The following is a 242,311-nucleotide window of genomic DNA, read 5'->3' as shown; positions in this document are numbered from 1 at the left end:
CTCCCCAATAACATCCGGAACACAGTCCTCAATCCTGGAGGACAAGGTTTTGGCCAGCAACTTGGCATCCACATTCAGCAGGGAGATCGGCCTGTAGGACCCAGACAGCTCCGGGTTCTTGTCCCACTTAAGAATCAGCGACATCATTGCCTGTGACATAATCGGGGGCAGCACCCCTCTTTCCCTTGCCTCATTGAACATCCTCAGCAACACTGGCCCCAGTATCCCCGAGAACTTTTTATAGAACTCCACTGGGTACCCGTCCGGACCCGGGGCCTTACCCGCATTCAAGCACTCCACTATCTCTTCCAACCCAATTGGGGCCCCCAGCCATTCTACCCGCTCTCCGTCCACCGTTGGGAAATTCAGCCCTCCAAGAAGCGCCTCATCCTCTCAGGCCCCATAGGGGGTTCCAACCTGTACAGCCTGCTGTAAAAATCTCTAAACGCCTTATTCACCCCTACCGAATCACCAACCAAGTTCCCCTCACCGTCCTTTACTTTCCCATCTCCCTAGCTGCCTCCCTCTTCCTAAGCTGCTGTGCAAGCATTCTGCTGGCCTTCTCCCCATTTTCATAAATCGCCCCCCTCGCCTTTCTCAGCTGCTCCACTGCCCTCCCTGTGGTGAGCAAGCTGAACTGCGCCTGCAGCCTCCACCATTCCCTCAGGAGCCCTGCCTCTGGGGTCTCTGCATACCTCCGATCGATCTGTAATATCTCTTTTACCAGTCTGTCCGTCTCTGCCCTGTCAACCTTTTCCCTACGAGCCCGGATCGAGATCAACTCCCCCTTACCACCGCCTTCAGTGCTTCCCAAACCACTACAGCCTAAGTTTCCCCTGTGTCATTGACCTGCAGGTAGTTCTGAATGCATTTCCTCAGCCACTTGCACACCCCTTCATCCGCCAAAAGTCCCACATCTAACCTCCAGTGCGGGCGCTGATTACAGTCTTTACTAACCTGCAGGTCAACCCAGTGCAGTGCATGCTCTGAGATTGTGATCGCCGAATACCCCGTGTCCACTACCTCAGCCTGCTCAGAATAAAGAAATCAATCTGGGGGTACACTTTATGCAGGTGTGAGTAGAATGAAACCTCCTTCGCCCTCGGCTGCCCAAATCTCCATGGACCCACCCCCCCATCAACTCCATGAACCCTCTTAGTTCCTTTGCCATTGCTGGCACCCTGCCCGTTTTCGAGCTTGACCGGTCGAAGGCCGGTCCGTAACTGTATTGAAGTCACCTCCCATGACCAACCTGTGCGAGTCCAGGTCCGGTAATTGCCCAAATGAATTTGACCCCTCATCTTCCCCCTGCTTCCTTACTAACAAGACCTCACATTTGTTCTCATCTCCACTAACCCAGTACTACTTTAACATGATCATAAAGCACACTCTGTATGATTTGCAGCTATCTGGTGTGTGTACCAGATAGTTTGCCTCCCTCAATTTGCTTTCAATGAGATACAGCCCACTGAATCTAGCTTTCAGGGGTTACCCGACACAGGTAATAACACAAGCACTCTCTCTCCTCTTGTAATACTATGGGTCTGGGCCTTGTCCTCAGCCCTTGTTTTCATTTCCTGCTGGGCTGTCTTTAAATGTTTTCCAGCCACCTCACAGGCCCCATTCAGTCGTTCCCTGAAATTTGAGAGGTAGTCTAAAAAGCTAGTCTCTTACTTTATATTTAGCAACTGTTCACAAATTAATTTTAATGGTCCTCTGACCTCACGTCCATTGATCAATTCAAAAGGACTACATTTGGTAGATTCATTTGGTGCATCCCTAATCACAATCAATAGAATCCCTCTGTCCCAAACACGAGGGTAGTCTTCAATATAAGCACTCATTATGGTTTTCAAAGCTTGGCGCAACTTCTCTAATGCACCCTTGGAGTGTGGATGATGGGTTGATGATTTTTACTGTTTGATTTTCGGGCTATTCATGATCTCTTTGAATAGTCCCGACATAAAATTTGATCCTTGGTCTGCCATATATAGTAAAGAATTTTGTTAACTCCTCTATTACTCTCCAAGCAGTAATGGTTTTTCAGGGTATGGGTTCAAGAAATCAGGTGGATATATCCATGATAGTTAACAAATATTGATTCCCACTTCTTGTTCTCAGCAATGACCCTACGCAGTCAATTAGGACCCTGGTAAAAGGTTTTTCCAACGCTGGGATAGGGATCAAAGGTGCTGGCTTGGTTAAGGCTTGAAGTTTCCCTATTACCTCTCAGAGGTGACAGGTTCGACATAAGGTGTGTCATCCTTGTGTCGTCCAGGCCAATAAAACTGTCTTTGGATTTTCTTTATTCCGAGGTGCTCCCCTAATGGAATCTCATGAGCTATCCGCAGAATCTCTTTCCTATACTCGGAAGGTAATTCAATCAGGTGCACTTCTGCCCATTGGTCCTCTGCATTAACATGGCGTGGTCACCACTTACTCATGAATATGTTCTCCTGTACATCATAACACTCGAGAATGCATTGGGCTTCCAATGCTGAATAGGCTGCTGAATAGAGTTATTTTAATTCTGAGTCACTCTGCTACAATTCAATCAACTTCTTTGAATTGAACAAATCAGTCCCGTTCTCTGTCTGTCCCATTCTCATTTAGCTTGCTAAAGATGGTATCAGATAACCTGATCTCACTGGCCTCACAATTCCTCCGTCTTGTGTCTTAGCTTATGAGCCTGTGATCACGTCACCACACAATCTGGAAATACCTCGGAATGGTCAGTTTGTAATTTCTCTATCAGCTGTTTGACTACAGTAAGAATCACAACCATCTGGGTTCCTGCTATATCATTCTCTAGAATGAATTGCATGCCTTCAATGGGCAAGGATTTTACCATGCCTATCGTTCCTTCCCCGTAAGCTTATTTTTACTAAAGGAATTTATTTTGTTTCACCGTGAATGCTGATGACCAGAATCTTTTCCATCGATATCCATTCCGGACAATAAAAATCTTTATCCCACAACATTAGGGATTGACTGGCGCCAAACACATCCACCACCTGTACAAGTTGTGCACATATTTCCATCCCCACTTTGTGCCCTTTCTCTTGGTGTACCAATGCTTCTCTTATTCTGTGGTATCTAAGTTCATATTTCCTAGTTTAAGATTGATAACCCCAACGCATCGACCGTTTAATCACCAGCATTGTGATTTTGTGTGGTCCTGTTTATTACGGTGAAAACAGTTCACCCTTTTAATAGAACATAAAAATACATAGAACCCCTACAGTGCTGAGGGAGGCCATTCAGCCCACCGAGTCTTCACCGGCCCTTAGAAAGAACACCCTTCTTAAGCCCACCCGATCCCCAACAAATCTTTTGGACACTTAAGGAGCAATTTAGCATGACCAATATATCACACTGCTCTATGTGGTGATCCACTGTAATAGGAGATGTATGGTAGGACCTGCACTACAGGTTCGCCGGTAGCTCCTGCCGGCTGGCTCCACCCACGGAGAACTGTATAAATATGCATGACCTCCAGTGCCCTGCCATTGCGCCAGCTGCAGCAGGCCACGCATCTGACTGTAATAAAGCCACAGTTGTACCCAACATTAGTCTTTGTGCAATTGATCGTGCATCAATTTATTACAGTCAGATTTTCCACAGAATGGATATCAGAATTAAGCCCGATTACCGGCAGCTGGATCCGCACTCGCCCGACGTCAGAAAAGACTTTACTCACAGGCTAGCATGCTTTGAGGCCTACATCAAGGCTGCGGACCCCGAGCCAACGGAGGCTCAGAAGATAAACGACCTGTACTCCAGACTGAGCTCCAGCGTGTTCCGTTGATCCAAGACACCACAAATTACACAAAAGCAATGGAACTCCTTAAGGAATACTACGTGCAGAAGGCGAACATGCTCTTCACCAGGCATGTACTCGCCACCCGCTCGCAACTACCTGGTGAGTCCATCGATGACTTCTGGTGGGCCCTGGTTCCACTCAACCAAGACTGTGACTGTCAGGCCGTTACGGCCGCCGAACACGCAAATCTCCTCATGCGCGATGCCTTTGTGACGGGGATTGCGTCGGACCGCATCCGAGAACGATTACTGGAAGGGGCCACGCTCGAACTGGCGGAGACGAAAACCTTGGCACTCTCCATGACGGTTGCATCCCGTAACATACAATCGTAACCCTCCCGCCATGCTGCCCACCCTTCTACTCCTTCCTACCCCTCCTGGACCCCGCCGCCGACCTCCTCAGCCGGGGCCCTGCCTTCCCAATACGCCTGCGCCGCACACCGATCCGCGCATCCCGGGGGTGCCCGCTGCTACTCCTGCGGTCAGCAGAAGCACCCCCACCAACACTGCCCGGCCCGCACTGCAGTTTATAAAGCCTGCAGTAAAAAGGACCACTTTGCGGCGGTGTGCCAGGCCCGTGCAGTCGCTGCGATTGTGCCTGCTATTGCCACCTCCCCCACACCAAACGCACAATGGGAGCAGCCATCCTCTCCTCCCGGGTCCATGCGTGACCAATGGGCGCCGCCATCTTGTCCCCCTTCGGCCACTTGCGCCCCATGGGCGCCGCCATCTTGGCTATCCGCAGCTCGCTTCAATGATGCTGGACCAATCTCGCCCGCACAACCTGGCAACCGTGTCGACGACGGTTAAAATCAACGGCCACGCCACCTCGTGCCTGCTGGACTCCGGGAGCAGCGAAGGTTTTGTTCACCTAGATATGGTAATGCGCTCCCTCGCGGTCCACCCTGCCAATCAAAGGATCTCCCTAGTCTCCGGATCCCACTCTGTCCCAATCCGAGGCTTTTGTACAGTCACCCTCACGGTTCAGGGCATAGAATTTAGTAACTTATGCCTCTATGTCCTTCCTAATCTCTGCGCTGGACTCCTGTTGGGCCTGGACTTCCAGTGCAACCTCCAGAGCCTCACCCTCAGATTCGGCGGGCCCTTACCCCTCCCTTACCATTTGCGGCCTCGCGACCCTCAAGGTCGATCCCCCCTCCCTTTTTGCCAATCTAACTGCGGATTGCAAGCCCGTTGCCACTAGGAGCAGACGGTACAGCACCCAGGACAAGACCTTCATCAGGTCCGAAGTCCAGCGGCTGCTTAACGAGGGTATTATCGAGGCCAGCAACAGCCCCTGGAGAGCCCAAGTGCTAGTGGTTAAAACTAGAAGAAACACAGGATGGTCGTGGACTACAGCCAGACCATCAATCGGTACATGCAGCTCAACGCGTACCCCCTCCCACACATATCTGATATGGTCAATCAGATTGCGCAGTACTGGGTCTTCTCAACAATTGACCTGAAATCTGCCTACCACCAGCTCCCCATCCGGAAGTCGGACCGGCCATACACTGCCTTCGAGGCGGACGGTCGCCTCTACCACTTCCTTAGGGTCCCTTTCGGTGTCACAAATGGGGTCTCGGTCTTCCAAAGAGAGATGGACCGAATGGTCGACCAGTACGGTTTGCGGGCCACCTTTCCGTACTTAGATAATGTCACCATCTGCGGCCATGACCAGCAAGACCACGATGCCAACCTCAATAAAATCCTCCGCATTGCCACTCTTCTCAACCTGACCTACAACAAAGAGAAGTGTGTGTTCAGCACGACCCGGTTAGCCATTCCCGGCTATATAGTCCAAAACGGACTTCTCGGGCCCGACCCCGACCGCATGCGCCCCTCATGGAACTTCCCTTCCCCCACTGCCCCACGGCCCTCAAACGCTGCCTGGGGTCCTTTTCCTACTACGCTCAGTGGGTCCCAAACTATGCGGTCAAGGCCCGCCCACTCATTCAGTCCATCCAATTCCCCCTTGCGGCTGAGGCACAACATGTTTTCGCCCGCATCAGAGCAGACATCGCCAAGGCCGGGATGCGCGCAGTGGATGACTCACTGCCTTTCCAAGTAGAAAGCGACGCTTCAGACGTCGCCCTTGCCTCCACTTTAAACCAGGCAGGCAGACCCGTGGCATTCTTTTCCCGCACCCTTCATGCCTCTGAAAATCAACACTCATCCATCGAAAAGGAGGCCCAAGCTTTTGTTCAAGCTGTGCGGCATTGGAGGCATTACCTGGCCGGTAAGAGATTCACTCTCCTTACGGACCAATGGTCAGTAGCCTGCATGTTCAATAACACACAGCGGGGCAAGATCAAAAATGATAAAATCTTGGGTGGAGATCGAGCTCTCCACCTACAATTACGAGATCTTGTATCGCCCCGGTAAACTCAACGAGCCCCCAGATGTCCTCTCCCGAGGGACATGTGCCAGTGCACAACTGGACCAACTCCGGGCCCTACACGACAGCCTTTGTCACCCGGGGGTCACTCGATTGTACCATCTGGTCAAAGCTCGCAATCTGCCCTACTCCGTCGAGGAAGTAAGGACAGTCACCAGGGACTGCCAGGTCTGTATCGTTGGTGCCTATGTGCACCACGACAGTTGGCTGTTCACCCTCCCCCTCCATAATGCCCTGCAGCCGCTCCAAGACATCCTTGACCCTTGCACCAGAGAGGCAACATACCATCCTGGAGTCGCGATTGTGTCCTCAGAACAGCCTGTCTATTCCCCTTATGATTGAGTCCCCTATCACTATAGCCCTGCCATTCTTCTTCCGCCCAGCTGTGCAGCAGAGCCAGCCATGGTGCCATGAACCTGGCTGCTGCTGCCTTCCCTGGTGAGCCATCTCCCTCAACAGTATCCAAAGCGGTCTCTCTGTTTTGCAGGAAGATGACCACAGAGGACACCTGCACTGCCTTCCTACTCTTGCTCTGTCTTTTGGACACCCATTTTCTATCTCCCTCAGTACCTTTCACCTGCGGTGTGACCAACTCGCTAAACATGCTATCCACGACGTCCTCAGCATCGCGGACGCTCCAAAGTGATTCCATCCGCAGCTCCAGAGCCATCAAGCGGGCTAACAGGAGCTGCAACTGGACACACTTCTTGCACGTGAAGGAGCCAGGGACAGTGGACGAGTCCCTGAGCTTCCACATCACACACAAGGAACATGACATGGGTCTGAGATCTCCTGCCATGTCTTAAACCTTCGGTTAACTTCAAAAACTACAATTTCTCCCCCAAAAAACAAACAAAGAAAAAATAAATAAATATACCAATGAAAAGAAAAAGAAAACAGAAAAACTACTTACCAGTCACTTACCAGGGATAAAAAGCACCTCCTCCCCACCCAGCTTTGACTTCTCATCTAGATTCAAATTCCCAAACTCACTCTTTGCTGTCTCCCTCTGGCTGTGTCTTCTCTGGCTCACTGGGATAACTCACTGGGAGTGAGTTTACAAGTTGCTCTTTTTTAATTGGCCTGAGTTGACTCCCCTCCCCCACCTGCTTTTAGATCAAGGTAGATTTAAAGTGACTGATACTTAACTGCCAAACAGTTATGTGAGTGGGTGGGGCAGCCCTTGTTAACCTACACTGCACAATTCTAGATTAATTTAAATTAATTTAAACTCCTAAAATTTCAAAGGAGCTGACTTACTGATTTGATTTGATTCAATTCCCACCAAGATTCAAATTCCCAAACTCACTCTTTGCTGTCTCACTCTGGCTGTGTCTTCTCTGGCTCACTGGGAGAACTTACTGGGAATTAAGCCTTTTAAGGTCCCAGATTTGAGCCCCCAATTTTCTGTTACGAACCACACCAATGGTATCTGTGAGAGTGTCCCAGCGTGGAACACTGGTTCGTGGGGTTGTCTAGTTTTGTTTTTGTAAAGGTGCGTGGAGTCACATGAAACCCCAGTAAGAATAACCAGCCTAGTCATCGTGTAACAATTATCAAAGACTATTTCTTAAATTAAAGAGAAGGCAACTACACATGAACAAGACTACAATACTCTTCGACAATTAAGTATCTAAATTACTAAACACACAGTCGTGGGGCTTGACCCTTCCAAACCAAAAGTTGGGGCAGCACGGTAGCATTGTGGATAGCACAATTGCTTCACAGCTCCAGGGTCCCAGGTTCGATTCCGGCTTGGGTCACTGTCTGTGCGGAGTCTGCACATCCTCCCCGTGTGTGCGTGGGTTTCCTCCGGGTGCTCCGGTTTCCTCCCACAGTCCAAAGATGTGCGGGTTAGGTGGATTGGTCATGATAGATTGCCCTTAGTGTCCAAAATTGCCCTTAGTGTTGGGTGGGGTTACTGGGTTATGGGGATAGGGTGGAGATGCTGAACTTGGGTAGGGTGCTCTTTCCAAGAGCCGGTGCAGACTCGATGGGCCGAATGGCCTTCTTCTGCACTGTAAATTCTATGATAATCTATGAAACCTGTTATACTATTCTTGGGCGGAGAAGGAGCGGGGAGACGGAGGTTTTATGGGTAAGAATGGAGGCAAGCTCTTATAAGGCGTCGGGGTTGCAGTGTTGGCAACGGCGCCACTACTGTTGGCCTCAGGGAAGTACTCGGGGAATCCGGTGGTGGTGGCCATCCTTAAAATATGGAGGCAATTTCGGTAGCACTTCAGATTGGGGGCAGAGTCGAAGTTGATGCTGATCTGAGGGAACTATGGGTTTGAGCCAGGGAGGATGGATGCGAGGCTTCAGGGATGGGTGAAGCGAGGGGTGATGGAAATGAAGGACTTATTTTTGGACGGGGGTTTTGGGAGTTTAGAGGAGTTGGGGGAGAAGTTTGGGGTCCCGCAAGGGGAGGTTTTAGAGACATGCAGTTGCGGGATTTTGTAAAACAGGTTTTCTCGATGTTTCCAGTGGCACCGCCCTCCTTATTGGGTGTCTTGGTGATGAGGGAGGAATCATCTCGCCGATTTATGGGAGGGTTTTGGAGGAAGACAAGGCATCTGTGGAGGGGGTGAAGGTCAAGTGGGAGGAGGAGCTGGGGATGGGGCCAGAGGAGGGGTTGAGGTATGAGGTGCTGCAGAGAGTGAATGCCTCAACCTCGTGAATGAGGCTGAGGTTGATACAGCTAAAGGTAGTACACCGAGCGCACCTGACGAAGTAGAGGATGAGCCAGTTGTTTGAGGGGGTGGAGGATATTTGCGAGCGGTGTGGGAGGGACCCAACCAATCACGTTCACATGTTCTGGTCCTGCCCGAAATTGGAGAAGTTTTGTGGGTCGTTCTTCAGCACCATGTGATCTTGCACGTATTTACAGGAGGGCTTTTTTTGGAACAGCTTGTGATGGAGCCCACGAGGGGACAGGCCATTCTGGACTTGGTGTTATGTAATGAGCCAGACTTGATTAAAGATCTTAAAGTAAGGGAACACTTTGGAGGCAGTGATCATAATATGGTAGAATTCAATCTCCAATTTGAAAGAAAGAAGGTAGAATCAGATGTAAAGGTGTTACAGTTAAATAAAGGTAACTACAGGGGCATGAGGGAGGAACTGACGAAAATCGACTGGGAGCAGAGCCTAGTGGGAAAGACAGTAGAACAGCAATGGCAGGAGTTTCTGGGAGTAATTGAGGACACAGTACAGAGGTTCATCCCAAAGAAAAGAAAGGTTATCAGAGGGGGGATTAGGCAGCCACGGCTGACAAAGGAAGTTAGGGAATACATCAAAGCAAAAGAGAAAGCCTATAATTTGGCAAAGAGTAGTGGGAAGTCAGAAGATTGGGAAGGCTACAAAAACAAACAGAGGATAACAAAGAGAGAAATAAGGTAAGAGAGGATCAATTATGAAGGTAGGCTAGCCAGTAACATTAGGAACGATAGTAAAAGTTTCTTTAAATACATTAAAAACAAACGGGAGGCAAAAGTAGACATTGGGCCGCTCCAAAATGACGCTGGTAATCTAGTGATGGGAGACAAGGAAATAGCTGAGGAACTAAATAAGTACTTTGCGTCAGTCTTCACAGTGAAAGACATGAGTAATATCCCAACAATTCAGGAGAGTCAGGGGGCAGAGTTGAATATGGTAGCCATCACAAAGGAGAAAGTGCTAGAGAAACTAAGAGGTCTAAAAATTGATAAATCTCCGGGCCCAGATGGGCTACATCCTAGAGTCCTAAAGGAGATAGCTGAAGAAATAGTGGAGGCGTTAGTTATGATCTTTCAAAAGTCACTGGAGTCAGGGAAAGTCCCAGAGGATTGGAAAATCGCTGTTGTAACCCCCCTGTTCAAGAAGGGAACAAGGAAAAAGATGGAAAATTATAGGCCAATTAGCCTAACCTCGGTTGTTGGCAAGGTTCTAGAATCCATTGTTAAGGATGAGATTTCTAAATTCTTGGAAGTGCAGGGTCGGATTCGGACAAGTCAGCACGGATTTAGTAAGGGGAGGTCATGCCTGACAAACCTGTTAGAGTTCTTTGAAGAGATAACAAATAGGTTAGACCAAGGAGAGCCAATGGATGTTATCTATCTTGACTTCCAAAAGGCCTTTGATAAGGTGCCTCGTGGGAGACTGCTGAGTAAAATAAGGGCCCATGGTATTCGAGGCAAGGAACTAACATGGACTGACGATTGGCTGTCAGGCAGAAGGCAGAGAGTTGGGATAAAAGGTTCTTTTTCGGAATGGCAACCGGTGACGAGTGGTGTCCCGCAGGGTTCAGTGTTGGAGCCACAGCTGTTCTCTTTATATATTAACGATCTAGATGACGGGACTGGGGGCATTCTGGCTAAGTTTGCCGATGATACAAAGATAGGTGGAGGGGCAGGTAGTATGGAGGAGGTGGGGAGGCTGCAGAAAGATTTAGACAGTTTAGGAGAGTGGTCCAAGAAATGGCTGATGAAATTCAACATGGGCAAGTGCGAGGTCTTGCACTTTGGAAAAAAGAATAGAGGCATGGACTATTTTCTAAACGGTGACAAAATTCATAATGCTGAAGTGCAAAGGGATTTGGGAGTCCTAGTCCAGGATTCTGTAACGGTAAACTTGCAGGCTGAGTCCGTAATTAAGAAAGCAAATGCAATGTTGTCATTTATCTCAAGAGGCTTGGAATATAAAAGCAGGGATGTACTTCTGAAGCTTTATAAAGCATTAGTTAGGCCCCATTTAGAATACTGTGAGCAATTTTGGGCCCCACACCTCAGGAAGGACATACTGGCACTGGAGCGGGTCCAGCGGAGATTCACTCGGATGATGCCAGGAATGGTAGGCCTAACATACGATGAACGTCTGAGGATCCTGGGATTATATTCATTGGAGTTTAGGAGGTTGAGGGGAGATCTAATAGAAACTTACAAGATAATGAATGGCTTAGATAGGGTGGATGTAGGGAAGTTGTTTCCATTAACAGGGGAGACTAGGACCCAGGGGCACAGCCTTAGAATAAAAGGGAGTCACTTTAGAACAGAGATGAGGAGAAATTTCTTCAGCCAGAGAGTGGTGGGTCTGTGGAATTCATTGCCACAGAGGGCGGTGGAGGCTGGGACGTTGAGTGTCTTTAAGACAGAAGTTGATAAATTCTTGATTTCTCGAGGAATTAAGGGCTATGGAGAGCAGGTAAATGGAGTTGAAATCAGCCATGATTGAATGGTGGAGTGGACTCGATGGGCCGAATGGCCTTACTTCCGCTCCTATGTCTTATGGTCTTACGGTCTTATGGACTTCGAGCCCAGACCGCTGGGCCATATTTGTGGTGTCAGACTTGCGGGGGTTGCAGATAGGAGTGGGAGCAGATGTTTTAGCCATCGCCATCGTTGTTCGCACAAAGGTGGGTTCTGTGCCTCAGAGTGGCTGGGGGATTTAATAGAGTTATTGTACTTAGAAATGGTGAAATTTGCTTTAAGGGGGAGTCGAGTGAGGGGTTCCAGAAGAGATGGGGTATGTTTATATTACATTTCAAGGAGCTGGTTACCGTCAACTGCTGGGGGGAGGAGTGGATGGGTTTGGGGTTTTGTGTTGGTTTTATTTTGTAATGTTGTGTTTTGCAAATGTTAAAATCTGAATAAAAATATTTTTTTTAAATATAAAAAAATGAATCACTAAACACAGTTTATGTTGGATGTACCCCTTGTTCCAAAATATATCGAAGATCCTTGAACTCCTTAAGACAGCCCCTTTCCCCAGGCGGCAAGGTGGTGCAGTGGTTAGCACTGTTGCCTCACGGCACTGAGGACCTGGGTTCGATCCCGACCCCGGGTAACTGTCTGTGTGGAGTTTGCACATTCTTCTCGTGTCTGCGTAGGTCTCACCCCCACTACCTAAAGATGTGCAGGGTAGATGGATTGGCTATGCTAAATTGCCCTTTAATTGGAAAATAAAGACATTCCCTTTCCCTAAACAACATCCAAATTAAATAAATCTGGAAGTCTATATGTGGGCTGCACGGTGGCACAATAGTTAGCACTACTGCATCATAGTGCCAGGGACCCCTTCTCCCAGTGTCTGCGTGGGTTTGCTCCGGTTTCCTCCCACAGTCCAAATATGTGCAGGTTAGGTATATTGACCGTGCGAAAAAAATTGCCCCTTAGTCAGCTGGGATGAGCAGGCTAGGTGGGGTTACGGGGATTGAGCGGTGAAGTGGAGTGGGCCTTGATAGGTAGGATGCTCTTTCAGGGGGTAAGTGCAGACTCAAGGGTCTCCTTCTGCACTGTAGGAATTTTATGGTTCTAAATCCAGTTTACAGTTACCATACAATACAGGGGTAATCTTAAAGTCTGGGAAACGTCTGTCCCTGGTCCAGCAAAGATATTTAAACTGTGCTTACGAAGGTTTCTGCATGGTCTGGGCTCTAAGTCTTAGATTCTAAACTGGCCTCTCAGGCCGTTAGATCTAAACTCGATTCTCAGGTTTAGATGTAAACTGGCCTCTCAGCTTCTGAGGGTGCAAGTAATTATACATTCTATGTATTTGTCTGTCTGCCTCTCTCAATTTCCTTGACTTTAGAAATTAGCATGTGTATACCTTCAATGATCTTTCAGTCATCTAGGTAAGTTGTTTCTACTAACAGGGAGATTTACACCTCATACTGTCTAGCTGCCCGCCAATCCCGTTACTGGGAAATGTGCATTTCATCCTGCCTTTGGAATGCTGGTTGCTGCTGTCGCTAGGCAGATTAATATCTGTTGCTGGGCAGATCGCATCCTTTCATGCCTTGTTAAATTTGTTTTACTGCTGTTACTAGGCAGATCCAATACACAAATCAAGGCTTCCCCGGAAAGTGAAGCAGAAAAAGGGTGCATATGTGTTACGATCGCAAACCAGATCCACAAATATATGTTACGATCCAATTATGGGCCAGTGATGCGACCATCAATTTACTTGAGACAAGAGTAGAAATAAACTGTGGCTTTAATCAACTGCCTGCGACTGATCTAACACTGAGAACCGCCTACAGGTCGACTGCTCTTTATACCTCCCTTCAAGGGGAGAAGTGGGCGGAGCCCATACAGGCCCCAACATGTTCCCTTATGGATAATGCCATACAATGGCCATAGGTGGAGCCCATAGCACAGATACAAATACAAGGGCAACAGCATGGCACAGATACAAATACAAGGGCAACAGCATGGCACAGATACAATGGTGGATTATTGATATAATATTCACCACATTCACCTCCTGTTAAAAAAATGAAGTCCGGTGGGGGTGGTGTGTTCATAAGTTCAGCCGGTCCAGCGCACGGATTGTGTGCTGTGATCGCCGAAGCTCTGGCGTTGTTGCTGACCCGGGTGTCAAACTCGTCCTTGCTGGCATCGGTAGTGAGGGCGCCGGTGCGGGTACAGACATGGACTCCAGGAGCATCTCTTCTGGAGCTTCATTCCTGTGGATCGGTGAAGGGGGGATGGCGGGCCGGAGAGAGCGCGGGAGCCATATAGGGGCGGGGGCGCTAGTCATGGTAGGTTGGGTGGGGTAGGGTGGAGTGGCGACGGCGGTGGTGGAACCGGCGGGCGCCAGGTCCCGGAGGGAGACCGTATCCTGTTGGCCATCGGGGTGTTCGATATATGCATACTGGGGGTTGGAGTGTAGGAGCTGGACCCTCTCTACCAGAGGGTCGGACTTATGGCTCCTGATGTGTTTTCTGAGCAGGACGGGCCCCGGTGTCTTCAGCCAGGACGGAAGCGAGGCCCCTGAGATGGATCTCCTGGGGAAAACAAATAGGCGGTCATGAGAGGTCTCGTTTGTGGCCGTGCAAAGTAAGGACCTAATAGAGTGGAGCGCATCGGGGAGGACCTCCTGCCAGTGGGAAACTGGGAGATTCCTGGACCGCAGGGTCAGTAGGATGGTCTTCCAGACCGTCGCGTTCTCCCTCTCCACCTGCCCGTTTCCCCTGGGGTTATAACTGGTAGTCCTGCTCGAGGCGATGCCCTTACTGAGCAGGTACTGATGCAGTTCGTCACTCATGAACGACGAGCCCAGGTCACTGTGGACATAATTGGGGAAACCAAACAAGGTGATGACACTATGTAGGGCTTTAATGACTGTGGACGTGGTCATGTCGGGGCAAGGGATTGCAAAGGGGAAGCGGGAGAACTCATCAATAATGTTGAGGAAATATGTATTGCTGTTATTGGAGGGGAGGGGCCCATTGAAATCGATACTGAGGCGCTCAAAGGGCCGGGAAGCCTTCACCAGGTGGGCCTTAGCTGGTCGATAGAAGTGCGGTTTATAGCAAATGGAGGAGGATTTCAAAAGATGGGACATGTTACCGCTCTCGCTGGCGGGTAGAGTGCAGTCGGTCAAAATGGTGGTCCTTCCGAGGTTTCTGTTTGTGTTTCAGTGCCTTCCCATCGTGATCACTAAGGCCTTTTTTAAGAGAGTAGGCAGGAGTATTATGGGGTTTGTGTGGGCAAATAAGACCCCGAGAGTAAGGAGAGGGTTCCTGGAACGCAGTAGGGACCGAGGAGGGTTGGCGCTGCTAAACCTGGGAAGCTACTACTGGGCAGCAAATGTGGCGATGAGCCGCAAGTGGGTTATGGAGGGAGAGGGGGCAGCATGGAAGAGGATGGAGATGGCGTCCTGTAAAGGAACGAGCCTAGGGGCATTGGTGACGGCACCGCTGCCGCTCTCGCCGACAAAGTATACCACGAGCCCGGTGGTGGCGGCAACACTAAGGATCTGGGGCCAGTGGAGACGGCACCGGGGTGCAATGGGAGCATCGATGTGGTCCCCGATCAGGGGCAACCACCAGTTGTTAACCCTGGGAAATGCCTTTAGATATATGCAGGTGAGGGCTTTTGTGAGGCGACAGGTGAGGGAATTCCCGTTGCTCCCGGCACAAGACGTTCAAGATAGGGTGATCTCGGGTGTATGGGTCGGGGAGGGCAAGGTGTCGGAAATACACCAGGAGTTGAAAGAAGAGGGGGAAGCGCTGGTAGAAGAGTTGAAGGGTAAATGGGAGGAGGAGCTGGGGGAGGAGATCAAGGAAGTTCTGTGGGCTGATGCCCTAGGTAGGGTTAATTCCTCCTCCTCGTGTGCCAGGCTCAGCCTGATACAATTTAAGGTGGTCCACAGAGCGCACTTGACGGGGGCGAGGTTGAGTAGGTTCTTTGGGGTAGAGGACAGATGTGGAAGGTGCTCAGGGAGCCCGGCAAACCATGCCCATATGTTTTGGTCATGCCCGGCACTGGAGGTGTTCTGTAGAGGAGTGGCGGGAGCAATATCTCAGGTGGTGAAAGTCCGGGTCAAGCCAAGCTGGGGGCTAGCAATATTTGGAATAGCGGACGAACCGGGAGTGCAGGAGGCGAAAGAGGCCGGCATTCTGGCCTTTGCGTCCCTCGTAGCCCGGCAAAGGATCTTGCTAATGTGGAAGGAGGCGAAGCCCCCCCAGACTGGAGGCCTGGATAAATGATATGGCTGGGTTCATAAAGTTGGAGAGGATTAAGTTCGCCTTGAGAGGGTCTGCGCAGGGGTTCGACAGGCAACCGTTCCTAGACTATCTCGCGGAGCGTTAGAGGAAGGTCGGTCAGCAGCAGCAGCAACCTTGGAGGGGAGGGGGGGGTGGAGGGGACATCCTGGGGGGGGGGGGGGGGGGGGGGAAGAGTGGGGGGACTGCCTGGGAGGGTGGATGAGCAAGAGATAACATGAAGGGTTGGGGAAACTGGCACGTACGGGTGAGGGCCAGTGTACAAAGCTGTGTAAATATATCATTTTGCCATGTATTTATCTTGCTCTGCGCAATTTCTTGGTTTTTTTTGTTACGGGAGGGGGGGCGGGGGTTATTGTTTGTAAGGGAGAAAATTTGTGTTAAAAAACTTTAATAAATATATATTTTTTTAAAAAAGAAGTGCGGTTTGCACAGATCTGGCAGTCCCTGGTCATAGCTCTGACCTCCTCGGTGGGGTAGGGCAGGTTGCGGGCCTTGATGTAGTGGATAAGCCGGGTGACCCCCGGGTGGCAGAGGTCACTGTGGATAGCCCATAGTCGGTCATCTTGTGCGCTGGCGCATGTGCCGCGGGACAAGGCATCTGGGGGCTCGTTGAGATTCCAGGACGAAAAACTATATCGTAATTATAGGTGGAGAGTTCGGTCCTCCACCTCAAGATCTTATCGTTCTCGATTTTGCCCCGCTGCGTATTATCGAACATGAAGGCTACCGATCGTTGGTCAGTGACGAGGGTAAACCTCCTACCAGCGAGGTAGTGCCTCCAGTGCCCTACGGCTTCCACGATGGCTTGGGCCTCCTTTTCGACTGAGGAGTGCCGATTTTTGGAGGTGGTGAGGGTGCGCGAAAAAAACTCTTACCGGTCTGCCTGCTTGATTGAGGGTAGTGGCGAGAGCGACCTCTGATGCATCGCTCTCCACCTGGAAGGGGATGTACTCATCCACCATGCGCATCGAGGCTTTGGCGATGTCCGCCTTGATGCAGCTGAAGGCCTGGCGGGCCTCAGTTGCCAGTGGGAAGATGGTGGTCTTGATTAGTGGGCGGGCTTTGTCCGCAGAGTTGGGGACCCACTGGGCATAATATGAAAAGAACCTGAGGCACCTCTTTAGGGCCTTGGGGCAGTGGGGGACGGGGAGTTGCAGGAGGGGGCACATACGGTCAGGGTCGGGTCCTAGAACCCCGTTTTCCACGACGTAGCCGAGGATGGCTAGTCTGGTTGTGCGGAAAATGCAATTCTCCTTGTTGTACGTGAGGTTAAGGGTTTGGGGGGTTCGGAGAAATCTGTGGAGGTTGGCATCGTGGTCCTGCTGATCATGGCCGCAGATGGTGACATTGTCCACGTACGGAAATGTGGCCAGCAGCCCGTACCGGTCCACCATTCAGTCCATTGTTCTTTGGAACACCGAGACCCCGTTCGTGACGCCAAAGGGGACCCGGAGGAAGTGGAAAAGGCGGCCGTCTGCCTCAAAAGCCGTGTAGTGGCGGTCTTCCGGGCGGATTGGGAGCTGGTGGTATGCAGACTTCAGATCCACCGTGGAGAACATCCGGTAGTGTGCGATCTGGTTAACCATGTCTGCAATCCGGGGAAGGGGGTACGCATCGAGCTGCGTGTACTGGTTTATAGTTTGGCTGGAATCTACAACCATCCGGTTCTTTTCCCCGGTCTTGACGACCACCACCTGAGCTCTCCAGGGGCTATTGCTGGCCTCGACGACTCCCTCCCGCAAGAGTCGCTAGACCTTGGACCTGTAAAAGTCGTGTCATGTATGCTATACCGCCTGCTTATGGTGGCGACTGGTTTGCAGTCGGCGGTGAGGTTTGCGAAGAGTGGGGGAGGGTCGACCTTTAGGGTCGTGAGGCTACATATGGTGAGTGGGGTAGGGGCCCCCCAAATTTCAGGGTTCGGCTCCTGAGGTTGCATTGGAAATCTAATCCCAATAGGAGAGGAGCGCAGAGGTCTGGGAGCACATATAATTTAAAATTGGCGTACTCGGCGCCCTGTATTGCTAAGGTTGTGGTAGTGCACCCTCGGATTTGCACCGAGTGCGACCCAGAGGCGAGGGAAATGGTTTGGTGCACCGGGAAAATTGGGACCAAGCAGCGCCTTACCATGTCCGGGTGAATGAAGCTCTCTGTGCTCCCGGAGTTGAAGAGGCAAGGCGTTTCGTGCCCGTTTACCCGGACGGTCATCATGGAACTCCGGAGGTGTTTGGGTCGCGACTGGTCCAGGCTGACCGCGCGGAGTTGCGGGTAGCCAGCGTGGTCGGGGTTGCTGGGGCGGTTCCACGATGGCTGCCCTTGTTGATCGCACGTGTTGAGCGGCGTAGCAGATGGCGGCCCCGGTTGGTCGAGCGTGTCGGGCAGTGAGGAAGGTGGCGTCCAAGATGGCGGCCCCCATGGATCGCACATGGCCGGCCGCGTGGGGGAGGATGGCCAAGATGGCGGCCCCGTGAGTCGCACGTGCTGTGTGGGCTGGAAGATGGCTGCCCCCACGGATAGCACGAGGCTGATGACTCGCCTCCAGGGGGCGGAGTGGGCAGACACGCTGCCACACTGCGAGGTCTGCGGGCCTGTGAGTCTGAGGATCGGGCCTGTGACTTTTAGAGTTCTTGGACCTGGCCAGGCAAACTTTGGCGAAATATCCTTTTCTCCCGCAGCTACTGCAGTTCGCGTTACGGGCTGGGCAGTGCTGCCGGGGGTGTTGGGACTGGCCGCAGAAATCGCAGGGCAGCCCCCCGTGGTGGGCGGCCGGCCGCGTGGCACAGGCCTGGGGTAGTCTTTGGTCGGGGGTCCACGAGGGGGTCGCGTGGTCAGCCGGGAACGCATTAAGGCTCTGGAACGCTACTTCCTGAGAGGTGGCTAATTTTACCGTCTGATCCAGGTCCATGGCCCCTTTTTCGAGTAGGCGCTGTCTCACGTAGTTGGACCAGACTCCCACCACGGAGATCTCTCGGACGGCGCGTTCCATATGTTGAGTGGCCATAATGGCCTGGTAGTTGCAGCTGCGTGCCTGTGGATCGAGTTCCAGTCGGTCAGGTTTGAGGGCCGATTCCATAGTTGCGTTGTAGTTGATTAAATTGATGCGACCATCAATTCACTCGAGACAAGAGTAGAAATAAACTGTGGCTTTAATCAACTAGAACAGTGCCTGCCTGCGACTGATCTAACACTGAGAACCGCCCACAGGTCGACTGCTCTTTATATCTCCCTTCAAGGGGAGGAGCCATGGGCGGAGCCCATACAGGCCCCAACATGTTCCCTGATGGATAATGCCATACAATGGCCCATAGGTGGAGTCCACAAGGGCAACAGCATAGCACAGATACAAATACAAGGGCAACAGCATGGCACAGATACAATGGTGGATTATTGATATAATACATTCACCACAGCTAGTAACATCTTGCTTAAAGTAAATGAAATGTTAAATCCCAGTAACTTATTAAGAGAGAAAAGTCACAAGATTTTAGGGTTTAAAACAAAATAAATTTTACAGTGTACAAGTCAACAGAGCAAATTGCAAATACTATCAATCTTATACTCTTATAGTAAGCTATCTAGTAATAGAAAAACAGATAGTAAGGGTGTCTAGAAATATTTAAATAGAAAAAGTGTAACTAAAGCTGGTATTGGCCAGAGAGCGAGTCTGGGAATTGATAATGGAAAACAAGGAAATGGTGGCAGCTTTGAACGGGCATTTTGTGTGCCTTCACTAAGTTGGCTTAAAAACCTGCCCGGCATAAAAATCAGGGGGGAAGAACATCTCCGCTTAATCAATTTGCCCTGCAGCCACTTAAGGGCTGTTGAACCGTTAACTGGTTTGGGGTAGGCGGACCACCTCTTTCAGGGAGGAATTCTTGCTTCAGAGCTGCTGGCCAATCAAATGGTCGCTCGCTCTGTTGTTCTAGCAGCACACCAGGAGTGATGGTCTAAGGAGCCATGTAACAATGGAGCCAGACTGAAAGATAGAGTCTGAGGTCTCACTGGGGCTAGGCTAGTTAGCTCTGCCGAAGAGTGTAGGGGAACTGAGATAGTCAGGGTGGGATGAAAATGGAAACCATGGGGGAATAATTATCTTGGATGGGATCTCCAATGGGTACACAGAATCTGTAAAGGAGGCACCCCTCTCACCTTGCCCACCATCTGGCAGGCTGGACTTTTGGTGCCAGCTTCTCCTGGCACAGAGTTTTTTTATTTTTAAAAAATATATATTTTATTTAAGTTTTCAAACACAATTTTTTCCCTTACAAATCAAAGAAATAAAAATACAAGTAACATGATAACTGCAATATAACATTGTGTAACTAACATGGTAAACTAACCAAATAACACAAAGTAATACTCCCCCCCGCCCCCTCTAAAAACCCAAACAATTTACCCCCCTTCCTCCCCCTGGGTTGCTGCTGCTGGTCATCTATCTTCCCTCTAACGTTCCGCTAGGTAGTCGAGGAACGGTTGCCACCGCCTGGTGAACCCTGGAGCCGATCCTCTCAGCGCAAACTTCATCTGCTCCAGTTTTATGAACCCCGCCATATTGTTTATCCAGGCCTCCGGTCCGGGGGGTTTCGCTTCCTACGCCGGCTACTAGGGGCGCAAAGGCCACGACATCGGCCTCTTTCGCCTCCTGCACTCCCGGCTCATCTGCAACTCCAAATAAAGCTAACCCCCAGCCTGGCTTGACCCGGACCTTCACCACCTTCGAGATCACTCCCGTCACTCCCCTCCAATACCCCTCCAGTGCCGGACACAACCAAAATATATGTGTGTGGTTCGCCGGGCTTCCCCCGCACTTGTCCTCAACTCCGAAGAACCTGCTCAACCTTGCTCCCGTTATGTGTGCTCTATGCAGCACCTTAAATTGGATCAGGCTAAGCCTGGCACACGAGGAAGAGGAATTTACCCTGCTTAGGGCATCAGCCCACAAACCCTCCTCAATCTCCTCCCCGAGCTCTTCTTCCCATTTTCCCTTCAGTTCGCCCACCAACTCCTCCCCCTCTTCTCTCATCTCCCGGTATATCTCTGACACTTTGCCCTCCCCGACCCACACCCCCGAAAGCACCCTGTCCTGGATCCCTTGTGTTGGGAGCAGCAGAAATTCCCTCACCAGTTGTTTCGTGAAAGCTCTCACCTGCATATATCTAAAGAAATTTCCCCGGGGCAGCTTATACTTTTCCTCAAGCGCTCCCAAGCTCGCAAACGTCCCGTCTATAAATAAATCTCCCACTCTCCTGATTCCTACCCGGTACCACACCGAGGCTCCCAGCACACCTCTCTATCGCCTCCATTGCCCCCAGATACTTAATGTTGCCGCCACCACTGGGTTTGTGGTAAATTTATTTGGTGAGAGCGGTAGTGGCGCCGTCACCAGCGCTTTTAAACTCGTCCCTTTACAGGACTTCATCTCCAATCTTTTCCACGCCGCTCCCTCTCCCTCTATCATCCATTTACGAATCATCGCCACATTGGCAGCCCAGTAGTAGTCGCCCAAATTCGGCAACGCCAGTCCCCCTCTGTCTCTACTACGTTGTAGGAACCCCCTCCTTACCCTCGGGACCTTCCCTACCCACACGAAGCTCGTGATGCTCCTATCTATATTTTTAAAAAAGGCCTTAGTGATCAGTATAGGGAGACATTGGAACACAAATAGGAACCTCGGGAGGACCATCATCTTAATTGCCTGCACTCTGCCCGCCAGTGACAGCGGCTGCATGTCCCACCTTTTGAAATCCTCTTCCATTTGTTCCACCAGTCGTGTCAGATTAAGTCTGTGTAAGGTTCCCCAGCTCCTGGCTATCTGAATCCCCAGGTATCGGAAGTTTCTTTCCACTCTCCTTAGCGGTAGGCCATCTATCCCTCTACTCTGGTCCCCAGGGTGTATCACAAAAAGCTCACTCTTTCCCATGTTAAGCCTATATCCCGAGAAATCTCCAAACTCCCTCAATATCTGCATGACCTCTGTCATCCCCCCCACTGGGTCCGTCACATACAGCAGTAGGTCATCCGCGTAGAGTGACACTCGGTGTTCCTCTCCCCCTCTAATCACCCCTCTCCATTTTCTGGAGTCTCTCAGCGCTATGGCCAGTAGTTCAATTGCCAACGCGAACAGTAATGGGGACAACGGGCATCCCCGTCTTGTTCCCCTGTATAGTCGAAAATACTCCGACCTTTGCCGACCTGTGACCACACTTGCCGTTCGGGCCCCACAGAGGAGTTTAACCCAGCTGACAAACCCGTCCCCGAACCCAAACCTCCTCAGCACCTCCCATAGATACTCCCACTCCACCCTATCAAATACCTTCTCTGCATCCATTGCCGCCACTATCTCTGCCTCCCCCTCTACTGGGGGCATCATTATCACCCCTAATAGCCGTCGCACGTTGACATTTAGTTGTCTCCCCTATACGAACCCTGTCTGGTCTTTGTGCACCACCCCCGGGTCACAATCCTCTATCCTCGTTGCCAGCACCTTTGCTAGCAACTTGGCGTCCACATTTAGCAGTGAGATAGGCCTATAGGACCCGCACTGCAGCGGATCTTTATCCCGCTTCAAGATTAGCGATATCGTCGCCTCCGACATTGTCGGGGGTAGGGTTCCCCCTTCTCTGGCCTTGTTAAAGATCCTTACCAGCAGCGGGGCCAACAAGGCCACATATTTTCTATAAAATTCCATCGGGAACCCATCTGGTCCCGGGGCCTTCCCTGCCTGCATGTTCCCCAGCCCCTTGGTAACCTCGTCCACCCCAATCGGCGCCCCCAGGCCTTCCACCTCCTGCTCCTCCACCCTCGGGAACCTTGATTGGTCCAAAAACTGCCGCATCTCCTCTTTTCCCTCCGGGGGTTGGGACCTATAGAGTCTCTCGTAAAAGGTCTTGAACACCTCATTTATCTTCCCTGCTCTCCGCACCGTTGCTCCCTTTTCATCCCTAATTCCCCCTATCTCCCTCGCCGCTGTCCTCTTTCGCAGCTGATGGGCCAACAGGCGACTCGCCTTTTCCCCATATTCATATCTCATCCCCTGTGCCTTCCTCCACTGTGCCTCCGCCCTCCTTGTGGTCAACAGGTCGAACTCCGTCTGGAGTCGTCGCCTCTCCCTGTATAGTCCTTCCTCCGGGGCCTCCGCGTATTCTTTATCTACCCTCAAAATCTCCCCCAGTAGTCTTTCCCTTTCCTTGGCTTCTATTTTCCCCTTGTGGGCCCTGATGGAGATCAGCTCTCCTCTGACCACCGCCTTTAGTGCTTCCCATACTACTCCCACTCGGACCTCCCCGTCGTCATTGGCCTCCAGGTATCTTTCGATACATCCCCGCACCCTTCCGCAGACTCCCTCATCCGCCAGTAATCGCACATCCAGTCGCCAGAGTGAACGCTGCTCCCTCTCCTCTCCTAGTCCCAGGTCCACCCAGTGTGGGGCATGATCTGAAACAGCTATGGCTGAGTACTCAGTTCCTTCCACCCTCGAGATCAGTGACCTTCCCAAAACAAAGAAATCTATCCGGGAATACACCTTGTGAACATGTGAGAAGAAGGAGAACTCTTTGGCCTTCGGCCTAACAAATCGCCACGGATCCACTCCCCCCATTTGGTCCATAAACCCCCTAAGCACCTTGGCCGCTGCCGGCCTTCTTCCGGACCTAGATCTAGATCTATCTAACCCTGGGTCCAACACGGTGTTGAAGTCCCCCCCCATTATCAGGTTTCCTACCTCCAGGTCCGGGATACGTCCCAGCATCCACTTCATAAATCCTGCATCATCCCAATTCGGGGCATATACGTTAACCAACACGACCTCCATTCCCTCCAGTCTGACACTCACCATCACATATCCGCCTCCGCTGTCTGCTACAATGTTCCTAGCTTCGAATGACACCCGTTTCCCCACCAGTATAGCCACCCCTCTGTTCTTTGCATCCAGCCCTGATTGGAACACCTGTCCCACCCATCCTTTCCTTAACCTAACTTGGTCCGCCACCTTCAGGTGCGTCTCCTGAAGCATAGCCACGTCTGCCCTCAGTCCTTTCAAGTGCGCGAACACTCGGGCCCTTTTAATCGGCCCATTTAGGCCTCTCACGTTCCACGTGATCAGCCGAACTGGAGGGCTGCCTGCCCCCCTCCCCTGTCGACTAGCCATCACCCTCTCTAGGCCAGTCCCCCGTCCCGATTCCGCACACCCACCCGTTCCCCAGGCGGCGCATTCCCGCCCCGACCACCCTTTCTTTTACCAGTTCCTCTTTGATTTCTGCAGCAGCAACCCAGTTATCCTCCCCCCCCCACCCCCCGCTAGATCCCCATCTAGCATGATTGCTCCCCCCCATATTGCTTCCAAAAGTCAGCTGACTTCAACTGACCCCGGCTTCTCCCGCTCTCTCCTTGACCCCCCCGTGTGGGGAACTGCCATCTACCTTGCGCCTATCTTCCCGCCATCATCTTTCTGGCGCGGGAACAAGAACAGTAAGCTGCGCGTTCTCTATAGTTGTCCCGCCCCTTGTGGCGCAGCTCCCTCTGCCGCCCCACTCCCATTCCCCATCCCCCGCCTATGTCTCTTCTTCCCCCCCACCGGCGCCCACATTTCTTAGTGTCCTCCCCATCCCAATTTACATCTCTATATACATCGGCATTGTCATTTCCCCTCTAACATCAGTCCCTCAGTTCTGATCCAGTTTCTCGTTTTTAATGAAGGTCCATGCTTCTTCCGCCGTTTCGAAGTAGTGATGCCTCTCCTGGTGCGTGACCCACAGTCGCGCTGGCTGCAGCATCCCGAACTTCACCTTCTTCTTGTGTAGCACCTCCTTGGCTCGATTAAAACTCACCCTCCTTCTCGCCACCTCCGCACTCCAATCCTGGTACACCCGTACCACCGCATTCTCCCATCTACTACTTCGTACCTTTTTGGCCAATCTCAGAACCACCTCTCTATCATTGAAGCGATGAAATTGCACGATCGTCGCCCTAGGTGGTTCTCCCGCCTTTGGTCTCCTCGCAGGGACCCGATGAGCCCCTTCCACTTCCAAGGGGCCCGAGGGGGCCTCAGCTCCCATTAGCGAGCGTAGCATCGTGCTCACGTAAGCCCCACCGTCCGCTCCTTCCACTCCCTCGGGGAGACCCAGGATCCAGAGGTTCTTTCTCCGTGATCTGTTTTCTAGGGCTTCAATCCTTTCAATGCACTTTTTGTGGAGCGCCTCGTGCGTCTGCGTTTTGACCGCCAGGCCCAGGATCTCGTCTTCGTTGTCCGTCACCTTCTGCTCCACCACGCGGAGCTCCATCTCCTGGGTCTTTTGTGCCTCCTTAAGCCCCTCAATTGCCTGTAGCATCGGGGCCAGCACCTCCTTCTTAAGCAGCTCCACACACCATCTCAAAAATTTGTCTTGTTCCGGCCCCCATGTCGCCTGGGCTCTCTCCGCCGCCATCTTGCTCCTTTGTTCTTCTGCCATTGTCCTCGAGGATTCTTCGCGATCTGGCCGCTGCCGCCGATATTTTTCTTTTTCGTTGGGGGGGGGGGGGGGGGGGGGGGTGGACGGGACTCCCTGTTGTCTCACTCTACACCGGGTTTCGTCCCGAAAAAATTCCCCATTGGGGCTCTTAAAAAAGCCCGAAGGTCCGTTCGAGCTGGAGCCGCCGAAACGTGCGGCTTAGCTGGTCATCGCCGCAACCGGAAGTCTCTGGCACAGAAATTTTATTAGCCACTTAAGGATCAATTGGCAATGGGTGAGAGGACTGGCCAATGCCTCCTTCACTGCTGATATAAAACCACAGCATAAGTGGGCAGGTGATATGCCCACAACCCAAGTTACCTTGTCTCATTCACACTTAACTGTCTTAGTGGGAATACACAGGATGTCCCAGTTCAGCCAGGATGAACCAATGAAAATCCATTGCCATTCTGGACAACCTTGTTTGACTAGCCATCAGCTCATCATAGGTGACTCAATTGTCTGGCAATGGAAGGCTAGGTGCGTATGAATGGCACAGCTCTGTTCTTTTGTATAAACAGAAATGGGCAATCAGCCCAGATAACAATAAGGAGCAGATCAGCCCAAATAACGAGAGCGAGCGTGAGAGAATGCTGTTTTGACTAGGTACAGAGAGAAGGCTGTCGAAACCAAGCAGTGAAGCCATGAAAGTTGCCTCTGAGGCAGGCTTTGGAAAAGGATTCTGAACCAATGTCGTTAACAGATGAAAAATTGCTTTGTAAATGCAAATATTTACCTTTGTTTGTCTGTGATAGTGGAACAAGGGCTGCATGTTAATGTAGTGTTGTGTAATGGGAACTAGTGTGCTAAGGTTAAGAAACTGCATACAACCCATTAGTGTTAGAGCTGAAGTAAAAGTTTAAATATTGTTTTCTTTAGTTGTAGTAAAATTTGTTTATAAAATAACCAAGCAAGGCAGCACGGTGGCATAGTGATTAGCACTGCTGGCTAAGGCACTGAGGACCTGGGTTCGATCCCGGTCCTGGGTCACTGTCCATGTGGAGTTTGCACATTCTCCCCAAAGATTAGGTGCAGGTTAGGTGGATTAGCCATGCTGATTTGCCTCTTAATTGGAAAAAAATAACTGGGTATTCTAAATATATTTTTTAAATGTATAAAATAACCAAGCCCTATTCCTTATGTCATCAGTCCTGGAACAAATCAAACTTTCTGCACACACACTGTCTTTACGTTCGATAATCCCAAGCCAAGCAAGGAATTATACATAAGAATCCCGGTCATGAGCCCCCAATTTGTTACAATGCCAGGTCAGCCCTCAACAATGGCTAAGACACTGAACCAGACACGTAACATTTTTTAAGTTTTAATGTGGTGCGGAAAGATCGATTTGTTACATCTTTTCCTTCAGTCTGTTTAACCCCTAAATTGCCTGTTACATCTTAGATCCCATTTCTGGATGCAAGTTCCGAATATGACATTTCCCATTCGACTTCAATTTGTGCCTCTAGAACTAGTACCATCAATATTTCAAGGCACAGCTTTTCTTTTCTACATGATCTAAACCTGTCATAATCTTGTACATCTCTATCAAATGTCCCCTCAACCTCTTTTGTTCCAAGGAGAGCAACCCCAGATACTCCAGCTTTTGTAGCTAAATGCCTGATCTCTGGATCCATTCTGGTAAATCTTCTCTGCACTCTTTCAAGGAATAATATTTCTCAAGTGTGGCAATCGTATCAGGATGCAACACTCTTAAATGTGGTCAAATGCTGTAGAAACTCCTATTTGTCCAAATGTCTTATCCTTTATAACACCTTCTTCCTCTTGGTGCCAGTGTTTGATCATTCCCTGAAATTTGTTACGATCTCAGTGGAGCCAGTCACTTTTTAAATAAAAGAGGAAATCCAAAATCCTATTATCATTTACTGAGAAGTTACCAGATTACTAGATTTAAAGATGAAAATTTACTAGGCAAGAGTCAAACAAAGCAAACACTGAATAATATCTCAAATAACTATACTCTAAACCCCAGAATCAAAGTAAGTTGAACATGAATCAAAAGGCACCTTGAAGTTGAAACAATAAATTACAACAATGACAGATCTTACTAATTGGTTAAGTGTGCATATGAGCAACTTCAGTCACGAAGTCCTTCAAAACACTTGGCTTCCTCACAACTTCTCTCCTTCCAGGAGTTAGTCAGATTCCCTAGTCTACACCGCCGCACAACCAATCTGAGCTCCACAGGCAAGGTCTTTAGCAAAAATGGCACAGTTTACTTCTGCAGAACATCCTCAACATGGTCTGGGTTACATAGATCCACCAATGTTGTCTTCAAATTACAACAACAGCGGCAGCAACTGTTACCTTTGTCTTTCTCAGCTTTTGGATAAAGTCGGTTTTCTTCTGCCTGCCTTGACACTGCCCCAGTGGAATTGTTATCTGCTAATGAGATGGTTAGCTCTGCATCCTTTTGTATGTTCAAAAAGTTTCAGTCGCCACAAAAATTTGGTTTCCAATTGCAGTTTCAATTTTCAATTTCCTTAGAAATTGGAATGATCAGTTTTTGTTCTTAGTTTCTCGTTAGTTTCCCTTTTCAGTTGGGTCCATCTCGAAAGCTTTGACCCACAATTTCCATCAAACATCACCCCTGTCCCGCACACTCCCCCTGAGAAAAAGAAAGCTTTACCATAGTAAAGGTTTCTTTACAACAGTTTTGATTATCTTAAACATTTTAACAAATAGTTCATTACATACTATACAGGTAACCTTTTCCATATTTCACAATTACACATGTATTGACAAAATTATAAGGGCTTAGCCAAAGCAAAGCAAAGAAACGTAACAATTCGGATCAGCATGCATCAAACATCACAGAATTATCATAACTCAGAGCCTGCCTTCTCTCTAATACCCCTTCTTTAAACTCTGGTCAGAGCATCAACAATTACATTCTTTTTCCCTCTAACTAGCTCAATTTTTAGGTTGAAGGGCTGCAATATCAAACTGCAACGATTATTCGGACAGAACTTTTCCAAACACACCAATGTATTATGGTCGGTGTAAATTAATGTCTTTCAATGATGTGAAACATATATTTGAAATTGCTGAATAACCAAAACCAAGAATTAATGTTTCCATCTTGAGAAATAGCTGATGGGATTCTATGTCAATATCATCCTCATGGGGCATCACGGTGGCGCAGTGGTAGCACTGCAGTCTCACGGCGCCGAGGTCCCAGGTTCGATCCTGGGTCTGGGTCACTGTCCGTGTGGAGTTTGCACATTCTCCCCGTGTTTGCGTGGGTTTCAGCCCCACAACCCAAAGATGTGCAGGGTAGGTGGATTGAACACGCTAAATTGCCCCTTAATTGGAAAAAGAGGAATTGGGTATTCTAAATTTAAAAAAAAAATCATCCTCATGTAGCAACACCGCTTCTATGTCTACATTACTAGCATCAATAGCTATTTTGAATTGTTTACTGAAATCTGGAGCAGCCAGAACAGATTCACAGCCTTTAACCTCATAAAGAGAGATCGACAAGACTCTGTGCAGTTAAATTTTGCAATTATTTTTCAACAAGTTCATTAATGGAGAGAATACGGGGCTGAAATTTGGAACAAATTTCCTTTGTCCCTAAAACAAAATGGGAAAGGCTCTCATTGCTTGAACTTTAGCTTCTCTGGACAACGCTCTACCTTGTTCTATGACATATCCCAAATAGGTAACTCTGACCTTGGTAAACTTATTTTTCGTCAAATTTATCAAATCAGCTTTTTGTAACCTATGAAATAGTGCAGTTACGTGTTCCACATGTTCTTCCCAAGGGTTACTATAGATCAATAGATCATCAGTACACACAACACAGCCATGTAACCAGGCAACTACTTGCTTGTTAGTCTTTGAAAGGTGGCTGATGCATTCTTCATTTCAAATGGCATAATACGACAAAGGTACAGGCCATTTGGATTTACCAAAGAAGAGATTTCTTTGACTTGATCTGTGACCAGAATTTGCCAGTCACGTTATAGCAAATCGATCTTGCTGACAGACATTCAATCAGAACGGGAAATGGTTATGGGGATAATGTAGGAAAGTGGAATTGAGGATCATCATCGATCAGTTCTGATCTCATTGAATGGCATAGCAGACTCAAGAATCAGGCTTTGTTCCATTAACTCTCCTGTAATCAATGCAGAATCTTTGTGATCCATCAGGTTTTGGTACAACTGGAGAACTGCAGCTAGCTTTACTTGGTTCAATGATACAATTGTCCGGCATTAATTTATTTTCCTTCCTGACTTGAGCCAACTTTCCAGGATTGAGTTGGCAAGGGCTTTATTTGACAGGTGTAGCATTTCTCACATTATTATGCGTAGCAAATAAAAGTTCATCCTTGTCTACCTATACATATGGACTAATTTGTTAAGCAGCTAGGTTACATCACCCTGAAACTTCTTTGGAAGATGGTGAAATATTCTATCTGATGTTTTTTTTTTTTGTTTAAACACATTCATATTGGTTTATTTTATTACTGAGGGTTCAACAACTTTCCACCTGACTCATCATTTGAACCTTCATTCACTATTTGCCTTCTTTGCAAGTAATACACTCACTGGTTGACTAACCTTCCTAATACCATTTCAGCATATTATGACTTGCCTACTATGCCTCTTTTTCTCTGTGTGGTAGTCACATACTTTTCTTATTGTGGTGCTTGTATGTCACTGTTTGTGCCCAAAACTTTATTTTCATTTTTGTTTTCCTTTTACACAAATCTCTCCTCATTTTTTCTCGTTTGTGTATCTCCAATGCCTCCATGACAACCTTAAATCGCAAATTGTTCGGTGAATGAGTTAAAAATAATTCTCCACAAATTTGAGAAAAAAATCCCACAACCTCCCACAGTATTTTGCCAAAAACCAGATACAATAAATACTGATACAATATGTGCAAATCCCTGTCCGATATTTCTATTTTTTCTTAAAAGATGCCTGGATCTTCCTTGGATAGTTAGATATGGAACAAGAACTGCAATGCATTTACACAATTACCACACTGACTGTTCCCCAATTACGGAGCTCAATCAAATGGTTGACTCAGTCACATAAAGGTACTGTTTATTAAAACCAAGATTGGAACTCTTCCCACATCTAATTGTTAAACAAGCTTCAGCGGGTAAGCTCAACGTAAGTGATGTCAATGGACAAAGCTAATATCTATGATTCTAATTTAATTACTGTTTTTCAGTCCCTTTCTTTTTAGCCTCTGGATCCTCGCAGGACTTTGCTGGTGATGTACCGAGGCTTCACAGTCAGTTGCCCACAAATGCAAAAGGCACGTGACTGATGGTTTGTTTGCCAGGCCAGCTATTGTGTGAACTTTTCCAGCAATTATGTCAGTCAGAATGAGCAGGAGCTCAGGTTTGCAAGTCTAACTGGTGCAGGATACCAGTGATTACACATACATGGCAATTCAGACAATCCTCAGATCAACCAAGAATTTTCATTAATGACTAAGGCTTCCACTGCATCAATGCCCAACTGGTGTACAATCACAAAAAAAAACCTGCGCAGGTGTGCACAAGATTCTTGAGAAATTGCCATGCTTTTGGCCTGTGGCAACTCAAGCTCCCTGACATCTTTGACCTGCAAACAGACCTAAGAACTGGTTGCTAGGAGACCAGGAATATACATGCAATGAAATCCAACAGTATAATGAATGCCATATGATCCCACAAGCAATCTGCATACTAAAGATGGCTTTAGATGTTTAGACATATTTGGAGCAAAGGGCTCAGAACGCTTGTGGTTTGTTCTGTACAGCACAATATTGCACAGGAGGAACAGAGCTCTGATTCCCTTCAGTCAGTTCTGAGGAGGTAGTAGGTGTGGTGTACAATATACTATCAACTGTTAATATTGCTGCCCAGGATGCCCTTATGAATGGTGTAATCTTAAGTGAAGGGGTAACCAAGAAGGTAGATGAGGGCAGTGCGGTCAACATTGTCTACACGCACTTTAGCAAGGCCTTTGACAAGGTACCTCATGGTACGTTGTTGCAAAAGGTTAAATCTCACGGAATCCAGGGCGAGGTAGCCAATTGGATGGATGCAAAATTGACTTAGCGACCAACGACAAAGGGTGGTTGTGGAGTGTTGTTTTGCAAACTGGAGGCCTGTGACCAGCGGTGTGTCTCAGGGATCGGTGCTGGGTTATTTGTGATATATATAAATATTTTGGATGAGAATGTAGGAGGCATGGTTAGTAAGTTTACAGATTACATCAAGATTGGTGGCATAGTGATAGAGAAGGTTATATAAGATTGCAACAGGATCTTGAATAATTGGGCCAGTGGGCCGATGAATGGAGGATGGAGTTTAATTTGGATAAATGTGAGGTGATGCATTTTGGTAGATCAAATCAGGGCAGGACGTATTCAGTTAATGGTAGGGAGTTGGGGAGAGTTACAGAACAAAGAGATCTAGGAATTAGGTTCATAGCTCCTTGAAGGTGGAGTCGCAGGTGGACAGGGTGGTGAGGAAGGCATTCAGCATGGTAGGTTTTATTGGTCAGAATATTGAATATTGAATAGGAGTTGGGACTGACATGATATCCATATTAACATATCATGGTGCAATCACACACACACTGATGGACAGGTCGACGGACCAATCAACACACACGCAACATCACAGCCAATCACCAGTGAGAGCACACGCACTATATAACAGGGAACACCACAGTTCCCGCTCATTCCATCAGGAGATAGCTCAGAGCACAGAGCTCACAGCGTGCCACTCAGACATACACCATGTGCTGAGTGCCTCTCTAGGGCTGGGTCCACAGGTTAACTGGTGAAGTACGAACCACAGCCAGAAGTTAACAGTTATTATACAGAATAATAAAACAGAGTTGTACCATCTACAACCGTGTTGGTTCGTTTGTATATCGGAACACCCAACACGACAGGGACGTCTTGTCGAAGTTGTACAGGACATTGGTAAGACCAAGCATGGAATACTGTGTTCAGTTCTGGTCACCCGATTATAAGAAGGATATTGTTAAACTCGAAAGTGTGCAGAAGAGACTTACGAGGATGTTACCAGGACTCGATGGTCTGAGTTACAAGGAGAGGCTGGGACTTTTTTCCATGGAGCGTATGAGGCTTAGGGGTGATCTTATAGAGGTCTATAAAATAATGAAGAGCATTGATAAGGAAGATAGTCAACATCTTTTCCCAAAGGTAGAGGAGTCTAAAACCAGAGGGCATAGGTTTAAGGCGAGAGGAGAAAGATACAAAAGAGACCAGAGGGGAAATTTCTTCATACAGAGGGCGGTAAACATCTGGAACGGGCTGCCAGAGGCAGTGGTAGAGGCGGGTACAATTTTGTCCTTTAAAAAGCAGTTAGACAGTTACATGGGCAGGGTTGGTATAGAAGGATATGGGCCAAATGCAGGCAAGGAGGACTAGCTTAGTGATAGAAACTGGGCGGCATGGACCAGCTGGGCCAATGGGCCTGTTTCCATACTGTAAACATTAATGAACCAATGAACAATGTCATGAGCCCATGCAACAACCACTCTTCTTGCCCCGCCCGCATCACCAAAGTCATCCACATAGATGTTTTGCGAATAACCACCCAACCTTCGTACATTCTATTATTGGTCCTTCACAATACATGTCATCAAGTTCACTGTTCATCATCAAGTAAGTCAGAGGCAATTTACCACTCTGCAAGCAGGATTAAGCAAAATGGGAAAGTGGTGTCAAAGAATTATATTTATGCGTATTAACTATACAACAGAAATTTAACGTATTTCCTTATTATAGGCCCATGTGCATGTCTTCATTCAAATTACAAAGATTTTTCTTTTCATTCCAATATGGCTTCAGTTGAGACAGAGATAGGCTACTTATTCCATTCTGACTTTTGGAGTCAGTCAGTGTCCTGCTAAAGACTGTTTCACTTGCCTCTATGCAGGTTGGGTACTTACTTGGAGCAATGGGTAAGAAGTGAAAACTGACTGGAGATTCTGCTTTCGTATTTCGTTTCACCACTGTCTTGTGGTTCAGCCACATTCCATTGCTCCCAGTTTGCTGGTGCACTGGTGCAGACCACTGTGGTACTAAGGCCAAGGTGTCTGCGATCCTATTTTAAGTGACAGACATGCTGTTATTCAGACTTTGCGTGGATGTGGTCAAGGCATGCATGAATCCATTTGATTGCAACGTTTAATGTTCCATGAAAATGGGCACTCTATCCAGGCAAAAACATATCAGTGACCCATGACATCGACCCACTCGCATTTTCTTTCTGCAAACATGGTTAGTGTGCTTTAAAGCCCTGTCAGTGCATTATATATTCTCTGTTGTTGCTGAAGATTCCCCTTTTCATCCATGATCCCGGGTACAGCGTCCAGCTGAGCTGAGCTTAGAAAGAGCAGTGCCCATTGATTCGGTCTCTGCCACCACCTCTGTTTGTGCTCAATTGTAAAGTGTGAGTCACCATGTGAAAACCCAATTACCTGTCTAACTGATCCCATTAAAGTGAAACATCCGAGCCGGTGCACAAGTCCTGTGACAGTAGACTCAAGAGGTATCAGCTCCTCTGAAGAATTGCCGTCTGCAACCTCAAACAATTTTGTATGTTAAGCCATGGGAATGGTAAGAATGTTGCAACTTATTTTTACAAACATGATCATATTTCACTCTGTTGAAATCAAATGAATATGACGGAGCAGTGTGTGACATGTAGATTGTTAATATTTAATTCATTTACCAGGCTCCAATACCAAGTTAATATCAGGATATGTTTCCACAAAATTCCAATCAATTCAGCGACATTAATGAGCTGTTGTATCTATTCAAATATCTGGTTATCAATTTGACACACAATACCATATATTTTATTTTTTGGCACGAAGAACAAAGTTTCAAATTATGCAGGTGTAAACTTCTGGCAAATTTCTCGTAGACACTTGTCTGGATATTGTGTTACAATCCCAGAAGGGACCAAAAAAAACAAGATATGAATTTCCCAGTGACCAACTCAAAAGGATCACACAAGATTTCATATTAAGATTTTTATTGTGACAAATAGTAAAACCAACATAGACTGAACTTTACTTAGTACGCAACTAATACACTAAACTACAGAAAAAGTATTGCCTATTAACTTCTTGATGTTAACTGAAATCCCAACATCATCATTATACTTTCTACTTTACATGCCCTCATAATTGTGCCTACGAATTTATGAAAAGGTTGGACACTACTTTTGAAAAGCAGAATGGAAAATGGACAGCTTACCTTGACACAGATGGAGTCTGGGAGTCTTGTCTGCAAATATACAAAAGACTGCCCAAAGTTGGAAGTTGCCTGCTTGTATAGTCAGGACATTAAAATGGAAATGATTTTTTGGAGGGATTTTTGGCTGAGGTAAAAGGGGGATATTATATTACATTTGTAAACAACAGCAATAGCATGATTATTACAAACAAATCAGCAAATTGAATTTATGAAAAAAGTTATAAATTGTGAACAGTAATTAATTACACATTCCTAAGCTCTTACACGCCAAAAGTAACCCAAAATTGAAATATCTGCACTCTTCACACCTAGATTAAGATTCAACCAACAAAACATGTTCATTGTGGCTACAAGAGCAGGGCAGAGGCTTGGAATACTGCGGCAAGTAACTTACCTCCCCAGTCCCCAAAGCCTGTCCACCATCTACAAGCCACAAATTAGGAGTGTGATGGACTACACTCTACTTGCCTAGATGATTGGTTTCCCTTCTACAAACATTCAAAGCAGTGTCCCCCATCCATAAGATGCACTTCAGGAACTCTCCAAGGCTCCTTAGGCAGTACCTTCCAAACCCATGACCGCTACAAACTAGAAGGACAAAGTCAGCAGACACATGGAAACGCCACCACCTGGAAGTTCCTCTCCATGTCAGTCCGCATCCTGACGTGGAAATATATCACCGTTCCTTCACTGTCATAGGGTCAAAATCCTGGAAATCGCTCCCTAACAGCACTGTGGGTGTACCTACACCCCATGGACTGTAGCAGGGCAAGAAGGACACTCACCACGATCTTCTCAAGAGCAATTAGGGATGGGCAATAAATGCTGACGGAGCAGCAGCACCCAGGTCCCATAAACGAACAAAGAAATTTTAATGACAGTCCTAGGTGGCAACTGTACTTCTTTCAACATATTTTAAATAATAAATGTGCTTATTGGGGAGGGTTGTGGGAAGACAATATAAACACTGTCTTATGAATAATATTGCAAAGGCTGAATAAAATAACCAATTATTTTTTTCCCCCTCCATGCTTCTGATTTTCTCCAGATGTGAACACAGAGCCATCTGCTGGTACACTTCAAATTTGAAATTGTGCACAGTTGAATGTCAAGTTACAAGATTGCTTCTTGGAAACCTTTCATCATTGCTAAATGAAGAACAAAAATCATTTTCTTAATGGATTTACTGAATGCATAATATCCATTTGAAGTCCCTTTGATTCCTCAATGTCATTCATCCTGGAGGAAGGTGAGAAATAACTAGAAAATTCAGCTGAAAAAAATATATGCACTCTACTCTGAAAGCAAATTGTTCCCACCCTGGAACACGCAAATTGCTTCCCCCCTTATCCCCAAGAGAAAATTGCTTGGACTTAACAGTGGAGTATTTTATGCCCGTTACAAGTCAGTCAACATTAGTACACTAATGCTCACAGTCATCAAATTGACTGTGTGTAAACTTCCATGTAACAAAATGGAGTAATAAAAGTTAGAGTAGAAATGTAGTCCTGTTCTGATGGGCAATTGTTCTGGTAAGAAACAAATGATCAACAGAATGCATCACCAGCTGTAACTTCATGGCTCAGCATATTCTTCACTCTACTATTACCATCACACCAGGGTGCAACCATGGTTTCATGAGTAGTGTAGGGGTGCATGCCAGGGGCGAGTGGTAACAGGTATTCCTAAAAATTAGGTTTCAACCTAGTGAAGCTACAGTGCAGGTCCACTTGCATGCCAAACAGCAACAGCAGCATTGAATCGACACAGCAAAGCAATTTCACAACCAATGGCCAAAGCACTGCAGAACTGCAACATCCAGCCATGAAGGATGATGGACAGTTAAACAACTAACCAGGAGAGGAGGCTAAAACATTTGCAACAATCTTTTCAGCCAGAAGTGGATTATCCGAGACTTCCGGGTGCGGCGATGACCAGCTGAGTCGCACGTTTCGGCAGCTCCAGGTGGAACGGACTTTTGGGCTCTTAATAAGAGCCCCAACAGCAATTTTAACGGCTAAAAGTACTGTGCGGTAAACCAGAAGGGAATCCCCCCTGGATACGGATGGAAAAAGGTGAGGAAAGTGGCCGGATTGCGGTGGATCCTTTAGAGCAGCGGCAAGGAAGGCAAGCAAAAACCAAGATGGCGTTGAAGGTGGCAGTTTAATATGGGGCCCTGAACAACACGAGTTTTTGAAACGCTGCGTGAAAGAGCTTAAAAAGGTGATGAAGAAGGTGCTGTTGGCCCCGATATTACAGGCGATTGAAGGGCTAAAAGATGAGCAAAAGACCCAGGAGCGGGAGCTTCGGGTCGTGAAGGCAAAGGCTGCCGAGAACGAGGACGATATACAGGGCCTGGTGGTGAAGACAGAGATGCACGAGGCACACCATAAACGATGTGTGGAAAGGCTGGAGGTGCTGGAGAATAATGCGAGGAGGAAGAATTTAAGGATTCTTGGTCTTCCTGAAGGTGCAGAAGGGGCGGACGTCGGGGCATATGTGAGCACGATGCTGCACTCGTTAATGGGAGCAGAGGCCCCGACGGGTCCGTTGGAGGTGGAGGGAGCATACCGAGTGTTGGCGCGAGGACCGAGAGCAGGAGAAATTCCAGAGCCATAGTGGTGAGATTCCTCCGTTTTAAGGGCAGAGAGATGGTCCTCAGATGGGCAAAGAAAACTCGGAGCAGTAGGTGGGAGAACGCGGTGATCCGCATATATCAAGACTGGAGTGCGGAGGTGGCGAGAAGGAGGGCGAGCTTTAATCGGGCCAAGGCGGTGCTTCATAAAAAGATCAAATTTGGAATGCTGCAGCCGGCAAGACTGTGGGTCACATATCAAGGGAAGCACCACTACTTTGAAACATTTATTGTTGAAGAGAAATTGGAATAAGCGGGTTATTAAAAAAGAACGTTTGAGACAAAGTGGTGGGGCGAATATAGGGGGCGAAGAGGGGGGAAAAAGGGGGGGAGAGATGATTTTTATGTTGTTAATCCTGCGACCCGGTAACTTTTCTCTCTTCCACAGGTTGTGGGGGAGGGAGGAAGGGAGGTGGAGGAGCTGGGGGCGTTGGCCATTGGGGGCAGGGCCAAAAGGGAAGCGCGGGCTTTGTTCCCGCGCTATGATAATTATGGCGGGAATAGGGAAGCAGGAAGGAGGGGGCGTCGCACGGTGCGAGCCGAGGTCACGGTGGGAAGCCGAGGTCGGCCAGAGTTTGCTGACTTCTGGGAGCAACATGGGGGGTGTAACTACGCTAGTGGGGGATCTAGCGGGGGGGGGGGGGGGGGGGGGGGGGATTTACTGGGTTGCTGCTGCTGGGGAGAAGGTGAAGCTGGTATGGGGTGGGGTGGGCGGGGCGGGAGGGCACCGCCTGGGGGGGACACAGCTGCGTGGGAACCGGGTGAGGAGCTGGATAAAAGGGGATGGCTAATCGACAAGGGGGGGGGGGGTAAAGAGCCCCCCAACCCGGCTGATCACGTGGAATGTGAGAGGGCTGAACGGGCCGATAAAGAGGGCACGGGTACTCGCACACCTTAAGAAACTTAAGGCAGATGTGGTTATGTTACAGGAGACGCATTTGAAACTGATAGACCAGGTTAGACTACGCAAAGGATGGGTGAGGCAGGTGTTTCATTCGGGGCTAGATGCGAAGAACAGGGGGGTGGCTATACTAGTGGGGAAGCGGATAATGTTTGAGGCAAAGACCATAGTGGCGGATAGTGGGGGCAGATACGTGATGGTGAGTGGCAAATTACAGGGGGAGGCGGTGGTCTTAGTGAACGTATATGCCCCGAACTGGGATGATGCCAACTTTATGAGGCGCATGTTAGGACGTATCCCGGACCTAGAGGTGGGGAAGTTGGTAATGGGTGGAGATTTTAACACGGTGCTGGAACCAGGGCTGGACAGATCGAGGTCCAGGACTGGAAGGAGGCCGGCAGCAGCCAAGGTGCTTAAAGACTTTATGGAGCAGATGGGAGGAGTAGACCCATGGAGATTTAGCAGACCTAGGAGTAAGGAGTTTTCGTTTTTCTCCTATGTCCACAAAGTTTATTCGCGAATAGACTTTTTTGTTTTGGGAAGGGCGTCGATCCCGAAGGTGAGGGGGATGGAGTATACGGCTATAGCTATTTCGGATCACGCTCCACACTGGGTGGACTTGGAGATAGGGGAGGAAAAAGAACGGCGTCCACCCTGGAGAATGGACATGGGACTAATGGCGGATGAGGGGGTGTGTCTAAGGGTGAGGGGGTGTATTGAAAAGTACTTGGAACTCAATGATAATGGGGAGGTCCAGGTGGGAGTGGTCTGGGAGGTGCTGAAGGCAGTGGTTAGAGGGGAGCTGATATCAATCAGGGCACATAAAGGAAAGCAGGAGAGAAGGGAACGGGAGCGGTTGATGCAAGAACTTCGGAGGGTGGACAGGCAATATGCGGAGGCACCGGAGGAGGGACTGTACAGGGAAAGGCAAAGGCTACACGTAGAATTTGATTTGCTGACAACGGGTACTGCAGAGGCACAGTGGAGGAAGGCACAGGGTGTACAGTACGAATATGGGGAGAAGGCGAGCAGGTTGCTGGCCCACCAATTGAGGAAAAGGGGAGCAGCGAGGGAAATAGGGGGAGTGAGGGATGAGGAGGGAGAGATGGAGCGGGGAGCGGAGAGAGTGAAGGGAGTGTTCAAGGCATTCTATGAAAGATTATACGAAGCTCAGCCCCCGGATGGGAAGGAATGATGTGCTTCCTGGACCGGCTGGAATTTCCTAGGGTGGAGGAGCAGGAGAGGGTGGGACTGGGAGCACAGATCGAGATAGAGGAAGTAGTGAAAGGAATTAGGAGTATGCAGGCGGGGAAGGCTCCGGGACCGGATGGATTTCCAGTCGAATTTTATAGGAAATATGTGGACTTGCTTGCCCCAATACTGATGAGAACCTTTAATGAGGCGAGGGAAAGGGGACAGCTGCCCCCGACTATGTCAGAGGCAACGATATCGCTTCTCCTAAAGAAGGAAAAAGACCCGCTGCAATGCGGGTCCTATAGGCCTATTTCCCTCCTGAACGTAGACGCTAAGATTCTGGCCAAGGTAATGGCAATGAGGATAGAGGATTGTGTCCCGGGGGTGGTCCATGAGGACCAAACTGGGTTTGTGAAGGGGAGACAGCTGAATACGAATATACGGAGGCTGCTAGGGGTAATGATGATGCCCCCACCAGAGGGGGATGCGGAGATAGTGGTGTCGATGGATGCCGAGAAAGCATTTGATAGAGTGGAGTGGGATTATTTGTGGGAGGTGTTGAGGAGATTTGGCTTTGGAGATGAGTATATTAGATGGGTACAGCTGCTGTATAGGGCCCCGATGGCGAGCGTGGTCACGAATGGACGGGGGTCTGCGTATTTTCGGCTCCATAGAGGGACGAGGCAGGGATGTCCTCTGTCCCCATTATTGTTTGCACTGGCGATTGAGCCCCTGGCAATAGCATTGAGGGGTTCCAGGAAGTGGAGGGGAGTACTCAGGGGAGGAGAAGAACACCGGGTATCTCTGTATGCAGACGATTTGTTGTTGTATGTGGCGGACCCGGCGGAGGGGATGCCAGAGATAATGCGGATACTTGGGGAGTTTGGAGAATTTTCAGGATATAAACTGAACATGGGGAAAAGTGAGTTGTTTGTGGTGCATCCAGGGGAGCAGAGCAGAGAAATAGAGGACTTACCGCTGAGGAAGGTAACAAGGGACTTTCGCTACTTGGGGATCCAGATAGCCAAGAATTGGGGTACATTGCATAGGTTAAATTTAACACGGTTGGTGGAACAGATGGAGGAGGACTTCAAGAGATGGGACATGGTATCCCTGTCACTGGCAGAGAGGGTGCAGGCGGTTAAAATGGTGGTCCTCCCGAGATTCCTCTTTGTGTTTCAGTGCCTCCCGGTGGTGATCACGAAGGCTTTTTTCAAAAGGATTGAGAAGAGTATCATGAGTTTTGTGTGGGCCAGGAAGACCCCGAGAGTGAGGAAGGGATTTTTGCAGCGTAGTCGGGATAGGGGGGGGGGGGGGGGGGGGCTGGCACTACCGAGCCTAAGTGAGTACTACTGGGCCGCCAATATCTCAATGGTATGTAAATGGATTGGAGAAGAGGAGGGAGCGGCGTGGAGGAGATTGGAGAGGGCGTCCAGCAGGGGGACTAGCCTACAAGCTATGGTGACGGCGCCGTTGCCGTTCTCACCGAAGAAATACACCACAAGCCCGGTGGTGGTGGCTACTCTGAAAATTTGGGGGCAGTGGAGACGGCATTGGGGAAAGACGGGAGCCTCGGTGTGGTCCCCGATAAGAAATAACCATAGGTTTGCTCCGGGGAGAATGGATGGGGGATTTGGAACATGGCAAAGAGCAGGAGTAACACAATTGAGAGATCTGTTTGTAGATGGGACGTTTGCAAGTCTGGGAGCGCTGACCGAAAAATATGGGTTGCCCCAAGGGAATGCATTCCGGTATATGCAACTGATGGCTTTTGCGAGGCAACAGGTGAGGGAATTCCCACAGCTCCCGACGCAGGAGGTGCAGGACAGAGTGATCTCAAAGACATGGGTGGGGGACGGTAAGGTATCAGACATATGTAGGGAAATGAGGGACGAGGGGGAGATTATGGTAGATGAGCTGAAAGGAAAATGGGAAGAAGAGCTGGGGGAGGAGATTGAGGAGGGGCTGTGGGCTGATGCCCTAAGTAGGGTAAACTCATCGTCCTCGTGTGCCAGGCTAAGCCTGATACAATTTAAGGTGTTACACAGGGCGCATATGACTGGAGCACGGCTCAGTAAATTTTTTGGAGTAGAGGATAGGTGTGCGAGATGCTCGAGAAGCCCAGCGAATCACACCCACATGTTCTGGTCATGTCCGGCACTACAGGGGTTTTGGGTGGGGGTGACAAAGGTGCTGGGGGTCCAGGTCGAACCAAGCTGGGGGTTGGCTATATTCGGGGTTGCAGAAGAGCCGGGAGTGCAGGAGGCGAAAGAGGCTGATGTTTTGGCCTTTGCGTCCCTAGTAGCCCGGCGCAGGATACTGTTGATGTGGAAGGAAGCCAAGTCCCCGGGTGTGGAGACCTGGATAAATGACATGGCAGGGTTTATAAAGCTGGAACGGATTAAGTTCGTCCTAAGGGGATCGGCTCAAGGGTTCACCAGGCGGTGGCAACCGTTCGTCGAATACCTCACCGAAAGATAGAGGGAATGGAAAAGAAGAAGACAGCAGCAGCAACCCGGGGGGGGGGGGGGGGGGGGGGGAGGAACCAGAAGGACTCTCAGGGATGTTAGTGTATAAGTATAATATGTATAGGTTGTTGTTATAGGTAATTGTATACTGGACTGCTGAATTGTATTTTTGGAGAGTATTTATTTGGGACAAGGCAGTTGCCATTTAGTTTTGTTTTTTAATTTTTATGTTGTTTATATATTATTTATTTCTTGTTTAAAAAACTGGCCATTGTTATTTATATTGTTATATTACTGTGTAAAAGATACACAATGTACTGTTATGGTTGGCCAAAAATTTTGAATAAAATATATATTTTTTATTTATATTTATATTTAAAAAGTGGATTATCCATCATGGTCTCCACCAGATATCCCCAGCATCATAGGTGCCAGTCTTCAGCTCATTTAATTTACTGCACGATATCAATAAGTGACAAATGTCTTGCTCAAACTTTATTTTATTATTCATTTACGGGATGTGGCCGTCGCTGGCTCGGCCTGCTTTATTGCCCATCCTTTGTTGCCCTTCAGAAGGTGCTGGCGAGTTGCATTCTTGAGCCACTGTAGTCCTTGAGGTGTAGGTATACCCACTGTGCTGTTAGGGTGGAAGTTCCAGGATGTTGTCCCAGCAACAGTGAAGGAATGGCGATATATTTTCAAGTCAAGGTGGTGAGTGACTTGGAGGGGAACCTCCAGGTGATGGGGTTCCCAAGTATCTGACGCTCGTGTCCTTCTAGATGGTAGTGGCCGTGGGTTTGGAAGGTACTGTCTAAGAAACATTAAGAAAAATGCAGTGCACCTCGTAGATGGTACACACGGCTGCCACTGCTCATTGGTGGTGAAGGGTTGGAATATTTGTGGAAGGGGGAGCAATCAAGCAAACTGCTTTGTCCTGGATGGTGTCAAGTTTGAGTGTTGTTGCAGCTACACTCATCCAGGCAAGTGGAGTGTATTCTATGACATATCTGTGCCTTGTAGATGGTGGATTTGGTTTTGGAGAGGGGGGTCCAGGAGGAGAGTTACTCGCTGTGGGATTCCTAGCCTTTGACCTGCCTTGGTAACAAAAGTATTCCTAGCTTTTGACTTGCCCCAGTAGCCACAGTATTAATATGGCTAGTCCAGTTCAGTTTCTGATCAATGGTAACCCCTAGGATGTTGATTCTGGGGGATTCCATGATGGTAATGCTATTGAATGTCAAGGGGTGGTGGTCAGATCATCTCTTATAGGAGATGGTCATTGCCTGGCACTTGTTTGGCATGCATACAACTTGCCAATTGTCAGCCCAAACCTGGATATTATCCAGGTCTTTCTGCATTTGGACATGGATTGCTTCATTATCTGAGGAGTGGCGAATGGTGCTGAACATGTTTGCAGATCACCACTTCTGACCTTAGTTTGGAAGGGAGGTCATTGATGAAGCAGCTGAAGATGGTTGGGCCTAGGACACTACCCTGAGGAACTCCTGCAGTGATGTCCTGGAGCGGAGATGTTGCACCTCCAACCACAACAGCCATAATCCTTCGTACCAGGTATGACTCCAACCAGCGGAGAGTTTACTCCTTCATTCCCATTGACTCCAGTTTAGCCAGGGCTCCTTGATGCCATACTTAGTCAAATACTGTCTTGATGTCAAGAGCAGTCACTCTCACCTCAACTCTGGCATTCAGCTCTTTTGTCCATGTTTGAAACAAGGCTGTAATGAGGTCAGGAGCTGAGTGACAGTGGCGGAACTCAAACTGAGCATTCGTGACCAGGTTATTGTTGAGCAAGTGCCACTTGAGAGCACTGCTGATGATTCCTTCCATCACTTTGCTGATGATGGAGAACAGACTAATAGGGTGGTAATTGGCTGGTTTGGATTTGTCCTGTTTCTTGTGTACAGGACACACCTGCACAATTTTCCACACTGCCGGGTGGAAGCCAGTGTTGTAGCTGTACTGAACAGCTTGTCTAGGGGTGTGGCAAGTTCTGGAGCACAAGTCTTCAGTACTACCTCTGGGATATTGTCAGGGCCTATAGCCTTTGCAGTATCCAGTGCCTTCAGCCGTTTCTTGATACCATGTGGAGCGAATTGTCTTGGCTGAAGACTGACATCTGTAATGCTCGGGACCTCCAGGGGAGACCGAGATGAATCATCCACTCGGCACTTCTGGCTGTCGATTGTTGCGAATGTCTCAGCCTGGTCTTTTGCACATATGGCTGGGCTCCTTCATCATAGAGGTTAGGGATATTTGTGAAGCCTCCTCCTCCAGTGAGTTAATTGTCCACCACAATTCATGGCTGGATGTGGCAGGACTACAGAGCTTAGATCTGTTGCATCCGTTGTGGAATCGCTTAGTTCTATTACTTGCTGTTTATGTTGTTTGCCACACAAGTAGTCCTGCGTTGTAGCTTCACCTCATTTTTCGGTATGCCCGATGTTGCTCCTGGCAAGCTGTCCTGCACTTTTCATTGAACCAGGGTTGATGCCCTGGCTTGGTGGTAATGGCAGAGTGGAGGATATGCCGGGCCATGAAGTTGCAGATTGTGGTTGCATACAATTCTGCTGCTGCTGATGGCCCTTAGCGTCTCATGGATGCCCAGTCTGGAGTTGCTAGATCTGTTCGAAATCTATCCCATTTAGCACGGTGGTAGTGCCGCACAACACAATGGAGGATATCCTCAATGTGAAGGTCTGTGCAGTGGTCACTTCTACCGATACTGTCATGGACAGATGCATCTGTAATAGGCACATTGGTGAGGATGAGGTCAAGTATGTTTTTCCTTCTTTTTGGTTCCCTCACCACTTGCTGCAGTCCCAGTCGAGAAGCTATGTCCTTTAGGACCCGACCAGCTCGGTCTCTGGTGGTACTACGGAGCCACTCTTGGTGATGGACGTTGAAGTCCCCACCCAGAGCATATTCTGCACCCTTGCCACACTCTCCTCCAACATGTTCAACATGAAGGAGTACTGATTCTTGGCCGGTGTGTGGTAATCAGCAGGAGGTTTATAATTTAAACCAAGATTAGCAAATGGAAGCAATTTTTGCTACATGCTGTGGAGCAGTTGTAATTGTTTCATTAAGAGAGAACTTGGAATTATAAAGCACCATTTACAATCTCAAGTAAGGTCTTGTGGTGCAGTGGGTAGCACCCTACTGAGTCAGAAGCTTTACGTTCGAGTAACACTCCAGGATTTGATAGCCAAGGAAGATGCATTCACAATGCAGCTAGCAGGTTGAGTATCAGCCTGCAAAATCTTTCCAACACATGCCAATGGCAGGCGATGATTGGGAGAAATTCCTGGTTAAGCATGCTTGATGCAGAGTGGCAGCCATCAAGCTACAAGCCCCTGACGACAGACGAGCAACCTGCTCCAGGAAAAAACAGCGATGGAAACTCTACCTTGTGCACCACTAGTTGTGGAAAGAGAAACAACCACCACCTCAGGACATTGCATGAAACTCAATTAAGAACACAGTAAAAGTCACGTGAATATCAACAATATTGAATTAAAGCAATTACAACCACTTATCAGCATATAACAGAAATCATTGTAATAGACATAGTTTCTCCACATAATGAAGTGTTGCCGCATAATGAAATACATGTGAAGTAGATGTATCCAATCTATGGTCCTGGAGCCATATGGAGAGAGAGGCGGGAGTTCAGTAAGAAGCGGAGAGAGACTTCCGGTTGCGGCTATGCGGAGCTAAGCCGCACGATTCGGCAGTCCCCGCTACCACGGACTTTCGGGCTCGCTAGAGGAGCCCCAACGGAACCTTTTTTTGACGCAACCCGTGGGGAGAGGAAGGGAAGAGCGAGGTCCCCCTCCAACTTCTATGAAACGGACCAGAAGTGCAACAGCCAAAGGAGCGGCACTGGAGCAACAGGAGAAGCGAGGGAAAGAAAACAAAATGGCTGCGGCCAGGGACAAAGGGGAGCTGCAGGAGTTCATCAAGCGCTGCTTCGAGGAGCAGCGCGAGGAGATGCGCAAGGAGATGTTGGCACCTATGCTTTCGGCAATTGAAAGACTCGGGATCACCCAGAAGGCCCACAAAGTTAAGATCCAGGAGGTACAGAAAAGAGTCAGTCAGAACGAGGACGAGCTCGTGGGCCTGGCGGTGAGAGTAGAGCAGAACGAGGCGCTACACAAGAGGTGGGCGGGAAGACTCGAAGACCTGGAGAACAGGTCGAGGAGAAAGAATCTGCGGATCCTGGGTCTCCCTGAGGGAGTGGAGGGGGCCGATGCCGGGGCATACGTGAGCACGATGCTCGAGGCGATGATGAGCACGAAGGCCCCTTCGAGGCCGCTCGAGTTGGACGGGGCACATCGGGTGCTGGCGAGGAAGCCCCAGGCAAATGAGCCGCCAAGGGCGATGGTGGTGAGGTTTCACCGGTTCACGGACAGAGGGTGGGTCCTGAGATGGGCCAAGAAGGAGCGGAGCAGTAAGTGGGACAATGCAGAGATTCGAATATACCCGGACTGGAGCATGGAGGTTGCAAAGCGGAGAGCGGGTTTCAACCGGGCCAAAGCGGCGTTGTACCGGAAAGAAGTGAAATTCGGAATGCTGCAGCCAGCGCGACTGTGGGTCACATACAAGGGCCAACACTAGGGAGATAGAAAATGGGTGACCAAAAGACAGAGCAAGAGTAGGAAGGCAGTGCAGGTGTCCCCAATGGTCATCTCCCTGCAAAACAGATATACCGTTTTAGATATAGTTGAGGGAGATGGCCCACCAGGGGAAGGCAGCAGCAACCAGGTTCATGGCACTGTGGCTGGCTCTGCTGCGCAGGAGGGCAGTAACAAGAATGGCAGAGCTATACTGATAGGGGACTCAGTCGTAAGAGGAATAGACAGGCGGTTCTGTGGACGCAATCGAGACTCCAAGGTGGTATGCTGCCTTCCTGGTGCAAGGGTGAAGGATGTCTCGGAGGGCTGCAGGACATTCTCGGGGAGGGGTTTGAGGGTGAACAGCCAGCTGTCGTAATGCATATGGGCACCAACGATATAGGTAAAAAAACAGGAGGACATCCTACAAGCTGAATTCAAAGAGTTAGAAGTTAAACTAAAAAATAAGATCTCAAAAGGTAGTAATCTCAGGATTGCTACCAGTGCCTTGAGCTAGTCAGAATAGGAATGTCAGGATAGATAGGATAAATGCGTGGCTCGAGAGATGGTGCAAGAGGGGGGGGATTCAAATTCTTGGGGCATTGGAACCGGTTCGGGGGGTGGGGACCAGTACAAACCGGATGGTCTGCACCTGGGCAGGACTGGAACCAATGTCCTAGGGGGCGGGGGGTTGCTAGTGCTGTTAGGGAGGGTTTAAACTAATGTGGCAAGGGGATGGGAACCGATGCAGGAAGTCGGAGGGAAGTAAAATGGGGCCAGAAACAGAAAGCAGTAAGGGGGAAAGTGTACAGTAAGAAGTTTTACAACTCCAGGTTAAAGTCCAACAGGTTTGTTTCGATGTCACTAGCTTTCGGAGCGCTGCTCCTTCCTCAGGTGAATGAAGAGGTATGTTCACTGAAACGACTACACGATGACATCAATAAGTTCCATCCAACCATCAGACTCCTCTCCAAAATCAGTTGCATTCTTGGACACACTCGTCTCCATCAAGGACGGTCACCTCAGCACTTTGCTTTACCGCATACCCACGGATAACCTCACGATGCTCCACTTCTCCAGCTTCCACCCTAAACACATTAAAGAAGCCATCCCCTATGGACAAGCTCTCCGTATACACAGGATCTGCTCAGACGAGGAGGAGCGTTACAGACATCTACAGACGTTGAAAGATGCCCTCGTACGAACGGGACGACAGTTCCAACGCGTCACGGCAAACAACCGCAACGACCTCCTCAGAAGACAAACATGGGACACAACCGACAGAATACACTTCGTCGTCCAGTACTTTTCCAGAGCGGAGAAACTACGACATCTTCTTCACAGCCTTCAACACGTCATTGATGAAGATGAACATCTTGCCAAGGTCATCCCCACACCCCCATTACTTGAATTCAAACAACCGCGCAACCTCAAACCATTGTTTGCAGCAAACTACTCAGCCTTCAGAAGTGACCACGACACCACACAATCCTGCCATGGCAATCTCTGCAAGACGTGCCAGATCATCGACATGGATACCACCATTACACGTGAGACCACCACCCACCAGGTACGCTGTACATACTCGTGCGACTCGGCCAACGTTGTCTACCTCATACGCTGCAGGAAAGGATGTCCCGAAGCGTGGTACATTGGCGAGACCATGCAGACGCTGCGACAATGAATGAACGGACATCGTGTGACAATCACCAGGCAGGAATGTTCCCTTCCAGTCGGGGAACACTTCAGCAGTCAAGGGCATTCAGCCTCTGATCTCCGGGTAAGCATTCTCCAAGGCGGCCTTCAGGACGCGCGACAACGCAGAATCGCCGAGCAGAAGCTTATAGCCAAGTTCCACACACATGAGTGCGGCCTCAACCGGGACCTGGGATTCATGTCGCATTACATTCATCCTCCACCATCTGGCCTGCAAAATCCAACCAACTGTCCTGGCTTGACACAATTCGCACCTCTTTAACTTGGGGTTACCCCATCTCTGGATCTGTAAAGATTTAATCACCTGCTAATGCTCGCATTCCAAGCATTGTCTGGCATCTTTGAATCTGTCTATATATATGTTTCTGGAACATACCTCTTCATTCACCTGAGGAAGGAGCAGTGCTCCGAAAGCTAGTGACATCGAAACAAACCTGTTGGACTTTAACCTGGTGTTGGAAAACTTCTTACTGTGCTCACCCCAGTCCAACGCCAGCATCTCCACATCGGGGAAAGTGTAAGCAGAGAAGCCATAGTCAAAAATCAAAAAGGGTCACAGTACAGGGCACAGTGACTGAGGAGAGCTCAGTGAATAGGCCCAGTAATACTAAAAGGAATAAAATGGGAAGTAAAAACATAAATGGAAAGCGAAGTAGCAGGTTATTACATGAAGATATGGGTTCAACGATAAGGAAAATTTGGAGAAACGTTCAAAGGAAAGATAACTTCAGAGAGGTTACCGCTAGAGGTTTTCAGATTAAAAACGGAGGTATAAAAGCCAACGTAAGAGTATTTTACCTGAATGCTCGTAGTATTTGGAATAAGGTAAATGAGTTGATGGTGCAAATCATCGTGATTGACTATGATTTAGTGGCCATCACTGAAACATGGTTAAAGGATGGTCACAACTGGGACTTAAATATCCAAGGGTTAGAAAACTATTCGGAAGGACAGAGTGGTGTAGCTCTGTTGTTTAAGGATGACACCCTGGCAGTAGTGAGGGATGACATCAGTGCTATGGAGGATAAGGTTGAATTCATTTGGGTGGAAATAGGAATAGTAAGGCGAAAAAGTAATTGATAGTAGTATCTCGGCCACCAAAGAGTAACATTACGGTGGGGCGGGCAATAAACAAAGAAATAACTGATGCATGTAGAAATGGTCCAGCAGTTATCATGGGGGATTTTATTTATTTATTTTTTTTAAAAAGTATTTTTATTAAGGTTTTGCAGAATTTTTCAGAATAAAACAGTAGTAACAATAATAACAAAACAAATTAGAGTGAACATTAACAGAGTGCAAAAAGAGAATATACAATAACAATTAAATAGACATTACCCCACGCAACTCAATCTTCCCACACCATCCCAATGAAGCACCCCCCCCCCCCCCGCCCCCCCCACGGATTGCTGCTGCTGACATTTTAATTTTCCCCAAGAAAGTTGACGAACGGCTGCCACCTCCAAGAGAACCCTAGTGTAGACCCTCTTAAGGCAAACTTTATTTTCTCGAGGCTGAGAAACCCAGCCATGTTGTTAACCCAAGTCTCTACACCCAAGGGGCTTCGAGACCCTCCACATCAATAAAATACGTCTCCGGGCTACTAGGGAGGCAAAGGCCAAGACGTCGGCCTCTTACGCCCCCTGAACTCCCGGGTCTTCTGACACTCCAAAGATCGCTATCTCTGGACTCGGCACCACCCGTGTGTTAAACACCTTGGACATTGCCCTCGCAAACCCTTGCCAGAACTCTCTAAGCTCCGGGCATACCCAAAACATGTGGACATGGTTTGCAGAGCTGCCCTTGCACCTCATACAACTGTCTTCTACACCAAAAAACTTGATCATTCTCGCTGCCATCATGTGTGCCCGGTGGACCACCTTAAATTGAATTAGACTGAGCCTGGCACATGATGAGGAGGAATTAACCCTGCCCAGGACCTCTGCCCAGACCCACTTCCAACTCCTCGCCTAGCTCCTCCTCCCACTTGCCCTTGAGCTCCTCCACCGGGGTTTCCTCCGCCTCCTGTAGTTCCTGCTAGATATCCAACACCTTCCCCTCCCCCACCCAGGTGCCAGAGATCACCCTGTCCTGTATCCTCAGTGGCAGCAGCGTCGGAAAGGCCACGACTTGTTTTTTCAGGAAGGCTCGTACTTGCAGATATTTAAAGGCGTTTCCTGGCGGCAGATTAAATTTGTCCTCTAGCGCCTTCAAACTGGGAAAGCTTCCGTCTATGAACAGATCTCCCATCCTTCTGATGCCTGCCCTCTGCCAGCTCTGGAACCCATCATCCATCCTACCCGGGACAAACCGGTTGTGGTTGTTACATATCGGGGTCCAGACCGACACTCCCTCCACCTTCTTGTACCACCTCCACTGTCCCCAGATCCGCAGTGTCGCCACCACCACCTGACTTGTGGAGCAACGGGCTGGCGAGAACGGCAAAGTAGCTGTTATCAAAGCTCCCAGACTAGTACCTTTACATGACGCCGCCTCCAGCTGCTCCCACGCCGCCACCACAACCCGCCTCCCCCCCCCCCCCCCCCCCCCCCCCCAATCGCCCACTTCCTAATCATAGCTATATTGGCCGCCCAGTAGTAGTTGCAAAAGTTCAGCACACCAACACTCCCCGCCCCTGACTGCACTCCAACAGCGATCTCCTTACTCGCGGGGTCTTATTCGCCCACACAAAGCCCGAAATGATCCTACTCACCCGCTTAAAAAAGGCCGTAGTGATGATGATGCGGAGGCACTGAAAGACAAACAAAAATCTGGGGAGGACAGTCCTTTTCACGGTCTGCACCCTCCCTACCAGTGACAGCGGGAGCATGTCCCACCTTTTAAAGTCCCCTTCCATTTGCTCCACCAACCGGGTCAGGTTGAGCCTGTGCAGGCATCCCATTTCCTGGCCACCTGTGTACCCAGGTAACGAAAACTTCTCTACCATCCTGAGCGGCAGCTCTTTCAGTCTCTCCTCCTTCCCCTTGGCCCGGATCACAAACAACTCGTTCTTTCCCATGTTCAGTTTGTACCCTGAAAAGCTACCAAAATCCCTCGGGATCCGCAGAACCTCCCCCATCCCCTCCACAGGGTCCAAAATGTACAGGAGAAAATCATCTGTGTATAGCGAGACCCGATGTTCCACCACCACCACCCCCCCGAACCAGTCCCTGCTAGTTCCTCGAGGCTCTCAGCGCCATAGGTAGCGGTTCTATAGCTAGGGCAAATAGTAACGGGGAGAGGGGACACCCCTGTCTCGTTCCCCGGTGAAGCTCGAAATAACCCGACCTCAGCCGGTTTGTACATATATTTGCTACAGGCGCCTGGTACAGCAATTTCACCCAGCCAATAAAGCCCTCACCAAACCCGAACCCCCCCCAGCGTTTCCCACAGGTACTCCCACTCCACCCGGTCAAAGGCTTTCTCTGCGTCCATCGCTGCTACCACCTCCGCCTCCCTTCCCTCTGAGGGCATCATAATAATATTCAAAAGTCTCCGGACATTGGTATTGGGTTGTCTGCCTTTGACAAACCCAGTCTGGTCTTCCTCTATCACCCCTGGGACGCAATCCTCAATTCTTGTGGCCAAAATCTTAGCTAGCAATTTGGCAACCACGTTTAAAAGCGAAATCGGCCTGTATGACCCGCAATGTTCCGGGTCCTTCCCTCGTTTAAGAATGAGTGAGATCCAGCCTGTGACATTGTTGGGGGGGGGGGGGGGGGGGGGGGGGGGGGGAGGGTTCTTTTCTCTCTAGCCTCATTGAAGGTCCTCATCAGGAGTGGGCTCAATATTTCCGAACATTTCTTATAGAATTCTACCTGGTAACCGTCCAGCCCCAGGGCTTTACCCGATTGCATGCCCTCTATACCCTTGACAATCTCCTCCAATTCAATCGGGGCCCCCAGGTCCTCTTCCACCTTTGTAAACCTCAACTGGTCCAAAACTTGCCTCATCCGTTCCGCTCCCATCGGGGGCTCCGACTCATATAGTTTACTATAGAACTCCTTAAAGACTCCGTTCACCCCCCCTGGATCCAAGACCATGTTACCCTCCTTATTCTTTACTCACCCGATTTCCCTGGCCGCCTCCCTCTTTCGCAGTTGGTGTGCCAGCATTCTACTCGTTTTCTCCCTGTAACCATAGACTGCCCCCTTGCCTTCCTCAGCTGTGCTACCGCTTTCCCTGTGGTCAGCAGTTCAAACTCCACCTGCAGACTCCACCGCTCCCTCAGTAGACCCGACTCGGGGGCCTCCGCGTATCTCCTGTCCACTCGGAGTATCTCCTCCACCAGTCTCTCCCTCTCCGCTCTTTCTCTCTTTTCCCTATAGGATCGAATTGAGATGAGCTCCCCTCTGACAACTGCCTTCAGGGCCTCCCAGACCGTTGCGGCTGCTACCTCACCCATATCGGTTGTTTCCAGGTAATCCTGGATGTTCCTGCTAATCCGTCCGCAAACCTCTTCGTCCGCCAGCAGCCCCACATCCAGTCTCCAGAGTGGGCGCCGCCCTCTCTCCTCACTAAGCCGCAGGTCCACCCAGTGCGGGGCATGGATGAGGGATTTTAATCCACATGTCGATTGGTTTAACCAGGTCGGTCAAGGCAGCCTTGAGGAGGTGTTTATAGAATGTATCCGCGATAGTTTCCTAGAACAGTATGTAATGGAACCTACAAGAGAACAAGCGATCCGAGATCTGGTCCTGTGTAATGAGACAGGATTGATTAATGATCTCATAGTTAGGGAACCTCTCAGAAGAAGGGATCACAATATGGTGGAATTTAAAATACAGATGGAGGGCGAGAAGGTAAAATCAAACACTAGTGTTTTGTGCTTAAACAAAGGAGATTACAATGGGATGAGAGAAGAGTTGGCTAAGGTAGACTGGGAGCAAGACTTCATGGTGAAACAGTTGAGGAACAGTGGCGAACATTCCAAGCGATTCTTTGCAGTGCTCAGCAAAAGTTTATACCAACAAAAAGGAAGGACGGTAGAAAGAGGGAAAATCGACCGTGGATATGTAAGGAAATAAGGGAGAGTATTAAATTGAAGGATAAAGCATACAATGTGGCAAAGATTAGTGGGAGATTAGAGGATTGAGAAATCTTTAGGGGGCAACAGAAAGCTACTAAAAAAGCTATAAAGAAGAATAAGTTGGATTATGAGAGTAAACTTGCTCAGAATATAAAAACAGACAGTAAAAGTTTCTACAAATATATAAAAAAAGAGTGGCTAAGGCAAATATTGGTCCTTTAGAGGATCAGAAGGGAGATTTAATAACGGGAGATGAGGAAATGGCGGAGGGAATTCCGGTTGCGGCGATGCGGAGCTAAGCCGCACGTTTCGGCAGCTCCAACGACAACGGACTTTCGGGCGCTCTTGAGGAGCCCCAACGAAACTTTTTTCGATTCAATCCCGTGTGGGAAGGTGCAGTGAGGTCCCCCCTCACAATATATGGCAGAGATCAGCGGTGGAACGACGAGGAAAGAGGCCCTGGAGCAGAGACCAAAACAAGGGGAAAAAGGCAAGATGGCGGAGAGCGAGCAGCGTGGGGGCCAGACCAGCAGGAGTTCCTCAAGCGATGTGTGGAGGAGCTGGAAAAGGAGGTGCTGGCGCCAATGCTGTTGCCGATCGAGGGGCTGAAGGAGACCCAGAAGACCCAGGCGGTGAAGCTTCGTGAGGTGAATGATAAAGTGAATACTAACGAGGACGAGATCCTGGGCCTGGCGGCAAAAATGGAGGCGCACGAGGCAGTGCACAGGAGGTGGGCCGAGAGAATTGAGGTCCTGGAGAACAGGTCGAGGAGGATGAACCTCCGGATTCTGGGTCTTCACGAAGGAGTGGAGGGAGCTGATGCCGGGGCATACGTGAGTACGATGCTCCATTCGCTGATGGGTGCGGAGGCCTCGCCGACCCCCCTGGAGCTGGAAGGGGCTCACTGGGTCCTGGCGAGGAGACCCAAGGCTGATGAGCCGCCAAGAGCGATAGTGGCAAGGTTCCATCGCTTTGTGGACAAAGAAAGTGTGCTGAGATGGGCCAAGAAGGTGCGGAGCAGTAGATGGGAGAACGTGGTGATCCGAGTATACCAGGATTGTTGCGCAGAGGTAGCAAAGAAGAGAGCTGGCTTCAACCGGGCCAAGGCGGTGCTGCATAAAAAAAAGTCAGGTTCGGCATGCTGCAGCCTGCGTGACTGTGGTCCACTTATCAGGACTGACACCATTATTTTGAAACGCCAGAAGAGGCTTGGACCTGTATTCAGATGGAAAAACTGGACTCGAACTGAGGGGATGTGGTTGTATATGGGGTTGTAAATATGGGTAAAGAATATTTCATGGGTGGGATGATGGATGGGGATGTGGGTAGAGTTTTGGTTAAAATTCCTAAAATTTCCTTTTTTCTTTTCTGTAGACAAGATGATGATGGGGAATGTGGGCGTCGGTGCTGGAGGGAGGTGAGACTCGGGGATGAGGGAACTGGGATAATGGAGTTGCGCCATAGTGGGCGGGGCTGGTTCAGGACAGCGCGGGCTTTTTCCCGCGCCAAAAGGGGGGGGGATGGAGGAAGGTAAGGAGGAGAGACTCCCACACGGGGAGATCAACGGGAAGGCGGAGGAAGCCGGGGTCAGCAGAAGTCAGCTGACTCACAGAAGTAATATGGGGGGAGTAAAAGAGCTAGATGTGGATCTAGCGGGGAGGGAGGGGGGATCCTAGGGTTGCTGCTGCACTGTCCGAGGGGGAACTGAAAATGGAAGAGGTGGTCGGGGCGGGGGTTCCCCGCCTGGGGGACTGGAGGATGCGGGAGGCGCGAGCAAGGGGCTGGCCTAAGATAGGAGATGGCTAGTCGGTGGTGGTGGTGGGGGGGGGGCTGTAGGTAACCCCCCCCAATCCGGCTGATCATGTGGAATGTGAGAGGCCTAAATGGGCCGGTTAAGAGGGCCCGAGTGTTCGCGCACCTAAAGGGACTGAAGGCAGACGTGGTCATGCTTCAGGAGACACATTTGAAGGTGGCAGATCAGGTCAGGTTAAGGAAGGGATGAGTGGGACAGGTGTTCCATTCGGGACTGGATGCGAAGAATAGAGAGGTGGCAATACTGGTGGGAAAGGGGATGTCGTTTGAGGCCAAGAACATAGTAGCGGACAAGGGAGGCCGATACGTGATGGTGAGTGGTAGGTTATACTGGAGGTGGTACTGGTGAATGTATATGCCCCAAACTGGGACGATGCTGGATTCATGAAACGGATGTTGGGGCGTATTCCGGACCTGGAGGTAGGGAGTTTGATAATGGGTGGGGATTTTAACATGGTGCTGGACCCAGCATTAGATCGTTCCAGATCTAGGATGGGGAAGAGGCCGGCTGCGGCCAAGGTGCTTAGGGGTTTTATGGATCAGATGGGGGGAGTAGATCCGTGGAGATTTGCCAGACCTTTGACCAGAGAATTTTCTTCTTTCTCCCACGTGCATAAGGCCTACTCCCGGATAGATTTTTTTGTTCTGGGCAGGGCATTGATCCCGAAAGTGGAGGGAACGGAGTATTCGGCCATTGCCATTTCAGACCATGCCACGCACTGGGTGGAGCTGGAGCTGGGGGAGGAGAGGGACCAACGCCCGTTGTGGAGGTTGGATGTGGGACTGCTGGCAGACAAGCAAGTGTGCGGGAGTGTATTGAAAGGTATCTGAAGGCTAACGACAACGGGGGGGTGCAGGTGGGAGTAGTATGGGAGGCGCTGAAGGCGGTGGTCAGGGGAGAGTTCATCTCCATCAGGGCTCACAAGGTGAAGAGAGAGGGCAGGGAAAGGGAGAGGTTAGTGGAGGAGATTTTAAGGGTGGACAGGAGCTATGCAGAGGCTCCTGATGAGGGACTACTCAGGGAGAGACGAAGTCTCCAAACGGAGTTCGACCTGTTGACCACAGGGAAGGCAGAGGCACAGTGGAGGAAGGCACAGGGGGTGATATATGAATATGGGGAGAAGGCGAGCCGGATGCTGGCACACCAGCTCCGTAAGATGGCAGCGAGGGAAATAGGTGGAGTCAAAGATGGCAGGGGAACTACGGTGCGGAGTGCAGGGAAAGTGAATGAGGCTTTTAAGGCCTTTTACGAGGAACTGTATAGGTCCCAGCCCCCAGGGGGAAAAGAGGGGATGTGGCGATTCTTGGATCAGTTGAGGTTCCCAAGGGTGGAGGTACAGGAGGTGGCTGGTTTGGGGGCGCCAATTGGGGTGGAGGAGCTGGTTAAAGGACTGGGGAGCATGCAGGCAGGGAAGGCCCCGGGCCGGATGGGTTCCCGGTGGAGTTCGACAGGAAGTATGTAGACCTGTTAGCCCCGTTGCTGGTAAGGACCTTCAATGAATCAAGGGAGGGGGGGACCCTGCCCCCGACAATGTCGGAGGCGACGATCTCTTTGATCTTGAAGCGGGATACGGACCCACTGCAATGTGGGTCATATAGACCGATCTCGCTCCTTAATGTAGATGCTAAGTTGCTGGCAAAAATGTTGGCCATGAGGATTGAGGACTGTGTCCCGGGGGTGATTCACGAGGACCAGACGGGATTCGTAAAGGATAGGCAGTTAAATACTAATGTGCGAAGGCTCCTAAATGTGATAATGATGCCATCGGTGGAGGGAGAAGCGGAGATAGTGACAGCCATGGACATGGAGAAGGCCTTCGATCGGGTAGAGTGGGAGTATCTCTGGGAAGTGTTGAGGAGGTTTGGGGGAGGGTTTATCAGTTGGGTTAAGCTCCAGTATAAAGCCCCGGTGGCGAGTATGGTCACGAACCGGCGGAGGTCGGAGTATTTCCGGCTGTATCGAGGGACGAGGCAGGGGTGCCCCGTCCCCTCTGCTGTTCGCATTAGCAATTGAACCTTTGGCCATGGCGTTAAAGGAGTCAGGGAAATGGAAGGGGGTGGTTCGAGGGGGAGAGGAACATCGAGTGTCGATATACGCAGACGACCTGTTGCTGTATGTGACGGATCCAGTGGAGGTGATGGTTGAGGTAATGCAGATCCTACGTGAGTTTGGAGACTTTTCGGGCTATAAGCTCAATGTGGGAAACAGTGAGCCCTTTGTGATCCATCCGGGGGACTAGGGAAGAGGGATAGACGACCTACCATTGAGGAGGGCGGAAAGGTGCTTTCGATACTTGGGGATTCAGGTAGCTAGGAGCTGGGGGGGGGGGGCACTGTACAAACTTAATTTGTCGCGGTTGGTGGAACAGATGGAGGAGGATTTTAAAAGGTGAGACATGTTGCCACTCTCGCTGGCTAGTAGGGTACAATCGGTTAAAATGGTGGTCCTCCCGAGATTTCTTTTTGTATTCCAATGCCTCCCAATTGTGATCACTAAGGTCTTTTTTAACAGGGTGAGCAGGAGCATTATGGGATTTCTGTGGGCGAGCAAGACCCCGCGGGTAAGGACGGGGGTTCTTGGAGCGTAGCAGAGATAGAGGGTTGGCGTTGCTGAATTTGGGTGGTTATTATTGGGCAGCCAACGTGGCAATGATCCGTAAGTGGGTGATGGAGGGAGAGGGGGCGGCGTGGAAGAGGTTGGAGATGGTGTCCTGCAAAGGAACGAGCCTGGGGGCGCTGGTGACGGCACCGCTGCCGCTCTCGCCGACAAGGTATACCACGAGCCCGGTGGTGGAGGCAACGCTTAAGATCTGGGGGCAGTGGAGACGGCACAGGGGTGCGACGGGAGCCTCGGTGTGGTCCCCGATCAGAGACAACCATCGGTTTGTCCCAGGAAGGATGGACGGGGGATTTCAGAGCTGGCATCGGGTAGGGATTAGAAGAATGGGGGACCTGTTCATTGACGGGACGTTTGCGAGCTTAGGGGCGCTGGAGAAGTTTGGGCAACCCCCGGGAAACGCTTTCAGGTACATGCAAGTGAGGGCATTTGTGAGGCGGCAGGTGAGGGAAGTTCCGCTACTCCCGGCACAGGGGATTCAAGATAGGGTGATTTCGGGCGTATGGGTCGGGGAGGGCAAGGTGTCGGCGATATACCAAGAGATGAAAGAAGAGGGGGAGGCTTTGGTAGAGGAGCTGAAGGGTAAATGGGAGGAGGAGTTGGGGGAGGAGATTGAGGAGGGGCTATGGGCTGACGCCCTAAGTAGGGTTAATTCCTCTTCCTCGTGTGCCAGGCTTAGCCTGATACAATTTAAGGTGGTTCATAGAGCGCATATGACGGGGGCGAGGCTGAGCAGGTTCTTTGGGGTGGAGGACAGATGTGGGAGGTGCTTAGGAAGTCCGGCGAACCATGTCCATATGTTTTGGTCATGCCCGGCACTGGAGGGGTTCTGGAGGGGAGTGGCGGGAACAGTATCTAAGGTGGTGAAAGTCCGGGTCAAGCCAAGCTGGGGGCTAGCACTATTTGGAGTAGTGGACGAGCCGCGAGTGCAGGAGGCGAAACAGGCCGGCATTCTGGCCTTTGCGTCCCTAATAGCCCGGTGAAGGATCTTGCTAATGTGGAAGGAGGTGAAACCCCCCAGCGTGGGGGCCTGGATAAATGATATGGCAGGGTTTATTAAGTTGGAAAGGATAAAGTTTGCCTTGAGAGGGTCTGCGCAGAGGTTCTACAGGCGGTGGCAACCGTTCTTAGACCATCTCGCGGAGCATTAGATGAAGGTTGTCAGCAGCAACAGAAACCCAGGGGGGGAGGGGGGGGGGGTTTCTCTGGGGGTCATTTGAGCAAGAACACACATGAATGATCAGGAAACTGACATGTACGGGAAGAATCCAATGTACAAAGTTTTGTATCTTATTGACTTGCCATGTTCATGTCTTGCCACGCGAGTTCTTTTTCTTTTCTTTGTTACGGAGGGGGTTGTTTGTAAGGTGGAAAATAATGTTATTGAAAAATTCTTAATAAAAACATATTTTTAAAAAAGGAAATAGCTGAGGAACTGAACAGGTTTTTTGGGTCGGTCTTCACAGTGGAAGACACAAATAACATGCCAGTGATTGATGGAAATAAGGCTATGACAGGTGAGGACCTTGAGAGGATTGTTATCACTAAGGAGGTAGTGATGGGCAAGCTAATGTGGCTAAAGATAGACAAGCATCCTGGCCCTGATGGAATGCATCCCAAGGTACTAAAAGAGATGGTTAGGGAAATTGAAAATGCACCCGTAATAATTTACCAAAATTCACGAGACTCTGGGGTGGTCTCAGCGGGATTGGAAAATAGACAACGCGACACCACTGTTTAAAAAAGGAGGTAGGCAGAACGCAGGTAATTATAAGCCAGTTAGCTTAACTTCAGGAGTAGGGAAGATGCTGGAATCTATCATCAAGGAAGAAATAGCGAGGCATCTGGATGGAAATTGTCCCATTGGACAGATGCTGAATGGGTTCATAAAGGGCAGGTTGTGCCTAACGAATTTAGTGGAATTGTTCGAGGACATTACCAATGCGGTAGATAACAGGGAGCCAATGGATGTGGTATATCTGGGTTTCCAGAAAGCTTTTGACAAGTTGCCACACAAAAGGTTGTTACATAAGATAAGGATGCATGGCGTTAAGGGTAAAGTAGTAGCATGGGTAGAGGATTGGTTAATTAATAGAAAGCAAAGAGTGGGGATTAATGGGTGTTTCTCTGGTTGGCAATCAGTAGTTAGTGGTATCCCTCAGGGATCAGTGTTGGGCCTACAATTGCTCACAATTTACATAGGTGATTTAGAGTTGGGGATCAAGTGCAATGTGTCCAAGTTTGCAGATGACGCTAAATGAGTGGTAAAGCAAAAAGTGCAGAGGATACTGGAAGTCTGCAGAGGGATTTGGATAGTTTAAGTGAATGGGTTGGGGCCTGGCAGATGGAATATAATGTTGACAAATGTGAGGTTATCCATTTTGGTAGGAATAACAGCAAAAGGGATTATCTAAATGATAAAATATTAAAACATGCTGCTGTGCTGTGGGACCTGTGTGTCCGAGTGCATGAGTCGCAAAAAGTTGGTTTACAGGTGATTAAGAAGGCGAATGGAGTTTTGTCCTTCGTTGCTAGAGGGATGGAGTTTTAAGACTAGGGAGATTATGCTGCAACAGTACAAGGTGTTAGTGAGGCCACACCTGGAGTATTGTGCTCAGTTTTGGTCTCCTTCCCTGAGAAAAGACGTAGGGTGTGCAGAGGGGATTCACTAGGTTAATCCCAGAGTTGAGGGGGTTGGAATATGAGGAGAGGTAGAGTAGACTGGGACTGTACTCGTTGGAACTTAGAAGGATGCGGAGGATCTTATAGAAACATATAAAATAACGAAGGGAATAGATAGGATAGATGCAGGGAGGGGTTTCCACTGGTGGGTGAAAGTAGAATTAGGGGGCATAGCCTCAAAATAAGGGGAAGTAGATTTAGGACTGAGCTCAGGAGGAACTTCTTCACCACAAGGATTGTGAATCTACGGAATTCCCTGCCCAGTGAAGCAGTTGAGGCTCCTTCTTTAAATGTTTTCAAGGTAAAGATACAAGATAGTTTTTTGAAAAATAAAGGAATAAAGGGTTATGGTGTTCGGGCAGGAAAGTGGAGCTGAGTCCACAAAAGATCAGCAGCCATGATCTCGTTGAATGGCAGGCTCGTAGTGCCAGATGGCCTACTCCTGCTCCTAGATCTTATGTTCTTATATGTTGGTTGGTCTAATGGAAAGTGGTGATATTTTGAAAGAGATTGTTTTTAAGGTTTGTAAATCAAAGTTGGACATATCCTTGGTCAGAACACCAAAATCTGTTACTCTCGACAACTTGTGATTTAGGCAAATTAATAGAAACATGGATTTAAACCATCTACATTGCAACTAAGCTTCTATATTAAGTACCTTTGTGGTTTGTAAAGACAAAAGCTTGGAAAACCATGCTGTATACAAACCTAAGCATTTGGGTGACATGCATGTGTTTTTTTGTTCTTTAAGGATATGGATTGACAGAGCTCACCTGTGCTATTTTGTTCCAGCACTTATTGAAACAGAAAGATGCCTTAAAATAGAGTTGGACAAAAGGATCTTCCTGATAATCAATCCATTGAAAAATGATAGTGACAGCTTTGAAGGTGATAATTTGCTGTCCTCCATTCTAATTACTGCCATGAATCCCAGAGCAACTGCTTGAACAAAAACTAAATTACTGCTAATTTATCACATTATAAAATATGAAAAAGTTTAAAATAATTTACTTTTGCAATTTCAGAATATATTGCAACATAAGAAAAATGAAGGATCTGCAAAGATTCTTTGGTTCAGTCAGCCTGCTCCACACAATTGTGAAGCCCTGTGCATTGCAATATGTGCACTCTCACCCCATCCAGAACTTTGAGAAAGGCAAAGGAAAGATAAAACCCCAGGCAATTTAGGGGGACAAAATCTGGGAAATTCCTCTTTGATCCATCGAGGTGACTGAAACCAATCCAGGAGATCTCACTGGCCCTGAAGTACCTACTTCTGTAAGAGGCGATCACTGCCCAATCAAAAATAGATCCAGCTCTCGCTTAATCATTTCAATAGTAAGAGAGAATATAAGAAATAGCAACAGACAATGAAGACTTTATGGGTAGAAACAAGAAATAGAAAGGCATTTCAGACTAATGGAAGTTGTGTTCAGAACCCTGTTGATATTAAACTCGAGGGTATCCCAAATCCCAGAAGGGTAACTTGGAAAACCATTTGTGGTGCATATTTTCAATTTGGCAGACTCTCAGAAAATATATGCAAACCAGTCATTTTGTGATAAATGGATAAAAATTATTAACTAAGAAAAACACACACCAAGGAGGACTATAGTACATGACAACAATAGTTAACTACACCGATGACTATATGCACAGTATTAGATGAAGTTCCCCCTTCGTCCCCAACTACCTACGTTTCCTGAACTCTGAGATGCCCCTTGTTCCCAAAAAACATCCAATATTATATAACTCTCTAAGCTAAATCCTACAGATAATACCACGCACAGGTTATTTGTCCATATTTTGGAAAGCCACCTTCAGTTTCATCGAAGATATAATCTTCTTGGTTCGAGTGTTGAATTTTAATCAGTTCCCCTTTTAGCAATAACTTGTTTTCAGGGGAGACTGTTCTCCGCACCTGGCAGTGGCTGTGATGGTAGCTGCCTTCACTGTGTCCCTTTCTCCAGCCATTGTGCTTATGGAGATTTCATTCTTTGATATTACCCACCTTCTGGACCTAGCTTTTTAACATACAAGTGCCAATTCCCTTACCTCTACACTTTGAAGTTACTTATTTTATACCCCATTGTTTCCCCCTCGTCACATAAGTAAACACTTGGCTTTTCTCAATGATATGCTAATTTGCATATCAAAATTCCCTTTCTATTTTATCCTAATTTCATTTTTAAATCTTCATTTCTCCCATTGTTAAACAGTTCTGTAGTGACAGTTGGAGGTAGTAAATTGTACAAACGTTTAGACAAATATGCAAAGCATGTAGTAACGGTCAACAGATTTCAATGGGATATTTTAACTTACATAAACATCACGGATACCAGTCTTCAACCAATTAGATTCATTTAATGTGATCAAGAAACAGCTGACTTCACTAGTTACAGCAAATGCGATGGGTCCGAACAGCATTCTGACTATGGCGCTGAAGACTTCTGCTCCAGAATTAATTGCGCCTCTGGCAAGGCTATTCCAATACAGCTTCAATACTGGCTTCGACCCAACAATGTGGGAAACTGCCTGTGTGCATCTGGTCCACAAAAAGCAGGACAAATCAAATTTGGACAAATCCTGTACAATAATCCTATCACATTTACTCACCAATAACTTGCCCATCAATGCTTAGTTTTTGTTCCACCAGGGACACTCGGCTCCAGACCTCATTACAGCCTTTGGCCAAACACGAGAAAAGAGATGAATTCTTTTTTTCTATAAATTTAGAGTACCCAATTCATTTTTTCCAATTAAGGGGCAATTTAGCATGGCCAATCCACCTACCCTGCACTGACAGTGGCCCAGAGCCAGGATCGAACCTGGACCTCGGAGCCGTGAGGCAGCAGCACTAACCACTGCGCCACCGTGCTTCCCCTAAAGAGATGAATTCTGAGGTGATACGACAGTGATTGTCCTTGACATCAGGCAGCATTTGACGAAGAGTCAAGGAGTCAGAGTACCACGGCGCCGAGGTCCCAGGTTCGATCCCGGCCCTGGGTCACTGTCTGCGTGGAGTTTGCACAGTCTCCCCGTGTTTGCGTGGGTTTCGCCCCCACAACCCAAAGATGTGCAAGGTCGGTGGATTGAACACGCTAAATTGTCCCTTAATTGGAAAAAATTAATTGGGTACTCTAAATTTATTTTTAAAAAGGAGTCAGAGTACAACTGGAGTCAATAGGAACTCTTTACTCGCTGGAGCTATACCTAGCATAAAGGAAGATAGATTGATGGAGGCCAATCATGTCAAGCCCAGAACATTGCTGCACGAGTTCAGCGGGGCAGGGTTTTAGGCCCAACCATCTTCAGCTGCGTCATCAATTAATTTCACAGAACAGAATCATGGAATCACTTAAGATGAGGGGGAGCAGGGCAAGGGTAGCGAGGATAGGGAAAGCAGGCAAAGAGGTGAGAAAAGGGGTGGCGGGGGTGGGTAAAACAGGACCAGAGCTAGACAAGCACTGGGAGGGGAGCCATCGTACTAGCGAGGAGGGCTAACACGGGAGGGCAGAAAGCAAGGGGGGCCGTGGCGCACCTCTCAGGGGAGAGGGAGCGCCTAGCCCGGGGGGGGGGGGGACAGGGCCGAAGGGGGGGGGGGGGGGGGGAGAAACAGAGGGACAGGGGCTAAGGGGGGGATAGGGACTGGGGGAAGCGCAGGACAGGAAAGAAACAAAGGGAAGGTTGAGGACGAGAAACGGAACAGGCACAGGCCTCGGCAGGCATGGAACCATGATGGCGCTGCAAGTAGCCACTCGGGAGGGCCCCTGGGCAAAGGGAGCCCCGGAGTGCAGGGTGCACCCACGTGCGTACACATAGTTGGCAGCCATGTTGGGTGCCCCCTGGACAAAGGGAAACCCCGGAGCGCAGGGGCCTGACCTCATGGTGAAAGCGGCAACCACGGACATTTTGGACGGCACCCTAACAAACGGAAACCCTGGAGTGGAGGGGCGCGCCCAACAGGTAAGTACGGGTGATCCCGCAGGACCGAGGGGTCAGAAACCCCCCACCAGGATTGTTACCTGATACGTATGGGGACTTAACAGCCCAGTGAAACGATCCAGAGTCTTCACTCACTTAAGAAACCTAAAAGCCAACATAATTTACCTACAAGAGACACACCTGAGGGAGAAGGACCGTCTGCTGGTAAGGAAAGGCTGGGTGAGACAGATGTACCATTCACGTTTAGGGACGAGGGCTAGAGGAGTAGCAACACGGATTAACAAGAGTACGAGGTTTACAGAAATCAAGACAGTTAGGGACCCAGGGGGACGGTCAGTCATGATCAGCGGTGGTACTGGTAAATGTGTACATTCCCAACTGGGACGACACAGAATTCATAAAGACCATGGCGGAAATCCCCAACATCGACACAGACTGATTGTGGGGGGCGACTTCAATTACATGCGGGACCCCCTGACTGATCGATCAAACCCCAGAACAGGGAGAAAGACTGGCATGGCTAGGGAACTGGGAGCATTTATGGAGCAGATGGGGGCGGTGGACCCATGGAGGTTCCTGCACCCAGGAGAAAAAGAATTCTCATACTTTTCACAAGTGCACAAAATGTACACCCATATTGACTTCTTTGCAGTGGGGAAAGCTGTGATCCAGGGGTCACGGGAGCGGAATACTCCGCGATCCTTATCTTCGCCCACGCTCCACATTATATGAACGTGAGGTTGGAGACGGGCCATGCCCAGCGCCCCACGTGGAGGCGGGACACGGACCTCCTGACCGACAAGGCCTTCTGCCAAAGAAATTGTGGGCCAAAGGCGATTACTTCAGAAACAACCAAAACGGGGAGGCTTCACCCTCCACGTTTTGGGAGGCACTGAAGGCTGTGATTAGAGGAGAGATCATAGCCCACAAGGCAAGCAGAGATCGGGAAGAGAGGGTGGCCAGGCAGCAGCTAGGAGACTCTGTTCTGGAAGTCGACAGAAAGTACTCCGAGGCCCCGACCGTAGAACTGCTGGCTGAGAGAACAAAGCTGCAAATGGACTTTAACCTGCTACCCACCAGGAAAGCAGTGTACCCAACTCCGCCAGACACGGGAGATCTTCTACGAACTCGGGAGACAAGGCTGGCCACCTATCGGCTCACCAGGTGGGAAAGCAGGCAGCCACGAGGGAAATAGCCCAGGTAAAGAATAGCAGAGGCAGACTGATAACAGAACCAAAAGAGGTCAATCAGGCATTTGAGACCTTCTACCGAGGATTGTACACCTCCGAGCCCCTTATGGGGACGCAGGGATGAAACAGTTCCTCGATGGACTGGACCTACCAGTTGTGGGGATAGACAGACGGGGGGGAGCTGGAAGCACCAATAGATCTGGGAGAAATCATGGAGAGCATCAGCTCCATGCAGGCGGGGAAGGCACCGGAACCCGACGGATTCCCAGCGGACTTCTATAAAAGATTTGCCCCAGTCTTGGCTGCACTGCTAAGGGACATGTTTGTGGACTTGATAGCAAGGGGCACTTTGCCTCCCACGCTAGCGCAGGCCACAATCTCACTGATATCCAAAAAGGAAAAAGACCCAACAGAATTTGGATCATCTCGACCCATTTTGCTGCTGAATGTTGACACGAAAATACTCGCAAAGGTCCTGGCCAAAAGGCTGGAGGCCTGCGTACCGGAGGTGGTCGCAGAGGACCAAACGGGCTTTGTCAAGGGTAGGCAACTCACTGTGAACATCAGGTGACTGCTGAATGTAATACTGACCACCCCCCCCGGGGAGAGAGCAGCAGAAATGATCGTCTCCCTGGACGCAGAAAAAGCCTTCGACAGAGTCAAATGGAAGTGCCTCCTCGAGGTACTGGAACAATTTGGGCTAGGAGCAGGGTTTACCTCCTGGGTGAAACTCCTGTACAACACTCTCAAGGCGAGCGTTCGAACTAACACCAGCAGCTCTGAATACTTCCAGCTACAAAGAGGCACAAGGCAAGGCTGCCCGTTGTTCCCACTCTTGTTCACGCTAGCGGTCGAACCCCTGGCGATAGCCCTGCGGGACGTGAAAAGTTGGAAGCATCCGGAGGGAAGACAGAGCGCACAGAGTTTCACTCTATGCGGATGACCTGCTCCTCTATGTCCCGAAGCCACAGGAAGGACTGAAGGCAATACTGCAGATCCTGAAAGAGTTTGGAATCTTCTCGGGCTACAAACTTAACCTGGGCAAAAGTGAGGCATTCCCAGTGAACCCATTCTGGGGAGGGGCAGAGCTGGAGGGGCTCCCGTTTAAAACAGCCCAGAACAGATTCCGTTACCTGGGGATCCAGATAGCCAGAGACTGGACACAGATCCACAAGCGGAACCTGACGAGCCTGGTGGAGGAATTAAAAAAGGACCTACAGAGGTGGGGCTCACTCCCACTCTCCTGGCGGAGATAGTGCAGACGATTGAGATGAACGTGCTGCCGAGGTTCCTCTTCCTGTTTAGATCCATACCGATCTTCATCCCCAAGGCCTTTTTCCAAAGTGTAGACGGTCTAATCATGGCGTTTGTGTGTGTGTGTGTGGGGGGGGCAAGGACCCGAGAATTCTCAAACCGACACTGCAAAGAAAGAAAATCAAAGGTGGCTTGGCTTCACCAAACCAATACTACCACGACAACGGCAGAGAGAATGAGGGAATGGATACACGAACACGACTCGGAATGGGTACAGATGGAGGAGGCCTCCTGTAAAGGAACGACCCTCCAGGCCCTGGCTACAGCAGCACTTCCATCCTCCTCAACAAGATACACAACGGGCCCAGTGGTAGCGGCCACGCTGAGAACGTGGGCCCAACTGAGACAACACTTCGGGCTAATCAAGATATCCCCCATCTGCGGCAAACACAAATTCCCCCAAGCCATGCTAGACACCACCTTCAAAAAGTGGAGACGAGACGGGGGCACACGGACGGTCAGGGACTTTTACCAGTACAGACTGGCGACACTGGACGAACTGACGAAGAAGTGGAAACTACCGAAAGGACAGGAAATGAGGCATCTTTAAATAAAACACTTTCTACACAAGGAGACAGTAGGGTACACCGGGGCCCCAGAAACCACACTATTAGAGGACCTGATGGGCACAAGTAGCAAAGAGAGGGGCTATGTGGGAAAATATACGGACAGTTATGGACAGAGCTCGGACACCACTGGACGAAACCAGACAAAAATGGGAGGACGAGCTGGGGACAGAGGTGGGGTGGGGACTCTGGAGTGGAGCACTGAGCAGGGCTACCTCCACCTCCTCCTGCGCAAGGCTCAACCTAATGCAGCTCAAAGTGGTGCACGGAGTGCACCTGACTAGAACCCGAATGAGCAGGTTCTTCCCCGAGGTGGAGGACAAATGTGAATGGTGCCAGAAGGGCCCGGCCAACCACACCCACATGTTTTAATAATAATAATAATAATAATCACTTATTGTCACAAGTAGGCTTCAATGAAGTTACTGTGAAAAGCCCCTAGTCGCCACATTTCGGCACCTGTTCGGGGAGGCTGGTACGGGAATTGAACCCGCACTGCTGGCCTTGTTCGGCATTACAAGCCAGCTGTTTAGCCCACTATGCTAAACCAGCCCTTTGTTGGGCCTGCCCCAAACTTGCTGGGTTCTGAACAGCCTTCTCCGAGACAATGTCCAAGGTTGTGGGGGTGAGGGTGAAGCCATGCCCAATTGTGACAATCTTTGGGGTATCGGAGCAGCCAGAACTATACATGGGGAAGGGGGCCAACGCCCTTGCTTTCGCTTCCCTAATCGCATGCCAGAGAATCCTGCTCGGCCGGCGATCAGCAGCACCACCCACAGCTACAGACTGGCTTACTGACCTCTCGGAATTTCTCCACCTGGAGAAGATTAAGTATGCCATCAGAGGATTGGAGAAAGGCTTCGTAGATACATGGGAGCAGTTTGTCGGCCTCTTCCAAAACCTGTTCGAGGCCAGCAACGAGGAATAAGATAAGAAAACGGGAGAGGAAAAAAAGAGGGAAGATAAGAAAAAAAAAACAAGATAGATGGGGAACCAAAGGAATGCGCAACCCGGGGGGGGGGGGGGGGGAGGAGGAGGAGGAAAGGCTGGAAAATCACAAAAATGAAGAGGTGGGAGGCAACCCCCCCTCTCTGATCACAAAGCAATGTCATGAGAATGTCACTTTAAGAAATGTTTGCTCAAGTTACTGCAGTAATATCAGAGTGTGGGTGGAGCTGAGCTCTGGCTCTGCTTTTTAGTTTCACTTTGAGAAAAGCTTGGGTGTGTCTGTGTTTTTTTTGGTTTTGTTTTGGTGTTGGAGCTGCAGCCAGTCAAAGACTGTGTAATGTTGTTCTCTCTGCCATGTAAAGACTATCTCTTGATCATTTGGTGAATTCAGAGTGATAACTGTTCTCAGTAGTGAGTTTAAACCTGATGTGCTTGTGTTAAAAGTTTTTTTTAATGTCTTATGGATGTTAAAAGGAAAGTTTAAGGATTACTTAGTGTTGTATTTTTTGGGGGTTGTATTTGAATTGATGTTCACTGTATGTTTTAAAAAGGTTAACTTGAGTTCATAGAATAAACATTGTTTTGCTTTAAAAAAATACTTTTCGATTTCTGTTGTACCACACCTGTAGAGTGGGCCGTGTGCTCCCTATGCCACAATCTAGTAAAAGTTGTGGGTCAGGTGAACTCCATGATACACTTTGGGGTTCTCTAAACCCCGGCCCATAACAGAAAACACAACCAAAATCGACAGGGGGGGGGGGCAGTGATAGGGGGATGGGCGGGACCATAGGCCGAGCCAAAGGGCAGCGAAATGTATATAAAGTTAATTAAAGAACAGGATAAACCTTTCTGGACAATAAAGTAAATTAACGCGGTTCAGAAAAATGTATATAACGGTTTATAAATGTGGAAAATGCCAATAAAAAGATTTTTTTTTTTTAAAAATCACTTCAGTGCAGAAAGGCCATTTGGCCCATCAAGTCTGCATTAACCCTCCAAAAGAGCATCCTACCCAAGCCCATTCCCCCATCTCATCTCCGGGCACTGAACATGGCTAATCCACCTAAACATCACATCTTTGGACACAAAGGGGTAATTTGCATGGCCAACCCACCCAACCTGCACGTCTTTGGATTGTGGGAGGAAACCGGAGCACCCAGAGGAAACCCAAGCAGCCACCGAGAGAACTTGCAAACTTCACACAGTCAACTTTCCTTTCCTAACTTCATGTTAGAAGTGGGGTATTGACTAATGATTGCAATTTTAGTGCCACTCAGAACTCTTCAGATTATGAAGCAGTCCGTGCCCTAAAGAGAGCAAGATCTGGGCAATATTCTGGTTAGGGCTGATAATTGACAAGTAACATTTGTGGCACACAAGTGCCAGGAAATAACAATCTCCAACAAGCAAGAGACTAATCACCTCTCTTTGGTAATCAATGGCGTTACCAATTCTGATTGCCCTACCATCAATATGGTCTAACCATTGACCTGAAATTTCACCTGAATGAAACCAGATGGACCATCCAGCCTTGAGCGAAACACCAGAGAAAACAATGGCAAAGTCAGCCCTGTTGACTTGTCAGGTCCACCTTACTAACATTGGGAGAGGACTGTCCCACACTCATTAAGCAACAACCTGGCATAGTCATACTCGTGGAATCAAACCTACAACGTCCCAGAATCACCATCACCGTGTCTGACCTGATCCATCAGAGCTGTTGGAACACTGGTATACAGATTGGGAGGGAGTTTCCATGAAAGTCCTTAACATCGGCTCCGGACCTCATGAAGTCTCATGGCACCTGGTCAAACGTGGGTAAAGAAACCTAACATATAGTATCAATGCCCCCCCCCCCCCCCCCCCCCATCTCATCAAGCTGATGAATCAGAACTCCTGGATGTTGAACACCATTTGAAGGAAGCATGGAGAGTGACAGATTGCAGAATGTATTCTGGGTGGGGGAACTTCAATGTCCGCCACCAAGAGTTGCTCAGGAGCAGCACTACTGACTGAGTCGGTCAAGTTCTCAAGGACATGGTTACCAGGTTGGGCCTGTGGCAGGTGGGGCGGGGGGAGAACCAGTAAGAGGTAAAAACATACTTGGGAGCCAACCTGCCTGTTGCAGATACATCTGTCCATGATTGTATAAATAGGAGTGACCAGTCCTTGGGGAGATGAAGTTCCATCTTCACATTGAGGACACCCTCCATTGTCTTGTGTGGCACTACCATTGTGCCAAATGGGATAGATTTGAACAGATATAGCAACTCAAGACTATGCAACCATGAGACGCTGTGAGCCATCAGCAGCCGCAGGATTGTACTCAACCACAATCCATAACCTCATGTCCTGGCATATCCCCCACTCTACCATTAACATCAAGGCAGGGGATCAACCCTGGTTCAATGAAAACTGCAGGTGGCATACCAGGAACACCACCAAACATACCTAAAAATTAGGTGTCAACCTGTTGAAGCTGCAACACAGAACTACCTGCATGCCAAACAGCACAAGCAGCAAATAATAGACAGAGCTAAGCAATTCCACAACAGTTCAGATGTGAGCTCTGCAGTCCTAGCACAACCAGCCATGAAGGATGGTGGAAAATTAAACAACTCACTGGAGAAGGTTCCACAAATATCCCCATTTTCAATCAAAGACGATGGGCCCTGACAATATTCTGGCAATGTACTGAATGGGGTGTCTATCAAATGTGCTGCTTTGTCTTGGACGATGTCAAGCTTCTTGAGTGTTGTTGGAGTTGCACTCCTAGCCAAGCTGTTCCAATACAGCTACAACAATGGCCTCCATCCGGAAATGTGCGAAATTGCTTAGGTACACAAAAAAACAGGACAAATCCAACCCGGCCAATTACCGCCCAATCAGTTTATGTTCAATCATCAGTAAAGTGATGGAAGGGGTCATCAATTAGGCTATCAAGCTGCACTTGGCTCGCAACAACTTGCTCACTGGTATGCAGTTGGGTTCCCCCAGGACCACTAAGCTCATGGTCTCATTACAGCCTTGGTTCAAACATGGACAAAAGAGCTGAACTCCAGATGTGAAGTGAGAGTGACTACTCTTAGCATCAAAACCACGTGTGACCAAGTGTGTCAACAAGGAGCCCAAGCAAAACTGGAGACAATGAGAATCAGGGGGAAACCCTCAGCTGGTTGGAGTCATAGGGCAACAGGGTGGCACAGTGGTTAGCACTGCTGTCTCAGCGCCAGGGACCCGGGTTCAACTCTGGCCTTGGGTCACTGTCTATGTGGAGTTTGAACTTTCTGCATTGCTTTCCACCGGGTGCTCTGGTTTCTTGCCAAAGTCCAAAGATGTGCAGATTAGGTGGATTGGCCATGTTAAATTGCCCCTTAGTGTCCCAAGGTTAGATGGGGTACCGGGTTACAGGGATAGGGTGGAGGAGTGGCCAAATAGCCTCCTTCTGCATTATAGGGATTCTATTCTATACCTAGCACAAATGAAGTTGGTTGTGGTTGTTGGTCAGTCATCTCAGCTCTCCAAGACATCACTGCAGGAGTTTCTCAGGGTAGTGTCCTAGGCCCAACCATCTTCAGCTGCTTCATTAATGACCTCTCTTCCATTCTAAGGTCAGAACTGGGGATGTTCACTGATGATTGCATAATCTTCAGCAACATTCACAACTCCCCAAATACTGAAGCAGTCCATGTGCAAATGCAGCAAGACATGCACAATATCCAGGCTTGGCTAACATGTGGCAACAAGTGGGCTGACAAGCAACATTCACGTCAAATACCAGGCAATGACCATCTCCAACAAGAGAGAATCTAACCATCGTCCTTGACATACAATTACATTACCATTGCTGAATTCTGGGATTTACCACTGACCAGAAAATGAACTGGATTAGCCATATAAATACTGTGGCCACAAGAGCAGGTCAGAGACTAGGAAACCGGCAGCGAGTAACTCAATCATAGAACTCATCTCCCAAGCCTGCCCATCATCTACAAGTAGTGCGATGGAATAGTCTCCACTTGCCTGGATGGACGAGTCCAGCTCCAACAACACTCAAGAGACTTGATACCATCCAGGACAAAGCAGCATGCTGGATTGACACAGCGGCATGGTGGCACAGTGGCTAGCATTGCTGCCTCACATCTCCAGGGACCCAGGTTCAATTCCAGCCTTGGGTGACCGTCGTGTGTGGAGTTTGCACTTTCCCCCCGTGTCTGCATGGGTTTCCTCCGGGTGCTCCGGTTTCCTCCGACAGTCCAAAGATGTTCAAGTGGATTGGCCATGCTAAATTGCCTTAATGTCCAAAATGTTCAGTGGGATTACTGGGTTACAGGGATAGGGTGGAGGTGTGGGCTTAAGTAGAGTGCTCTTTCTAAGGGCCGGTGCAGACTCGATGGGCAGAATGCCCTCCTTCTGCATTGTAAAAAATCCTATGACACCCCATCCACATACACTCCGTCCACCACCGATGCACAGTAACAGCATCATCTACAAAATGCAGGAACTCACCTAGGCTCCTTAGGCAGCACCTTCCAAACCCACGACCATTTAAAAAAACAAGGGCAGCAGACACCTGAAAGTTCCCCTCTAAGCCACTCATAATCCTGCTTTGTAACTGTCGCCGGGTCAAAATTCTGGAACTCTGTCCCTAACAGCACTATGGGTGTACCTACACTAAATGAACTGCAGCGGTTCAAGAACAGAGCTCACCACCATCTTCTCAAGGGCAATTAGAGATGGACAATAAATGCTTGCCTAGTCAGCGATGCAAAAATTCCATGAATGAATTTTTAAAAATCAGGTGTAATTGGATTATGAGCCCAAAAGTGAGATATCAGGGGAGGCAGCCAAAAACCTGGTTAAAAAAAAAAACAAGTGCTTATTGTCACAAATAGCCTTCACATGAAGTTACTGTGAAAAGCCCCTAGTCGCCACATTCCGGCGCCTGTTCGGGGAGGCTGGTACGGGAAAAAGTGGGTTTTGCAGAAAGTCCTGATGGAGAGGTTTAAGATGGGAATTCCAGTTCATGGGACCTAAACAACTAAAGCAAGGGCCACTTAGGTGGGGCAAAGGGAAAGGAGAAATTAACTCATAGACAGAAGAATGGACTGGTCTTGGGCACACAGGATTGAAGGAGGTTAGAGATGGGGAGGAAGAAGTCAATTAATGGATTTACACACAACTTGGATTCATATAGCATCTTTAAAATAGTAAAATGTCAAAAGGTGCTTCACAGGACTGTTACAAAACAAAATTTGACACTGAGTCAGACAAGGAGATATTACTGCAGATGACCAAAAACTTGATCAACAAGGCAAGATTTGAGGAGCATCTTAGAAAAGATGGAGAGAGACCGATACTTTTCGGGAAGGAATCCCAGAACTTAAGAGTCTTGGCCATCAATGTGAAATAATTGAAGTCCAATAGGGACAGGATGGAATTGAAGGCAAGAGCATACATTTGGAATCTTGCCGCCTGGCTTAGCCTATATTCTTCTGTCACTGTCATGCCTTATAACTAATCCTGGTTATATGACTGTTGAAAGGTTGACACCAGGTAGACCTGAAAATGATGTGCAAACTTGGTGAAACAGGGCTATATGCACGTTAAACCTTGGAAACAAAAACTATTCAGAGCTAAGCGATCCTATAACCAAAGCAGAGATTGGACAGGAGGACAATTAATGAGAAAGACAGTGGTGGAAAGAAGTGGGAGATAAAGAAGGTTATTAAAGGGGAGATGAGAGCAAGAGTAAAGGATGGTGCTTCAATTGAGGACGCTCAGCAATTGGGGGCTGAGAGAGGATCTCAGAGCATCATATCATCACCTGAATAGTGTAGGCCAGGGGCATGATTGTTGTAAAGTCAGGCAAGTAGCCTTGCCGAGTGTATATGAGTGACCTGGAATATGTCAGTCAAAAATATGGAAATAATATCACAGCATAAGGTTGTGGTCAAGAAAAGACTCATTTGTAAACACACAAAACATTTTGTTGGACAAAATGGACAACAACCACATAATTATCAACTGCAGTAGGGAGTTTTGTTAAGGTAGATTAGACTTTTTAAAAAATAAGATGGAGGTAACATTTAAAAAAATAACCTTGTGAGATGGGTGGGATGGCAATAGCAGAGAGCAAACGACACAGATAAGATAGATCAGCGAGTGTCTCAATTAGAAGATGCTAAACTTGAGAAACAAAGAAGCAGCAAACACCCCTAAGGGGCAAATAAATGCCCTTCCATGGTTGAAAGATCTGGAATGGGGCAACACATAAGAAACAAACATGGTAGTTATTTTGCAAGAGTTGGGACTTATTGGCAGCAAATCAAGCAGCGTGGGAAGGCTGGGTAAGTGGATAATGTTTTGCCAAAGTTAAGATGTTGGAAGACTATTTAAGGGCTATAAAACTGTGAATGACATTCCACATCCAACGAGTGGGGACCCAGGGGCGATGCCTGCAAGCGCGACCAGGTCCCAGCTGGAGTACGTTACGGGATAGCAAAATGAACTTTCAAGTTTTTAAGGAGAAAGAAAACACGATACTTTGATCCTCATCTTCCAGTAAACTCCAATTCCACAATACGTTGTTGATCGAGCTACGTACTTCGATGTCGAGCTCCCATTGACGAAGCAAAAGTTTCCAAGAAACAAAGTAACGGCAGCCTGCGCTCACCAAATCAGTCAGGGTACAAATCATTCACCTCCACACCGCACAAGACGCCGCTTTCAACATTAACACGAATTGGATGGTAGCTAACCCAGTTCCGGGTGACTGGTAATATTTAAAACATTCGCAGAGCCTTCCAAATGCATCCGCCGAACATAAACATCGCCCTAAAGTATACGTGCGCAGCGTGAAGGAGGCGAGGGCCGGTGTCCCCACTCTCCTCGGCGCAAGTTGAACTGGCCGCAGCAGCGAGGCGGTTGCCCGGCAGGAGGTTCGCGCCGCCCTCAACAGCCGCGGCCTGGGCGCGCGAGCCCGCTCACTCCGGCTCCGTTTGTTTTTCTTCACGTGAGGCCGAATGGTACGGTCCGAGCTGCAGCCAATCAGCGAGCCGCAAAGGAGGGGAAAACTCTCCGGGAAATAATGGAAAGTGGGCGCCATGATGATTGTTTGCTTTTAGAACGGGCTGGCTGGGTTTATAGGCGAAGGCAAGAAAGGTCTAGAACTTTTGTTATGTGTTCGCAGGTACGGAAATGTGCGTTTTTTAACTTCAAACTTCACGGGTTTAAGGTCTTATTCGATCCCCTGCTTTGCTCAAACCAGAAGGTATTTTATTTTTTTTGTAGCGTGTAAACATACGAGCCTCAGCCGAGCGGGGTGTTTTTAGTATTTGAATTTAGAACTTCCAGCTCAAGTTTTTTTTAAAAAAAACGACTGAGCCATTCTTCCCAATCCGGTCGGCCCCCTTCGTTTTAATTCGAGTCTCATATTTCCGTAAAAGTCATCAAGAGGCTCGGTTGAACGGAAAACTAAGTCGCTTCTTTTATGTAGTCAACGCGAGGCCTACACGTTGTTGGTGGGGGGGTGGGGGGAAGCTTTTATTTGAACGACAGAGCGACCTAGCTTTGTGGCGGAAGTCTGCTCATCTGGTTTGAGTGACAACTGAACGCGCCACTCCGACACCAACCGCTCACCAATGTGGCGCACGGCGGGGTTTTCGCAGCCAATGGCTGCAGTCTAGGGGCGGGACATCCGCCATGAAGGTAGGTTGATTTAGAACGTAGTTCTTTGCGCCCCAGTTTGATAATGGTAAATACTAGTAATACGTGATTTGGGGGCACTTAATCAGTCTGCAATTTACTACAGCATGTATTTACTTTTTTTTAAATGTGGTATAGTATTTCACCAATTCAGTTGGTAAGTGGATGTAGGTAGGCACAGCATCTGGAAAACGAAAGGCAATTGAACTGATAGATTTAGAAGAAAAGTAATAGTTTCACATTTGTAATTCTCCAGTGTCTTAACTTAACAGCCACATTTTTTTTAGCATTATATCTGTTTTCGTACGATCTGAACAACCGATTAAGTTTTCAAAACTACCTGTTTAGTTTATGGACGGGAACTTCGAATGAAATGACCTATTAAAGTAGATAACGTGGACAAAACATCTTGTACTGTAGTGTTACATTTTTAATTGTAATTCAAAATATTCCGACGACGATAGTTAAAGAGCCTCAACGGCCAGTATTTGCCACATACAGCTGCTGCGATTGAATGTCCTTTCAGCCACCCTGTAGAGTCTGAAAAACAGGTGAAAATACAATTTCAACATTTAGGGCTCCAGTGTACAGGAAGTATTTTCCCTGATGAAACGTAACGCACAGGGACTTCTCTTTTCGTTAGGTATGGGTATGTTTATTCTGTGATTCAGCTTTATTGACTAAGCATTTGGGTGAAGTGGTTTTCAACTTCTCTAGTTGGGTTCATAAAACTCTACTTCTAACTTACAATTGGAACCATAGGATTTAACAGCACAGCAGGTTCTGCAGCCCATGACACATATGCCAGCTCTAAATTATTCCCAATTCTTTGTCCTTTTCCTATACCCTTGGGCGTTCCTTCCAAATGTTTATCTACTACCTTCATTGAGGTTCATGATTAGGGACTCTGTTTCTATCAATTTTTCAGTTTGGACTCCTCCAATCCTTAATTTAAAAATATCTTAATTCTTTTGTTTGTCCTTTTAAGATCTCACCAATTTCAATATATTAATCAGTTCTCCTGTGCCACCTTATGGACAGAAAACTGCAACAGTTGAAAATATGAAACAGAAACCGTGCTGAACGCACTAACAGACCATAACTGTGAAGGAAATGGACCAGTTAGCTTTGAATGCATACGTTAATAATCCAAAAAGTTAATTCTTTACATGCCGTTTCACTTGGGTTCCAGCATATTCTGTTTTATTTTTTCGGGGCATGTGGCTGTCACTGGCAAGGCCAGCATTTGCCTATCCTTAATTGCTCTTGTGAAGGTGGTATTGAGCTGTTTTCTTGAACTACTGTAGTCTTATGTGGTGCAGGCACACCCACAGTGCTGCTGGGAAGGGAGTTCCAGGATTTGTTCCCGCAACAGTGAAGGAATGACTATCTAAGTCCGATTTGGGGTGTGTGTGGTTTGGAGAGGAACTTGGAGGTGGCAATGTTCCCATTCATTGGCTTTCCTTGTCCTTCAGAAGTCATGGGTTTGGAAGGTACTGTTGAAGGAGTCTTGGTGAGTTGTAGCAATGTATGTTTCATATGGTACACACTGCTGCCACAGTGCATTGGAGTGGGGAAGTGAACATTTAAGGTGGCAGGCTGAAGGGGTGCCAATCAAGCGGGCTGACTTGACCTGGTTGACAATGTTTCTTGTGTGGTTAGAAATATATTCATCCAGGCAACTGGACAGAATCCCATCACATTCCTGACTTGTGTTTTATAGATGGTGCCCAGGCGCAGAATTCCCAGCTTCTGACTTACTCTTGTAGTCACAGTATTTATATGACTGTTTCTGGTCATTGGTTGGTATGGGTTCCGTGACCGTAATAGTTTGTTGAATGTCATGGGGAGGTGGTTAAAATTATGTTGTTGGAAATGGTCAGGTTACTTGCCACTTATATTTTTTTTAAATTTAGAGTACCCAATTAATTTTTTCCAATTAAGGGGCAATTTAGCATGTTCAATCCACCTACCTTGCACACCTTTGTGTTGTGGGGGCGAAACCCACGCAAACACGGGCAGAATGTACAAACGTCACACGGACAGTGACCCAGAGCCAGGATTGAACCTGGGACCTCGGTGCCGTGAGACTGCAGTGCTAACCACTACGCCACCGTGCTGCCCCTCTTGCCACTTATCAGTCCAAGCCTGAATGCCAGTCTTGGTATGGATTGTGTCAGTATCAGAGCAGTTGCAAATTGAACTGAACATTGTACAATCGTCAGTGAACATCCCCAGTCCTGACCTTATGATGGAAGGAAGGTCTTGATAAAGCAGCTGAAGATGGCTGGGCCTAGGACATTACCATGAGGTCCTGGGATTGAGATAGTTGGCCAGAACCATTTCCTTTTTTAGCTTGGCATGACTCAATTTGTTTTCCATTGATTTCAATTTTGCCAGGGCTTCTTAATGCCAGACTCAATCAAAATTTCCTTGGTGTCCGTTTTTACCTTCTCTATTCTAGAAATGATTTCCATGTTCTCATTTCATAGCTAAAACCACTGATCCTGGAATCTTATACTCTTCCACATCTGCCCCATAGCCTAGTGTTCAAAACGCAATATGATGCCTAGACTGTGGTCTTGAAGAGTATATTTGGTGACAGACCAAATCTTGAGACTTTGTTTTTATTCCCTCCATGTTTAAAAAAAATAAATTTAGAGTACCCAATTATTCCTTTTCCCCAATTAAGGGGCAATTTAGTGTGGCCAATGCACTTAACCTGCACATCTTTGGGTTGTGGGGGTGAAACCCACGCAGACAAGGGGAGAATGTGCAAACTCCACACGGGCAGTGACCCAGGGCCGGGATTCAAACCCGGATCCTCAGCGGTGTAGTCCCAGTGCTAACCACTGTGCCACTATTCTCTCCATGTTAATAAGATCGGTTCGGATGAAAAACACCATAATACCTAGCTTCCAATATTTGTATAACTACTAGAATTGAGTAACATTTCTTCATACCATAACAAGCCATCTACTACGCTCATCCAAGGTCTTGACCCTGCCTGCCAAACTCCCATCTGCATTAAACCAATCTCTGATTGTCTGAAGCAATCAACTCACTGAGTTAACGGGCTTGAACTGGTAAAAGCTAAAACTGCAAATATTATTTGCACCTCACTCAGTCCTATATTTTGGGGGTACACTTATTGACAAATCTTGAAGATTGATTAAGCAAATTAAGACCATGTATGTTAAGCAGGTCATTAATTTCCAGCTCCTAATAATTTGATAACTTACAATGATGGTCAACATAACTTCATCCATTGTGATGGTTTTAAAATTAGGCAAATTTCTTTTTAAACATGCACATTTTCCTAAGTATAATGTGAAGTTTCTGCACAGGAAATCCTTCCGAATTGCCTGTAAATCTTATTGTAATTGCCTCTAGATGCTGCTGTAGCAAATTAAGGTAACTTTTTGTGAGTGGATTTTTGCGGCAAGAAATGCATGTGGTCTGTTAACGTTTTCCATTGAGACTGATAACTAGAGATTCAAACTTGCAGTTGTTAGCTGAAAAAATGACATGTCAAGATTCCACCTTCTATAACTTTAACAAATGACTAAAAATTACTTGACTAGATACTATTTTCTTCTTGTAGGCAGCTTAAACTCTATAACTACAGAAAAGTGACATTGCTCTTCTGTGCTCATTCCCCATGACAATATCCACAATTTACAATCCTTTTGGCAACCAGTACTCATTTATTCCCAGCTTCCAGTGGGTTCCATATCTCACTTTTGCTGAGTAGTAACTTCAAGTGACCATATCTATGCACTTTTCTTAGGTTTTCTGAGATTCTTAAATACATTACTACCAGTAAAGCCTGTTCCAATGATTCTGCTTTCCACTGGTCATGTCCGGATGAATCTGCCAGAATCCTTAGATGACTGCAGGATCCGCCTCCACAATTTGGTTGTGGTAGCTGGCAAAGTCAAACAGTCCTTTCTCTTTGTTGACCACCCAGACTCTCTCCTATCTGTGATATTTACTGATTTCGACTTTACTCTTTTCCCCATTGCAACTTGAAACACATCAGCATTTCCACCTAGATACAAGATTAGTTACCTATTCAACTCCCTTTCATCTTAAAAATAAATGGACAACGAACACCACAACAGTTTACAAACCAATACCTTTCTGGGACTTTGGGAAACTCATGCTCTACCCATTGTAAGTTCAGAGACTGCTACTATTGTTTCCAACTGTAATTACTTTGCATCTTGTCAGTAAACCAATCAAATCCCTCCTTTGATCTCTAACAAGCAATCCACCCAGGCTTATTGATTGGCAGAGACACTTCATTTACCCTAAAATATATTAATAAACCTCATAATTATAATCGGTTAATTCAAAGTACAATTGTCTGTTAAAATCTTTAACAGTAAATCTTATCAACCATGGCTGCATTGGAAATACAAAATAAAATCAGGTTGCCACCCCTCTTCTGCCTCTCATGCCTTGCGACCCTGCCTGTGTCCATCCCCTCTCCAGCCTCGACTTGCCACTACCCTTGGTGTACAAGAGCCTGTTTCTTTCGATTAAACCTTATTCTATGTTCGGGTAATAGAAAATTCTAACATGGTGCTTTGTGATTTGATATTGGGTAATAATCAGAGATAACACTGTGCTTCAATAAACCCAAATTCTGGACGTAGAATTTTTAATTCTATGTTATCGGTTGTGCTCATTTTAAAAGTGCACGGCAAATGACATAGGATGGAAAAACATTATAGAACTTATATATATAAAACTTTGTGATCTAGTCAGATTGTTTTAAAATCTGAATGATCTTAAGAATTTCCAAAAATAGATTTAATATAAAGAAAAGTTTCTGGTGGGTTGATACCGTATTTACCAAATAAAAATGAACAATGCTTTATTTTTTTTAGAAGTTGTAGATTCCCATTTTGATTTTTGCTGGTATTCTATGGAGGCTGGGATCTAAAGATTGCTTTATCATATGATTTATGTTTATTTATAAAATATTCATTGTTATTTCAAATATTTATGCTGTTTGTTCAGCTTCTGTTGGTTTAAAGTTCTGGAATATCAAAACAACTTGCATTTATATAGTGTCTTGAACTGTAACGTCCAAAGTACTTCACAGGAACATTTTCAGACAAAATTTTACATTGGATTATATTGAGAGATGTTGGCACAGATGACTTTGATATGAAGATTAACAGAGACACTGCAGTAATGGTACAGCCTGAATATGCACAACCCCGAGTATTGCTAAGAACCTTTAAGCTTATAATTAAAAACAATTTTTTAGATTACCCAAGTATTTTTTTTCCAATTAAGGGGCAATTTAGTGTGGCCAATCCATCTAACCTGCACAACTTTGGGTTGTGGGGACGCAGCCCATGCAGACATGGGGAGAATGTGCAAATTCCACACAGACAGTGACCCAGGGCCGGGATCGAACCTGGGTCCTCAGCGCCGTAGGCAGCAGTGCTAACCACTGCGCTACCATGCCGCTCCTGAAGCTTATAATTTAAAGACTCCAGACTTGTTAGTCAAAATGTTATTTTAATTGGCAGCAAAGCAAGCAGTGATTTATTTTGCCTAAGAAATGGAGATGTACTGGCATTGTTTGAATCATACAATTGTTGGAAATTTTGTTTATTATGGTTTGTCATTTATGTTGTTGAGAAGTGGATCAGTTCTTTCGAGCAAAATGTCCTAAATCTTTCTTCTACAATGTCAACATAGGAGTGACTTCAGGGCTTTGACTTGGTTCACTTAAGTGGGTGCATGTAATAAGATTGAAGTTATTTGCTGTTTTAATGTTTTAAAAAATAAATTTAGACTACCCAATTATTTTTTTACCCAAGTAAGGGGCAATTTAGCATGTTCAATCCACCTACCCTGCACATCTTTTTGGGTTTTGGGGGTGAGACCCACACAGATACAGTGAAAATGTGCAAACTCCACACAGACCGTTACCCGGGACCAGGATCGAACCCGGGTCCTCGTTGCTGTGCGGCAGCAGTGCTAACCACTGCGCAGCCGTGTCGCCTTCGTTTTAATATATTGACAATTGCATTTTATGGAAGCATTAGAACTAAATTACCAAAAACCAAGTTGTTCCTGTCTACAAATGACAAGCGGACCAATCCCAATATTACGGTCAGGTTTGTGCATTAACCTACTCATTAATATCTTGACTGCACCACTAAATAATTTGGAAGTAGACAGACACTTCAGTTCAAACTTTGTAGTTTGTCATTCAATTGTTAAAATTACAAGATGTATCTTATTTAGTTAATTTTAACTTAAATGTATTAGCAATTATATCTTTCGTTCTTGTTCCTCACTTTTTCTCTATTCCTCCCCCTTCAAGAGCAATCTTTTTCAAACAAGTTATCATTGTGGTTTTGCACTCGAGCCACATTTGTACCTTTTTAATTTGATCTCAAATAGCTCTTTCTTCTCTGCTTGTTGGCTCTTCCGTTGTTGACCCGCAGTTCCCCAGATCTCTCGTTATATTTCCCATTCTATTTATTCATATTGATCACTTCCATCGGTTCCTTGTATTGATCACTTCCATCAATTCCTACCTTTTTTTATTTGATCTCGAATAACTCTTTGTTCTCTGGTTGTTAACTCTTCCCTTATTGACTCACAGTTCCCCAAATCTCTCATTATATTTCCCATTCTATTTCTTCATATTGATTACTTCCATCAAATCCTATGTGCTTTTATGCTGATGATTGAAATGTACAGTATACTCATGAACCTTTTTCAGATAACCCACCCTCACTGAGCACAATTTTATGCTTGTGTATCTTGATTCTCTCCATGGTCTTTGAAGTAGTGAAAATCGTTTTTTATTTCTTTCATGATATGGTTTCTTCATAACTCTAATGTTCAACCAACAATTCCAATCTCTTGTCTTTGATTTTGCTTATAGTTCTTAACTTATTGAATTAACTTTTCAGAACTCAAATGCAACTCTCATATTTCCATTGTTAGCACAGCCTATATGGAGCTTGATGTTCTCCCCTTTTGCCAAAGAATTACCCTCCAAAATTCTTAGTCCTAAAGCAGTCAGTCAGTCCTCTCATCAAATTTGCAACACTGACCAGGATCCAGGAAATAACTGTTTGATACCCGGTAATCTTGTACTAACTTCCACCCTCCCTCTCAGCATAGCCTTTCATGTTGCTTTGATTTTTAACAACAGTACAATTGTGACCAATCCTCCTTTTTGAAATGTTCTAAACTCTGCATGTAATTTTTTTCCTTCCAAGTATCTTTTCAGTTGTTGCCCAAGGACCCAACTAGCTTTGATAGTTTGGGATAACTGGTTACAACTAGCTGCCGTATAACTGATTGCTTTGAGTGTGCTTTAAAATAATTAAGGCATTAAAGGGTTCAAGTGTTGTCATAAATTCTTTTGAGCTTCACTTTAGAATTAATGTTTTTTAAGCATTGGGATTTGTTACCAGTTTGGAGCTGAAGCATTTCAGTTACATATTTAACAAATTTGGTACAGTAAGCTATTGAATAATATGTTAATCAAAGTAGTTTTTCATTAATTGCATGGTTTTAATCCTCTTTATGCCAATATAATTGACATATCCCCAATACTTCCTGTTTTCCCATCCATAAAGCTGCCTCGGGAATGTCCCAAAATTGAATTATTGGACATGTGTCTTCACCTACATACTGCCCCTCAGCAAATCATTAAACATAAACCAACTTCCTTTGCATACTGATGATGTCCGGCCCTCCCTCTCTGAAGCCACTTTTGTTTTACTGTTATGACATTCCTCATGGAGGAGACTCGATTTTCTCCACTTTAACTTTGGAACGCCTCAGCCAGTTTGGTCTATACGATCTAACTTAGCTACTTGTTCAGCCCCAACTAGACTGAATGCAAAATTGGGTTCCTGCTTGATGAAGAGTGCATTTTAAATGCTCTGCTATCCATTGCCTAGAATATCTGTTTACGCCTAATGCTTCCAGCTTTATCTCGGAATCCACCACCTTGTCAAAATTTCTAATACATACCTTATAAAATCGGTTGCTTGACGAAAGGGTTAGGATATTTGGGTGTTTGGACTGGAGAAGCACCCAAATGGTTGATGCTGAATCTGTCTTTGGTCATAGTGTATTAAAGATGACTTGGTCTTAGGACTTGGATAGGGAGCACCAGATCAAAATTTTACTCGCAAATAAGAAATTTAGCAAAAAGTGAAGAACTCCTAGTCAGGTTAATGGAATTAACAGGCAGTTAACAAATGCATTTTAGTGTGGATTAATACACATCTTGGAAGGGAAAAAAACAGGACTGAGTGTATATACTCAATGGAAAGTCAGTGAGATGTGTGGGTGAATGGAGTCGCTTTTGTTGAAAGCCATAACTCTAAAGGGTGAATGCTGACAGATAAAACTGTTATAAGGCCAACAGCGTTCTGCGTTTTATAAATCAAGTATTGAGAATATGAATATTAAAAATACAAAATTAGTAAGCCACAGTGCTCGAGCACAGGTTTAGGCATTGTATTATAAGAAGGAGGGATTTATTTTCTAAAATAAATTTAGAGTACCCAATTTTTTTCCCAGTTAAGGGGCAATTTAGCGTGGCTAATCCACTTAACCTGCACACCTTTGGATTGTGGGGGTGAAACCCCTGCAGACATGGGGAGAGTACAAACTCCACACACACAGTGATCTGGGGCCGGGATCAAACCCGGGTCCTCAGTGCCGTAGGCAGCAGTGGTAACCACTGTCCCATTGTGCCGTCCTAGATGGGGGGAACATTTAAACCATTGCGAAGCATGTCTTCAGATTTGCAAGGATGCTAACTATATGAGGGGGAACAAAATCATAATGCTATTTCCACTGGGACAGTGAGCAACATAATTTGATACCAAGGGTTGCGAGGTCATGGAATTCTTTATCACAGGCTGTTTAAGGCAGAGGGCATTGCATCTTTTACGGAAAATCTTAACCTATATCACTTACTTTGAATATTTATGAGGGATGGCATTAATTTTGGATTGCTCTAGTAAAGAAGTAGCACAATGACAGTGAACCAAATAATTGCCTCCTAGGCTGTGTTGCTCTTAATTTTAGCCTTAGTTTAATTGCTCTTGTTCTATCACCTTTGCTCTTGAGTCGCCAGGTATCTTTCTGATACCGCCACATGGTTCAAGTCCGAGTAATGATCAATAATCCAACACACCGCTTAGTAAGAGTTAAATCAACGCACATTTATTATATACAGTAATCAATACTCATGCATAAATTCTACTTCTAAGCTACTTCCTACAACTAACAGGCCAATACTTAACTTTGGAAAAGGCCCACCAAGTCAGGGAAACGAATGGCCTTTCGTATGGGTTCTGAATCTGCGGGATTCAAAGCTGGTACAGATCGATAGCTAGGAGCGCCTATCTCGTAGCGAGCGTTGAAGTAAGCCTTACGATTTGAGCGGCTGTTGCAGATGGTCAGCAGAAGGGGTTGCAGAAGGGTGCGGAAGGGTCGATTTGAACTTGGACTCTATTCTTATAGTCCCCAGGGGCTTCCTGCCTTTCGGGGCGGACTCTGTACCTGGTTCCAAGTGATTGGACTTCGTCCCAATCACTTGGTTCGATATTCTCCAATGCTGGAGCGATTCCTTGATCGATGGGCGGTTTTGGGGTGGTCGTTCACCTCTCTTTGTGTAGGCTCCTGTTGGCGCTGAAAAGTCTGGGTTGGCTTTGTGTGTCTAATTTGTTGCACATTGTGCCCGGGGATTGCTAATTAATATTCAGATGGCTGGTGTTTTATGCTGATGGCTGCAGGTGTCGATTCTGTCTGGCCTCTCCAGAGGCGAATACACAGTTTTACCTGCAGCTGCTTGTTTTAGTCCTGTTGGCTGATTTTCCCATCAGCCTTTTCCATTTGCCATTTTAAATCGGGGTTAGCCATTCTAAATCGGGAGTTAGCCATTTTAACTGGCTACATTCCCTCCTTGTGATCCTAACGCGAAGCGTGAAGGATCACATCATTATGTTGCTTTCCGTTCCTGACCTGGGGGGGGGGACACTTCCTTCATGGCCTCTGCACTGACCATAGTTATGCACAAAAAATTTTAACTAACAATTCTAAGGGCGCTATGTCAGACAGGGACATGCATTACAAAACAATAAACTGAAACCTCTAATTTATTCTTAATGTACTACACTCGCTTAAACATTCCATTATCCTACCTTCCTCAGTCATACAACAAAATCATAGCATTTCATACAGTCTTTCCTGGCTTGGCAGTCAAGCTCAGGATCGTACAATTTTTGCTCATGAAAAAGTTCTTTACATCTCTTTATTTACAATAACAATAAACGCAAGTGAATGCACTTTATTATAGATCGCGGGGGTCGGGGTTCTGGTCGTAACCGACCATAGGGCATCTGCTCCTATATACCGGGGTTCAAGCGCGGTAGGCTCTCCTTCTCGATTTTCGTAGACGCATAGCCTGCACTGCACAGCAGAGTATCGCCAACGCTAGTAGTGTTTCGATCACATAGGACAGGGAGTACCAGGTTATGAACCTGGCACACCAAGAAGATGTGGTGTCGCTGGTGACTGGGCTCTGGGTACTGCGGGGCAGTGAAACATTAACGGCTGGGGGGGTTTGAAGTCATGGCGTTCGCGGTCACGCCCAATAACATTATGTTGATCCATATGAAGGAAGTCCTCATGGCTGTTCTCGTTCCTTTTCTTTTGTTTTCTCCGGTCCTGGAGCTTCTGGAGTTCTGTAGGAACAAGCATAGTGTCTGTAACTATCTTTGTTTAATATCTGGTATGCTAGTGTGTCTGTCCTTTGGTGCCAATTATTCCCTTTATAATTGGTCACTATGTGTGACTCCCTCATTTTTTTTCTCAAAAAAGCAATTTTTAGGACACTGCACACTTCCCAATAATAAACCAGTGCTGATTTAGCATCCAAATGTTCCAGGATGTAAATAGCAGATGGCCGGCAACCTAAAGGTTACCTAAACAAACACAACTTTTTGAAATGAAAATGCCAAAATGAGGTGCGTATGGGCCACGATGGGTAAGAGTTGGATGGAGTCCCCGGGTAGGACAGCTACCAATGCGGTATTTCTCCTACCCAAGCATAGTTGACCAGCGGGGGGTTCACAGGCAGGGCGGGTCTCAAGCTGTTTCTCCACTGCCTGAGCAACCGACAAAAAGGGCAAAAATGTAGTCATCGTGGTGGGGCTGCCGTAGTGGTTCTACCTTCGAACCAGAAGGGCAGTTACGAGCGGGCGTCTGGTACCCGAGCAAGTGTCTGCCAACAAGCTAGTTCCTCTGAACAAGTGTCTGGCAACGGTGAGTCTCTGTGGGCAAGTCCTCAGAGGTTTCGGCCGAATAGGCGTGTGGCAGTGAGAAAAATTCTCCTGTCGGACATACAACATTTAACAGACTTACAAACAACATAAAACATTCTGCAGGTTCCATCACAAAGGACAACACTTCTCCCAAGCGGTTCCTCTGAAACATCATCTGGACACCTCCGTTCTCAGTTGCGAACAGGGTCGCAAAGGGGTTGTCGGTTTGGGAGTCAGACTCAAGGTCGTCCTCTTCGTCCGGGTGCCAAACTCTGGAGTGGATTTGGGCTGAAAGGGCTGCATGGTGTGAGTTGGGGTTGCTCTCATCGGTGCGGACGAGTCGGTATGAGTTGTCACGGTGCCAATAATTGGTGTCTAGTTGTGTGGGGACAAAATCGGGGTCGTCAGTGTGGTTCGGTGGTCGGGTTTATTTACTTCCCCCCGCACATCTCCACTGAATCTTTTCCCCCCTCACCTTGAACTTGTGCCCCCTTGTAATTGCCATTTCTGCCCTGGGAGAAAGCCTCCAACTGTTCACCCAATCTATACCCCTCATCATTTTATAAACTTCTATCAGGTCGCCCCCTCAGCCTCCTTCTCTCTAGCGAGAACAATCCCAGTTTATTCAATCTCTCCTCTTAGCTAATACTCTCCATACCAGGCAACATCCTTGAAAACCTTTTCTGAACTCTCTCCAAAGCCTCCATGTCCTTCTGGTAGTGTGGTGACCAGAATTGGACACAAGATTCAAATGTGGCCTAACCAACGTTCTATATAACTGTAACATAATTTTCGAGCTTTTACACTCTATCCCTGTCCTAAAAAGGCGAGCATGCCATAAGCTTTCTTTTGTTTTAATAAACATTTTATTGAGGTATTTTTGGTATAGAAACAACAACAAAATAGACAAGATACATGAAACCATAAAAAGAGTGCAAAAACTGTTTTACCTTTCGTACAGCTGCCACCCTTATTACCCCCCTACTCTAACCTAAACTACTACCCCCCCCCCCCCCCCCCCCCCGGCTGACGATTAATTTTCCGCAAGGAAGTCGACGAACGGTTGCCACCTCCGGGTGAACCCTAACAGTGAACCTCTCCAGGCGAACAATTTTCTCCATACAGAGAAAGCTAGCCATGTCCGTTAGCCAATTCTCCGACTTCGGGGGCTTTGGGTCCCTCCATGCCAAAAGTATCCGTTTCCGGGCTACCAGGGTAGCAAAGGCCAGAACATCTGCCTCTTTCTCCTGGATTCCCGAAAACCGCCATCTCTGGATCCAGTGCCACCCATGTTTTTAAAACCTTGGACATGATGTCCGCAAGCCCCTGCAAAAATCCCCAAAGCTTTGCACATGTCCAAAACATATGGACATGGTTTGCTGGTCCTCCCGCGCATTTTGTGCACCTGTCCTCCACCCCAAAGAAACTGCTCATCCGGGCCACTGTCATGTGAATCCGGTGCATAACCTTATCAGGCTGAACCTGGCACATGTTGCTGACACGTTGACTCTACTCAACGCGTCTGCCCATAAACCATCCTCTATCTCACCTTTCAGCTCTTCCTCCCACTTGCGCCTCAGCTCCTTGGGCTGCATCTCCTCTGACCCCATAAGCTCCTAATAGATGTCGGAACCGCTCCTCTCCCCTATCCACCCTCTGGAAATTACCCTGTCCTGAATCCCCCTCAGCGGTAGGATCGGGAAGGTTGCCACCTGTTTAGGAAGGAAGTCCCGCACCTGCAAGTATCTGAATTTGTTTCCCCTCGCCAGCCCAGGCTTCTCCTCCAGCCCCCTCATACTCGGAAAGCTCCCCTCTATGAACACATCCCCCATCCTCTCAATCCCCGCTCTCCGCCATACCCGGAACCGCCCATCCATACTCCCTGGGGCAAACCGGTGGTTATCACAAATTGGGGCCCAGACCGATGCTCCCACTGCTCCCACATGCCGCCTCCACTGGACCCAGACTTTCAGGGCCGCCACCACCACGGCTGGTGGAGTACCGCGCCGGCGGGAGCGGCAGAGGTGCAGTTACCAATGCCCCCAGACTGGTGCCCTTACAAGAAGCTGCCTCCATATGCGCCAACGCCGACCCCTCCCCCACCACCCACTTCCTGATCATGGCTATGTTAGCCACCCAGTTATAATTACTAAAATTTGGCACCGCCAGCCCGCCCTCTCCCCGGCTCCACTCGAGCATTACCTTCCTTACCCGCGGGGTCTTGCCCGCCCAGACGAAGCCCATGATCACCCTGTTGACCCGTTTAAAAAAGGACCGCGGAATAAAAATGGGGGGACTTTGAAATACGCATAGGAACCTCGGGAGGACCGTCACTTTCGCCGTTTGTACCCTCCTGGCCAGCTACAACGGGAGCGCATCCCATCTCCAGAAATCGTCCTTCATTTGGTCCACTAGCCGGGCCAGATTCAATTTATGCAGCTGGTCCCATTCCCGTGCCACTTGGATGCTCAGGTACCTAAAACTACCCCCTACTGACCTAAACGGCAGTTCCCCCAGTTGCCCCTCCTGTCCCCTCGCCTGAACCACAAGCATCTTACTCTTATATCCATGTTTCGCTCATACCCCGAAAACCGGCCGAATTCCCCTAAAATCTTCATGATTTCCTCCATCCCCTATATTGGGTCCGAAATGTACAGAAGCAGATCATCCGCATAGAGCAAAACCCTGTGCTCCACCCCCCCTGGACCAGCCCCTTGAAGCTCTGAGCGATTGTCAACAGCTCTATAGCCAGCGCAAACAATGGGGAGAGGGGGCATCCCTGTCCCATCCCCTGGTGCAGTCTAAAGTAGTCCAAAGTTGTCCTGTTCATCTGCACAATTGCCACCGGAGCCTGATACAGTAACCTGACCCAGTCAATCAAGCCCCGCCCAAATCCGAACCGTCCCAGTACCGCCCACAGATAGTCCCATTCTACCCGATCAAAAGCCTTTTCTCCATCTATTGCGATCACTACCTCTACCTTCCGGGGGCATCGTGATCACATTTAACAGCCTTCTTACATTGGCTACTAACTGCCTACTCTTAACAAACCCCGTCTGGTCCTCCCCAATAAGGTCCGGAACACAGTCCTGAATTCTGGAGGACAAGATTTTGGCCAGCAACTTGGCATCCACATTCAGCAGGGAGATCGGCCTGTAGGACCCACACAGCTCCGGTTCTTGTCCCGCTTAAGAATCAGCAAAATCATTGCCTGTGACATTGTCGAGGGCAGTACCCCTCTTTCCCTGGCCTCATTGAACATCCTCAACAACACTGGCCCCAGTATCCCTGAGAACCTTTTATAGAACTCCACTGGGTACCCGTCCGGATCTGGGGCCTTACCCGCCTGCATGGCCTTCAAGCCCTCCACTATCTCTTCCAGCCCAATTGGGGCCCCCAGCCCTTCAACCCACTCTCCGTCCACCGTTGGGAAATTCAGCCCCTCCAAGAAGCGCCTCATCCCCGCCGGCCCTGGAGGGGGTTCCAACCTGTCCAGCCTGCTGTAAAAATCTCTATAAACGCCTTATTCACCCCTACCGAATCACCAACCAGGTTACCCTCACCGTCCTTTACTTTCCCATCTCCCTAGCTGCCTCTCACTTCCTGAGCTGCTGTGCAAGCATTCTGCTGGCCTTCTCCCCATGTTCATAAATCGCCCCCCTCGCCTTTCTCAGCTGCTCCACCACCCTCCCTGTGGTCAGCAAGCTAAACTCTGCCTGCAGCCTCCGCCGTTCCCACAGAAGGCCTGCTTCTGGGATCTCCGCATACCTCCTATCGATCCGTAATATCTCTTTTACTAGTCTGTCTGTCTCTGCTCTGTCAACCTTCTCCCTATGAACCCGGATCGAGATCAGCTCCCCCTTACCACTGTCATCGGTGCTTCCCAAACCACCGCTGCCGAAGTTTCCCCCGTGTCATTGACCTGCAGGTAGTTCTGAATGCATTTTCTCAGCCGTTTGCACACCCCTTCATCCGCCAAAAGTCCCACATCTAACCTCCAGTGCGGGCGCTGATTACAGTCTTTACTAACCTGCAGGTCAACCCAGTGCGGTGCATGGTCTGAGATTGTGATCGCCGAATACCCCGTGTCCACTACCCCAGCCAGTCCAGGTCCGGTATCTTCCCCAGCATCCTCTTTAATAACTCCACATCATCCCAATTTGGCGCATATACATTAACTAATACCACCTGCACCCCCTCCAGTTTCCCACTGACCATAATATACCGACCTCCCACGTCGGAGACTGTTCTACCCGCCTCAAATACCACCCGCTTATTGAACAGGATCGCGGCCCCTCTAGTCTTTGAATCTAGTCCCGCGTGAAACACCTGGCTGACCCAGCCTTTCCTCAGTCTAACCTGGTCCGTTACCTTATGGTGCATCTCCTGCAACATCACCACGTCCGCCTTCAATCCCCTAAGATGCGCGAATACACGTGCGCTTTTGACCGTCCCATTTAACCCTCGAACATTCCAGGTGATCCGCCTAGTTGGGGGTCTCATTGCTCCCCCCGCCGATCAGTCATCCCCTTTTTTAGGGCCGGATGCTTTCTTTACCAGCATTTCCACCTGTGCTGCCACTTTTAAGGATCTGTGGACCTGCACGCCCAGATCTCTGTGTCTCTGTGCTCCTCATGGTTCTGCCATTTATTTTGTAGCTCCCACCTGAATTGGATCAACCAAAATGCATCACCTCGCATTTGTCCGGGTTAAATTCCATCTGCCATTACTCAGCCCAATTTTGTAGCCTATCCAAATCCTGTTGTATTCTCTTACGATCTTCATCACTATCCGGAACTCCTGCAATCTTCATATCATCCGCAGACTTGCTAATTAGACCCGCTACATTTTCTTCCAAGTCATTTATAAATATATTACAAAGAGCAGAGGTCTCGGTACTGATCTCTGCGGAGCACCATTAGTTACAGACCTCAATTCGGTAAAACATCCTTCCACTGCTACCCTCTGTCTTCTATGGCTAAGCCAGTTCTGGATCCATCCAGCTAGTTCACCCCTGACCCCATGTGATCTAATCTTTTGCACCAGCCTGCCATGAGGGACCTTATCAAATGCTTTACTAAAGTCCATGTAGACAACATCCACAGCCCTTCACTCGTCAATCATTTTTGTCAATTCAAAAAATTCAATTAAATTAGTGAAACATGACCTCCCTCGTACAAAACTATGCTGTCTGTCGCTAATAAGACCATTAATTTCCAAATGTGCATAGATCCTATCTTTGAGAATCTTTTCCAACAATTTCACTATCACTGACATCAAGCTCAGTGGCCTATAATTACCCGGATTATCCTTGCAACACTTTTTAAATAACGGTACAACATTGGCTATCCTCCAATCTTCTGGGATCTCACCTGTGGCCAATAAGGTCACAAAGATTTCTGTCTGAGGCCCAGCATTTCATCTCTTGACTCCCTCCAGTAATCTGGGATAGATGCCACCTGGCCCTGGGGATTTGTCTACCGTAATGCTTTTTAACACACCTAGCACTTCCTTGTATGGGTCATCAACAGCGCTATCCAGCAGCATTTGCTTTGCAATAACCCGTTCACTGGCACTCAGTTTGGGCCCCGCCAAGGTCACTCTGTTCCTCCTCACCTTATTACAGCCTTCGTTCAAGCATGGCTAAAAGAGCTGAATTTTTGAGGTGAGGTGAGAGTAACTGCTCTTGACATCAAGGCAGCATTTGACTGAGTGTGGTATCAAGGAGCCCGAGCAAAATCAGCGGGAAGCCCTCTGCTGGTTGGAGTCATATCAGACACAAAGGGAAATCGTTGTGCGGGTTGGTGGTCAATCATCTCGGTTCCAATACATCACTGCAGGAGTTCCTCAGCGTAGTGTTGTGGGCACAACCATCTTCAGCTGCTTTTTCAATTACCTACTTTCCACCATAAGGTCAGAAGTGGGGACTTTTTCAGATCCATTCGTGACTTCTCATATACTGGAACAGTCCATGCTCAAATGTAGCCAAACCTGGATAATATCTACGCCTTGGCTGACAAGTAGCAAGTAAAGTGCTAGGTAATGACTATATCCAACAAGAGAGAATCTTATCACCCCTTGACTTTCAATGGCATTACCAATGCTGAATCCCCCACTATCAATATCCTGGGAGGGGGGGGGGGTTACCACTGAACTGGGCTACCATATAAATACTGTGGCTACAAGTGTAGATACGAGGCTAGGAATCCTGCAGCAAGTAACTCACCAGCTGACTCCCCAAAGCCTGACCGCCACCAACCAGGCCAAGTCAGGAGTGTGTTTGAATACTCCAGTTGCCTGGATGATTGCAGCTCCAACAACACTCAAGAAGCTTGACATTATCCAGCTCAAAGCAACCCCCTTGATAGGCAGCTTTTCCACAAACATTCCCTGCCTCTACCCCTATAGTGTGCACCATCGACAAGATGCACTACTGGAACTCACCAAGGCTCCATGGTAGCACCTTGCAACCCACAGCTGTTACCATCTAGAAGGACAGGGGCAGCAGACATAGAACATCCACACCTGGAAGTTTTGTTCCAAATCACTCAGCATCCAGACTTGGAAATATATCTGTTACTTCACTGTCGCTGGGTCAAAATCCTGGAACACCTTCCCTAACAGCATTGAGGGTGTATTAGCACCTCAGTCATTGCAGGTTCAAGAAGACAACTTATGCCACCTTTGAGGGCAATTATGGGCATTAAACCCTGGCCTAGCCAACAATGCCCACATCCCACAAATGAATTTTAAAAATGAATCTCCTCTATATCCATTTCATAGATACATAGAAGATAGGAGCAGGAGGAGGCCTTTGGCCCTTTGAGCCTGCACCGCCATTCATCACGATCTTGACTGATCATCCAACTCAATAGCCTAATCCTGCTTTCTCACCATAGCCTTTGATCCCATTCTCTCCAAGTGGTATATATAGCAGCTTCTTGAATATATTCAAAGTTTTAGCATCAACTAATTCCTGTGGTCATGAATTCCACAGGCTCATCACTCTTTGTGTGAAGAAATGTCTCCTTATCTCTGTCCGAAATGGTTTACTCTGAATCCTCAGACTGTGACCCCTGGTTCTGGACACACCCATCATTGGTTGCATCTATCCTGTCTAGTCCCGTTAAAATTATAAGTATGAGATCCCCCCTCATTCTTCTGAACTCCAGCGAGAACAATCCCAACTTTGTCAGTCTCTCCTCATGTGACAGTCCTGCCATCCGTGGAATCACTCTGGTAAACCTAATTCAAATTAAGAAGTCTGGGCTTGTTCTTAGTAGTAGTGCGAATGTGTACATTAGAACATAGATATTTCTAAATTATTTAACGTGATGCTGTTGAACTGGGTTTCTCCAATAAAAACCCCGCCAGGAACTGTGGAAAAGTAAAAAGTGACATACTGAAAAAAAAATGCTGGACAAACTCAGTAACTGTTGCAGCACCTGTAGCGAGAGAAATGTTCTGACTTCTTCAGAAGTAAAAATCTTGTGCGAGAAAACTGAAACTGCAGCACCTCCAATTTTGATCCCAAAATCTATACAGGATACTTCATTGTAGGTTGTAACACACAGTGCAGATCTTAAATGGCTTGAATTTTCCAGTACTGTACTTCCTTTAACTCATTTGCTCAGAATTGATATTCTCTTTTACTTTCTTCCCTTTCACCCTCACCCCAACAAACAAAGGAGAGCAAGAGTGTGAATGAAGTGTCTAGACAAATTGAAGTTCATCTACTATCCTTCAGCTGATTCATTTAATGTTGGTAAATGTAATGTGTGAAGACTGTTAATTAATGAGATTGGGCTTTGCCCATCATTACTGATATGCAAACTCTGGAATCACCCTTGCCACTCGTCTGAACAGCCTGACACATCAGTGCTCTCTTGAAAGTCAGGTGCGTAAGATGTTCTCATATGACTATCGGTAAATTATATGGGGTTAAATTTATTTGTGTTGAGTTCTATAATGTCTGCCACTTGATTAGTGTTATTCGTTATCTTAAGTTTCTTTCATCTGTTGGATTATTTAATTCAGAGTATTCTCTAAGGCCTTTAGATTCAGATATCATGGTTTGCCAGTGACGATCTTTTCATATTTCAAGAGATGTTACAGGCTTAAGAGTATGAGTATTCGAAGTATGAAAGTGAGCAGTTCCCTGGTATCTGTAGACCTATCATAGAATCAATCTTAAAACCCTTGCCAGTGGAGAAGGATGCCATTCGGCCCATCGAGTCTGCACCAACCCTCTGAAAGAGCAGTCCACTTCGGCCCACTCTCCCGCCCCCATCCCTGTAACCCTGCGCATTGATCATGGCCAATCCATCTAGCCTGCACATCTTTGGACAGTGGGAGGAAACCAGAGCACCCAGAGGAAACCCACACAGACACTGGGAGAACCTACAAACCACACAGTCACCCAAGATGGAAATCGAAATTGGGTCACTCGCACTGTGAGGCAGCAGTGCTAACTACTGTGCTGCCTATGTTGGCTGATTGTCCACCAACATCTCAATTTTAAAATTCCCATTCTCAAAACCAAATCCCATCCTGGCCTCACCTCTCCCAATAATCTGTAACATAGAACATTACGGCGCAGTACAGGCCCTTCGGCCCTCGATGTTGCGCCGACCTGTGAAACCACTCTAAAGCCCATCTACACTATTCCCTTATCGTCCATATGTCTATCCAATGACCATTTGAATGCCCTTAGTGTTGGCGAGTCCACTACTGTTGCAGGCAGGGCATTCCACGTCCTTACTACTCTGAGTAAAGAACCTACCTCTGACATCTGTCTTATATCTATCTCCCCTCAATTTAAAGCTATGTCCCCTCGTGCTAGACATCACCATCCGAGGAAAAAGGCTCTCCCTGTCCACCCTATCCAATCCTCAGATCATCCTGTATGCCTCAATTAAGTCCTCTCTTAACCTTCTCTCTAACGAAAACAGCCTCAAGTCCCTCAGCCTTTCCTCATAAGATCTTCCCTCCATACCAGGCAACATTCTGGTAAATCTCCTCTGCACCCTTTCCAATGCTTCCACATCCTTCCTATAATGTGGCGACCAGAATTGCACGCAATACTCCAAATGCGGCCGCACCAGAGTTTTGTACAGCTGCAACATGACCTCATGGCTCCGAAACTCAATCCCTCTACCTATAAAAGCTAACACACCGTACGCCTTCTTACCAACCCTCTCAACCTGGGTGGCAACTTTCAGGGATCTATGTATATGGACTCCGAGATCTCTCTGCTCATCCACACTGCCAAGAATCTTACCATTAGCCCAGTACTCTGTCTTCCTGTTATTCTTTCCAAAATGAATCACCTCACACTTTTCTGCGTTAAACTCCATTTGCCACCTCTCAGCCCTGCGCTGCAGCTTGTATCTATGTCCCTCTGTAACTTGTAACATCCTTCTGCACTGTCCACAACTCCACCGACTTTGGTGTCATCTGCAAATTTACTCACCCATCCTTCTAGGCCCTCCTCCAGGTCATTTATAAAAATGACAAACATTTTTAAAAAAAAATAACCTTCTGTAGACCTTCAATCCTGAGAACTCAACATACCACCAACTCTGGCCCTATACTTTGGAATTCCCATCCTAATGATGCTCCTTTCTACCTCTTTGACAAAGCTTTCAGTCACCCAAATTTTACTGCCTTTGGCTTAGCGTAGTTTATTTTTCTCAAATTTAGAGTATCCAATTCTTTTTCCCAATTAAGTGGCAATTTAGCGTGGCCAATTCACCTATCTTGCACATTTTTTTGGGTTGTGGGGGTGAGACCCATGCAGACATTGGGAGAATGTGCAAACTTCACACGGATAGTGACCCGGGGCCAGGATTGACCCTGGTCCCCGGCGCCGCGAGATAGCAGTCCCAACCACTGCGCCCCCCGTGCTGCCTGGCTCAGCGTAAATTTTTGTCTGATTACAATCGTCGGCACGTTTTATCAAGTTAAAGGTTAATTAGAAATGCTATTTGATTGTACTTGGGGGAAAATTGACTTTGAGGAGGGAAATTAGGGCAAAGTGAAAGTGATCACATTTCATGTTTACACATTTCTCCAGTGTATGTGTGTGCCTTGTGATTAAGTAACATACATGTATTGTACTGACCATTTTGAATTATGCCAGAGATCTATTTCAAATGATTCCTGCAAACTTTACTGTATAGAACATAGAGTCCCAAGAATGCTGAAGAAGGCCATTCAGCCTGTAGAGTCTGCAATGACCTCTGCAAGAGCATCCTGCCTAGGCCCTCTGCACCACCCTATCCCTGCAACCTAACCTACGCATTTTTGGACACTGAGGGGCAATTTAGCATGACCAATCCATCTCACCTGCACATCTTTGGACTGTAGGAGGAAATCTGAGCATCCAGAGGAAACCCATGCAGACAGGGAGAATGTGTAAACTCCACAGTCACCCAAGGTCGGAATCAAACCTAGGTCCCTGGCGCTGTGAGACAGCAGTCATGCCGCATATTCTATAACTTCCATTTCTCAATTGCTAATTTTACTCCTTCATGCAGTTATTTTTTGGTGCGAGGGGGGGGGCGGGGCTGAAGAAATATTCTTGTCTGAATAACTTAAATATTTGTAGAGCTAACACAGAATAACATTTCTTTGCCCAAAAGAATAGTAGAAGAAAATAATTTAAAGCAATTGCCAAAAATGGTTGTCTTTTATAGTACTGTGTCCTTCCTGTTATCTCCAATTATTAATTATTTTGGGGAAGCAGGTCATTTTTACCAGTTCTGGTCAGATTAGGTGTAGTGTGTAACAGCAGAACTGTGATCTCTGTAAAATTATCACAAAGTTTCAGTTAAAAGTTAGTTCATTAAAATTTTTATCATTTTCTTTAGTAATCCCATTTTTTACTTGCATTGTATTAGTAATTGGATAACTTTTTTGGGCACAAAATTACTTGCAAGTCGAAGGGGCAAACCACCTATTTTTTGTTTGTTTATCCTTTCGTGCTTCCCCACTTGCAAAAATTGAACTTTTTGATCAAACTAGTGGCTATGAAAAATGTGATGATCTCAACTGTTGTACGTTTCCGCTGAAGGTGGTACTGAGAATCTGAAAGGCTGAAGTATTAGGGTAACTTATCATAGTCTTGTGAATTTTGAACATTTTTGCATTTTCTCTAGTTTGAAGTATGCTATTCATAAACATCTGTCTATGGGTGAAAGTCAAAGACGTAAAAGTAGTTCAGCATCCATGCAGTGAAAAGATGATGCCATTTATTTTTACAATTGGAAGACTGGAGTGCTTGTGAATAATTTTGTGCACATGAATATGTTGTATTCATTAAGGGTGAAGAAACTACATTTTCTGTATCCTGTTACTACTTTTAAAAATAGTTGGTTATGATAAAGCCAGGACTATTGAAAGACTTTGAAGTTGGAATCTTTAAAAAGGTTAATTCTTCAGATTAGGCATCACTGGAAAGGCTGGAAATAGTTGACCTGAAGAGGTTGTAGTCTTAAACTACTTTGCAACAGTTTAATAGGTTGAATAGCTTGCAGTTAAATGCATTTAGGGGAGAAGTTCGATTTTTAGGACACTCCAGTATAACTTCATGGTCATTTTACTAGTATTGGCTGTTTATTTTTTTCCATAATTTTAGAAAATCTCATTAAATTTCTCAAGCTGCTGTAGTGAGGTTTAAGTTTGTATTCTCTGAATTAATAGTCCACTTACTTAACCAATGTATAATGCAGCTTTATCAACCAAAGAATTGCTGTATACCAGGAAACATGCAAGGATTGCGAATAAAATCTATACGGAATTTACATGAAATTACATTACTCCATATTGACCAAGTATGTTTTTGTTTTAATAAGATGCATGCATGAACAGTTAGTTAGGCTGACCTCATAATTTCAGTATCCTTTACAATATTGTGATGAATGTAGGAATTTCAGATATATTGTATTAGATGTATTTGGTGCAGTAAGAAGGGTTAGAAGCCTGGGTTAGTAAGTATGCCTGCTGCATTAGTGTTTTTAAAAATCCTGGTTGACAAGGCAGCTAGACCTTTTGGAGCCAGAGGTGCAATTAAAACATCGTTAAAGCTTGGGTTGATGTTTGTTTGTTTGGATTAAAAGGGTTCCTTATGGAGTATTTAATTAATGACATTTGTTGCAGCTTGGTAGGATGACGTAACTAATGGGAAGAGCTAGGGTACCAGGCATTTTAGCAGAAATTGTTCAGTTGGTTCCTGAAGTCAAAAACCATTAAGACAGTTTCTGAAGGCGTCACCTGGAGATCCTGCATTGTTCTGACAGGTCTATCTCTTAAAACAGTCTCAAAGAACATTTCTTAAGCAAGTATGCTAACTGTATTTAAAAGTGGATGTTTGACCTGAGATCACGTCACTGTATTGGTTAGCATTATTTCGGAGGTAATTGTAAGCTATTTTCTTGTGTGATGTTAGATACTTTCGTAAAAAAGTTTGTTTTAATATACCATATCCCTATTTTTCATGAAATCACTCCTGGAGCGAGCTATTCTTTCCTTGCAGTCTTAAAAATTTAAAGTAAAACATTGAGGTTTCAGTCCAATATTCTAGCCACTGTTGGGGTCTGGTCCAGTATCTTATTAGTATCCTCTATAGAATTGCAGCATCCTCCATATAATTTCAGTATCCTCTATATAATTTCAGTATCCTCTCTAGCCTTCACTTTCTCAGTTCCCTTAGATGCATTAAGGAACTTGCCATTGCAACAGAACTGCATTAGAAATGACATTTAAAATACCTGTACTACTGCTGTAAATGTTGAATGTGGTGCACATCACTTTGCTGCCCGTTGTTGCATTTGATCATTTGCAACTTAGTTGTGCCACCTCTCATACTGGTAGATAAATGTTCGTAAATCACTGTGATAATTGAAGATAATATTCATTGCATTCAACATTTACCAGAATATGTTGCTTACTGAATGAATCCTAAATAAATTGAAATAGAACAAAATACAAACAAATACTGAAGTGTCATGTGACAAGCAGCTCTAAGATCAGTATGCACATGATTGAAGCTGTATGAGCTGCCCAATGTAAATTAATAGTTCACTTATATAATTCGAAGAAACTAGGTAAATGTAGGCTGATTTGACTCCAGCAAATGTGTGCATTATGGGACACAAATTCTAATTTTGGCAGGGGGAAGGGAAATTGCTCAAAAGGTCTACATTTCAATTTTGTGGAGCAGGTATTAAAAGAGCAGTTGCAAAAATGATGGAGAATGAGATGCAAAAGGAATAGTCATTGTCGTTGATAGCAAAATTAAATTATAATTCAAGTTGCATTGCTCAGGAAACCTCCTTGGAAATCTTAATGAGGGCTATTTTGTGTTGAGCATGTAAAAGTGTTTGAGCAGCTATATGACTTTTAAGTAATTGGCTGGATGGAACCAATTGTAAAGGGACCACTATACAAGTAAATGGTAAATACAGTTCAAGTTAAATCTATAGTAAGAAATCTTTTTAGGCTTAAGTCCATTTGCAGTGCACTGGAATTCACTTTCCTGCCATAATTGAAGATTTCAGAAAAGTAAAGTAACAATTTTAATGGAGGGAATGTATAATGATGCTTTTGTGGGGGGGGGGAAAAAAAAGTTGGAGTAGATGAAGGAACAGAATTCTTTTGGGCAGCACGGTAGCACAAGGGGATAGCACTGTGGCTTCACAGCGCCAGGGTCCCAGGTTCGATTCCCCGCTGGGTCACTGTCTGTGCGGAGTCTGCACGTTCTCCCCGTGTCTGCGTGGGTTTCCTCCGGGTGCTCCGGTTTCCTCCCACAGTTCAAAGACGTGCAGGTTAGGTGCATTGGCCATGATAAATTGCCCTTAGTGACCAAAAAGGTTAGGAGTGGTTATTGGGTTATGGGGATAGGGTGGAAGCGAGGGCTTAAGTGGTTCGGTGCAGACTCGATGGGCCGAATGGCCTCCTTCTGCATTGTATGTTCTATGTTCATCAGAATCTAAGCAAGAATCTGTGCACTGAAAGATGTGAAGGGTTAGAAAACTGTATAGATCAAATTGAGGTTTACAAGATGATAAAAGGTATTAATAAAGTAAACGTGGAGCAGATGCTTCCTCTTGTGAGGCATTCTAGAATGAGAGGTCATAGTCTTAGGATAGGTGGTAGCAAATTTCAAACTGAGTTGAGGAGAAACTACTTCTCCCAAAGGGTTGTGAATCTGTGGAATTTGCTACCCCAGAGTGCAGTGGATGTGTTAGGCAGATTTTTAATTGGTAATGGGTTGAAGACTGGAGAATGGGTAGGAAGGTGGAAGTTTTAAAAAAAAACATTTTATTGAGGCATTTATAATTTTAACATTCTAAGCAACAGAGCAGTCCAACACACACAAAAACCCCACAATAGCATACCCAACTCCTCCCCCCCACCCCCCCCTCCCCCCCTAACTCCTAGCTACCCATATATTCGATTCCCTACCCTTATTCTTCACTTCCATGCCTTCCTATCCCCACCCTGTTGGCCGTCAGTTTTCCTTCAAGAAGTCGATGAACGGCTGCCATCTCCGAGCGAACCCCTGTATTGAATCCCTTAAGGTGAACTTAATCATCTCGAGCCTAAGAAACCCTGCCGTGTCACTGACCCACACCCCTGACATTTTGAGGCTCCATGTCCCTCCAGCCCAGCAAAATCAGTCTCTGGACCACCAGGGAGGCAAAGGCCTAAAAGTCGACCTTTCTCTCTTTCCCCCCCCCCCCCCCCTCCAGGCTCCCGGATCGTCTGACATGCCAAATGTTGCCACCTCTGGACTCGGAGTCACCCTCCCTTCCAGGACCCCTGACATGACATCTGAGAATTCCTGCCAGAATCCCCTCCGCTTCGGACACGCCCAAAACATATGTACATGATTCGCCGGACTTCCCTCACACTGCCCACATCTGTCCTCCACCTCCTCAAAAAACCTACTCATCCGGGCCACAGTCATATGAGCCCTGTGGGCCACCTTAAACTGGATCAGGCTGAGCTGAGCACACAACGAGGATGCGTTGACTCTCCTCAGGGCCTTCTCACATAACCCGACTTCCAACTCCCCTCTCAACTCTTCCTCCCACTTCCTCTTCACCTCCCCGATTGGGACCCCTTCCCACTCCATCAATTCCTTATATATTTCCGAGACCCTCCCCTCCCCAACCCCTGTTTTAGACATCACCTTATCCTGTAGCCCCCTTAGAGGGAGGTGAGGGAAGCTTGGAACCTGCATCCGGACGAAGTCCCGTACCGAAATCCGTTCCCACCAGCAACTCGAACTCCTCTAGCTCCTCCAGGGTCGGGAAACCCTTCTCAATGAAGAGATCCCCAAATCTCCCAATCCCTGCCCGCTGCCACCTCCTAAAACCCCCGTACAGCCCCCTCGGAGCAGGACAGGAGTTAAGGTCAGGATGAGATCAGCCATAGAATCATAGATCATAGAATTTACAGTGGAGAAGGAGGCCATCGAGTCTGCACAGGCCCATGGAAAATCACCTTTTCTAAGCCCACACCTCCACCCTATCCCAGTAACCCCATCTAACCTTCTTGAACACTAAGGGCAATTTAGTATGGCCAATTCACCTAACCTGCACATCTTTGGGTTGTGGGAGGAAATCGGAGCACCGGGAGGAAACCCATGCAGACATGGAGAGAACATGCAGACGCCGCACAGACAATGACCCAAGCCGGGAATCGAACCTGGGATCCTGGAGCTGTGAAACAACTGCTAACCACTGTGCTACCATACTGCCATGATCGAATGGCGGAGCAGACTCGATGAACCAAGTGGCCTAATTCTGCTCCTATATCTGACTTCCACTTGTGACCATGGAGTGATTGGTCACGTAAAGGGCTGTTCCTGTTCAAAGTAACAGAAAATGGCTCTTTTTACCTAGATCCGGGTGGACTTTTGATGAAAAGGCGTAGGTGAATGTTAGAGGAATAGTTTAACTCTGGAATGGTATGTCTTCTGATCACCGGATCCGGCAGAAATCAGTGAGAGGTTTGGCTGGAAAGTTGAAACAGTCTTGTGCTTCACAGACAGTCTCTTCCAGCTTGCAGGTGGGGGAGGGGCAAGCTGTAAGGCCCCAGGTACAGGAACTAATGACTTTTATCAAGGAGGAATTCCATAAACAGAAAAGCAACGCGGTTTCAAGACCCCTCTCCCCAACATACTCCTGGCAAACGTCCAAGCGATCGAAAACAAGCTGGATGAACTTAACGCCAGACTTACCTCTCAGAGGGAAGTAAGAGACTGCTGTGTGCTCTGTTTCACAGAGATATGGCTCACCCCTGCCTCACCGGACTGTGCCATACAACCTGAAGGCTTCTCAATTCACCGGGCGGACCACACGTCATCATCAGGCAAAGCGAAGGGTGGAGGGGATTGCCTCCTCATCAACTCCTCCTGGTGCTTGGATGTGGCGACTCCGCAGACCTACTGCTCCCAGACCTGGAATATCTGACCGTGAAGTGCCGCCCATATTATCTTCCACGTGAGTTCACTTCAGCCATTATCACAGCGGTCTACATCCCACCCCAGGCAGTAGTGAGGAAGGCGCTGGACGAACTATGCACAATAATAAACAACTACGAAACAGAACACCTGGAGGCCTTGTTCATCGTGGCCGGAGACTTCAACAAGGCCAACCTCGAGTGTACTGCCAAAATTCCACCAGCACATCTCCTGTCCCACCAGGGGCGACAACACTCTTGACCACTGCTACTCAAAAATCAAGGGCGCCAACCGTTCCATCTCCCGACCGCACTTTGGGAAATCAGACCATAAGACGGTGCTCCTTCTCCCGGCATACAAGCAGAAACTCAAGCGGGAGAATCCAGCGAAGAAGGTTGTGCAGTGCTGGTCCGAGGAGACAGAAGAGCTCTTACGTGACTGCTTAGAGACAGTGGACTGGTCCATATTTAAGAACTCAGCGACCAACTTAAATGAGTATGCCACCACCGTCACAGACTTCATCAGCAAATGTGTGGACGACTGCGTGCCAAAGAAAGCAGTACGTGCGTTCCCCAACTGGAAACCATGGCTCAATCGCGAGATTGACTCCCAACTGAAGGACAGATCTGAGGCGTTCAAGGCAGACAACCCTGACCTATACAAGAAATCCAGGTGCGACCTCCGCAAAGCCATCCGGAATGCCAAGAGAGAATATCAAACCAAGCTAGAGTCACAGACAGACTCTCGGCGGTTGTGGCAAGGACTAAACAACATAACGGGCTACAAAGTGAAGCCGAACAGTATCTCTGGCATCAGCGCACCCCTCCCCGATGAACTCAATGCATTCTATGCTCGGTTCGAGCAGGTAACCAACAATCCGCTGGCGAGTGCCCAGAAGCCCATAATTCACCCATACCCACCATCACAGCTTCCAAAGTCAGATTGGTCTTCCTGAAAGTGAACCCTCGGAAGGCGACGGGCCCAGACGGGATCCCTGGTCGTGCACTCAGAGCCTGCGCGGACCAGCTGGCAGAGGTATTCACGGACATCTTTAACCTGTCCCTACTCCACTCCGAGGTCCCCACCTGCTTCAAGAAGACCACCATCATACCAGTACCAAAGAAGAACCAGGCAACGTGCCTCAATGACTACCAACCAGTGGCCCTGACTTCAGTCGTAATGAAGTGCTTCGAGAGGTTGATCATGATGCGCATCACCTCCATACTCCCAGAACGCCTTGATCCACTGCAATTCGCATACCGCTGCAACCGGTCCACATCAGACACCATTTCCCTGGCCCTACACTCATTCCTAGAGCATCTCGAAAACAAGGATTCCTACATTAGACTCCTATTTATTGACGACAGCTCCGCCTTCAACAGCATAATCCCAGCCAAGCTCATATCAAAGCTCCAAAACCTAGGACTTGGCTCCCCACTCTGCAACTGGATCCTCGATTTTCTGACCAACAGACCACAATCAGTAAGAATGAACAACAACACCTCCTCCACAATAGTCCTCAACACCGGCGCCCCGCAAGGCTGCGTACTTAGCCCCCTACTCTACTCCCTGTACACACACGACTGCGTAGCAAAACTTGGTTCCAACTCCATCTACAAGTTTGCTGCCGATACGACCATAGTGGGCCGGATCTCGAATAACGATGAGTCCGAATACAGGAGGGAGATAGAGAACCTAGTGGAGTGGTGTAGCGACAACAATCTCTCCCTTAATGCCAGCAAAACTAAAGAGCTGGTAATTGACTTCCGGAAGCAAAGTACTGTACACACCCTTGTCAGCATCAACGGGGCCGAGGTGGAGATGGTTAGCAGTTTCAAATTCCATGGGGTGCACATCTTCAAAAATCTGTCCTGGTCCACCCACGTCGACGCTGCCACCAAGAAAGCACAACAGCGCCTATACTTTCTCAGGAAACTAAGGAAATTCGGCATGTCCACATTGACTCTTACCAACTTTTACAGATGCGCCATAGAAAGCATCCTATCAGGCTGCATCACAGCCTGGTATGGCAACTGCTCGGCCTAGGACCGCAAGAAACTTCAGAGAGTCTTGAACACCGCCCAGTCCATCTCACAAACCTGCCTCCCATCCATTGACTCCATCTACACCTCCCGCTGCCTGGGGAAATCAGGCAGTATAATCAAAGATCCCTCCCACCCGGCTTACTCACTCTTCCAACTTCTTCCATCGGGCAGGAGGTACAGAAGTCTGAGAACACGCACAAACAGACTCAAAAACAGCTTCTTCCCCACTGTCACCAGACTCCTAAATGACCCTCTTATGGAATGATTTCATTAACACTACACCCTGTATGCTTCATCCGATGCCAGTGCTAATGTAGTTACATTGTATATGTTGTGTTGCCCTATTATGTATTTTCTTTTATTCCCTTTTTTTCTCATGTACTTAATGATCTGTTGAGCTGCTCGCAGAAAAATACTTTTCACTGTACCTCGGTACACGTGACAATAAACAAATCCAATCCAATCCAAATGCATGAGGATCATGCAAAGGCCATTGTAGAAGCTGTGGCACCCCTGAAGAGTACTTTGGAGTGGATGGAGAGGTGTTTGGAGGTGCAGGGGCCACAGATTTGGGAGATTGAAGGAGTGATCTCGGCCCACAGCGATCGTGTGGTGGCTCCGGAGGCGGAGCTGGGGCTCCTCTGAGACCTTTGTAAGATGCTGAGGGCAATGGTTGAGGAGCAGGAGAATACCTCGAGAAGACAGAACCTGTGACTAGTGGGCCCGCCTGAAGGAGTGGAAGGTGTGAGTGCCATGAGGTACGTCTCGAGGATGCTGGTGGCAGAAGGGGTGCTAGATAGGGCACCTGAAGTGGACCGAGCGCATCGGTCTCTGAGGCAAAAGCCTAGCGCTGGGGAGCTGCCTCTGGCGGTGAGCGTGAGACTCCATAAATTTGTGGAGAAAGAGAAAATTCTACTGTGGCCAGGGAGAAGCGTAGCTGCGACTGGGAGGGCAGTAACGTCTGGATTTATCAGGACATCGGAGCCGAGTTGGCAAAACGGCGGGCAGATTTCAACAAGGCCAAGGCGGTGCTGTACCGGCGGCAGATCAGGTTTGGGGTGCTCTACCCGGCAAAATTATGACGTCCAGAGGCCGGGAGTATTATTTCGAGACCCCAGAAGCAGCCGAAGACGTCATTAAGGAACATAAACTGGGGGAGAACTGAGTGGACAATGCTTGGGAACCAGGGTGCTGGCACTATGTAATGGTCAGGAGCATGTTTGAAGTGGGTGTAGGGATTTTTGCCTTTTTTGGGGGGGTGGGGGGGGGGGGGGGTTCTGTTCAATGCTGAGATTGTAATGAGTTGTAGGGGTGAAATGTTTATGTGGGGATGGATGTTCCCATCCTGTTTTACGGGACTATTTGTGTTTAACATCTGTTTGTTTGCTTTTGGAGAAGGCTACCTGGAATTCAGGAGAAGTCCTTGTTTGGGTGGGGGAGGGTAAGGCCAGCAGGAGGCCTTCTTCTTTGAGCTGGGGTGGGGGGGGGGGGGGGGGCGGGGTGTGAGGTCATTATGATGTGCCTTTGGGCAGGGGCAGCCACGCTAGCAGGTTATGCTGGTGAACGGAAGTGAGGTGGTGGGGGAGAAGGCCAAGAGGGGGGACTGGGGGAAAGGGGAAGTGGGGTTGAGAAGAAGGGGAAGGGAAAAGTGGGATGGGGGGGGGGTTCTGCGATACGGCAGGGGGTGACAGATAACATGGTCAAGGGCGAAGAAAGGGACCATCAAGGATGGGCTAGGTTCAGAATGGAATTGAAGGGGCAGGATGATGGACAGTCGAGGGGATTGGAGGCACAAGCCTTTGGTAAGATTGGTAACTTGGAATGTCTGGGGACTGAATGGGCCGGTTAAAAGGTCGCGGGTGTTCGCGCACCTCTCGGAGCTTGAAAGTGGGGGTTGTCTTTTTGCAGGAGACACACCTTCGTGTGAAGGACCAGGTTAGGTTAAGGAAGGGGTGGGTCGGGCAGTTTTTTCACTCTGGGTTTAATTTGAAATCGAGAGGCGTGGTGATTTTAATGAGCAAACAAATGGGATTCCTGAGTGCGAAGGAGGTGAGGGATCCAGGTGGGAGATATGTGATTGTGAGTGGGATATTGGAAGGGGCACCGGTAGTGTTGGTAAATGTGTATGCCCCAAATTGGGATGCCCCAAATTGGGATGCCCCAAATTGGGATGATGTGGTTTTTATGAGGGGGTTGCTGGCAGCAGTCCTGGATTTGGCCACATACCAGTTGATCATGGAAGGAGATTATAACTGTGCCCTGGTGCCGAGGGTGGATAGATCGAGCCACAGGTCAATGGGTAGGGTACGAAAGGCAAGGGAGCTGGGGGGGGGGGTTTATTGAGCAGATGGGTATGGTGGATCCATGGCGATTTCAGAACCCGGGGGAAGGGAGTATTCCTTTTCACACATCTATAAGGTGCATTTGAGGATTGATTACTTTGTAGTGAGTCGGGAGATTTTGGTTGGGGTGGAGGGGGCAGAGTATGCGGAGATAGTTATCTTGGACCATGCACCCCATTGGCTGTATATTCGGTTCAGTACGGGACGAGAGCAAAGGCCGGGGTGGAGGTTTGACTCGGGGTTGTTGGCGGATGGAGATTTTTGTGATAAGGTGCGGTTGCTGATTAGGGATTATGTGGAGTTCAATCAGAACGGGGAGGTGTCGGCGGGCATTTTTTGGGAAGCACTGAAGGCAGTGGTCCGGGGAGAAATGATCTCATTTACGGTTCGTGCAAATAAGGAAAGGAGGGCGGAACATGACCGTCTAGTGAGCGAGATAGTGGAGGTGGACAGGGAATATTCGAGTGTGCTCACCGTGGAGGGATTGGGGAGGAGGAAAAAGTTGCAGGGGCAGTTTGACAGGCTGACAACAGGGAGGGCGGTAGGGCAACTGCGTAGGGCAAGAGGGGTGCATTACGAGTATGGGGAGAAGGCGAGCCGCATGCTGGCGCATCAGCTGCAGAGGCAGGCTGCGCCCAGGGAAATATTGAAGATCTGGACTGGGGCTGGGGATGAGGTGTCAGAGCCAGGGAAGATAAATGAGGCATTTAGAGAGTATTACCAAGGACTTTATGAGGCAGACCCAGGAGGAGAGGAAGGGGACATGGGGTGGCTTCTGGATGAGCTGGAATTTCCCCAGGTGGAGGAAGCAAAGAGGCAGGTGTTGGAGGAGCTCCTGGGGCTGAGGGATGTGCTGGATAGTCTCGGGTATGAAGTCGGGGAAAGCCCCTAGGCCGGATGTGTACCCGGCAGAATTTTATAAGGAATTTGCGGCGGGCAAGGCACCACATCTGTTGGGGGCGTTTAATGAAGCACTGGAGAAGGGGGTGTTGCCGGAGACGATGAAGCAGGCAGTAATCACACTAATCCCCAAAAAAGGGACGGATCCGGTGGAATGTGGGTCGTATATACCCATATCACTATTGAACACGGATGTGAAAGTATTGGCTAAGTTGTTGGCGGAGAGGATGGAGGATTGTGTCCCTGGCGTGGTTGCAGAAGATCAAACCAACTTCGCGAAGGGCAGGCAGCTCGCGCGTAATATAAGACGGCTGTTGAATGTGGTGATTAATCTGTTGAGAGCTCTGGTACCGTTGTGTCCATGGACGCAGAGAAAGCATTTGATCGGGTGGAGTGGCGGTACTTGTTCGAAGTTTTGGGAAGGTTTGGGTTTGGGCTGAGATTGGTGGCATGGGTGCGGTTGCTGTATGTAGCGCCAAGAGCGAGGCTGAGGACGAATGATATGAGCTCACAAAGCTTTGACTTACACAGGGGTACGAGGCAGGGGTGCCCGCTTTAGCCGCTGCTGTTTGCGCTGGCCATAGAGCCATTGGCGATGGCTCTCAGGGGCTCGGCAGAGTGGCAGGGGATAATGAGGGGAGAGAGGGAGCATCGGGTGTCACTCTATGCCGATGAACTCTTGCTGTATGTTTCGGATCTGTTGTAGAGTATGGGAAGGATTATGGGCCTGTTGGGGAGGTTTGGAGGGTTCTTGGGATACAAGGTGAATGTAGGGAAAAGCGAGGTATTCCCGGTGAATGAGCTGGCACAGCGGACTAATTTAGGGGGGAATGCTATTTATGGTAGCGAAGGATAGGTTTAAGTACTTGGGGATTCAGGTAGCGAGGGAATGGACGGGGCTCCATAAGTGGAACTTAACGAAGCTGGTGGAGGAGGCCAGGGAGGATCTTAAGAGGTGGGATACACTGCACATAACATTGGCGGAGAGGGTCCAAGTGGTGAAAATGAATATTCTGCCGCGGTTCTTATCTTTCAGGCTCTCCCAATCTTTATACCAAAGGCCTTTTTTCGGAAAGTGGATACAATCATCTCTGACTTTGTGTGGATGGGGAAGGTGCCGAGGGTGGGGAGTGTAGCCATCTGGGATGGCCACTTGCAACTAGGGACAGAGAAACTCGCAAAGCCTAGCGGGTAAAATGGACAAAGCAAGATTCAGGCAGGCTCAGAGCCTGAAATGTATATTTGCAAGCAAGGAATCCAGACGGTATCGAAACTCCGACCAATTAGCATTTTGATGGGCTGATTTGCATTTGATGGCCCATCTCCACCAAGACAAAGGACTGGTACTTGAGCGACCGGTACAGTCCCAGCCATTTCGGCGCCACTCCCTGTTCTAGGGAAGCGTAAACAACAGGGTCAGTGACCACTTGGGACACATCCAGGCACCTGCCCATTTATTGGTTAGAAATTGAACACTGTGATCGGGGATCATCCAATTAGTGGGGTCCAAACTGGAGGACCGCCCAAAAGAGCGCAAAAAAACCCCAAGTATAAGAAGAGAGTCCGCCATATGTTCGTCCTTTCTTGGACCTGGCGCCCCATCTATGACCATTTCCAAGTGCAGCACCACCAGAAGCAAGTCCAAGTTCAACGCTCGCTACCAGACGGATGAGCTTAGCTGAGCAGCAGTTACTTCTCCAGACTCGATAGATCCAGAATCGGACAGCGGCCACTGTTCCTCTGACCTAAGCCGGGTGCCTGAAGTTAAGTACAGGTTGTCTTAGTCGATAGGTGTAGTTAACTAGTAGTGTTTATGTGCATGACTAATTGTGTGTAAATAAAGTACCCTTGACCTTGAACGAACTAACTGGTGTGTGGCTCTTTGATCGATAGCCGGTTGAACCTTATGCTGGTATCATTTGATACCTGGTGACTCTGAGCATTAGAATATAGATACCAAAAGAAAGGAGGGCAAACCCACTGATTGCCGTAGTTAGAGTAGAGGCACAGGAGAAAAGGCAAGAGTTATTGGAGGCTGATGGGACTCGACCCAGAAGTGACCGTGTCACTCCGAGAGAACCCACAAAAGCTTTTGAATTAGAAATCCAAAATTGGGCAAGTAAAAGAAACCACAAGTGAAACCAGTATCGATCAAACCTCCAGAATTCAGAAGTGTGTAATTTGCACGCGTACTAACAAAGGGATATAAGGTAACCTCGATAGATTTTGTTGCGTGAAACTTTCGGGAGTTGCGTAAACCGGAAAATCGCTTGCGCCATACCCGTGTTTGCACCACCGTTTTATTCCCCTTGTTCCAAATTTCCGGTAGAGACAGAAGTAATTGTAGGGATGGCCATGAAGGCAATGGAATGCCTTGTGCATCCACAAGAGTCCGAGGTCGCAGCGACCAACAGATCAGAACAGTGTCCCGTATGGGAAGAAGAGATTAGGAGATACCTAAAGGGGAAAGGGTGGCCCCTATGGTCGGAATTTTGCGCAAATGAGGAAACAGGTCCTGGCAGCATAGGACAGACTCGGTGGGACAGCCTGACCGAGATCCATAAGAAAAGTTTAAGTAAGGTTCGTAAGCCGATGGCAATCGTGTCCTGCTTGGCACATTTGCGAGGCACAGAGGAGGTCGTGAGGACGCTCTGTCGACAGCTTGAGGAGAAGGAGAGAACTAGAGAGGGAGACATTAGTGAAAGCGAGAGATTAAATGTGCCGCTCCAGGAGCGGCTCGCGGCGAAGGACATGGAAATGGATGATGTCAAAAGGGCACATCAATCTTGTCTCGCCCACCTCAGCAGCTTCCAGATTCAGAATGATAATGCCTACCAGGACACGCAACGTGCGGTACTGGTAAGAGAAGAAACCGAGAACCAGGTAGAACAATTGAGGAAACAATGTGAGGATTTGAAGGCAGCCCTCCGAGCACTCCACGGTTCCACCACGGAACAGAGGCAGAGTTCGGTGGATCATGCCAAGTGCAGGCAACAATTTGCAAGATTGCAATCCGTGCTATCCGTCCAGAATGGGTTCAGAGACCCCTTTGGCCCACAGTTAGATCAGGAGGATGGCCCCGATTGGCAGGAACTCAGTGAAACGGCCCAATGATCGGTGAGTGAGACAGGGAATCAGAATAGAGCTCCCCATGCCCCGAAAAGAAAAGCACCCACACCACCGACTGCACAGGCAGCACCCAACCCAATGAATCCCATCACCACGCAGAGTAGGGTCACCACAGCAGTCCAACCCGATTTTGTGTATACAACCCCATTAACCATCACCCAGTTAAGTGATGCCCACGATAAGATTGAGACTTTCCACCCCACATCAGACCCACACCACTTTTTCGAACTGGTGAAGCAACAGACCCTCCTGTACGGTTTAGACGAGAAGGAAGAGGTAAAGCTCATAGTTATGTGCCTTGACCCGTCAGTTATTTCAGCCCTTCCTGACCTACAAAATGTAGGAGGAGGTAGCCTCCAAGAAACGAAAACAGCCATTTAGATGCCATTGGCTATAATAGAGGAGATCCGGTGGAAGGACTCAACTGGTGCCGACAGAAAAAGGGAGAGCATATAACAGCGTTTGCTGGACGCCTCTGAATCCACTTTACCGCTGTATTCGGTGAGTTAGCCCACGCCTGTTTATCAGTAGACGATATGGCCAAATGGACCTGTACGCTAGTATCCCATGCCACAGAAGTAGGACCGAAGGCATGTGCCAGTTACGGCCCCTCAGACCCGGCACACAATGAAGTGTGGGTTCTGAAACACTTGTCGAGAGCTTGGGAACAGTCTATACAGAGAAAGACAGAGCAGGAGAGAGTAGATGCCACAATGAATCCAGTAAGGGCACACCAAGACCCCGCATGGGTTAAATGAAGGCAAAAATAACATGCAGCACCCTAAAGCACAGGAATGTTATAATTGCGGACACGAGGGACAATGCCCTAGAATGCAATGGCCCCCCCCGAAACAGCAACAAAATCAGCATACAACCCCCCCCCCCCCCAAGAAACAATGCCAGACCCATCCACAGTGTTCGCACTCGAGCAGATAATTTGGCCATAAACGGCACCAATTGACGGTGTTCGGGCTCCCCAACTTGGGTCTGCGAATACCCTTTGGGATAGGTCTGGAAGACTGGTAGTTGCAGGCACAGTCCGGGGACACCCAGTAGAGTTCCTTTGGGACACAGGAGGGTCCCGAACCACAGTAAACTCCTCCACGATGTACCAGAGAGATATATGGCCCACTATGGACACCATTACCCTTAGTGGCTTTACAGGTCACCTCCAGCAGGGACATATCACAGCCCCTGTAGATATACAGATTGGCAATATTCAAACAAAATATTAGGTCGTTTTAGCAGATTTACCCCAGGCAGCAGAACACATCCTGGGCATAGATTTCATTGAGTGCACACAACCTTTCGCTTGACCCAGTTAATAGATGTATATGGAAAATGGCTAGAGCAGCGCGTGCCCCCGCCACGCTCACAGTAAGAGACTATGCACACAGAATTAGCTCAGTAGGACAGTACTGTCTCTCCCCCCCCCCCCCCCCCCCCCCCAAGCAAGCCGAGGGAGATATAGCCAAGGTAATCCAAAGGAGTGATTCGACCCGTAGCATTGATGAACAATGCCCCGATTTGGCCAGTAAGAAAACCAGATGGTTCATGGCGACTGACCATCGACTACAGGGAATTGAACAAAGTGACCCCACTTGCAGCCCCCACCGTTGCCACGAGTCCCGAGACCATATTAAAACAGGGACTACAGTTGAAAATTTTCACGGTACTGGGCATCAGCAATGGCTTTTGGTCCATACCACTGGACAAAGCATGCCAGTATAAATTTGCGTTCACTCTCCAGGGACAACAGTACACGTGGACGGGCCTTCCACAAGGCTTCCACAACACCCCCTCTGTTTTTCATAGACAATTGGCGAACAGCTTATCTAAATTTTCCCGCCCTGAATGCCTTTTCAGTATGTGGACGACTTGCTCAGACAGACTGACACCAAGGAAGAGCACATCTCGCTTCTTTCAGTATTATTAGGACTACCCACAACAATTGGATACAAAATTAACTCCAAGAAAGCCCAAATCCGCCTGGAAAAAGTCACATATTTAGGTACGGTCATCACTCATGGCAAGCGTGAAATAGAACATAAACGCATAGATTCCATCGTAAAATTTCCCTTGCCCCAAAACGTTACAGCACTCCGGTCATTTTTAGGACTGGTTGGATATTGTAGAAACCACGTAGACGGTTTCGCCACAAAAGCAGCCCCACTTTCCGAGCTCCTAAAGAAACAGGCCCCATGGAAATGGCTTCCACAGCACACGGATGCCGTGGATGCGTTGAAACGTGCTCTGATCACAGCCCCCGCTTTGCAGGCCCCAGATCCACACACCCCATACGCGATAGAGGTAGCGACCACCGACCGAACCCTTTCGACCGTACTCCTGCAGGAAAGGCACGATCGTTTAGGACCCGTAGCCTCACGAGTTTTAGATCCAATAGAGCAGGGATTTTCAGCCTGCGAAAAGCACCTGCTAGCAGTTTTCTGGGCGGTACAGTACTTCGCGTACATAACCGGACTCAACCCCATAACCATTTAGACTGAGCACACCCCGACACAGCTTTTATTGGACGGCAGATTAAAAGACGGCACAGTAAGCCAGATTCGAGCAGCGCGATGGACCCTACTCCTACAAGGACACGACATTACTGTAAAACGGACAAAAACGCACATGTTTCTGGCCGACAATTTGCACGATGCAGGAACCCCACATGAGTGCGTGATCATAGCCCCCAAGCACAGTACAGGCCCCTTTGTTCCCAAGTCGGTACTGCAAAAGACAGGCATCCAACCACAGACGACCCAGCCCACAGACAAAGCTTTGAGAATTCATGTAGATGGCTCCTCCACAGTCCTTGATAGAAAAAGGATCACAGGATGTGGTATTTATGTAGAGGACGCGCAGGGACGCACTTTAGAAGAAATTGCTCTAATGTTGCCTGGACACTGAGGTTCGTAGGCAGCCGAGTTAGCAGCCATCGCTTACATTGTCCAGCATCCCAATTCGTTCCCGACCCCAGAAGACACATACTCAGACAGTTTGAACAGCCAGACAGTATTCCTACCCCTGTAGGAATCTAGAGGATTTATTTCCGCCGACGGAAAACCTCTACCCTCAGCGCCATTACTCAAACATATCCTCCAGACAGCGAAAGGCAGAACATGTGGCATAGTTAAAGTAAGAAGTCCCCATCGTTCCTCCTCACCCGGTAATGTGAAAGCTAACGTGAAAGCTGATGCCCTAGCGAAGGCAGGCTCATGACATGGCCCCTTTTAGCAAACCCCCCAAGAGTGCCCCAGTACACGCAGTTCAGATCTCACAGACCAACATTCAGGACTTAGCCCAGGCACAGAAGGAAGTTGAGACTTTGAAGGAAATTTTGAAAGGAAACTTCCCAGCTCCCTACGAAAAGTTTAGGAATTCTTTAACGATCCATGAGGGAATCGTTTTAAAAGATGGCATTTACGTAGTCCCCACCCAGGACAGGAATGAGATCATTTTAAAATTCCATGACGGACATGGACACCAAGGGATAGAATCCACCCTTGCCCACCTCAGACCTCTGCGGGTGGCCTGATTTGAAAACCGACGTATCCCATTAGGTTGAAAATTGCTTGATTTGTGCACCGAACAACCCAGACAGATAAGCAAAAAAAGCCCAGCTATGACACACCCACCCTGTAAATGGCCCATGGACAAACTTGCAGTTACCCCCCCCCCTTGCAGGAATGGATACAAGTATGTGTTGGTTGTAATCGACACGTTTACAAAATGGGTCGAAGCTTTCCCCTCGAGAACAAATACAGCCAAGGCCACGGCAGAGATCCTAACCGAGCAAATTTTCACCAGCTGGGGACTCCCGGGAGTATTGAGTCGGACCAAGGTTCGCACTTTACAGGCAGAGTCATGAAAACTGTCATGACAATTTTTGGTATAAAGCAAAAGTTCCACATTGCCTATCGCCTGCAGTCCAGCGGCATTGTGGAATGCATGAATCGGACACTGAAGGCCACATTTAGAAAAATGGTGCAGCAGCACAACACGACATGGGACACAGTGCTCCCATTCGGACTGATGTTTATTAGAAACACGGTGTCGAGTTCGACAGGATATACCCCCCATACCCTCATGACCAGACGACCCATGAAGGGTACCGAGTATTTATTTGGACTTGATTTGGCCAGCCCCTCAGTCACTGCTCTGACCCATGAGAAAGCAGTCCAGCACATGTTAGAAAATATTAAAGCAGCACCGCTCGCTGCAGCTGTTCGACTAAGCACTAAACGAAAGCAGAGTAAAGCCTGCTTTGATAAGACAGTACACCCGACAGAGTATACAGTCGGACAACAAGTCATTATCTCCTTATACAACCCCAGCTCATTCCTCTCCCCTAAATTTGCAGGACCCTATTCAATCTCGGACAAAGTAAACTCCTCAGTTTATAAAATCACGTATCGGAATGGAAAATCAGGATGGTTCCGTGTAAATTAGCTTAAGGTTTATGGAACGCGGTGCAGCCACTCGCACCACCTCTCATTGGCAATGGCAGACAACGAAGACCCACCCACTGACAACCCAGCCCCCCCCCCAGCAGAGGCAACACGTCCACAGACACGACCTTGACCCCAACCCAGAATCATATTTCACCCTAACACTTGTTTCGGCTGCTAGTGACAGCAACAGCAGAACTGACGCCCCTGAGAGACCCGAACATTGGACACACAGACCAGGCCCCAGTCACTGCAGCCCCAGTGACACCGACCATGATATGTTCAGCCCCTTAGAGACGATTTATTTGCCCTCACCGGAATCCAACCCGACTATAGCGACAACATCCTTGCCCCGACCGCCCTACGGAACATGAAACATTGGCACCGCGATTATTCCTGTCGCCTGACGAGGAATGACGAAATGGACCCCACATCGGCACTCACCGCGTTAGCACGAAAACTCCAGCATGAGTTTGGCACCTGGGTGATGGTGATGACTTCGAGTCTGACTCCCACCATGGTAATCCCTTTGAAACCCTTTTCGGAATGGAACCTTGAGGTGTCCAGGTGATGAGAGTCAGGAACCAATTGAGATTTACGGTGTCCTATACTATGATGGAACCTACCCTCTTTTTATCTTTAGTTTGTTTTTAAATGTTGTACATTCTCTCTTGTACGATTTTGTGTGTCAGCCTCATGGATAATTTCTTGATACAGTAATAAATACTCTTCTGACGCCACATGGCAGTTGAAGAAACAAGTTTGTTGGAGCCCATATATTTCCAAATTCTTAGCGCTCTTGGAAGGTCACTCAGGCAATGGAGTAACAGCACTGATCCCCACCCTGCCTGAGGATCCCCTATACATTTGGTCAGCCAAGCTCGGGTAGTGGAGCAACGGCACTGGTCACCGCCCTACCCGGGGATTCCACCCATTCTTGCCTTGCCGCGGATCATACGCACCCCATTCGGAGAATTGTTTTCGAAACTCTTTTGTTGTTCTTTTTCATGTCTGTGTTTTAAAGAATGCACCTTGCCACAACTTTTGCCCCTTTCCGGCGACCCTTCGGTTGCTATTCCCCCCACCTACTATTTACATGTCAGAATCACTTGGTTGGAAAAACGAGTTTGCAGAGGACGGAGAAATTGTCTGCCCAGTCAGCCCATAAAACACAGGCTGCGTGAGTGCTCGCACTGTGTCATAATGTTTTTTCCGGATGTCTTGTCTCCAAAATGATTGCTTTAAAAAAAAATGAGGGAGTCACATATGGTGACGGTTCTAAATGGGAAATTGACGATACGGAGGAACAGACAGACAGACGAGATGTTAAGCAACAAGATAAAACCAAATCTTATGCTTGTACCCCTAGGAAGATACGAAGACACTTAAAGATGGAGAAAAGCCCGAACAAAATGAAGACTAACCTGATGATCTGCATCATGATCGTCGCTGGAACAGTACAGTTGCACGCGTTACCCACCTCTATTTCCCTGACCACACAGGCACCGAACACGACTATCCAACACAACACCCCTAGCCCGGACACTACACCACAGATAGACACAGCCACTGATACCCCCACATGGTGTGTGAATCTCATTAAATGGTACCCCCTGTCACACACCGTAGAAGCCTTACTGGTGATAGCTATATTGTGCAGTGTTATCCAGACAATCCGACTTCGGAAATGGAGAAGGAGAGCCTCCCGCCAGCCAGTATACACTCAAGAGCCCCTTTCCTCGGACTCCAGCAAACCCCACACACTTTCTGAACTCTCCCTCCTTAATAAATTCCGCGGTTGTTTCTTTAGTAAAGTCACTTCTTTGTACATAGACATTTGATAAGTAGAAATGTGATGGTGCAATTGGTTATATTTTTTGTATTGTAAGATAAGTTCTTTGATTGTTAACTAGCAGCATGAGTGTAGTCTAGTTGGTGACAGACAGTTAGAGCCTCCCCTTTTTGTGTAAGGAGAATGGAATATAGGATTGAATGTTAAATGCGCCGTAGGAATTTTTAGAGATGTGTTGTATTAGGGAAATTTAGGTAAATATTTTGACCCATAGGACAGAGTAGGGTAGAACCTGTCCTTGATTGAGGGTACCTGGCATGTCAGAGAATACGAGAAGGCCCAGCAGTGTGATCCTTCACGCTTCAAGAGGACGGAGTGTAGCCATCTGTGATGGCCACTTGCAACTAGGGGCAGAGAAACTCGCAAAGCCTAGCGGGTAAAATGGACAAAGCAAGATTCAGGCAGGCTCCGAGCCTGAAATGTATATTTGCAAGCAAGAGGTCCACACGGTATCGAAACTCCGACCAATTAGCATTTTGATGGGCCGATTAGCATTTGATGGCCCATCTCCACCAAGACAAAGGACTGGTACTTGAGCGACCGGTACAGTCCCAGACATTTTGGCGCCACTCCCTGTTCTAGGGAAGCGTAAACAACAAGGCCAGTGACCGCTTGGGACACGCCCAGCCATCAAGACAACCGCCCATTAATTGGTTAGAAATCGAACACTGTGATTGGGGATCACCCAATTAGTGGGGCCCAAACTGAAGGACCGCCCAAAAGAGCGCAAAAACCCCCCAAGTATAAGAAGAGAGTTTGCCATATGTTCATCCTCTCTTGGACCTGGCGCCCCGGCTATGACCATTTCCAAGTGCGGCACCACCAGAAGCAAGTCCAAGTTCAACGCTCGCTACCAGATGGATGAGCCTAGCTGAGCAGCAGTTACTTCTCGATAGATCCAGAATCGGACAGCGGCCACTGTTCCTCTGACCTAAGCCGGGTGCCTGAAGTTAAGTACAGGTTGTCTTAGTCGATAGGTGTAGTTAACTAGTAGTGTTTATGTGCATGACTAATTGTGTGTAAATAAAGTACCCTTGACCTTGAACGAACTAACTGGTGTTTGGCTCTTTGATCGATAGCCGGTTGAACCTTGTGGTGGTATCATTCGATACCTGGCAACTGAGCATTAGAATATAGATACCAAAAAAAAGGAGGGCAAACCCACTGATTGCCATAGTTAGAGCAGAGCCACAGGAGAAAAGGCAACAGGAGGACCCTGCTACAGAGGCAGCAGGGAAGGTTGGCGTTGCTAAACTTGCTTCATTATTATTGGGCGGTGAATGTGGACAAGGTGCGGCGGTGGTGGGAAGGAGAAGGGGTAGAGTGGGTTAGGATGGAGGAGAAATCTTGGAAGGGGTCTAGTTTGAGGGCTATGGTGACAGCAGCATTGCCAGTGGTTCCGAGTAGGTATTCGGGGAGCCCAGTGGTGCAGTCCATGGTGAAGATATGGAATCAGCTGAGGAGGCATTTTAGGGTGGAAGGGATGTCGGTGCTAACGCCTCTGTACGAGAATTATGGGTTTGAGCCAGGGTGGATGGATAGTGTATACAGGCGGTGGCGGGAAGTGGGGCTAGTCAAGGTGAGGGATTTATATTTGGAGGAAGGGTTCGCCAGTCTGCAGGAGCTAAGGGAGAGGGTAGAGCTGCCGAGGGGTAGTGAGTTCAGGTATCTACAGGTTAGGGACTTTGATCGAAAGGTCTGGAAGGTGTTCCCTAGATTGCTGGGATACACCCTGCTGGAGCGACTGCTGCTTCCGGATGTGGAAGGGGAGGGAAGAATTGGGGATATATATAAGTGGCTGGGAGAGCAGGGAGGCGAGCGGGTGGTGAAGATCAAGGAGAAATGGGAAACGGAGTTGGGAATGGAGATCAATTGGGGAGTATGGAGTGAGGCACTGCGAAGGGTAAACGGGACCTCCTCTTGTGCAAGAATGAGCCTGATACAGATTAAGGTGGTGCACAAGGTGCATATGACTCAGGCGAGAATGAGTGGGTTCTTTTAGGGGGTAGCAGATAAATGTGAGAGGTGTGGGTGGGGGCCAGCGAATCATGCGCACATGTTTTGGGGTTGTGAAAAATTGGGAAGATTCTGGGCGGGAGTGTTCGCGGTCTTAACCAGGATAGTGGAGGAAGGAGTGGACCCCGCATACTTTGGTGGCGATATTTGGGGTTTCAGAGAAGCCGGAGCTCATGGAGAGGAGGAAGGCCGATATCTTGGCCTTCGCCTCTCTGTTTGCATGGCGACAAATTTTGCTGGAGTGGAGGCTGGCATCTCTACCAGTGGTAGCCGCATGGTTGGGTGACCTGTATGACTTCCTGCGGTTCGAGAAGATAAAAGTATGAGTTAAGGGGCTCAGCCGGGGAGTTTGAGAAAAGGTGGGGGATGTTTGTGACCGTGTTTGAGGAGCTGTTTGTCGCAGGGGAGTGGGTGGGTGATCGGGGGGGGGGGGGGGGGGTGTGTGAAAAAGGAGGAAAATCTGTATAAATATAGTTGATTGCTGGGAAGAATGTTTCCCGGGTTGTTTATTTGCTGCTTTGATAGAAGTTTGAATAAAATGCGTTTATATTAAAAAAAAAAAAAAAAAAAAAAAAATTTTTTTTTAAATTCTGCTCCTGTATCTTATGAACTTATGTATGCTGGGATGGGGACAGGAGGGAATTTGGAGAGAAGATTTAAAATAAAAGTTAATTCATTGAGGAGCTGGAAGCTAACGTACATCATAGGGGTTTGGAGTATTGGGGTGAGGGAGGTAAGCAAGCTTACCTGTGTGCAAGACTTAATATTAGCCTGTATATATTTTACATTACTTGAAGTTTGGTGAAAGATATCCAAGTAGGGTATTAAAGAAGTTGGTTTGAGATTGCAAAAGCATGAATCAAGATTTCATCAGTGTCATGGATGAAGTTAACATAACTAGTTCTGGTAAGAAGAATGTGTAGTTTGAAACTTAGCTTTGAGTAAAACCACATTTTGAATGGTCTGGTTCGGCCTAAGTGGGTGCATGGGGTAAAGATTAGGGTGGCTTTGAAATGTGTAATTTGTAGTGTAGCATTAAACTTGATTTTAATTAGTGCCTGGAAATGTGGACATATTGCATTTAATTTGTATTGCCATTTCAGTGTAACCGGAATGCCCAAGGAAAAATATGATCCACCTGATCCACGGAGAATGTATACAATTATGTCTTCAGAAGAAGCAGCAAATGGGAAGAAATCGTACTGGGCAGAATTGGAGATCAGTGGTAAGTATTGTGCATGGAACCAAGGTAGTTAGAATGTAATGCTGTTTAATTAAGAATCTATCATTTCACCTACATTTTTAATATTTATTTAAAAAGAATATATCAAAACAATTAACAGCATTGGAAAACGTGAAGTATGTTTACTCACGTAAGATATATTGTAATATTCATATGATTTGGTATTTACAAGAACGTTTTACTTGTGCTGACCATAAATCTGATATGTTTTGAGCAATGCAACATACTTTCCCAAATTTAGTCACTGATTCCAGTACAGCACGGCTAGATGTAGAATAATGCTTCTTCTACTGTATTCCAACATCTGTTAACTTTAACTGCTGGTCATCTGTTCATTTCCATACCCTCAAATGAATCTTGCTCTTTACCAGTTGCACTTAATGGCCAATACCATTGATTTGTGCATTCACACAGAATACACTCTGCAGAACAAAGTACACATCCCTGTCATCTAATTTGTGCTGTTTGTTACCATAAACCGATGATTTTAATTATAAACAATGAAATTGCCGATACAGAGTAAGGCCATGGAATCACATGAAAGAAAATTAAATTTGACATTGTGTAACTGTAAAGTAGTGGTCTTGTTTATTCTTCTTTAACCACGTTATGGGAATTTTGTATTGTGGGCCAAGACTAAGAATCCAATACACAAATCATTTGGATACTTTCGTTCAATCATTCTGTACTAATAATAATTGTTATTCTCACAAGTCGGCTTACATTAACACTGCAATGAAGTTACTGTGAAAAGCCACTCGTCACCACATTCCGGCGCCTTTTCGGGTACACAGAGGGAGAATTAAGAATGTCTAATTCACCTAACAGCACATCTTTTGGGACTTGTGGGAGGAAACCGGAGCACCCGGAGGAAACCCATGCAAACACAGGGAAAACCTGCAGACTCTGCACAGACAGTGACTCAAGCCGGGGATCTAACCTGGGACCCTGGCGCTGTGGAGCAACAGAGCTAACCATTGTGCTACCATGCTGCTAGATTTGAATGTCATCTGCAAAGACCACCAACAGGGGTTGAGAGTACAAATTTTACCATGGCAGTTTGTGAAATTGAACCTATTAATCTGGTCAGTTGCGGGCTACTATTAAAATAAAGTCGCGTAAACTACTGCACCATAACTACTGGGAAGTTATGGCATAGTACCTGGTCAGATGATTTTAGTTCAACCTGCCTGTTTTCTCCATATACAAGGTGCACAAGTCAGAAATTTGATCCACATTTTTGATAAATTTGGGCCTTGTCTGCTTCTCAAACCATACCTCATAAGTTTTGATAACCCTATTCAAAAAGGAGCTCTTTGAAAGAGACGGCACAAGCAAGATAGGCCAAATGGCCTCCTTTGCTTTATCATTCTTATGTGGGACCTTGCTGTGTGCAGCTTGGCTGCTGGTTCCTTCTTTGCCACAAGAGCAATCCTTAATACTTCAATTGCTATAAAATGCTTTGGAATGACCTGAAGTTGTGAAAGGCAGTCTATAAATTCCAATTGTTGTCCTGGTAGAATATCTGCCTGGATTCATGTGCTCATAATGTTCAAAGCTGAAAAAGAGCCTGGAAAGAATAGTTTGCTTGACTGGTGCCTCTGTCATGAGATTGTGTATCCACATCTGCATTGCTGTCATCCTATGGTTGTGGTATCTAAGGTTCCCAGGATGCACTGCATTAGCTTGGGATAGTTATTTTGAGTGTGATCTTTTTCTGATATTTGCATGGTTTCTGACTTTATAATGCAAGGAAGGTCATTGATGATTTCAATTTTGCTACGCTCTCACTTGGTCAAATATTGTCTTGATGTCAAGGACAATCATTTTCAACTCCCCTCTGAAATTTAGCTCATTTGTCCATGTTTGGACAAAGATTGTAATGCGGTCTGAAGTTGAGTGCCCCTGGTGGAACCCAAAGTGAGCATTGGTGAACTGGTTATTGTCGAGGAAGTGCATCTTGACTGCACGGTCAATTACATTTTACACATTTTCCAACTCCGCAGATGGTTTGCGATGTTTTCCTACCCATTTAATTGCAAGGTGTTGTTGAAGTTGTATAATTTCTCACTGTTCCACCTGCCCTAGTTTTACCAAATGCATATAGGAATCCATAAAACTACTTCACAAATGAACTTTATCATGTCATTTTACAGCACAGAAGCTGCCTGTTCGGCCCATCGATTGTATGTTGGCATGCCATGAAGCAGTCCAGTCAATCCCATTTTCCCCCTTCTATCCCTGAAAGTTTATTTCCTTCAAGTGTCTATCCAGTTTCCTTTGCAATCATCACTTGTCTTTGCTTCACACTACCCTCGAGTGCAACAAATTTCTGGTCGTTGCCACTCACTGCACGGAAAAATGTTATTTCTCACACTGCATCTGTATCTCTTGCCCAAAACTTTAAATCTGTGTTGCCTCGTCTGTGATTTATTGTGTTACACATATTTTGTCCTTATTTTAATTATGTGGAAGGTGAACTTCTCTACCTAACACATATTAGGAACCTATTAAATGGCAGCAGAATGATAAATGTTAGTGTGTATGTATATTTTTACTCATAACCTGTATCTGAGGTGAATTGAAACAAAATGGAGGGAAATCTTAACAATTTTGTTCATTTATCTATCGTACAGGGAGAGTTAGAAGTTTGAGTTCATCGTTGTGGTCACTAACACACTTGACTGCATTGCATCTTGGTGACAACTCCCTTTCACGTATTCCTCCTGACATTGCCAAACTGCATAATCTGGTATACTTGGACCTATCGTGCAACAAGATACGGAGTTTACCGTCAGAGCTTGGAAACATGGTATCACTCAGGTAAATTTTTCAAATGGAGAAAATTCTCAATATTGTGATTCATTATATTTCAAAGATTTAATGCCTACAAGCTCTTTGTAATACAAGCACGTGATGGAAATATCTTCATTCTTTCCAACAAAAATTTGTGTATCTTTAATTTCAGCACTCCCGTTAATTTGAGCACTGCTGACGAGATCATTTAGAACATAAAAACTAGGAGCAGGAGTAGGCCACCTGGCCCCTCGAGCCTGCTCCACCATTCAATGAGATCATGGCTGATCTTTCGTGGACTCAGCTCCACTTTCCGGCCCGAACACCATAACCCTTAATCCCTTTTTTCTTCAAAAAACTATCTGTCTTTATCTTAAAAAACATTTAATGAAGGAGCCTCTACTGCTTCACTGGGCAATAAATTCCATAGATTCACAACCCTTTGGGTGAAGAAGTTCCTGCTAACCTCAGTCTTAAATCTACTTCCCCTTATTTTGAGGCTATGCCCCCTAGTTCTGCTTTCACCCGCCAGTGGAAACAACCTGCCCGCATCTATCCTATCTATTCCCTTCAAAATCTTATGTTTCTATAAGATCCCCCCTCATCCTTCTAAATTCCAACGAGTACAGTCCCAGTCTATTCAACCTCTCCTCATAATCCAACCCCTTCAGCTCTGGGATTAACCTAGTGAATCTCCTCTGCACACCCTCCAGTGCCAGTACGTCCTTTCTCAAGTAAGGATACCAAAACTGAACACCATACTCCAGGTGTGGCCTCACCAACACCTTATACAATTGCAGCAGAACCTCCCTAGTCTTAAACTCCATCCCTCTAGCAGTGAAGGACAGAATTCCATTTGCCTTCTTAATCACCTGTTGCACCTGAAAAACAACTTTTTGTGACTCATGCACTAGCACACCCAGGTCTCTCTGCACAGCAGCATGTTTTAATATTTTATCATTTAAATAATAATCCCTTTTGCTGTTATTCCTACCAAAATGGATAACCTCACATTTGTCAACATTATATTCCATCTGCCAGACCCTAGCCCATTCACTTAGCCTATCCAAATCCCTCTGCAGACTTCCAGTATCCTCTGCACTTTTTGCTTTACCACTTATCTTAGTGTCGTCTGCGAACTTGGACACATTGCCCTTGGTCCCCAACTCCAAATCATCTATGTAAATTGTGAACAGTTGTGGGCCCAACACTGATCCCTGAGGGACACCACGAGCTACTGATTGCCAACCAGAGAAACACCCATTAATCCCCACTCTTTGCTTTCTATTAATTAACCAATCCTCTATCCATGCTTCTACTTTCCCCTTAATGCCATGCATCTTTATCTTATGCAACAACCTTTTGTGTGGCACCTTGTCAAAGGCTTTCTGGAAATCCTGATATACCACATCCATTGGCTCCCCGTTATCTACCGCACTGTTAATGTCCTCAAAAAATTCCACTAAATTAGTTAGGCACGACCTGCCCTTTATGAACCCATGCTGCGTCTGTCCAATGGGACAATTTCCATCCAGATGCCTCGCTATTTCTTCCTTGATGATAGATTGCAACATCTTCCCTACTACCGAAGTTAAGCTCACTGGCCTATAATTACCCGCTTTCTGCCTACCTCCTTTTTTAAACAGTGGTGTCACGTTTGCTAATTTCCAATCCGCCGGGACCACCCCAGAGTCTAGTGAATTTTGGTAAATTATCACTAGTGCATTTGCAATTTCCCTCACCATCTCTTTTAGCACTCTGGGATGCATTCCATCAGGTCCAGGAGACTTGTCTACCTTTAGCCCCATTAGCTTCTCCATCACTACCTCCTTGCTGATAACAATCCTCTCAAGGTCCTCACCTGTCATAGCCTCATTTCCATCAGTCACTGGCATGTTATTTGTGTCTTCCACTGTGAAGACCGACCCCAAAAAACCTGCTCAGTTCCTCAGCCATTTCCTCATCTCCCATTACTAAATCTCCCTTCTCATCCTCCTAAAGGACCAATATTTACCTTAGCCACTCTTTTTTGTTTTATGTATTTGTAGAAACTTTTACGATCTGTTTTTATATTCTGAGCAAGTTTACTCTCATAATCTATCTTACTCTTTATAGCTTTTTTAGTAGCTTTCTGTTGCCCCCTAAAGATTTCCCAGTCCTCTAGTCTCCCACTGATCTTTGCTACTTTGTATGTTTTTTCCTTCAATTTGATACTCTCCCTTATTTCCTTAGCTATCCACGGTCGATTTTCCCTCTTTTTACCGCCCTTCCTTTTTGTTGGTATAAACCTTTGCTGAGCACTGTGAAAAATCACTTGGAAGGCTCTCCACTGTTTCTCAACTGTTTCACTATAAAGTCTTTGCTCCCAGTCTACCTTAGCTAGTTCTTCTCTCATCCCATTGTAATCTCCTTTGTTTAAGCACAAAACACTAGTGTTTCATTTTACCTTCTCACCCTCCATCTGTATTTTAAATTCCACCATATTGTGATCGCTCCTTCCGAAAGGATCCCTAACTATGAGATCCTGAATCAATCCTGTCTCATTACACAGGACCAGATCTAGGACCACTTGTTCCCTTGTAGGTTCCATTACATACTGTTCTGGGAAACTATCGCGGATACATTCTATAAACTCCTCCTCAAGGCTGCCTTGACCGACCTGGTTAAACCAACCAACATGTAGATTAAAATCCCCCATGATATTTGTTTTGATATATTACTGAAGAGCTGAACATTATTTTGAACACTTGAGCTGTTTGGTGTTAGATCTTTGAAAATGTAAACATTTTGACCTAGTCACTCCTGTAATGCAATAAGTTAAACTCCACTGCTCTGTCACCTGATTTGCTGAAAACATGCCTTTTCAGCTTATTGGAGACTGTTTTAAAGATGTAGGTTTCAGCCTTCGTATGGATGGTGACATGCTGGAGGAGATGGCACAGTGGTTTTGTTGCTGGACCAGAGATCCAGTGTAATTCTCTGCTGATCCAGGTGTGAATTTAAATTCAAGAAGAAAATCTGGAAATGTAACCATTATCAATTGTCGTAAAAACCCACCTGATTCACTAATGTCCTTTGGGGAAGGAACTTTTCATCCTTACCTGGTCTGGCCTACATGTGACTCCAGACCATCTGAGTGGCTTAGCATGCCACTCAAACAAAAAGGAATGGAACTGGACTGGGCACCCGGCATCAGTCTGGGCACCAGAAACAACAACAGCAACCTGAGCCCTGCTGACCCTGCGAAGTTCTCCTTACTAACAATGGGGGGGGGGGGGGGGGGGGTTGTTAAGAGTCCTTCCAGGTTATTTCCTTTGTTCCTATTTATTTTATTTTATTATTTTGGTCTGTGGATCCATAATCAGATGTGCCTTTAAGCAGAATACTTTGAAAGTTGAAACACCCTGCTTGCCAGGACGTTGTATTCTCAGGCTATGCGTTTGGGAGAGGAGAAGCCGACTCTTCAGCACCAGATGGATCTTCGAAACAAGTTTTGGAGGTGTTCGGTTCGATTGGTTAACTGGCAGCTGATGGGTTAGCCAGGGACAGTGTTCTGCCTGACAACGGTGAATGATTGGTTCCTGTGTGATGCTTTCTGAGAAAACTGGCAAAAGTGTTCAGACATAATAATCGCTTATTGTCACAAGTAGGCTTCAATGAAGTTACTGTGAAAAGCCCCTAGTCGCCACATTCCGCCGCCTGTTCGGGGAGGCCGGTACGGGAATTGAACCCGCGCTGCTGGCATCGTTCTGCATTACAAGCCAGCTGTTTAGCCCACTGTGCTAAACCATCCCCAACCATTGGAAGTGAAAGGCGCTCTCTTCGAAGTACCGAGACGAAAACCTGAACTTCAGAAAGACATTGACGGGATGTCATCCCAGTTCATCAAAGATCCTTAACTTTTCTTTTTTTCTTTCCCTTTCCACCACCCTTTCCCTCTGTTTTGTTTTTTGTGTGTGTAGATAGAGAGAGTGGGGCGGCTAAGGAAGGGGGTGTTGGGAAATGGGTAGTTGTTTGACAGTTAAATTTTTTGTTTGTTTAATTATAATACTGTACATAATAAAAGGTTACTTTTGTTTTAAAGTTACAAACCTGATGACTGTAGTTTATTGGGCTCAACCAGGCTGAACCTCGGGTATTTTAAATTCACCTGTGTTGTAACTCTGGGTCAAGTGGGGCTGGAATTGACCGTGCACCACCACAGGGTTTTGTGACAGGGGCTTGTGCCAAAGTTTGGAGAGCTGTCTCACGGACGAGTCAAGCAATAGCCTGACATAGTCATAATTACGGAATCCCTCCTGAAAGCACCATTTCCATTCCTGGGTATTTCGCAGCAGGTGGTGACAGAATTGTACTCGACCACAATTTGTGACCACATGGCCCAGCATATCTCCTACTCGACCAAGCCGGGGGTTAACCCTGGTTCATTGAAGAGTGCAGGAGGGTATGCCAAAAGCACCATTGGACATAACCTCAAAATGAGGTGTCAACCGGGTGAAGTTGCAACACAGGACATTATGCATGCCGAACAGCATAAGAAGCAAGTAATAGAGAGATGAGCAATTCCACAACCGATGGATTAGATCTAAGCTCTGTAGTCCTGGCAAATCCAGTCGTGAATGATGATGGACAACTGAACAACTCTCAAGAGGAGGAAGCTCCACAAATATCCTCTACCTCAAGCATTGGGGAGCCCAGCACATCAGTGCAAAGGAGAAGGCTGAAGCATTCATAGCAATCTTCAGGCAGAAGTGTCAAGTGGATGACTCATCTGGGCTTCCTCTGGAGGTTCCCAGCATCACTAATATCAGTGTTTAGCCAATTCGATTCACTCCATGTGATATCAAAAAATATCTGAAGGCACTGGATTCTACAAAGTCTAGGGGCTCTTACAATGTCTGGCAACAGACTAAGTACTTGTGTTCCAGAACATCCTCAACCATGCTGTTTCAATACAGCTGCAACAATGGCATCTACATGGGATTATGGAAAATTGCTCAGGTACACAAGAAATAGGACAAATCTAACCTGGCCAATTACGGCCCTGAGTCTACTCTTGGTCATCAGTAAAAATCATGGAAGGGGTCATCAAGTGGCACTTGTTTAGCAATAACCTGCTCACTGATGCTTAGGAGTTCCTTGGGATAGGTTCTGAGGCTCAACCATTTTCAGCTGCTTAATCAATGACCTTCCTTCTATCATAATATCAGAAATATGGATGTTCGCTGGTGACTGCACAATATTTAGCACCATTCGTAACTCCTCACACACTGAAGCAGTCCATGCCCAAATGCAGCAAGACCTGGATAATATCCAGGCATAGGATGACAAATGGCACATAACATTCGCACCACACAAGTGTCAGACAATGACCTTGTCCAACAAGAGAGAACCTAACCATTGCCCCATTGACATTCAATGGCATTACTATCGCTGAATCCCCCACTATCAACATCCTGGGCGGTTACCATTGAGCAGAAACTGAATTGAATTAGCCATATAAATTCTATGGCCACAAGCTCAGGTCAGAGGCTAGGAACTTCCTGACTCCTCCCAAAGCCTGTCCACCTTGTTATCTACAGTAGTGTGATGGAATATTTTCCACTTAGCTGATTTGAGTGCAGCTCTACCAACACTCTCTTAGGTTCGACACCACTCAGCTCAAGCAGCCTGCTTGATTGTCACGCCTCCAACCAATATTTACTCCCCTCCCTCCTCCTACGGCGAACAATGGCAGCAGTGTGTACCATATGCAAGAAGCACTGCAGGAACTCACCAAGGCTCCTCAGGCAGCACCGTCCAAACATTTGGTGTTAGGGCAAGGGCAGCAGATACCTGGGAACACCATCCCCTGTAAATTCCCCTTCAAATCAATCACCATCCTGACTTGGAAATATGTCACCTTTCCTTCACTGTCACCGGGCTAAAATTGTGGCAATCCCTCACTAACAATATTGTGGGTGTACCTACTCCTCAGACTACAGTGGTTCAAGAAGACATCTCACCACCACCTTCTCAAGTGCAGTTACAGATGGGCAATAAATGCTGGCCTTGACAGTGACGACCGCATCCTACAAATGATTTAAAAAAAAAAAAACATTATTATTCAAATTAAATCCTGTTGGTAAGTAGTACCATTTAAAAGGCAACAATAAATAATTTAGAAAATCAGAAATTCCGACAGTAAAGTAAAATTTTCTGAACTCTCATTTTTTATTTTTATATTTTCTGTTTTGACATCTTCCTAAAAGTGAAGCAAAATCTTAGCGTCAAAATATGGAAATACTTGGAATAAAGCGACAGAAAGAGGGCACAGCAGTGAATAATCTTCGCCCTAAGCCTTGCAGCAAATTGCAATATACTACTTAATGAAACAAACAGGCTGCATACAACCAATGTGCGCGAGCCTGACTGCACAGCAAACTTAAAGGGATCGCAAATTGGAATAAAGAGATGGTGCAAAAAAATTAAATTAGAAAGAACGTTGTTAGCAAGGAGTCTTGTTTTCCAGACTCGAGGGAATTGAATAGTGGTGTCCTGCAGTGGTCAGTGTCATGAGAATGTTGCTTTAAGAAATGGTTAGCTGCTCACTTTGAGAAAAGCTTGGGTGTGTCTGTGTTTTTGGTTTCGTGTTTCAGAGTGTGTTGCTGCTGAAGTCAGCTAAAGCAGCTGTATTGCTGAGCTCTGTGCCATGAAGGACTATCTCTTAATCATTTGGTGAATTCAGAATTATAAATGTTTTCAGTATTGAATGTAAACTCTGATATGCTTCTGCTTAAAGGTTTGTTAAGTCTTTTGGGTGTAAAAGGACAGCATACAGGTTACTTAGTGTTGTATTCTTTGGGGGTTATCTTTGAATTAATGGTTGCTAAGATGTTCACTGTTTGTTTTAAAAAGGTTAACTTGAGTTCATAGAATAAACATTGTTTTGATTTTTAAAATACTTTTCCATTTCTGCTGTACCACACCTGTAGAGTGAGCCGTGTGCTCCCCATACCACAATCTATTAAAACTTGTGGGTCAGGTGAACTCCATGATACGCTTTGGGGTTCTCTAAACCCTGACCCATAACATCAGTCATGGACAAATTAGTGAAATGGGAAAAATAGCAGGTGAAATTTAACACCAATTTGAATGAAGTGATGCAATTTGGTAGAAAAATGAGGCACAATATAAGTAAGTCAGTGCAATTTTATTCGGGAATGGAGAATTAAGTAAACTTGGGAATAGATCATCTTGAGGTGGCAGGCCCAATTAAGAAGGCTGTTTTTGTTTAAAAACATATGGGTGGGATCGGTGACTCTCTTAATAGAGTGCAAAAGCAATGAGGTTATGCAAAACCTTTAAAGCATTCATTGGGCCTTATTTGGGGGCTTTTCACAGTAACTTCATTGAAGCCTACTTGTGACAAGCGATTATTAACTGGAGTATTATCGTCAGTTCTGGACACCATACTTTCGGATAGATATCGAGGCCTTAGAATTGAACAGAAGAGATTTACCATTGAATGGTATAATAATAATCTTTATTGTCACAAGTAGACGTAGATTAACATTGCAATGAAGTTACTGTGGAAAGCCCCTAGTCACCACATTCCGTCGCCTATTCGGGTACACGGGGAGAATTCAGAATGTCCAATTCACCCAAAAGCATGTCTTTCGGGACTTGTGGGAGGAAACCGGAGCACCCAGAGGAAACCTACGCAGACACTGGGAGAACGTGCAGATTCCACACAGACAGTGACCCGAGCCAGGAATTGAACCTGGGACCCTGGAGCTGTGAAGCAACAGTGCTACCCATTGTGCTCATGGTTGAATTACTTAAAAGACAGCAGCGAAGCTGGGGTTTATCTCCTTGCAGTAGAGATGGTTAAGGGATATTTATAGAGGTCAAAATTATAAAGGGTATTGAAATATGGAGAAGCAGTTTTCAGCGGTAGAAAGGTCTATAACCAGAGGAAACTGGTTTAAGGTGATTGGCAAAGCAACCAGAGGCAACATGAGGAAATTAGCTATTTTACACTGCAAATGAATGTGATCTAAAATACAATGTCTGAAAGGGTGACGCTGGCAAATTCAACCAGACGTTTCATTCGGGAATTGGATAGGTACTTGGAAGGGAAAAAATACCGAGCTATGGGTATAGATCCTTAAAACGGAACAACCACAATGGGCAGAATAAACTTCTGTGCATTATGATTCTATGACTTCTACATAATTCAACATATTTCTATTGGGATTTGAGTTGATTTTTAAAAAAAAACTGTTTCCCAGGTTCATACCACTGATGAGGCCCTTGGCTTTATCTGAGATTATGTAAGAAGGCCATCACTCAAGAGGGTGGAAGGTAATGCAAGACTTGATAAACTTCGGAGACAGGGAGCTCATAGTTCCTGGTGTAGCCAGCTGTCTAATGGTTGATATGACATTCATGTCAAGAATTGTGCAAGTGCACCGTTGAGCAACTTAAATTATGTCGTCCATTAAGGTTTATTTGTTATGGTTGAATAACAAATACATTTTGGTAACCGTTTCTGTGAATTTTGTGTGTTTGCACTAATTTTGTTCTGTTAAGTTCTGCACTTTTAAAACCTATGTTTTGATGTATGGAATCGGCAAGCTGGAATGAACTGCAAGAAAGCTGAAGAATGGAAGATAATACTCTTGCCATGGAGTCAGAAGATTGCAGGATGTTGCCGGTCTTGAACACAAAAACCAACACGAATACTCAACGGCAGTACTGAATGCTGATTTTCTGGATAAATGTAAAAGATCGCACGGCACTAATTTGATGAAGAGCAGTGAAGTTATCGCTGTCCCCTGGTCAATATTTATCCCTCAACATCAGATGAACAGATTATCTGGTCAACATCACATTGCTGTTTGTGGGAGCTTGAGTGCAAATTAGGTGCCACATTTCCTACGTTACAGTGACCACTTAATTGGCTGTAAAGCACTTTGGGATGTACTATGGGTGTGAAAGACGCAATATAAATGCAAGGCTTTTTGTGATATGCGGTGTAAATTTTAAGACAAAAGTTTAGTGCCTTTTGCCCCTACTGGGAAAGAGATTTATGTTTGTTTGGCCACAATTCTGCTAATGAAAATACCAAAATGGCTAAAGCTGCATCTATTTTTTTTTTAAGTGGGTCTGAGTGAAATTCATAACTTTAGTTCTAGAATTGTATGGTTCTTGTGTCGTATGCAAGCTGAAATATCGTTTAATTATCAAATATTCCCACAGCAGTGTGCAGCATGTGTTCAGACTTGTATACTTGTTGCAACTTGCTGTATATTTTTCGACTTGATTCAAGGATTATTTTTCCATTTGTTGTTTCTGAGGTGGGAGAATTGATGTTTAACTGAAACAGTGAACTGGTTGAAGCATCCATTTGTTGAGAAATAGAGCTGAATACTGTATTAAATTTCAAATCATAAATGTATATGTCACACATGTTGCTGTTAGATAGCATCTCGAGCCACATGGATTTATTATTTAAAAAAAATATTTTTATTAGCGTTTATATATTTTTATTATGAGAAGTTCTGCCAGGTCGGATAGCCAATCTGCAGCCTTGACCACCAGCTGAGCAGGAGCCTCTGGCGGGGGATCAGGGTGGCAAAGTCTCGGGCATCAGCCCCACCCCTTCCTGTGAAGAGTTCTGCTGCTTTGATACCCCGAAGATCGCCATTAATGGACACGGCACCACCCTTACTCCCAGAATGCTGGCCACGGCCTCGAAGAAGGATGTCCAGTACTCGACAAGTCTGGGGAGGACCAGAACATGTGGATGTGGTTGGCCGGGCCTCCCTGGCACCGTTCACACATGTCCTCCACCTCCGGGAAGTACTCGGTCATTCATGTTCTGGTTTTGTGTGCCCTGCCCACCACCGTTAGCTGCATTAGGCTCAGCCATACGCATGTGGAGGTGAAGTTTGTCCTGTGTCCTCGACCTAGAGTCCTCCCCATATTTCCCTGCCTAGCTCATCCACCCTCCCATTTTTTTCTTGTCTTGGCCAGGGGTGAGCGTACCTCCTCTAATAGTTGTCCTTATATTTAAAGTATTTTTTAAGAGTATCCAATTAATTTTTTTTCCAATTTAGCGTGGCCAATCCACCTAACCTGCACGTCTTTGGGTTGTGGGGGCGAAACCCACGCAGACACTGGGAAAATGTGCAAACTCCACACGGACAGTGACCCAGGGCCGGGATCGAACCTGGGACCTCGGTGCCGTGAAACAGCAGTGCTAACCACTGCGCTACCGTGCTGCCCATAGTCATCCATGCATGTCTGCACAGTTTCCCTCTTCTAGTTCACATGTGTTCAATAGTCCTTCTAGTAATGAATGTCCTAGTATCAGGGGTACGTTCTCATCCATTTTGACTCACTCTGCTCCCATTCTGCGGTGGCCGTAGAGGTTTGGGAGGGTCGGGCCTCCCATATTTCTCCTTTGCAAGACCATCTTCCTAATCCTCGAGCTATTGCCTCCCCAAACAAATGCCATGAATAGCTTGTCCACTGTCGTAAGAGAGGTCTTGGGGATGTTGATCGCGGGGGATCTGAACAGGAACCTGGGCAGTATGTTCATCTTGATCGTCTGCACTCTCCCTGCCAGGGAGAGTGGGAGTGAGTCCCACCTGCAGATTTCCTCCACCAGACTCGGCAGGTTCCATTTGTGGATCCATGTCCAGTCGTGGGCTATTTGGATCTGCAAATGTCAGAATTTAGTCTGGGCCAGTTTGAATAGCAGCCTCCCCAGCTCCCATCCTTCCCCCTGCAGGTCCACAGGGAAGATTTTGCTCTTACTTAGGTTAAGTTTGTAACCTGGGAAGGCTCTGAACTCCTTTAGGAGTTTCATTATCCCTTTCATGCTGGCCAGGGGGTTCGAGATGCAGAGGAGCAGGTCAGCCGCATAGAGTGAGACTCTATACTTTCTGTCTCTACTTTGGATATCTCTCCACCCTTTCGCTGCTCTGAGAGCGATCGCCAGTGGCTCAATTGCGAGGACATACAGTAGCGGGGACAATGGGCATCCCTGCCTAGTGCCTCTGCAGCCATCCGTATCCAGAGCTTGTGGTGTTTGTGCGTCATGGGTGCACTGTAGAATAGTTTCACCCACGAGTCGAACCCTGGCCCAAATCCAAACCTTTCCAGTACCTCTATGAGATACTTCCATTCGATCCTATTGAAGGCTTTCTCTGCATCCAGGGAGATGTTCATCTCTGGTGTTCTCTCCCCAGATGGGTTCATGATCACGTTCAACAGATGCCTGATGTTTGCTGTCTGCCCTTGACAAAGCGTGATTGATGTTCCGTGACTACCCCCGGCACGCAGCTCTCCAGCAGTCTCGTCTGGGCCTTCGCTAGCACCTTGGCGTCTGTATTAAGGAGTGAGATGGGTCTGTAAGACCCACACTCCAGCGTTGGTTGCAGGATTCCCCTCGACAGTGAGTTAGTGAACATCTCCCGCAGGTGCGGGGCCAGTGCTGGCGCAGATATTTTTATCGATGTCCGCTGGGAATCCGTTTGCCCCTGGCGCCTTCCCTGTCTGCATGGATTTAATGCTCTCTATGACTTCCCTTAGTTCTAATAGGGCTTACATGACCCATCTGCTATCTTCCCCACGACTGGCATGTCCAGTCCTTCAAGGAACTACTTCATCTTCGAATTCCAATTCAGCGGCTCAGTAGTGTACAGTTCTCTTTAGAATGTTGTGAAGGCCTTGTTAATCTGCTCTGGTGCTGCGACTAGTTTGCCGCTGCTGTCCTTTACCTGAGTTATTTCCCTCATGGCTGCCTGCTTTCTCAGCTGGTGAGCCAACAGGCAGCTGGCATTGTCTCCATGTTCATAGAAGGCCCCTGGTGTCTGGTACAACTGGTTCACTGCTTTTCCCTTGGAGAACAGGTCAAATCCATTTGTAGCATTTCCCTCTCCTCCAGTAGTTTCGCGGTCCACCTCCAGAATGGAGTCAACCAGCTGTTGCCGTACCGCCCCCTCCTTCCTATCTTCGAGTACCCTGTACACAATAAATTCCACTCTTATCACCGCCTTCAGTACCAACCAGAATGTGGAGGGTGAAACCTTCCCCATTTTGATTGTAGGTACATACCCGTCGATGTCTTCTGATATCTCCTCACACAATGTCTTATCGAAGAGGAGGGCCTTGTCCATCTTCCGGGGGGGGGGTTGAATTTGATTTGATTTATTGTCACATGTATTGGTATACAATGAAAAATATTGTTTCTTGCATGCTGTACAAACAATGCATACCATACATAGGGAAGGAAGGAGAGACTGCAGAATATAATGTTACAGTTATAGCAAGGTTTAGCGAAAAGATACAAGGTAGGTCCATTCAAAAGTCTGATGGCAGTAGGGAAGAAGCTGTTCTTGAGTCGGTTTGTACGTGACCTCAAACTTTGGTATCTTTTTCCTGACGGCAGAAGGTGGAAGAGAGTATGTCCAGGGTGCGTGGGGTCCTTAATTATGCTGGTTGCCTTTCAGAGGCAGCGGGAATTGTAGACCGAGTCAATGGATGGGAGGCTAGTTTGCATGATGGATTGGACTACATTTGCAACCTTTTGGAATTTCCTGCGGTCTTGGGCAGAGCAGGATCCATACCAAGCTGTGATACAACCAGAAAGAATGCTTTCTATGGTGCATCTGTAGAAGTTGGTGAGTGTCGTAGGTTACATGCCGAATTTCCTTAGTCTTCTGAGAAAGTAGAGTCGCTGGTGGGCTTTCTTAACTATAGTGTCGGCATGGGGGGACCAGGACAGGTTGTTGGTGATCTGAACACCTAAAAACGTGAAGCTTTCGACCCTTCCTACTTCGTTCCCATTGATGTAGATAGGGGCATGTTCTCCACTACGCTTCCTGAAGTCGATGACCATCTCCTTTGTTTTGTTGACGTTGAGGGAGAGATTATTGTCGTCACACCAGTTCACCAGATTCTCTATCTCATTCCTGTACTCTGACTCGTCATTGTTTGAAATCCGACCCACTACTGTGGTGTCATCAGCAAATTTGAAAATCGAGTTGGAGGGGAATTTGGCCACACAGTCATAGGTGCACAAAGATTATAGTAGGGGGCTGAGGACACAGCCTTGTGGGGCACCGGTGTTGAAGATGATCGTGGAGGAGGTGTTGTTGCCTATCTTTACTGATTGTGGCCTGTGGGTTAGAAAGTTCAGGATCCAGTCACAGAGAGAGGAGCTGAGGCCAATGCCACTGAGTTTGGAAATGAGTTTCGTAGGAATAATGGTGTTGAAGGCTGAGCTGTAGTCGGTAAATAGGAGTCTGACATAGGTGTCTTTGTTATCTAGGTGTTCCAGGGTAGAGTGCAGGGCCATGGAGATGGCGTCTGCTGTGGCCCTGTTGCAGCCATAGGCGAGCTGTAGTGGATCAAGGCAATCCGGGAGGCTGGAGTTGATTCGTGCCATGACTAACCTTTCGAAGCACTTCCCGATGATGGATGTCAGAGCCACTGGACGATAGTCATTGAGGCACGCTGCTTGGCTCTTTTTTGGTACAGGGATGATGGTCGTCTTGAAGCCGATAGGTACCTCCGATTGTTGTAAAGAGAGGTTGAAGATGTCTGTGAATACCCCCGCCAGCTTATCCGCGCAAGACCCGAGTGCCTGTCCGGGTACCCCATCCGGGCCAGTGGCTTTCCGAGGGTTGACCTTCGAGAAGGCTGCTCTGACGTCTGCAGTGGTGATCTCAGATACAAGTTCATCCGAGGCTTCTGGGGTGGAGAGCTTGCTCTTGCTGACCCCTTGTTCAAAGCGTGCATAGAATGCATTGAGCTCATCGGGGAAGGGTGCATTAGAGCCGGTGATTTTACATGCCTTCATCTTGTAGCCTGTTATGTCTTGCAGACCTTGCCATAGTCGGCGGGATCCGTGTGGCTAGCCTGGGACTCTAGCTTGGTCCGGTACTGTCTTTTGGCATCTTTGATGGATCTCCTTGGATCATATCTGGCTTTCTTGTATTGGTCAAGGTCGCCTGACTTTGAACGCCTCAGACCTAGACTTCAGCAAGCAGTGGATATCCCTGTTCATCCAGGGTTTCCGGTTGAGAAACACGCAGATTTGCTTCTTTGGTACACAGTCTTCTACACACTTACTAATGAAGTCAGTCACTGTAGTGCCGTACTCGTTCAGGCTGGTCACAATTGTTTTTAAATACTGACCAGTTCACTGACTCTTTAGCAGTCCCGTAGGAGATCACCCGATTCCTCAGACCGACAATGCACAACTTTCTTTGACGGATTCTCCCGCTTCAGTTTTTGCTTATAAGCCGGGAGTAAATTTGCCAAAGTGTGGGCCGGTGATGGAGCGGTAGGCATGTTTGACATTCGTGTAGCAGTGGTCCAGGATGTTTGGCCCTCTATTGAACAGGTGATGTGTTGGTGGTAACTTGGTAGTACACTCTTGACCTTGGCCTGATAGAAGTCCCCAGCTACAGTGAACAAGGCCTTGGGATGTTTCGCTTCAAGGCTATTTGTGGTGGTGAATATTTTGTCCAGTGTGATTTTCACGTTCGCATGGGGTGGGATGTAAACTGCCGTCAGGATAACTGAGCTGAACTCCCGCGGAAAGTAGTAGGGGCGTCATTTTAGCGTCAGGTATTCTAGGTCTGGGGAGCAAAAACGCGCCAGTGTTGCCACATCTAGGCACCAGGAGGTGTTGATTAGGAGGCTGACCCCACCTCCCCTAGCCTTGCCTGAGGCCGCCATATGGTCCATTCGGTGGATTGAGAAGCCCTCTGGGTGTCAGGCACAATCTGGTGAAGCAGGAGTGAGCCATGTCTCCATGAAACAGAGCACACAGCAATCCCTCCGTTCTCTTTGAAAAGTGAGTCTGGCTTTAAGTTCGTCTAGCTTGTTTTCTAGAGATTGGACATTAGCTAGGAATAAGCTAGGCAGAGGGGCTTTGGGGCCGCGTCGTTTCACTCTCGCCTGCGTGTTTTCCACGCTTCCTGGAGTGACTGCTTCTTTTTGAGCCAATGAGACGGTGAGAGTATGTGGTGTTACGGGTATAGTTGTGTCCAATGAGGTTCTTCACTCTGGTCGGTGTGTGGATGGAGGATTTGTTGCCTTGCTTGCGGTTCCTGCGTCGGTAGGTGGGTCTGCGCGGTCGAGCGTTCCTGGTCCCTGTCGGACTGCGGTATGTCTTCACAGGTCGGTGGATGTTTGGGCAGCACGGTAGCATTGTGGTTAGCACAATTGCTTCACCGCTCCAGGGTCCCAGGTTCGATTCCTGGCTTGGGTCACTGTCTGTGCGGAGTCTGCACATTCTCCCCGTGTGTGCGTGGGTTTCCTCCGCGTGCTCTGGTTTCCTCCCACAGTCCAAAGATGTGCACAGGTAGATTGGCCATGCTCAATTGCCCTAGTGTTGGGTGGGGTTATGGGGATGGGGTGGAAGTGTGGACTTTTGGTAGGGTGCTCTTTCCAAGAGTCGGTGCAGACTCGATGGGCCAAATGGCCTCCTTCTGCACTGTAAATTCTATGATACCATGCTCCGGCGTGGATGGGTTGAAGGCCGGTAAGTGGATGACGTCTCTGGGGTCACGGTTGCGGGTGAGGCGATGGCCGGGTCCATGTGTTGGGGTCCGCAGGGTCCTTTCCAGATCGTGTTCTTCCTTCAGAGGTCGGAGGATCTCTAGACCTGCAAGTAAATTTAAAAGAGCAGTATTAGTGATTGTTAGGCTGTGGGGGAGTTGATTTTTAGGAGTGTGGGGCGACTGTAGGGGGGGGGGGGGGAGTGGGGAGGGAGTGCTTGGGCCTGCAGGAGGTCGCAGCTCTCTGGGTCAGAGGGGTTGGGAGCTGGGGGGAGTGGGCTCCAGCTGCTGGGATGCTGGTCTGGTCGTTGGAGAGCAGCAGTGTGAAGGTTCCAGGTCTCTGGGAGCCTGTGGAGTGAAGGCCTTGTCTTCTAGGGCATTTTCCTGGTCTCTGGCAGCCGCAGTAGGGGAATCCCCATGCCTGGGACTGCACGCTGGCCGCTGCTCACACGGTCGGCTGGTCCGGGTTGATTTCAGGTCGTCAGTTTCAGGCGTTTCCAGGGTCCTAAAGATCGCTAAATCTGGAAGTAATTGAATAAGAACGTTGTTAGAGAGTTTAAAACAGTTGGAATGAAGTGTTAGAAGCATAGAACGAGATGAATCCGGCCCATCTCCAACCTCACATCCACGTAATGTGGAGCATGGTCGGAGATTACAATTGTGGAGTACTCCACACCAACTATCCCTGGAAGCACTGATTTCCCCACGATGAAGAAGTCGCCCCAAGTACACCCTATGGACCTGGGGGAATAAGGAGAACTCCTTTTCCCTTGGGTGAGTGAACCTCCCTGGGTCCACAGCCCCCATCTGCTCCATGAAGATGTTCAGCTTTCTTGCCATGCTTGACTGTTACCCTGCTTTGGGGCTGGAAATCTCCTCTGTGGGTCCACTTCGCAGTTGAAGTCTCTCCCCATAATGAGTCGGTGATTTCTGCCATGGTGTTCTTCGCGAATTCTGCGTCATCCCAATTGGGCACATATACGTTTAAAAGAAGCACTGGTGCCCATTCAGGACACCGCTAACCATCGGCCCATCCCGTCTGCTCCGCCATTCAATCATGGCTAATATTTTTCTCACCTCCATTCTCCTACCGTCTCCCTATAACCCTTGATTCCTGTATTAATCAAGACCCTATCTATCTCTGTCTTAAAGTCACTCCGTGATTTGGCCTCCACAACCGTCTGCGGCAATGAGTTCCACAGATCCACCATCCTCTGGCTGAAAAAATTCCTCATCATCTCAGTTTTAAAGGATCGTCCCTTCAGTCTGAGGCTGTGCCCTCTGGTTCTAGTTTTTTCTCCTCGTGGAAACATCGTCTCCACGTTCACTCTAGCTAGGCCTCGCAATATCCTGTAGTTTCAATTAGATCCCACCTTGTCCTTCTGAACTCCCAACGAATACAAACCCAGAGTCCTCAACCACTCTTCATAAGACGAGCTGCATTGAGTCCTGTTTGCTTACCACTGTATTTGGCATCTAGCACTACGGGTAGGGAGTCAGTGTATTAAATTAAGGGTCCCAAGTTGGATTCCCAGCTTGAGTCGCTGTCTGTGTGGAGTCTGCACGATCTCCCTGTATCTGCATGGGTTTCCCATAATTCCCGAAAGGCCCTCCCTCCGGCGCCGAAATGTGGCAACTAGGGGCTTTTCACAGTAACTTCATTGCAGTGTAATGTAAGCCTACTTGTGACAATAAAGATTATATTATTATGACACACCGTCTCCCTGAGTCCGTAACCGACTTTGTCACTTTGAATGCCGTCCTCTTATTGAGCAGTATGGCTGCCCTCCCTAGCCCTCGTCACGTAACACGACTGGTATGTCTGTCCTACCCAACTCTTTCTTACTCTCAGTCAGTTCTTCTCCCTCCGGTGTATCTCTTGGAGGAGGATTTTATCAGCCGCCACACTTTACAAATGTGTGAAGACTCTGGGTCCTTTCATTGGGCGGTAAAGTCGCCTGGTGCTCCAGGTGACTATACTGATGGGGGGAGGGGGAGATTTGTGCCCGCTCCCCACGGGGTCAACTATACTTGTGGATGCACCCCTGCGTTCCAGCATTTCCCTTTGGGGCCATCCAAGATGGCCATTCTTGTGTTCTTGTTCCTGCTGTCGCCATGTGCGCCCTGTCATAACCAGCATTCTACCCAACCCCCTTCCCTTCTATCCCCCTGATTCTTCCCCATCGAGAGCTGTGCTGTAACCCCTGCCCCCCCCCCCCCTTCTCATGTGCTAGTCTGCTTGCTGGTGTGGTGTCTCCCTCCTCGTGTTTCTGCACATTATCGCTCTCACCCCCTCCTTCCTGGACTTGTAGCAGATTGAAATTGAGGTATCTTTATCGTGCGCAATTTAAGGTTAATTTTCATTGCTGCTGCTGTCTTCACAGTCCGCGTACTCCATGTGGTTCCTGCCCACAACCCCCTCCAGAAGGCCCGCAGTGCCGAGGTTTTGGCAGCACGATCGGTTCTCCCGGTCCTCAACTTCTCCTTGAGTGTTCATTGGGCCGCCGCCAACCTTGCCACCTCCGTCTCCAGCGCCTCCTTGAAGAGGGCCAGGACATCCACGACCATCGCTATCACTGTTGCCGTCACCTCCAGCTTAATAATGTCTCTGTGCTATAGGAGCTCCTGCATTAGGAGGTCCATCTACTGGTTTATTAGCGGGCATTCCAGCGTGTGCATTGGCAACCCGGCCCACTCGGTTGCGACCCACTCTGTCTCGCTCCGTGTGTTCACTGCTTCGTTCTTTCTCTCCAGACTCTTGCTAACTCTACCATCTCTTCGGATTTTGAATTGTTATCGCACATCTCTCTGTATCTGTGGGATCTTTGAGGGAGGTTTTTGCAGGCTTAGTCGCCTATTTTATGTCTAAAAGTGCCGATTCCAAACTTCCAGGTGGAGAGCCACCTTTCCTGCGACCGTTCAGTGTGGTAATACCAGGTATTGCGGTACCTGAGAGGTGGATGACCATTGGTTAGACCCAGGAGTCTACCATTGGCTGATGTACATAGCTCCGCCCTGAGAGGCGGAGTATAAGAACCGATGCCGTCCCAGCAGCCTTCACTTTCTGTATCGAAGCTGCTGGGGAAGAGTTCTAGCAGATTAAAGCCTATTAGTTATGACTCGCCTTGTCTTGAGAGTAATTGATTGCGCATCACTCAGCAAATCCCTGCCACCGGAAATCCATCCGTACAGATTTGTGACATAATTATCATTAAAATCTAACTTCTAGCTATTTTAGTCCTCGTATCCACTTCTGTATTTTCTGGAGGTGACAAAACAATGCATTTCACAACACCAACATAATTATGGCCCTTAATTGTTATGTCACTGAGAAATTAAAGCCCTGTAATTTTTGCATTGGTTTGTACTTTAGAACTAAGCTTTACCTGAGCTTGCTATTGATCACATTTGAACTGTGTTTTAAAGTATTTCCAAAAACATTTTCAAGATGCAAGGTTACTCCTTGTACTTTCAATCGTTTTAAAATTTGTGATGTAAAAAAAATGTTTATATTAAAGGAAGAAGCATATTATAAAATAGTAATGCACAAAAATGCCATCTGCAGCATTTCCAATAATCTCTGCATATTGGAGGATAGGAAACATCTGTGCACAATACAGTTAAAATCTATCTTTTTTTTATTTGTAAGTTTCTCATTACATTTCGTGACAGTTTTTTTGGGTTCAGCATTTCACTTCATTTCACAGTATTACCACCTCTGTAAGGGTATTCTTTGGGTCGGAAACCAACTTGTTAAAGCAGGATATTAAACTGTTACAATTTACTTCTCATTTAATCATCTTAGCTTTTCAGGCTTGTTTAACTTATCAGTGGGCTGATTTCAGGCAGTAATAGGTTAACTAATCTTGGTGAACAGGTGGTGTGGTTAGCTATTCTCTGACCATGTTTTCCTGCAAAGACAGCACGTTGTGAATGCTAAGACAGCAGGCTAACTCTTGCTGGTGTGAGGCACATATGCCATTGGACATTTCCTGTTGTAACAACCCCAGAGTGCAAGCTGAATGCAGTGTAGGGAGATAAACAGCCAACAGTCTATTTCCTTAACTAATGAAATTTAAGGATTGATGGGGAGAATCTGAGGAGGAACAGAGACAGTGTATAAATTAGCCAAATCAGGAACAGAATAAAGGAAACCATGGTTGATTGGATTAAGAGAGGGGAAAGAAACCAAGAAACAGTAATTCAAGTGCACGCAGGAATGTGATAGAATAATTTAAGTTGTTTTTCTGGGCCATGAGTTTGATTGGCAATACACTACCAATTGTCACATTCGAAAGGGTACTTGTCCGCATAATTACCAGCCCTAACGTTCAACTGTGAGTTTCACGGATAATTATAGTGCAAATTTAGCAAGCTCTTAAAATAACAAGCTCGGTTTGAGCTGCTGCTTTTGTGATGCACTAAGACCAATGTAAATTGATCAAATTGTGGAGCCATTCTTTCACGTTCTGTGTGTTTGCTGGCCAATTTCCGCAATAGTAATTGCCTATGCCCACCACTAACTCTTTGTTAGACAAATATGTAACCTCTTGTTCTGTCCAAGTCTGCACATTAATAGCATCACAAGCTATTTTCCTTAATTTCCATTACAAAGTGTGAGGGAGGAAGCAGATTTCTTGACATAATTCAGACTTTCTTTCGTACACTGACCCAATAATGTTGAAACCCATAAGATTTCCAAGTACACATTTATTTGATTTTCTTTTGTTTCTTTCAGGGAACTGCTTTTGAACAATAACCTTTTGCGGGTTCTACCATTTGAGCTTGGAAAGCTGTTTCAATTACAGACCCTGGGTTTGAAAGGTAAGAGTAATAGTATGCAACAATGCTGTATTGAACCATTTGCTCTCAGTAAATACTCGACTTCGGATCCCATAAATTAATTTTATTAAATGTGGGAAGTATTTATCTTTCCAGATTTCTTTCACTTCTCCTTCCACTTAAGACATGATTGTTTCCTCATGCAGCAAGCTTCCATAATTGCCGTTTGACCTCTTGCATTTTAATAAAATTATTATTTTGAATGAGTGACCAGGTGGCAAGTATTGGAAGGCTGTGTAGTTCTCACCCCATGATGCAGGCAACTGTATTTGAGCAGCACAGCTCTGTATAAAATTTCTTATTGGATTGCTACTTTGCTACATGGATTCAAAATGTAGTGCATGAGAATGCTGATGTGAAGTTTCAAAAAATGTATGTATTCATTTAGCAAGCATAGATGTTATGGTAAGGCCAAAACTTATTGCTCATCCCTGTTGCCCTTGGTGATGAGCAAGTCCATGCATTGTAGGTACACCCACAGTGCTGTTAGGGAGGACGTTCCTGGATTTTGACCCAGTGACAAATGAAGGAGTGACATAGTTCCAAATCTGGATTGTGCTTAAACTGCATCCTCCTCACAGCTCACCCTCCCACAGTGTCTGCAAATTTGGAGATATTACATTTTGTTCCCTCCTTTAAATCATTTAATATGTATTGTGAATAGCTGGGGTCCTAGCATTGATCCCTGCGGTGCCCCACTAGTCACTGCCTGCCAATTTAAAAAAAGACCCGTTAATTCCTACTCTTTCTTTCTTGTCTGTCAACCAGTTTTCTATCCATCTCAACACCACACCAAATCCCATGTGCTTCAACTTTACATGCTAATCTTTTATGCAGTATTTTGGCAAAAGCCTTATGAAAGTCCAAATAAACAACATCCATTGCCCCCCCCCCTCATCAACTCTATTATTTACATCCTCGAAGAATTCCAGTAGATTTGTCAAGTATGATTTCCCCTTCATAAATCAATGCTGACTCTGTCCGACCATGCCACTGTTTTCTAAGTGTTCTGCCATAAAATCTTTCATAATGGATTCTAGAATTTTCCCCACTATCCCACTAGGCTTACTAGTCTATAATTCCCTGTTTTCTTTCTAGCTCCCCTATTTTTTTGCTTTAATTGATCCGTTAGTTGTGCGGTGACTTAGCTCCAACAATAGCATGTTGCTTTTGCTATTCTGCTTCTGCTATTTTCCATCCGTGCAGCTTCAGCAGGTTGGCATCTCGCTTTTAGGCATGTCTGGTGCTGTTTCTGCCATGTTCTCTGACAATCATTATTATATCCCTGGTTTGATGGTGAGGGTATGCTGGGCCATGAAGTTCCAGTTTGGTTTAATATAGTTCTGCTGTTGATGGCCCACAGTGGGTGCCTAGGTATAAGCTACTAGATCTGTTCTGAATCCATGACATGTTGGCATGGTGGTAGGGCCACACAGGTAGCAAGTCGCGCCTGTGAAGTGGAGCTACTTCTGTGAGTGTCGACCCTGCCTTTGCGAGAGCCACACTCAGCTGGCTCCGGGTGACCGCATCTGGTCAGCGCCCCTGCTCAAGGATACAGGCCCCTCTACCTTGTGGGCATCTTGGGAGTGAGATGAGGCCAAGGGAGTAAACCCTACCTGAAAATCCAGAGTGAAACCTGTAATGCAATCATGCATTATTTTCTGCATGTTCCAGCAAGTCCTGCAGCCAAACTACTGCCAAATGTAATGCTCTGCACTTCTTTGGATCCCAGCAGCAAGGCCAGGAGGGGGGTCCTGATCCATGGGGCAGCCCAAAAATCTCATATATTCCCCCCAGGTACACGCCATGGAGAGGTCCCTCCATAGTTGCCTCACAGCAACCAAAACAACACAGTCGACTGGAGCACGAGCATTGGTTGCAAGATGCTACCGATTGGCAGAACTTGTGGGCAGCAATGAAGGATGGAATGACTGAGGCGAAGAGAAGAGCCACAGCAGCTGGCAAGATATGGCCAGATGCTGCCAAACAAATCGGTGATCCATTGGCGCGCACCCATTGCCACTCGAGATAAAGAGGCCAAGAAGAAAAGAGAGTGCCATATAAATATACATATGTTGATGATACAAAGGTGGGTGGGAGGGTGAGCTATGAGGAGGAAGCAGAGGTGCTTCAGCGGGATTTGGACAGGCTGAGTGAGTGGACATATGGATGGCAGATTCATTATCCACATTATATTGCAAGGTTATCTGCTTTGGTAGCAAAAATAGGAAGGCAGATTATTATTTGAATGGGTATAAATTGAGAGAGGTGGATACTCAGAGACCTAGGTGTCCTCATGCATCAGCCATTGAAAGTAAGCATGCAGGAACAGCAGACCGTAAAGAAGGCAAATAGTATGTTGGCATTCACAGTGAGAGGAATTGGGTATAAGAATAGCAATTGTATAGGGCATTGGTGAGGCCACACCTGGAGTATTTGGTGCAGTTTTGGCTCCTTATCTGAGGAAGGATGTTCTTGCTATGGAGGGAGTGCAGCGAAGGTTTACCAGGATGATTCCTGGGATGGCGGGACTGTCATATGAGGAGAGACTAAGTCGTTTAGGTTTATAATCATTGGAGTTTAGAAGAGTGAGAGGGGATCTCATAGAAACTTAGACAATTCTAACAGGTTTAGACTGTGTAGATTCAGAAAGAATGTTCCCGATGGTGAGGGTGTCCATAACTGGGGGTCATAGTTTGCAGATAAGGGGGAAACCTTTTGGGATTGAAGAGAAGAGAAATTTCTTCACCCAGAGTGAGGTGAATCTGTGGAATTCACTACCGCAAAAAGTAGTTGATGCCAAAACATTGTGGGCGGGATTCTCTCAGGCAGAGCCGCTTCGGAGAATCGGAACTCGAGACGGTTTTTCGCACGACGCCATTTTGCGATTCTCACAACCGGCGAAAATGGCATGATCGTGATCGGCGCCGCGCTGCCCGGAGAATCGCCCGAGAGGGTCCGTTCATTGATCCTCTGGGCTCCCGGGATTTCTGCGGCCCAGATGGGCTGAAGTCCCGACGGCGCTGTTCTAATCTGCTAACAAATATCGCCAGTCAGTCATGCTGACTGACGATACGGGAGCAGGAGGTGAGGGGCCGGCGTGTGGGGGAACCTAGGGCTGTTGGGACGGGCATGACCGTGGCTGGGGGCATGGGGGGTGGGGGGGCGTGGGAACGACAGGGCTGCCGGCCTGGAATAGCCTGCCATGGGAGGGTGGCGCTAAAGCCACAGCCGCCTTAGCGGCGGCGAGGCTGATGGACACCAACCCAGAGCGTTGGCTGAGCGCCAGGCTGCCGGACGAGCGCATGGGTGCCGGAGCCCCCAGGGGGTGGCCCTCCCAGCTGTCGGCACCCACCGGTGGGTAGGTCCAGGACCGCACCCATGAGAGCCTCCCGTGAGGGCAGTGCCATCCAACGGTGGCGCTAGCAGGAGGGACAGGCAATAGTGGTCGGAGCACTGAGGGTGTGGGCAGGGGTCTGGTGCATGCGTGGCTATGACGCAATCAGCCGACCGGGCAGACATGTAGCCTATGGCACCTGGCTGCAGAGGGGGCCATGCACCATCGTTAAACACGTATACCCTCCCACCCTCTGCAGATCATAATGTTTGGGCACCAGCCAGCGATGTTGGCCGCCGTGGCGAGAGCCGCTGCCCAGCATGCAACCCTGTGGCGACGGGCTGCCGCAGAGGGACGGGCTGCCGCAGAGGGACGGGCTGCCGCCGCCCGTCATGCAACCCTGTGGCAACGTCTGCGCAGGCAGCAGGGGGCCAGGCTGCAGCAGGGGGCCGGGCTGCAGCAGGGGGTGGATGGAGTGGGGGGGGAATGGGGTGAGGGGGTTGAGCCAGGCGGGGGGGCGGAGGGGGGAATGGGGTGAGGGGGTTGAGCCAGGCAGGGGAGTCTCACTTTCTGGTGCGCCTCCGATCTGGCACGGGGCTACCTCCCGGTCCTCCGCTCCGCCAACTAAGTCCAGTGCCCTCTGCTCGTGGACTGTGAGGGGGTGCAGCACGGGTGGACCCCCTCAGTTTTATCACTCTCCCTGTGGTTGTGGGCGGTCTTATTCTGTGGGGGGGGGGGCGAATGTATCAGAGTTAGGCAGTCCGCCGCGCAGCTGTTGGCTAGATGATGGCATGGGAACACTGGGCACCCGGCCAAGGCGGCTCACATGGGTGGGCGCAACCCATGTTGGTCAGGTGGGGTTTTTTTGTCCTCCCCCTGGGGGATGGGGGGGGGGGAGTATACTTTCACGTGTGGGTGGTAGGTGTGGGGTGGTGCCAGGGGCATGTCTCTTGTGTAGTCTCCCTGGCTGCCCTCGTCAGGTCGTGCATCTTCTTGCGGCACAGTCCGCCGGTCCGTGGGGTGTTTCCCACTGCGCTGACGGCGTTGCCCACCTCCATCCAATTACGCCGTACTGTGCTGCTCAGGTGGCGGTGTTCCCGTCTGGGGCACAGGATCGCCCTCCTCTCCTCGACTGCGTCCAGCAGCGTATCGGGGTCATGGCCCCTCAACTTCGGGGTGGCACCGTGGGCGGCGGCCATCTTGCAGGTCCCGGGACTTGTGCGCGCTCGCGCACCTTTAGGTGCCGCATCATTGACGCTTACCCGACGCCGGTCTGGCGCCGCACCCCCCGCGTTTCTTGCAGTGCCCGTGCTGGCCCCATTTGCGGGCCTGAATCGCTCCTCAGAGCGACCCGTTCACGACGGCGTTTACGACTGCGTCAACACTCTGCCGCGGGATGAGAGAATCCCGCCCTGTGTAATTTCATGAAGTTAGCTGTAGCTCTTGGGGCTAAAGGAATTGGGGGGGTGGGGAGCTGGATCAGGGTTGAGAACTTGATCATGTATGACGGAGCAGGCCCGAAGGTCCGAATGGTCATCTCCTGCTTCTGTTTTCTATTTATGTTTCTATGTATACCATGGATGGTGTCCTCAGATTTGTTTCATAGGGACAGTGCAATTGTAACTCTTACCAGCGATCATGGACAGATGCATTTGCCACAGGTAGATTGGTGAGAATGAATTCAAGCAGGTGTTTTCCTTTTGTTAGCCCCAGGAGAAGGCCTAGAGTGCTCTTTCGGTGGGTCGATGCAGACTCGATGGGCCAAATGGTCTCCTTCTGCACTGTCTGGATTCTATGGATGTGGATCTATGGAAAGAAAATTGGAATTAGACGAAAGAGCGAAGAGAGAGATCCAGCTTAAAGTGCTGGAAATTAAAGGAGAGCTGCCAGAGGTGGACGGGAGCCTAACCCTAAAACAGAATCCAGTGGGGATATGATTACGTTTCTATAGATCCTATCAAAATTTGAGAAAAGGATGTCGAGACATTCTTCATGGGCATTTGTGACTCAATCGGAATGGCTGAAGGAGAAGTGGGCATTACCAATGGAAAGTAAACGGGCGTGGGAAGTTTCTGCTTCCCTGTCAGAGGGGGTGTCGATGAGGTGTAAAAAGTACAATTTTTTGTGCATGTGAATTTGTTCTGGAGAAACTTAGGCACAAGTTTAAAGTAACAGGAGGGCCAAATATGTTGAATTTGAAAGGATTAAGCAGAATAATTTAAATAGGTGGGTATGAGAATTGGGAGTTGAAACTATATGTGAGGCTGTAAGAGAGATCATTCTCTTAGAAGAATGGAAGAAGTCACTACACTCTTGGGGTAAGAACCCATGGTGAAGGCCAGAGAGTAATAACTGCTAGACAAGCAGCAACAATGGTTGATGATTGAGTTGATCCATAAATTTAAACTGTTGTTCCACCACCCCCATAATTTTGAAAAGGATAGCAAGTGGGAAAGTGAAAGGAAGGCAGGTAGCCAAGGTAAGGAATGGATAGCTGGGAATGCTCTGCAATCCCCTCCTCAGACCAGAAAGGGAGATACTGAGGGTGAAGCTGAAACTCAAAGGCCTAAGTGTTACCATTGCAATAAATTGGGACATTTCAGTGCAGCTCGGTGGCGCAGTGGTTAGCACTGCAGCCTCACGGCGCCGAGGTCCCAGATTCGATCCCGGCTCTGGGTCACTGCCCATGTGGAGTTTGCACATTCTCCCCGTGTTTGCGTGGATTTCGCCCTCCCAACCCAAAGGTGTGCAGGGTAGGTGGATTGGCCACGCTAAATTGCTCCTTAATTGGAAAAATGAATTGGGTACTCTAAATTTCTTTTTTCGCTAAAAATTGGGACACGTTCATTCAGCATGTTGGAAGTTGCGAGGAAACCCATGGAACTTTGGGTTCATTTTTTAAAAATATATATTAATTGAAGTTTTACATAATAAACAACCAACTAAAACACATGAATGCAAAAATTACAACAAAAAAATAAAACCAATGAACTTAAAACACTCTACTTAAAAACCCTAACAGCTGACAGTGTCTAGATCCTTAAAAAAGGAAATCAATCGTTGCCATCTTGGGTCAAACCTCTCCACTGAATTGCTGGTGGTGAATTTCATTTCTCCAAATGTAAGAAGGACATTCCTAACCAGCCAGATACACTAGGCGGAATGGGAGATCTCCAACCAAGCAATATCCACCCCCGGGCCATCAGTGAGGCAAAGGAGACAATGTCTGCCTGTACCCCAGAGTGAACTACCGGTGAATCCGAAACCCCAGATATGGGTGCCAATTAACATGGGACTAATTATAAATGGATTATATCCACCATGGTGCTAAAAAAGAAACCCAGAAGCTGGCGAGTTTGGGATAGAACCGAAACCTATGCATGTGGTCAGCTGGGGCAAACGAACAGCGATCACATCTGCCCTCAACATTTTGGGGGAAAAAAACCATCATCCTCTCTTTTGTCAAGTGTGCCAGTTGCATCACCTCAAGCTGAATTAGGCTCAACTGGGCACATGAGGATGTGGCGTTCACTCTGTAAAGGGTCTCCCTCCAAACCTCGCAAGTACAAGGCCCAGCTCACACACCCATTTTTCCCTTGCACTGCTTAGTGGGGAAGGATCAGACAAAGGAATATGGCCATGTATGTCTTTTTTAAAATTAATTTCACTGGATGTGGGCTCACCTGCGGTTACCATTTGTTGCCCATCCGTATTTGCCCTTGAGAAGGTGGCGGTGAGCTGTCTTCTTGAACCCCTATAATTCAGTGTGGTGTAAGTACACCTATTGTGCGATTAGGAAGGCAAATCCAGGATTTTAACCCAGCAACATTGAAGGAATGGGGATGTAATTCCAAGGCAGGTTGGTGAGTGACTTGAAGGGGAACCTCCATGTGGTGTTCCCATGTATCTGCTGCCCTTGTCCTTCGAGATGGTAGTGGTCGTGGGTTTTCAAGGTGCTGCTGAATACACACCGCTGCTCCTGTGCATCGGTGGTGGAGGGAGTGAATGCTTCTGGAAGGGGAGCCAATTGAGCAGGCTGCTTTTTTCTGGATGGTGTTGCGCTTCTTGAGTGTTGCAGGAGCTGCAAGGCATCGAGTGTTGTAGGAGCTGCAAGGCATCCAGGCAAGTGGGGAGTAATCTATCACACTCCTAACTTGTGGACATGCTTTGGGGGGGGGGGGGGGGGGGGGGTCAGGAAGTGAGTTACCCGCTGCAGGATTCCTAGTCTCTGACTCGCTCTTGAAGCCACAGTATTTATATGACTAGTCCAGTTCAGTTTGTGGTCAATGGTAACCCGCAGGATGTTCACAGTCTGAAATAGACCCTTTGCCAGGTCAGACAAAGGATAACATCAGCAAGGAGGGAGGTGGAGCCAGAAGAAAGGAAAGGAAGGGAAAGCCGTATGAAAATAACGAAAAAAGCTAGAGTTGGGTAGCTGAAATTTGTCTGGCAACTCTCTAAAACTGGCGAGCCTCCCTCCACAAACAGGTCAACAGTGGTTAGCACAGTTGCTTCATAGCTCCAGGGTCCTAGGTTCGATTCCCGACTTTGGTCACTGTCTGCAGAGTCTGCACATTCTCCCCGTGTCTGCGTGGGTTTCCTCCGGGTGCTCCGGTTTCCTCCCACAGTCCAAAGATGTGCAGGTGAGGTGGATTGGCCATGCTAAATTGCCCTTGGTGTCCAAAAAAGGTTAGGTGGGGATACGGTGGAAGTGTGGGGATAGGGTGGAGGTGTGGACTTGGGTAGTGTGCTCTTTCCAAGTGTCCGTGCAGACTCGATGGGCTGAATGTAAAATCTATGATTCTATAATGCTCAATTCCCTTCACTTTCCACAATGTTGGGTCCAATCCAGAGGGTAAGAAAAGGTGATTGTTACAAATAGGGACCAGTGAAGACGGGGATAAGTTTAAAATGTTGTCAAAACTGTTTCCAGATCCTAAGTCTCTTATTACGCTCCTATATCATCTTTTATTACACTTTGTGTGTTTTGATATACTACGGAGTCTAATATGTGTTACTCAAACCTTGGTTGCTGATGAGGTTTTCTGAATCTCGATGAAGAAGACTCTAACTCGTCCAGTAGTAACAAAAGGTTTATTGAGTGACTATAACAATAATTGCGTGAGTTCTTTACTTTAACATTGATACCAGTGATAAGGTTAACAAGATCTAACGACAGTAACTATACGTAACTACACTAACCACCTGAGCTAATCTGTTACTCCTGGCCTGGTCACAGTACACCCGAAAGAGAGAGAGAGAGAAGCACAATGTAGTTGATTTTACACCCATGTTGGTTCGGCCCTCTGGTGATCGCCTGGTGCTACTGATTACACATTAACCCTTTATGTACATACACATAGAGATCACTACACTGAGAGGAGACCAGCACTAGGTTTGAAGAAATTCAAGTGGGAGAAAAGAGCAATAGCGCAGCAACTATGGCAAGGAGAGTGGATGTAGTGCAAGAGTGAGCCTCCATTTGGCCCCAATGGAATCAGGATCACTCATTCACAATAAAACTTCTTGAATATTAGCAGCCAGTAATAAGAGAGCCAAGCCCCCTGTTATTCTATCTCTTTGAAGTGGAGCACTGCGGATTCTCAGATTCTTACCGCCCAAATAAAAGCAGCTATCAATTTAACCTTAATTTTTTAAAAAAGGATTTGGGCAGAAAACTGGGAAGACGTGTAAAGAAGAATAAAAACGTAGGGAGTAGGTTCTTTTTTATTGTTTGAATCCTACCCACCAAAGATAGAAGAAGGTTATTCCACCTCTGTAGGTCTGTTTTAACATTACTTATCAGGTTCGATTAATTCAGTTTGTTAAGTGAAACCCAACTGGGGGCTACCCTGACCTCCAAGTAACAAAAATTTGCATTAGCGAGGCAGAAATGTAACGTGCCTTAATAGGCTCGCCTTTTCAGGAGGGTTGACTGGAAAACATTCTCTCTTGCCTAGATTTAATTTCATGCCAGAGAAGAAGCCAAAGTTATTAAGTGTCTCCATTATGCCATTGATGGAGGGAGTTGGGTCTGCAATATCTAAAAATAGATCATTTGCATAAAGAGATTCCCCATCACGAATCATACCCCTTCATGACTAGAGGCCCTCAAGGCTATAGAGAGAGGCTCTATTACCAGGGCGGATAAGAGTGGAGAAAGTAGGCAGTCCGCCTAGTGCCCCTATTCAGGGTGAAGTAACCGGAGTAAAATGTGTTTGTAAATGCTGGCCGCGGGGGCATTATATAACAAGCAGATCCAAGAGGCAAATTTATAGCCGCATCCAAATCTCCCGAGAATTTCAAATAAATATTCCCACTCCACCCTGTAAAATCATATCATCTCAGGCTCGAGTGCAAGGGAAGGGGAAAGAATGACATTTTAAAAGGCGACGTATGGGGTGGCACGGTGGAGTAGTGGTTAGCACTGCTGCCTCATGGTGCTGAGGATCTCTTGGTTTGATCCCATCCCCGAGTCACTGTCCGTGTGGAGTTTGCACGTGTCTGCGTGGGTTTCCCTCCCATAACCCAAAGATGTGCAGGGTAGGTGGATTAGCCACGCTAAATTGCCCCTTAATTGGAAAAAATTAAATAAAAATAAAAGGCGATGTATATTGGCTAATAATTGCCAGCCTTTTACAAAGCCAGTTTGATCCTCCGAAATGAAACTGGGAAGGGAAGGCTTCAACTGGAGCGCCAGAACCTCAGCAAGGAGCTTAACATGTGCGTTTAACAGAGAGATGGATCGGTATGAACCGCACTCAGTTGGGTGCTTATCCCTCTTAATTAGCAAGGAAATAGTGGCTTGTGTAAAGGTTGGGGACCCCTGGATTGTGAGTCATTAAACAAGGCTAATAACCAAAGTGCAAGTTGTTCCAAGACATTAATAAATTCGATTGGAAAGCCATCTGTGCTAAGGGCCTTGCCAGTCTGTTTCAAAACCTCATGGTGAATGGCCGACATGGTAGCACAGTGGTTAGTACTGTAGCTTCACCCCGTCAGTGACCCGGGGTCGATTCCCGGCTTGGGCCACTGTCTGTGCAGAGTCTGCATATTCTCCCGTGTCTGGGATTCCTCTGGGTGCTCCGGTTTCCTCTCTCAAGTCCCGAAAGAGGTGCTTGTTAAGTGAATTGGACATTCTGAATTCTCCCTCGGTGTACCCGAACATCGCCGTAGTGTGGCGACTGGGGGATTTTTACAGTAACTTCATTGCCGTGTTAATGTAAGCCTACTTGTGACACTGATAAAGATTATTATTATTAACGAGGAGTCCAACTCACAGCTTCTATACACCTCAACAGCTGGATGGGCAGACTATCTAGAAAGTCAGACATGACCGACTTGTCAGAGGGGGTCTCTGATTTATATTGGTCGCTGTTATAGGACTTGAAAGCCACAATGACCTTGAGAGGGGCGGAAACGAGGCTGCCGCCCGAATTAAGTATCTGGAGGATCTTACCGGAGGCTGCTTGGTGTTTTAATTGGTGAATCAGAAGGCGACTGGCCTCCCAGTGCTCGATAAAGTATTCCTTGAGCACTGCAACTGACGTACAGCCTTATTAGTGGACAGTAGTTCAAACTGTGTGTGCAGCTTTTTTTTCTGCTTGCGAATAGCGCTGTAGGAGGATCGAACGGCTCTCGATGCCCTCAGTAACCCCACAATATGCACATTTCTGCCTCCTGGATCTGTTCTCCAGCTCATTCAGCTTAGCTGTTAACATTTTGTTAACGTCGACCATTCAAGCAAGGTCGAACCCAAGGGAGGTGATCCTGTCACTATAATCCGACAATGTGACCTCCATGGCCATAATTGTAGCTCCATGAGCAACAGGTTTTGTCAGTGTTTAACGAGCTCAATCGCCAAAACTCTGGTGAGACTGTTGGCCATTAGTGGAGTGGTTGCAGAAGACGCTGACTCAGCCATCTTTCTTCGAGTAGAGGCTTCGGAGTCAGCCGACGAGTTTCAGACTAAATCTTTTCTGACTCTGCCTCCCTTTGGGCATCTCCTAGACGAGAGAACTCTACTGAGCCAAATTTCAAGAGTTTCAAGAAGTTCATGACCCGTGGCCCCACAAAAAAAGGGTAAAATGGTCAGTTTTCCAGTGGGAGCAACCTCGTCCGCATTTTCCCCTCCCATCATGCCACCGAATGTTCCTCATTGGGGTTCATAAGGAGGATTCTGAAATGGGAACAAAAGTGTAGAATACTGCAGGACAGATTGTGACTCCAGTGAAAACTAGGAGACCTGAGGGAAACACTGCTGTGGGAGCAGGTGTAGCAAATGAGGTAAATGGGAGGGTCGCAGGGTTTTTTGTCTACGGTGAAGATCACCCAATTTTCATTCAATCGTGTAGCAGAACCCATAACTGTTTTAAAGGAAAGGCGCTACGCAAGCTCTCACTGGAAAGTCATTCGGAGAGTTCAATGAAAGCTAAGGTATTAGTGAATGGAATAAGTGGAGATTATATCCCAGTTCCCTGGTATAACGTATAATTGGGGTTTGATTCTATGATCAGGTCCAGTCTTTGTCAGAGTGATTAAGAAGTTACCAGTAGTCTTGAGTTTTAAAAAAAATTCAAAAGATCTCTTTCCCCTGAGACCGGACTTCAAACATCCCAAACATTCATTTTCAGCGGGGGCCACCTGATGTGCACTGCCCCCCTCTACATTTGTCCTGGATTCGGGCCTCGCCTCATGCCAAGCTCCTCCCCCGCCGCTCACTTCGGGTTCGTTTACAAAATTTACAAAAAAAAAACAAAGGAGAACTGATGAGGAAGTGGAGACATCCTCGTGCATCTACGGAAGAGGAATGGACTGTTGTTCATCAGATAGTGGTAACGCCCAAATATCGTAAGGAAATACTGCAGGTGGTACCAATGGCAGGACATGTGGGAATTCGAAAAACTCTTGCCTCAGGCACAAGTATTTTTTCTGGCAAGGTTTCTTAAGCATGTAATGCAATCCTGTAGGACCTGTCCGGTAATAGATAAACCACAACATGTGATTAGATGACTACCTTTACTACCCATACCATGAAGAACCATTTAGTCAGATATTGGTAGATTGTGTAGTGCCATTACCTAAAACGAAGGCAGGGCATCAGTACATTCTTATGGCCATGGATATGACTAACCGATTTCTGGAAGCCACACCTTTAAAAACAGTGGAAAACTATGACACAGTTCATCACATGCTATGGCCTATCCTTAGAAGTACAATCTGACCAGGGTTCTAACATTGTCTAAAATTTTCCAGGGCATAATTCGTAGTTTAGGTATCAAGCAACTGAAGTTGACCACGTATCACCGACAAACTTAGGGAGCCTTGGAGAGATATCAGATTCTCAAAACCATGATTGGGCCCTATTGCCATGAATATCCAAGAGATTGGGACAAGGGATTGGATTTTTTTACTATTTGCCACCAGAATTCTCTGAACGAATCTACTTGGTTTAGCCTATTTGAATTGATCTATGGCCATGAAATACGAGGTCCATATGTCAGGTAGCCCAAGAGCATTTAAAGGTTTCAGGAGCAAGAATGAAAATGTGGGCAGGCAAACGTGCCAGGTCCAGAACATTCCAAGCTGGAGATGTACTGGGGGTATTGTTGCCTTTGCATGGTGAACCTCCTGGTAGCGAAATTCGGCGGCCCCTCTTAAGGTAGTTAGGAGGGTGAATAAGATGATTTGCCTAATAGATACTCCAGACTGCAGGAAGAAGGACCGATAATGCCACATAACTATGTTGAAGAAATCTCATCATAGGGAAGAAGATAGGAAGGAACCAGTGTGTCAGATGGTAGAAGTAGTGGAAGAGGACCGAGATAGTAAGAGTGTGGTTGGGGAAGAAGTCTGACAGTTCACAGAACGACCCTTCTGTGATACGGTTAGCAAATAGGGTAATACTAGAACAGTTAGAAAAGTTTGCATACTTAGAAGAACAGCAACGAAAAGATCTCATAAGGCTACTGCAACAGCATAAGATTTGTAGGGGCACACCGGGATGCACTACAATAACCTAACATGTAGGTGACTCAAGCCCGATTAGACAGCATACGTAACGACTGAACCCACAGAAACTAGCTCAGATAGAAGAGGAAATCCAATACATGTTGGAGAATCATTCAATTGAGCCAAGTAAGAGTTCATCAATCGTGTTCATACCTAAGCTGGATGGGATAAGTCAGTTCTTTATATACTACTGGAAGGCCAGGGCCATCAACAAAACGGATTCATATCTGATTCCCAGGTTGGAGGACTGTATCGATCAGATAGGCAGTGCCGTTCGGTTTTAACACACACTTCAACAACTCGTACATCAAGTAGTGGCTAGGGTGCCCAACTGTGTGGTCTATTTGGATGACATGGTAGTTTAGTGACACATGGAAGGAGTATGTAGGACAATTGGAGGAATTATTTAACGGATTGCAATTGACCAATTTCGTGTTATATTTGGCCAAGAGCGAGTTTGCCAAAGCAAATCTGTCTTTGTGAGTTTCCTGCAGGTGCTCTGGTTTCCTCCCACAGTCCAAAGATGTGCAGGTTAGGTGGATTGGCCATGTTAAATTTCCCCTTAGCGGAGATGAGGGGAGAGGGTGGGGGCATAGGCTTAGATAGGGTGTTCTTTTTGAGGGTCAGTGCAGACTAGATGGGCTGAAGGATCTCTTTCTGCACTGCACTGATTCTATGATAAAGGTGACCTACCTCGGGCACGTGTGCAGGGACAAGTGGTATCTAGAACAGCCAAGGTAAGGGCATTACTAGATTTCCCCTATCCTCAAACAAAACGGGAGATTGAGGTTCCTGGGCAACTGTGGGTTCTATAGAAAACATTTGCCTTACTTTAGTACCATAGTGGTACCTTTGACTAATGCATTGCTGAAACAAGCAAAAATGGTATGGTCTGCAGAATGCCAAACCGCTTTTGAGAAATTGAGGGACATATTGGTAAGCGAACCAGTGTTGGCTGCCCCTGATTTTTCTGAACCCTTTAAAATGACCATGGATGCCAGTGACCTGGTGGTGAAGGGTAGTGTTACTGCAGGATGATGAGTTAGGAATAGAGAGGCCGGTGAGATACTTTTCAGAGAAACTAAGTCTATGCCAGAGAAAGTACTCCACTGCTAAGAAGGAAGCCTTCGCATTACTACTAGCCCTTCAGCATTTTGAATGTTTATGTCTGACATGATAATAAGCAAAGCCTGGACTATACTGACCATTATCCACTTGCGTTTGTGGTAAAATTAAAAACTCGGAACACAAAATTGTCCCGTCGGAGTTTACTGTTGGGCTTGGCAGTTGCTCAGGTGACCCAAGTGACATGATGCCATCATGTTCTGCCTGCTGCCCATCGGTTGCACCAGGGGCGGGGGGGGGGGGGGGGGGGGGGGGGAAGAGTTCGGAGGTGTTCCAGCACCTTCCAAGCGGGAGTCACCGGCGGATGGAGCTCAGCTGTTCTCAGGGGGGAGGGGGGGTCATCCAGGGTCAAAGTGCTGCCCACTCTCCCTGGCAGCCGTGAAAGGGTCATGCAGCTTCTTTCGGCACTACTACCCGGTCCTGGCCATGGGGCCCATTGCGCTCACAGCCTCTGCCACCTGCGCCCAGGTCTGGTGTAAGACGGCGGGTGGCAGCCCCCTTCCCACCTGGGGAACAGGGTGGCCCGCCTCCCCTCCTTGGTCTCCGCAAACTGGGGTGCTGCTCTCCATGCTGTCATCTTGTTGGCTGTGATGAGTGTGTGTGTGTGGGGAATGGAGTGCTGATATGCGATGGCAGCTTGTCAGCCTCTCTAGTGGGAATCCCAACCCTAGCCAGTCGGACACCGTTTTTCATTGGAATCAATCGTGTTCCATGTGGCACCGTGCAAACCCATTAGCAGATCCTGAATTGCTCCGGGACCAGCGCTAATTTAGTTGTAGAAGTCCACCGATTCAGTCCCGGCGTTAACATTAGTTTCTCAAACGTAGAATCTTGGCAGCGGTTTATATTAGATGCTGAGTAGCTCTTGTATACAGGCTAGTGAAAGTTGCTGACATTTTAAATAGCTGAGTCATGGTTTACTCAATACTGGATTTAAGCTAACAGCTGTCCCACAGCGGACCGTCATACAACCAACTGACTATATTTTACAGCGACATGTGCATGCACAGTATGGGGGACAGAAATTTCTTGTCTGTAAAATAAATCAAATTCCGATTGCAAATTATTTCCAAATGTGCAATTGGAGCAGAAACATTAATTATTCTGTGACTGGGATTGTGATGAGTATTTTTCTAAACTGTGAAATAATTTTTGGGCAATCAAGAACCAAAGCTGAATGAAGGCTGAGTATATTAAGTCCATCCTGGGAGCACTTGCATGGTTGTGGATTGACACATTCGTCAAGCCAAATTCTGCCATCAGTTTATCGTGTGGACAATAGTGTTGGGATCCTTCATGAGGTAGAGCAGATATATTCAATCTTTTTGCTCCTGGGTGCTCCCACCTATGTTATCCCCTAGCACAACACGAGTAATTTTTATATGTAAAAACTATTTCAGCACTGCTTCTACTCACCATGTTATAACTGTTGCTATCATAGCACTGCAGAGCATATGGTCCTCATACCATCCTACCCCCTCTTTCCCTAACCATGAGTTCCAATCACTTGATTTCCAGTTTCCCCCTTTTTCCCATCAACCCTGACACTCAGACTTTCCTGGGGCATCAATGGTCCCAATTAGCTGCTTGATTGTCAGTCAAATAACGTCCTCCCCAATTCTCCAATTTAAAATAATCAACAATTGTGCAGTGTAAATGAAGAAAACACAACCTTTGAAGGCCATATGATTTTTTTTCCCCCCCTTAAATTGCTCTCTTAGTGTCCAGATTGATGTTTGATCCTGACATTTTCAAGACAGTCCTCCAAGGTTGTTCACACCTAATGATGGCCTCCAATCAGGACTTGGTATGATGTTCTCCTTTCTAGAATAATATGTGGAGATGCCTGCATTGGATTGGTGGGGGGGGTGCACAGTAAGAAGTCTTACAACAGCAGGTTAAAGTCCAATGGGTTTATTTGTAATCACTAACTTTCAGAGCATATCTCCTTCATCAGGTGAGTCACCTGGTGTAAGACTTCTTACTTTGTAGAACAAGACTAGGGGCAGGTTTAGCACAGTGGGCTAAATAGCTGGCTTGGAAAGCAGACCAAGGCCAGCAGTACGGGTTCAATTCCCCCCGAACAGGCGCCGGAATGTGGCGACTTGGGGCTTTCACAGTAACTTCATTTGAAGCTTACTTGTGACAAGCAATTTTCATTTCATTCATTTCAAGACTGCTAATATTTGATATGCGTTCACAGGTGAAAAATGAATTAGGTTAGACACCTTGATAGCTATGTTATTGTATAACTCAACACTTTGAAAAAACAGTAGAAGAGAAAATTAGGAGGGATGAAATTCAGCAGGGTAGAATATTAAATTAGTTCAAAGCTGTTTCAGTTTTGTTGGCATTGCTAATCCTAATAGTTCCCTAATGTTGACACATTCCACTCTTCCTCTATGAAGTTAGCAATTCACTTCTAATTGAGTAACTCCTTTTTTGCAGTTGGAACCCATTTTTTGCATCTCTTCATCTGATTGACAATCACGGTTGCGCGAATAGTAAATACAGTACAAATTTTTAAAAATCTAACTTTAATTGAATGGGTTAAGTTGCAATTGCTGATGTACGGCAGTGTGAGTGTTCAAGGGGTGAGGTGTGTAAATGAAAAGCAACAGCCCCTGATTGGGGCGGGGGGGGTCAACAACATATGCAGTATGATGTAAGCAACCCAAAACAGCTTCTTTCCCCATTACCAGACCCCTAAACGACCCTCTTATGGACTGACCTGATTAATACTACACTCCTGTATGCTTCACCCAATGCCGATGTCTATGTATTTACATTGTGCACCTTGTGTTGCTTGCCCGATTATGTATTTTAATTTTATTTTATTTTCTTTCATGTACTTAATGATCTGTTTGAGCTGCTAGCAAAAAAATACTTTTCACTGTACCTCAGGACACGTGACAATAAACAAATCCAATCCAAAAGGGGGCATATCATTTAGATTGAGCCACATTTAGTTAACAGCTTAACGAGAACATGAACATTTTTTATTAGCCGTGAGCATAATATAATCCAAGTTCAGAATCCTGTTTGAAAGGGAGAAATGGAAAACAGCTACAGAGCTAAGATTATAGGTTTAGGTGAGGCTGACTTCAATGGAACAAGACCGGCTGTCCACAGTAAATTGGGCAAATATCTTAATGAGTAAAATGACACCAGATCAGTGAGAGGTATTTGTGATACAGAGCCATTTTATATCACTAAAGATGTAATGATTTTCCTAAAACCCATCCATGGGCAACTCAAGAGGTAAGAGACTGGAGAGAAACTAAAAGAAAAGCAAACAAAAATGCCAAAAAAAGCATTGATCCTGGCAAATAGGAGGGGAAAACAGAAGACTGAGTTGGGACTGAAGCTGCCGGTTTACCCAGCTTGATCCTACCTTCATGCAATGGTGTACTTTTTAAAATCATCCCTTAAGTTACTTATGGCGAATCCTTTATTTAAATCCTTGTCACGAAATCCCAGTCAAGGACCCGATAGATAACATTCTCCCGTTTTTGTCAAGAAGTCAGAACATCCTACTCATTCAGCAGTGCTACTTGTAGCATCAAATGAGAACAGTCAGTTTGAACAGTGACATCCAGGTAAAATACAACACCAACATCCAGTAGCTCAAGCCTTAAATAGCAGAGTCAATCCACTGATGCTGGAATTCCTTTATGAAAGTAAACGTTGTTTGAGGATACTTCCTATGCCCAAGAGCCTTCAGTTTATGGACGCAATTTTCCAAATGAAGCCAGATCTAGTTGCCTGAGCTCAAGTTAAGATCTGGAGGAGAGAGCATTTCTATTTAGTTGTCGCCAGTAGTAAAGCCGTCTGCATTTTGATTAAGGGAAGAGAAAATACAAACAGAAGTATTAAATTATAAGCTTTGTCTTTGTTTAGTTGGAAGAGAACAGCATTGCTGTTTACATTACAATTGACATTACATTACAATTAAATTACCAGTTTGGCTGATATAACTTCCATATGATTCATAGGAAATCCTTTGGCACAAGAAATCCTTGGTCTTTATCAGGAACCAGATGGAACACGTAGGCTACTAAATTATCTGCTTGATAATTTGGCAGGCACTTCAAAAAGAAGTAAGTAGATAAATCCAAGTTTTATTTTGATTTATTTTTTAGATACAGATGTTATCAAATTAATGTACAATTTGATCTTCAATAGTTCAACCAGAACAGCCTCCACCAAGGTCATGGATTGTCTTACAAGAACCAGAACGAACACATCCCTCAGGTGAAATTAATTTTATTTTCTTAAAACATCATGCTCGTTATTGGGTTGAAGATAACTAGCAATTCAATAAAATTCACGTTTTTAGATGTAAAGCGTATGTATGATCCATAGATATGAATTTAGTGCCGATTACCTTCGTAAGAAGGTGAACTTTTTGTAATGATTAGTAAAAAAATTGGGCGATGTAGGGATAATTACTGTATGTAAAATAAGGTTTTTATAAAAATTGAGATATCTTGGTGAGGGTTGAGCTGTTCTACTGCTGAATTTGTTCTCATGCCCACCAAACGGGAAGAAAATGAAGGATGAAATCTGCAAACATATTTAATAAATAATGTTAAAAAAAGTTGTGATAATGGGGGATTTCAAGTATCTGATTATAGGCTGGGGAAAATAAAGTCTAAAGGGCAAATAGAGGGAAGAACTTCAATGTATACAGGAAAACCTTCCTGATTAATGTGTCTCATCCAATGAGGATGGTAAATGTAATTTTGGGAAATGAGTTGAGCTATGTGGAGCATGTTTCAGTGGGAGAACGTTTGAGAACCATGGTCACTATATCATTAAGTTTATTTAAGTTAAGAATTGTTGTGGCGAAGGATAAGCAACAATCAAATCTGAAAACTGGAAGATTCATTGGGTTGAAAAGGAATCTGGCTCGGGCGTATTGGAACTATAGATTGGCAGATAAAAAAGTAAATGAGCAATGGTAGGCCTTCAAAGGGGAGATAGTTCAGGTACAGAACTAAAAATATTCTTATAAGGGATAAAGGAAATACATCCAAAGCTGGAGCTCCCAGATAACTAAAGAAATTGAAATTAAAGTGAAACTATAAGAGAAAGCTTGTAATAAACGTCAGGTTCATAACGCAGCAAGTTTCATTTGCCTATCACCCCTGTCCTTGCTGACGCACATTAGTCTCATTTAAGCAATGCCTCGAATTTAAAATTCTCACCCTTGTTTTCAAATTCCTCCATGGACCTCCGTACCTTTGTAACCTCCTCCTCTCCTATAACCCTTCAGGATATATGCATTCCTCTATTTCTGGTCTCTTGTGCCTCCCCAATTTTAATGTCTGCACTACGGCCAGTCATGCTTTCAGCTGCTGGAGTACTAAGTTCTCCTTCCCCAAATCTCTCTACCTCGCTTTCTCTCTGAAAATCACCACTTTGAATAAGCTGGTTATTTGCCCTAATCTTCTTGTGTGGTTGGTGTCAAATTTTGTTTAATGTAGCTCCTGTAAAGTGTCTTGAACTTTTAATGCATTAAAGGTGCTTTTTAAATGTAAGTTCTTCTACAATAAAGAATTCAGCAGAAGAAAATAAGCAAAGAGAAAAAGATCAGCAGGTACCATAAAAGGAACGCTGAAGTTTTTAATAAACTTGTAAAGAGTAGAAGGTAAAGTGGGTCTGATTGAGGGACCAAGAAGGAAGTCATCTTGTGGTGGCAGATGACACGAGGTAACTTGCATCTACCTTTGCGAAAGAGGATGTTGCCAAAGGAAGGAAAATTGGATAGAATAAAAATAACAAGGAGGTGCTAAAAAAAATGCAGCACTGCTCTTAAGTGGAAAAGAATGCAATGCATCATAGGTTGCTATTTGAAGCAAGTATGAAAATAGCAGAGGCTCTGACTGCAGTCTTTAAAATATCATTGGGTATGTGAATGGTGCTGAAGAACTGGAGAGTTGCAAATGTGGCAGTCTGTTCACAAAATGGGAGAGAGATAAACCAGGGGTGGGATTTACTGACCAACCCGTTGTGTTTTTCGGTGGTGGAGGCGGCTCGCCAGCGGGATTTGCCAACCCCGGCGTTGTCGATGGGATTTCCTGGTGACTACACCCCTAATTGTCGGGAAACCCCTGTGCCGGTGTGGAACCGGAATATCCTACCGACGTGCTGGTGGATTGTGCCCCAGGTATCTACAGACCAGTTAGTCTAACATTGGTGCTGGATAACTTATCGAGACCATACATTTAGGACAACATTCATTGTTACTTGGAAGAATTGGCTAATAACTAAAAGCCAAAGGCAAATCCTTTTTGACACACTTGATTGTGATCTTCAATCACAAGCTGATGTTGTGTATTGTAAGGGCTGTTGATTCCTTTAGTTCCTATTTCTTTTGTCTTAATCGTTTTTGGTCCATGGACCATTAATGGAGACATAATAAGTCGAGCAGAGGACGTAAGGAACTCAAAGGATGCGATCTTCGAGCCTCGTTACACTCACGGTCAAGCGTAATGAGGCCGGTGAATAGCGGGAGAGGCCAAAAACAGGAACTGCACCAGACGCCAAGCAGTTTGCAATGCAACCGGCCTGCTCCCGTAGGCGAATTTGGAATCTCGCGGTAGCGTGGTGAGAAACCAATTATCACCACTTAAGCACCATTTCCATACAATTAACGAGAGCCACCTGTCATCCAATGGCCTCCTGTTATTCACTGGCCTCCCCAGCAAGTGCTCACGCTGGCGTCGATTAGTACTTTTTAAAAACTTGAACCTGGCGGAAGGGCTTCTGTGGGGAGCCGAGGAGCAGAGTAGCAATCTTTGCTCACAGGCAAAGAGACCGGGACGCTGGGCTTGCCACCCTAATGCTTGGCAGGGGATGGGGGACCCTCCTCAGGGATGGACCACCAATGGAGGGGGGGGGGGGGGGGGGTAGGCGCTGGGGGGGCAATCTCTTGCGGCACCACCAAGCCAACCCTTGGATCCCAACACCATTCCGGGGGCAACACCTGGCTTGCCGTCTGCCCCACTAATCATTCATATAGCCCCCAACGACTGCTGAGGCCTTTGGCTGCACGGCTGAAGGCAATCACTAACAGGGAATTGGCAATCATGGTTGAGTGAGCATTGGCACATGCCAAGTGGGTTCCCATGGGTAGGCGGGCTATGTAACACGTGGGAGTCATTGCCTAGCATTCCAATCGCACCGTGATGCCTGGACACTCTGTGGGAGTCAACACCACACACGCAGCCAACATCTGAACACCCAGGGGATAGGACACAGCTCCCGGGGCACAACCACGGCCGGAGGATGTGTGGGTGTCGTGGGGGGGGTGGAGGGGGGTTGCCTGGCAAGATAGGCAAAGGGTCGGCCGTCAGCCCGCATTGCGGAAGAAAGTCAATGGTTGTGCACAGATTTATTGTTCAATATATGCCACCACTGTCCTGATGGTGCCCTTAGTGATCCTCAATGTGCTTTGCCCTCCCAGCTCTACCACAGCATCTGGTTGTGTCCCCAGGATGCACATCAGAGGTGGAGGCAGCCAGCTGACTACCACACCCCAGGCAGCACTGGCTGCCATGTGGCTCCCTCTTCAGGACCCTTGGGGACACAGGGCATCCCTCCTGGCCTCTACAATGTCCAGGAGCCTCCCCAGGTCAGCATCCCCGAATCTTGGTGCCGGCCTCCTCGGTGCCATTGTTGCAAGTTGGCTGAGTAAGTGCAACCTCAGTGCTGCTTGATGTTGTTCGCGGGGCGGCGGGGGCTGGCGAGCACAGTCCCGGCAAGAAGCCCATGAGGCCTCGTTAAGTAGATCAATTAACGTTGAATAGTATTGCTGGGCCGAGTGCCAGGAAACCCGTGGTAATCCCCACTCACTATAGCACTTGGCAATTTTCCTGGAGAATCGTGCCCAAAGTATCAAAGTAGTACACTGGTGTTATAAAGTTTTGTGCTTTGGTCAGAAGAACCTAGACTTTATGGCACCCAAGAGTTTGAGGAGTTTGCTTCGGGTGGATGGCTGGCAGCCAATGGATTGACAAGGGACAGTATTCTGCCCAGTAACCAACAGTGACTAGCTCCTGTCAGGTGGGTTTTTTGGAAGCGATCCTGAGAGAAGCTATTGTACCCACAAGGTGGAAGCAGCTCTTTCTCTGCTCTGCTGCATACCATCTGAAAGCAGAAGTTTCTAAGCTCTGAAAGAAGATTCTCTCGCGAATGCTGGCTGACTATTTCTGTGAGCCTATAGTGAAAACCATTACAAGCTGAAAGAAAAGATGCATCCATTTAAAAGTCTAGACTGAAGAAATAAATTAACTGGAAAACGTCCATCTGAAACAAACTCTCTTATCCTTTTACTTTCATCATTAATTTACACCCCTCTTTCCCCTCGGTGTTTGTTTGCCTGTGTTTGTGTAGAGAATGGGGCAGATTAAAAGGGTGGTTAGAGATTAGATAGTAGTTAACCACTTGTATCGTTGCCTATTTAGTTAAAGTTAGTCTTAATAATAAAAAGTTAATTTTAAAACCTTGTGACTGTAGTTATTGGACAGCCGAAGGCCTCTGGTATTTTAAAAATAGATGTTCATTTCAACTGTGTTTCAATTCCGGGTCAAGTGGATCTGGAATTGACCGTGTACTAGTCCAGGGTGTTGTAACAGTATGTGTACTTGCAAAAGAAATCTGATAGTGTCACAAGTTGCCAAAATTGAAGCCCACAGGATTTGAGGACTTGAGTGTTAACGCAGAATTGGCTGAGGAAAAAACAGCAATAATTAATCATTTTCTTGTTGCGTACCTATGATTACTTCGGGTATACGGCACAGAAACAGTCCATTGAGCCCAACCAGTCCATGCCAGCATTCATGTTCCCAATTGAGACTCATTTCACCTTTTCTCGTCAAAATCTACCATTGCAACCATCAGTTGCAATGATGGTTGCAATGGTATGATTTTCTAGTATGTTTTTCTAGTTTCCCTTATTGTATCCATAATATTTGCATCAGCCACTTCTTATGCTATTGAGTTCCATCTACCATACCATTCTTTGGCTTCTCAATTCCCTGTTTAATTTCTTGGTTATCAAGCTGGAGGAAAGTATGCAATGTATCCCCAGAGGCCAGTTATGGGTGAACTGCACTTTTTGATCATTTATTACCTGGACTTGGGGTTTGGAGGCATAATTTTATGCAGCCTGGAAATGTAATGAACCGTGACGAGGATTGTAGCAGACCTCAGGAAGACATACACTGGTGCAATGGGCAGACACATGGCAGATGAAACTTCATGCAAAGAAATCTGAAATGATGCATTTTGGAAGGAAGAGTAACGAAAGGCAATGGAAGCTATTATGGATGGTGGGGGATATCATTTGTTTTGTAGAATTGGTTGCTTGAGGTTCCATTTATGTTAATGTATATAAATTCATGTTTTATACATGTTCATATGTATTATATAAATATGTTTATATACGCACACTTATCTCAGCATTTTAAAACCTGTCATCTCATCCCAATCTTCAGTTCCTCAATAAGGCAGATTGAATTCTGAGATTTATTCCTCCTAAACTAGATTGTTGAATAGAATATTTACAGTGCAGAGGGAGGCCATTCGGCCCATTGAGTCTGCACAGACCCACTGAAAGTGCACCCTAGTCCCACTCCCCTGTCCCATCTCTGTAACCCACCTAATCTTTGTTGCTCTCTTTGGTTGGCTCTGAATATGCCGGTCAATATGGTCGCCTTCCTTAATCCTCATTATGTTTGCTCTAGAGTCGCCAGGTATCTTTCGATACCGCCACCAGGTTCAAACCCGAATACTGATCAAAGAGTCGGAACACCAGTTATTTAGTTCAAAGTCAATACTATTTATTTACACAGTAATATCGACTCGTGCACGAAATACTACAGACTAAACTATCACGACTGCTAAAGCCTATACTTAGCTTTGGGCGCCCACTCAGTCAGAGGAACAATGGCCATTGTTTGGATCTGAAGCTGCTGGGGTCGAAGTGGTAGAGGCGAAACAGCTAAGGTCGTCCCTCTGGTAGTGAGCGTTGACCTTGGACTTACTTGCTTCTGGAGCAACTGGTGGACGGGTTTCTCCGCTGTGAGAGCCAAGTCCAAGAAAGCGATTCTCTTTTGGGGCCTTCTTCTTTTACCCGAAGGGGCTTCGCGCGCTTATGGGAGGGCCTTGAACTTGGCCCCAATCAATTGGGCCGTATCTTGATGACTCGTATTGATCTTGACCAATAAAGGGGTGGGTGCCCTGATGGCTGGGTGTGTCCTAGGTGGCCGTTGGCCTGCATTGTTTTCTGCTTTCGGTTTGGGGAACTGGCACCGCGAGGTCTGGGGCCAGATCGGTTACTTAAGTATCTTCCTTTGTTCCCGGAGATGGGCCATCCATATGCTAATGGGCCTACAGTTTCAGTCTTGTCTGGGAGCTGCAGCTCCAATATGCAGACAGGCTCTGTGCCTGCTAGCTTTCTTAACATTGTCCATTTTTCCCTGCAATCTTTGCAAATGTCCATTTTGTATTCTGGAAGTGGCCATCCCAGATTGCTACACTCCCTCCGTGTGATCCTCAACGCGAAGCGTGAAGGATCAAATAACCGCGTCATCTTCGTTCTCCTCCCAAGTTGGGCACCTGTAAGCACTTCATAGGATCTACACTGCTCTGTCCTATGAATTGCAACTCTTACCTAAATTATTTACATACTTACATCATTATAAAATTCTACGGGGCGCTATGACATTCAGGCATGCATTACAAAATAAAAAAACTGGAACCTCTAACTATCCTTAATTAAACTATCCTTACTCAAACAATCAAAAGAATTTACAACATTTTAAAGTGTACAAATAGCAGCAGCACAGGTCTCTCTGGCTTGACAGTCAAGCACAGAGTTTTACATTTTTTATTGGAACGAACAAAACACAAAAAATGGATGCACTTTAATTCACTTAAAGGGGTTGGGGGGGTTTGTTGAAGTCCGAAAATAGGTGATCTGAGGGTGCATATCGGAGTGCGAGTGCGGGTGGCTTTCCTCTGCCATTTCCTCAGTCTTAGAGTCTGAACGACACTGCAGAGTATCGCAAGTACGAATAGTGATTCCACAACGTAGGATAGCGAATACCAGGTGATGAACCGGTCACACCAGGTCGGTGTACTGGTAACTACCTCGGGGTTTAATGTATGGCAGGGGTGGGAAACATTCGCGGCCTGCATGGTAGGTGTCAGGGGGGTTGCGTCCTTGCGCAACTGGAGGGATTCTGCTAAGATCCAACTGTAAAGCATGATGGTTGTCTTCATCTTCCTTTCTGTCTTCTTCTGAAGTTCCGAAGTTCTATGGACACGAGTATAATATCTGTTATTATCTTGCTTAAGATCTCGTATGTCTGCCTGTCTGCCCTCTTATTGCCAATTATCCATTATAATTGGTCACCATCTGTGACTCCCTCATTTTTTTTTAAACCAAATATTTTGGACAAGACATCCGAGAAAAACTGACACAGTGCGAGCCGTCTCGCAGCCTGTGCGATCTACCATCCCAGTGTTTCGAGGATGTAAATAGCATTTGGAAGCAACCAAACGGTTGCCATAAACAAAACAAAAAAAGAGTTTTTAACGTAGAGAGCCAAAATGGGGTGCGTATGGTAAGAATGGGTGGAACTCCGGGTAGGGCGGTGACCAGTGCCGTGTGTGCTCTACCCGAGATTAGCTGACCAGAGGGGGGGCGTCCTCAGGCAGGGTGGGGACCAGTGCCGTTTCTCCACTGCCTGAGTGACCGGCAAGAACGGTACGAATATATGGTCGTCGTGGTGGCTGCCTCTCGTGATTACCTTCAAATCAGGAGAGTAGCTATGATTGGTTGTCTGCCGACAAACTAGTTCCTCTGAACGGTTGTCTGTCGACAAACTTGTTCCATTAACTGCCAGTGGGCGTTAAAAGAGTGATGGCGTGGGGCCATGAAAACGTTAAATTGACAAACGACATTTGACGTTCACAATAACGAACAAACATACATTACAAACATGGTGCAGGTTCGATCAGAAAGGACACCGTAACTCCATCGGTTCCTTTTTACCATCATCTGGACATCTCATTGCTCAGTAGCAAACAGAGTCGCAAAGGGATTCGTTTGGTGGGAGTCAGACTCTATGTCATCTTCTCCCGGCTGCCATACTCTTGATTGGAGTAGGTTTGCTAAAGCTGCGTGGGGCAAATTGGGGTCCATCTCATCATTCCGGATGAGCCTGAACGAATTGTCTCGGTGCCAGAATCTTGTGTCGAGGTTGGAGCTGCTAGGTTTTAATCCGTAATCGTCGGGCAGTGGGTCTGGGTCAGGGGCTTTAATGTTTGTTATCTCGAAGGATCGCTGGAATCATGTTCGGAATCGCTGGGAGTGGGGCCTGGTGCAGGGGTGTAATCGTAGCGTGGTGTGCTGGGGCTGTCGCTATCGCTATCTCTGTCGCTGTCGCTGCTGGTTGAAGGAAGGGAGAGGCGGAGTCATGCCTCTAGGGGTGGAGTTGAAGTCGTGTCTGAGGATGGACTGGACTGGTTGGGGGGCGGGTAGGAATACGTCATTCGTGGGCGGGGCGTGCTCATCTGCTGCTGCAAGTGAGATGTGGTGTGCATGGTTGTTCTGCGAGCCATAAGCCTTGAGCTGTTTTTTGTGAAACCACGCAGACTTGCCATTGGGATATGTGATCTTGTATACAGAGGGGCTGACTTTGTCAGAGATGGAGTACGGTCCGGAAAATTTGGGGGAAAGGAATGAACTGGGGTTGTATCGGGATAGCATCACTTGCTGCCCGACTGCAAACTCGGTGGCATGTACCGTTTTATCAAAGCAAGCCTTGCTTTGTTTCTTCCGTGTCGCAAGTCTGACAGCTGCTGCGAGCTGTGCTGCCTTTACATTATCAATAATCTGCTGTACTGCTTTTTCATGCGTGAGGGCGGTGACTGTGGGGCCAGGCCAAATCCAGTCCTAATAAATATTCTGTCCCTTTCATGTGGTGTCCGGTCATGAGGGTGTGGGGTGTGTATCCTGTGGACGTGGATACTGTGTTTCAAATGAACATTAATGCAAATGGGAGAACGGTGTCCCAGGTGCTGTTGCACCATTTTCCTGAGGGTGGCTTTTAGAATTCTGTTCATCCTTTCTACAATGCCGCTTGATTGGGGGTGGTACGCAATATGACATTTTTGCTTTATTACGAAAATTGAGGACGTTTTTCATCACTTTTCCTGTAAAATGGGAGCCTTGATCGGACTCTATACTGCGTGGGGGTCCCCATCTTGTAAAGATGTGCTGTGTTAGGATTTTAGCTGTCTTTTTTGCAGTGTTTGTTCTGGATGGAAAAGCTTCCACCTGTTTTGTGAAGGTATCGATGACCACCAACACATAGTTAAAACCATTTCTGCAGGGGGGGTATGGGTCCTATACAATCTATTTGCAAATTCGTCCAGGGGCCATTAACGGGGCAGGTGTGACTTAGCTGGGCTTTCCTTGCATATCTGTCCGGATTGTTCTGGGCACAAATTAAGTAATTCTCGATGTAATGAGTGGCTTCTAAATCAGGCCACCAGCAGAGAGGTCTGAGGTGGGCTCGGGTGGGTTCAATGCCCTGGTGTCCATGATTGTCATGGAACTGACATAATTTGGTTCCTGTCCTGGCTGGGGACTGTATAAATGCCGTCTTTTAAAATCACACCGTCATGTGTGGTTATCGCGTTTTTAAACTGATCATATGGGGCTGGGAAGTTACGTTTTAAAACTTCCCTGAGCTTCTCATCTTTTTGAGCCATTGCCAAATCTTGAATGTTGGTCTGTGAGACCTGAACTGCGTGTACTGGGGCGCTTTCGGGGGGGGTTCCAAAAGTGACCATGTCTGGAACCTGCCTTCGCTCGGGCGTCTGCTTTAACGTTACTAGGGGGGGAAGAACGATGTGCTAACTACAAACTTTAATAATGCCACATTTCCTACCTTTAGCTGTCTCTAGGATATGCCGGAATAATGGGGCTAAGGGTAGGGGCTTTCCGCTTGCGGAAACGAATCCTCTAGTTTCCCACAGGGGTAGGAATTCGGTTAAACTGTTGCAGACATATAAACTGTCCGAATATATGTCGGCTGGGGTCGGAAACGAGTCGGGGTGATCTACAATGTACGCTATGGCTGCCAGTTCTGCTGCCTGTGAGCCTAAGTGTCCTGGCAATTTTAACAAAATCTCTTCGAGTGCGCGTCCTCTACATAAATACCGCAACAGTAATTCTTTTCCCATTTAAAACTGTGGAGGAGCCATCCACATAGATTCTCAGGGGTGCGCACGTGTCTGTGGGCTGGGGTCTCTGTGGTGTACTACCTGCTTTCCTGGGAGTTGACTTGGGTATAAAGGGTCTTGTCTTATTTTTAGTGGAGATGATCTCACATTCGTGGGGTACCTGCATATTGTAAATTATCGGCTCGGAAAGTGTGGGTCTTGGTTCTTTTAACTGTAATGTCCCGTTCCTGTAAAAGAAGGGTCCAACGGGCACGGATTTGGCTGACTGTGCCATCCTTAGTCCATCTGTAGTAGCAGATCATCTACATATTGGAACAGACAATCGGGTCGGGAAAATTTTGCTAATCCATTTGCCAGCTGTCGGTGGAAAATGGAGGGGGAGTTGTGGAAGGCATGTCCACGTATATTGTTGTCCCTGGAATGTGAATTTATATTGGCACGCTTTATCCAATGGAATGGACCAAAAGCCGTTGCTAATATCCAAAACCGAAAAAAGTTTTGACTGGGGTCCCTGTTTGAGCATGGTCTCTGGACTCGTGGCTACGGTGGGAGCCGCTACTGGGGTTACTTTGTTCAGTTACTGGTAGTCCAAACGTGCTCTGAAACTCATTCTGAACGGAAAGCAGAGATTGCAATTCTGCAATTTGCTTCCGGCACTTTGTGTGATCTACCGAGCTCTGCCTTTGTTCCGTCTGGAAGTGTGGAGCGCTCGTAGGGCTGCTTTTAAGTCGTTGCACTGTTTCTGCAACTGCTCAACCTGTTGTTCAGTTTCCTGTCTTACCAAGACCGCACGTTGCGTGTCTTGGTAGGCCTTATCATATTGGGTCTGAAATGGGCGAGACAAGACCAGCTTGGCATCAGCCACCTCCTTGTCCCTCGCCGCTAACTGCTCTCTCAATTCCCTGTTCTCCTCAAATTCGCTCACATCTCCTTCACTATTCCTGTCTCTCTCCTCAATCTCTCTACGGAGCGTCCTAACGACCTCCTCTGTGCCTCACAATTGTGCCAAGCAGGACACGATTGCCATCGGCTTGCGAGCTTTCCCTAAGCTCTTCTTGTGGATCTCCCACCAAGTATTCCCTATACTTCCGGGACCTGTTTCATCATTGGCGCAGAATTCACTCCAAAGGGGCCATCCTTTCCCTTTGAGATATTTTCTGATCTCTTCTTCCCATACGGGACACTGTCCTACTCTACTGTTCGTCGCGGCCTCAAATTCCTGAGGTTCATAAGGCGTTCCATTGCCTTCATTGCCATTTTTATCTATCTCTGGGTTCTCTACTGAATTTGGAACAGGGGGTGATAAAGTGGTGATGTAAACACTGGTACGGCTTACACTAATTTCCGGCCTACAAAACTCCCGACAGTTTTACGCAACAAAATCTCTCAGGTTTACCTTGCATCCCTGTTCGTACGCATGCATTAACACACTTCCAAATCTCAGAGGCTTGATCAGTATTGTTCTTACACTTGTGGTTTTTCTGTTTCCAATTGGACTCCAATTCAAATTTGGGTTCTCTCGGAGTGACTAGGCCACTTCTAGGTCAAGTCCCGTCAGAGGTCGCCAGTGAATGTTGCTCTCTTTGGTTGGCTCTGAATATGGCAGTCAATATGGTCGCCTTCTTTAATCCTAATTGTGTTTGCTCTAGAGTTGCCAGGTATCATTCGATACCGCAACAAGGTTCAAACCCGAATGCTGTTCAAAGAGTCGGTACACCAGTTAGTTAGTTCAAAGTCAATACTATTTATTTACACACACAGTAATATCTACTCATGCACGGCATACTACAGACTAAACTATCACTACTGCTAAAGCCTATACCTAACTTCGGGCGCCCACTCAGTCAGAGGAACAATGGCCGTTGCTCGGATCTGAGGCTGCTGGGGTCGGAGTGGTAGAGGGGAAACAGCTAAGGTCATCCGCCTGGTAGCGAACGTTGACCTTGGCTGGGTGTGTCCTAGGTGGCCGTTGGCCTGCTTTGTTTTCTGCTTTCGGTTTGGGGAACTGGCGCCGTGAGGTCTGGGGCCAGATCGGTTACTTAAGTATCTTCCTTTGTTCCCGGAGATGGGCCATCCATATGCTAATTGGCCTACAGTTTCAGTCTTGTCTGGGAGCTGCGGCTCCAATATGCAGGCAGGCTCTGTGCCTGCTTGCTTTCTTAACATTTGTCCATTTTTCCCTGCAATCTTTGCAAATGTCCATTTTGTATTCTGGAAGTGGCCATCCCAGATGGTTACACCTTTGGACACTAAGGGGCAATTTAGTATGGCCAATCCACCTAACCTGCACATCTTTAGACTGTGGGAAGGAACTGGAGCACCCGGATGAAACCCACGCATACACTGGGAGAATGTGCAGACTCCACCGAGATGGTCACCCAAGGCCGGAATTGAACCCGGGTCCCTGGAGCAGTGAGGCAGCAGGGTTGTCATAATACTGAGAAAATGCATAATGATGCTTTTTTTGTCGAGTCCCTAAAACTACAAATAGAATACAAAATGTGACCGTATGTTTTATTTGCATCAAGCTAGAATCATTTGTTTCCTTAAATTCTTTTCCTAAGATCTCTATTAATTTCTTTCTCCATAAAGGCAAATTATTATTTTTTTTTTTTTAAATAGTATATTTTCACGGTAACTGCAATCTCTACAACACCCTTGTACTTTTGGACCATAACAAAATTATATAGATATGACCATGCAGGTGCTTTGTTGTGACATGGAAGCTTGTGGCGAGCATTGCAATCCCAAACAGCCGCAACTGCAGTAAATGCATCTACAGGGACTTCAGCTTTGATGTTGAACTGGAGTCTGAGGTGTAGGCAGGGCAATAGGGTGGAGGAGTGTTACCTGGCTACTTTCTTTCAGGAAAGAGTCACATCTTAGTTTATGATGTAGTACAGAACTTGGTTAATATTCATTCACAGAGGATGTGAATATGGCAGGCAAGGGGACTATAGGTGTGGAGCTTGAGGAGCCTCAATGTTTACACTTATTCAGTAGGTATGAGATTCTTTCAGCCTGTGAGATGAATGAAGTCTGAAGGGTTGAAAAGATCACTGAAGTGGTGGAGTTAAGAAGAATGTGATAGTACGAAGAGACTGAATAGGTGAGGAAATAAGACACTGCTCTCTGTAGCTGACTGGTAGTTTGGAAGATTGTGATGCCTGCCTGGTACCAGGGTTAAAGACATCGCATGTTTGGACAAAGATTTTGGAGTGGGAGGATCAGGTGGTCATGGTTCACACAGGAACCAGTGATGTAGGTAGAAGAATAATGAGCTTCTCGTACAAATTTAAGTTCAGGAGTAGGCCAGTCAGACACTTGAGCCTGCTTTGCCATTCACCAAGGTCATGACTAATTAATTTGTCGCCTCAACGCCACTTTTCCACCAGAATCTAGTGCCCGGTTCCCACGAGCATGCTGTGTGTTAACAGGAGAGGGATGCCATCTATCTGACCACACTCCAAGCCTTAATCCAGCAGCACTATGCACTGACCAGAGTCAGCTATCTCAGGCCTTCCAGTGATCTGCAATGCCTTTTGAAAGCGTAGCGGGATTTTGAGTGCAGAATATTCAGAACCTCAATAATCTCTGCATTACGACCTGATCCATTCGCAAATTAGCAAAAGTTTAAACAGATCAGAGAGTTGATTGCCTGTCAGGAATAGTGGAGTGGTGTAAAGAGACAGGTTTCGATTTGTGATACACTGGCGCCAGTTCTTGGGTGGGTGTGGGGGAGAGAACTGTTCTGTTGAGATGGGCTGCACTTAAGCAACGATGAAACCAGTGACCATGCTAGGGCTTTAACTTAAAAGTGGGGTTGGGGTTCAGGTGAGAGGCAATTTATAAATGTAATACATGAAAAGTCCAGCCACAAGAGCTGTGTATTGTTTTGGGTAAAGATAGTGTGACAGGAAGGGATAACAATTGAATGGTAATAGTGCATTAATAAATACGATCAGGTGAAGGAGAAAAAGTTTAAATTAAAGGCACATTTTCTGAATGCATGAAGAAGCATTCACAGCAAGATGATTAATGGACAAAAACAGATAAATGGGTTTTATTTAATAACATTAGAGATGCAGTTAATTGTGTGGTGACCAAGATTGGGAGCTAAATATTTCAGGGTGCTTGATATGTTGAAAAGACAGACATGGTCTGTCAGGACAGCATAGTGGTTAATATGGCTGCCTCACAGTGCCAGAGATCGAGGTTCAATTCCAGCCTTGGGTGACTGGGAATTTGAAGTGGCAATGCATGTGGATAAGGTGGTCAAGAAGGCATACGCATGCTGGCCTTCATCGGTCGGGGCATTGAATATAAAAATTGGCCAGTCAAGTTACGCTGTACAGGACTTGAAAAATGAAAAAATGAAATGAAAATCGCTTATTGTCACAAGTAGGCTTCAAATTAAGTTACTGTGAAAAGCCCCTAGTCGCCACATTCCGGCGCCTGTTCGGGGAGGCTGTTACGTGAATTGAACTGTGCTGCTGGCCTGCCTTGGTCTGCTTTCAAAGCCAGCGATTTAGCCCTGTGCTAAACAGCCCCTAGTTAGGCCTCATTTGGAATGTTGTGTACAATTCTGGTCGCCACACTACCGGAAGGATGGGGATGCCTTGGAGAGGGTAAGGAGCGGTTTACTAGGATGTTGCCTGGTGTGGAGGGCATTAGCTATGAGGAGAGGTTAGATAAACTCGGTCTATTCTCACTGGAACTGGAGGTTGAGAGGCGACCTGATGGAGGTCTACAAGATTGAGTGGACAGAGTGGATAGTCAGATGCTCTTTCCTAGGGTAGGAGAGTCAAGTACTAGGGGACATAGGTTTAAACTGTGTGGGGAAAAGTTTGGAATAGATGTGCGAAGCAAATACATGGAGGGTGGTAAATATATGGAACGTGCTCCCTGAGGAGGTGGTGGGAGCGGGTACAATAGCGGCATTTAAGGGGCATCTAGACAAATATATGAATAGGGTGGGAATAGAAGGATACGGACTCCGTAAGTGCATACGGTTTTAGTTTAGGCAGGTGCCATGGTCGGCGCAGGCTTGGGGGGGCCGAAGGACCTGTTCCTGTGCTGTATTATTCTTTGTTCTTTGACTCTCTTTGTGGAGTTTGCATTTTCTCCACGTGTCTGCATGGGTTTCCTCCCGGGTGCTCCGATTTCTTCCCACAGTCCAAAGATGTGCAGGTTAGGTGGGTTGGCCATGCTAAATTGGCCTTTGGTGTTAGTTGGGTTATTTGTGGATGGGGCAGTGCAGTGGGCCTCGGTAGGGTGATCTTTCAGCGGGTCATTGTAGACTCAGTGGGCACTGTAGGAATTCTAAAATGGGGAAAAAAGAGTGTGGAGAGCACTGATAATAAAGGTCAATACTGAGGAAAGACCTCTGATCAGAAGAGCAGAAAGTGGAATTCATTATGGGCGAAAATAACACGGGCAGAAAATACTGGTAAGAGTAGTTTGCAAACCTTCTAATAGTAGTTATACAGTTGGACTAAGTATTAAGATGAACGTTCAAGGGCAGCACGGTGGCGCAGTTGTTAGCTTTGCTGCCTCACGGCGCCGAGGTCCCAGGTTCGATCCCGACTCTGGATCACTGTCTGTGTGGAGTTTGCACATTCTCCCCGTGTTTGTGTGGGTTTCGCCCCCACAACCCAAAGATGTACCGGGTTGGTGGATTGGCCACTCTAAATTGCCCCTTAATTGGAAAAAATGATTTGGGTACTCTAAATTTATTTTTAAAATAAAAGAGGAACGTTCAACAAAGGTAACGTATTAATAATTGAAACTTTAATCCATATATAGACTGGACAAATCAAGTTGGTAAAAAGTAGTTTAGAGGGCGAGTTCTGGGATGTATTTAAGACACTTTCCTGGAACAATACCTTTCGGAGCCAAACAGGGAAGAGACTATTTTAATTTTTTTTGTGTGTGTGTGTGTAATGGCGGAATTAATTAGTAATATCATAGTAAAGGACCGTTGAAACAATAGTGAAGATGATAGAATTTCACACTTGAGTTCAAGATTGACGTATACAAGTCTTAAACTTAATAAAGCCAATTACAGAGTTGTGAGCGGCGATTTGCTGCGGTAAATTCAGAAATTAGATTAAAAGTATAACAGTAAATGAGCAATTGCGAATGTGTAAAGAAATTGAGTATTGAAGAATGCAGGACCCTCCTGTTTAAACACTGTTTTCCCTGTATATTCCCTTTCTGTTATTCTGGCTTTTATAATTTGTGTACCTGGACAATTAATAGGACGTACATCTTTAAAATGGACTTCGCCTTTAATTTTTTTTAAAAGGGACCCAGCAAGAAGTGCTGGAATAGGTGATGACTCATCATGATGTACTTGGCTGTCAGCTAATGAGCTGCTTACTTTGCCAGGCTCTTGGCTGATAGTCTGTGCGATTGCTGCTGACCAATCCGTAATGTTCTGCCAGGGACAGAAAGGCTTCATCTGGTTTTTAGTTTCAGTTTGATCGAGAAGCTGGAGGGCCACAGCCCTGTTCTCTCTCTCTTACCTGATGGACTCTTTCTAAAGGTTCAAAGTAAAGACCTTTCTCTCTCTCTTGTCAGATTGAACTGCAAGGAAGCTTAGTCCAGCAAAAGCTGTAGGGCAGGGCCAGTCGTTTAAAGAATCCTCTTTAAAATATTGTGGAGTTGGAAACAAATCAGAATTACACCGGCCTGAGTGAAGGTGCAGGTTAATAAAAGTTAAAGTGACACCCCCAGAGGGAATCTATAGTCTGGGGATTCGGACTGAATGTTTTAGCCAGAAGATCCTTGTTCGTCGTCCAACTGGTGGTTCTCAATTATTCCGCGTCCTGGAAGGACAGTCAGCTGGAAAAACGACTTCAATTATCCCGCGTCCTGGAAGGACAGTCAGCTGGAAAAACTACTTCAACATCCGAAGCAAGGACACTCATCTTCCATCTCTCATTAATCCTCCAATGTTCCTCTCCCCCTCCGTCTACATGTGTATGTCTTGTGTGAGGGTGGGATGGTAAAAGGGGGGCAGGGTAGTAATAAATTAGCTAGCCATTATTCTAGTGTAATTATTGCACACCTTACCTCTACTGATGTTATAAATAAACGGTTGTTGTTTCACATAGAAATCAGGTGCCTGTAAGTCATTGGAGCAGTCAAGGCCCAAAGATCTCGGAAACGTTATACAAATTATTGGTTAATTCACTTGCATTGGGACTCCGGGGCCTGTGGGGCTGAAATTGATCGCTTGTTAGCCCAGAGTGCCATAACAAGAAAACAAACGACCCATCTTTCCATCGTGCACTAAACAGGATAATTTACAATAATACCAAATGTAATGGGAACAACATTTTATTCATGAGAAGAGAGTGCTGTTTGGCAAGTGGAATCCATCGATCTTCTGTAACGTTGTAGCAAGACTTGCTACAGTTGGTTGGCAAGTGAATGGCAACCAATCAATACTTTCCTCATGCAGTATGAATTGTTGTTCTCTTTACATTTGATATTCTTACGAATTGGCCTGATGAGTACAAGATGAAAAGCTTCAACAATGTATTTTTCAACAATAATCAAGTTCTTACTACCAAATGACTATGTCAAGAAAGTGATTTGAGGATGCAACAAGCTGGGTGGATAAAGGGGAACCACTAGAAGTATATTTGAATTTCTAAAAGTCATCCAATAAGTTGCCACATAAAAGGTTACAGTACAAGATAAGAGTTCATGGTTTTGTGAGTAATACATCAGCATGGACAGAGGATTAGCTAACTAGCAGGAAACACAGTCCGGATAACTGTATAATTTCAGGTTGGCAAACTAATTAGTGAGAGCCACAGGAATCAATGCTGGAGCCTTAACTATTTCCAATGTCTTGGATGAAGGGCTAAGTGTATTGTACTGACCATGCAAAGATAGGTAGGAAAGCAAGTCGAGAGGGGGACACAGTCTGCAAAGGGATGTTGATGGATTGAGTGGGCAAAACTTTGGCAGGTGGGATTAAGATGTGGAAAAATATGAGGGTGTCTATATGGGCAGGAGGAATAATAAAGCAGAAAATTTAAATTGATAGAGTAAATAGAATATGAGAGCAGAGTAGCCAAAAATATAAAAGCAAATTGTAACCCGCACAGGTATTTTTCTTTCTTGTGGGGGTGGGAAAAAGGTAGCAAAAGTAAATTTGCTCCCTTTCGAGGCAGTGAAACAGGAGAAAATTATAATGAGGAAGACAAAAACACGTACCAGAAATAGTGGGGATTGATGTGGTTAATGAAAGGGTAGAAGCTGAAGTTGTTTCATATTAAAGAAATTAATAGAACTGAACATCGACAAATCCCTGGGACCTGGTGGCCTACTTGAGTTCTAAAAGGGGTTGCTACAGTAATGGTGGATGCAATGGTTTTGATCTTCCAAAATTCCCTAACTTTTTGAATAGTCCCAATCAATTGGAAGGTAGCAAACGTTGCTACTCATGAAAGGGGGGGGGAAGAGAATATGGGGAACTACAGGTCTGACATCAGTTATCAGGATAATGCGGCAATTCGTTAATGAGGAAGTGGGAGCAGGAGACTTAGAAAATCATAGTTTAATTAGGCAGAGTCAACAAGGTTTTGTGAAAGTGAAGTGTGTTTACTAAATCTATTCAAGTTTACTTTGAGCATATAGCTAACCGGGTAGATAAAGGGGAACCAGTGGATATGATATATTTGGATTTTCAAAAGATGAGCAATAAAAGTGCCACGTAATGTTGCAGACGATATGACCTTGCGGCATTGTGGTAACAGGTTCACATGGATGGAAGATTGGTGAAAGGGGACAAGAGTAGGAATAAACTTATCGTTTTCAAAGTGGCAGGCTGTTGCAATTGGGTGCTTTGGCCTCAGCCATATAGTCCATATTGATGACTTGGATGATGGAACTTGTGTGTAATGTATCCCAGTTTTCTGATGTCAAGTTAGGTGGAATAGTAAGCTGTGAGGAATCTGCAAAATGATACAGATAGGTTAAGTGAACAGACAAGGAAATGGTAGATGGAGTACAATATGATCTAAGGGACCTTCCTGTTCCTTTATTACCCCTTTCTTTATTTTTTGCTGTTATCCCTGTCAAGCGCTCTCTCTCTCCCCCCGCCTCGTGCTCTCTCTCTCTCTCCTGGCCTCGCGCTTCCTCTTTCCCCCGCCTCACGCTCCCTCTCTCTCCGCTCCTGGCGCTACCTCTCTCCCCGCCTTGCGCTCCCTCTCTCCCCCCGCCTCGCGTTCTCTCTCTCGCCCGCCTTGCATTCCCTCTCTCTCCCCCCGCCTCGCGCTCCCTCTCTCCCCCCGCCTCGCGCTCCCTCTCTCCCCCCGCCTCGCGCTCCCTCTCTCCCCCCGCCTCGCGCTCCCTCTCTCGCCACGCCTCGCGCTCCCTCTCTCTCCCCCTGCCTCCGGTCCCTCTCCCTCTGCCTCCGGTCCCTCTCTCTTTCCCCTTGGCTCGTGCTCCCTCTCTCTCCCCGCCTTGCACTCCCTCTGTCTCCCCCCCCGGCCTCGCGCTCTGCCTCTCTCCTTGCCCTTGCCCACTCGGTCCCTGGTTCGCTCTTTCTCTCTCATAGCTGCTGTATTTCTGAAACTGCAGAGACCTGAATGAATCTACAGTGAAAACCATCACAGACTGGAAATTGAGACCTCAACCTGAAAGCCTGATTTGAAGACGTATGCTTAAAAACAATCATCTGAAAATATACTCTTTTTCCATTTACTTCTTAGTTTCACCCCTCTCTTCCCTTCTGTGTTTGTTGTCGTGTGTGTGTGTTTTATTGGTTAATTAAAATTGTGTTGTGACTCTGGGTCAAGGGGCGCTGGAATTGACTGTGCCCTAGTCCAGGGTGTCGTAACAATGGGGAAATATGAGTATTCATACTTTTTAAAATGGTGAGAAACTTAAATGTTGGTGTTCCGACGGATTTGGTTGCCCTTGCACAAGAAATACAGGATATTAACATACGGTAAATGTAAACAATTAGGAATGCATTGGAGGACAAGAACAAGGACGTTTTACTGCAACTGTACAGGTCTTCGGTGAGACGACAATTCTACAGGTTTGGTCTCTACCTAAGGAAGGATATACTTGTCTTTAGAGAGTTGCAATGAAGATTTGTGAGAGATTCCTGGAATGAGAATGCTGTCCTAAGAGGAGTGATTGAGTACAAAAGCTAATCTGTGAAGTTTACAAGAATGAGGGTGATCTCATTGAAACCCAAGATTCTGAGAGGGCTTGATAGGGTACATAAGAACTAGGAGCAGGAGTTGTCCATCTGGCCCCTCAAGCCTCCTCTGCCATTCGATAAGATCATGGCTGATCTTTTTATGGACTCAGCTCCACTTATCCACCTGCTCACCGTAGTCTTTGTTCCTTTACTGTTCAAAAATCTATCTATCTTTGCCTTAAAACATTTAACGAGATAGCCTCAACTGTTTCGCTGGGCAGGGAATTTCACCGAATCACAACCCTTTGGGTGAAGAAGTTCCTCCTCAACTCAGTCCTAAATCTGCTCCCCATTGTTTTGAGGCTTTGCCCCCTAGTTCTACTTTCGCCCGCCAGTGGAAACAACCTCTCTGCTTCTATTCTATCTATTCCCTTTATAATTTTATAAGTTTCTATAACATCCTCCCTCATTCTTCTAAATTCCAATGAGTATAGTCCCAATCTGCTTAGTCTCTCCTCATAAACTAATACTCTCAATTCCAGAATCAACCTAGTGAATCTCCTCTGCGCACCCTCCAGTGCCAGTGCATCCTTTCTCAAGTAAGACCAAAACTGTACACACTACTCCAGGTGTGGCCTCACCAACACCCTGTACAGCTTCAACATAACCTCCCTGCTTTTAAATTTCATCCCACTGGCAATGAAGGACAAAATTCTATTTGCCCTCTTAATTACTTGCTGCACCTGCAGACCAACATTTTGTGATTCATGCACACTGACACCCAGATCCCTCTGCATAGCAGCATGCTGCAATTTTTTACCATTTAAATAATAATCCATTTTGTTGTTATTCCTCCCAAAATGAATGATCTCCCATTTATCAACATTGAACTCCATCTGTCAGATCCTATCCCTCTGCAGACTTTCCGTATCCTGTGCACACTTGGCTCTCCCACTCATCTTAGTGTCATATGCGAACTTTGACACATTACACTTGGCCCCCAACTCCGGATCATCCATGTAAATTGTGAACAATTGCAAACCCAACACTGATCTCTGAGGCACACCACTAGCCACTGATCGCCAACCAGAAAAACACCCATTTATCACCATTCTTTGTTTTCTGTCAGTTAACCAATTCTCTATCCATGCTAATACATTGCCCGTAACGCCATAGGCATTATTCTTATGCAGCAGCCTTTTGAGCGGCACCTTGTCGAATGCCTTCTTGAAATCCAGACACACCAGTTCCCGTTCACCATTGTCCATTTCGCTCGTAATGTCCTCAAAGATCTTCGCTAAATTAGTCAAACATGACCTACATTTCATGAACCCAATGGGACAATTTCTATCCACATGTCTCGCTATTTCTTCCTTTACGATAGATTCAAGCATTTTCCCCACTACAGAAGTTAAGCTAACCGACCTATAGTTACCTGCCTTTTGTCTACCTCTTTTTTTTTTTAAACAGTGGCATCACATTTGCTCTTTTCCAATCTGCCGGAATCGCCCCAGAGTCCAGCGAATTTTGGTAAATTACCACGAGGCTATTTGCTATTTCCCCCACCACCTCGTTTAGTACCCTGGGGTGCGTTCTATCAATGCCAGGAGACTTGACTACCTTTAGCCCCATTAGCTTGAGGAGTTTGTTTTGGTTGGCAAGTCTGAAGCTAGGTGGTGTAGTCTCAGAATATAGGGATAACCATTTTAGATGATTGCGATGAGAGGTTTCTTCACTTGGAGGGTTGTGGATCTTTGATATTAGCTACCCCAGAGGGCTGTGGATGGTCAGTCATTGTGGATGGTCAGTCATTGTTGATGTCCAGGACTGTAATCATTGGATTTTTGGACTCTGGGAATTGAGGGATATGGAGATTGAGCAGGGAAGTGGAGATGAGGTTGGCCATGAGCTCAAAGGACTCGTTAGACGACTCATACATTTATTTCTCATGTTCCTATGTTATTATTGAAGGTAAGTATGGTGAACCAATCCCATCCTCTTGAAACTAATTCAAGAAATGTAAAATAAGTGAGATAGAAAGCTTTGCACAAACTTTGTCTGCAAAATGGAATGGGAGTGGGGTGTCGAAGAATGGGTTCTATACCTCCAATTGGAGTTCAGTTTGTATTGTGATTAAATGTAAATCAGGTTTTCGGGCTTCTGTTTTCACTTGGAATGTAAGCCATTAAGTTAGTTTGGTGGTAGGTCTTGGTTCCAGATGAATATGAGAACTGACTAGCAGAAGCACATGACTTTTAGGTGCACTCCTAGTGTTGGCACAAATTTGAGTATTATTTATTAATTACTGAGCCGTCATTAGATTTGTTGAATCATTTTTTAAAAACACAATATTGTTTTACAGTGTTGTTTTCTGTCATGTGCTACAACGTACTATGTGACAAATATGCCACACGACAGCTATATGGGTACTGTCCATCATGGGCACTGAATTGGGAATATAGGAAAAAATCTATAATGCAAGAAATCTTGAACTGCAATGCAGACATAATAAGTCTTCAGGTGAGTCTCTTTGTCACTCAGATTATCTTGCTTAAGGAGTTCTTTGCAAATAATTTTAAGAATTCATAGCCATTCAATGTGCAAGCTAACGTGATGCAATGCTTACAAAACCTCTTTTTAAAAAAACAAAAAATGTACAGGTGATATTCCCGTTCATGATGTTGTGCCAAATCTTTAATATACTGGCGTTGATCAATAGAAGCTAGAAGTGCATGCTCACAATTATACCATATCTGAGGAAGTTACTGTGAAGTTGTACCTGTACAATTTATGATTACTGTCCTACACCTGGACACAGTTGTGGTAGGATTACTAACAAATCTCGTCACTTGAATGCCTATTGAATTATGCTTTAATGTTTGTGCAGGAAGTTGAAACTGAACAATACTTCGCTTTTTTCCTGGTTGAACTTAAAGAACATGGCTATGATGGTTTCTTCAGCCCCAAATCCAGAGCCAGGACGATGTCTGAATCTGACCGGAAGCATGTAGATGGCTGTGCAATATTCTATAAGACTGAAAAGTAAGTTATTATTTTAATGGAAAGAAAATAAATATTTTAACCTCATAACTGTACTCAAATAGCCTAGTTTCAATGAACAGGGAGGGGTTGTTGGAGGAAATGAAATAGTCATAGAAGTTAATGCACAGAAGCCATTAGTTTTAATGCTTGCTAACTACAGGTAGCAACCCTAGTCTGTTTCACGTTTTTTCTTTTCTAGGACGGCACAGTGGTTAGCACTTGTGCCTCACAGTGTCAGGGACCTGGGTTCAGTTCCAGCCTTGGGTCACCGTGTGGGTTTCCTCCAGGTGCTCCGGTTTCCTCCCACAGTCCAAAGATATGCAGGTTAGGTGGATTGGCCATGCTAAATTGCCCCTTAGTGTCTATCGGGTTAGGTGGGGTTACTGAGTTACGGAGATAGGGTGGGGGCACGGGCCTCGGTCGGGTGCTCTTTCAGAGTGTCAATACAGATTTGATGGCCGAATGGCCTCCTTCTGCATGTTGTGATTCTAATGTATATCCTAATTTTTAAAAATTATACTGCCATCTTTTTAAACGCATGCTTGAAACAAACTATTCATGCTGTAATGCTCATATTAAAAGATTTCTAACTTTCTCGTTCAATATTCTAGTTATACTGAGTTTATTCCCCTTTGTTACAATCTACCATCCAGAAAAAAATCATTCACTGTTTTACTGCTTTACTGTTATACAAACAACCTTTCATCAATCTGAAAAATGAGACTCCACCTTCTAGTATTTTCTGTATCAATGGGAAATCGGGGGTTGGGCGGGGGGGGTGGGTGGTAATCTTAGTACCTAATTTATATAACTATAGACTTTAACTCTTGCTTTTATTCTCTTAAACCTCCACTCTGCCTTTTCTATGGCTTGTGGTTATAATGGACAGGAGTTTCTTCAAAGTTGCGCTGATTTCTCAACGCAGTTCAACCAAACTGGTAAAAAGATTGCAAACGTTTGAGCATACTCCTATCGTATGCAAATCTAATTTCTGCAATCTTTTGTGCTAGTTTAAAAAACGCTGCGTTGCAATGCAACCTAAAGCTCAAAGCTGATTATACCATTAGATATACGTCATCAAGGGCGGCACGGTGTTGCAGTCGTTAGCACTGCTGCCTCACGGAGCTGGGGACCCGGGTTCAATCCTGCCCTGGGTCACTGTCCGTGTGGAGTTTGCACATTCTCCCCGTGTTTGCGTGGGTCTCACCACCACAACCCAAAGATGTGCAGGCTAGGTGGATTGCCACTAAACTGCCCCTTAATTGGAAAAAATGAATTGGGTACTCATCACCATTGGCAGTTCTGCTGATTGCACTTGCGGACCTCCAAGCAGGTTGCTAAATAAACTTTTAAAACCATAATTGCACACTTCAATTGCTTTGCAATACTTAATTTATTAAGACACTGAACACTGAATGTATGTGAGCTTCGCTGGCGAAACCAGCATTTATTGCCCATCCCTAATTGTCCTTGAGAAGGTGGTGGTGAGCTGCCTTCTCGTATTTCTGAAGTCCATGTGGCGTAACTACACCCAAAGTACTGTTGGGGAAAGATTCTGGGATTTTGACCCAGCAACAATGAAGCTGCGGTGGTATATTTCCAAGTCAGAATGGTAAATGGCTTTAGAGGGGAGATTTGGGGTGGTGTACTTGCTGTCCTTGTCCTTTTGATGATAGTAGTCATGGGTTTAGGAGGAGCTGTTGAAGGAGACTTGGTAAGTTTGTACACTGCATATTGTAGATGGTACTCACTGCTGCTGTGGTGCATCAGTGGTGGAGGGAGTGAATGTTGGTGGATGGGATGCCAATCAAGTGGGCTGCTTCGTCCTGGATGGTGTCAACTTCTCGAGTGTTGTTGGATCTGCAATCATCCAGGCAACTGGACAGTATACCAACACACTCCTTCCTGGCTTGTGCCATGTAGGTTGTGCACAGGCTTTGTGGAGTCAGGTCGCTAGTTATTCACTGCAGGATTCCTAGCTTCTGACCTGCTCATGTAGCCACAGTATTTATATGGCTAGTTCAGTTCAATTTTTTGTCAAGGGCAACCTCCAGGATGTTGATTCAACAATGGTAAGGGGCGATGGTTAAATTCTCTCTTGTTGGCGATGATCTTTTCCTGGCACTTGTGTGGCATGAATGTTACTTGTCAGCCCAAGCCTGGCTATTCCTAGATCTTGCTGTATTTCAACATGCACTGCTTCCTTATCTGAGGAGTCGCAAATGGTGCTGAACATTATGCAATCATTAGTGAACATCCCCACTTCCGTCCTTATGGAAGGAAGGCCATTGATGAAGCAGCTAATGATGGTTAGGCCTAGGACACTACCGTGAGGAACTCTTGGAACCGATTTGACTGACCTTGAATAACCATAACTATCTTCATTTGTTCCCTTCCAGTCGGGGAACACTTCAGCAGTCAAGGGCATTCAGCCTCTGATCTCCGGGTAAGCGTTCTCCAAGGTGGCCTTCAGGACGCGCGACAATGCAGAATCGCCGAGCAGAAGCTTATAGCCAAGTTCCGCACACATGAGTGCGGCCTCAACCGGGACCTGGGATTCATGTCACCTTACATTCATCCCCCACCATCAGGCCTGCGAAATCCTACCAACTGTCCTGACTTGACACAATTCACACCTCTTTAACCTGGGGTTACCCCATCTCTGGATCTGTAAAGATTTAATCACCTGCTAATACTCGCATTCCAAGCATTGTCTGGCATCTTTGAATCTGTCTATATATATGTTTCTGGAACATACCTCGTCATTCACCTGAGGAAGGAGCAGCGCTCCGAAAGCTAGTGACATCGAAACATACCTGTTGGACTTTAACCTGGTGTTGTAAGACTTCTTACTGTGCTCATCCCAGTCCAACACCAGCATCTCCACATCATATCTTCATTTGCATTAGATATGACTCCAACCAATGGAGTTTCTCCTCTGATTCCCATTGACCCCAGTTTTTCTAGGGCCCCTTGATGCCACACTCTGTCAAATGCAGCCTTGATGTCAAAGGCAGTCATAGAATCTACTGTGCAGAAATAGGCTATTCGGCCCATCGAGTCTGCAATGGCCCTTACAAAGAGCACCCTACTCAAGCCCACGTGTCTACCCTGTCCCCGTCACCCCCACTTAACCTCTTGGGACACGAGGGCAATTTAGCATGACCAATCCACCTAACCCGCACATCATTGGACTGTGGGAGGAAACCGGAGCACCCGGAGGAAACCCACGCAAACACGGGAAGAACGTGCAGACTCCGCACAGACAGTGACCCAGCCGGGAATCGAACCTGGGACCCTGGAGCTGTGAAGCAACTGTGCTAACCACTATGCTACCAAGCTGCCCTTGCCTCACTCTTTGGGGTTCAGCTCTCTTGTCCATATTTGAACCAAACCTGCAATGAGGTCAGGAGTTGAGTTACCCTGGTGGAACCCAAACTGAGCGTAGTTAAGTAAGTTATTGCGAAGCAAGTGTCAATTGATAGCACTGTCGATGTCCCTTTCCATCACTGATGATGATCGAGGGGAGACTGGTGGAGTGGTAATTGGCTGGATTGGATTTGTCCTGCTTTTTGTGGGCATTTTTTCCACGTTGCTGGGTAAATGTCAGTGTTGTACCTGTACTGGAACTGGTTGGCTAGGGGTGCATCAAGCTCTGGAGTGCAAGTCTTCAGTACCATTGACGGAATGTTGTCAGGACTCATAACCGTTGCAGTATCCAGTGCCTTCAGCTGTTTCTTGATATCACGTGGCATTCGTCAAATTGACCAAAGACTGGCATCTGTGATGCTGGGGACCTCCAAAGGAGGCCAAAATGGATCATCCACTCGGCACTTCTGGCTACAGATTGTTGTAAAAGCTTCAGCCTCATCTTTTGCACTGATGTGCTGGCTTCCTCACCATTGAGGATGGGAATGTTTGTGGAGCCGCCTCCCCCAGTTGTTTATTGATCCACTGCCATTCCTGACTGGATGTGGCAAGAGTGCAAAGATTCAATCTGATCTCTGGTTGTGGACTTGCTTACCTCTGTCCATCACATGCTCCTTATGCTGTTTGACATGCAAGTAGCCCTGTGTTGTAGCTTTGCCAGGTCGATGCTGAGTGCTGCTTCTGTTATGTCCTCTTGCACTCGCTGAACAAGGGTTGATTCGCTAGCTTGGTGGTAATGGTAGAATGGGGGATGTGTTGTCCATGAGGTTACAGATTGTGGTTGAGTCCAATTGCTGTTGTTGGCTCAGAGGACCTCATGGTTGCCAAGTCTGGATCTGTTCGAAATCTATCCCATTTAACATGGCTGTAGTACCACACAACACGATGGAGCATGTTCTCAATGTTAAGTAAGTGGTTCTGATAGTTTTTAAAGCTGCTTTTAGTTATTTAAGATTGGGTTACTCAAATGATTGACTAAATTGTTTATTTTGTACGAGAAACCTACGGTTAATAAAGCTGCATCAGGTTACCATAAAGTATATCAACAAATATATTTTGTGCAAATTTTTAAAAATTACATTCTAAAAGACTGTCCAATTGCACAAATTCATAGAAGATTTTACATTAAATATGCAGACAAATTTGAGCAGAAACTTGAAGCAAAAAGTTTCAACCAGCACCATTTGCATCCAGATTGCCAATTGTTCCCAAAGCAGAAATGTTTGGTCGAGCAGTCAAACTTGATTGGACAATATTTGTTTAAATTGAAAAATTACTGGTTTCCCAACAAGGAATAACATAACAATTGGACCCTGTTCATAGTTGGTACTGAACTATTGAGATGCATAATTGAAAGAGATACATTTCTGGTCATGGGATCACCATTTAAAATATGTTAGCCAAATAGATCAGATATGCTGTAGCGTCTGTATGACCCAACTGATCAAAGTTGAGTTAATTAGAACCAGACTGAAAGAAATGAGCTACATTAAAGCGAGCAGCAACAACTGATGGGTATGCTCTTGTATAACTACGCTGCTGAAATAACTTGTTTGAAAACAGCAGTTGGTGTCTGTCGCCTGCTATCAAAAAACCAACCAGTGGAAAAAGCAGATTCCAATTGAGGCAATTTCCCTTCTCCCCAGCCTACTTTGTCCCCAGTATGAAAATTTCTCAATTCTTCTGGAAATATATTTGTTGTACGCTGGCTTTGTCACTGGTTTAACATTACACTTAAAAGCTGCACTTTTTTTTAGAATGTAAAAAAATTGTCATGTGCAATTTTGAGAACCCCAGAAATGTAAAATTTCAGATCTCCAACGTCTTCAGGCTCTTAATTGGCCTTTCCAGAAACAACAAGAGCAACTAGTATTTATGTAAAGCCTTGAATGTATAAAAGCTCCCCAAGGTCCTTTGCAAGAGGGTTATAAAACAAAATTTGTCCGTGAGTCACACAAGGTTATTAGGTCAGCTGGCCAAAATATGATCAAATGGATAGGTTTTAAAGAGCATCTTAATGGAGCAAAGAGGTATTTACAGAGCTTGGGGCCTAAGTAGGTGGAGCAATTAAAATCAGGAATGCCCAAGAAACCAGAATTAGCTGAGCATAAATATCTCTTGAGGGTTGTGGGCTGGAGAAGATTCTAGAAGTGGGGCGAGGCCATGGGGCGGTTACTGTGAAAGGAGGATGCAAATTTTAAAATTGGCTACCGATCAAGTAATGCCTCAATGTAAGTCAGCAAGCAACGGGTGATATTGACGAAGAGAACTTGGCGTGAAGGAGGATACAAGCCACAAGAGTTTTGGATGACCTCTGGTGTGTGGAGGGTAGAATGTGGGTAGCTGACCATAAGTGTGTCAGAATAGTCTATTCTTGAGGTGACAAAGGCGCAGATGAGGTTTCGGCAGTAATCACACTGGCAAAAGTAAAGTCCAACGATGCTACAGAGGTAGGAATAGGCGCTGTTGGTGACGGTGCCAATATGTGGCCGAAATATGACAGCAAGGTTGCACACAGTCTGGTTCATAAATCCGACTGTTACCATGGAGAGGAATAGTCAGTAGATCGGGAACAGAGTTTGTAGCTGGGATCAATGGCAACGACTTTGGTCTTCCTGATATTTAGTTGCAGGTGATTTTTGCCTATCAGTACTGGATTTCAGAGAAGACAGCCTGATTATTTAGCACCAAAACTAAGGGTCCAACCTAAAATCATCAGCTCAACTCCCCTAGAGGTCACTTTACAGAACTTAGATTAAATAGTGTTAATGCGTCAAGGCCACACTTAAGCAGCAGGATACCATGTTTTGTTTCACATGGTATGATGTTCTGATTGGATCTATTTTAACATGAAACTTTTGCTTAATAGGTTCCTAAAGTATGTCTCCTTCTGCTTAACAGTTCTGTGTCTGTTTTTTAAGAATGTCTCATCGTACACATTTGAATTAATCGTTTGATTTCTTTCTTTTTGTTAAAGCTGATAGTTTTGTGCTACATTTCTGAATCTACACTAGTATGCCATACACTTTCTGGTGTACTATTTTGCTAGTTTTTTTCCTGAAACAATCTCTTGGTTTGCTGCTTAGGGAACAGGCAAATTCCATGGTGCACTTTTGGTAAAATAAGTAGGACAAAAGACTGGTAAGATTATAAGCCTGCACTTGAGTGCAATTCCTATTTTCCAATTGTATGATGAGAGCCATGCAGGGTTGATAGCCAGCGTCTTCTAGTTGTTTGGATGAGTCATCTAAAAGTAGCATGTGTAGTTTAGTGCACAAAAATGTAATGCTGCATATTTTTGTATATAATGGCACAGGCTGCAAAGCAGGAATACTGAATGAAGCAGCAGCTGTAGATCGGCATTATATAGTAGACACATTGGACTTCAAATTTACATGAACTAGCATTTTTGATTGAATGCTGACTGGACAGTTTTTGTAAACTGAGAAATGGTTAACTTCTATATAAAATTTCTTTGTATCTAGAAATGCACAACAGGACCATTAGCATGTGAAGGGAAAAGTCACATTAACATTTTAGGTAGGGGTAAATAAGAATAACTTTCTTTTTCTTCGTTGCTTGTAGAGGCTGTCTGACTACTGGATCTTTGTAGCATTCCACCCCTCCCCCAAAGACATCCAGTAATTACCATATTTTTCTGATCTGTACTTGATAAGTCTAACTGAATTGAGGAATTCTAACGAACGTTAATGGAAACTTTTACAGTTACTGTTCATAATGTTTCTATTGTAGATTTTGTCTGATTCAGAACCATACTGTTGAATTCAACCAGTTGGCCATGGCAAACTCAGATGGCTCAGAAGCTATGTTGAACAGAGTTATGACAAAAGACAACATTGGAGTTGCTGTGCTGTTGGAGTTGCAGAAGGATTCTTTTGAACTATCCCGTAAGTCTATCTCTGTAAAGCTTGAATGCAGCACAATGCTATTAATAATTATTGTGAAATATTGCTGAGTTCTTCCTAATTTGTTCAACATAAATAAATTAAATTCTCCTCCATAAGAGTGTAAAAAGAAAATAGTACTAGGCTACTACCCTATTTTAAGAAGTTGGTGCTTTAAAATGTTGAGTTCTTTGTCTCCCTCCACACTGTCTTTACTTTGCTGTACTTTAACCCTTAAGTCTTGGCTCAGTTCTCACTCTTTCGTCAAAGATATCTGGTATTTCTTGTTGTCCAGCTGAGGTGCTGGATTTTTTTTTGTCCATATTTTGACAGTTATATGATTTGGGTCTAGGTTTTATTAATTTTGCTTGGCCAGTGTATTGGAGGTAATTGGTGAATTAAATAATATTTATTTATATAACACCTTTTAACAGTGAATCATTTTGAATCAAAATGGTTCATTTTGGCAGGAAGAATGAGAAGAGGCAAAATGAACGGCATCATTCAATTTTAAAGGAAGTGCAGGACAGAAAGACCTGGGGTGTAAGTACACATCTTTAAAAGTGGCAGGAGAAGTTGAGAATGCTGTTAAAAAGGCATACTGGATTCTTGGCTTCATAGATTGAGGCAAGGAAATCATGCAAAACCTTTTATAAATATTAGACCCCAACTGGAGTATTGTGGTCAATTCTTGATTCCACTCTTTAGGAAGACTGTCAAGTTCTAAGGGAGGGGCAGAAAGATTTACCAAAATTATAGGGGAGGAGACGAAAGATTTACCAGAATGATGTGAGGGGCTTAGTTATGAGGAGATATCAAAGAAACTGGCATTATCCGAGCAGGGAAGGTTAAGGAAAGATTTGACAGTTGTATTCCAAATCACGATAGGTTTTGATAAGAGTAAATAAGGAGAAACTGTTTTGTGTGGCTGACCTGTCGGTGACCAGAGAGCAGAGATTTATAGCAGCAGATGGGCAATGAAGGAAATAAATTATGCATGCATTATGTGCAGCCTGAAATCGTGGTGGTAAGGCAGCACGGTGGCACAGTGGTTAGCATTGTTGCCTACGGCGCTGAGGACCCAGGTTCGAATCCCGGCCCTGGGTCACTGTCCGTGTGGAGTTTGCACATTCTCCCCGTGTCTGCGTGGGTTTCGCCCCCACAACCCAAAGATGTGCAGAATAGGTGGATTGGCCACACTAAATTGCCCCTTAATTGGAAAAAATAATTGGGTACTCTAAATTTATTTTAAAAAGAAGAAAAAAAAAGAAATAGTGGTGGTTGCAAATTAAATTAAATTTCATGCCAGAGTTTGAAAGGTGCTGCTACAGAGGGGAAGACAGGCAGGGGGTTTGGGTTTTCCAAACCTGATGTATTACTACTGGGCGGCGAATGTGGAGAAGGTGCGGAGCTGGGTCAGAGGGGTTGATTCCTAGTGGGTCAGAATGGAGGAGAGTTTGTGCAGGGGGTCGGGATTGAAAGCACTAGCAACAGCGCCGCTCCCGATAGCCCCGGGGAAATACTCGGAGTCCGGTAATAATAGCTTCATTGAGAATTTGGAGGCAGTTTCGCCAACACTTCAGGTTGGGGGCAGGGTCAAGGGAAATGCCGATTCGGGAGAACCACAGATTTGAGCCAGGGAGGTGGGATGGAAATGTTCGGAAATGGGAGGAGAAGGGGATTAAGACACCAAAAGATTTGTTTCTTAGGGGTCGGTTTGCAGGATTGAAGGAGCTGGAAGCGAAGTATGGGCTGGAGCAGGGGGAAATGTTTAGATACTTGCAGGTTCGAGATTTTGCCAGAAAGGAGATACTGAGCTTCCCGGTGGAGCCGTTCTCCACATTGCTGGAGGAGGTGCTGACGACGGGGGACTGGAGAAGGGAGTAGTGTCAGCGGTTTACGGAGCTATTTTGGAAGAGGAGAAGGCACCAGTGGAAGGGATCAACACAAAGTGGGAGAAAGAGTTGGGAGAGGATATGGAGATGGGGTTCTGGTGTGAGTTGCTCTGGAGCGTGAATGCCTCCACCTCATGCGCGAGGTTGGGGCTGATACAGCTGAAGGTGGTATACGCAGCACACCTCACGAGGGCGAGGATGAGCCGATTCTTGAAGGAGTAGAAGATGTGTGTGAACATTGCGGGGGGTTCCACTAATCACGTTCATGTTTTGGTCCTGTCCAAAGCTAGAGGATTACGGGAAGGAGGTTTTTAGGGTAATTTCTAAAGTGGTGCACGTGAAACTGGACCCGGGCCCCCGGAGGCCACATTCGGGGTGTCGGACCAACCAGGGTTGAAAACGGGTGCAGAGGCAGATGTTGTAGCCTTCGCCTCGTTGATCGCCCGTAGGCAGATCCTGATGGGTTGGAGAGCAGTCTCTCCACCCTGTGCCCTGGCGTGGCGGGGGCGACCTGTTGGAATTCTTGACTCTTGAGAAGGTTAAGTTTGAACTGAGGGGAAGGATGGAGGGGTTCTACAATTCATGGGCATTATTCATTATGTGCTTTCGAGAACTGGATAACATTGAACATTAGTTGGGGCGTGTGGGTGGGAGGGTTGGGGGGAGGGGAGCTGTGTGTGTTAATGGCGACTATGGGTGATCCGTAATTCCTTTTTGTCATTTGTTTGTGTGAACATGCGGGCTAATGTTTGGGGTTTGGTGGGGGGGATGGGATCGTTGTTATTGACATGGGGATTGACATATTTGTTACGGATTATTGTTTACTGTTGGTGGGTGTAAATTTGGGAGAAAATGTGAAAAAGGAGGAGAATAAAAATATATATTTTTTTAAAAAATTTTTATCTCAAAGGGGAATTGGATGAATATTTGAAGGGAAAATATGTGTGGATGAATGGGGCAAGAGTGGGACTAATTGTACAGCTTTTTTAAATGTACAGTGCACTAAATGGCCATGCCCTGTATCATTCTGTGAATGTATGGAAAATGTCCCAAGGCAATTTCAGAGGGATTATCAAAAAATATAGCGCCAAGAGGAAAAAGATGCAATTAGTGATGACTAACTTGGCCAACAAGTAAGTTTTGAAGAACCACAAGTTTTGACGGCAGTAATTGTAGGCAAGTGACCTAACTTTGGGGTTTTAACTCTGAGTGAATGTCATTCTGAGTGATGCCTAGACAATCATTGGCTTCATCTGCACTCTAGTTTTGCCAATTCTGGCTCTGGAAGCATAATCAACATAAGTGTTTGAGTGTGATTGATATTGTGCTGCCAATTCCAACATACTGAAGCATTGAAGTAAGGCATCAGCTGAGGAGCTGCTAGTTTTGGAGGTACAAGTTTCAGAATATGAGGTCCCGGGCAGCATGTGGCACAGTGGATAGCAGAGGGACTGCGGCGCTGAGGACCCGGGTTCGAATCCCGGCTCTGGGTCACTGTCCGTGTGGAGTTTGCACATTCTCCTCATGTCTGCGTGGGTTTCACCCCCACAACCCAAAGATGTGCAGGTTAGGTGGATTGGCCTTGCTAAATTGTACCTTAATTGGAAAAAAAATAAAATAATTGGGTACTCTAAATTTATTTTTATAAAAGAATATGAGGTCCCAATGCAAAAAAAGCCCTGATAGTTCCAAAATGAGTGAGAACGATTAGATACGAGACCGTAAGCGTTATGTTGAAGAAACATTTCAAGTCCTCTTCTAATGTGCAAGTAGTTAGTCATATTTGACGATGGAAATGGAGATCCTGCAGGGGAAGCCAGGTGAAGGAAAATGTGATTGTTGTTCACGAAGTTGCAATGTCGTTGCAGGCATTCGGGCTTCTAAGCAGTACTTTGTATGACTCTGGATCCTTGGTTCCACCGCATTGCAGATAGAGATCCAGCTAATATGAGAATAATAATCATCTTTATTATTGTCACAAGTAGGCTTACATTAACACTGCAATAAAGTATTAGGAATACAGCCAAGTAAGAGCCTTATTTGAGCCCCTGGCCTTTGGAAGCACCTATCTCTTAATGTCATATTACCTGTGCTGATTACATTGGCCAATATGGAGAGAGCTCTACTCTGCATTGTGGTATAGCTAACCCAGGGGTGCTTGGTATGAACACGAGTTTAGCATGATAAGAATTAAACTCCCTGCACTAATATGTGTTGAAGCGCAGAATCTATTTTGAAACAGGTATAAAACCATTAAGCTGAATGGGAAAGCTGCAGAGTTTCCGTTCAAATTGAAATTTGATACTTTTAGAACATAGAACGATACAGCGCAGTACAGGCCCTTCGGCCCACTATGTTGCACCAAATTTAAATATTACATTTTAAATATTAATGTTTTTTTATCGGGGGGGGGAATAAAGCAACTTTTATGATGTTAACGGAGAATCAAGATTAAGTGTGGTCTTCAGGTGAAGCAGGGTTAGAGTGTAAGCAACATTTTGACTTTGGTAAGTAAATGCTTTTCAGTCTCATTAAAGTACATAGAACATTACAGGGAAGTGCAGGCCCTTCGGCCCTCGATGTTGCGCCGACCTGTGAAACCACTCTAAAGCCCATCTACACTATTCCCTTATCGTCCATATGTCTATCCAATGACCATTTGAATGCCCTTAGTGTTGGCGAGTCCACTACTGTTGCAGGCAGGGCATTCCACGCCCTTACTACTCTCTGAGTAAAGAACCTACCTCTGACATCTGTCCTATATCTATCTCCCCTCAATTTAAAGCTATGTCCCCTCGTGCTAGACATCAGCATCCGAGGAAAAAGGCTCTCACTGTCCACCCTATCTAATCCTCTGAACATCTTGTATGCCTCAATTAAGTCACCTCTTAACCTTCTTCTCTCTAACAAAAACAGCCTCAAGTCCCTCAGCCTTCCCTCATAAGATCTTCCCTCCATACCAGGCAACGTTCTAGTAAATCTCCTCTGCACCCTTTCAAATGCTTTCACATCCTTCCTACAATGCGTCGACCAGAATTGCACGCAATACTCCAAATGCGGCCGCACCAGAGTTTTGTACAGCTGCAACAGTACATTTTAGCCTCTAAAATCAAAGTATTATTGAAAATAAAAACAGAAAATGCTGGGCAATCTCAGCAGGTCTAACAGCATCTGTGGAGAGAGAAAGGAGCTAACCTTTTGAGTCTGGGTGACTCTTTGTTAAAGCTAGAGAGAACTGGAAATAAGATGCGATTTATACTATTGTGGGATTGGGGCAGGGCTGGCGCAGTGGGGCTGGATAGAGGGTCAGCGATGGGTGGAGATGGACAAAAAGACAAAGAATGTAAATGTTGGTGATCATGATAATAAGAGATCAGAATGTGTTAAGGCAGAACAAAAGTAAGCAGTGTGTCAAAAGGACAACTTGGAACAGGAAACCTGACCCGGGTGGGGGTGGGACACAATGGTAATGGAAAAACAGATCAATGGAATGAAAATAAATTGATAGAAATAAAAAGGGGTGAAGGTGGGCGAGCAAGTTCACAGTCTGAAATTGTTGATCTCCAGATAGTCTAGACGGCTATACTTTATAAAAATAAATAAATAAATTATTTCATGGAATGTGGAAGCCATTGGAAGAAGACTTGCTGTTTCTCCAGTTTTGTGTTGAGCTTCACTGGAACATTGCAGCAGGCCAAGGACGGACATGTGGACATGAGAGCAAGACGGTTAGTTGAAATGGCAAGTGACAGGAATGTCTGGATCCTCCTTGCAGACGTACTGAAGGTGTTCTGGACAGCGGTCACCCAGTCTGCGTTTACTCTCCAGTGTAGAGTTTACCCCATTGGGAGCAGCTGCAATAGACCAGATTGAAGGAGGTGCACGTAAAGTGCAATGTGACCTGAAAATAATGTTTAGGCCCATTGATGGTGTGCAGGGAGGAGGTAGGAGCAGGTTTTCCACCTTCTGTGATTGCATGGGAAGGTGCATTAGGAAGAGTAAGGTGTTGGGGTGATGGAGTAGTGGACTCGGGCATCTCTGAGGGAATGGTCCCTGTGGAATGTTGACGTGAAGAATGAGGGGAAGATGTGTTTGGTGGTGGTATCATGCTGGAGTTGGCGGAACTAGTGGAGAATGATCCTTTGAATGTGGAATTATTCTGATTCTGGGAGGGAATGGAAGGGCTGAGATTGAAGGATAGTGCAGGAGATCGGTTGGACACTATTGAGAGCCTGTCAACCACAGTGGGTGGGAAGCCATGATTAGGGAAGAATGAAAACATGTCATCAGCACTGTTTTGTAAAGTGGCATCATCTGAACAGATGCGACAGAGGCAAAGGAACTGGGAGAATGGGATGAAATAATTTCAGGCTCTGGGGTGTAAAGAGCTCCAGCCGAGGCAGCTGTGGGAGTCAGTGGGCTTGCATTGGATAGTAGTGGACCGTCTTTCCCCAAAAATGGAGATGGAGCGGTCAAGGAAGAGAAAGGAAGTGTCAGAGATGGACCATGTGAAGGTGATGGAGGGGTGGAAATGGAAGAAAAATTGATTTTAAAAATTCCAGGCTAGATGGGAACATGAAGCAGCACTGAAACAGTCGTCAGTGTACAAGAATTGTGGGATGGGGTCAGAGTAGGACTGAAACAGCAAATTTTCCACGTACCCCATGAAGAAACTGGGACCGATATGGGTACCCATAGCCACACCTTTAGTTTGGAGGAAGTGAGACAAGTTAAAGGTGAACTTGTTCAGTGAGAGACAAGTTCAGCCACTATCACCCTGCTTAGTCTAGATCACAGTGTACATCCTTTGTCCTTTTCGTCCACGACATCTTTGTCAATTTCCACCTATCGTTGACCCTCTATCCACATCCCATCACCCCCCCCCCCCCCCCACACACACACACACACACACACACACACACACACACACACACACACACACACACAAAACAGTATAAATCTCATATTATTTCCACTTCTCTCTAGTTTTGGCAAAGTCATCCAAACTCGCAAAGTTAGCTCCATTCTCTCCCACCGATGCTGGCATTGTCCAGCATTTTCTGTCTTTGTTTCAGATTCCAGCATCTGCAGTAATTTGCTTTTATATAGAAAATATTAACTAAATAACTGATGTGTTGGGTGTTCTGGATCTGTGGAACACATTACAGGTCACCAACACTTGAAATAGTGCAACACTATTTTATTGAATCATTAACTGTTTAACATACTCTGACTGTGGGTTAACAAGATACCAGCTTTAAATAAAGACCTTTGCCTTGTCCTAACCAGTCGATGCACTCAGCACATGGTGAATGTCTGTGTTACAGGCTGTGAGCTCTGTCCTAGCTAGCTGCAACTCGAATGAGCGGGAACTCTGATGCCCCCTGTCTTTATAGTGCTGCTCTAACTGGTGATTGTACAGTATGTCACAAGAATAACAAGATGAGCACTATATACAAACCACGTAAACGATTAAACGGAAGAACAGAACAAATCAGAAAGTTCACAAATTAAGTCTCTGAGGTGGGCGATGAATTCTGGTTGACCGCCTCAAGGGTGGGTCAGGAGCCGCCGGCTGAGGAGCGGGCTGGACTGCGTCAGAGTGAGGAGGATGCAGAGTGACCGGAATCTCTGCAGAGTCCATGGCAGGGTCAGCAATAGGGCGAGGAGACCGTGGAGGATCACGTAGCGAGCGCAGAACGAGACAAAGGCCACGTCGATTGCGGCGCAGAATGGAGCCAACCGGTAGACGAACCAGGAACGAGCGGGGGGCCACCTGCCGAAGGACCACAGCGGTTGCAGACCAGCCACCATCCGGAAGATGGATGCGGACGTTATCATCTGGAGCCAGAGCAGGGAGATCAGCTGCACGGGAGTCATGAGCCGCCTGTGCACGAGACAGCTGCATCCGTCGAAGGACCAGAACGTGGTCGAGGTCTGGTACATGAATGGATGGCACCGTCGTCCTCTGGGTGCGACCCAAGAGCAGCTGGGCTGGCGACAGGCCAGCGGACAGTGGGGCGGAGCGATAGGCCAGCAAGGCGAGGTAGAAATCGGACACAGCATCGGCAGCCTTGCAGAGGAGCCGTTTGACTATATGGACCCCCTTCTCCGCTTTGCCATTTGATTGAGGTACAGGGGACTGGATGTCACGTGCAAAATTGTACCGCCTGGCAAAGTTGGACCATTCCTGGCTTGCGAAGTAGGGGCCATTGTTCGACATCTCCGTGAGTGGGATGCCATGTCGAGCAAAGGTGACCTTACAGGCACGGATGACTGCAGATGATGTGATGTCATGCAACCGTATCACCTCCGGGTAATTTGATAAGTAGTCCACAATCAGGACATAGTCTCTGCCCAGCGCGTGGAGCAGGTCGATGCCCACCTTGGTCCAAGCTGACGTGACCAACTCATGGGGCTGCAGGGTCTCACGTGGTTGGGCCGGCTGGAAGCGCTGACAAGTGGGGCAGTTGAGCACTGTTGGCTATGTCGTCATTGATGCCGGGCCAATACACTGCCTCTCGGGCCTGTCGGCGGCACTTTTCCTCGCCAAGATGGCCCTCGTGTAGATGTTCCAGGATGAGCTGGCGCATGCTATGCAGGATGACAATGCAGTCCAATTTCAGGAGTACCCCGTCCACTACCGCCAGATCATCTCTGACATTATAGAACTGAGGGCATTGGCCCTTGAGCCACCCGTCTGTTAGGTGGCGCATGACATGCTGTAGCAAAGGGTCAGCCGCCGTCTCGCGGCGAATTTGGTCGAGGCGTTCATCCATGGCAGGTAGATTGGAGGCCACGAAGACTACATGAGCGTCAACCTGGCAGACGAATCCCGCTGGGTCACATGGAGTGTTGACTGCCCTGGAGAGAGCGTCGGCAATGATGAGGTCTTTGCTTGGGGTGTATACCAGCTGGAAGTCGTATCGCCGGAGCTTGAGAAGAATACGCTGGAGGCAAGGCGTCATGTCATTCAAGTCTTTCTGTATTATATTGACCAGCGGCCGATGGTCGGTCTCGACGGTGAATTGAGGAAGTCCGCGCACATAGTCGTGAAACTTAACCACACCGGTCAGAAGGCCCAGGCACTCCTTTTCTATCTGCGCGTAGCGCTGTTCCATGGGGGTCATGGCGCGTGACGCATATGCAACGGGGGCCCATGATGAGACCTCATCGCGTTGCAGGAGCACTGCCTCAATGCCTGATAGGCTGGCATCGGTCGAAATTTTGGTCTCTTTTGCTGGATCAAAGAAAGCTAAGACCGGGGCCGTGGTGAGTTTGGTTTTGAGTTCTCTCCATTCGCGCTCGTGGGCAGGGAGCCATTGGCAGTCTGTCGTCTTCCTGACCAGGTTCCTGAGAGCCGTGGTATGAGAAGCGAGATTAGGGATGAACTTCCCTAAAAAGTTGACCATACCCAGAAATCGGAGGACCGCCTTTTTGTCCTCTGGCGTTTTCATGGCTGTGATAGCAGCCACCTTGTCCGCATCCGGCCGCACACCCAACTGGGAGATGTGGTCCCCCAGGAACTTAAGTTCTGTCTGACCAAAAGAGCATTTGGCCCTGTTGACGCGGAGGCCATGCTCATGTATGCGCTTGAACATATGCTGGAGGCGACTGACCTCCTGCAGATGGTGGTGGACCAAATGACTATGTCGTTGACATAGATGCGAACACCTTCAATGCCTTCCATCATTTGTTCCATGATCCTATGTAACACTTCTGAAGCAGATATGATCCCAAACGGCATCCTGTTGTAACAATATCTGCCAAAGGGGGTATTGAATGTACACCGTTTCCTGCTGGATTTGTCGAGCTGGATTTGCCAGAATCCTTTTGAGGCGTCGAGTTTGGCGCGAGCCATCTCACATGTGATCTCTTCGCACTTGGGAATTTGATAATGCGCCCTCATGATATTGAGATTCAGATCCTTGGGATCAATGCAAATTCCCAACTCGCCGGACGGCTTTTTTACACATACCATGGAACAGACCCACTCGGTTGGTTCCATGACTCTGGAGATCACTCCTTGGTCCTGGAGGTCCTGCAGCTACTGCTTGAGGCGGTCCTTAAGGGGTGCTGGGCCCCTGCGAGGTGCGTGCATCAGAGGCGTGGCGTTCTGTTTCAATAAGATCTTGTAGGTATAAGGGAGCGTGCCCATGCCCTCTAAGACGTCGTGCTGGTTGATGATGGCGTCGAGTTGCGCCCTGAAGTCAGTGTCCTGAAAGGCAGACGTGTCATAAGGAGAGAGAGAGTGAACTCTCTGAACTAGGTTCAACAGCTTGCATGCCTTCGCGCCAAGCAGGGAGTCTTTCGAGGAGCCCACGATTTCAAAAGGAAGGATGGCTTTGCGTGACCTGTGCGTCACTTCAAGTTGGCACGAGCCGCCTGCAGGAATGACATTGCCATTATAATCCAATAGCTGGCAGGCTGATGGAAGGGTGGCTGGTTTGACACGAAGGCTTTGGAAGTCAGACCATGCCATGAGATTGGCGGAGGCACCAGTGTCCAGGTGGAATCGTATTTGGGACCGGTTGACCGTCAGGGTGGCACACCATTCATCGTCTCGATCGATACTGTATACTGACAGCGGCTGGTGTCTTTGCTTCGGGGACAGCCTGATTTTTGTCACAGCACCGACTCGAAAAGGTGCCTTCGGGTCCTTAGTGTCACTGCTGTGTGGGAGGTCCGCATCGGACTCGGTGACCGTGGGTTGAATTGCCCGGACATTCCTGCAAGGCTGGCTGAAGCGATATGAATTGGCAGGCTGAGCTGCTCGGCAGAAAGCAGCATAGTGGCTAAGTCTGCCACATCGTAGGCATTGTCGAGATCTGGCAGGGCATTGCCGTTTTAAATGGGCGGAGCCACAGTTGCCACACGTCGTAACGTCAGCACATTGGCTGCGCCACCGCGCATGCACGGTGCGGTCGTGCATGGTGCGCGCCTGCGCATTACGTTCTTCGGCGTCGCTGTCCCCTTGTTTGGTGCGCACCAGCGCGGGAGTCCGCGAAAAGCGCGCAAAATGGACGCCCTCATCCAGGCTGAGGCCCTGGAGTTGCTCAATCACTTGGACCCGTTCCGCCTTGTGGGGACCTTCCCGCGCCGTTTCAGCCGCTTTGATGTGGGAATACCGACTCGCGGCATTTTCGTGTAAGACACAGGTCTCAATGGCGGTAGCTAGGGTGACCTGCTTCACTTTGAGGAGCTGCTGTCGTAGGGGGTCCGACTGAACACCAAAAACAATCTGGTCGCGTATCATGGAGTCGGAGGTGGGCTCGTAGCTGCAAGACTGCGCAAGGATGCGGAGGTGCCTGAGAAAGGATTGGAAAGGTTCATCGTTACCCTGCAAACGCTGTTGGAACACGTAGCGCTCGAAACTTTCATTCACCTCTACGCTGCAGTGTCAAACTTGAGGAGGACCGTCTTGAACTTTTTTATTTTCATCACCCGCAAAAGTGAGAGAATTGAAAATGTGGATGGCATGGTCTCTGGCCGTAGAGAGGAGGAGAGCACTCTTCCTGGTATCTGAGGTGTCCTCCCTGTCTGTGGCCTCAAGGAAGAGCTGGAAGCGCTGTTTGACTATCTTCCAGTTAGCCCCGAGGTTGCCGGCGATGCGGAGCGGCGGCGGCGGGCTGATGTTGTCCATGTTGCAGGATGACGGAATGCTGGCGGAAGGCAGATCACTTGCAGGTAGGTCTAAGAAGTGCTAATATCCCTCAACTCCTGGTATCATGATGTGTTGGGTGTTCTGGATCCGAGGAACACATACAGGTCACCAACACTTGAAATAGTGCAACACTATTTTATTGAATCATTAACTGTTTAACATACTCTTGACTGTGGGTTAACACGATACTAGCTTTAACTAAAGACCTTTGCCTTGTCCTAACCAGTCGATGCACTCCGCACATGGTGAATGTCTGTGTTACAGGCTGTGAGCTCTGTCCTCCTAGCTAGCTGCAACTCGAATGAGCAGGAACTCTGATGCCCCCTGTCTTTATAGTGTGTGTGCTCTAACTGTTGATTGTCTGCAGTGTTGTGTGTGTTGATTGGTCCCACTGTGTGACAATCAGTGTGTCTGCACCATGATATACTGGTGTATATTATGACAACCATTTGAGATGTACACATATATACAGTCAGTTGGAGCACAGGAGTTTCTTGAGCCTTCCGAGCAGCACTGTTGCTGTACCTACAGAATTTGGACTGCAGCAGTTCAGGAAGGTGATTCACCACCACCCTCTGAAGGGGAAATAGGATTGGGCAACAAATGGTGACCTAGCCAATGACGTCCACATTCCATGAAATAATTTTTTTTTTTTTAAAGTACAGACCAAGCAACGGGGCAACAAAACTAAGATATATGCAGCTTACGTGAGCAGGTACTTTTATAAGTGCAGACATTGGGGTAAAGCGAACAAAGTTAGACAAAAATATGCCAAAGTAATGTTATACAAGTTTTAAATTTTTTAAACTTCTAGATATGTTCATTTGAGAACAATTTTAAGGCGATCAGCTTACTGATTTTACTTATCTTGAACAAGATTTTATTTGAATACTAAAAATATTCTGACATTTGGCATTTTTTTCCAATCTTAGCTGGCAAGTCATTTCATGGTATGGAAAAGCAGCTTGTTCTTATTGCAAATGCACATATGCATTGGGATCCTGAATATTCTGATGTGAAACTGATACAAACTATGATGTTCCTATCTGAGGTGAAGAACATAATTGAAAAGGCTTCTCGTACACTTAGACCTGGTGCGGTCACAGGAGACCTTAATGTCATTCCTCTTGTACTGTGTGCAGATCTCAATTCACTGCCAGATTCAGGTAAGGATTGCTAATCCGCTTTGAGTTGTGTTATGATGACTGCCAGTACTTCTCTACATCAAATAAATTGGTTAATTTCTCCCCAGAATGTTGAGCATTGTCCAGACATAAATCTTGTGAATTTTGAATGAAAGTTAATTGCACTTAGAATTTTAGAATTAGTGCGTCCACAGTGATGAGCTGCATGTGTGGCTTCAAATCTGCTTCAAAATGTAATTTGTCCAAAGTATAAAAGTAAGAACATTGTGACTGCCAAACTATTGTCCATTTCTGCCACCTCAAAGTTAATCTGTTTGGTTCAGCATTCCCCAGGCATTTACTTATATACTCCAAGGTCTTGTTTCTTACACCCACACTCCTCCAGTTCCATGTTCATACTTTTGTTACATTCTTCCAAAGCTGTTTTACTAAGCATCCTCCACTTTCCTTTATCGTTAGGAGCAGTTCTTTGCCATCTCCCCTTCTCAACCCCCATGCTCTCAAGCTCTCTTCCTAAACCCATGCATTAAATCACTTGAGTGTCTTTAAGACCGAGATAGATAGGTTCTTGATTAATAAAGGGATCAGGGGTTACGGGCAGAAGGCAGTGGAATGGGGATGAGAAAAATATCAGCCATGATTGAATGGCGGGGCAGACTCGATGGGCCGAATTCTGCTCCTATATCTTATGGTCTTATTTCCCCCACACCCCACCATCAAAATATCTTCCTCCTTGTTTTAAAACACCTTCTGCCTGCACCACTAATCTGCCTTCCATTCCTCCTTGAGATTGATCCAAAATTAAGGCACTTTGGGATATTTTGTGATGTTAAGGGTTCTATATGAATACAGGTTGTTGATAAACCAAACCACCACGAGTGTTTATTTATTTATTTTAAAAAGTTTTTTTTATTGGGGTTATGGTATACAAAACAAACATGAACAAACAGTGCGAGTAACGTAAGAGAGTATATAAGGAGCAATACTAGAATTATTTACATCAAGATCGGTTTTAACTATTGACATAGATATATCACAGTTTCCCTTTTCTTTTGTCCCTGCCTTGCAGTGTTTGCTGTAGTAATTGTGGTCCACTGCATTTCGCTCTCCACTGGTTTCCCTTTTCTTCCCTCTTCTTCCAGTTATTGTTACCCCTTCTCTCTCTCTCTCTCTCTCTTTCTCCCCCCAACCCCACACACACACACACCCTGTGTCTCCTGGTTCCTCTGTTGGGCTTGGTTGAGCCCCTTGTTTCCCTGACCCCCCCCCCCCCACTTCCTTCCTTTCTGTGTCTCGGCAACCTCTCCTTATCTTCGGGTTCCTAGTTGTTGGCTACAAATATGTCTTGGAACAACCGAGTGAATGGCTCCCATGTTTTGTGAAAATCTTTTTCGGACCCTCGGATGGCGAATTTGATTTTCTCCATTTGGAGAAATTCTGACAGGTCGGACAGTCAGCCAGTCAGCAGCGTTGGGTGGTGGTGCTGACCGCGATCGGGGAGGCAAAGGCGTCGGCCCTTCTCCCCATGAAGAGATCTGGCTGTTCTGATACCCCGAAGACTGCCTTTCTCGGGCTTGGCTCCACCCTCATCCCCACCACTTTGGACATTGCCTCAAGGAAGGCTGTCCAGAACCCAGCAAGTCTGGGGCAAGACCAGAACATGTGGGCGTGATTGGCCGGGCCTCCTTGGCACCCTTCGTATCTGTCCTCCACTTCCGGGAAGAGCCTGTTCATTCGGATTTTGGTTAAGTGGACTCTATGTACCACTTTTAGCTGCGCATCTGTGGTTATTGCACATGGGGGCTTTGTTGGACATTTCGGTTAACCCAAAATGCTGTCGCAGTTGATTCCACAACTGGAGTGTTGCCACCACCACTGGGCTCGTTGAATATTTCTTGGGTGGGGATGGGAGAGCCGCCGTGGCTCGGGCCCGGAGGGAGATCCCCTGCAGGGGTCCTCCTCCATAATCACCCATTCTGCTTCTGTCTCCTTTATCCGCCCCTTTACTCTCTCTGCAGTCGCTGCCCAGTGGTAGTACTGGAAGACTGGGAGGACTCGGCCCCCATGGATCTCGTTCTCTGCAGTGCTTTTTTTGGGATCCTTGCATTCTCGCTCTCGCTCTCGCTCTCTCTCTCTCTCTCCGCCTCCCCCCATCATGAACGCCATAATCAGTTTGTTCAATGAGTTGAAAAAGGCCTTGGGGATGTAGATCGGGATGGATCTAAACAAGAAGAGGTACCTGGGCAGTACTTTCATTTTGATTGTCTGCACACTCCCTGCCAGGGAGAGTGGGAGAGTGTTCCATCTCTGCAGGTCCTTCCTCCGTCAGGCTGGTCGGGTTCAATTTGTGGGTCCCTGTCCAGTCGTGGCCGATTTCGATCCCCCAGGTAGCGAAATTTGTGTCGGGAATATTTAAACAGCAGGTCCTCCAGATCTGCCCCTCCCCCTTGCAGGCTCAGCGGGAAGATCTCGCTTTTGCTCAACTTGAGTTTGTAGCCTGAGAAGGCTCCAAACTCTTTCAAGACCGCCATGGTTCCTTCCATACTGCTCTGCAGGTCCGAAATGTAGAGGAGCAGGTCATCTGCATAGACCGAGACTCGCCTCCTCTCTGGATCACTTTCAAATTCTTTGCCGCCCTGAGCACGATCGCTAATGGCTCGATTGCTAAGGCGAATAGCAGCGGGGATAGCGGGCATCCCTGTCTTGTGCCCCTGTGCAGCTGGAAGTACTTAGAGCTGGTGGTGTTTGTCCTCCCGCTCGCCGTGGGGGTGTTATAGAGGAGTTTCACCCAGGCGAATCTTGTCCCAAGCCCGAACTGCTCCAGTACTTCTTGAGGCACTTCCATTCGACTCTGTCGAAGGGATTTTCTGCGTCCAGGGAGACGACTACCTTGGGTGTTCTCTTCCCCGGATGGGGTCATGATCACGTTCAGCAGGCGCCTGATGTTTGAAGTTGGCTGTCTACCTTTGACATAGCCTGTCTGGTCCTCTGCAACCACCTCTGGCACATAGTCATCCCGCCTTTGGGCTAGGAATTTGGCCAGTATTTTGGGGTCTACGTTTAGTGGCTGGATGGGTCTGTAGGATCCGCATTCTGTTGGGTTTTGGTCTTTCTTCGGTATCAGCGAGATTGAGGCTTGTGCCACCGTAGGAGACAGTGTGCCCCTCACCAGCGAGTCTGAACATCTCCCGCAGGTGCGGGGCCAGTGCAGTCACAAATCATTTGTAGAAGTTAGCCGGGCGATCGTCCGATCCTGGCGCCTTCCCAGGCTGCATGGAGCTAATACTCTCCCATGATCTCTCCCAGTTCTAGCAGTGCTTCCAGCCCCCGTTCCCTGTCGTCCCCCACGTCCAGCATGTCCAGTCCATCAAGGAACTGCTTCATCCCCGAGTCCCTTGGTGGGGGCCCGGAGGTGTACAGCCCCTGGTTGAAGGTCGCGAAGGCTTTGATAACCTTGTCCGGTTCCACTACTAATTTGCCTCTGCTATCCCTAATTTGGGCAATCTCCCTCATGGCTGCCTGCTTTCTCAGCTGGTGAGCCAGCAGGCGGCTGGCCTTGCCTCCGTGTCTGTATAGGGCCCCTTGTGCCTGGTGGAGTTGGTGCACTGCTTTCCTTGTGGAGAGCAGATCAAAGTCCACGTGGAGCTTTTTCCTCTCTTCCAGGAGCTGTACGGTCGGGGCCTCGGAGTATCACCGGTCCACCTCCAGTATGGAGTCAACCAGCTGTTGCCTAGCCACTCTCTTCCTTGTCTCTTGGTGCTTTAAAAGCGATAATTTCTCCCCCGGTCACAGCCTTCAGCACCTCCCAGAACGTGGAAGGTGAGACCTCTCCATTCTGCTTATTACTAATATACTAGTCTATGGCCTGTGATATATTCTCACAAAAAGCCTTATCAGCCAGCGGGGCCATGTCCAACCTCCATGGGGGGTGTTGGGCACGGCCCGTCTCCAATCTCACATCCATATAGTGTGGAGCATGGTCAGAGATTATGATCCCGGAATACTCCACCCTCACCAGCCCTGGAAGCACCGATTCTCCCACTACAAAGATGTCGATCCGAGAATAGTAATTATGTACATGGGAGAAGAAGGAGAACTCCTTCTCCCCTGGGTGGGTGAATCGCCATGGGTCCACCGCCCCCATCTGCTCCATAAATAGACCAGAGTTATTTTGGGATTTCAGCTATGGTCTTCTTTATAAATTCCGTGTCGTCTCAGCTGGGAGTGACGCGTTCACCAGGACTACCGGTGCCCCATCTAGGACACCGCTGACCATGACGTACCATCCCTATACGTCCGTAACCGTCTTTGTCGCCGTGAACTTCGTCCTCTTATTTAGCAAAATGGCTGCCCCCCTGCCCCTCGTCCCGTAGCAGGCATGGTAAGTCTGACCCACTCGGCCCTTCTTACCCTCAGTCGGTCCTTCTCTCTCGGGTGCGTCTCTTGGAGGAAGACTATGTGAGCTTTCATATTTCTCAGGTGGGTGAAGACTCTGGATCTTTTCACTGGGCCGGAAAGTCCCTCAACGTTCCTGGACGTTCCTGGTCCCCACGCTCCTGCGGGATCACAAATATTTTCCTGGTGGACACGCCCCAGATGTCACCTTGTGTTGTTAGAGTCAGGTTCTGTGAGCTGCTCATCACTGCCCCTGCTGCCGCTTTTCCAGCCTGTGCTCTGCGACGAACTTGTCCCCGTCTGCAGGGACTGTGAGAAAGTGCTCTGCTTTGGTATGTGACCCAGAGCTCATGGGTACAGCATTCTGAACCGTACACCGTTCTTGTACATCGCGGCGTTCGCTTTGTTGAATTCGGCCTGGCGCTTGACCAGGTCAGCCCCAATGACCTGGTACATCCGGATCTTGTGTCCATCCCAGCTGCAGTTTTTGGACTGCCTGGCCCAGCGCAGGATTCTCTCCCGGTCCATTTTCGCAATTATCGCCCTCGGCTGGTCCCCGGCTTTGAACTTTGGTTGGAGCGATCGGTGTGGTTCCACCAGGTTACCCAGCATTTGGGCCACGTATTTTGTGGGGTCCCTACCTTCGATCCCCTCCGGTAGGCCCACGATTTGCAAGTTCTGCCACCTCGACCGTTTCTCTGCGTCTTCAATCTTTCCTTTCAAGTTGACTTGTGTCGCAGACAGCCTCGCCACCTCCTTTTCCAGGGCGATGATCTGGTAGTTCTGGTCCGTTGCGGCTTTTTCCAGGTCTTTGATTGTCGCCTGCTGGACCTCCAGTCGCTTTTCGCCTCTGTCCAGGGCCAACCACATGTGCGCCAGAGCTTCGGCCACCGCGCCCTTCACCACAGCCTGGATGTCCGACTTTGTCTTGTCTCTATATTCCCTCTCTCTCGAGCAACATTCTCCAACCATGCCCTGGTATGGGAGGGCTTCCTGTGCGGCTGGTCGGACCCTCTTGCTCCGGCGAAGTCCGGGTTTTGTCGCCTCATGTGCCGGTCGGCACACCCGTCTGCAGCTTGTCCAGGCTCTTCCCACTCCTGGTCTACGCCCGACCCCTGGGCTGGCTCTTATTTGGCATCCTTCTCTCTTTCATTGTTCTGCTCATGTTATAGGGATGATTTGCTCAGTGTGCAGCAGTTTTTCGGGTAGAAAGTGCATGTTTTTCAAATTCGCAGGAGGAGAGATGCCTGATGTTCGACTTATCAGCACATCCCCATCACCGGAAGTCACCACTAGCGTTTATCACTGAACCACAAAATCTGAGGAATAAATAATGAGCAGAAAATCATACAAATATAACTGGAGAATATGATTATATCATTCAATATCCAGTACCTACCAAAAAAGAATTAAATTTCTCATAAATTCCTCAATTTGTCTTGACATTTTCCATCCTCACTTTTCATTACATGTGGCATTGTAAATGGAGAAGAAGCTCTGTCCTAGAAAATCACTGAACAAGCTTATAAGTTTGGTTAATTCATGTTCCTTAATTTCCCCTACTTAGTCTGTGCTTCCGTCTGGAGTCTGACCTCAAGTTGCAAATTTTACATATGCCTGCGGTCGGATTGTGTGTAAAAGATGCATCTTCAGTGTTACCATGATCTAAAATTAAGTTGTCTTTTTCGTGGCTTTCGCATCAGTTATTTGTAAATTTACTTCCTATTGCAATGGTGTACTTTTCAGTATTTTGTGAGTAGAATAGTGATGCATTACCCAGAGTAAGCCACTGTGCCTGGGCAACTAATTTACAATTAACTGATGCCAAAGCAATCTAAAATATGTTATAAATAAATGTAATTTTTATTTCAATAGTAGTATCTTTGTCAAATTGATGGGCTGAATCAAGGACTAAAATAATCAATGGGATTCTACGTTCCTGAGGTTAAGTGTTGACGATGGGGCAGGATTCGTGGACTTCCACGACAGAAAAACTGATGCTGCACCTGGACCGATTCAGTGACTGTGCAGGGGCTAGCACCAGTGCCACGTGGAATGCAATTGCTTCCAATGAGAAACGGTGCGGGATTTGCATATGACACTCAGGAGGCTGAGAAGCTGCAGCCGCAAATACACATCACATTCCCCACAAACACGCAGTCCTGTCAACAAGATGGAGCGCGCCCATCCTACTGATAAGGCCGGCTGGGGTCACAGGGTACCGGAGGGGGGCAGGCAGTGAGCGACATGCGCAGCTGCATGGTCGCCTTGCAGGCTGTGGCAAAGGTGCTCCATGCCCATCCACCCCGGCCCTGCAGCCCACCTCCTGGTCACCCCCTGCTACTCCCCCTGGCTCTGACCGAAAGCCCCTGGCCAGCGGCACAACTGTCAGCAAACTATGGCGATGTTGGGCACTTTCCGTACCCCCTCTCTCTTCCTCAGCACCACGGCGCCTGTTTCGCAATTTTTAAAAGCACAAGTGAACCTCTCATCGGGAGGATCACGGAGGCCGCAGAGAATACCAGTTCAGGCCCGCTAATGATATGCCAACATCGTTTACTGTACGTGCGTTCTGGAACGCATTGACGCCACTGTCGAGGCACCAGAAAATTGTGATTTGGCGTGAAACTGGCAGCCGCCACAATTTCGGCATAAAAACCGATTATACGCCCAATCGCATTTCACGATTCCGTCGTCATATTTCAGGTTATTGCATTGTTGCTTTAGCTCTATCTGGCTCTCTATTGCTCAGTTTCATTTCTCTACATCCCCTGTGTCCAACTTTGTATTTAACATTGATCTTTTCAAGATCTGTAAGAGGTGTTGGGTAGTCTCACAGAATCTACGGCACGGAGACTGGTCTTTCAGCCCAAACTGGTCCATGCCAAACAAAAGTTATTTATGATCTGAATAGCATTGTGGTGTATTTCTTTATCCCCATAAATGACTTCAGTGTTATTAATGTCATTTCTATATTCTACATGACTTCTACTTCCCATCGAATACTCTCCCTGGCATAGTGATTGCTTGGAACTTGGTTAATTCTGCATTTATATTAGAAATAAACAATTAGTGACCAATGGTGGCTTGTACATCTATTTCGACTTGTTACATTAGTGGACTCTTTCCAAGAATTCTGTACTATCAGCTATTCTGAACACCAAATACTTAAGACATGCGTTAAGTTATTTTGGCTGTACCATATTATCCAGCTAAAAGGTTAGTTGTAAGTATCACTCTTGAACAGTGCAATGCAGTACTTCATCACCAAAGCACACCAAAGCAATGTTCATTTTCTGTGACTATATGCCTTCACTTATCCTTGTGGAACTGTGAGGACAATCATAATGTCTGAATCATCCTATTGTTTATACATAGCTTCCACTATCCACCTATTTATTAGCAATTTCCAAAATGATATTCAAATCAAGCTTTTGGAGAAATGAAAATGTTTATCCTTTTGCCTCTAATTTTCAGTAGCATATATTCTCGACTCAATGTCTCTGGCGTTATTGGAGTAACAATAATAATTTAATTGTAGCTAGGCAGTTTTTGAAATCTAGCAAATGACTTGTATCACTCATTATAAATCAGTGAATACATTATTTTATGAAGTACACTGTTTAAAGACAGGAAACTTTTACTATCTAAAATGCAGTAGATTGTTCTGCTAAAGAGCAGTTATGTCTTTTAAGGTTAAAAAATTTAGTTGTGTAGTAATCACCGAATGAGCTCTTGGATATCAAGATGAGAGGTTCCAGACTTTCTGGTCCCAGTATCTTTTGTTGAGAATCCCACTGATGTTCAATGCAAGGGTATCCCAAAACCCAGAAGGGTAACTTTGAACACTGGTTCATAGTGATACATATTTTCAATTTGGTGTACTGCGAGAAAAGATATGCAAACCAGGGAGGAATCGTCCAATCGATTTTTTTTTTTTTTAATAAACTATTTTATTGAAGCATTTTGGCATAGTAAACAGCAACAGTACAGAAGTGTGAAAGAACAATCAACACAGTACAAAAACCAGCTCCCATCCCACAAGGACCCGCCTAATTAACCCTCTAGTCTACTTTGCCCTAACCCCCGCCGCCACCTCCCCCACCCCCCAGCTGACTCTTAATTTTCCGCGAAGAAGTCAATAAATGGTTGCCACCTCCGGCGAACCCTGACAGTGACCCTCTCGGGGCTAACTTGATTTTCTCCAGACCGAGGAAGCTTGCCATGTCCGATAGCCAGGCCTCCGACTTCGGGGGCTTTGAATCCCTCCATGCCAGCAGTGTTCGTCACCGGGCTACCAGGGAAGCAAAGGGCAGAACGTCGGCCTCTTTCTCCTCCTGGACTCCCGGGTCCTCCGAAACCCCAAAAATTGCCACCTCTGGACTCATCACCACGCTTGTTTTCAGTACCCGAGACATAACGTCCGCGAATCCCTGCCAGTACCCCCTGAGTTTTGCCCAGAGCATGTGGACATGGTTCGCTGGTCTTCCCGCACCTCTGGCGCACCTGTCCTGCAGTCCAAAGAATTTACTCATGTGGGCCAGGTGGACGACCTTGAATTGGATCAGGCTGAGCCTAGCGCATGTTGCGGTCGAGTTTACCCTACTCAACGCCTCTGCCCATAAACCCTCTTCTATCTCACCTCCGAGTTCCTCTTCCCACTTAAGCTTCAGCTCCTTGGTCAGCGCCTCCTCTGCCCCCATAAATTCTTTAGATATATCCAAGACCCTCCCCTCCCCCACCCATCCACTGGACACTACCCTGTCTTGGATCCCCCTAAGTGGCAGACGAGGGAAGGATGGAATCTGTCTGCGTAGAAAGTCCCCCACCTGCAAGTACCTGAAATCATTCCCTCTCGCCAGCCCAAATTTCTCCTCCAGCACCCTCATGCTCGGAAAGCTCCCTTCTAAGAACAGATTCCCCATCCTCTCAATCCCAGCCTGCCGCCATATTCGGAACCCACCGTCCATATTCCCCGGGGCAAACCGGTGATTGTCGCAAATTGGGGACCAAACCGATGCTCTCACTTCCTCCATTGGCCCCAGATCTGCAAAGTCGCCACCACTATAGGGCTGGGGGAATACCGTGCCGGCGGGAGCGGCAGGGACGCCGTAACCAGGGCTGCCAAACTGGTGCCCCTGCACGAAGCGGCCTCCATCCGCCCCCAAACCGACCCCGCACTCACCATCCACTTCCTTATCATAGCTATGTTGGCCGCCCAGTAGTAATTACTAAAGTTTGGCAGCGCCATCCCCCCTTCCCCTCGGTTCCTCTCGCGCATCACCCTCTTCACCCGCGGGGACTTTCCCGCCCACACAAATCCCATAATCATTTTATTGACCTTCTTAAAAAAGGACCGCTGAATGAAAATGGGGAGACACTGGAATACGAACAAGAATCTCGGCAGGATCGTCATTTTAACCGTCTGCACTCTCCCCGCTAGTGTCAGTGGGAGCGCATCCCACCTCCAGAACTCGACCCTCATTTGCTCCACCAACCGGGATAAGTTCAACTTGTGCAACCGACCCCAGTCCCGCGCCACCTGTATCCCTAAGTATCTGAAACTGTCCCCTACTAACCTAAACGGCAGCCCCCTCAGCCGACCCTCGCCCCTCGCCTGGACTACAAACAACTCACTCTTTGCCATGTTCAGTTTAGACTCTGAGAACCGGCCGGATTCCCTCAAGGTTCCCATGATTCCATCCATCTCAGCCACTGGATCCGTGATTTATAAGAGCAGGTTGTCGGCGTATAACGAAACTCTGTCCCCCCCCCCCCCCAACACCCCGTACCAGCCCCTGCCAACCCCTTGAAGCTCTCAGGGCAATTGCCAGCGGCTCTATTGCTAGCGCAAACAGCAGTGGGGAGAGGGGGCAACCCTGCCTTGTCCCTCGGTACAGTCTAAAATAGTTCAGACGTCATCCTATTCGTCCTTACACTAGCCTCCGGAGCCTGGTACAGCAGCCTCACCCAGTCGATAAAGCCCTCCCCGAACCCAAATCGACCCAACACCTCCCATAAATAATCCCACTCAACCCGGTCAAAAGCCTTTTTGGCATCCATTGCCTCCAACTCCCTACTCTCCGGGGGCATCATGATCACATTCAGCATACTTCTTAGGTTAGCCACCAGCTGCCTGCCCTTGACGAACCCGGTTTGGTCTTCCATAGTAACGTCCGGCTCACAGTCCTCAATCCTAGAAGCCAAAAGCTTGGCCAGTAATTTTGCATCTACATTGAGCAGAGAGATCGGCCGTCCCGTTTCGGTATCAGGGAGATGGTGGCCTGTGACATCGTCAGGGGTGAAACCCCTCTGTCTCTTGCTTCATTAAAAACCCTAACCAGCACCGGCCCCACTATCTCAGAGAACTTTTTATAAAACTACACCGGATACCCATCCGGCCCCAGGGCTTTACCCAATTGCATGGCTCTCAAACCCTTCAATATTTCTTCGGTCCTAATCGGGGCCCCCAGCCCGTCTACCAACCCCCTACCCGCTTTTGGGAAGGTCAGTCCATCCAAAAAATGCCTTATCCCCTCCGGCCCCGCGGGGGGTTCCGAGGTATAAAGCTTACTGTAGAAGTCCCTGAACACCTTGTTCAGCCCTGCCCCCCCCCCGGGCGACTACCTTCCCTACTACCCTAGCCGCCTCCCTCTTCCTCAGTTGCTGTGCCAGCATTCTACTGGCTTTCTCCCCATGCTCGTAGATCGCACCCCTCGCCTTCCTAAGCTGCTCCACCGCCTTACCTGAGGGCAACACCCCAAACCCCATCTGTAGCCTTCGTCGTTCCCTTAATAGCTCTGCCCTCTGGGTCTCTGCATATCTCCTGTCTACCTGTAAGATCTCCTTTACCAGTCGGTCCATTTCTGCCCTGTCCGTCCTGTCCCTATGTGCTCGAATCGAGATCAGCTCCCCTCTCACTACTGCCTTCAGCGCCTCCCAGAGCACCGCAGCTGAGACTTCTCCTGTATCATTGACCTGCAGGTAGTTTTGTATACATTTCCTCACCTTCTCACACACCGCCTCGTCCGCCAACAGACCAACCTCTAACCTCCATTGTGGGTGCTGAAAGCTTTCCTTACAGACCTGCAGATCAACCCAATGTGGAGCATGGTCCGAAATAGCGATCGCCGAATATTCTACGTCCGTCACCCCCGCCTGCTCACGATGAAAAAATCAATTCGGGAATACACCTTATGAACATGTGAATTGAACGAAAACTCCTTCCCCGTCGGCCAACTAGCCCTCCAAGGGTCAACCCCCCCCATTTGCTCCATGAACCCCCTCAGTTCCTTTGCCATCGCCTGCACCCTACCCATTTTTGAACACGACCGGTCCAGGTCGGGGTCAAGGACGGTGTTAAAATCACCTCTCATAATCAGCCTGTGCGAGTCCAGGTCCAGCAGTCTCTTAATAAAATCCACATCATCCCAATTTGGGGCATATACATTGACCAAAACTACCCTCGCCCCCTCGAGCTTGCCACTCATCATGACAAATCTACCTGCCCCATCCGAAATTGTGCTACCCACCTCAAATTGCACCCGTTTGTCTCACAAGTCTCCCACCTGTTCCCGCTGACCCATCCCCCCCCCCCGCCCATCGACACCACTTCCCCAAACCAGCCATCCTCGAGCAATTGCTCTGGAAAAAACAAGAAACAAAGAAACCCCCGACACTAGTGCAATTCAAGTAATACAAAGTAAGTAATAGGCACTTCCAACCACCCCCATCAGAACACAAAGAGCCCCCAGAACCAAATACCTTAACTTCTCTCTTCATCAACAAAAACTCGAGTACAGAAGAAAAAAAGAAACAAGAAAAACATATAAACATCACTCAACAACTTTTTAACTTAAGTCCAAAAGTCCTCAGTTCGGCACCAGCCCTTCTCTCTTGGCGAAGTCCTTCACGTCCTCGGGCTCCTCAAAATAACGGTGCTGTCTCTTGTGTGTGACCCAAAGGCGCGCCAGGTATAGCAGCCCAAACTTCACCTGCTTCTTAAACAAAATCTCTTTGACTTGCCTGTAGCCTGCCCTCCTTCTGGCCACCTCCACGCTCAGGTCCCGGTAGATGCACAAGGCACAGTTGTTCCAATTGCAGCTCCGCATGCGCTTGGCCCACTGTAGCACCCGCTCCTTGTCCAGGAACCTGTAGAACCTGACCACCATCGCTCGGGGGGGGGGGGGGGGGGCAGCAGCGCCCTGTCCACCTCCAACGGACGAGGGAAGACATCATTCCCCAACAGCTTCTGGAACATGTCTGCCACATACGCGGCAGCATCCACTCCCTCAGCCGCCTCCGGGAGACCGACGATTCTTAAATTCTGCCGACAGGACCTATTTTCCAGGTCCTCCACCTTCTCCAGAAGCCTTTTTTGGTGGTCTTTCCGCCTCCCCTTCTCCACCTCTACCACTGTTTGGTGATCCTCCTGCTCCTCCAGCACCTTCTCCAGCTTCTGGATCGGGTCTAAACTGTCCCGTTTCAGCACGGTGAAGCCCTCTTGGATGACCTTCAACAGATGCTCCGTTGTTGGCTGGGCTGTCTGCACCGGGGTCCGGACATTGGCCATATTGTCCTCAGCAGCAGCTTCTACACTGCCCTTGTTTGCCCACTTCTTCAACTGTTTATGATTTTTTTCTGCTACTTAATTCCATACACCTATATCTGGAGTCAGTGCCTGAGTGCCTATGCGTTCAGATCCAGAGCTCAAAAGCACAAAAAAGTCGGGGGGAAAGGTCCAAACGTCCGACCGGAGCGAGAGCCACCAAATGTGTGACTTACTCCCTCGTAGCTGCCACCAGAAGCTCGTCCAATCGTTTTTTGATCAGTTAATAAATAATATTTATTAACTTAAAAAGAAAAACACATGGCAATAGGGACTATAATCCACAGCAACAGTACACTTTACACTGATGGCTTTACACACATTATTAAATTAAGTTACCCCTTCGTCCCCCACCTATCTACCTTCCCTGAACTCTGTGACACCCTTTGTTCCCAAACAATATCCAATATTATTTGATTCGTACGAACTAAATCCAGCAGATAATCACCAGGTTATTTGTCCATGTTTGGGATAACCGTCTTCACTTTGAGCGAAGGCGTAATCGTCTCTGTTCAAGTTTTGGATTTTAGGCTTCCGGCTGCGGCGATGACCAGCTAAGTCGCACGTTTCGGCAGCTCCCGGTGGAACGGACTTTTGGGCTCTTGATAGGAGCCCCAACGGCAATTTTAACGGCTAAAAACACCGTGTGGTAAACCAGAAGGGAATTCCCCATGGACACGGATGGAAAAAGGAGAGGAAAGTGGCCGGATTGCAGCGGATCCTTTGGAACAGCGGCAAGGAAGGCAAGCAAAAACCAAGATGGCGTCGGAAGGTGGCAGTTTCATATGGGGCCCTGAACAACAAGAGTTCTTGAAATGCTGCGTGGAAGAGATAAAAAAGGAAATGAAGAAAGAGCTGTTGGCCCCGATACTACAGGCGATCGAAGGGCTAAAGGAGGAACAAAAGACCCAGGAGCAGGAGCTTCGGGTCGTGAAGGCGAAGGCAGCCGAGAATGAGGACGATATACAGGGCCTGGTGCTGAAGACGGAGATACAGGAGGCACATCAGAAACTATGTGTGGAGAGGTTGGAGGCACTGGAAAACAACGCAAGGAGGAACAACCTGAGGATTCTTGGTCTTCCTGAAGGTGTGGAGGGGGCGGACGTCGGGGCATATGTGAGCACGATGCTGCACTCGTTAATGGGAGCGGAGGCCCCGACGGGTCCGTTGGAGGTGGAGGGAGCGTACCGAGTTATGGTGCGAGGATCGAGAGCAGGAGAAACTCCCAGAGCCATAGTGGTGAGATTCCTCCGTTTTAAGGATAGAGAAATGGTCCTTAGATGGGCGAAGAGAACTCGGTGCAGTAAATGGGAGAACGCGGTGATCCGCGTTTATCAAGACTGGAGTGCGGAGGTGGCGAGAAGGAGGGCGAGCTTTAATCGGGCCAAGGCGGTGCTTCATAAAAGGAAGATAAAATTTGGAATGCTGCAACCGGCAAGACTGTGGGTCACATATCAAGGGAGGCACCACTACTTTGAGACGGCGGATGAAGCGTGGACTTTTATTGTAGAAGAAAAACTGGACTGAGTGGACTATTAAAAAGAACGTTTGGACAAAGTGGTGGGGCGAATGTGGGGGGCGAAGAGGGGTTTTATGTTCTAATCCTGCGGTATGGTAACTTTTCTCTCTCCCACAGGTGGTGATGGGGGGAGGTGGGGAGGGAGAGGAGATGGGGCGTTGGCCATGGGGGGCGGGGCCAAGGGAGAAGCGCGGGCTTGGTTCCCGCGCTATGATAATTATGGCGGGAATAGAGAAGCAGGAAGGAGGGGGCGTCGCACGGTGCGAGCCGTGGTCACGGGGGGAAGCTGAGGTCAGCCAGAGTTTGCTGACTTCTGGGAGCAACATGGGGGGAGTAATTACGCTAGCGGGGGGGGTGGGAGGAGGGAATTACTGGGTTGCTGCTGCTGGGGAAAGGGGGGAGTGGGTACGGGAGAGGATGGGCGGGGGGGCACCGCCTGGGGGAGATACAGCTGCGTGGGAACTGGGTGAGAAGCTGGAAAAAGATGATGGCTAATCGGCAAGGGGGGGGGTGGGAAGCCCCCCAACTCGGCTGATCACGTGGAACGTGAGAGGGCTGAACGGGCCGATAAAGAGGGCACGGGTACTCGCACACCTTAAGAAACTTAAAGCAGATGTGGTTATGTTACAGGAAACGCACCTGAAACTGATAGACCAGGTCAGGCTGCGCAAAGGATGGGTGGGGCAGGTGTTCCATTCGGGGCTGGATGCGAAAAACAGGGGGGTGGCTATATTAGTGGGGAAGCGGGTAATGTTCGAGGCAAAGACTATAGTGGCGGATAACGGGGGCAGATACGTGATGGTGAGTGGCAAACTACAGGGAGAGATGGTGGTTTTGGTAAACGTGTATGCCCCGAACTGGGATGATGCCAATTTTATGAGGCGAATGCTAGGACGCATTCCGGACCTAGAGACGGGAAAGCTGATAATGGGGGGAGACTTTAACACGGTGTTGGAACCAGGGCTGGATAGGTCGAAGTCCAGGACTGGTAGGAGGCCGGCAGCAGCCAAGGTGCTTAAAGATTTTATGGAGCAGATGGGAGGTGTGGACCCGTGGAGATTCAGTAGACCTAGGAGTAAGGAGTTCTCGTTTTTCTCCTATGTCCATAAAGTCTATTCGCGCATAGACTTTTTTGTGCTGGGTAGGGCATTGATCCCGAAGGTGAGGGGAACGGAATATACGGCTATAGCCATTTCGGATCATGCCCCACATTGGGTGGACTTGGAGATAGGGGAGGAAACAGGAGGGCGCCCACCCTGGAGAATGGACATGGGACTCATGGCGGATGAGGGGGTGTGCCTAAGGGTGAGGGGATGTATTGAAAAGTACTTGGAACTCAATGACAATGGGGAGGTCCAGGTGGGAGTGGTCTGGGAGGCGTTGAAGGCGGTGGTTAGGGGGGAGCTGATATCAATAAGGGCACATAAAGGGAAGCAGGAGAGTAAGGAACGGGAGCGGTTGCTGCAAGAACGTTTGAGGGTGGACAGACAATATGCGGAAGCACCGGAGGAGGGATTGTACAGGGAAAGGCAAAGGCTGCATGTGGAATTTGACTTGCTGACTACAGGCACTGCAGAGGCACAATGGAGGAAGGCGCAGGGTGTACAGTATGAATATGGGGAGAAGGCAAGCAGATTGCTGGCACACCAATTGAGGAAAAGGGGAGCAGCGAGGGAAATAGGGGGAGTGAGGGACGAGGATGGAGAGATGGAGCAGGGAGCGGAGAGAGTGAATGAAGTGTTCAGGACATTTTATAAAAAACTATATGAAGCTCAACCCCCGGATGGGAGGGAGAGAATGATGGACTTTTTGGATCGGCTGGAAATTCCCAAGGTGAAAGAGCAGGAAAGGGTGGGACTGGGAGCACAGATCGAGGTAGAAGAAGTGGTGAAAGGAATTAGGAACATGCAGACGGGAAAGGCCCCGGGACCGGACGGATTCCCAGTTGAATTCTACAGAAAATATTTGGACTTGCTCGCCCCGGTACTGACGAGGACCTTTAACGAGGCAAAGGAAGGGGGACAACTGCCCCCGACTATGTCTGAAGCAACGATATCGCTTCTCTTAAAGAAGGAAAAGGACCCGCTACAATGCGGGTCCTACAGACCAATTTCCCTCCTAAATGTGGACGCCAAGGTCCTGGCCAAGGTAATGGCAATGAGAATAGAGGAATGTGTCCCGGGGGTGGTTCACGAGGACCGAACTGGGTTTGTGAAGGGGAGACAGCTGAACACGAATATACGGAGGCTGTTAGGGGTAATGATGATGGCCCCACCAGAGGGTGAAACGGAGATAGTAGTGGCGATGGACGCCGAGAAAGCATTTGATAGAGTGGAATGGGATTATTTGTGGGAGGTGTTGAGGAGATTTGGTTTTGGAGAGGGGTATGTTAGATGGGTGCAGCTATTGTATAGGGCCCCAGTGGCGAGTGTGGTCACGAATGGACGGGGATCGGCATATTTTTGGCTCCATAGAGGGACAAGGCAGGGATGTCCTCTGTCCCCATTACTGTTTGCACTGGCGATTGAGCCACTGGCGATAGCGCTGAGGGGTTCCAAGAGATGGAGGGGAGTACTTAGGGGAGGAGAAGAACACCGGGTATCTTTGTATGCGGATGATTTGCTACTATATGTGGCGGATCCGGCGGAGGGGATGCCAGAAATAATGCGGATACTTGGGGAGTTTGGGGATTTTTCAGGGTATAAATTGAACATGGGGAAGAGTGAGCTGTTTGTGGTGCATCCAGGGGAGCAGAGTAGAGAAATAGAGGACCTACCGTTGAGGAAGGTAACAAGAGACTTTCGTTACCTGGGGATCCAGATAGCTAAGAACTGGGGCACATTGCACAGGCTAAATTTAACACGGTTGGTGGAACAGATGGAGGAAGATTTCAAGAGATGGGATATGGTAGCCCTGTCAATGGCAGGGAGGGTGCAGGCGGTTAAGATGGTGGTCCTCCCGAGATTCCTCTTTGTGTTTCAGTGCCTCCCGGTGGTGGTCACGAAGGCTTTTTTTAAAAGGATAGAAAAGAGCATCATGGGTTTTGTTTGGGCCGGGAAGACTCCGAGAGTGAGGAAGGGATTCTTACAGCGTAGTAGGGATAGGGGGGGGCTGGCACTACCGAGCCTAAGTGAGTACTATTGGGCCGCTAATATTTCAATGGTGAGTAAGTGGATGGGAGAGGAGGAGGGAGCGGCGTGGAAGAGATTAGAGAGGGCGTCCTGTAGGGGGACTAGCCTGCAGGCTATGGTGACAGCCCCATTGCCGTTCTCACCGAGGAACTACACCACAAGCCCGGTGGTGGTAGCTACACTGAAGATTTGGGGACAGTGGAGACGACATAGGGGAAAGACTGGAGCATTGGGGGGGTCCCCGATAAGAAACAACCATAGGTTTGCCCCGGGGGGAATGGATGGGGGATATGGAATGTGGCAAAGAGCGGGAATAACGCAACTGAAAGATCTATTTGTGGATGGGAAGTTCGCAAGTCTGGGAGCGCTGACCGAGAAATATGGGTTGCCCCAAGGGAATGCATTCAGGTATATGCAACTGAGGGCTTTTGCGAGGCAACAGGTGAGGGAATTCCCGCAGCTCCCGACACAAGAGGTGCAGGACAGAGTGATCTCAAAGAAATGGGTGGGGGATGGTAAGGTGTCAGATATATATAGGGAAATGAGGGACGAAGGGGAGACTATGGTGGATGAACTAAAAGGGAAATGGGAAGAAGAGCTAGGGGAGGAGATCGAGGAGGGGCTGTGGGCAGATGCCCTAAGCAGGGTAAACTCGTCGTCCTCGTGTGCCAGGCTAAGCCTGATTCAGTTTAAGGTAATACACAGGGCGCATATGACTGGAACACGGCTCAGTAAATTTTTTGGGGTGGAGGATAGGTGTGCGAGGTGCTCGAGAAGCCCAGCGAATCATACTCATATGTTTTGGTCATGCCCGGCACTACAGGGGTTTTGGATGGGGGTGACAAAGGCGCTTTCAAAAGTAGTAGGAGTCCGGGTCGAACCAAGCTGGGGGTTGGCTATATTTGGGGTTGCACAAGAGCCGGGAGTGCAGGAGGCGAGAGAGGCCGATGTTTTGGCCTTTGCGTCCCTAGTAGCCCGGCGCAGGATATTGTTAATGTGGAAAGAAGCCAAGCCCCCGGGGGTGGAGACCTGGATAAATGACATGGCGGGGTTCATAAAGCTAGAGCGGATTAAGTTCGTTCTAAGGGGGTCGGCTCAAGGGTTCACCAGGCGGTGGCAACCGTTCGTCGAATATCTTGCGGATAGATAGATGGGGGAAAAAAGAAGGCAGCAGCAGCAGCCCAGGATTTGGGGGGGGGAGGGATGGGGGGGTGGGTGGGCGGGGGGGGTGTAGCTTGTGACAAGGCAGTTGCCAATTAGGGCTAGTTTTTATTTTTGTTATTTAATATTTATTTATTTTTTGTTTTTTGTTTATATAAAATAGGTCATTGTTATCTGTATTGTTATAATGTTGTGTAAAGGATGCACAATGTACTGTGTTGGTTGACCAAAAATTCTCAATAAAATATTTATTTAAAAAAAGTTTTGGATTTTAACCAGCTACGCTTTTATCATTTGTTTTCAGTGAAGATTGTTCTCTGTAGCTGGGTATGGCTGTGATGGTAGCTGCCTCTACTATCTCCCTTTCCCCAATTCTTCCCTTTTTTTTTGAATGAAACGTCATAATTTGGAAGACTTCTTTTATTTCTCAACCGTTTCTTATCAGTTCTACATTACAAATATTTAAAGTGCACATTAACATAAAATATACGCTAAAGTATTTTCACACATGGTTCCCAATATCTCTTTTACACTCGTGATAATGCATCAATGATATTTTCTCTTCCAGCCACAAGAATAATTTTCAAATTGAACAGTTGTAGTAACAAACTCCATCTAAACAACCTGGTGTTCCAATTTTGAAACCTCTCTAGCAATTGTAGGGGATTATGGTCTATGTATATGATTGTCTCCACACAGACAGTGACCCGGGGCCGGGATCGAACCCGGGACCTCGGTGTTGTGATGCAGCAGTGCTAACCATTGCGCCACTGTGCCACCCTATTCCCAAGAATCTTAATCTCTTTTCTTGTTATAGGTTCTGGCAAATCCCAAATGACCTGAATTTTCACATCCTGTGGAGCCATCTAACTATGTCCTAAGATATGTCCTAAATATGAAATTTGAGCTTGAGAATATTCACTTTTGCCAAATTCATGACGAGATTAGCTTCTTTTAACTATTCAAACAGTTATTTTCAGTGTTGCAGATATTCTTCCTAACTTAGACTAAACACCACTAAATAGTCGATGTACATTGCACAGTGTTTCAGTCCCTGAATGACTTTATTCATTAGCCTCTGAAATGTTGCGGGCGTGCTCTTCATCCTGAATGACAACTTTATATTGTTAAAAGTCCTTTTGGCGTCACCAATGCTGAGATTTCCCTTGCTTCTTGGACAATGGCACTTGCCAGTATCCCGAGGGCCAGTCTATTTTCGTGGTGAATTTAGACTGCCCAACTCTTTCAATGCAATCCCCCAACCATGGTACAGGAAACAAATCGCTCTTGGTGATGACATTCACTTTCCTGTAGTCCACAAAGTTAGATCTGGCTTCGGCACCATTAAGATAGGTGATCTCCAATCATGAGAACTCAATTAAATAATATCATTTTGGAGCATATATTTAATTTCCCTCTGTACTTGTGATACCTTTGCTGGATTTAACGTGTATGGATGTTGCTTCATTGGAGCAGTTTCCCCCACATCTACATCATGCATCGTGATTTCAGTGCTACCTAATTTATTCCCACAAGTACATTTATAAGACTGCAGTAACTCTTCCAATTCGCCTCTGCTCTTATCTGGAAGATAACTTAATCAGTTTTTTAAATTTCCCAGTACTTCTTCATTATCCAAATGAATTCGAGGAAGAATTCTTCTTCTCCCTGTTTCATTATTACTAAGACCTCAGCTCGTCCTCATCTCCTCTATTCCAATATCTCTTCGAGTGGATAGCTCCGGTGTTTTGTTATTTTTTTAGATTTTTCCAATTAAGGGGCAATTTAGCGTGGCCAATCCACCTACTCTGCATATCTTTTGGTTGTTGGGGTGAGACCCACGCAGACACTGGGAGAATGTACAAACTCCACACGGGCAGTGACCCGGGGCTGGGATCAAACCCAGGTCCTCAGCACCATGAGGCAGCAGTGCTAAGCACTGGGCCACCATGCCATCCTCCAGTTTTCTTTCAATCTGATATGGTCCACTAAATCGCGAGCTTTCGATGGTTCACCCGACACTGGTAATAACACTAGCACTTTCTCGCCTGCTTCAAAAATGAATCTGAGTTCTATTGTTTTCATGCCTTTCTGGGCTATCTTTAAATGTTTCCTTGGCACCTCAAAAGCCCCCTTCACTCCTTCTCTGAAATTCAATACGTAGTCCAAAAGCATAATCTCTGTTTTCTTACTCAATCACTTTTCTTGGATTAATTTCAGTGGTCCTCTAACTTCATGTCCATAAACTAATTCCAAAGGATCAAATCTTGTGGAATCATTTGGTGCTTCCTTTATGACAAATAATAAAAATGGAATCCCTTTATCCCAATCATGAGTGTAATCTTGACTCTCTCATCGTTGTTTTCAAAGTTTGATGCCATTTTTCTAATGTTCCCTGTAATGCTGGATGCCAATGATTTAGATGGTTTTATTTCCAAGCTGTTCATGACTTCTTTAAATAATCCTGTCATGAAATTTGACCCTTGATCCAATTTGTATCTTTCGGTAAGCCATATCCAGTAAAGAACTTGGTTAATTAATCTACCACTCTCTTGGCTACCATGTTTCTTAACAGTATGACTTATGGAAATCTAGTGGATATATCCATAATAGTTGACTAGTATTGATTTCTACTTTGCATTTTTGAAAGTGGTCCAAGACAGTCGACTAGAACCCTTTGAAAAGATTTGTCGAAAGTTGGAATAGGTATCAAAGGTGCTTGCTTTCTTGCAGCTTGTGGTTTTCCTATTACATGACGTGTGACTTGATCAACAAAATGTAACTACACCCTTCTGTAGTCCAAACCAGTAAAACTGTTCCTGGATCTTTGCTTATGTTTTCTTTATTCTTAGATGTCCTCCTAATGGAATTTCATGAGTTATCCTTAGAATTTCTTTCATAGAATCATAGAATTTACAGTGCAGAAGGAGGCCATTCGGCCCATCAAGTCTGCACCGACCCTTGGAAAGAGCACCCTCCCTAAGTCCATACCTCCACCCTATCCCCGTAACCCCACCTAACTTTCCTATGCTCAGGAGGTAAAACAATTTGATGTATTTCTGTCCATTTCCCACCTGCACCAATATGAGTAGGACTTCATTTTCTCATTAATATGTCATTCTTTACATAATAACATTCGGGAATACACTTCGTTTTCAATTCCAAGTAAGCTGGTTTAATGTGGAATCGCCCTGCTGTAATTGTATCAAACCCTTTGAGCTAAACACATCTGCTTCTTCCCTTCATCTTTGCCATCTTCATTCAGCTTTAACTATATCAACCATATCTCACTTTTCTCATCCTGTGCTCTGAACTCTTCGTTCTCTTGTCTTATCCTATGTGCCTGTGATCCTGTTACCACATAATCAGAAAATATCCCAGGATCATCCATTTGCAATTTTTCTGTTGCTTGATTTTCTACCAGCTGTTCAACCACAGTAAGCATCATTACTATTTGTAATCCAGCTGTATCATTCCCGAGAATGAATTGAATCTCTGCAATGGGCAATATTTCTGCCACTCCTAGAATCATAGAATCATAGAAGTTTACAGCATGGAAACAGGCCCTTCGGCCCAACCAGTCCATGCCGCCCAGTTTTTACCGTTAAGCTAGTCCCAGTTGCCTGCACTTGGCCCATAACCCTCTATACCCATCTTACCCATGTAACTATCTAAATGCTTTTTTAAAAGACACAATTGTACCCGCCTCTACTACTACCTCTGGCAGCACATTCCAGACACTCACTACCCTCTGAGTGAAGAAATTGCCCCTCTAGGCCCTTCTGAATCTCTCCCCTCTCACCTTAAACCTATGCCCTCTAGTTTTAGACTCCCTTACCTTTGGGAAAAGATATTGACTATCTACCTTATCTCTGCCCCTCATTATTTTATAGACCTCTATAAGATCACCCCTAAGCCTCCTACGCTCCAGGGAAAAAAGTCCCAGTCTATCCAGCCTCTCCTTCTAACTCAAACCATCAAGTCCCGGTAACATCCTAGTACGACCACTTCTCCTGTCTTCAAGCTACTCTGCAAGTTTACTTTCATCAGAGGAATTTCTTTAGTCTCTTCATGAATACTACTAACCAGGACCTCTTCCTTCATTATCCCGTCTGAACAACAAGTATCTTTATTCCACAACATTAGGGATTGACCCGTTCCTGTATCTCTCAAAATATTGATACCTTTTCCCATTCCATTTTGTACACGTGCAAAATTTCCCTTCACATACAAAATCCTTAAACACATCAGCTGACTGCTGTTCACTCCCCCTGTGCAGGTTAGGCACACACTTTCACCCCTATTGTTTTTCCTTGTGTACAAACCCTACCAGCTTCTCTTGTCCTCCAGTCTCTGATTTAATGTTTCCTTTCTTAAGACTTAGAACTCCACTGGCTTGCCATTTAACTCTCACATAATGATTTTGAATGGCCCAGTTTATTACAATGAAAGCATCGACCTTTCCTCGTATCCCGCATTCCCTCAGTACCACCTTTTTTTTAACTTGAGACAAAGCCCTCACTGCAATTCCAAGAAGTGCCTTAATGTGCAAAACAATGCAAATTACTGCGGATGCTGGAATCTGAAACAAAAACTGAAAATACTGCACATACTCAGCAGGTCTGACAGCATCTGTGGAGAGAAAAGGGAACTGACGTTTTGAGACTGGCTGAGTGTTTGTCAGAGCTATAGAGAACTGGAAATGGGGTCAGCTTTATACTGTAGTGCGGGGTGGGGCTGGATAGGGGGCCAGCGATAGGTTGAGATTGACAAGGATGTCGAGGTCAGAAGACAAAAGGAATGGGAATGGAGGTGATTAAGGCTAAAAGGGTGCTGATAGTGGCACATCAAGAGATTGGAATGTGTGAATGGCAGAACAAAGTTGAGACCGGAAGTGGTCTGCAAAGCGGTCACCCAGTCTGCAGTTAGTCTCTCCAATGTAAAGTAGACCACATTGGAAGTAGCAAATGAAATAGATCAGATTGAAAGAGGTGCACTTGAAAAGAGTGTTCAGTGCCTGAGATGGTGAGCAGGGAGGAGGTAAACGGGCAGGGACCTGCTGAGACGGTCAAGTATTTTCAGTTTTTGTTTCATACTTTGTTTTTGCCTGGCAACAAGACACTTAAAACACGTTTAAACTTCTTGAGTAACCAGGGGCGAAATTCTCCCCCAACGGCAGGATGTCCGCCGACTGGTGCCAAAGCCGGCGCCAATCAGACGGGCATCGCGCTGGCCCAAAGGTGCGGAACGCTCCGCATCTTTGGCGGCCTAGCCCCAACATTGAGGGGCTAGGCCGACGCCGGAGGGATTTCCGCCCCGCCAGCTGGCGGAAATGGCGTTTGTTTCCCCGCCGGCTGGCGCGGAAATGCGGCGCATGCGCGGTAGCGACAGCGGCCGCTGTCAGTTTCCCAGCGCATGCGCGGGAGCGTCAGCGGCCGCTGTCAGTTTCCCGCGCATGCGTAGTGGGGAGAGTCTCTTCCGCCTCCGCCATGGTGGAGGCCGTAGCGGAGGCGGAAGGGAAAGAGTGCCCCCACAGCACAGGCCCGCCCGCGGATCGGTGGGCCCAGATCGCGGGCCAGGCCACCGTGGGGGCACCCCCCGGGGTCAGATCGCCCCGCGACCCCCCCCCAGGACCCCGGAGCCCGCCCACGCCGCCTGGTCCCGCCGGTAAATACCAGGTTTGATTTACGTCGGTGGGACAGGCAATTCCTGGGCGGGACTTCGGCCCATCCGGGCCGGAGAATCCAGCGGGGGGTCCCGCCAACCGGCGCGGCCGGATTCCCGCCCCCGCCCAATCTCCGGGAGAGGAGACTTCGGCGGGGGCGGGATTCACGGCGGCCAACGGCCATTCTCCGACCCGGCGGGGGGTCGGAGAATGACGCCCCAGATGTCCAAGCTGTCACATCAGAGCATTACTAACCATTGAAATCCTGACATTTCATTAGTTAAGGAGATGCTATTGAGTTTGTTGATCACCAGTTCCACTGTAGGCCTTGCCTCACCATTATTAATTTGCACTTCCAGTAATTGGATTTCAAGAGTGATGGAAAAAATCCAACCCGTGGCCCATGCAGTGTGCAAATTCTCGGTCAATTGCTTTTGTATCTGATTCTGTACATGGGTTTCCAATGAACTGCATTATGTTGCTATTTGCTTTGCACCACTGGGTGGTGCTGTATGTAACCAGACCTGCATCACTGCTTTGTTTCTGTACTGTTAGTCCAGAGGTAGAATGTGTGTGGGGAGACGATTTATGGGCTTTGCAGAGCTATCTTCATCTCTAGCCACAAAACCACTTAGTTTGAGCCTCCAATTGTCTGATGTTTTGTCATTGTTTTCTTATTACCATAGATTATCATAGAATTTACAGTGCAGGAGGAGGCCATTCGGCCCATCGAGTCTGCACCGGCTCCTGGAAAGAGCACCCTACCCAAGGTCAACACCTCCACCCTATCCCCATAACCCAGTAACCCCACCCGACACTAAGGGCAATTTTGGACACTAAGGGCAATTTATCATGGCCAATCTACCTAACCTGCATATCTTTGGACTGTGGGAGGAAACCGGAGCACCCGGAGGAAACCCACGCACACACTGGGAGGATGTGCATACTCCGCACAGACAGTGGCCCAAGCTGGAATCGAACCTGGGACCCTGGAGCTGTGAAGCAATTGTGCTATCCACAATGCTACCGTGCTGCCGTTACGTTGAAGATCTTCTTTTATTTGTTATGGGTCCACATGTTTTACTAATTATTGTCTAGCCCATTAGGAGATGTCTAAAAGATCTTCCACATATGTTTGTAAAATGACCTACAAGCAATGACTTACAAGCGAGATCACTAGGTTTTTGTTAGCTGATGGTATTGTGACAATTGGAAGATGTTCGGAAGATTGGATTATAAATGCAGGGGGCAATTTAAGGGTTAAACGCTTGGGGTTAGAGTGAGTTTTTTGGAAGAATTCTGTTATGCAGGGTCTTGGTCGGTTTAGCAGCCAGCATGTGAAATTGACAAAGGAATATGTTTTTCAGTCTGGGCTGATGCATAGTGATTTGCCTGGGGAAGTCCCTGGGGATTTAATATGCTTTGCAGCCTGCAGAGATAAGTTATTTTTCAACTTAGGAAGATGAGGTCATTGTGAGGTGGAGCCAAGGAATTCAGATAGATATTTTGAAAGCGGTCGAGAGACAGTTGGTGGAATAACCTGGGAGAGAGGAGTTGCCTTCTGATCTGCCTGATGCTGAGTCCACAATTCCCCCACAGTAAGATAGATTGAGCTCTGTATGTTTCTTGTTGTTTAATGGGAAATTGATGATTAGTCTTTAAGGTGTAAATTGTAAGCTGTTCTTTTTTGGTGTGAAGTTAAAAAGTTTAATGTTGTAGTTAAAGGTTTGTGTTAAAAATAACCAAGCCCTGTTTCTTCAATCAATCACTCCTGGAGCGAATCATTCTGCACAGTCTTTCAAATAAACTAAAATAGTGGGGTTTTGGTTCAGTATCGTGGCCACTTTTGGGATCTGGTCTGCTCTTAGTATAAAAGAATATGGAACAATAGTGAACAAGGAGTTGAGTAGGTTGTTTGGTGGCCTTTTGTGCCAGCTCCACCATTCAACAAGATCATGGTTAATAATTTATCTCTGCCTTATCGCAGTAGATTTGAGGGTTTAAATGGCTTATTCATGTTCCTAAATTCCTACCTGTCCTTTGCACAGTCATTCACAGACCAGGGCAGATGCCTACGGACAAAAGGGTTCCTTGAAAAATATAGATTTATATAAATTTCCAAAGATACTTGCTGGAAAATAATCCTTTCTGGACACCCAGTTAAGGATAGGATTGAATGTCGATTGCGTCAAGTTGTCAGTAGTCTGCCATTAATTACCATCTTGGCTCTATGCATGGTTTTTGCGAAGGAACGAGATTGAAACCAGTAAACGTGAAATCATTGTGTTCATGAGCTGGGGTAGGGAGAGAAATTTGAATGTGCTGAAGGAACAAAACTGGTATTTGACATTAAAGTAGACTATTTTGTTGCTTTCTGAATGGTCAACAATTTTCAAGAACGGCTAGATACCATGTCCTGTTGCCATTATTACTATGTGGACTTACACTTAAGGACTTAATGAGGCTGAAACAACTTGAGTGCTTTCACTAAGCATTTGCTCTGCTCTCAAAGTGATGTCAATATTTTAGGTTTTCTTAAACCCACCTCCCAGGTTTATATTATTGAAGATAATTCTGAGGTATGTGGAGGTTTATTTAATTAGGATTAATGTCCTTTCTGCCAAACATAAGAGGTCATTTTAAGAACCTGAGCCTCTGCAATGGAGCTTCATCTGCCCGCAATGAAAATTGAAAATTAAGATCGCCACTCTGTGCTCCCCCTGTCCCTGCTTATATGATCTCAATTTTGTAAATGTTTTTCACATTTCATATACACAAATTAAACCAGACCTGGCTGTCAATACTCTTTTTTTGGCTGCTACCTATCCCAGTTAAAGATTAAAAATCTAGCTCAGATTAAGATTTTGCACAGAGTGCAGTTGAATACCAAATGACGGTGATAGGTTCTGGAGCAAAGCGCATCACCTCCCTCCGCATGCTTGCTCGCTCCTGTGGTGCCTCCTGCTCACCCTCTCCTGTGGCCCAACCCTCACCCCTACAAATTACTTTAGAATGATTTAAAAACAGAAGATGGTGGAAAAGTTCAGCAGGCCTGGCGGCATATGTGGAGAGAGAAACAGAGTTAATGATCAAGTCTGTATGACTTCTTCAGAGCGGAGGTGTCATGTAAACAGAAATTGTTTTATTTTGACACTAAAGATTTGTTTGTTTTTCTGATCTTCAGGTGTTGTAGAATACTTGGCCACTGGAGGAGTTGATACAAACCACAAGGATTTTAAAGAGCTGAGATATAGTGACTGTCTAATGAAATTCAGTAATATTGGAAAAAATGGAACGCCAAGTGCAAGGATCACTCATGGCTTTAAGCTGAAGAGTGCCTATGAGAATGGCCTGATGCCTTATACAAATTATACCTTTGATTTCAAAGTAAGTACCACATCAGTTTCTGTCATATATTACAACTGAGTCAAATATTAATATTAAGATTTGTGTGATATTTGGTTAACTTTGACATTTGGGTATCAGTGATGTTTAGGGTTTAGTGGATTTTTCAATATAATCCCAGCTGTCGGGGTGCCAATTTTTAATGACCTCTTTTGATTTAATCCTGCTTTATTTTCTCCCTCATGTACATTTGTGTTGTCCTACTCCCTATGGTTTAAATATTGTGTAGATTCTAGTCTCTATAAGTTTTGAAGGCCTGGACCTCTTGCTCATTAGCCACTCTTTCCCCCTAAATAAAAACTTCAGTTTGAAAATACTCCGTATAATTGAAAAAAGAGTGATAAAAGGTCATATGAGGGCTGTAAATTATGATATTCCACTGTGATTAACCAGCTTTGTTAGATTAAGCACCTGATCCTTCTGTTGCTGATGTGGGCAATCCATAGACTAAAGCTTGTCTGTAATAATTGCCTTCCATGTTGGGAACGGAAACCAATCACACCACAGAAAATATCTGCAAGTGTGATACAAGGATTTCCAGATTCTGTGTTATTAAAACATAAAAAGAATTCCTGTATGTGAAAACAAATTGTAAAAACAATGGGGTTTTCGAACAGATGCCCTTGGGTACTGTCCGCTGCCATCCGATCGCACCCTAGGCTGTCCAATTTCATAGCAGAGCACGGGTTCATATTTGGTCAAAGAGAGTCAGATAGGACAGCATGGATTCAGAAAAAAAACATTCAGCTAGTCTATCCTTATTCACTGCTACCCACTTCAAGCTGAAATTCGACTTTGGGAGGAGACTATTGATATTTATGACATGGAAATACTATTCTGTCAATGTTTTGCTTTAAAGGCAACTGATAGGAAATGTACTTAATAGTTTACATGGATTGTTTGGATCAAAAAATAGTTCTCAAGCTGGCCTGATTGCATTTCGCCGTAGAAATGCAAAAAGTTTGGTGTCAGCATTTTTTTGCTCTCATCAATCCTCAAATAATTTGTCAAATGGTGTAATGTGATGCACGTAGAGTTGTTTTCCAGTTTGATACTGATTTGTGTATTTGGGTACTTCGGTTTATATGTGGTATCAATAACCCTTTGTACAAACCAGAAGAGAAACTGAAGTTCATTGTGACTGTTGAAAGTTGATTATATTTTTCACTTGACTGCAGGGTATTATTGACTACATCTTCTACTCAAAGCCTCACATTAACATACTGGGTGTTCTTGGACCTTTGGATCCTAATTGGCTGATTGAAAATAGCATCAGTGGCTGTCCACATCCACATGTCCCATCTGACCATTTCTCACTTTTTGCACAGCTGGAGCTTTTACTGCCCTTTGTGTCACCAGTAAATGGCATCCATCTGCCAGGCAGAAGGTAGTTGTGTGTGTACTCTTTGGAGGGAAGCCTCTTAAACAATCTTGTAAAATTGTAAAATCAAAGTACTGAGGAGTGAAGTATGGCCAGTAGGATTGTTGTCTAAATTATGTTCTTAATCAATTTTTAAATTTGTTTCTTGGATAGCTTGTCTCAGTAATAAACAATAGTAGTCCGGTGCTATTTACAGATAATGAAATTCTGAGCCCTGTTTCCTACTTTGTAAACAGTAGACAAATGCCGAAAATGGGTTTCTTTACAAAGCTTCTACTGCTTTTTGCTTCTTCATTTTTGGTGTAAAATGAAGCAAAATCTCCAGTCTCTATATATAAGTTATGCAGTTGATTCCTATTAGAGTGGGTGGGTGGGAAGGGAGGTGAGGGGGGGAGGCGAGGAGGCAATTTGCTGCAATGTTTTATTTTCGTAGGAATGTTCACAGAACAGAAACTCACACTTTGAAATGCAACTGTGCACTTTGAAATCCAACTAAGTGAATGAAACATTTTACATTGTCACCTTTTATCTGAACGTTTTGTAATATGGTGGAAAGTTTAATAAATAGCTACATAGGGTATAGAGTGCAATTGAATTTGAAATGGGGACAAAAGAACTGTAATCTGACTATTTAATTGCTTAAAGGCATGTTCAAAGTGAAAGTAAGGATTTAATCTGCAAATGTTGACAAAAAAAATTATTTTCCAACTGCTCCCCCTAAGTTAAATATCAATTTAAATTATCATGTGGTGGTCTCATCCTGGTCAGGGCAATTTTTTTTTTCCCATGCCTAGATTTGGAAATATGGATTCTTTCCCCTCCCACTCTTTTCAAAAAAAAAATACTGCCTCAATGCCTAGTAGCTCACAAGTGCGCTTCTTTTCTCAGTAGAAACTTGGGAGTGCTTCAAGCCAAAGTTAAACAAGAAGAAACTAAAATGTTTCAGTAATGCCCTTGTAAACCTCACAACACTGACTGCTCTGTGGGGGTCTTAACCCTGGAGTGTTTCATTACATGTTAATTCAAAGTAAATATACAGGTGTAAAAGAACTGTGAGTTTGGTTTTTAAATTGCCTACTTGACAAGACAGTAAACTATTTTACTGAAGTGGAATCAACTGTGTATTGTTGCACAAAAATCCTGTCTAGCACTACCTTTTCAGGCCAGTAGTAGCCATTGAGGACCTTTCTTTCCATACTTCACTCCCACAATTTTGAGAAGTGTTTGTATAAATTTGAATTTGAATTTAGCCTTTAATGATTGTATATGAACCATAGAAGACCTGATTTAGGGAGTTTTGTACTTAAAAAGATTTAAAACAGATTTGGAAAAATGATTGTATTGTAAACTAAGGCTAAATTTTTATCTGTTTCATGCTTTAAAAAACCATTTGTAAAGAAAAAAGAAGTTGCAACAGGTTTCCTCTGCTAATATTTGCACTGTTCTGGGTTTGTAACTCGTGTACTACTTTTACAGTTGAGGACATTGTTGATTTAAATTCAAGTATTTCACTCCTCAGGATTTGGTATCAGCATTCGAACCTTATAATCTCTGAATTTCCCCAAGTTCCTCTGATTTAATTTTTTTACATGACGTGCCTCATCAACCTTTTTTATTTTTTGAGGGGTTTTTTGGAACCAGCACTGCCTGTGCACGCGGAGAAATCCTGAGCATCTTCTTTTGAGATTTTTTTAAAAAATAAAAACTGTTAAGATTTGTGAGATTTTATGAAGACACTTTTGTATAAGCTCTGTGGCATTTGTTTTTCTTGTGGAGCAATGAACACCACATTGTTGATCAGGTTGGGTACAGTAGGGTACAGAGTATAACTTTAGCCCATTGTACCCTAGCACTGCTTCTGTCCCTTTGCACAGTGCTACTTTTCACCAAGGAAAGCTGCATCATGTGAGACCATACACCATCAATATTGTGTGCTTTGATCTTGTAGAGAAGTAGCATTCCTTGGTAGGAATTTTAATGTTCTGAAGCAGTGTAAACTAGAACTGAGCTATATTTTGCATGCAGGTCTTCCAGACAAAGTTTGAAATCCATTATTTTTTTAAATAGTCATGATTTTGTGTTTTTCAGCTGGACCAGAGCTATAGCTCTACTCTCTGTTCATTGTGCCATTGGTAGCATATTCTTAAAGCCAAGTGTGCAAGCTTTAGTAGGTTAGCTTTTGCTGTGCTTTTTGTTTAAGGTGCTAGGGGGAAGAAGGGGAACCTTTGGAGTTAGCTTGTACTATATTATGCATTGAATGAGCCAGAGGTATAGTTTGATCTAGCTTTTTAGTTTCGACTGCAGGCAGAGAGACAAAAGAACACAACATGACACTAAAAAAAAATTGGACCAGTCTTCATTCCAGTTTACAGTTAATGTGGAATGCAGCTAAGTGGATTGTGACAAATTTTAACTTTTAAAACGTTTAACTAAAAAGACAAAGCACTTAAATAAAGATGGTGCAGACAAAACCAGGATGGAATGAACAATTTGGGAAAACTCGCTAAGTTTAAAAAAAAAAAGTAGTAAATACCCATAATAGATTAATGATGAACCCTTGTCTGGGACCTGCAGTCGTCTTTGTTTGTACAATTAGCAAACATGTCCAATTTATAATCAGTAAACTAATTACTGGTAGTATTGTTTGTAGTAGATTTAATGAGTAGCTTTTTGTAAAGTGTGAATAAAAGGTGTTTACTCATGTTTTCCTTGCTTTACCATTTTATTAATGTACATCATGATACCCCAAACTGAAGTAAATTAGGCAAAGTGGCCAATCAGTATTGATTTCGTTATTCCAGCTTCATGGTCACTTAGAATGGATATATACAGTTCACAGTTCAAAGGGACTGTTAATTCACAGACCAATCCAAATGCTATTGTATACTTCATTTCTGTGACTGTTTGAAGTGTGGCGTCTTATTTAAATGCTGTACTGAAATTAAATATTATCTCTTTGGTAGGGTATTTGTGGGAATTTTTATATGCAGTATTTTTTTGCATAGTCCTACAAATATACAGATGTTTGGATTTACAGAATGCAAAAAAACCTCAAACCGGTGCATTTTATGTAAGTTTAAAACACCCCTTTTACATCTATTCAGGAAAGTAACAGACCAGGTTACTTTTGTGTACAGTCAAATTCACTCCCATGTCCAAATTAAATGTATTCCAGTGAGTCCTTGATGGTAACTTGTAGGCTACATAAATCTGAACCTTCTCCACATTTTCTTTAGTGATGATCACTACTCAGGATAGAAGGACATCTTTAGTTCTGTGCTAAACCTATTTCTACAGATTTCACTATATAATGCACTGCAGCAACTCTTGTTTACCATTTTTCATGGGTGCACTGATCAAACCAGCAATTACATCTGCACTAAGTAATTTTTTTTAAATTACAGCTACCTAGGCAGCTCTAAAGTCAAATTTGAGATGAAGTGGTAAACGAGGGCTTTTTAAATGTTATGTGAACTTTTTGGCTTGAATAGCAGTTGATAGCACGATGTTTTCCATAAACAGGGTCTGCTTGTTCCTGTGCACAGGTGTATTTTTCCTACTCACAGCTTGGACAATAAATTGTATATCTATTTCAAAGTTTGTTTGCTGTATTTATTCACATTACAAATATAGTAGTACAAGCCCGAAATTTCTACATCCACAACCTGAATTTGTGTCGAACCCGTAAAAATATTTAATGGAGACATTAGGAATGCCGGCTGAAACAAGAGCAGAAGTTAGGAGGTACGTTGGAAAGCTTGAATGAAAAATAAATTTTGAGAACATTTTAAAGATAGGTGCTTTTCATCTATGGGTATACTTCCCAATGAATCATTATTTCCTTACTTAATGTCCCAGTTAGGTTCTCTGATTGCAAGTAACTCGCAGGTTCCCATAAGAATCAGTGTTAAAACAAAGTTTGGTTCTTTCGGGCATTTCTCACCCAGATAAACCAATGTACAATAATAATAAATAATCGCTTATTGTCACAAGTAGGCTTCAATGAAGTTACTGTGAAAAGCCCCTAGTCGCCACATTCCGTCGCCTGTTCGGGGAGGCCAGTACGGGAATTGAACCCGCACTGCTGGCCTTGTCCTGCATTACAAGCCAGCTGTTTAGCCTACTGTGCTAAACCAGCCCCAATTTGAAATACTGTCCTGTGCTTGACAGTACTGTACATTCCCAACTGAACTAACTTAAGTACAGTAAATTACTTTTTTATGGAAAAAATACTACATAAAGTCAAATGCCAGACTTTAATCAGTTTACAGGGTATTTTTGTCAAATGAAGAAATGGTAGAGAATATGATGTCTGTGCGCTTTTACAGGATTGCCGCTGTTTACAGAAGGAAGTAATAGTCATGCCATGTCAAGTCTCAAAATACTGGGCAGGATTTTCCAGCCATGCCCCAAGTTCAGAAATTCCCACCCGAGGTCAACGGACCTTTATTTGGTCTGCCAAATTATCCGTCCTGCCATCTGATGCCCGCCGTGACTGGGACTGGAAAATTTACCCAACTTAACGGTGGCTAGTACTTCAAATAAAATGGCATGCTTCCAAATAAATTGTATTTTCATAAACACCAATTTTCTCTTCATATAGTAAATCTTGTGTAGCATGCTTCTATGAATGAGCAGTGTTCTTTTTCCTCTCCTTCCAACTCTCATTCATTCCCACCTTTTGTAGAGAATTTGGAAGTCAGAATGATGCTGTAATAAACATCACAATTTTAAAAGCGTGTACACTCAATGTGCAGTGTGGATTTATTGTACCTCTATTATTGTGAGAACAAGGGATGATTAGAAGGCCAGAATCAGGAAAACAATATTCGGGAACCACTGGAAGATGCCATGGAGCAAGATTGGTATTTATAAACCAGGAAAGGAGTTTATATTTGATTTATTGGGGAAATAAAGTCAGTGATGGACCAGTGAGATATTGTGCAAGCTAAACGCAAGTGATAAAGCTTTAGCCAAGCTGGACTTTATGAGCCAAGGAGAATGTCAAACCAGAGAAGACAACTCGAGCAATTGAGTCGAGGTGACAAGTGTGCACAAAACAAGTACTTCAGCAGTGGAAGGGCTGTAAGTCGAGCAGACATGAGTAATATTATAGTGCTGGATGTAAGCTTGGTGATGGATAGGACGTTGAGATTAATGCGTGGCTCAGAATCAAATATTGTACTACATCAACGTTACGCATGGCATCACTTACTCTGGGAAAATAATTGGCAAGGCAGCTGAATGTAGGGAAGATTCAAATTTGGCTCTTTTGGGATTTAATGGTAGAATGTTTGACAGCACGCATTTAAAGAAGAGGCAATACATTATGATTGCAAAGAACAGTTTGATTGAGAATTTTCAAGGAGGGGTCAATGATTTGAAGGAGAGGGCTGGCACGTGCAAACAAAAGATCTTTCACATGCCTCTTTGATCAAGAGCGCAAAGGGCTTTTGAGGTGGAAGGTGAGGAAGACAATGTTAATGATGGTTATAGACTTGAATGTTCAGCAGGCAAGAACGTTTAGCGGCACAGAACCATGAAGTAGTAAAGACAGTTGATCTCTATCTTTAAGAAACTTCCATCAGTTCCTCACACTTTTGTGAGTGATACTAACAGTGCAGGAAGTTCTGATGAAAGATCATCAATCCAAAATGCTAACTTTGTTTCTCTCTCCACAGATGCTGCCCGACATGCTGCATATTTCCGGCATTTTCCATGTTCCATATTTCTGCAGTTTTGATTGTGTTAGAGCCTTTTGCATTAAAAACAAACTGGCACTGATGTAACGGATTCCCATGGTATTGCATATAAGGAACCAAGATCAACTGTAAGCTTTGGGCAAAGGTTCGACTGGAGACTGGGGATCATTGGCGTTTGAGTACGTCAGCCATACACCACAGAAACAGACCATTCAGCCCAAACAGTCCATGCTGCTGCTTAAGCTCCACTCTAGTCTCTTCACATCTTTCTTGATCTAAATCTACAATTGCATCCCATTATTCCATTCTCCTTTGTGATTGTCCAGCTTCCCCTTAAATGTATTCACCGACGCTGAGGACCCGTGTTCGATCCCGGCACTGGGTCACTGTCCATGTGGAGTTTGCACATTCTCCCCGTGTCTGCGTGGGTCTCACCCCCACAACCAAAGATGTGCAGGGTAGGTGGATCGGCCATGCTAAATTGCCCCTTATAGAATCATAGAATTTACAGTGCAGAAGGAAGCCACTCGGCCCATCCAATCTGAACCA

General features: G+C 46.7%; 1 protein-coding gene across 5 annotated transcripts; it reads left to right on the top strand.

Annotated features, from left to right (window-relative positions):
• The first annotated feature begins 75,087 nt into the window (after positions 1-75,087).
• Positions 75,088-239,657, top strand: LOC140426958 (CCR4-NOT transcription complex subunit 6). Of its 5 annotated transcripts, none has more exons than XM_072512270.1 (12): positions 75,088-75,305; positions 121,466-121,587; positions 124,242-124,428; positions 144,703-144,788; positions 163,275-163,379; positions 163,465-163,533; positions 186,078-186,235; positions 186,603-186,757; positions 193,940-194,094; positions 206,583-206,816; positions 234,459-234,661; positions 235,858-239,657. In XM_072512270.1, the coding sequence occupies exons 2-12, from the start codon at positions 121,476-121,478 to the stop codon at positions 236,068-236,070; spliced, it is 1,677 nt and encodes a 558-aa protein (XP_072368371.1). In that variant the 5' UTR covers positions 75,088-75,305; positions 121,466-121,475; the 3' UTR covers positions 236,071-239,657. The 5 variants fall into 5 exon arrangements, with proteins under 5 accessions (XP_072368371.1, XP_072368373.1, XP_072368374.1 ...); XM_072512272.1 differs by having other exon boundaries at positions 75,088-75,386; XM_072512273.1 differs by lacking the exon at positions 75,088-75,305 and adding an exon at positions 75,698-75,823.
• The last annotated feature ends 2,654 nt before the right edge of the window (positions 239,658-242,311 follow it).

This window comes from Scyliorhinus torazame, chromosome 7, assembly GCF_047496885.1.
Source record: "Scyliorhinus torazame isolate Kashiwa2021f chromosome 7, sScyTor2.1, whole genome shotgun sequence".
NCBI lineage: Eukaryota > Metazoa > Chordata > Chondrichthyes > Carcharhiniformes > Scyliorhinidae > Scyliorhinus > Scyliorhinus torazame.
This window is presented reverse-complemented; position numbering and strand designations above follow the sequence as displayed.

Bases quoted from the DNA above. Each gene is read 5' to 3' on its own strand.
- LOC140426958 (XM_072512269.1), top strand. From the start codon at position 75,928: ATGTATTTACTTTTTTTTAAATGTGGTATAGTATTTCACCAATTCAGT. The intron at 124,429-144,702 runs GTAAATTTTTCA...TGTTTCTTTCAG, and splicing joins GGAAACATGGTATCACTCAG to GGAACTGCTTTTGAACAATA. The intron at 144,789-163,274 runs GTAAGAGTAATA...TATGATTCATAG, and splicing joins ACAGACCCTGGGTTTGAAAG to GAAATCCTTTGGCACAAGAA.